The 231,261-nt window shown below is 36.0% G+C and overlaps 1 protein-coding gene across 1 annotated transcript; it reads right to left on the bottom strand.

The window, feature by feature from the left end:
* Window positions 1–1,131: 1,131 nt before the first annotated feature.
* LOC134675755 (hemicentin-1-like) lies at window positions 1,132–228,717 on the bottom strand. Its single transcript, XM_063534065.1, has 15 exons — window positions 228,627–228,717; window positions 196,477–196,673; window positions 28,461–28,550; window positions 27,235–27,342; window positions 21,245–21,326; window positions 20,283–20,413; window positions 18,929–19,044; window positions 17,699–17,828; window positions 16,799–16,889; window positions 15,294–15,420; window positions 14,638–14,793; window positions 14,443–14,559; window positions 14,198–14,392; window positions 13,381–13,546; window positions 1,132–4,801 (listed from the first exon to the last, which is right to left on the bottom strand). The coding sequence occupies exons 2-15, from the start codon at window positions 196,541–196,543 to the stop codon at window positions 4,710–4,712; spliced, it is 1,668 nt and encodes a 555-aa protein (XP_063390135.1). The 5' UTR covers window positions 196,544–196,673; window positions 228,627–228,717; the 3' UTR covers window positions 1,132–4,709.
* Window positions 228,718–231,261: the final 2,544 nt, after the last annotated feature.

Raw genomic sequence — 231,261 nt, 5'->3', positions numbered from 1 at the left:
AAGAGACGACACGTACTAGATCCATTCTAGATACGTTATAGTTTAGATATCAAATAGTTCTCTTTTACAGCGCAATTCGGGCAACCAATGTCACTTTTACGTTAGATAGAGTAAGATATCTATTAGATGTGAATTAGATCCCTGAGAAGTCATATCCTGTGGAAATCGTTCAAGAGTATCTCCAGAATCGCGCAAATGTCAAATTTGACAGGTTAGATCACACATCGTTATCGTATCTTGGTGATGTCTAAAAGATGTCTAATAGTTGTCTATTTCATAATCCGTATCGGGCCCATAGTCAGTATCGGTGCAAAAAGTACTGAGGTTGACTGAAGTAGCATGACAAATATGAACGTTTCCGAGAAAATACGATGGAAAACAATTATGCACTACATGTGTAGCATACAGGGGCCCACTGATTAACAGTAAATACCTGTCAGTTGTTAGGAACTGTCAAAATTTTGTTATAACTGACAGGCCGATACCGTCCGGCAGACTGCTAATCAGTGGGCCCCTTAAGTATAAGTGTAGCATTCACATACATTTGGTCAGTAGTGGAAATCTGGCGCCTCAAATCTCTCATCTCACAAGATATTCTTGTTTAACGAATAGTGATATTCTACCGCTACCGCTGACCGCTATTAGTTTAACTTTGTTAACAATTATCATTAATTAATAATTAAATAACATTGTAATTGGTTTACTTAACTACGTCATATAAACCGGAAACGATGAAGGTACAGTCACCTGCAATAATATGTTACACAACGAAGGGCGCAAAAATATCTGACACGGTCTTATTTGTAGAGCCATAAGAGAGTGTCACATATTTTTGCGGCGTTCGAAGAGTAACATATTATTGCAGGTGACTGTACAGTCTTCTGTATTTGTTCTGAATTTGTGTTCTATTTTTAACTGTAAAATAAAAGCAAAATTACTTTATATCCCTCATAATAAGTAGAATCCCACTCTACGCTCAAAATTGTAGTATACGTTCGACTTCGACTCTCGGTTTTCAATTGAGGAATCTTCAGATTCGTTCAGTAAATACCTACCTAGTGTTTTTACCTTATTACTAGTATAATGCTACAATTAATTAAGGGTAAAAATGGGATTGAATAAAATAAGTAATAATATTTACAAACATTTATTAACCGTTTATTCATATAAGACAAAAATATCACCTCCTTTTACAATCTCCAATACAAGAAGGCACCTATAGCGGAACGAAACAACAGGCCGCGTAGCCAAGATGCCAATCGCTTACGCTCCGTAGCGATCGAAACGCAACTGTCACTGTCGCGCTAATATGGAAGAGTGATAGAGAGACATAATGCTTTTCGTTGTCGAAGCGATAACGATTGTAACCTTGGCTAGGCCGGCAGTTTAGCCGAAACAACGAAGAGTTGACTTGATACAGACAAATTCACAATACGTATTTTAATTCTTATACCGTAGGTGTGGCCGTATATTCTAACAAAAAAGTGTAGAAATAAAAAAGTTGCAATACTGTAGTGTCATCCCGTTTACTTATATTAATTTGAAAGGGACGACACTACATTGTTGCCACTTTAAATTTCTACTTTTTTTGTCAGACTGTACTCGCCGAAATGTCACTGTTGTATCTCTTTTAGGTGGACATAACGAAAATACAAACCATGAAATTAAAGTGAAATTATAGCATTAGGCACAATATACATGTCGAGGTGCGTGTGTAGAGAGGTTTCCATACCATAACTTACGTTACACGAATTTCACGATTTTGACTTCTCCCCCCACCTTGTCACACTTGGTCACATTTGGAAAACCCCTCCCTCATTTGTGTGACGACACATATTTTTTAGTGTTGTTTTCAACGAAATCGGCAATTCGATTTTTTTTATTATTCGAATCATTTTAGTATAAAATATTTTTTTTGATTAAAGCAATACCTATTCGGAATTTTATAACACGAAACCGATTAAAAAAATACGTTAATTATTTAATTGTATAGCGAATAAAATTTATTTTCCGTTTACAGATGAAGTTAAAGTGACGTCACAAAGTTTGTGACTCCCCCCTCCCCCTTGTTACAACATGTCACATTTGCTTGACCCTCTCCGTGCCCATAAACGTGTGACGTAATTAATGGATGACCCTCATATGTTTTGTGCCTAACATATCCGTAGACATCGTACGGCATATTATTTTAAACCAATTAAAATGACCGAGAAGTGTTACATTATATTTTTAATAAACCTGGTCATATTTATGTAGAAAGTCTTTTTTTAGCGTTAAGGCACATTTAATTTTAATTTTGTATACATTTTGGCTCATACGAGATAAATTTCATATACTGCTTATTTTATGTAATGTGAAAACATTAATATGGTTACATTATAAATCAATTTTAGCAATTGATAAAAACAAAGTGTCTTAAACCTGACCATTTCATTGTTTAATCGAGGTTTATTTTTATCGTCTCGTCCTATAATGTCTTCGCTTTTTAAATGCAATTTTATATACCCAATTATTTAAAAGCACTGGAAACATCTTTAATAAATACAATGTTTGTTTAATTAATTCACTGTTGGATAAACCAATAGTTTAAGTTATTTAACTATAATAATTATTATATCCAAAGTAATTAAGAACTGTTGAATATTACAATAAGACTAGTAGGTAATATTTTACTATTATTATCATAAACAATGGAAGATTTTGTATAAAAAGGACTATTAAGCACCTTAACTGGAACTATTGATTTTTATAAATTACAGGCACATTGTATTATAATAATAGTTATTTTACTGGTAATATAGATCTTAGTTAATAATTAATTTACATTATTCGATTACTGTTTGTATAATATTATGGCAGCGACGGTATGACTTGTATTATTTAACATTTACATTTTTGTAAAGCTAGTGAATAACAGCATTATATGTTTTATTATTATAGGTATTTGATTAATTATCTGTAATTAAATAACTTCTTTAAATCGTACAACCATATAAAGAAGTTATTTAAAATTTAGCCTATGAAAATATCGATCCATTTTTTTAAATAAGGAAAATTCACAATAAGCAAATTTGATTATATTTTTGAATGAAGTACATACGACCTGCTCATAAACTAATATAATAAACTAAACGTCATTCTTAATTACACTTTGGTAATAATTACCTAACATTAAAACACTAAAAAGCTTAATTAACTGTGAGAACGACGACTTCTTTCAATTTGAATTGTACATATTTCTGTATTAATATAATTAGTGAAAGAGGAGTAAATAAGAAGTCGAAAATTAAACTAATACAAATAGTGTACCTACTGAACGTATATTAAAAATAATATTTACATTGGTTGTACAATATTGAACTTACAACATGTTTAAAACTCGCTTCTTTTTTTAATTGATTAAGTTAAATGTAACCTGCTAATTTTTAAGTATCTCTGCTATCAATTTTTTACAAAAAATAATAAAAAAACACTTTAAAGTAACTTGGTAAATAAGTACCTATACTTATTGGTGTTTCTTCTACTTATGTCAACATACGTGTAATATTGAAAATAGAAAAATAGTTACACATATAGTTTTGAAAATAATAGGTACGCGATCATTTTAAAACTTACAGACAGCTTTGATTTTAGCGAAAAATTGTCTTTAATACACGCACATTGAAGTAGGTAGTTGAAACACAAAAATGGTGTCTACATTTTTGTACAAAATGTTTAAATACCGAAAATTAAACACAAATGCAAAAAGATACTAAAAGCTCGATTACAAAAGTGGGATCATTAGAATAAAAAAAAATGCGCGCACAAAAATATATACAAAAAATATTTTTGTACATTCTACAAACAGTAAAGATATAAATAGATAGTACATAAGCGCTACAATTTTAGCTGTTAGGTAAACAATCCTATTTCTGACACCATTCCAATTTTCTATTCTTACAAGCATTAACGGCTAGTTTCCTGTAGGCGAATTAAGTTATCCAATCATGGTAAAATAAAAAGTTCATAACAATCGTATGTTGCATTAGAAAAAAAAACTTGTACTTTTCTGCGCGGTAATCCATTACCTAATTTAATGAGTTTTCTAATGTAACTTAAGGTTGTATTGGATAGTGAAATTTGACTTATTTTTAGCACTTTCATAATTTCTAAAGTAGTAAAAACTCATATGAGTTTGACGATGTATAAAAACTACTTAGCCGTTACGAACCGTTCCAACAATGTGAGATCGAATGTTGAAATTTCGGTATCTTTATCTGACTCTCCATTACTCTTGCGTATTCGAGTGCTAGAAGAATAAATGTTTTGATATCCGCTGCGTTAGCCCTTACATAAGCTAGGAATCCTCTAGACTGAGTTTAGAGCAATAATTTCACGAAACCGATGCTGCCAAAAATACTGGGCTGCGGGGACGAGGTGAGCGAGGTCCCGTGCCGCGATTGGTCCGTTCAAAAACACGGACGTCACACAAAGACACTTTCGACTCGAAAATGGAGTAAAACTACCGTATATTGTGGCAGAGGGGGTAGAGCTACTATGCTCAGTCTGGAGGATGTCTTGTCTGTGGGCCCTTATCTCTGTAACTTTTGTGCGACGTAAGGCTGAGGCGTCAGTTGGTATAATGAAAGTGCGTTTTTAGGAAACTAGCCCAGCTTAAACAATGGTGCGAGTGTGTTTACCACGAACCAATACTAGAGGGACTAATACGTTTACAGCATCCGTACGAGCAGGTACATGAGCACGGTGGAGATGAGCGCCGTCGTCGGGTGGTGCGCGTGCGCCGCGCCGGGCGAGGGACCCACTGGAATTAAAAGGTATCGTTGAAATGATGATGGAAAAGTTTTAGATTTATAGATAGTTATCATTATAACGTATTTGTGCCGTCTAAAGGCTCAGTGGAAAAAGCTATTTTTCCGAAAATATAATTAATTATTGGAATAACCGCGCTATACGCTCGACGGTTCAGCGAGACCTGAAAAGGCCCGGCCCGGCCACATGTCAGCGGTGCGACGCCGCCGCCGCCGAGCGAATCTGCGGCGCCGCAAACCGCTTTGCGGCGTCGCCCACCGCACCGCAAAAGTAAGCGGTGCGTGGCGCCGCGCACGGTGCCGCCGAGCGGCGTGCGACGCCGTGTGCGATGGCATACTTAGTAAGGAATAAAATTCGACTACCGGGTTTCATTAGTTTCATTCATTGATCCCTTCACACGTTCTGCTCTTTGCTGTTATTATGGCGCATAAATAAAAAGCAATTAAAAAGAAATGTTTGGGTGAACCCATATCTTCGCACCGCAAAATTTAACGGCCGATTTTAACGATCACTGGTCACCCGACCTCGACCCCTGATTGACATCAAATGATAGATAACATGGCTATGCAAATAAACAAAATGATACTGATTGGTCAATTAACTACTCGCGATGACCTCTTTGAAGTTAACTGTAAATTGGGTGAATATGAATTTGACCATCTACCTACTCCAACGCCCCGTGCAGCAATATTAAATAAAATTAGTATGTTATGACATTTAAAGCCGTGCGTAATAAGTGCAACAGTTTATGCAGTTTGTTGTGTGTGTGTGTGTATTGGTCAAAATATACAAATAAAATGAGTTCTGCGCGTAATAAGACATTGTTAAGAAAATATGTGTAAAGAAAATAAAGTGTTGGAAAACGTCTGATCACGCGTATGTCATGTAACTTGACTTACATGACTTCGTGTGACCACTATACAGGGTGGAAAGGCACGACGTTCCTTCCCGGAAGTATTAGGTCGTTTAAGTGATACAGAGCAGATTGGTAATGGTAAGAATCGTTAATTGAGTAAAAAATAAAAATACCAAATTTTCTACTTTTTGACTGTGGTGATAACCCTATAGCATGTGTACATGACGGCTAGATTAAGGATCTCCGTCGGGAAAACTCGGGACTTTACGCTTTTTTCCGATCGTTGACAGAATCGCAATGATGTATGAATGACGCATAAATGACAAATAAATCAAATGAATGAAAAAATATTACAAACAATTTTATTACTTTCTTAGATAATTGCTTTTTGCCAATATTTAACACTATCTTCTCTTCACATACGGTGTTCAAATGTACCTCCGTGTAATGTAATGTACGCCGCAGCCCGCACCCGAGCCCGCGCACATTGTCCATGCGATAGTGTATGCTCTTCGTCATTTTTCCTCCGCAGATTATCAAAAGCAGCAATTAGCCTTTAATGTCTCATTTCGTCCGCAGTTTCACATTCCGTTTGGTACACCATATCTCACAAACAAACCCACAATTTTATTTGAAGAATATGACATTATAGATAAGTAAAGTTCAATGACAATCTAATTTCAAACATCAGACGTCTTGTCTATTTCCTACCACGCAAGAAGGTTTGTTAGTTAGGTATTTAAGAAGTATTTATTCTTAGTATTTCATTTGGTGCATCAAAAACAACCTACTTGTATTTTCTTATTATTTTAGATAGTTTCCAATTATTCGAAAATAATTTTGTGAAACGTGTTAAGAAACTAAAACCTTTTTACCAGTCAAGGAAACCAGAGATATTTATAAGACGATTGCGTACTTTTGAGTGGTTGTCAATGTCACAATTTGAACTGTGGTTGTAAACAATGTTGTGGTTAGTATTATTCATATTAAGGAATAACATAACTACTTCATTCAAGTATTGAACAAGTGGAACCACTAAGAAAGCGAAAATCCTGCAACGATTCTTACCCTGTTGTAAGCAGACCTAAGAAGGGTTAGAACAAATTAGCATAATTTCCTGTCGTATACTGATTGTTTACAAGTAAGTTCATTGACCCTGTCACCTGTTAGGGTTGGAACAAAGTAGTTTTTTGCATGGATGTTTAAAAGGCCATAATTTAGAAACGGTTGCCCATATTACCATAGTTTCTATGGAGAAAATATAGAGCTTAGGGTAAACAATCCCCCTTTTGCCGAAAGGATCGTCGTGACTTTCCACCCTGTATATAGTATGGAAGAGTTGGTCATGCGGAACCATTTAACTCGAATAAAATGAAAACTATTCAATTATGCGAAAAAAAAATTAAGATCCTATTCTGTGACCATATTTCCTACATGTACCTAGATTATAAAAAATAAAAAAATTACGATAACCGTCAACGGTAACACCATTTGAATCATTAAAACTTTAAACGTAATTATCTCGAAACTTTTGATACATAAAGGATACATTTAACAATAAGGTCAAAAATTAAAAAACTAAAACCCGTTCTGAGCCGTGCCGGCTCCAAAGGTCCCCATCACACTAGCAGCGTTACCCCGCTGTATGGCGATGGAGACCTGTTGGACAACTCAACTTTTAAAGTTACATGAGATGCGCGTATCGCGTGACACCGCAGAGTTCATTTAAATAACTCACTCGTGAACAACACATGTCTACCTACCTCAGTCAGTAAGGACAAGTGCCTACTGAAACACGACTGTGATCTTAAAGTGTAAATATACTTAACTCAACATGACTTCACACGCAAAAAATATAGTTAAAACATTATTCCTTATTTTCAACTGTATTGTGGTGAGTGCCTAGTTTTTATGTCATTCCTGGTTTTTACCCAGAACCCTATTTACCTCGGCATCCAGCATCCGTATTATGCCAATAAAAAAAATGAATGATTTGATCCTAAATGCGTGTAATCCGGGTTTACGCAATCTCAGGAGGTGTGCATACATTTTTGCTCTTTTTCAGTGTTTTTCTTGTAGCTCGAAAACGGTACGTCCAACTTAATATTGTATCGAATGAGCATCTAAAACTTCAAACTCGGGTTCAGTCGTGGTACTACAATCGAAATCAAAAGTTAGACACCAGTGAAATTGTAATTGTAATGTAAATTCTATATATTGTTATGCTTTTTGTAATATAAACTGCGAGCATTTATTGTAATAAGATTTTAGTATAAGATTAAAACTAATTGCTATACCCTGTCCGGGTTCATGTTCACATATGTGTGTACCTTGTATACTTATAATGTTCTACATGATTGCAATGATTAAATGAAATTTCTCATTTAATAGCAAACTTATAAACGTTTTGGAGCTACATACGTGCAAAAAAGGGGCCAAATTCGACACGTACAACTGTCAGATTTCGCATCCACGTCAAATCAACAATTGATTTTATCGCATACTGAGTGTTGATTCCATCAACGGTGGATAATATCATTTGGTACAACCAAAACTCCACTCTAAACTAAGGGTGGTTCGGTTTGGTTTGCTTGTCACCCTAACTGTCAAATTTTAACATTGTACGTATTCGAGAACTTATGATTTTTCCCACATCAACGGGAGATCAACACGATACGTCAAACGTCGCTTGTCGAATAGGGGTCCTGTAAATAGAGCAAAGGTTTCGCTCCCAAAACTTATTCTGGGACTACGACTAAACCAATTGTTTTCAGTGAAAGTTACCCCAAGGAATATGACATTAAAATTTTATTGGAGTGTAGGTATTTTTCTATTGCGGATGACGATAAAAAAAGTCAACTGTGCTGCGTAAACTATTAAAATATATAAAACAATAATACAAAAGAAAATATATTGCGGATTCCAAGGAGCGCAAGTCCGACGCACTTGGGCGGTTTTTCAAGTGCATTTCTCTTTTTACACACTTAGTACACCGTGGTGATGGCAGTACTTGTATGGAATGGTATCACACACTTAGTGATGACCAAACCGGCGGTGGGCAATTACAACGGCGACTTGTCAGATGCTGTTGCTGAGAGAGGATTTATTGGGCTTATTTTCGCCGTGATCTTGGCGGTAAGGACAAGTTTAAAAAATATATTTACAGTACATATGGTCCTATTTTTCCGCACTAGTGCGTAAAATAGCACTTTTCGTGCGATGTCAAAAGTTTAAAGGGCCATATGTACTGTAAAACGTTGTACGATACACGTGCGAATAGATAATTCGCAACTCGTGTCGATTTAAAACACTCCCTTCGGTCGTGTTTTAATTTATCGCCACTCGTTTCGAATTTTCTCTTTTACGCACTTGTATCGTAAATAACTATTTTGATACAACCTTTTATTGCTGACAGTACTTTTCAAACATACTCATCGAGACAATGGAGTTGCCCGGTCGAAGTATTTTATAGATAGCTCCAGCATATTAGGTTTTCCTGTCAATCCCTAGAAATGTGGATTTTTTTTTTTAATTGTATGTCTTGATTCTAGACAAAACTAGAGACAGGGAAACCTATGGCTATTTAAGCTAGTTATTAATTTCGTTTAGTTGTACCACTATATATATATTGTATGTAAATAAATGATTTATTAAATATGGCTATCTATATAAACCTCTGATAATTGCTGATGATGATCAACAGAACTCTTCAACGACGCATAATTTGGCGATTTGGATTTAGTGGGTTAGGTTAGGCTATCCTAACTATAACTGCGATCCTTAGAGAAACGAAATGCTACTAGAAAAGTGGGTAAGGTTAGGTTAGGTTATAACTGGGACCCTTACCAAAACCTTACCTAACCTTACCTTACGTATGCTACCAGAAAAAGGTGACGAAGTGGTTACTATATCTGGTGATGAGTTAAATACCGTTATTAAATTGCACAATCGCGTACCTATTTAAGTTTTAAGATTTACCTCCGACGTTTCGAGGACGGCGTTGTCCTTGTGCAATTTAATAATGTTTAAAAATCGTGAAAATTAAATACCAGCCAATAAATTATAGGTATCTCAAAACTATTTTGAGAAGTCGATTTTTTTTCTGTAAAAGATTATTTAATGAATGATGCCGCGGACTTGAAGAAGGGAATCGGCAACTTGGCCGTTCATTACATTATGGCCCCTCTACACTATCGGCGATGATTGTGGATCTTGTGAGGCCAAGTCTTGGCTTATCGGTGACACTTGGTAATTCAGTGATACTACAGTGGTATCTTATGTGTAAGATAAATTATATGTGAGATCTGTGGATCTCACGCGTATTTAATCATTGTGAACTCAGCGTAAGATAATTACTTGCTGCTCTACACAAGTTGTTCTGAAACGTATTTGCTTTTCAGCTGGTGTCCTTGTTTCTTGGAGTCGCGGTGTATTTCCCCAAGGAAGTGAAGAAAGCTATCATCCCTCAAAAGGATAAACCTACAGAAGTGTAAAATGTAACACGCGTGACAGTAATGACACGTGTATAGCGATGTCCCGCTCGCACACCTTGTGCATTGTGATGCTCGTAAGTGGTTTGGGTTAGGATGTGCATAGTAAAGCATACTAATATAAAATTTGTGCTATTTGCAATTAAGTGTTATTATTATCGGGTGTTAAGAAGGTGCTTTTCTGCCATATAAATTCCATTAGAAATATGACGTAGAGTAGAATGACAATCGTAAAAAATTACTCATCTTAGATTAAGTAGGTAAGTACCTAAGTACATTTCATTTTATTTTAAGTTTTTCCAGTAAGTTATGCCCAATAATAAGTTTTTGGCAAAAAAATAATTTTTGGTACAAGCTTTTATCGCTGACTGTACTTTTCTTACGACAGACAACTAATACTCACCGAGACAATTCTAAAAACCCCGAACACAATTAGGTTGCGTTGTTTCATCACAGAGTTCCTATGGCCACCTCCTGTCTCCATCATCAGATCAGTTCGACAGTACCATATTATTGTATTGTCATCAGAACTACATACAGCTGCCAATTTTCATGACGCTACGATCCTTGGAAGATGGTTAAATTAGTTACCTTAGATTCCATTACATAGTTAGTTACACAGGTCGACCTAATAAAAGCTTGTTAAAAATATTTTAAATATTGTTTAGTGGTTTTCTTTAAAGTCGCAGTGGAAGACGAAATATGAATTTGTTACCTAATATAAAAGTCGAGTTTTCTTAGAAGTTCTTAGAGTTTTGGTAGAATTAACCACTAAACCACTGTGATTGTACATTTTTTATAATATTTAAGTAACTATTTAAGCGTATTATGATGATTGTTTTAATTTTTGGATATTTTTCAATGAAATAAATTTTATCTTTATCTTTATTAATTAAAGTGAAGACGTTAAGCACGAAGAATTTCGTACACTGTTTCGTACAAATCATAATTATGTCGACGCGGAATCGGCAAAATCCGATAGGAAGCTTTATGTCTGCGCAATAAGAGTGAAAAAGTCGTTCATACCGGAATAAAAGAACATTATAATACATTAACCCTAACTGTGGATTGTTAATGTCAAATTTTGACATTGTACGTATTCGAGAACTTATGATTTTTCCGACATCAACGGGAGATCAACACGATACGTCAAACGTCGCTTGTCGAATAGGGGTCCTTATCGCTATCGACTAATCAGTCGGACGACCGACCGACCATCATTGATATTTGTTCACATCTTGAGTTCTATTAGACCCATCGGTTCGTGTGAGGTGTCGTTTGAAAGAATATTAAACGTGCACAATTAATTTGAAGATGACTGAAATTAAAGTAAAGGAGACAAGTTTTGTTTAATCTGCCTGTAGACCAATGGTAGAATTTATTTTCAGTCATCTTCAACGCCTCGTATTTTCTGTTGAAATGATATCCATCTTCATTTATACGAAGATATGGGTTCACCCAAAATTTTCTTTTCAATTGCTTTTTATTTATGCAACTTCTTAATAACAGCAAGAGCAGAACACGTGTGAAGGAATCCATGAATGAAACTAATGAAACCCGGTAGTCGAATTTTATTCTTTACTATGTAGCCATCGTACGCGGCGTCGCACGCCGCTCGGCGGCACCGCGCGCGGCGCCGTGCACCGCTAAATTTTGCTGTGCGGCGGGCGACGCCGACGCCGCAGAGCGGTTTGCGGCGTCGCAGAGCGGTTTGCGGGGTCGCAGAGCGGTTTGCGGCGTCGCAGAGCGGTTTGCGGGGTCGCAGAGCGGTTCGCTCGGCGTCGCACCGCAGACATGTGGCCGAGCCCATTGATTTCAATTGTGCAGAATGAAAGAAAAGAACAGGGAAGGCCGACCCCAAGTAAATGGGAACAAGGCCTAGCAAGATGATGATGATCGCTATGCCTATACAATTTGTGTGAGGAATACAAAACTTGGAGGTTATGCGTATTCGTTTGTGTTCAAAAAACATACGAGTTGGGCAAACGTACATAGACCAATGTAAAATACGCAGACACCTATACGGTAGGTTAGAGGGATTCTTTTTGCCGCATAACATAATGTATTAAGCTTAGAATAAATTTAAAGTGAGTTCAAGTCTCTATCAAGACAGTAATTTTTCCACTTTTACATTTTTCTAAGCTTAAAAAAGCTGTTATCAGTCATGAGTCAATTAATAAGTAAATAGGTATTAGGATGAAATTGGTTATTTTCACAAAAAAAAGTTAAATAAATAAAGTAAAAGATACTCACTTCTCGCTTCCTGGATACGTTCAGGATCTTGTTCAACTAAAATTAAAGAAAATAAAATAAATTAAAAACAAAAAATAAAAACAAAGACATGCTTTAAACGTGATAAAACTGATGAATGTTATCATATTTATCTAGTCATGTATGTGTTTAAAGTAAACGATCGTGCAGACAGATATGAATAAGTTGTTGTTTCGTATTAAAGAGCTTTGGGTATCGGGTACGACGGAAATAGGGTTAGGAACCTATTAACATCAAGTGTTTGTATGTAGGTATATTTAGTTGGTTAGAGTTTTAAAACATATAGCCGTTTTTTAAAGAGCATAATTATATATTTAATAGTTAACGGGGCAGCATTAAAATACAGGGTGTTTGGTACATCGTTTGCCAAGAGTTTGCCAAATTAAAACGGCAGATAGGTCCGAAACGGAGATAGTCATTTGCTATCTTCTCATGCCTAGAAAAACAAAATTGATCATGGTTTTTTTTTCTACTACGCAAGTAAAAATTTGAAATTTACGTAAAACTGGCATAGAAGTGAAAAAAAAATGTGCGCTAAATTAAAAAATTCTAGGCCTGAGAAGATAGCAAATGACTCAACCTATCTGCCGTTTTAATTTGGCAAACGATGTACCAAACACCCTCTATACACGTATAATTTTGAGTGTGGGTGGAAAATTATATGATATGATCATAATTACTAATAATAATGGCGGAATATCTTTGTCAACTTTAAAAGTTGTGACTATTAATTTTGTGCAGATGAGATTAAAACACAAATGAGTATTACGGTAGAAATAAAGAAAAAAAAAAACAAAAAGACAAAATCAAAATAATAGTTAGTCTTGCAATCCAACTTTGTCATAAAAGGCGGCAAATTTTAAAAATATAGACTATAGTTCATAGACATTTTGTATTTTGCGCCTTCTACTGACAAAGTTGGCTTATCATCCTATATCTTGGCTAAAAGATTACCTTCTTTAAGTTCAACCGCTTGGCTGTTCTCGCCCATGCCCTTCGAGTTTTCAACCTTAACCACTGCATCATAGAGTCCAGGTTCCACTGAGTTCACCACGTATGTAAAGTCGTATTCGTGTGTCTTGTGGTCTGGCACCGGTACGTCGAACTTCTTTAAGGTGCCCTGAAATGAATGGTTATTGAGAAATATATTAAAAAATATTCTATTCGTTTTAAATAAACAAAATTCTTTATTTCATTCTAAACCATTACAAATTTTACAATGTATGCTGGTGTCTCTCTGTAAGTTATGTGTTAGGTATTATACTATTCTTATATGTAACCTATGTTCCTTAATTATTATTTGAGTATATATAAAAATGCCTAATCACAACAGGTTTTTCACCTGGTTTACTGGTCAAACAGTATTAGATTGCAATAAACTCATAAGTGGGCCATATTATCTTTAGTAACCAGCTCAATTATTTACAATGGACGCCATATTGCTGTATTTGAATGCCGGTCGCTATCCGCGGCGGGTGAATTTGGTCCGTCGTCCATAGCATCCGGACATCGGAAAGGCGCTTCCAATAAATTCTGTCATGTCAGAGCCCACTGTCAGCTGTCGGACCGATAATATTTGTTTGTGTGCATATGTGTAGGCATAGTGCTTGTTGTAGTGTGCGTGACCGCTGGCACCCAGGCCCGCCCTCGCGGCCTGACTGCGGGGATGTAGGAGGATCCTACATCCTATATCAGATCGGTCAATGTGAAAACGCTCTAACGCTCCGCTGCCCGCTGACTCAAACTATACATCAAAAAGAAAGTTGCTTACGTTGACAGTATCAATGAGCTGTATCTCGATGCTCGTGAGAGGCAGGTGCGAGTGCACGGACCACGAGAGTTTGCTGCCGTCGGCCTCTAGCCTCTCTACTACAGGCGTCTCCACCAGCTCGATGGAACGGTGGTGAGTGCCGAAGTCACATTCGGCCCGGAAAATCGCATACGCTTTCGAGCGCCGTCTACTGCCCTGGACGCTTTTTCAGACTATAGGTAGGTACATTAAAAAGAGTGGCTTACGTTGACAGTATCAATGAGCTGTATCTCGATGCTCGTGAGGGGCAGGTGCGAGTGCACGGACCACGAGAGTTTGCTGCCGTCGGCCTCTAGCCTCTCCACTACAGGCGTCTCCACCAGCTCGATGGAACGGTGGTGGGTGCCGAAGTCACATTTTCAGACCATAGGTACATACATTAAAAAGAAAGTGTGGCTTACGTTGGCAGTATCAATGAGCTGTATCTCGATGCTCGTGAGTGGCAGGTGCGAGTGCACGGACCACGAGAGTTTGCTGCCGTCGGCCTCTAGCCTCTCCACTACAGGCGTCTCGACCAGCTCGATGGAACGGTGGTGAGTGCCGAAGTCACATTCGGCCTGGAAAACAGAGTTACCGAATACTAGATTCGACTTCGAAGTGTGTCTTAATCTTTACAGTCTTGTTGTTCTTTGTAAGAAAATAGAAAAGCCTTAAAGAGCAATTTAAAATTTCACTAGCCCTTAATTAGAATGTTAATATTGGCTGCATTGACCCGGCCTTCACTCGAAGACCGGGTCGCTGATTGGTCAGGCGAGGGCGAATGACATATCCCGTTCACTCCGCTCGGGAGTGAACGATTACCATATATAAACTCAGACACCATTCGCTCTGGCCCTCTTTCTGCTCTGCCACCGGATAGTAACCACATAGAACCTAGACTCGCTGTATCTGTACCTGTACCTACGTTAAGATGTAAGTCATATGTACATGCAATCCGCCCACATCATGCAATACACGATAATCTTCAAGGCTTGTCTTATTATCATCGAAGCTACCTGCTAGGATCCCCTCAAGCCAAAGGTGTTTTGCTAATCTTCACGACTAAACAGAAAGTTACCCTGCAAGTGTAGGTGCCAAAGTCTGCGTCCGACTGCGGTGTCACAGTCAAGTTGGATTCGGTGCCTCGCGTGGTGTACCGCGACCAATCGATCTCCTGGTCACCCTTGAACCACCTGATTGTGACCCTGTCAACCGAAAAACAACTCTATTTGTAAAGGAATAAAGATTAAAATAATGACGGTGCTTTGCTAACATCGCAAGCTACCCACGAGAGCGCTTGTCTTTGAAAATAGAAAGTTTGATTTGTTAGGAGATAGAAACTTTTCACTTCAATTTTGCTTTAATATTTCTATCAGGCGTAATACGAAATAATACAGATGTCGAATTCCTTTATTACACGACAACTGATGTTTGAAAGTTTAAAAAATTGCTAAATAACCACATCTCACATTTTTGTATGGAAATAAAAAAAATCCATTTAGAAAAGTTTTAGTTTGAAGTTTCCTTTGTTTCTTGTGAAATTTGTAAGAACTTTTCCAACTTTTTATAAACTAATCCGGAACGCGCACATCTGTATTCTTGACTGTACGGACCGGTACAGTACAGTCTGTACCACATAATAAATAATAGTACTACCGTACAGAAATGACACTTCCAACATAACCGAAGTTTCAGGGACGAATCATGTTGTCCCTTTCTAATGTATGGCTCTATCCCTTTCGGCTACTTAGGGTTGTAAAGTTTGCGCGCTGCCAGCGTCAAGCAACGCCACCACAGTCTATACAGGTTGTCCCAAGACTATGGGACATCAAGGGAAAGTACCTACTCTAAATATCGTAGATAGGATATTTTGCTGAAAGAAGACATTATTTTAATTTAAAAAAACAATTTAAACTGCATTCATAGATTTTTAAATAATACATGGTTGAACCGGGAATCGAACCCGCTACACGAGAAAAAAAAAACACCCTGTAGTTTTATCATACCGATCGAAAGGCTTCATCATAAGGATTAATTTTTGCTAAATAACATACGAAATAAAAGGAAGACTTATTAATTAGATAGGATATCCCTTGATGTCCCATAGTCTTGGGACGCCCTGCATAATATAAGAACAAACGACACACATTATCTTCTCTGTGGTTTTCAGTCACTGTGACTCAAAGGAACGTTAAGTTTTGTCAACTCTAATAATTGCTCGTTGCAACGCTGAGCCGAACCAGGGGTGCGAAACTCCTGCTTCGGTTAAACTCGGCTCCGCTCGGCTCAGCATTGCTCCGAGCAATTATTAGGGTTGGCACCACTTGACTCTCTTTTGCGTGCACGACCACAGATAAGATAATCACTTGATTTTTGACAACTCTAAATAGAAGAAAGGGATAGTGCCATACCTATATTAGAAAGGGACAGCATGATTCGACCCTGAACCGCTGTCAAACTTCGTTTTTGTAGTAAGTTTCCTTTCTGTACGGTAGTACTATTAATTATTCTGTGGCCGAACTGAGCCGAGAGCGCCCGAAAGGTCCAGTGTCACCCCACGGACTGTACTCCAAAAACACTCACGGTTCTTGTTCGTGCACGTTGCACCTCATGAGGGCCTCGACGCCGATGGCCGAGTTGATCACGGCGCGGTGCACGTGCACCTTGGGCTTCCCTGGAATAAATAAATACAATTATATTTAACTATTCATTTATAGAACTGGAGAAAAATTCAAATTATTTCATTACATATAATATGCTTTTAAATGATCAATCATCGATCGATCGATCGATCATTTATTGTCAGGCAGCAAAGGCCTATACATACCAGACAGACTAAATACTTACATATAATAATTATAACCTTAAAAACTAATCATAATTTTAGCTAGGTAAATACACACCAGTTTTTTGCTGCGTCACCTGTTCTGGTGTAGGATTTAGCAGATTTCCACTAAGAATACCTACCACACCCTTACGGCTCGGCCACGACATTGAGCGACTTGCGAGGGCGGCAGCGATAACCATAGGTTGGAGCGAAACACAGAGATCGGGCCTTTCGTTCCCACCTATGGTTGTCGCTGCCGCCGTCGCCAGTCGCGTATTATCGTGACCGAGCCGTTCTAAAGAAGGCCATTAGTCCGCCCTCGGAACATTGACATAGATATCTAGGGACTGGCCGTACGGGCAATAATAATGAGGCATGACAGGGGCCAGCACAGCGGTGTGACACCGCTACAACGCGATTGGTTGATGAGTCCGCATCACGCGTGCTATTGGTCGTAACTAGTTGCGTTAGACTGCACGATTGGCATGGAATTCGACTGACACCGCTGAACTAGTACCATTTTTAATGCCCGTAAGGCTGGTCCTTAGATAGATATATTATAATGCCTCGTAATGAGAAGCGGCCACGGCGCGCGCATCTCGAACAAGCAGTGCACATAATAGCACGAAAGAGATGAAGAATGTATGAATACATACTTCTAACAGAGACATCAACAGTCTTCGTGTCTGCATTGTTGTTGCCCATCGCGTAGCAGAAGTACCTTCCAGAATCTTCCACCTTCACATTCTTGATGGTGTGGACGGCGCCTTCCCCGAGCTTCGCGTTCTGTAATATAATAAATATTTTATTAAACTCCTTTATTCATAACGTAAGTTACATGTAAAATATAAATAATACTTGATTATTATATTAATACCAACAACAATAACAACCGTAGCAATTCTTGGGATTAGTTGTCAAGCGAACCTGGAACCTCCGGCTTCGTAGGCGGGGTCACTACCGACACAGAATAAATAATAGTACTAGGTACAGAAGACTCACTCTCTAACAAAACGCGTCTGTCACGATCAGCACAGATATGGCCGCTAGGTGGCGACAGCGCCACTCGCGCGCGGCTTATGGCAAACCCCATAATTGGGGTCGAACGGATGTACTTTTAGCTACCTGTAGCAAAGCGACGAAATCGCGGAGTGAGACACGCCTGCTACCGACTAGGCTATTTAGGAGGCCGTCAAAAGTATAATGAAGAACTTGTTAGATTGGAAATACGATTATGAATAACGATAAGGTAGATAAGAATAATAGACGCGGGGGCTCCTGCCATCATCTATTTTGGTGATATTCTCTAACCCCCTATTCATAAACGTTCACTAAAGTTAACAAGCCTATAATAATCGTTTGTCCCTTTCCGACGTATTGGTACGATGGAAAGGGACGAACGATTATTATCGGCTTGTCAACTTTAGTAAACGTTTACGAATAAGGAGGTTATTCTTTAGCAAAGGGCCTTAGAGGCTGACATTTCTCTACATAATATAATTATGATAATAGACGCGTGGTAATTATGTGTAATAGAACAGAAATTAAAAATCTATGCCAAATTGCTGAAGCATTTAAAATGCGATGATTTGTTTTCTATTTACACAGTACTTAGGTACCTACCTACCAGTGGCGGCGCGTCAAACATATCCATAGGCAAGCCGGGGCTAATTTGTTTTACATATTTTCGTTACAACTCTGCTCAAACGGCCAAAAACAGGCAAGCCGGTGGGAATCGGCTTTTATAGACGCGCCGCCACTGCTACCTACTATTTATTGCACACCTAATAACACAAACTTAAAAGTAGAGGTACCTAAGGAATTACGTTAACAAACATCTGTGAAAAATATTTTTCTTCTTGATTCGGACAAAAATTGTAACTAACCTGTCCATTGACCAGCTTCGACCAAATGATCTTCGGAGCGGGGATACCGGTGGCAGTGCAAGTCAGGGTAAGATCGGCTCCTGGGGCTGGTTTGCCTTCGTCTGAAGCTGTGATGCCTGAAATTAAAAAAAAAAAGTTTACTTAAGTCCAATATACGTCTGTCGGGGTATTGATTGAGCCCCATACATTCCACGACTCTTCTCTTTCCGAACAGACTCTATAAGTATTATAATTAAGGCCCGCTTGCATGGGTTAGTGGGTTAACCCGGAGTTAAGCGATTGAACCGTTAACCCAGTGTCAAATTGTACTGGTAACCATGGCAACTCCAGGTTTAACCGATTAACTCGGGTTAGAGATGTAACCGTGCAAGTGGGCATAAGAAAAACTGGCATTATGTACCTAAATAACTATAACAACGTAATGAATATTTAGAAAGAAATCTTTTGGCAGAAGCTTTGTATTTTTTTACGATAAACATAGACTTAGACTAATTTTGTCGTCACCGTTGTTCTGACGATTGTAGTTTTTAGCCAAACTCAGCAAAAAACCCTTACCGTGCAAGCACTGCTGCTTGAACGACTATTTTCGCTTTTACCTAAATGTAGTGTTGAGGGACAGAACAAGTAGAGTTATGGCTCAATTTGAACGCCAACCTTTCTCTATTTTCCTTTTTAAACTGGATAATTTAAAAAAAAACCGGCCAAGTTCGAGTTGGACTCGCACACTAAGGGTCTCCCCAAATATATCGACGCGCATTCGGCAAAAGCCGATAGGAAAAAGCTTTATGTCAGCGCAATAAGAGCGAAAAAGTCGTCGTTCGGCTCGGCTCGCATCGGCCGGCGCCGGCCGACGCGTCGTCGGCTTCTTCGCTCTTATTGCGTGGACATAAAGCTTTTTCCTATCGGCTTTTGCCGAATGCGCGTCGATATATTTGGTCCGTAGCATTACGCAAAAAACGGCAAAAAAATCACGTTTGTTGTATGGGAGGCCTACTTAAATATTTATTTTATTCTGTGTTTAGTACATATTTGTTGTTATAGCGGCAACAGAAATACGTCATCTGTGAAAATTTCAACTGTCTAGCTATCAAGGTTCATGAGATACAGCCAGGTGACAGACAGACGGATAGTGGATTCTTAGTAATAGTGTCCCGTTTTTACCCTTTGATTAAAGAATGCAAAAAAATATGTGACGGTCCACGGCAAAAGGTACCTTATGGTGGGTGGCGCTTACGTCGCATAGCGCCGCATTAATATTGGAGCGACGTTAATAATAGCGTAAGCGCCAACCGCCATAAGGTACTTTTACCCGTGGGACGTCACATATTGTGTTGTAATTTTGTATTGTACTTACTCGTAATTTGAGCAGGCTGGACAGTCTCGATCCGATGCTCAATTTGAACGGGCGGCGTTTGCTCAACCTTGCACTGGTAGCCGCCAGCGTCTGTCTGCGTCACATTGTTGATGATGAGGTCGGTGCCGCTCCTGAAATACATTTTACATTAAGATCACATCATCATTGTTACTGTAGGTACCTAACTAGCCTGCCAGACGAGTGTGTACTGTCTCTTCCGAAAATCGTTATTTCCAGATTGATATTTTTGCCATTCGCAATTTTTACCATTTTACTTTTTTGATAGCTTCCTTTTCCGAAATCATATTTAACTAACCATTCGCATATTTTCCCATTATTTTAATTTTCCAATATCTTAATTTTCTAATAGGTTTTCTAACCATTCGCATAATTTCCCACTATATTTCATTTGTTTACAATCACGGGAGACAGAAAATAGACAGGTGCGATGACGAGCGAAGCGAGGAGGAGTGTGTTAGGTGAACTGCGAGCAAAACAGCGCGCGAAGCCGAGCGAGCGAAGCGAGCGTGCCGCGGTAGCGACCGGCGAGCGTCAGAACCGACTTATTTTATTGTACGATATTGATTTACAAAACGAAGTTATTTTTTAGTTAGTGTCTCGTATATTATAATAAAGAATACATATCCAAATTATGCGAATGGTTAGAAAACTTATTAGGAAAATAAGCTACTGGAAAATAAAATTAATGAGAAAATATGCGAATGGTTAGAAATGTTTTCGGGAAAGGAAGCTATTGAGAAAAAATAAAATGGTAAAAATTGCGAATGGCAAAAATCGCAATCTGGAAAAAACGATTTTCGGAAGACACTCTGCCAGACCACAGAGGTAGAGTCGATAGAGACGGTCGGTCCTATATTTTTTTAATAAAATTAAAGCATACAAAATTACGCATTTTTGCGGTAACAAAAACAGTAGGCGTTAACTATAAATAAACTACTTACTTCTGATACTTTCTCGGATCAGCCATCAGTGTACCAAGCACTACCAGGCCTATGTCTCCTCTCATCCAGGTCACCATTGTATCTGAAGCAATAAGCACAAGTTCTGATTAAATCAAGAAATTATTGACCGAGCAAATGCGATGATTTCCGTTTCAGCTTACCTAAAATTAGTATCACTACACTTTATAAAGCAAAGTCCACCGCTGCGTCTGTTTGTGTGTTTGTTCGCGATAAACTCAAAAATTATTGAATGGATTTTCATGCGGTTTTCAATAGAGTGTTGCTTGAAGAAGGTAGGTGTATTATTTGTTAACCCGTGCGAAGCCAGGGCGGGTCGCTAGTGCATTCATATATCTCGCATATATCTCATATTCATACTTCTCTGCAGGTCGCATTTTTCAACTGATTCTCGTGAAATTTGATGAGCAGGGTGCGTAGCCAATGTGCCAATCGATTACGCTCCGTAGCGAACGAAACGCAACGCAACTGCCACTGTCGCAGATGACGACGCTACGCTACGGGGCGTAAACGATTGCCACGTTGGCTAAGCACCCGAGGATCGATAGGTAAGTATTCATATTTATTTTAGATTCAGTTTTTGGCATTCAAAATGGCGGACCTACGGGTTCGTGAGGTTTTAAGCATTTATTTATTTATTTTCATTATCTACACTTGTTATACACATAGGCACATAAAATGTTGCGTTTGGACTTCCCCTGATTTTATTCATCAGAGGAATCGGAAATTTAATGGCGTCTATTGTGTCACCCAGGTTGAGGAAGTCCAAAATCAGCATAAAAAAGTCGTTAAACTATGTTCAATCGTCCACAATATTAACTGACAATTTTTACACCTTATTTCAAAGACATTAAGGTCCATCTTTAGTCAGGAGTGTACTGATCAATTATTCACAGGCATGGACATTAAACATAACTGGATGGCGGACATTGGCCAAAAAGTGTGTCCACATGAGATAGTCAAGGTGGGCCGTTGTATCTCTTTCTAATTAGGGTGACCATACGTCTTATGTATGTGGGATATTAGGATAACATTTAAATATATAGTTTGACCAGGATCTTTTCTTAATCGTGCATAGTTATATTAGTAATAGAAATCATACTGTCTTTTCGCCTAAAAAGGGATGGATATAGTTTTTTCTCTTCTGTAAAACGCTTCACACAACCTTAGGTACTTTGTGTGTTCACATTACGGCACCTATGCAATTAAAACTTTGGCGAGGAAGAGAACCCTATGGAGGAACCTGGTCTTCAACAGAAGGATATGATGTCACGATCCTCAGTATTGAGGGACCAAGTGAAGAAGAAAAGCTGTTACTAGTAGGCGTAGGTACTGGACCACGAACATGGTCGATCGTCAGGAAGGTGGTCCGCCGTAACGTCTGTCAAGAACACAGGTATGAGTGAGAGAGATAGAGAGACAAATATGCTGACAGAACCAGAGGGTCTACTGTGAACCATGTTCGACGTGTTGCCTCTCTGTCACACTTACGTACGAATTTACAAGTGCGACAAAGACGCAACGGGGTCGGCTCTCAGGACAGTGGAGGAATTACATACAGTCTTTGCCGCCTTAGGCCCCAAGCCCTACATAGCAAGCTCTAGCCGCCCCCCCCCCCCCCTTTCTCAGCACCCATCATATAGACTGCCGCCCAAAATATCTGGCCGCCCTAGGCCCGGGCCTACTCGGTCTTAGGGCAAATTCGTAACTGCCTGAGGGTCGCGTGGGTCCGTTACGCCCGCTTGCTATCGTTTTTAACTAGGACGCTTGTCACTGGACCATAGACATCGAAGTTTGCAAATTGCGAGCATCTTTCTCTGTTACTGTAATTACTCCTTTATAGGAGTAAAAGAGAAAGATGCCCGTAATTTGCGAACTTCGGTGTTCACGGTGCTAGGCCACCTGTGCGAAAAGAGAAGAGTCGTGAAATGTAGTAGAGTAGTAAAATTTTCGAGAAAATAGTTTACGATCACATTTATCCTACAATAATGCAAGGCATCAGTTCTAACCAACATGGTTTTCTTAGGCAACGATCTACAATTACCAATCTTACCGAATTTACTAATTATGTCCTAAGTAACATGGAGAGAGGTGGACAGGTTGACGTGGTATACACTGATTTCGAGAAAGCCTTCGACCGAGTAGACCACGTCATCCTGTTGGCCAAGTTAGAAAAATTAGGCATACATGGCTGCCTACTAAGATGGATAAAATCTTACCTCTCTAACAGGTCACAGTTCGTCACTATTGGTGGTTACAGATCAAATCATATTTATGTCCCATCTGGCGTCCCTCAGGGATCACATTTAGGACCTTTATTTTATAATGCATATATATTTGATATTTACACTTGCATAGACTCACCTGTTCAACATCTGTTATATGCAGATGATAAAAAGGTATTTGTTAAAATAAAAGATGCCTCTGACTGTAATATTTTACAAAAAACATTAGATTCTCTCTCACAATACTACAACAGAAACAAAATAACGTTTAATGCATCTAAATGTCAAGTAATCACTTTTTCTAGAAAGCCATCACCAATTCATGCTTGCTACACTATAAACAAAACTTGCTTAGAAAGAGTTCAATCAATAAGAGACCTAGGAGTCTTACTAGATAGTAAAATGTTAATGTCAGATCACATTGATAATATAATAAACAAAGCTTACAAGAACTTGGGTTTCGTGATGAGAGTCTGTAAGGCATTTAACGACCCTGACTGTATAAAAGTGGTTTATTTTACCTATGTACGTAGTGTTCTGGAGTACGCATCCAATATATGGTCTCCTAATTACATTACCTACAAATCAAGAATTGAAAGACTGCAACAGAGGTTCTTACGATACCTGAATTACCGTACTAAACAGCCATCCATAAATTATAAGATTAGTTGCAAGCGGTATAATATAATGAGCCTAGAGGACAGGAGGGTATTGCTCGATATGGGTTTACTATTTGATATAGTCAAAGGTGATGTGGATTGTCCTAACCTTATAGCTGAGATCAAATACTTCACACCTAAGGTAAATACTAGGCACCAACGTCTTCTTAGTTTACCTAACTATCATACTAACTATGGCAGGAATTCAGTATTATATAGAATTTCAAAAACGTACAACAATCAGTTTAGCGATGTCGATCCATTTGTGCACAATAATAAAAAATCTTTTAAAAATGCGATTGCAAAAAAAAATTATAACAATCAAGTGGAGGAATGAATAACAAACACACGCACACGTACACATACACACACACACACACACACAGCCACGCACACACATAAACGTAGTCTAGTCTAGTACTTAAGCAAATCCGTAATATTTTTCTTTTGTATCTGTTAGGGAGACCTGTTATTGGCTTTATGATTGTATCCTAGTTATAAGTTTATATTGTTTGTTACCGCTGTTGGTCTTCTAATAAAATAAAATAAAATAAAATAAAATGAAATGTAAAGAAATTAGTGATGTGCCGTTCTTAGTAAATTTTCCAAAGAGGGTAAATTCCCAGTAACGTTTCTGGTATCGTCCCAAAAGTCAGTAAATTACGATAAAGTTCTATTTTTCTTTTATTATCAATGTGTTTATTATTATTATAACAATGCTTAAATGTGTCTGTAATGTTTAAGGACTTTGGATTTCAATTTTGGCAATTATTTATTCTGTATTGGCTCTCATTTCACCAATTTAAACATGCCGAAATAAATACATACCTATTTATATAAACTTACCTAAGTACCTAATAAAAATTGTGTAACACTGATTCTCATCGTGCCGACATCATAGTCACCCTAATGAGTTTGACAATGTTGTCTTGTATTTTTATCGCAAAATGTAATAATTGTGGCTTCCTGGTGAAACAATATTCCACAATTAGAAATTCTTTCACTCCCACAACCTTTAACGCAACATTTATTCACCATTTTTAGGAAATTTTGCATTCACGTGTTTTGATAACATGTCATGACGATAGGGATACCAATTAACATTCAAAGTTTCTACAATGTCTACCACACCAAAATAAAAAGTTTTTTTTTGTTGTCCACATGCTTGGTTAAATCAGGTAATAATATTGATATCATACTTATTTACAAATTTCTTAAAAGATATCAGAACCTTACTATGAATATAGCATTTAAATAATATGAGAAGTTATTTAATTTGAGTAGTATATTGATATAAATACTAAAGCCTGACAACAGTTTATTTGACCCTCGCCATTTTGCGGATTTTCAATGGTACTAATTTCTTTTACTGGCAACAAGAACTCTTTGACAACGAACGTTGGATGTCATCGAATGTCACCGATGTAAACAAATAGAAGATATCTACGAATATATTCAAGGTTTTATTACAAAAATGCCAAAAAAATATTCCAAAGATGCGAAAAAAAATGTAGTGAATGCAATCCAATACTTACCGCTTAAAAAAGACGAAGGATTACATAGGATTCCAATAAACAATGTTTTAAAGTTGGTTGTTGACATGACCGGTATTGACATTTTATAGTGCGGTTGTATTGAACTGGTTATCGTATCGTATAGGAAGTAACTCAAGAAAATTGGAGCAATTGCTGTGACCATGTTAAAAAAATTGAAGACGATTATAGGAATAAAGGTCCTATAATCGAATTGGAGACTGAACGTTTTATAATCGAGGTTGGTGGTCCTGAAAGCGACACAACATCTGATGAAAATCAGAATTCGTAAGAGTCAGAAAACGAAGAATATATAAATATTGAATATTTGGAATCAGATTTTGACGAAAAGGTAAATTGAAAGAACTGAATTCTCTGTAAGCAATGTTTTCACATTATACGAGTATCAACATGAAGCCAATGCCCACTACCCCGACTATACATGACGTACGCACATTATTGCCATACGTAACCTGTTTGCAGCGACACTATCTCAGGGTTAAATAAACTGTTGTCAGGCTATACCACAATGGTATATTTTTAACATTGGCAACACGTGCGAGTGAGACACCGCGACCCACCTTTGCTATCTCAAGTGGACCGTTTTCTCTAGTCTGGTACGAACGTCTTTCTAGCTCGGTGATAAAGTTCAATTTAGTATGGCAAAAAAAGGGACAGTGCAGTCCATCTTATAAGTCCATGTTCACAGGTAATAAAAGTGACGCAACATGAACATGTCAGATCCGGTGGCGCCAAAACTGTGAGCGGGCGATAGCAACATTTTTAGCTGACCAGAGTTGATCCTTAAAGCTTTTGAAATAAGAGTTATGTATTATCAGTTAGCAGTGCGAACTATGGTACTAATAGAGACACTCTTAATTGATCAGAGGTGAGCCTTATGTCTTACGAAATAGAGGTTATAAATTGTCAAGTGTTGATGATGGAACGTGTCCGGCGCCAAAACTGATGCTCACGCGCGTCCGGCTAACTGTCATGGCTGCTAGACAGCGGGACGACTACATTATAAGTGCCATAAATCAAAATAGATGACATGTATTACCTAATAAATTGGGTGAATGCATCTTTTCTTCTCATTCGTTGCCATGGTTACGTTCCCTTGAACGTAGCTTAACCCTGATTTTCTGGTACTAAATTTAAACATGCAATGGCTTAAAACATGTGGTTTTAAGCAATGGCTTAAAACATGTGGTTTTAAGCAATGGCTTAAAACATGTGGTTTTAAGCCATTTCCACAATAGTTCATCTAATTTAGGGCCACTTGCACAATCCCACTAACCCGGGTTTAAGCGGTTAAACCGTTAACCCAGTGTCGAATCGTACTGGCAACCATGGTAACTTCAGGTTTAACTGGTTAACTCCGTGCTAGTGATGATGCAAGGGGCGCAAAGCATGCTAGAGTTAGACCAAGTTAAGTCTGTAATGCTTTTGATAGTACATGCAGTGCAAGTGTTATTTTTTATACGTCATTACCTATATAGAAGTTTGACGTTTAAAATAGGACAGACCGGTCGTAATCAATTCAATTTTATTCTTACCTGGTATATCGATTCTGCACTCCAACCGCACTCCTACTCCTATAGGCACTTTGTATACCTCCGGCTTGGTGAGGATGGTGGCATTCGGAACGGGCCCGTCCTCATCGTCTGCAATCAAATAAAATACTTATTAAAAAAGAATTACTTAGGTACGTAGTTTTTTATTATCTTTTACAAATTGACACTCGATTGAGGTATTGATCGTGGGCAATCTCGCTTTTCAATCAAAAGAAACAGCTACTTGAGAACTCATTCATTTGTTTAGCGCGATCTCGCGCTAAATAGGTACAAATTCATAGTGGTTTAAACTAAACCTTTAAACTATCATTCATCTGTAGGTAGCAATAGTTACAGTTCCAGCAGTCAAAAGCAGCCGGTAGGTATGCTGTCACCAACGGTTGAAAAAACTACGCTCGGGAATTCCCCAATGATATATATTTTGGCGGCATTGACCTTAGGCAGAAAAAATATTCGCAGGTCAGAAAAATGGCAGTTGAAATACGTATTTAGGCATTTTCATTTTAACTTGTACTTTATAGCGCACTTAAGTCGTAACGTATAACCGTCACATTCCTGACAAAATGTACGAGGTTTGTTTGACATTGACCGTCAGTTTTGTGACGATTGCTAACTGGCCGTTAATGGTAAGTAACACACAAGGCGCTGGTGGCCTAGCGGTAAGAGCTTGCGACTTTCAATCCGGTGGTCGCGGGTTCAAACCCCAGCTCGTACCAATGACCTTTTCGGAACTTAAGTACGAAATATCATTTGCTATTTACCAGTCGCTTTTCGGTGAAGGAAAACATAGTGAGGAAACCGGACTAATCCCAAAAAGGCCTAATTTCCCCTCTAGGTTGGAAAGTCAGATGGCAGTCGCTTTCGTAAAAACTAGTGCTAGTGTAGTATCATGGGATTATTTGTCAAGCGGACCTCAGGCCTCAGCCTCCCATGAGCCGTGGCAAAATGCCAGGAAGAAGAATGGTTGTAGGAGTAATTATCTACACTCGACGGCTGCCTCTAATCGAATGCCGATTCCGCACCGCGTTCCATTTGACAGCGGGCTCATATTCTAAATTTGAATATCATGAGCCAGTCACAGATTAAAAAAGGTTGTAAAGGTTGTAAACCTTTACACTACACAAGTGAAAATGCCCATTTACCTCCGATTAAAAAAGGTTGTCAAGGTTGCAAACCTTTACACTACACAAGTGAAAATGCCTATTTACCTCCTTCGTCGTTCTGTTCGTTGTCGGAGCCCGGGTCGTCCTGGAAGAAGTCCACATCAGCCTCTCGTCGCTCCAACGAGTGTCTCGCTTCTGAAACAAACAGACGTACACACGTTAATTTATGAATGCAATTGTTTTTATTTCAGAGAATTTTTTGAGATATTGACTAAAAATTGAGAAAGGTATGTTGATATGGTTCGGACACGTGGAAAGAATAAGTGAAAGAAGGCTAACAAAGTGTATAAGGGAGAAGTAGAAGTGAAAGTTGGAAGGGGTAGACCTCGGCGGACTTTCTCTGATCAGATCGAGGAAATCTTAAAGAAAGGCCAGGTCAAGAGCACCCTAAGCCGGCGAGCGTGTATGAGGAATGTTATGAAAGTGAATGCAGCGAAAGAGGTATGTCAGGATCGTAACAAGTGGAAATCCGTGGTGTCTGCCTACCCCTCCGGGAAATAGGCGTGATTATATGTATGTAGGTATGTATTGACCAAATGGCCAAATGATAGTACGTATAGTGATAGTGTATTTTATGTTGTCTTTGTCATAGGATGTTGTATTACATTTTATAACACCAATTTGGAAGCATCATTAACGATCCTAAGGCGATTATCAATTGATGCGGTTTTAGATACGGTGATGGTGTGATTAACTGTCTAAGACAGTGCGGAAATCGAATGAACGTGTATGAATGAACGGAACACTGAATGGGTTTCAACACTCACTAATTGCTGATAACTTCATTAGTGTAATGACCGCATTAGTTTAAAACACATTAGTGCAATTATCTCTAATTACTGGCTAAGACTAAATGGGAATTAAGTTTGGGATTTTGTTACGAAACTTGGCTCTAAATGCTTGTTGTAAGGACTTCCTAAGGATATAGAACGTATGTGCGTTCGCAAACGGACTCAATTATAGTACCTAGTAGTAGTAGTAGCAGTAATCATATTTTTATTGTACACAAATTTTACAAAAATAAATTGCAGTAATGGAAGTACAAAGGCGAACTTATCCCTATAAGGGATCTCTTCCAGCTAACATACTTATATGCATTTAGCTGCTTAATGCTACAATGTATTTTCACTGTTACCAGGCGTGGCTCACTCCGCGATTTCGTCGCGTCGCTACAAGTACATGCGGCCCACACCAATTTTGGTGTCCAGCAGTATTAATTGCCGCGCCCCGCTACGGAACGGACGCCTGCTCGCTCTTGCGCCACCTTGCGGTCATATCTGTCGTAATAGAAGCGTTTTGTTGGAGTGAACCTTCTGTACCTGGTACTATTATTTATTCTGTTCTGTTACCAATCCCTAACCCGTCTCAGAAGAGTTAGAATAACTTATTTCCTGCACTCCAGAGCTATTGAACTTAAAAGTTTATTTTAAAAGCTCAAGTGTCTATCTTAAGCCTCGTCCATCCGGCACGGTGGATGTGGCTGTGATAGTGAATAAGATCCGTTTAAATAGTTTATATTGGATTAACTAGGTATTTGAATACCAAGTAAAACAAACAAAAATAGACGCACAGTCGCACAGTCAAACACTTTAGTAGGTTATCTGTTTTGCTAATTTTGGTAGGTGAGCTTAGCGATCTAGAGGGCCTTGATCTTGATTTTGTATCAAAATTATATTACTTGGCAGTAATAAGTAAGTAATGCTACGCTTAGTAAAACTGTCGCAAAAAGCGATATTTTTAGGAATAAAGTGATTTAAGAACTGAAAACAGATTAACCTGTGGTTGACATTCTTTTGATTTTGAGTAAAATATGACTGGTATCTCCCATAATTACAACGTACATGTGACATAACCGTAATTGCAAGCGTCCATAGGCTGTGGTGCCCGTATACCATCAGGTGGGCTATGCTTTATTTGCCACCGACGTGGTAAGTATTAAAAATATAATAAAATAAGTGTTCCGTGAACAAAGATTTGTACGGAACACTAAAAATTAGGACATATTTTCTATTCGCCCTATTTAAATATTTAGGTATACCCAAATGTTAGAAATCATTCCCGTGCCCATTCCGAAGATCGGGGCCGTGTCAGAACTCTTGCTTTCAAGGTAAGCAACACCACGTTTACCACCACATATATGTTTTCAAATATTTACCGACATTATAGTTTTGTGGGACACGGGACGAGAGGGAGCGAGTTACGAATGGGTAGGCAAGTGAAGTTTTCATACTATGCATTTAATCAAATTAAATATTTTAGGTACATACATAGGTACCTAAGACAATCTTATTCTCTGTATTCACAGGAACTTAGCTCAAAATGACTAGTAACTGGACGTCGTAGTATTGTGGGAACTGGACGAAGTGTGCAACTATAGGTACCTACATTTAACAGCTGTTTTGCGTGGTGGGACAGGTCACGCATAATAGTCAAGACAGCCGTTCAAAAATTAGTTATCATTTGGAATTTATTGCACTGAATACGGTATACATTGAATGATTGTTCCAATGGCTGTTGACAACTATTATGCGAGGCAACGCAAAAAGTTTAAAAGACCTCATGTCAGAACGAGGTATCCATGCCAATTAGACATATAAATGCTAGCCAGCTCAGCAGGGTCACTAACAAGCTATTAAAGTGTTTGTGTATTTTTAGAGCTCCGTACAAAACTTGGAGCTCTTATGGGATCACTTCGGTCTTGCACATCTGTAAGGGGCCCACTGATTAACAGTCCGCCGGACGGTATCGGCCTGTCAGTTGTTCGGAACTGTCAAAATTTTGTTCTAACTGACAGGCCGATACCGTCCGGCGGACTGTTAATCAGGGGGGGGGCCCTTAAATGCGTTCTACGAAGTTCAAAGGTTATATACCGTGTGACGTATCCTGCTGCATGCTCTAATACTTTTGTAAAGAGGTTTACATAGGTTTTATATTTGAATATTATTTATTTTCTTTTGGGACCTTGTCACTGTAAATAATTGAATACGTTGCTATAACAGTCAAAAAACATTCTCATCATACCAACACTTATTATTGTAAATTTTTCCTGTAATTAAATTGTGCTTCGTTTAATCGTTTCTGTGTATAGCGTGATCATCATATATCGTATCAGGCGTGACTCACTCCGCGATTCCGTCGCTTTGCTACGGTAGCTAAAAGTGCATCCTTTCGACCCCAATTTTAAGGTTTGCCACAAGCCGCGCGTGGCGCTGTCGCCACCTAGCGGCCATAACTGTGCTGATCGTAAACAGACGCGTTTTGTTAGAGTGAGTCTTCTGTACCTAGTCATCATCATCATCATCATCATCATCATCTCAGCCATAAGACGTCCACTGCTGAACATAGGCCTCCCCCTTTTTTGGGGGGTAAATGCCATAATCGCCACGCTTGGCAGGCGGGTTGGCGATCGCAGTCGAGTACACCGAATTTGAGGGACACTGCTGCCAGTCCACCGGTGGTCTTGGACGTGGTTTAACGACATACCCGGGTCCGTACCTACCGGGTAGTACCTAGTACTATTATTTATTCTGTGACCGTATTTTAAACGCTGTCGAGTTCATGATTAAACATCGCTATTCTCCTATCCCTTCCCCCACACGTAACATGCGCGGGAGCAGGTGTTTTACTTCCAAATACCCGTCCCTGTTTGCCGTCCTACTTGCATAGCTTTATCTGTTTGTACTGCCCCGTATTGTTCTTGACACGTAACTTAAAAAAACCGGACAAGTGCGAGTCTAACTCGCGCACGAAGGGTTCCGTACCATTACGCAAAAATTTGGCAAAAAAATCACGTCTGTTGTATGGGAGCCCCAATTAAATATTTTATTATGTTTTTAATATTTGTTGTTATAGCGGCCACAGAAATATCATCTTTTAAAATTTCAACTGTTTAGCTATCACGGTTGATAAGATACAGCCTGGTGACAGACAATCGGACAGATAGACGGACAGTGGAGTGTTAATAGTAATAGCAAATAGAATAGAGTGTATAGAGAGTTACTGTTATGGTTTAATATGTAGCCACAGTACAGTTACTGCCATCTTTCGACAGAAGATTACAATTGTTAGAGCGGCATTGACTTTGATTCTTATACTTTCACTGATAGGTGGTTAAATAGGTAGGTATTTAAAAAAACGCCTTCTACTCGATAGTAGGCCAAAGGTTATGGCGCCATCGCTCGAAAAGTTAGCAGTAAATTTAATTTGGCTACATAATTTACTTTGACAATCCGGCTCTATTTCAAATTCTCTTTGGGGCTATTCATAAATTACGTCATTTTGAAATTTGGTGTGAACATCGGATGATGGTAGCATGACGTAGCAGGAAACGGGGTCATTTGAAGCATGATTTTTGGATGAATTTAGGGGGGGGATCAAAAATCGTCAAAAATAGATGACGTAATTTACGGACAGCCCCTTTGGTAATAGGGTCCCATTTTTACCCTTTGGGTACGGAACTCTAAAAACGGAGTGAAAACTCGGACAATGTAGAGCGCTCGTGGTGAATTTAAATTCAGGTTCACCGACGGTCGCTACGCTTGGTTTGGAGATGACTCAAATGCCTCATATTGCCTCCATATGTAACTAAAGTGAAGAGTGTAGGGGAAAAACATTAAGCTATTTTGATGATGGAGACTGAAATTAGTCCATGGAAAACGAGGTACTTATTCTGCATTAGTATGGGTTAAGTAGAAGACAAACTTTTACACACTAAATTTATATCTAGTAACTAAATATTAAAAATCATTTATTTACATACAAGATAAATACAGTAGTAAAGATAGATAACTAGCTTATTGTTAGTAGAGCCGTTCTAAAGATAAATGGGAACATTAATTCGTGTGCAAAAGAAACTTTTAAAGAATAAGCTTCTCACTAGTGATTTTTCTCGGTCTATGTTCCGTCGGGGATAAAATATTTTTCTGACAAAAGTGTATCATATTGTCTGTCATTTATGTACCTGTACATAAACATTATTGATGGTGTGTAGATATTTTCGTGTGTGCGAGATGTACTGCAATAAATATATAAATCCATCTCAAACAAGAACTTTGAATACCGGTTCTGTTATTAGTTTTACCATATTCGATACAAAACGTAACCCCCATGGTAGAAATTGACCCTACGGGCGTGACGGAATGCGGCCCGAACGAGGTCACAGGGTTAAGGAGTGACGTCACGGGAAAACAATATGGCGGTTAACTTTCATTTGTTTTTCTGCCGTTGCTTCGGAAGGATAAACATAGCCGTTGTTCTGGTTTTAGGGTTTCGTACCCAAAGGGTAAAAACGGGACCCTATTACTAAAACTCCACTGTCCGTCTGTCTGTCTGTCTGTCTGTCTGTATGTATGTCTGTCTGTCTGTTACCAGGCTGTATCTCATGAACCGTGATAGTTAGACAGTTGAAATTTTCACAGATGATGTATTTCTGTTGCCGCCATAACAACAAATACTAAAAAGTACGTAACCCTCAGTGGGTGAGTCCGACTCACACTTGTCCGGTTTTCTAATACAAATGCAAAGTACAAATTATTTCTTTGCCAGAATACAGTGGATATGTAGATGGTGACAAACTAGAAGTGCAGTGTGTACTCTACTCACTATTGAATATATTTTTAATTGAATCGTTAGACATAGTTTAACTAATCTGATGCGGTGTGTCTGCACCCGGCATCTAACATTTGCTAGGCAATGTTCCAATGTGATTCAAATGTCTATCTAAATGCCAATTCAAATGATAGCGGCAAACATTCTTGTATAATATGGAGATATTAACATAAGGAATTGTGTCACGCGAATTAGAACTCTAATGTAATTACGTTAAAGGTGAAACTATTTTGAGGTATTTATGTGTGTAAGTTATGTTAACAGCGTATCAAATAGCGTTGAGTTAGCTTGTTGAGTTAGAGTTGAGTCGTAGTTACATATGTTAACTGTTAATAGATATCTTTTCATGTGTTATGTTGGAATGTTTAGCTAATATGGTGTCGACTAGCTTTGGTTTAGATGTAGTGAAGTTTGAAACGAACTAACTGGGAACGTTTAACTCATATCAGTATAAAAGTGAATAAGTAGTAAATTTCTGTGGCATAATGAATAAGCATAGTGCATAACCTGAATCAATAAATAAAAAAATATATAGCACATTATTAAACAGAATGACTATTTAAGTTCCACAGTAATAATAAGTGGGTACTTAGACAACAATAAATACTTAAATACATGAAAAACACCCATTATGACTCAGGAACAAATATTTGTGCTCATTACACAAATAAATGCCGGGATACAACTTTTCGCGACCAGACAAAGCCAAAGTATAAACCTATTCTTATTCTATGAGTAATTTTTTCCCGTAAGTACAGTGTGGTACATTTTTGTCGGCAATAAATAGGTACCAATATACATACTTATCGCAGAAACCAGCCAATTACTTAGTATACCGGGTGTGGCCTGTAATATGAGCAAAAAATTAAACTGTAGGCTGTACTCCTCATACTGATTACTGACCAACATTTGTTCAGCAACTTTTAAAAATAACATGTGGTTTGATTTTTAATACACTTTAAAGTTTATTCTAAGACGCAATGTATTGCGAATTTTGTTATGTTTAACGCGTGACAAGCAACGTCAATCACAATGATATGGCGTGCCGATGGCGTCCATTGAAGATAATATTTATTTTGTATGAAAAATAGGGAGTCTAAATACTTCATAATTTTTAAAAGTTGTTGAACAAAAGTGTCACCGTTTGAGGAGTACAATGTATGTTTTAATTATTTGCTCGTGTTACAGGCCACACCCGGTATAAGTTTGTAGGTAGGTATGTAAGTAATACGTATACGTATTCATATAAAACAAGTTTAATTGCGTTTTATAAGGTATCCACAAATCAATTAGAATTATCACTTTGTATAAAAACTAAACGCCGGCTCATGTTTCCCCTTAATAACCTAATGCAGCTAGGAAACCACTTGTCACAGAACCAGGCCATATCAATTAGCCACAATTATGATGGAACGACATAAGCGATAAATACCATTGTTGACACAATTACATGACTATTCTTCGACCTGCAACGAGATAAGGTCTACGTATGACCAGTTTATTGTCTTGTCTATAGTACCTTTACTTTGTGGCTGTACGATACTAGGGATCAGAATTATCCGGTACGCGAACTATTCTAGTATGAGGTCGCAAACACATCTGGTTGGAATTGGCTAATAAGAGAGAATTGAGGAAAACTAGTTCGGTCTAAAATTAAACAGTTTGCATTGGATGAGTATGATAAGGACAAAAGAAAATACATAAATACCGCGTGTGGCCTGTCATACGATCAAAAAATTAAACTGTAGGCTGAACTTCATAATTTTTAAAAGTTATTGAACAAAAGTTTCACCGTTTGAGGAGTACAATCTATGTTTTAATTATTTGCTCGTGTTACAGGCCACACCTGGTATAAATCCAATACAGGCAGAGTAGTGTTTATCTTGAACTGAGCCTGTCTTCAAACAAAATAGGTGACAACTAACGTTTACGCAAAAGAATTATAAGGACTCTTTTCAAAAAAAGGGAATTCGTTTTTTCTCATGCCTTACAAGTTCGTGTGCATATATTACCCACGACTAAAAACACATGCATTTTGAATGACAATGACTTTAAAACGTACAATTTAATTCTAACATCCAGTGGCGTTCATGTTTGCCGCAGTTTGTATGAGAAATGTATGGAAAAGTTTTAGCTTACAGTTTTACTAGCGGCATATTGAAATTTGTTAAACATTCAAATACAAACTTAAGAATGCACTCACGCATATTACAATGTCATTGAATAAAAGTCTATTACCTAAATTTGTAGTGATTTTATGATACAAAATGAGAATAAAAAATAATGTTTCTAATATTCAAATATTTGGTTTTGTATTGGCCCTTGTTTAAATAATTATATTTTTCCCAATATTTTTTTTCTTTCTAACATATTTTGTAGCACAATACTCGTGACGCACCGGAAATTTTGCAGGTACTTATTGCCGTGACATACCGGAAAAAAACTTTTCATTGAAAAACCTCGGACATTTTTATCCGAATCGAGAATACTTTCGTCATAATAACAAAGCGGTAAATAACGGCCCGATTCGAACTTTAAGATACGTCAATTAATAGATCTAGAAACGATATGGACTAGATATATTATGACACATCTAATCCATATCGTTTCTAGATCTATTAATTGACGTATCGTAAAGTACGAATCGGGCAGTAAGAAAATCAGTGTAATATAGATAATATTTACTAGTTCCAATTACAGACGGCATGTTGCGAATACTGCTCGGAAATTCCAGCAAAATATCACAGAACACAAAGGAAACTTTCATTTTGGAAATGGAAAATTTCGATACCTACCCATACAAAATTGTGAGTAGGTTCCCTATGTATGGACCTAGTTTCCGTAATTTTTCCCATCTGGAATTTCTCAATTGTGGAAACTTCCCGACGTCCATCCGTATAAATAAGTTTGTTTTAAGGAAAGACGGGCAGTCTCGATGTCTACGGCATATTGATGCAGGCGTGTCTGTTTGTCTGTTTATGTCTATTATTGTAATGGTAATTCGTGAAGGTATTCTTGTCTAAGTGTTTTGAGGTTTTTTAAGGACGTGACGTTATTTGTTTTGAACCCAAACGCATATTAACAATAGAAGATTTAACTAAGTATAGGAACAGAAAATAAAGACGATTACATTTCTCAAAGGGTCGGCACGTAATTTGCAAGAGTTCATCTATGGGCTACGGTGTTGGCTTCCCAGTGTGAGAATCGTACGCTTTTCGCCCACCATCGTGGCAAAAGCATTTGGCAAATCTTTTCACAAAATTGCCAACAATACTCGTCACTATCCCCGTACAGATCATATTTAAAGTAAGTTTTTGTCGACAGAGCTGTGACCGCAGAAATTAGAAATATTTTACTTACTTTCACGTTTTTTACAAAACGTCATCAATAAATAAAATAATTACAACCATATATGTAATATAATTAACTAAGCCAAAACGCCTTAAAATATTCTCCTCTAGCTTTGATACAGACGGAAACGTTTGTTTTTTTAAATGAAATTAACAAAATGTCAAGTTATTTTTGGGCCAACATATGTGGAATGTCGAACAATCGAGTGCCATCATAACATGTTTAATAGCTTTCTAAAGTACCTATATTATACTATATACTACCTATATTATAGGTATAATCCGAATAATCGCCAATTATCATAACCGCTCGTGCCTGACAGTCATAAACGTCATAGTATATTTACGGCCGGGCGGAGTCGCGGCAAAAATTAGGTCACGGCCGGGAAATTAATTTGCCGATAAACTATGTCATTCTAATTGGTATTTAGGGGCGGTATTAACCGACTTGAAAATAGATTCTTAATTTCTTTGAATATTTTTGATTATGCCGCCTTTTTGTCTGTGTAGGTACCTATAGTAAGGATCCTGACCTAAGGGGTCATCCATTAAGTACGTCATATGAAAATCAAGTTTTTTGACCCCTCCTCCCTCCTTGTTACACTTAGAGATTTCTGAAGGGACCAAAATGGTTATATTTAACCATGAAAATAAATTAAAACAAGTTACAGGGATCAGAGTAAAATGGCAAGCTAATCATAGGTACATATTAAACGTAATTGTGTTAGAGTTAGACCAAGATAAATCTGCAGTGATTTTGATAGAACACGCAGTGGAAGTGTCATTTATACGTCATAATCATAATTTCCTAGAACTTTGACGTTTAAAATAACGTAGGTACTTAATCGTTCCACACTTCTCTTGATTCAATTCAAAGCGGTTCCTACTGCAGTTTAGTTAAATGAATTCCTGCGATTAATTAAAAGTTTTAATGCTTCATAATTATCTGATAATAACTAGTCGCATAAAACTACCTTTTCCATATCCTTAATCTCTCCAAAGGTTTTGTGCCTCAAATATCTTCCTTCTTACCCATAAAATAAATCTTAATATGTTCCATTAGTATGTAGTCCCATACTTTTATTGAACAAGTGCAATAAAAGTATGGGATTACATACGCTTTGGTTGTTGAACTCGAGGGGCTATCGGGGCTCTGAGCACTTTCGATTGAGTCGATATCACTGTCGAAAATGTGTTGAAATATTAATCCTAATTTTGACGAATTTAAACTTCGCATAAATCAACTAATGTGCATTGGGATACTCACAGCGGGATAGTTTTCAAAATTACTAATATTACTAAACCAGAAGCACTTCATACTTTGGCAATATTTACAAGAATACAAATACATTACATATTTACAATATTTATAGGTACGCACCTGCAACGCTTTTGGTCGTTTATTTGCTTTTAAGTATTTATAAATGAAGAAAATGTTCATTTGATTCTAATTTCTAAAGCACAATAGTTCCCTTTACCTAAGGCTATTAAGCAAACTATACTATACATACATACAGACAGAGAGTGACAAATTTTATAGAATATCGCTATCTCCCTAAAAGCCCACTCTGTATTAGCATGTCAAATGAACCGCAAGAACGCCTTGCATCCCACTGTCCGTTAATAACCTGACCCCCGTCAGAACTAAAACGACCCCTGCCACACCCTCATTCCCTCCAACTTCCAGGGACGAGGTAGCTCATTTAAAACTGGTCATATTCAAACTTAACGGCCAGTTATAATAGACCTCAGTTGAATGTTCTATTCAACCACTCATTCACACCGTACGGTTGCGGGATAGGTCAACAACTATGGCCAGTTATTTAGTAGCTTTTAAGATTTATTTAAGTTTCTTTCATTTGACGCTGACAAGGACTAATGTCTTGAATGTTGAAACTTTGAACTTTTAAAATCGTTGGGAACTGAGGCGAGAGAATTCGATCGTTTCACGGTGAGTTTTTCAACGTGTAAATGTGTAACTTAGGAGCTTAGGAATTTATTTTCGGGGCTTGAGTTATGCTATCAAGTTTGATGAGTATTCCGTAAAATATTTCCCCTAATAGTTTAATCAAGTAGCGATATATATTATACTTAACCTTTAGTCTGATGCCTATAAAATGCCTTACGTTAAAGTGTATTTCAAATCTTTAATTTGAAAAATTGCATTTGTCTTGGCAACAATCAAATTAGATTTTTTAAAGAATTAATTTCCAGCACGCTGGAAAACGTTTTAATATCTTCATTTGATCCTAAATGCGTGTAATCCGAATTTGCGCATTCCCAGGAGGTGTGCACAAATTTTTGCTCTTTTTTTGCTTGTATCTCGGAAACGCTACCTATGTCCGTATTCACATGATTTTTTTAAAAGTATACTGAGATTTATTAACAATAACAAGTCCGTTTTGCTGTTGCGTAGTTTTGCAATTTGTGCTTATGTGATCAAGTTACGCTGCATATTGCCAACTTACCAATGGCGTATGGAACACAAAATATGCCGCATTGATTTATTTTTCTGTTTGCAGCATGAATCACTCGCAGCTGCTCAAATAAGACTGATTTATTATTAGAATGGCTTCCAGACTCGTGTTACAGTGCTCATAACTATATCCACAAGGGGGGATTTAACCGGCATGGGCCAAAGTATTGCTCTTGACCATTATTAAACTTTTCCTTAGGGCTCATTTAGACGATGCGAGAACTCGCATGCGAGTTTCATTACATTGCGGGTTTTGATCGGTCGGTTGAATTGGACGTAACCAACAGTCCGCAATGTAACTAGAATCACGTGCAAGTTCGCGCGCCGTCTAAATCAGCCCTTAGTCATTATGAAACTTTAAAGCCTCTTAGTGCAAATGGTTCTTGCCCTTTCATCATCATCAGAAGGCTTACCACGAACACCGAAATTTGCATATTGCGGGCACCTTTCTTTTTACTCTAATTAAGGCGTAATTAGAGTGACAGAGAAAGATGCCCGCAATTTACCTACTTCGGAGTTCGCGGTAGGCCCTCAGAAAAGGAGAGGATATTGTTTGAACTGCACGGTTGTAGGAATATAAATGTATAATGTTCAAATAAGTGTAGTGGGGTCTAAATGGTGTAACAGGTATCCCTACTGTTATTATTAATATTATAAATGCAAAAGTTACTCTGTCTATCTGTTACCTCTTTACGCTTAAACCGCTGAACAGATTTAGATGAGGTATGAAGATAGTTTGAGGCCGGGGAAGGACATAGGGTAGATTTTACCAATCATCATCATCCACGCAGATGAAATCGCTAGTTGCTAGCTAGTTAGTCACACGTGGAAAATTATACATAATTATAATTTTGTAAAATGAATGAGGCAAATTTGTTTATTTATTTATTTCGGATAGCAAGATCCATACATTGCAATAATAACATTACATAATTAACACAATAAATTATATTAAATTTTTAAATCTTTAATTCATAGTTAATTTTAATGTTTTCTTATATTTGTTTTCATTAAAATATAATTAGTTCATTGAAGAAAAAGTTCAACATGGCGGCGTAAAAGTAAAAAATTAAACTAAATTTATGCACTATTAAAGCATTCTAAAGAAAATTTTCGTTAGAATATTATTATATTTCGTTAGAATTTTCGTTCGTTTCGTTAGTCATTGGTTTCCTTTCACCGCAACATCCTAATTGGCAACGAAAATCTGTCCATGAAATGATACATACCTAAATTTTTATAATATAAAAAAGCAACTCTGTGAAGAAATCCATATATATTTTCGGTATAAATAGGCACAGTTCATACATTATACAATTATGTCGGTCGCACATATGGCGGCCAAATATTTGCTTGACTTACTCACTTCCTTTGCCAGGAAATTACTATAAACAGATTTTTATTTTAAGTAAACACATTATTCTGACAGACTGTGTCGGGTTTTGTAAAATATTTCATAATTATTTTACTGGCCCAACTAAATTACAAAACTTAAGTCTATATACTCCCTGTATTTTAGCATGAGAAGAACTTTTAGACAAGCGTTACCGTAATTAAAATGATTATAATTAATTTTATAAAACGAAATAAGCAGTAGTTTAGTACGAAAAGACACATCGTTAGTTCATACATCAAAATCCTAAGGAGCCTTCAAACAGACATACCTACCTATTTGTAGATAATATTTAAAATTGAACTTACTATTCAATAAAACTTGATTATAAATTATAACTCGATGTGCGCATTCATTTCGCGAAGCTTTACAAGACATATTTTTTCTTCGGAGCAATTGACAGCTTTTCAATTTAAAAAAATATGGTACTTTTAAGCAAGGCTCTGACTGAACCGGTTTTTTCTTCATACAAATAATACCGGCATTATTTCGTCTTTTTCGTTCTTTAGTTTATTATTTCATTTTTGATGGGACAATCTAATAATACTAAGTTGTTATCTGATTCAGTCCTACGTAAATGGCATAAAATAATTAAAAGTATTGGCCTATTTCGGGTTTAAAAAAAAAACTGTTCCGAGCCTTGCTTTTAAGACTTTAAAATTGTATGCACTATTTCCTATTGACAACGGTGTGACAACATTAAATAATTCTAGACACCGTAAAATCCGTGTGGATGAGAATTCCTAGAAAAAAATATTATTTATAGCACACATAAAAACGGTTTCCGTTCACATAGCGCCACCAAGTCGCTGGCCCAATATTACAGGGTTCTATGTTACATTTTCAAGATAGTTGAAATTCGACTTAATGTCACTGTGACAATGTTCAAATTTCAGTTCGATAAAAGTGAAACATGGAACCCTGTAATATTGGGCCAGCGAAGTCGCTGTTCTACTAATTATCCTCAATTCGTCGCAATAAATTCGTAATTAATTATTTAGCGGCTGCTCTTATCTATCTAGTGTGACAGGACTTTTATGACGGATGGTCTAAGTCTAGAATTATTTTATTAGTAAGGACTAAGGTGCCAACTGTAGAAAATCTACACATTCTAGAATTTTAGAAAATCATGAATATTGGCTTATTTAGTCTTGTCGCAAAATGCCACAAAACTTAAACAAATAACAAAACTATTAGAAGTATAAGAACAAATTAGATTATTTTCAGAAAATATTTTAATTTGTTTTTATGTCAAGTAGAATCACTACTATATTTTAAACTGAAAAACATGGTCTTATTAAGTAATACTCAGAGGTCCGAAACATAATATATATTTAAATAAACCATCATAACATACGTAACACAAAAACAGATATTCCTTTAATTTTCGGCACTGTGACATATTGACATCGAACTAGTCAAGATTCATACTAACATTTAACAACTAATCAGCCAGTATAAATCTATACCAAAATCTATACATACTCAACAGTATTTAATCAATTGTACTTTTCTTTTGTATCTTTTTACTGAGGTGTGCCAATAAAGAGTATTCTATCTATCTATATATATGACATTTATTTCAGTTTTCAAATAGGTAACAAAAGTTACAAATAATATGAACACATTTGTATGTTGGTACAATAGGTACATCCACAATTTTCCTATGACACACACTGTAATACTTATATTCACAGTGCATAGTTATCACGCCATAAATGGAAACCACAACGCATAAACACTCGTTAGATGTCGTTTATTCATCAGTAAGACCTATCAATCGTTCCATATTCTGCAATGTGAGTCAATCTCTCTCTATGCCCCATAAATTGATCCATAAAGTATTAAAGTACATAATTGTTATTATACATAAACAAATGAGTCACGGGCCATCGTCGTCTGACAGAAGAATTATTTATCGATATTTGACACTTGAAGCTATCGAGTGTTTATGAGTTAACACTTTTAAAGCTTCAAGTGGCAGTAGGAAGTAATTATGGCGATAAAAAGCTTAACTAGGCGAGGGTTAAGTAGATAAGTAAAATAAAATGGTACATTCTCACTGCGTATACAAATGTAGAAACATTTATCATAGCTGTAGTTTTGACACCTTAATGGTAACGTTCCATTTTTAACCGCAGCTGCACTACCGGTACTGAACGCATCGCTGTCATTGTCAATTTCCATAGTAAAATGTGCAGTAATGCAGCTGTGGTTGGAAATGGACTGTCACCTTAACTCTCAGAGCATTTAATAACCGGTGTCGCCTTTAAGAGCTTACCCCTCTGCATCTTGTGCAAACAATTGTGCAAATCTTACTTGTGCATACGTTTGTATGGATTGACGTTTATCTGACATGGCTATTTGTAAGTTACGTACAAATCATATACAAATAGCCAGCCATACATTTGACGCGCCCCTCCCCCGCAAAAATCGGCAGACTGTTTGGTATAGAAAATGACAGCCAAGGTGTCTCTAGTCCAGTTACTAAATGCTCGAAGCCTTAACTTGATGAAGCTATTAAAACACCATACTTTAAGTGAAGACTATCGTTATCGTTATTAAAGCTAACGATAATCTCGGCTTACTCGGCTGTAGATGCATCCACATTCACACCGCAGTCAACTTTTGTGGAACAACACTGTGCAACACAGTAACATTAGGTACAGTCAGCAGCACAAGTTGCTAAGCGGGCGAGGTGTTCAAAATTACCTTGACACGCTCTTATTTTCTTAACAATAAGGTCGTGTCAAGATCATTATGAACACCTAGCACGCTTAGCAGGGACAGATATAAAATATAAAATACATGTAGATTTGGACAGTCGCCATCAAATACATCGGAGCAGCCAAATTTCTCAAAAATATCTGAACACGCACTGTAACGTCTTTATAATAGAGGAGATTCAGATATTTGTGAACACTGTAGCCGCTCCGATATATCTGATAGCGACTGGACCACATATTGTCATAGACATTGAAACGAATTGTGCCCTAATTTCTCCAGTGACATAAATACTAATTTCCTAATAAACCGCACCCCCGACCCACTAACGGTCGACAGAATTAATACACTCATTTACCCTCGGTCCAATACTGATCAGCATAATGACATGCTTAATGCGGTTTTTATTCTCATGCTGTCATCGCGCTTACGTCAAACTTGGAGTATATGAGGTCATAGGGTCCTTAAGGTTTCTTCCACTAACTATATTTTACATTGTTACCCTCTAGCCGCCCAGAAACCTATAAAAAGGTCTCCTGTTCCATTCTAATTTCAACTTTGTGTTGACTGAATCAATGTTTCATTTTGCTTGTCAAGGTTTGACGTATGGGCGGCTAGAGGTTATGAGACATAAAGGGTGACTCACGCTAGATCGGGCCGGGCCCGGGCCGAGGCGTCCGACATGTCATTTTCTATGACGGCTGATCGGCGATCACGTGGTGCTTTCTATAGAAAACGAAGCTAAGGAAGCTCCAGCCCGGCCACGGCCCGGTCTAACGTGACTCATCCTTAAAGGGGCCTACAGATTAGGTACCAGTTCGCCGGACGATATCAGGCTGTCAGTTAAACGTAAAATTTGACAGCCCCGAACAACTGATATCGTCCGGCGACCTGTATGGATATGATGGTCGTTCTTGTCAACATGACAGCGTGATAAAACGATGTCCGTCACTTTCTATCCCACGGTGTTAAAAAGTGACAGATATTTTATCACGTGGATAAAGCTATCCATAATACGCCGGCTGGTAATCTGTGAGCCTTTTAAGGCAACGAAGAACGCCGGAATTTAATTGTAAATGGCGCTGATGTAGATTCCCTATTCCATGATATCGTTAACGATGGTTCCTTTTTAAGGTAGGGATTTCTACAGAATTCTATTTTATGGAACTTTATGGATACACAATTAAACTAAGAGCTTTGCCTGTCCCATTTATCTGGCAGACAGTTACATGGCACGAAGCTACTAATTAGCTTTTATTAATTGGATGAGAGGCCAAAATTTAACAATAAGTTTATTTGTAAATAAAACATTTTTGATACAAGCTTTCATAGAGCAGCTGACTGATTTATCACAGGTCCATCCATGGCCACCTCCGGTCTCCATCGTCAGATCAGCAACAAGCTTTGTGAATAAGCAGCTTTCATAACTATGCCAAATATCAGGTTAAGTGGTCAAAAAGGTTAGCAAATTTTGATAAAAACTTACATGAAGTATGTACTCGTATGTAATTAACTTACATACAAACATTACAAGTTATATGAAAGCTTCTTAAAATTAATAAACTTATAGTTCGTTTTTTTAGCATTAGAAAGAACTTGGAAGAAGGTAAGCGATCTTGAAAAGTCTTTTAATGTGTTTTTCAATTAAAAGACACATCAAGATTGTTTACCTTATTTCTAATGCTAAAAAAACGAACTATAGTTAACTTAGTTGAGATAACTACGCAATAGATAAGCCAGACCTACTTCCAAAGCTCAAAATTTTACATATTGGCCTTACAAATGACCTGTAGTATTAAAACAAAATGTAATTGGGCTCAGTAACAGACCAAAACACCCTCTGACCTACAAAGCCACAGGAAAGTTTTCCATGCGTCACCTATTGTCCCAGACCCGACAAACAGAGCAAATAGGATTAAATAGGTCTAGGTCTGACGTCACCCGCTAAGTACTCAGCGGGGCTCCGATGTAACGAGGCGTGAGTTGACTTTGTCATTGGATCATCCATTTAAAAACTTGTTAAGTGTGAGGTTCTTTATTGTTTTATGAAAGTCTGGAAAAAGTTTCTGGGTCACGAGTAGCAATGCACCAAGGAGAAGTTTCTTAAGTTGCGAAACTTCTATGAAGAATATTCTCTGGAACTTAAATTTAATAAACAATCTAATCGTGTCAAGGCCGACGTAGACACATGCCATTTTAAATATTTCGCCTGCCCGCTTATACTGTGGCGTGTAATATTGTATATTACACAAAACGTTAAAGTTTTCATGGGAACATTCTCACAGAGAACTTTCTAAGTTTCTTTCATGTAATTTCTCTGAAATTTCCGAGAACATTTCTGCAATTTCTGCAATTTTTACATTGCTAGTCACGAGTAGAGTGAACAATGATGTCAAATATATTCATTTGAGTTAAAAGCGTCAGAATTTTCCATAGAAGAATACCTGCATGTGGCTTATTCTTATTTAATTTAGTTGCACTCCAAATTGTGGATATAACATCATTTATATACCTATCTAACTGGTATAAATGATCTAATCACTACACCGATTTTTCCTCCTACTTCACACCTTTATTAGAAAAAAAAATTGGACAAATAGGAAGGATTATTAAGACGAATCAGTGTTGTGATCTGAAACTATTTAACAAGGTGTTATATCTTTTTGCATTTACCTAAACTTCCTAAAGTAACAGAACTCCAGAGAAATAAATTCGGGGATATTTGACGATCTACTAGTACATTTGCCCCGGGTGATACACACGGTGAAGCGTGGTTTAGCCTTCTTCACACTAGGCGAGAACTGAGACACCAGCGCGCCGCTCTCCCACCTTCTCGTCACCGGGCACGGCATTCTCCTGGCAGCTATGCGGTCGCGGCTGCCGCTCTCGCATTGGACTTATAGGTACTCATTTGCGGAAGTGCCGCACTCTTATGGACGCTGTTTAAACCATCATTCATCTTATTGATGTTACAGGCCAATGATAATGATGAGTAGGTACAATTATTTATGTACATGTTTGTTGTTGCGCCTGAACCAACAAATCAAGGGTTCCTTGGCAAATTTGCTGAGGATATAGGGCAGCGGGTCAAGACAAACTGTTGACTCTGGAAATATTTACTGTCGTTAGTGACATCGACTAGATTGAAGGGAATGGGCCCTATTAGGTCAAGTTAGGGCCACCTCACACTAGGGTCTTCCGAGCGTCGGCTGCTACTCGACGCAACTTTGGCGCAACTGACTAGACGCCGCGCCGACGACGCTCAAAAACCGCTAGTGTGGGGTAGCCTTTTGGTTCGACTTTTTTAGGATAAGTACTCACATTACTACACCTTATAAAACAAAGTCCCCCGCCGCTTCTGTCTGTTTGTGTATTTGTTTGTTCGCGATAAACTCAAAAACTACTGAACGTGGATCTTTATGCGGTTTTCACCTATCAATAGAGTGATTCTTAAGGAAGGTTTTACTTAGGTTTTACCGTACTTCGGGCTTTTAGAGTAACATATACATATTTCATAAAAGTTTTTCCTAATAATGATATGCATATCCCAGTACCATGCCAGTACCATAAAACTTGATGCCCCAGATAACCTTCATTCAAATCGCCTAGTCATATATCACCTCAACCAAGGATACGTTACCACAATTATTCAGACCCTATAAATCTGTATAAGTATTTACGAGCTATTCGACGTATAAAATGGGCGCGTTAAAGAAAGGATCATCTTCTAAGGCACGCTATAAAATCTAATTGTGTAAATGATTGTAAAAGTCCTGGCCATGTGTTTCTAGTTTGGACGTGGGTTTATTTTTAATTCGTGCCTTTAGATAATTGGATATGATTTTGAAGAGTTTTATCTCCTTATATGTAGGTTAAAAGGTACCTTTGTGTGCGCATCATATGTGTGTTTATATCGACAGGAACAGGCATATTAGATGCTACATATTATGCTGAAGCGATCGATCGACATCAAAATCAAAGTGATTTGTTAAGATTTCGTTTTTTTATGAAATAGGAGGCAAACGAGCAGACGGATCACCTGATGGTAAGCGATTATCGCCGCCCATGGATACTCGCAACACCAGAAGGGTTGCAGTAGTTAGTGAAAATTTCTATTTCTCCTGAAATGGAAAATTTCATCAAAAAAGGACCTAGGATCGCAAAGCTATTCTTCCCTTTTAACTAAGGTAGAAAGTACCTGCCTATTTATAAAATAATAGTTCCGAAGAAGTTCTCCAAACAAGGAGTAGCCGTGAAGAAATGTTGAATGGAGAATTTTCCAAACAATTTCAAAGCTTATAAAGCTTAATTTCTATTTGCGTAGGGTCAAAACAATGGTCTCTCGTTTAAGCAACTTAAGTTTCAATAGTTATGCGTGACTTGGCTTTCTTTGGGTGTAAGTAACAAGTTTTAGCGGAAGCATATTACGTAGGTTATGGATGGATGGTAGGCTATAGTTAATAAATAATAATATTTAATTTCTCTAATAGTCAAATTTAAATTAATATTTGGTCACTTAATGTTATGTTAGGTACATGTTTTTTTTTTTTTTTTTACAATTAAGCAAGAACCCCCTCTCAGGTAAAGGCCTCCTCCAGAGTAATAATTCTAAGCAATAGATGCTTCTAACCGAATGACTATACGTTAAAGAATGACTCACGTTAGACCGGGCCGTGTCCGGGCCGGAGCTTCCGGCGCTTACTTTTCTATGACAGGCGATCACGTGAAGCTTTCGATAGAAAACGATGCGCCGGAAGCTCAGGCCCGGACACGGCTCGGTCTAACGTGAGTCATCCTTAATACTTTAATATAAAAATACCTAATTGTTGATATTGAGATCCACCATACATCCTAAAAAGTAAATATTTGGAACTTCATAAAATCGAAGCCTTATAACATTATGTACGTGTAATAAAATATATGGGAGATCGAATCTTCGTACCTACATCTATTGAACCATCTTTTCCCTAACTGCGTTTGCCAGGCTATATCTACTGTTTTATCAATCAGTCGGATAGTTAATAGCAGTACGGATATGACGGTCATTCTTGTCTATGTGACAGCGTGATAAAACGGTGTCCGTCACTTTCTATCCCATGATGTTAAAAAGTGACAGTTGTTTTATCACGTGGATAAAGATGGATAAAGCCATCCATAATACGCCGGCAGGCCACCCAGCTTTTAGACTACATAGAAACAGACCATAATCTAAGTTCCTTCCTTATAAAAATCTACGGGCGACGATATCCAGTTACTTCCAAGTACCAAACAGCCTATTCAGTTGTTTAGTCTATCAGATCAAGTACAAGACTTGGATCAAATGATATTATAACTCTAGATAGGTTATTACGCGCTAAAATCAGTGGGGAGACACGGCTGACTTCAGTCGAACTCGGCACCGTTCGGCTCAGCATTGCTCCGAGCAATTATCAGGGTTGGCACCACTTGACTTCCTTTTGCGTGCACGACCACAGATAAGATAATCACTTAAATTTTGAACCCTATATAGCCGAAAAGGATAGTGCCATATATTAGAAAGGGCCATGATTCGACACTGAACCGCTGTCAAACTTCGGGTTTGTAGGAAGTGTCCTTTCTGTACGGTAGTACTATTATTTCTTCTGTGCTTAAATGTACAGTTGCTCTTTAGTCGTGCCTTGGTTAGCGAGAATTGTGCACGTGCTAACGAGCTACCGTACACAGAAAGAGAAAGAGATAAGCTTATGTTCAACAACGAATATAATAAAGATTATAATAAAAATTAATCAACATAGGTATTTAAATATAAGGGCATTCTCACTTAAAAGTGTACGTACCAATAACTTTTTTTCGAAAATCCTTCAACTTTTGGGTTATTTCTACTCAGAATCTCAAGGACCATCGATTTAATAAAAATAAAAAAATTGTCTCAAAAAAAAACTGGGGAAACTTTTTTTCTTTGTCTCATTCAATACGAGATTCTGATTCTAAATAACCCAAAAGTTGATGGATTTTCGAAAAAATGTAAATGGTAAAATTTTTTAATAACAAAACTTCCGTGAGACACAGACATATTAAATATATTAAGAACGGGTCACTCACGTATTTTAAGTCGAAAAACGCTCGACATGTTAGGTAAATTTTTTTCTGAAAACCCCCCTAATAATCCGTTCGTAAATCGGTAATGATATAAACATGGAAGTATTTTTTGTGCTCCTTAATCTATATACATATTAGTTATATCTATAGTATGTAAATAATATGATTGCTTGGACCACACAGCATGCTTGTGGATGCCGAGTCATCTCTGTCCAGCTTTTCAATTGAGCATCTCGTGACTCAGTGCGTCATACGTCATGCCGCAAACATGCCGTGGATTTGTACAGTCGCCATCAGATATATCGGAGCGGCCAAGGTGCTCACAAATATCTGAACACGCCTCTATTGTCAGTGCGTTAGAGTGCGTGTTCAGATATTGTGAACACCTTGGCCGCTCCGATGTATCTGATGGCCAGTGTACGCAAACGGATCGAGACGTGGAATACGAACGTGTTTTCAATGTAAACGTGGAAATAAACAAAGAAAATGGTTGTGACTCAAAAATTATAAGACTAGAGTCACTTCAAGCTAACTTTACACGGTTTTCGAAATAACGAAGTGTGGAAATGTCATCTAAAACTAGAGTTTTATATTATAATATGATGTTTATAATGTTTTCACACTTTTTTCTGTCTATGTCAGTGCAGAGTTAGCTTAGACGGGCTCTACCTATATTTTATAAAGGGAAGAAAATATTCTCTATCGCTGACATGTAAAAAACACATTCCTTTAGTATATTTTCCAAAGGTTCCAGCTCTCTAGGTGGTATTTAAATGTAACTTAGACGTTCATATCTTAAACTCACAATGTTATGTATACTATCCACTATAACTGACAATCCACTAAACTCACATCGAATTTGATATTAATGATATTAGTATTAATGCACAATAAAATAATAGAGCCCTATAAACAGAAACTAAATATCAGTAATAGGTAACAGTCTTCTCGATAATTCGTGCGCGTGCGTCTGATGCCGCATCGGGTTTCATTGATCAAGATTCGAGATGAACATCTGATCTAAGAGCACGAGCGGAGCCATATGGGAAATATTGGAAGGCATTGAGGTCTAGCGTAAAGGATGACTCACGTTAGACCGGACCGTGTCCGGGCCGCAGCTTCCGGGGCTTACTTTTCTATGATATGACAGACGTGATGCTTTCCATAGAAAATGATGCGCCGGAAGCTCCGGCCCGGACACGGCCCGGTCTAACGTCAGTCACCCTTTACAGCAAGCCATACGAGAAATATTATTATCATCTCAAATTCTATCACCTCCATAGATCCTATCTAGGATAAAAAACATTAATCAAAGTAACATTTCTCCCCGTGAATGCGACTCCATATAAGGTCCCATCTCTCCATGTAAGTAGTTCCTTACCACCCACGGCAATGGATAATTCAATAAGCGCCGCACTGTAATTTTATAACGATTTAAGAGGGCGTAGAGGAGGGTAAATTTTCAGATTCTGTCAAATTACCCCATTTCACACACAAACGCAGCTCACGCACACTACCTCAATTTACTGGGACAGGTCAGTGACCCCTAATGTTTTTTTAAAGGTGCTGCTTCGAGTTTAGTGTTAACTACTAACCTTCTTTGAGGAATTCAAACTGTCACAGCTTTCCTTTGTGAGAAGACAGAGAAAAAACACTTTTTTATATATAGCTTTCCTTGTTTGTTCATGTCATGTCATAGGTATGTCACGTATTAGGTAATTAATTATTTTCGTTGTTGACTTTTGTATTAAGATAGGTTCAAAACGGCGACGCTCTTAACTGTCCATCGGTGGACCTTATGCCTTTTGTAATAAGGTTTACGGACTGTCAGTTAACAGTGTGGTGGTGGGCAATGGTAGGTATGCGGTTTGTAGACAGACCGAATTAAACCTAGGAGTTTTATTATTAAAAATATAAGAAATCATCTCATCTATCTACTCGAAAAAAGTGGACTATATCTAAAATTATCCCTTTATTACTTATAGGTCTTGTAACATATTTTTTTACAACTAAAGACGCTTATTTAATTTCACTTATAACTTAATTTTTAAAGCTCTGTTAATAATAAAGCTTTAAAAACATCTAATAAAATTCAGGTACTACACTTATACTTTTGTAAGTCAGTAAGTGATGCTTACTTAAAACTTATTGGGAAATCAAATAACTCATAATTACCTATATTAAAATATATAAATGTACTATTTCATCTCATTTCATCCCAATCCGCATTGGGCTAGCGTGGGGACTATAGCCCAAGCCCTCTCGCGCATGAGACGAGGCCTGTGCTCAGCAGTGGGACGTATATAGGCCGAAATGATGATGATGATTTCATCTCATACGTTCAATAAGGCCCAGGACCGGGCCTTGTCACCCGCACTGACAGAGGGCCTTTTTAGCCCTACATAATATTAAAGAACTGTGTCCCGGATAGTATGGGTTCTAGTCCATGGCGCGTCCTGAAGTAACTTATACAGTGTGTAATCGTTAAGTGTAGCCAGGCTATAATTCCGTAAATATAACAGATATCAGAAAACTTCAAATTGATATCAAAAGTGCGTTACCCAATGAGTAAAATTACATTTATAACTTTTTTTAAATAAAAGTAGAAATATCTCAAACATTAACTTCAAACCCTCCCATACATTTAGTACGACGACTCACCCCTCAAAGAACGTCGGTGTCCTAAGAGACAAAACTGCTTGAGATTCATTATTTGCGATAGTAAACTGTAATAGAATAATAAAACTACCGTTTATTAAATAATAATCTCAAGCAGTTTTATCTCTTACGACACCAACGTTCTTTGAGGGGTGAGTCATCGTACTAAATATTTAGGAGTTAGGGAGGGTTTAAAGTTAATGTTTGGGATATTTCTGCTTTTATGAATAAAAATATTAATGTATTTTACTCATTGGATTACGCGCTCTCTATATCAATTCGAAATTTTCTGATATCTGTTATATTTACGGAATTATAGCCTGACTACACTTAACGATTACACCCTGTATATCATTAGATAGTTCATAGCCTATATCGATAGAATATATCGTTCTTATGAGCGTATTTGGTGGGCATACCTTATTATTAAAAAAGTCTACTGCTTTATACTCGGAGTAATTAACAATGGAGCCGCCATTAACAGGCGTTCCCCTCTGTCGAAAATAGGCGGCCAATGGTCAACCACATGTCAACCATATGTATGGACTGACGTTTGGCTGACTTGACGTACCTATACATTTGATGTGCCCCTCCCCCGCAAAAAACGGCAGACTATTTTGTACCGAAAATTTTAGACATGGCGTCTCCGTTGGTTATATCCTCTAAGGCTTTATAATAGGGTGGCACTGGTGGCAGAAACTCATTTCATTTGTAAAATTATCACCTGTAATTTATCTGTAAAATATAAAAACATTGTATTCACACTTTTCAAATGCCAGATGATTATTTTATTTAATTTTATTTCAATATTTAATGTTTGACTTGCCACGTGCGGTGCCACAATTATTATTCAGAAAAAATATATGAGTGCCTATTTTATAGTGATACTTTTTAGAATGGAGAATAAATGAGCAAAATTTAACAATTTTTTTATTTAGTACAAATCACCACACTGTGATTGTAAAAAAATACATATAATATTCATTTATTGTGCAAAAATCAGTTTATTTGTATGAATCGTTATACATACCTATAACGATTATTTAAAAACTGAATTCCTCGTCCCTAGATTATACAAAAATGATATATAACATGCCCTAGTTGCTAAGAGCATGAAGAAATATAGCATAGATTGGACCGGGGAGCCGACCATTTCCCCTCTTCCCTTATTTTTGGTATACGGTACGATCTCGTTGCTACCGGGCCTTATCAGCCCATTATTTGGTAATAACGGTATGCAAGGCATCTAACACAACTAATAAAACCTCCATGAACAGAAATGGGTGACATATTTTATAAGATTTGACAGTATCCAAGAAGAATCTTCAGATTCAGAATCATTAAACGGCAACTAAGCCACTAGTATTGGGTTGCCTATAATCATTTTTCTGTGAATGTACTCGTAAACCTCTATCCGTTAGTATGCGATTCATTAATGGACGCACCATGGCCCAAATCGGGACACAGTTCTTTAACACGTAATGTTAATAATCAGTGAACATTATTAATTACGCTCAAATGCTTAAGTTTCAGTACAGGTAAAAGTACATATGAGCTGTACTTTTAATTGTTAGTACAATCGGCATCAAATAGATAGTGACGGCCAAAGTGACCAAATATAGTTATAGGATCTAAATGTGAACGAATAAGGTCAGGTGAGGCATATAAGGCCCACCTTTATATTAACTGAAATAGTTTTATTAATAATCAGGATATTATGACCAAACCAATTCAATATATATTTCTCATTTGTTCATGTTTCTTACACTGCTACTGTTGCTGTTACTGTTACCGACACAAACACCAGAGAGGAGGAGATCAAAATACGCATCCAAAACGCCCTGCGGTGCAGTGCAGCCCTCCACAAAGTGTTGGTGTCCGGGCTTCTCAGCAAACATACAAAGTTACGGATATATAAAACCGTTATACGGCCTATCCTAATGTATGGCTGTGAGGCCTGGTCCCTAACACTAAAAGAAGAAGGTCAGCTCCTGGTAGCAGAGAGAAAAGTTTATCGCAAGATCCTGGGACCTATTCAGAGAGATAACGGCACCTGGAGGATCTGGAAAAATGCCGAGATCGAGGAGTTAGTGGCCGAACCCAATATCATCGGCGAAACGAAAGCGCACAGACTTCGCTGGTTCGGTCACCTACTCTGAATGGGAGAGGATCGGGCTGTCAAGAAGGCGTTCTTGGGACGTCCGACTGGTAGCCGTCCGGTGGGTCGGCCCAGGTATCGCTGGGAAGACAGTGTGGCGGCGGATCTACTTCAGCTTCGCGTCAGTAACTGGCAGGAAGTTGCGCAGGAGCGGGACAGGTGGCACGCTCTCGTTTCGGAGGCCAAGACTCTCTTTGGATCGCTGAGCCAAAATAGTTAGTTAGTTAGTTCATGTTTCTTAATACAGCTTTTGAAAAATCCATTTTATAAAAAAAACATACCATGTTGGTTCGGAACCGGGCCTTGTTACTGGCACTGACAGTGGGCCTTCTTACAATTAGTCATAGTACAAGTTCAAGAATAACAGAAAATACTACCGGGCCTTATTAGCTTTTATCATGAATTAATTTCATCTTAGATTTAAAATGGTCTATAGTAAAATACGGCCTACATGAGTCATGGAAAAACAAATTGTATTTTATTTAGTACCTATTTGTTGTTCAAAATCTTCAGTAAGCTAACTTATAAGACTCTTTCTATTATAATTAATCTAGATTGACAGTTTACTTAGCAAATTGTACTTTTACCTTTAGGTTTTATGTCGGAAATATTTCACCCAATTTGTACTGAAACATAAGCATTTGAGCGTAAATAATGATGTTTACTGATTGTTAATCTTAAATATACCTATTATGTAGGGCACTTAAATTATTTTAGCGGACCAAGCGGATGTGTATGTTTGTGGACCACTTTTTTATTTAAATAATTAAATTGTAATTCATTCAAAAAAAGCTATTAAGTACAATTAGGGATTTAGATACCTCACCTACCTTATTACAAAGCATTACAAAAATGTCCAAAGGCCAAAGCCACGCCGATAAGACATAAGACCTCATAAACGACTTCATAAATATAAACGTTCATTGAAAAAACCCAAATTCATTTCTGATAATTTTATTTCGTTACTGAGTTATCGTTTTGCACCGAATATCAATGAAATAAAAGCACGTTGTTGTTTGATAGATACATTTATATAAACATCGTCACATGAAACCAATATAAGTACTCGTAAACCAGACCACTGCGATGCCACTGGCTTTAAATATCGTTCTTTCAACTGATGATATAGCCACAAAAACCCGCTGAAACTGCAGGTCGAGTCTTGATTTCAATTTCTTGATGATATATCATTGCATTAACTTTCAAAGCACATGATAGATCTTAGAATAGCAACAAAACTGGTTGAAACTAAGAATTTTATTGCTGAAATTATGTGAACAACATTGCTTCGTCTTCATAAATAAAATTTTAATAGTTTATATTGTTTAGGCTAAAATGTGAAGAATTTTGTTGATAAATTGTTTATCTAGTATATTGACATTATGTCATATATGTTTTTAAAATGACGTAATATGAATACCAGCACAATGAAAATTTATTCCAATAAGAAATAACAAATCTTCAAACTTTTTTCATTTTAAGTGAATTAGGAAGAAGCTAATTATACTGATTTGGTTGTATTAATATATTTTATTAAATAATTTGTCATATTTTTTAAGTATTATGACTCGTGAATAAAAATAAATCGAAATTTTAATGACTCTAGATCTCCGTGTGACGTTATTTATTTACCCTATTAATTTTGAACACAGTTTTTCACTGGTATCATCATTCGTATACGGACATGAATTTCTGTCAATATATATGCCAAATCGAACTGTCAACTTGGAAAAAAGAAGTACGCGTCCGCTTCCAACGGCCCACAGCGGGCATCTGAGGAGAAGGAGAATTTGACAGATATGGCGGATGTATGGAAATTATACGAAAGTTTACGTTTACGATTGAATTTCACTGTAGCCTTTAAGAGGAAAAATAGGAAAAGCCTGATTCGTTGTAGTCCAGTTATCTGGCTTTCGAAATCACTCGATTTTATAGCATGAGCATCGATTTTTTTATACAAATTTTACTAAACGCTGACACTCGTTCATCACGTTTTAGGTACAACTTTGCATAAGTGTATTTATTATATTGTAAAACATTTCAGATTTTCAAGGGTGATTCGTTGTAAACACACTCTTTGGGATATTAATGACATTTATTATAATTTTTTTTATCAAGAGATGTGAACGCTAGCGACTAAACGGTGACTGCCTTTTTCGCTGATTTTGCTCGATGCAGTCTTAATGATATAGGTACATTTATAAGCCTAAATGCCATGCGGTCTGTTTCATAAAGGAGTTATGTACGTTTAACAATCCACTGAGATCTAAATTTTGGGTTCTTTGTGATTTATTGATTATTTTTGTAACGATAGTGTGAATACAGATTATTTACGTAAGATAGTACTTACGTAAGTTTTTAGACTAGTTTACTAATTATTTACGGAAAACTTTAAAAAGGGACCTTTAAACCCCGCCCTACCCGTAAAACATCTCGGCCAGTAAATAAGAAAGCCTCAGAGCACATAGTCATCAATTTCTTACTTTACTGTCCCAGGCACCTATGTTATATCGCTATCGCTTCATACTCCCTGGATAAATTGAAAGATACCTACTACAAAAGATACATTATTTATTCCACAACCAGCAACTCCTTTATGACTGCATAAATTGGTACCTATGTAGTAAGTTGTTTGAAACTAAATATCTATGGCGCTAACGTACTCGTACGTGTGATAGCCAGGCCAATTGTGATACATGTTTTCAAGCACTTACATTACTACATGACTTAAATAAGTCATGACTCTATTGTCTTTAACTCTTAGCTACATTTTTTACCGCTATACCTACATAAAATCACAAGCACGTGCTTACAAACCGGTACGGTTTTTGCCATTTCGTACTTAGCGGGTTTTTTCTTTGGAATGTTGATACATAATGGATCGCGTATCCCCATTATTTGTAATTCCGATGTTACCTACTTACTGGCCTGTATTCGACTTGTTTTAATGTCAGAAAGTGACATAGAAGCGATTTAGGTATGTATAAAGAGACGATGTGTTCAGTAAACTGTCAAAGATCCTTAACTTATACATTTTATTACGGGAAGCTGATGTAGACATGTCGGCGGCCGTTCGTAAGATCAAGCATATCGTGATGTTCCTGTGTATTGTTTTGAGGATAGTCACATTAAACCAATATATAGGTAAGAAAGGTTCGTTAGGTTGCTTCAGATGCCCGAGGGCAAACTGCCCAGAAATAGGAGCCCCGCTCACTCGCGCTAGGGCTAGGCGCTAGGGCGACTCAGGGAATGAGTCAAAGATTTTCACGTTTCACGATATGCCTAGGAATTTCACGATATGCCTGATCTTACGATCGGCCGCCGACCGACACATGATAAAAATGTGATATGGCGGTCATGACGAAATAATTCTTTTAATGTCACAAGTTAACACAAAATAAGTCGAACACAACTTCTGCTCAGTGCCTATAATATAAGTATGGTTGTCGCAAAAATGTCTGGCTGGAGGCTGGGTGTGGTAATCATTTGATAGTTATTACTTTAATCAATAAGACAACTCTTTTTACATTGGTTCCTACCTCTGGGATTTTCAATATGGCGGCCAATGGTGATCAAGGTTATCACATTCTTCTTCTACCTAGCGTTATCCCGGCCTTTGCCAGGGTCCGCTTTCCTACTTGCTTTCCTCCACTTTGCGCGATCCTGGGCGTCGTCTCGTGTGAGCCCGTTCACGCTCACATTGTGGTTCATAATATTTAAGTTGCCATAATAACTATTATTACTTGTCTTTTTTTTATAATCTATTTTGTGTGCCACTGCTGGGCAAAGGCCTCCCCTTTCTTCCACTCATCACGGTTTGGTGCATGTTCCCGCCAGTCGCTGCAAAAAGCGTCAAGGTCATCCCGCCATCTCTTTTGTGGTCTACCTCTGTCCCGGTTAATCTGCGGTGTCCATTCATTAGCCACTGGCCCACCGATCCGGGTGCATACGGCAGTGCATTACTTGTCTTATGTAAGAAATATTATATCTAGCCGGTTTGGTAGTTTGATATTACATACAATACATACAAACAAAAGTAATCAAAGTATAAAAGGCCAATGGCCCATTACAAAGGATTTTTTGAGGTCATTAAGCCTCAGGCACAATTCTACAAACATTTAGTTGTATAAGAGCTCATTTATCAACTCGGACCTTATTTTAGTTCTTAATTAAGTTTTTGAAGCTTACACAGTATTCATAATGTCGGTCCCTTTCCAATTATTGGGCCCTTCAACCTTAATTTAAGACTTTCCGTCAAAAACCAATGACTGAACTACAAATAGATCCCAGTTTTTGAGTAATAAGTACACATTTTGTATTATGCTTAACTCGTTAGTCTTAACTGTAGACATTGCGAAGTTAAATTAATCCAAAGCTAATTCTTACATTGACAATTCCACTGACATCTTACAGAGACAATTCCACTGACATCTTCAGATGAACGATGTAGCGATTATTGACTGACTGCCGTATTCGAACTTCAAGATATTCACAAGAGACGACACGTACTAGATCCATTCTAGATACGTTATAGTTTAGATATCAACTAGTTCTCTTTTGCTGCGCAATTCGGGCAACCAATGTAACTTTTACGTTAGATAGAGTAAGATATCTATTAGATGTGAATTAGATCTCTAAGTCATATCCTGTGGAAATCGTTCAAGAGTATCTCCAGAATCGCGCAAATGTCAAATTTGACAGGTTAGATCTTAAACATATCGTTATCGTATCTTGGTGATGTCTAATAGATGTCTATTTCATAATCCGAATCGGGCCCACAGTTTCTCTGACCTTTTTAGATGAATGATACCTATAGTGATCAGGGAAACCCCTAACCACTGATCTATTGAATGAGCCGCCATATAAGATGATACATGTGGCGCAGGAACAAAAACGATCCTGTGCCAATTCCCCGCAGAACCGGTTGGCTGGCCTGAGGACGTAGGGATGGGACGATTGTTTATCGATAAATGTTATAGTTTTGAATAATTTTACGGTTTAGACTCACTTGTATTAAGTCACTCCCGCGACATGTTTCGGAGAGCCTAGGTCTCCTTTCTCAAGCACTAACAGTGCAAACAGCATTCACGATGGCCGTGTACAGCGTAAATTATGTCTTACAACAGTTTAAAAAATTTAAATATTATTATTTCATTAAAACTTTTAATTACTATTTCTTTCAACATTAATTAACTACAACTAAAAACTAAAGCTAAAAATTAAAAATACCTATCAAGGCACTTACTTATAAGGAAGCATATTCGAAAGATACATATTCCTTGCTATTATTTAACACCATTAAGGCCACACCACAGTAGCGTATTTTGAGCATCGGCGTCAGTCAGTGCTATGGAAAATGGCGTCGCTGCGCAGTTGCGCCAACGTTGCATTGAGTTGATTAGACGCTGACGCTCGGGATAAGCTTGGTACTCTTGGTAGCCTTTAGTACTGTAGTGGCTATGATTACTTAGTTAAGTCTCCCAAGCCGCTCTTCATAAACATAGTTTTTAATATTTTTATTTACAAAACATGCCATTTCGTGCTAGTTTCATTCCATCATGGATCATCTACGAAATGTTGTGCTAATGCACATCGTAACGTGTTACTGTTTTTCCCTGACATAACAATAATAAGAAATTATTGATAAAACCATTTGTATCGTTTTTTTTCCTGAACACAGGCACGTATCATTTATTTTTTCCTGAACACAGGCACGTATCATTTAAATATACAATTATACAGTTATGTGTACTTTCAGATTCAGCAATTTCAGCATAGCCAAATCCTGAATAATAGATTAAAATTAAGAATGAAATATAAATGATGTATTTATTTAATAAATATTCTAATATATTATGTAGTAAAAAATAAATAAAATTACGTATATTTATCGACATGTGTACCGGCACGCCATATCACATCACTACAGCAGAATGCAGCGCAGTGACTACGTGAATGAACACTGCAGTCGGCTACCGCACTTCCCTCTTCTTCTAACACCATTGCTTTCCTATGTGATAGAAAGGGACAGGTCACGAAAGGATTACAAAGCTGTAAAAGTTTTCGGTATAAAGTTGTTCCGTTTGTTTGAGTTCTGTGTTTGAGAGTCGTGTCCTGATTTGTAAGATTTATGTATGTGCAAGTAACTCTGTACAGTTCCAGGAAAAGTCGTGTTTCCTTTTGTCCTGTCAGGGAAAAAAAAATATAAAGATAAGATAGAAAAATACTTTCTTTTGTAATGAAAGAGTTCGCTAAGTTACATTTCATAAGGTAAACCTACTAGTCCCCGACATACTAATGCCCAATAGATAACACCCTGCTGTCACCTCTATTGACAATGACTTAAGTTTCAAGATGACATGTACTGGGACCGCGTCGAGCACCCACCAGTACGTTTACCTTATATGTATTCTGTGCATTTGTTAACAAATGGGTCAATCAAATTATAATTCATATTAGCTCTATTCCGCAACTCTTACATTGTTTTTCTGTGTCACAAAGAGAAACTTACTTTAACTTTCATAAAATCATGTAAAATTACTGCAAAAGTTGCAAAACTTTTAGTATCTACCTTAGTAACTCGCAGATTTGCTATCGTTTAGTCCTATTTTTGCTGTGTTTTTCTTTAGTAGAGAATGCTTATTACTCGTATTTTTTTGTTTCTTAACACTGATAATGAATCAAAGTAAATTCGTTAGTTTCTACATTTCAGAAAACATCACACATGAAACATCATATTAAAGCAATTGTTACATAATAACCAAACTATATTCTGCTAGCAGACTGCAGCGTGTATTTAGTTTCCCGACGGACATCAGGACTTTGCTACCGATTCTCGGAACAGATTCCTAGCCGTCTACCAGTCTGCGAGCTGACTTATAAAGTCATTATGGAACGTAGTGAAACAAACAGAAGTATGAAATGCACGTAATGCAAAACACTATAATTATTTCAACTGGTTGAGTCATGGCTATCAATATCAATTTCGCATTCGAGTTTCAATGTCATTTATAACCAGTAAACATAATTACAATAATATTGATAATAGTGAATACGAATATAGTGATTGTCATTTATTTTTTTCTTTTAGCAAAATTATTGATGGTGATGAGAGATGAGAGTGATGAAGCTCTTAAAGTTAATCGATTGGATCTACTTTTTTTCCGAGTCAAATTACAATACAGGTGGCCTTGTGTGGATTATCAAAATTTTTACACCCGTAGAGCCGGGTTTAAAAAAGTTAAACATCAAATTACTTAGCTACTTTTATCGACAGTATTTTTTTTATTAAAATGTATTGTTACTAATGTTATTATTGTATCTTAAAAGGTAAAAATTTAATGATTCATATTTTTAATTGACTACAGAATGTTCATATATTGTATGTACATAGGTGAGTGGCATCTGGCATTTAAAATAAACCTTAGGTACTTGAAATTTTTCAGCAACAATATTTGTAAGTGAAAAAGAGGTAGGTAGGTAGGTGCCTAGGTAGAAAACATTGACAGATTTTTTGTGAGCGGTAATATAGCAAATGTTAACAAAGCCAGAACACTGTTAAGTACCATGAAAATGTTAATCATACTCTGAACTGAAAACTCAGCTTTTCAATTGTCACAGTTTATGTCTCTAAAGATGAACGATCGACTCTACATTCCATTAAATATATTGTGGCTTTCAGTTTCATTCTATATTAGAAAAATATTGCTACACGCAGCCAAGTTCACTTTAATACCATAATGTAAAATAAACCATAGAGAACGAGCTAGTTCGCGTATCGCCGCGCGCGCCAGGTCAATGAACCCAAGATGGCGCCAAAATAGAACCGCCGCCATTTCATTCTAACCTCGAAATTTGTAACAAACTTTGATAATTATTCACACTTCATGTGTGAACAATTGAGGCGATAAAATGGTAAAGGCTTTTGTTTTAGTACGGTCGTGTGATTTTGAACTAGGTACATTAGTAACGTTACCTAATGTACAAAACATTTACGTATTTTTTGGTAAGTAAAAGTAACCTAATAAGGTATGAATACCTACATTTTGGGATAATACGCAAAAACAACGCGAAAAAAACGTTGTGTGGCTTATAGATGGTCAAGCAAATCTTGTCAGTAGAAAAAGGCGCGAAATTCGAATTTGCCGCCTTTTTCTACTGACAAGATCTGCATGAATATGTGAAATATCATCTCCATTGCGCGTTTAGTTATGTTGCTAGACGAAAATAATTACAGAAAAAGTAGGTTTGTGTTTCAGAAAATGGTTCAATCACTAAATAAGACCAGACTCAGACAGATGTTAGTAAAAACTACCTAGACAGGTCGCAGACGCGAAGCCGACGGAACGGAGCGATAGAAATAGGGAAAATAAATAACGATGTGTTTAACCGAGGTTTTGTGTTTACAGCTTTCACTTGTTTTTGTTTGTTCGCGAACATCCTGTGCGAAAACTAGAGTTTTAGTTGTGCGTATTGCGTTGGTACGCTTTCAATGTCTGCTTCTTTGAAGATACTTATTAAAAAAATGTAATATTTGGCATTATGTATGTTAAAATAGCCTTTTTAGTTTGGACTAAAAAGGTTACTACATGGTTTGGCCCAGTTCACTATAGAAATAAAGGGCGCCCCCGGGAACGGTGGGCTGACGACATAGAAAAAACAGCAGGAAAAGACTGGCAAAACAAAGCAGGAGACCGTAAAATCTGGAGATCACTGGAGGAGGCCTAATACGGACAGGGGCCTTACATTACAGAGACAACTTATAACTACATATTCAACCATACGCAACTGAAAAATATTTGTAATTTAAGGAAAGAAAAAAGGCTAATAATAATAATAAAAATGTTAAAATAGCTCGAGTATCAAACCATAATAGTACCTACGTTTTAATCTACAGTAGCTAATGTTGGAGCGGTAAGCGAAAGCAAAGTTATCAGCAAGTTGAGTGCTTCTATATTCATCCATGTATTTGTAGGTATGGTACCATAACTACCATACTCGCGGTTACATGCATATAGATTTACAAAAGAATGCAATCAATTTTGCATAATTAAATTATATTATTTTGCAAGTTAGAAGTTTTCAGCAATACTTTGTATCAATTTTTTAAGTTTTCTAGTTGTACAAAAACAAATTCTCATCGAATTATGAATTTAAAAGAAATCTGAAATTGATAAACACTTAAGTCGCTCTGAGCTTTAACTATAGAAGGATAAAAGTTTCCCTAAATAGTTTAATTAATTCTCATCGTAGCTTTTTCAAATATATTTTTACATAATGCAGAGGCAAAAATTGAGGACACGTTTTTTGCCAGCGTCAGTCAGTACTGATAAAAAAAAACAACAAAAACAAACAAAACAGAAAATAAAAACAGTAAATAGTCACGAAATATACCAAGAGACATCTGTAATGTGATGCACTCTGATATAATCTTCCAATGCATTCAGTTCTCATGTCTTCCAATCGATATCAAATCGGAGTCTTCGATTGACACCAGTTAAGTCCACGGTCAGAAACCCCTCAATTGATAAATGCGGGTACTCATTGAGCTTAATTTCCAAGAATAATGACGTCCACGGTTAAAACTGGTAGTCTGAATGACAAATCATTCAGCGTCTGTGCACCGAATTTATTCAATAAAATTTTGAGCACTCAGACGTAAAGGAAGAAGAAGGAAGGAAGGAGACGTAGAAGGCTCTGAACCAAAAATCATATCATTTATCATAAAAGTTAATCAAGTCACTGCAAACACTACTGGCAAACGAGAGCAATTTTGCACTAAATTCATTCCAAATGGCTTTGAAACCTACTTCCGCCTTCAAAGCAAATTATAAATACAAAAATTGTTGCTATCCCGCAAGTTGATTTTTGCCTCATTATTTCCCTATTTACCTACGTGGAATTACCCAGTGCAGTTTTGTAATCAAAATTTTTGTTTATCGATATGGGTCTTAGCTATCTTCAATAGCAGTGTCGGGGTTTTTAATCATTTTATGGCGTTAAGCTTTAACGATAAGCCCGCTCCACACTCGTGCGCGAATCGCGGCGTGAAGCCGCGAACGCGAGTCTGGAGTCGATTTCGCATATCAGCGAACTAGACACTCGCGTTCGCGGCTTCGCCCGCGATTCACGCGCATAGTCTGGAGGGGGCTATACACGTTAGAAAGCACCAAAAAAATTAGTTTCATCGTCATCATCATTTCGGCCTATATACGTCCCACTGCTGAGCACAGAGGGGCTACCACAAAAACCGAAATTCGCAAATTGCGGGGATTTTTCTCTGTCACTCTAATTACGCCGTCATTGGAGTAAAAGAGAAAGATCCCCGCAATTTGCGAACTTCGATTTTCGCGGTTATAGCCCAGGCCTCCTCTCATGCGCGAGAGGGCTTGGGCTATAGTCCCCACGCTAGCCCAATGCGGATTGGGGACTTCACATACACCTTTGAATTTCTTCGCAGATGTATGCAGGTTTCCTCACGATGTTTTCCTTCACCGAAAAGCTAGTGGTAAATATCACGATATTTCGTACATAAGTTCCGAAAAACTCATTGGTGCTAGCCAGGATTTGAACCCTCGACCTTCGGATTGAAAGTCAGACGTCATATCCACTCGGCCACCACTGCTTATAGCTGCTTATAGTTTACTTCACCGAAATAAAAATATTTTTTTATCAATTTCTAATACTGACTAGACTCAGCTAACCTGTTCAAATGCTAAAGCTATGCCTGTCCTGTATTTGTCACAAGTGATGGCTACAAAGTGTAAGATATATCATCATCCTAAATGATAACTTATGCTAGACCGGTCCAAGCCTGGGCCGAGGTGTTCGACATGTCATTTTCTATGACGACTGATATGTGATAACGTGCCTCTTTCCATGGAAAACGAAGCGCCTGAAGGTCCGGCCCGGCCTCGGCCCGGTCTAGCGTGAGTCATCCTTAATGCTATTTTACGCTTCAGAAATAGTAAGTAAAACCTCGAGAATGCGGCTCTCTATGTAAAAGGAAATAGTAAATTTTTCGAGAGTAGCACAGTTGTTTTATTTATGACTTCCTGATTGTAACCTCTAAAAGTCTACTCGTCTAGAACTAAACTTAATACATGTTGAAACGTAATATATGTGACACCTTTAAATAGATCCAGTGCTACCAAATACTAAGAAATATCTGACAACCGCGCGCGCATACCAAACGTCACCTTACACGTTCAGATCCAAAATGTCTTAAGTTAAGAATGAAACGCATTGAGTTTGTAGCATTTTTCTTTGAAGGTGAAGTAACGAAGTGAGATAAATTAACTATGAACACCCTCCCGATTCGAATGTCCCAAGGGTAAACAGTGAATATAAACAGGTTCATGGCTATAATCTGTATCTTTAGGTATTTTAATAAAAGTAAACAAAGTCTACCCTCAAATGGCTCCTTAAGCCAGTTGAGGGTAGATGAAAACATTACATGATCAAATAATGTAGGTTAAAGTCAGGTCGTTCAGTGACTGATCCAGGCGGTTTAGTATTTGGTTGGTTAACCAATAAATGTTATATCTACCCGAGAATTTACAAATTATTTGTTTACTTTTATTTAAGTACCTAAAGATGCAGAGTATAATTATTAATTGAGCACACTCTGGTTCACCTTAAGTGGTATCCAGACGGAACTGATCAAATCGGTCGATTTGATCAGAAATGAAATTGGCATCAATCTCCAATTTTAGATTTATGGTGATATTAGAGCCCTCTAAATTGAAAAAATGCCCCAGAACGAAAATACTGGCCTTACAAATTGGTATTCTTGTGTCCGCACCTCATTTTATCTGTAATATCGGTTATTATCGGCGGTTGAATTCGGCGAGCCAAATTGGTATTTGCGTCCGCACCTCCTGATTCGATCGGGCAATTGAATTAGATTGGCGAAAAATTTTGTAATCTGGATACACCTTTATGGTACAATTAATTTTGGGTCTATTCGACTGAAGTGTCTGAAAATAAACGCATATGTACAACATTCGACCTCAATGAACTTATATGATAGACAGGATAGATGCAAACTCATTACTAAATAAAACATAACGACCCGACATTACTATAATATAACTTGATATCATCAGTAACCAAATCTTTTAATAAAACCACGACTGATTTCCTTAAAAAATAACAACGCATCTAAGTAAATCCATAAACTTGGTAAAGAAATTACTCAACTGTAAGAAAACCTGCTCTAAAAGGACTAAAAACATTAAACACCCACACAGAGATGTAATCTATTCGATAAGCCCAGAAGCGTCGGGTTACAAAGGCCTATTTATTTTTTTACTATCCAGTAAAACTCTAAAATAAATCTAATCAATTAGGCTAATTGCCGAGAATCTAATTTAGAAAAAAAAACTTTGTCTGTGCCACTGCGTGATTAGAAAAAAAAGGGTTCATTAATGGAACGTTGCCGCCTATTTTGAATTAGGAATGTTAGAGGCACACCAGGTGCGTAGTAAAAGTGTCATCATTATTTTATTGTACGAGTCTCAGTTATGTAGGTATGTACGTGTAAGCTTTCTGGGAAAATAGTTGCATATAGAAAGTTAGTGTCAAAACCGATATCTCTCTGGTGATTTAATGCTGGGAACTTTCCCCTTGTCCTAGCTTTTACATTTAGGTACTCTAATGTTATAATATATCTTTCTGTTATGATATTATGGAAATACAAAATATGTGTAAAAAATGCCAGTAAAAGCATCAAACTCATACAATGTGGTTAAAAAAACTTGGTACCTATAAGTTAAGTTTCAAAACGATTCGGTTATTACTATTAGAAGAAGGTTAAATACAAGATTGCAAGATTATATTGTTAAAAGTTAACTTAATATGTGAAGCTTTCAGGTCGCTACTAAGGAGAATTAAGAAAAAGATAGCGATATGCTATGCCTATAATATAAACTGAGTATTTATTTATTTATTTAAACTTTATTGCACAGTAAAAATAGATACAAATGGCAGACTTAATGCCTTAAGGCATTCTCTACCAGTCAACCATAGGGCGATACAGAGATTCTCAAACGTCCTCAACGAGAAAAATATTTAAGAAAACATTAACTATTAAAAATTGCATGTAAATTGTTGAGTATGTTTCTACATTGAGCCTACAGGGGCTTTTCTGGAATGCCCCTTCGGCAGTTTTTGTTTTAATTAAAATGTAGTGAAATGCACCCAATCCCCTGTGTGTCCCTAGCCGTACAGCGGCGTTGGCAACAATTTACCGAATTCCCTCCGTATTGTTTTTGTTAGCCGGTTGTTCACCCGTAGTGCTGCACCGCGTTCAGTTACAATCGACATTTCGAATTAAATGCGACTTATGTCATTACTTCTACTTTCAAAATTTATTTATTAAAATTCCAAGTTAGTTAGAATTTCAAGTTTTTTTTTAGAACGTTATCCCATTGTCTGATCCCATATCGCATACCGAATATCTATTGACTACGAAAAAAAGAAAAGTAATTAAAGAGTGCTTTTTAGGGTTCCGTACCCAAAGGGTAAAACGGGACCCTATTACTAAGACTTCGCTGTCCGTCCGTCTGTCCGTCTGTCTGTCACCAGACAGTTGAAATTTTCACAGATGATGTATTTCTGTTGCCGCTATAACAACAAATACTAAAAACAGAATAAAATAAAGATTTAAGTGGGGCTCCCATACAGCAAACGTGATTTTTGACCAAAATTAAGCAACGTCGGGCGTGGTCAGTACTTGGATGGGTGACCGTTTTCTTTTTGCATTTTTTTTCCTTTTTTTATTTTTTGCTTTATGATACGGAACCCTTCGTGCGCGAGTCCGACTCGCACTTGCCCGGTTTTTTTATTTATATTTACTTATCCATTGTTTATTCATTTAATCTTTATTGCAGATAAGTGTTCTACCTAATATATCTAAGAATGTGTATGCAACACTTTTGTACATCCTGAAATACGATAAATCCCGAAAGCTTAAAAAAATACGTGTTTAAACCATCGATTCCCTAAAAGTTTAAGAAGTTATTTTTAGCCACAACACTAACAAAAGAAAGGGCGTCGCGCGCGCGCATCACCCGATTAATCTAAAAGAAATCTCCACTCTTATACTACCAGATATAAGATCTAAATTCCAGTAGCAATGAAAAAACAAAAGTAATAACAAATTTGTGACGTCAGAAGCATTTGCTTAAAACAAAACGCCACCAGTCTCTTAATTTGAAAGCCATAAAGTTGAAATTCGAATAAATTGAGAAGTGACAATTGTATTTCGGATTGTATTTTAAAATAAAGGCGGGAAACTACTGTCAATCGCTAGGAAGCCGTTTTTGTTGAATCAATTAAAATAATTGACGCCGCAGATGCGTTCGATTCTGAGAACATTTTCTGTTGTGTCACTGCACTATTTCGGGCCTATTCGAAATTTAAAATTACATGCATTGCTTTTTTTTACTCTCCAAAATTCGACACCTTAGTTGAAAATCGAGTACCTACATACATTAGAGTCTGTACGGAAAGAGAAGTCTCGTAAAATGTATTGGATCCCATACATTTCACGACTGTTCTCTTTTCGCACAGACTATCAAAATGCATGCATATATCTTCATACATGCGAGTACTCTATATGTAACTGTTTCATATTTTACTAGACCCTAGAATTGAAATAAATAAAGAATATAGCAAAGAATAACAAAACAGCTTTTCTAAGCATTCCACAAGAAACATAATTGAGTATTTTTACGAACACTTAACCCAGCCAGCGTTTATGGTAGACCTAGGTGTGTATAAAAAAAAAATACGGGTAAACGCCGAACACATAGGTAGTATATTATTTTTTATTTCACATTCGGATTTTACCCAAAAAGCATGATTTTTGGACTTTACTCAAAAAGCATACTGAGTATCATGTGGGACTTAGTCAATTTGTGTAATTCTTATCAGTGTTGCCAACTCGGATTTTGAAAAAATGCTAGACTAATGTCTAGATTATGCCAAAATAATGCCAAAGCTTTTAGAAATATGCTAAAAAAATGCCACTTGAAATTAGACACTTAAAACAAATACATTTTTCAAATTTGCCGCCTTTTTCTACTAACAAGATCTGCTTGACCAACTTTATAGTCCGTCCATCCGTCCAGAAAAGTCAATATTCATATGAAAATATGAACCACATAAGGCGATGGCGCATTTTGTTGCTGCCAAGTTGGCGCTAACTTGGCTTAGACTAAATTATGCAAAAAAATATGCCAGATGCTAAATGGTAAATTTTGATGCCAAAGCGAGTGAAAATATGCTAGATCTGGCATCATTTATGCCAACTTGGCAACACTAATTATTATGTCCTATAATATAAATAGATAGATATAGGAACTATCCTCGATACATTCAAAGGGTCATATTATAATGGCGGTGGCATGCAAATGGGAGGTTTCTGTGGAATATTAATGAGCAGTTCATTGATAGAAGCTTTGATTAATATTCGAGTCGTGGGTGACGGTTGGGAAATGTATTTCTCTGTACGTTTAGCAATGCTCTTGTGAGTGTAATTGTGAAGATGGTAGCGGTAGGTTTGTATTTCTAATAATTATTTCAAAGTAATACGAACTGAATCACATACACTTCATATAGGTAGTTAAATTTCTCATTCATCTAAAGATATCTGATCTTAACCAAGCCTAATTTTCGTCCTATCCGTTCGTTGCCAGGCAGACTGATAGCAGGTGGGCCAAAATGTTAACGGAATGGTGGCCGGTTTCAAACGAAAGGAGTGCTTGCGTCCGTTGCCTCGTTGGACTACATTCGGAAGATTTCGGGTCACTTCTGGATGCGATTGGCTCCCGGTGGATAGGTGGCGTATTAGAAGAGAGGCCTCTATGCTCTGCAGTGCGCGATAAAAGGCTGATATGATGAATTTTGCGTCCTAGATTGGAAAGCGAGGTAGAAATTTGTATAACATAAGGATGCAAGAGCACGTTATATTTCAAAAGGTAAAACCGGTGTACAGTCGCCATCAGATATATCGAAGCGGTCAAGGTGCTCACAAATATCTGAACACGCCTCAATTGTCAAGGCGTTAGAGTGCGTGTTCAGATATTTTTGAGCACCTCGGCCGCGCCGATATATCTGATGGCGACTGTACATGATTTACCAGCAGAACTGCTTTATATCATTAAATACGTTAACATTGTTTCTACTTTCCAGCACTATTTATTAGCCTTTTGAAGTCTAGTATTTAGTTTAATAGGCCTAACAAGAATCTGGGTATTTCGAGTGTGACAACATTCCGTGTGGTCTCAACAATACACCAATGACTCGAGCTTTAGCATTCTGGCTGGGCGGAATGTCCTCGGATTTAGATTTATTGCTCGAATATAATAATATGTTCGAGATGAAATCTGCCTCTGAACTGAACTAAATAATTTGTTATTTTGTAAAAAAATTGCATTTTTTCGGCACATCACTAGGTCAGGTGGATAATTCGGGCGCATGACTAGATTTAGTTTAGATCAAGACAAGTCTGCAACGCAGCCTACGCAGTGCAAGTGTTATTTCAAACACCAAACTTCTATGAAATAATGACGTATAAATAACACTCGCACCGCGTGTGCTATCAAAATCGTTGCAGACTTGTCTTGGTCTATCTCTAAGTATAAAGTCATTACCTTAGTTTTCAGTCTACTCTGTCATCTGTCAACAGTGATTTTTGAATGCTGTCATACCTACCATATCAAAATCAAAGCCAGATCAAATTCATAACCCGTTATTACAATCAGAATAAGCCTCCTGTATGGTAGCTAGAATAATTTTTAACGTTTTTTTTACACTTTATTGCACAAAACAAGTACACAGAGAAAATACAGTAAATGTGTACAAAGGCGAACTTATCCCCTTCCAGCTAACCTTTAGTAACTGAGAGATACATATGAAATGAACGTTTTCAAGGTAAAAAGGGTACCACAACACAAATTGTCCGTTGTCAAATTTAACTTGAAAACGGCACATGTGTTGATAGTATTACCGTCATTTTTATACCGATCTTACTTACTTAAACCGCAACTGGTAGTGTAGCACCCAAAAAGATGTTTACCTGTAACAACAAAAAAATCTTTATTAATGTTATGTAACTAATAGTAGAAAATCACTTTTGTATGAAATAGGAACCAAACGAGCAGACGAGCCGCCCATGGACATATTTAACCAATACCAGAGGAGCCACTTTTGTGACTCCTCTGGTATTGGTCTGGTACCTTTGAGAACCCTAAATAATCCTCTTAATAATAATTCTTGAAGAACCCCATGCACAAGGAAAACACCTCCCCTGAAGGTAATATTTTTCATAAACATAAAATTTTCCAAAATATAAAGTATCTAAATAAACCATGCTCAATTTTATTGTTCACGCCGCAGACCAAACACTATTTTTAATAAGACAGTCTTAAATGATTAGTCATCTTATACTTAGGTATACCTAAGCAAAAAGAATAGATAGTATAGAGGGGTCCTGTCAAAGTAAATTTTGTACTCAAGGTACATTTACTGCCATCTATCGACACACGATTAAAACTTAAAATAAAATTGAAAATGTATAAATGAATCAAAATATGTTTACGGATAAATGATTATTAATTTTTATTGTTCCACACTAACCCATGTTCTTTCACTGATATGTGTTAAAATTGTTAAATATCAAACGGTGTCGCCAACGCCATCTAACCGAGAATAGGCAAAAGATATATGGCGCCATCTATTCGAGAATGACTTTTGCTTGATATCCGAGGCACGTTTTTTTCTTAGACTTTATTTATCTTATACGGAGTTATATATATCTCTGGTATAAGTACCTATGTAACTTGATATAGACCTGCATGATTAAGTACCTAGGTACATATGTAACTCGGATAGAGTTCCCCAATCCGCACAATTTAGCGAAGTGCTTAAACATCCACCTACAAGCATTGTTTGCTGTTCCCACACTCCCCTACGATTGCCAAAACACATTCATTATGAAATGTTTGGACGAAGTAATAAATATTTTACTAAGTGTAGATTCATCAATGCATCTAACACGCCCTTTTATATTACTTGTGGGAGATGTTGCTATGTATGAGTAGAATATCATCATTGTTATCATTATTTCAATAGAATTTTTGAATATATTTTCTATCACATAATAGTACCAGTTAAGATTATTTAGATGAAAACATTAGGTACATGATCAAATAATGTAGGTTAAAATAAGGTCGTTCAGTGACAGATTTAGGCCTTTTTGTATTTGGTTGGTTAACCAATTAATGTTATAAATACCCGAAATACCTAAAGATACAGAGTATAGTAGTCGATGCGTCCAAAGTTTGAACTCTTCCTAAATGTTGGTACTGGAGCATTCCATGAAATTGTATACCGTTTGTCCCGTACAAACGCGAATTTTCTGAAGATATGCAGGTATAAGTTTCTTTTTCTATGACAAATGGTCAAAAATATGCACAAAAAAATTATCGCCTGCTTTAAATGTCGAAAAAAAAGTTGCAACACAGGAAATAAAATGCGTTTGTACGGGACAGCCCGGAGAATGCTCCAACAGATATAATTGGTAGGTATATTCTATATGCTGTGTTTGTTTTATATAAAGATATTACTCAGTAGATGAGCTCAAGGGCAGACTCATAAATCCTCCAACAATGCGACGACCGGAACGCTTGCCGGTCTATAAACTGCGTGTCGTAAAAATATGTGGAACTGCGATTTATTTGACATTAAAAATGCCTTGAGAGTTGTGGAGTTAACGAACCCCAGCAAGGATATTATGGTCGCCTTTTAATCATCCGTCACCATGCTTATCACGTTCTAACAAGTATAGTGCGGAAGTGACGCATGACAAGTGATAAGCCTTTTCGGTACATTAGTCCACAACAAAGAAAAAAAACAACGGGTTGCACTCCGCGAGTGCCGACAGAAGTGAAAACTCAATGACTAGTCCAAAATGTCTGCAGCACTATGTATAATTATATTTATTGTATAATTGACCCATCTTCCTTTCTATTGAAAAACTTTAGTTCCGAAATTGCTGGTCAGTGAGCTTGTTTAAAACTCGAAATTCAAATTTGTAGCGTTAATGGGGTTGGCCGGTGGAAGTTTTTAGCAGATGGCGCCATCATAGCTTGCCCAGTCAATCCCTAGAATTATGTCAAATTTTTGTTTTTTTAATACCTTGGATGCCAGCCCTTTAAGCCAAATCTCATAGAAAAAGGGGCAAGCTATGATGGCGCCATCTATGCAAACCTTTGACAGTTGCCAACCCCATTGTTTAAAATTCGAATAGAAATTGTAAAGTTACCTTGCAGACCTCGCATCTAAATATATTTGGTCATGATATTTTGAGTTTTATTCACCAGTTACTAGAGTTCACTTTTATTAGCGATTTTATCAAGATGTAGCTTTATTGAATTATATTTGAGTGATATAAAGTTAGAATGTAACTGTGAGATCCTCGTATTTCAACCCGTACAAGATTAGAACCTTTTTCATGTAATGTCATTGAATTTTTCTTTATTGATTTAAATGCCATCTCAACGAGTGGCCATCTAAACGTTACGGTCACGTGATCGCGTTGCGCTGTCTCGAGTTTATAATTTTTTCCCACCTCAAAAAGTGCCCAGCGCCGCTAAAGAAGTTTTCACCACACCAGCTCGGAAAGGCTTACTTTGCACTTCAAGAACTGATAGCAAAGTTGCATTTTATTCACATGTGAGGCAAAGTAATCAAATGCAAATTTTGAGTTGTTTTCTTATGTTGGCTATTTAGAATTGACGTTTAAATGATGATTATGGATGATAAATATTTAATAGCATTCATTTGGATTTGATTTGGTTTGATTTTGTATGATATTTTACATTTAATATTTGCCTCGGGTTGGTGTGGTGAAAAATTTTGTGTTTCACTCGGGGGCAAATTTTGTTTAACCCTCGTGCTTTGAAACCCTCGCAACGCTTAAGATTCCATTTTTCGAACCACTCGCTACGCTCGTGGTTCAATTTTGGAATCTTTCGCTTGCTCGGGTATCAATATTAGCACGAGCGGTTAAACAACAACTTTGCCCCCTTGTAAAACAAATAACTATTTCACTTCAAAAAAAGTTACATAACCAGTCCGTTCCGAATTCCGTACGAATGTCGTAACAAAACGTTTTACACTCATTCATAAAACGTACAACGACTAAACATGTGTGTTGGGCCATGAAAAGGCGTAATTAATTTAGCGGTGTGCGTTATGTGTTGGTGGCATTATGGTAATAATAATATACATATAACAAAGTCAGTTAAAGTAACTCCCTAAAATATAACCTCAAAATAACTTACATAAGACTCAATTAAACACCCTAGTTTGTACGAATGATGATTGCGGTGTTATCGTATTACGTCTAAGGTGTCACTCTGAACTTAGTTACTTATTAGAAAGGAAGGGACAGCTATAAAAGACGACAAAAGCTTTTAGACTCAAAGGACTATGGTCCCGAATATTCTAATTTGCTATATCCAAGGTCTGTTTGATTTTCAACTTCTTTATTGAATACCTATGATAGAGTCTCTTTGTAACAAGTCAGTACTATTGTATTTCTTTACTAAGCATGTGTCAGACGGCAGACAACAACAGTTTCTGCAAGATGAGCTTGGCAGAAGCGAGGTAGAAGCGCGGCTGTCTGCATGGTTTACAACGAGACCAAAACAAAGGAATCGTACTGTCTACTTTCGTAAATTGTAGCCTACTATTCAATACTCGATGATTCCCATATTATTTAAACACACCTAAATACCCAAAAACCGGATCGGATACAGGAAACCTATAACCTTTAAAAACCAATAAGTAAGTACCAACATCTGGTCTAGATCTGAGCCGCTTGTTTCATGGCCCCATATCGAACGTATATTTCAGCCTAAAAACCCAATTTCCGCGCGAAAATGTAACGGTTACAATTTGAAAATAGAACAGACATCAACCGACCAGTTTAGATTGACCGTTTAAATTAGGTACAACCATAGTTATCATGGTCTCGTTATAATGGCCGCATGTAATTTGAGATGCGTCTGTTTTTCGATAATGTACCGCAGATTTGTTTGTTTTACGTGTTTTATGCCAGTTGTAAAACGATTGAATGAAAATGGGGCAAATTTCCGTGAGACTAAACTTTTAAACTAGATTTTCCACCTTTGTAGGTAACTATATTCACGGTGAATTAAAAACATGTATTGTAGAATACTGTACCTTGCCATATTATAAAATAGATTTTTTTTTCAATTATAATTTTTAATGTAATCCTATTTAAAATAATAAATTAATAATGTAATATACTTAACGATATAAGATGGAAATCTATTCTTGTATTAACTCTCTTCCCGTTCTATGATTTTTGACTATATAACATTATAATTATTTTTATTATACTTATTTAAATCAGTAATAATATACAATATACATGCACTAGAATAAGTTAACTAGGTTAGACCAACTCTAATTTTTACATGCCTAACGGCCGAATGTATAAAGGTTCAATATCTTTATTGTAAAATCCTATGTACCATATGTTTTTGTGAATAAAATGATAATTCAATTCAATTCAATACCTATAGTGCGACATAAAATAGTACAAATTCAATAAAATCTAACAAAAAAAAATTCCATACTGAATTGTCGCCATGTTTAAAGCATTTTACGTCAAAATATGACAGTTACATTGGAAGTGGCGCCCTCATTTATTTTCTACTATTTTATGTCGCACTGTATCTATGGAGTGTTTAGTCGTTTTAACAGGAGCAAAAATGCAAATCTCTATTTCTCAAGTCTAGTTATTGACTTCACTGGCGAAAAAACTCAAGTAAGTATTTACACGAAAAAAAAACTGGGCAAGATTAGAAAACCGTCAATTAACAGTTTTGTCATCACATGTCATCAAACATTGTGAAATCCTGGTTTAGTCGGTAGCTACGTAAGTACAAACAAACCTACACATTTCGCACATCTCATGTAGATTTCACGGACTGACAAACAGTGATGTCACTGATATTTAAGGTTTTATGGTGTTTCATCATTTTTGGTGTTTGTATTTCTCAAGATTTATTATTACCTGCCTAGTCAACTCCATCAAGTCATGGCGTAATTTTAATCTGAAGGCGAAACTGAGTAGGTTTTTAGCAATTTGTTCAAATATAGATTTAAGGGTTTAACCAATAATTTATAAGAGATTTTGTTAGGTAAGAAAATAATGCAGAAAATAATATATACTTAATAGCTCATTAACGTGCACACTAGTACCACTGCTAAATAATCGTGATTTTAGATGTTTGACGAAAGATATTGAATAAAGGGGGCTGCTACGTACTAGTTCTTATTAACCCCTCCCCACAAAACCCAAACCTTATTTTAATTAATCAGAGACAATTACAGAATAGTCTATTTCTGCAGCGTCCGCGTTGGCGTGGCTCCAACATTCTATGCAGTAGGTATGTCCGGAAGGGTATAAATAATGTAGACTTTTTTATAAGCTTTTCAAAGGTTGATTAAAAACTAACAAGTCTGCAGTGTTTTTCTGTAGCAGATAAGCGGCAAAACTGGAGGAAATAATATTTATATTATAAATATACTTAGCCCTTAAATCGGGCTCGGCTAACTGTTTGTCTGTGTTGTGTAAGTTTCTTTTTGTCGACGATTCGTAACGTAATGATTTCATTGTACCTACAGTCAAGTGTAAAAATATGGGTGCACAAATCATCTCAAAAATATGTCCCATAACTCTTATGTCAGCGAATTAAGAACTATGGGACATATTTTTGAGTAAGTTGTCTACACTCATATTTTTACACTGTACATAATTGAGTTCAATTAAAAAATTTATAAATCAGTCATAAGACCTGTCGTCATGTATGGATCAGAGTGTTGGGCCCTAAAGGTGACGGATGAAAAGAGATTGCATGTAGCGGAGATGAGAATGTTGAGATGGATGTGTGGCGTGACGAGAATGGATAGGATAAGGAATGAGTATATAAGAGGAAGCCTGAAAGTTGCACCCATAACAGAAAAAGTAAGGGCAAATCGCCTAGCGTGGTACGGGCATGTGATGCGGAGGGATGAAAGTCATGTGACGAGAAAGGTATTACGAATGAATGTGGAGGGAAGTACGAGGAAAGGAAAACCGAGGAAAAGGTGGATGGACTGTGTGAGAGATGATATGAAACGAATGCAAGTGAATGATGAAATGACGGGCGACAGAGAGGTGTGGAAGAGAAAGACATGCTGCGCCGACCCCAAGTGAATGGGACAAGGGCAAGAGAATGATGACATAATTGAGTTCAATGGCGTTACCCTGTGGTACTCCTAAGAAATGGATAGAAGAGTGTACCTAGAGGATACCGGTCATACGTTTACTATCTTATGTACCTCTGAAATTATGTTATATAGTGTATTTTATTTTACGTTACAGTGCAGTTAGACTTTATGTACATAATTCAATATAGGAGCGAGAACCTGTCAAGGTAGTTTTAATCAGTCTCTGTGTGTCGCTCCGTATTTAGCAAAGCAGTATGTACTTTCTGTGATTACTATCACACCAACATAGGGGTCCAATAACATCGATAATTTACAAAAATTGCTATAAATATATGTAACATTTTCCTTTGCTTACGATTTAAAATTTGCCATTTGGCAAATGTTAGATTTTATTGCTACACATTACATTTGGAAGCTTTCTATCCTGCCCAAAGCTGCGATATCTGGCTAATTTTAACGTTTTTGCAATAGATTTCTACTCGGTGTCAGGTCTTGTCTGTATTCCAGTTACATCGATAGATAAGGTACAACACTACACAGTGGAAATCAATTACGTGATTGCTTTCCGTCATATATGGAAACGTGGTGGTATGTCCGTTTATTTATTGGCAGTGAAAGCTCACCATATGGTCCATAATGGCTGCATTAGCATTATATTTCTATCTCAGTCAATGTCAAACCCTTTTTCCCTTTTTTACTTAATTTCCTGAGGAAACAGTTTTTAAATGACTACCAAAAAAATTAGGGGTCGTCCATTAATTATATCACACGTTTAGGGGGAGGGAGGGGGTCAAGAAAATGTGACATATTGTGACATGGGGGAGGGGGGAGACACAAACTTTGTGACGTCACTTTAACTTCATCAGTAACCGAACATTTCTTTAAATTATTTTATTCGCTGTACATTTAAATAACAATTTTTTAAAACGATAATCGTTTTTATTCGTTTAATAGTTTAATTTTCTTTCCTAAGCAGTTTTGGTTTATAAAATTACTAATATTTATATCGTCAAAAATATTTTGATAAAATATTAATAATACTTAGGTACTTAATTAATTCGATTTGGCGATTTCGTAGAAAAAATGTGACGTCACACTAGGGGGGAGGGGTTTGCCAAATGTGACCAAGTGTGACAAGGAGGGGGGAGGGGTCAAAAAACCTAGAAATTCGTGTGACGTAATTAATGGATGACCCCTTACGATATTGATCATTACTTTTTTATTTGTTATAGGGAATTAACATTTTTACGTAGTTTCGTGCAAGATATCGTTCATTGGAGTAACTTCAAAAGTAGGGTATATTTTGTAAATGGCAAATACTCGTATAATATAAACTATATAGAAGCACTTTCTACAGCAAAACAGTAAGCAAGACGCCTTGGTAAGCGTTGCAGTAGCGCGCTGTTAAAGTGCTTCTAGTTTAATAGATATTTGCCATTTTTAAAATTACCCCGTATTCGAAGTTATCCCCAAATACAAGTTTTCATAAGTCACTCTAATCTGATCATCCGAATTAGAATGGATACTAGTCCTTATCGTGTTCGTATAAAACCGATTTCATCGCGATAACGTGCTATTTAACGGCCTTCAAAAAAAAAGGAGTCGGGCCCAAGCAAAATGCAAAAACAGCTAGAGTTAGACCAAGAAAGTCTGAAGCGATTTTGATAGCCCACGCAGTGCAAGTGTTATTTTAAACGTCATAATTTCATAAAAGTTTGTCGTTTAAATAACACTTGCACTGCGTAGGCTATCAAAATCGCTGCAGATTTTTCTTGGCCTACCTCTATAGTCCTTTCTTATCGGAGCACACCAGGATCGACATTCGGCGCAACAGTTTCGATTTTAAGTTTTGTCTTGGCACCGACTTCAAACGTATCAGTTTCTGGCGCAATTAAAATGCTAGAGAGGTGATGGACGAGAGCGATTCTGTTATAAATTTTTTGAAGTCGGTTTTTCTTCTTTTAAGGCAATTTATTTACAATAAAATGTTGAACTCCTGTAAAATTAATCTACAAAATACAAATTTAGATGTTTTCATTTCCAGTTGTTAGTTTCATGTTCCGCTTCCAATGACGTAGTTACCAATGCCAGCATCTAGCAACAATCGTTGGAAACTATAAACAGTTTCCGATTCGCCCGTTATTGGCCGCCCCGCTCTTGAAAACGAATACGTAACTAATAATAGGATAATTGTTATTTACAGTTATTAACTATTATTAATAGAATGAGTGGCAGTTGAGATTATAGTGCTATGGACGCATTTAGAAGCGGTCAGTTTAAAAACATTTAAAACAAATGCTTAAATGTCACGCAATTCTAGCCGCTTCATACAATCGAAGTTAAGTATTTAAGCTCTACTCGCTCTATTTTTTGCAACGAAAACACTAGTTAATATATCTATCTCTGGTTAGTACTAGTCTGGTACTAACCAGAGATAGATATATTTTGCTTAAATGTTCATGCCAAGTTTCATGAAGCATGTAGTTTCAATGGTGTATGTGAAGTCCCCAACCGGCATTGGGCTAGCGCGGGGACTAAAGCCCAATCCCTCTCGCGCCTGAGAGGAGGTCTGTGCCCAGCAGTGGGACGCGTATAAGCTGAAATATATAATATAGTTTTAATATGAGAATGTTATATGCTTATAGCTATATATGCTTGTTAGCGGCTTTTTGGAGGCGGATACGTATGACTCTTAATACATTACGTGAATAGGATTTATTTTATTTTCAATAATAATATGTACATATTGAATAGAGGGGGTATTCTTTTTATAATTAGGTTTTTTATTTTATAGGTAAGTTTTAGTATTAATTTTATTTTGTTTGTAGTTTTAGTTTATTTTAATAAGTTATTTCATATTCAATACATTACGTATTTTTTGTACTAACTAATCATCATCTTTGCAGATTTGACATAGTTGGTCGGTTACTTTGTCCCCTTACTAATAAATATTTTCATCAAAGTAGTTACGGCCGTTTTCGAGAAATCTTGTCTATTTGATAGCATAAGATTATGGGCTATAAAACATTACATGTCCCACTGTTGGGCACGAGATTAGCACATGTTTCGTCAGTCAAATAAACCCAATAAAGCAAGGTCATTAAAAGTGACGCACAGACAAGCGTTCACGCTTAACCATAAACATTAGCGGTGATGTAACTTCTATTTTGTCTCTGGACGAGTGCCAGCTGTCTATGCCGGTTCGCGCATTTCTAAAACTGGAACCATTTTGGACTTTTATTAGGAATGAAAAAACAAGTGGCTATAGCAGGCGCCATGCTATGCTTTCTGCCACTTTATGGTAGCCAAAGATTACGAAATTAAATGAGTAAATTTGGAATTAGACTACAAGATGAGTGGAAGGAATATGAGCCAATCTTTAAAAGAAGGAAGCATTATTGTATAAAACATGGATGTTTTTGCATCTTTAGGATACTCACAGCTTAGGTAAGGTAAACGTACCTACTAGTGCTTGACATGCTAATGCCACAAAACAGATAGGTACAGAAATCAATCTACATACAAAGCGCGCTCGAGCAACGCACACATAGACACTGCTCACGGACACGATATCTCGGACCGGTTGGGACCAGTGCGAGCGCGAGTGCCATCCGCTTGAGACACGCGTCTGTGAACTTTTTTGTGCAATAATGGAGAAGCAAAAAGTGAAGTTATTATAACTGGTACAGTGGACGGTTGTTTAAATTCAACATTAAACGGTGGATTGTCGTTTTTTAAGCTAGCAATGGTTTCAGAGAGAATGCGAATGCGAATTTATTACATTGTACATGAGAATGCGAATTTATTACACTTTAAAATATACTATTGGCGAAATCATCGCAAGATATTTTCTGTGACAAATTTGTAATATAACAATGACATTAAAATTAAAATACCTATTTGAGTTATTAATGTTATTATTTTATATTTACATTCTTCCCGTTTCATCCTCAAAAATAAATCAAACAACTAGATACGAGATACGATACGATAGATACGAGTGCCACTACCACGATAGTTTTTTGTGCATAAGCCATAGTTCGCAACCCTAGAGCGACCGCCGAGCGTAGGTATGAAAAGTAAAGTACATACATGTGATTGACTTCTGTACTGATCTGTTTTGTGCTAATGCCCAATAGATGACACCTTGCTGTCACCTCTTTTGAAAATGACTTAAGTTTCAAGATGACATGTACTGGGACCCCGTCGAGCACCAGTACGTTTACCTTAGGTTGGCAGTTGCAAAATGGGGTTTGCACAAATGTGATATGGGGTGTGGGGTCTGCTAAATAGTTACATAAGTTTAAATATGTCAGCCAGAAAGAAAATGCTGTACACCCAGCCGCAAAGCTGCATGGCTAGTTAATGAATGGATGGAATAAATCATTTATTTACATACAATATATATACAGTGGTACAACTAAACGAAATTAATAACTAGCTTAAATCTAAAATAGGCCCCTGAGGCATTGTACCAAGGATGCTGGCGGCATTTCCCCGCTGTATTATATGTATGGATTAATTCATAGTGAGTCCATGCAATTGTGCACGTCTCTGTACAAATTGTTACAGCTACATTACCAGAAAAACTCCGAGGCTAGAGAAAAATGTCGAAGGAACACTACAGCTATGGAAAACTATAACCTACATATCCACTACCTACACACCATATATGTCGAAAAGGTAAGTGTAAAAACAATGACATCATATTATGGCCCATATGGGAGATCAAATACGAGTCATCCATCCATACCTAAAAGGTGTGTTGTTAGAATTTTTCATAAACTGCGAAATGTACAATTACTGGTAGTGTTAGGTAGGTACCTATTTCCGATTTTAAAGCCGGATACTTATTAGCGAGCCGTAACCGTAACCGTTGCATGTACTGTAACCAAAAAAATATAGTGTGTACGTTTGGGCAGGTTTGCGAACCACGTACACACTATGTTTTTTACACACTATGTTATTTGGTTACAGTACATGCAACGGTTACGGTTACGTCTCGCTAATGAGTATCCGGCTTAAGAGATTTTTTGCCGTAGAGGCAAAAAAGATAATAGTGGTGACTAAGTATATATCTACTAATGTATAATCAAAGAAGATTTTCACAGTGACTAACTGTTTTAGCTAATCTGTTCAAAAATCACATCGCAAAACAGATTTACATAATTTACAACATACTCTTTGTTTAGTGACAAAACTTCCTCCATATTCACACGTATAAAACCTAATTTCCATGCGTCAACATATGCGTATTATCTTAATTGCTAGATAATTATTGCGGTCGCGTAGAGACAGTTCTCTGTAAATGAAACATGATGAGGGTGACACATCATTCGGGGAAATTTTTGGCATACGTGAGAGGAATTTAGGAATTTCCCATGTTTAAATTATTTTGAATACCTACGTTATGTTTGCGCAGGTTTTTCTATGGTACTAAATATCTCGGAGACGGAGCTTTGCTCGGAGAACATATAAAAACTCAAAAATGCGCGTTTTCCCAGAGATAAGACCTAGCTAGATCGATTTATCGCCCCGAAAACCTCCATACAGCAAATTTCATCGAAATCGTTAGAGCCGTTTCCGAGATCTCTTCCGATATGAATAAATAAACAAGAATTGCTCGTTTAACGGTATTATTAGATAGATAGATAGGTACTCTTTGTGGTTAATCCAGAAAATTCTTGTCCAAATTGAAATCAGCGTAACGAATCATAATCAGCAACATAAGTTCGGACTTAATTGTGGCGTGCATGAAAATTGTGTGTAGGTGTCATACTTAAATATTATCACGCTTGGGCACCAGATTTGCAAGCGCCGCCTTGATAATTTCGCGTTTTACGTCTGATTTATGCAACTTTTGTCACAATATTAATAATGGCATGAAAATTGTTTACGCTCCACTATGGCTTGAAGCGTTGAAATGAAATATCTAGGTCGGTAACCAGAAGATAAAATAGTCGGTGATAAATGATGATCACTTGCCAATACCCTGACTAGTCCATTAAGGATCTGATCAAAATAACACAACTACCGATTTAGGAAGGCAGAGAATATCCGGTCATTACTTATAGAAAAATTTCGCTGGAAAAAGGAAAGATGGCGGTGGAAGGATATCGTGGTTCGTAACATCCAAGAATGAACCGTGATTAAAAGGGTGGCTCTTTCGCCTCGCCAAGGACAAACAAAAATATGCGGAGCTGACTGCTAACCTTCACTAGTTGGAGAGTAGAAAGTTGGAGAAAGAAGCGCTAGTGGCCTAGCAGTAAGAGCGTGCGACTTGCAATCTGGAGATCTTGGGTTCAAACCCCGGCTCGTACCAATGAGTTTTTCGGAACTTATGTACGAAATATCATTTGATATTTAGCAGTCGCTTTTCGGTGAAGGAAAACATCGTGAGTAAACCGGACTAATCCCAATAAGGCCTAGTTTACCCTCTGGGTTGGAAGGTCAGATGCCAACTAGTGCCTACCTCAAATCATGGGATTAGTTGTCAAGCGGACCCCAGGCTCCCATGAGCCGTGGCAAAATGCCGGGATAACGCGAGGAAGAAGAAGTTGGAGAGTAGAAATCCTTGGGGAAGGCCTATGTCTAGCTGTGGGTGTGTTTCTGATATGACGTCCTTACATAAAACTTTCGCTTAATCATTCTTCATGTATAAACCGTACAATAAGTGCTGAAGCTGCGTAGCTACATATATGTTTAGTTATAATTAGTTATAAATGTAAAGCTATAAGCACGCGACGGCCCCATAAACCGATGTAAATGAACACAGAAAGTGTCTGACCCATATACAGTGCCGCGTGTTCGCTGTCGGACGTCATACGATAACGTTGACGTACCTAGGTTGAATGCCGATGGCTTTATGAGCAAAACAGCTGCTTCGTTATGAGAGGAAGTACCTATTTCTTGTATTATTTACCTACGTAGGAGCATTAAGTACGTAGGCAATTTTCACGTGAATACTCCTTTTCCTTTATAATATTGCTAGGTACTCTTTGATATATACCTTGGTCAAGAGCGATTGGACCAGTGTTCCAAAATTCGCAAGTTTGAATATTGCCCGAAGCGGCGAGTTTTCCATTTTTATTTTTCCTTTAATTTAAACATCTCTTTAATGGCTTCACAAAAACGGATAACGTATCTAGATATAAAACAATTAGAGTGCGGTAGGTACTTTAGACGCGAACCTGTGTGAGTAGCCAACATGCCAATCGCTAACGATCCGTAGCGAACGAAACGCAAATGTCACTGTCATACTAATATGGAAGAGTGATAGAGAGACACAAAGCGATTCGATGGCGAAGCGCAAGCGATTGTCACCTTGGCTAGGCCGCCTGTACGGTAACGCGAGCAATCGACAAGACGCATTATTTATCTTATCATTTATCACGCGATAAACCATTGTGCGCTGCTACACCGTAGGTACCTACTACGTGTCTGTATCGTAATATAATGGGAACGCAAATAAAAACTGCGTTTACGCAACCCGTGTAGTATTACAACGCCACATGGATTCGAACCCATATCCCTTGTTCTGCTTAATGCGCGACCTTAATAGTTTGTGGCTTTAGGACGAATGAGAAAAGAGCTTTAGACCCGCTTTCAATAAACTAGTTTACTCTAGATAAATCAAATTGATGAAAAATCATGAAAAAATCTTATGGATTTTCAACAGTTGAGAAAAACAGTTATTTATTTTACAAGGGGACTAAGTTGTTGTTTAACTCCTAGGAGTTAAAAAACAACTTAGACCAACAATGTTAGTACGAGCTCGTACTAACATTGATGTCCGAGCAAGCGTAAGATTCTGAAAATAAACTATGCGCATAGCGAATGATTTGAAAAGTGTAATCTTGAACATTAAATTTTGTTCAGTAGTTACATAGTTTTTGCTGTCGTTTCGTTTTTTTGGAAAAATATACAAAATGGTGGAAATCAGCATAAATAACACTTAAAACCAACGCCAACCAAACGCTGTGAATTGTGATAAGACTCCGCTGTCCGTCTGTCTGTCCGTCTGTCCGTCTGTCTGTCACTAGGCCGTATCTCATGAACCGTGATAGCATAGCTTAGCAGTTGAAATTTCTGTTGCCGCTTTAACAACAAATACTAAAAACAGAATAAGTGGGGCTCCCATACCATAAACGTGATTATTTTGCCGTTTTTTGCGTAAGTGGTACGGAACCCTTCGTGCGCGAGTCCGACTCGCACTTGGCCGGGTTTTTAAGCTTATGAATACTATTGTGAGGTCTACAGCTCACAAAGCCACTAGTTTTAATTTAGTTGAGTTTTAGCACTACTAATATTAATAACTATTCTAAGATTTAGTTAGGTTAGGTAGGTACTGATAATTCCGCTACTCGATGCCAGATGTCGACTGCGAAAATAATAGTCGTTTTGGTATTAAAACTGATGTATGGAGGGAGCACTCTATTCTTACTATATTTCTCTATGGATTTAGTACTAATCTTAGTTTAGTAATAGTAATATATCTTTTGTTTTCATATGAGCTATATATAGGCGCGTCATTAGAGGTCGGAAGTGGCCATCTACTTTTGACATCATACTGATTACATCTATATTTACTATCCAAGCCAAACAGTTCAGAGTTGACTGTTATCAGTGGCTATTAAGTGCAATGTTGCAAGGTGTCTGCTGCATGTTTCGTCATATATTGATAGCGGCATTCATATATGTGTACGGGCCATTCTTATAACTTATTATTAATTTATTATGTAGGTATTATTTGCCTGAATTAATTAACATTAAGTATTGTCCTTAATTCCAGTTTTTAAGGCTTGTATTTTATTGCGAACAATGCGAACCGTACTTTTCTTTAAGAAAAAAAGAAAAACCCCAGTGGCGGATTTGCAGTCTTTGCCGCCCTAGGCCCTGTAGCCGCCCGCCCCTTTCTCAGCACCTATCATATTGACTAAATTTTGAGTTATTTCTTGTTATCATCACTATCATCAGCAAATTTTTTGTCACAATTTGCCGCCCCAAAAAAACCTGCTGCCCTAGTATTAGGCTCGAGCCTACGGCTCTATATCTGAATCCCTAAAATATTTTCTCCTATCTTTGCATTCACTAATATTGTTTGTCATAACATAATGGTCACCCATCTATTCAGAATGACACCCGAGCCTACTTGGCCTTAGCAGGCGTGGCTCACTCCGCGATTTCGTTGCTTTGCTACAGGTAGCTAAAAGTACATCCGTTCCTACCCCAACTTTTGGGAAAGCCATAAGCCGAGCGTGGCGCTGTCGCCACCTAGCGGCCATGTCTGTGCTGATCGTAACAGACGCGTTTTGTTAGAGAGTGAGTCTTCTGTACCTAGTACTATTATTTATTCTGTGGCCTTAGGGCAAATCCGCCACTGTCAAACCCGGCATCATTATAGGATTAAACAGTAGGTACTTTAGAAATTATCAAAGCAATAATTATCAAAATTTTACAAACAACATCTGAATACCGCTCTTTTGTACAAAATCAATCTTTAGAATGTGTCTATTGGATACATAAACATGTATGCTTTGGTTTTTCCCCTAACTATACCGAAGTGAGTCAGTAAAATCAATAGGTAATTTAATTATATTGTAATTACGAAAAAACCCGGCCGAGTTTTTGAATTGCCCGTCTATTTGTGTATCTTGGTGGTTTTATCTTCGTTTGCGGCGATTTCGTTTGCTTTTACGACTTCATTGAAGTTCCATGAATTAGTCATTAAATTTCCTTTATTGTAATACTAGGACCCGGGTTTGTCCTTAAACCACGTCCAAGACCACCGGTGGACGGGCAGCAGCGTCCCTCAAATTCGGTGTACTCGACTGCGATCGCCAACCCGCCTGCCAAGCGTGGCGATTATGGCATTCACCCCCCAAAAAAGGGGGAGGCCTATGTTCAGCAGTGGACGTCTTATGGCTGAGATGATGATGATGATGATTTCCTTTATTGTAATGCTAGAGGCCCCAGCCTCAACCAACTTTTGCTCGGTTGTCAGAGACGCGATGAACAGGCACCGCTGGAGGCAGATCATAAAGACCAGGTGTGGAGCATCCACATCCACCGATGACCACGATCCTCAGTCATGAGGGAGCGATCACAGAGAGAGAGTACCTGATACTAGCTAGATCAGGTCCGCGACTTTGCCCGTTTGAATCTAATTGCTTCAATTTGAAGATTTTTTTGAATGCGTTAGAAGCGTCACCTTTGTATTATAACACTATTTATTATACCACATAGGTACTATTAGATACGTAACAGATAATACTAAATAAACCTTAAAATGATTCATCCAATAAAAAAAAGTTTAAAATTCAAAACAGTACATACCGAACTTATGACAACTGATTTTAAACCCAGTATAACTGCAGTAAGGTTCATTTTAAAATGCATCTGATTTTAAGTGCACTGTGTTTTGGAAAAATATTAGTCCATACATTTCGGGTGACCACACCTTGATGCGTGGTGCGTGACGAATGGTGTTAAATAAGCTTCGGGTGACCATGATTCGGGAAATCACTGGGACAGTACCTGAAACAGATAACATAATATATTAAGCGTTTCTATCAATGAAAGTTTTTTTATTGGGCAACATTTATCTATCTTATTTTTTCCTCCATTAAAATTTTTCTAGCTTAATTTTGGCGATAAACTTTTTAAGAATGGTTTTTATATGGATTTTTAAGAAAAAATAGGTTATGACATTTATTTTTTACTTAAATATTAATAATTTCTAACACATACAAAAGTACCTACTCTAACACCACACAGAGAGCAAAATAAAAATAAATTGCGCACATGTTTCCAATACTTTTGTAACGTTTTCGTCCATGGTTACCGTTTTTGACTACACATGGCGTCACGGCCCACTGGGTGTGACCTTTTTATGGGGTCAAGTTTACAAATTGGTACAAAATTATGGGCTTTACGTCAATTACACGTTTATTGGCCGATTACAAGAAGATTTAAGGCATAGTTAAGTAATAGGAATGGTAGGAAGTGATATCAATCTACTCGTAGCAGTAATAACGACGATTGAACTTAACTTTCAAATGAGTTATAATGTGAAATGTCTAAATTCATTTCTACTTACGAATTTTTTTGGAAGTGATCACTCTTTTGCGATAATACTACCTTTGGTATTATTATATTCATTCATATTTTTGTAATCTTGGATTATATTTCTTATTTCGTTATACACAAAATATCTGACATGACTTTCCGAATAGGTGTTTGGAAGGCTTCGTCAAAATTTTTTCTGTGTCTACAATAAAAAAAATGCATTTTAATGTTTCACACCTAATATTACAAATGTGGCCAAAACCTTTGGTTTTGTGCGAAATTAAGAAACAAGTATTTATTTCTGCCACTTTTAGCAAAAGCTATAAGAACAGAAACTATTCAAGACACTAACCTAAAATCGAGCGGAAGATTTCGAATCGATAAACGAGAGCGGCCTAAATAATTTTCTAAAACGGTATAAAATATACAACAAGCTCAGAATCTAGAAAAAAGTCAATGCCCTAGCTTGTATGGGAAAGGATCAGTGTAAACAAACTTACATTAATGTAAATATTATGATGATAGAGTGCTAATGTTTTTTTCTAAATTTATTTACAGTACGATGAACGGTTAGCTTCGAGTATATTTAGATAGTGCTTCAGATATCGAAGCATAATTCAAATATTAGCTTTTGGCTGCGACTTCGTCTGCGTGGAACTAGCACAAGCAGTTAGATATGCTTAATTCGCTCAACCCCAATTCATTCTTGAGAGAATGGAAGAAGATAGAAGAGCATACCTGGGCCGCTCGGCAGGAAGGCATCCTATCGCCCGGAGCATTTCTACAATACACATACAATATGACATTACATACGTTGTCTCCTGTGGTGATCGCACGCGCCCATAAATTGGAGTATGTGCGGAAAGAAAAGAGCCGTGGAATGTATGGGACCCAATACATTCCGCGACTCTTCTCTTTCTGAACAGACTACTTACGAGTATACATTCTGCCGCATTCGAACTTCAAGATATTCAAAAGAGACGACACGTACTAGATCCATTCTAGATACGTTATAGTTTAGATATCAAATAGTTCTCTTTTGCAGCGCAATTCGGGCAACCAATGTCACTTTTACGTTAGACAGAGTAAGATATCTATTAGATGTGAATTGGATCTCTAAGTCATATCCTGTGGAAATCGTTCAAGAGTATCTCCAGAATCGCGCAAATGTCAAATTTGACAGGTCAGATCTTAAACATATCGTTATCGTATCTTGGTGATGTCAAAAAGATATCTAATATATGTCTATTTCAAAATCCGAATCGGGCCCATTGGCTTGTGAGTTGTGGCTCGTACTTTTGTTTACTACCGACATTGTTTTAAAGAAGAAATATATTTTTTTATTGCTTATGTATTTAACGACACATGTTGTCTGTGATTTATGTATTTTTAAACAGTTTAAAATACATTGCTGCACTTGAAGAGAATGTGACTAAGACAGGGGAAGTGTTTAGACACGCCCCGGGAGAATTGGCACAGAAATGCTTGCATGCGCCAAATGAATATTTGCATATGACACCCATGCGGTTACTCATTGCCAAGAACGCGAACCTGGTTTCACGGAGTTGTATGTAATACCATTTGTACTGAACTCACTTCAGTAGTCCTATTTTTTTAAAATAATGCTTTAAAACCGTGAAAGTTTAAAGGATGACTCACGTTAGACCGGGCCGTGTCCGGCCCGGAGCCTCCGGCGCATCGTTTTCTATGGAAAGCATCACGTGATCGCCTGTCATATCATAGAAAAGTTAGCTCCGGAAGCTCCGACCCGGACACAGCCCGGTCTAACGTGAGTCATACTTAAAATAAACTTTCATGGTTTCATACTCACTCATTGCCTAAATTTAAATACATAGATTTCATACAATGAAGAAAAAGTGACCAAGCCTTAGTCCATTAGATAATATATACCTAAAATACATGTATTTTTGTACTCCAATAAGTCCCAATTTAATAAAAACAACATGGGCTTCGACATATCTTTTGATAAATTAATTTTAAACTTGTCGGTGAAATTTAATATGTGATTTTTAATTTATTTCTTTTGAATCTGACTGTGGAATGAGTTTTTTGGGAAGCTTTTTTACGGACAATATTGTTCAAATAAGGAGTAATTTCCCTAAATATGTTTAATGTTCGAATGCTATGGTAACAATAGTGTTTAAAAGCTAATTTAGCCGAAAGCTAATTTCATTCTATTTCCACCAGCAGAATTCCACGCAATGAACTAAAGGCCATTTTTCTCGGAATCCAGGCCATCAATAAGCTTAGTAAATAGGTCTGTGTTTGCGAGCTGAGACCTAATTCTGCTAAGTGGGCTGTAATGAAAGCATTAACCTATAAAGCTTTTAATAAATCTATTTGAAGTTAAATATAGGTACCTACCTAATATATTTTATGCCAACTAAGTAGGATCATTTAAACGCCATATACGCGATATTCAAAGTTAAGAAATCGATGTTGACATCGTTTCTGTTAACAACTTGAAATATTTCTTTGATAGAATTACATTTTACGAGCATAATAAAGTATGAGTGTATGACTGTATGTATATGAAGTGTATGGAAGTAAGGAGATCAGGAACTACTTCTTAGCTGCGCTGTTAATACTAATGATAAAGTTTTTTGTAAACCCATCTAAACTCATAAAAAGAAGCCAAGGGTCCAAATGGTGACCTAATCATAAAATAATTGACACAGACAATCAGACATTAGATTTTAAGAATCTGATCTTACTCATACTCGTTGGGAAAACTAGGTTTTATTAGGAATAGTCCGCATTTTCCAACGATGATTTCCTTCACCGAAAAGTATGAAAATGAGGGAAACAGAAAGAACAAATTGATTTCCCGGCCGGAAAAATAACACTAGTACAATAATTGCTCTATTATTTTCAAATAAGGATGACCATAAACAAATAGTTTGCGCTCCGCTTCTGCCGTTGTCCGAGGTTAATAATCCATTAAACGTGGACACATTACTCGTGGGATTATCATAGGGTGACCATGCATTTAGGAAAAAGTAGGACATTTTTTACGAGTGTTGCTAGAAAGACAGTGAACATTAGAAGCTCTACACAAGCACACTGGTAACAATGTGATAACAATAAGGAAAAGGAATCACATGTGGGCATATAGGCGACCACAAACACCTTCTTAGGTTTTCGCTGCTGAGTAATTGATGAAAATTGATAATCAGATAGCTCGATTTCCGAAAAAGGCACATGTAAGCTTTTTATCTTGAAAATTATCAACGAAAAATATACTCTCTGTCGTTTGAATAAGAGTGTGCAACGCGGGAAAAGTTTCGAATTTTTTGAAGTGAAAACTTCTTTAGCGGCGCTATGCTCTTTTTGTGATGGGGAAGGATGTTAAACTCGCGACAGAGTGACCGTAAGATTCGTAAGACGTAAGACGGACGCGTGACCTCATCGAAAAACTGTTACAATGTCCTTGAGTTTTCACTTCCGCCGGCACTCCCGAAGTGCAACCCGTTGTTTTTTGTGAAATATCATGGTTACCCTAATTAACTACATAGTGTCCACACTTTAGTAACGAGTCCCGTGGTTAATGTCCCGTGAATTCGTCGCCCGCGCATCCGGCAATAGAAAGGTTAGAAAGGGTTACAATTACCTATTTGTTATAGTTAAAGCTTGAAATTATACAATAAAGTTTTTTTTTTATTCTTGAATTTTAGACACAGGCCATAAAATGAAAGATAGATGTATAACGTAACTATGAGATGTCATCCTTTTGTCTCTATTGTAGGTGTAACATGTAGCTATAATAAATTGAAATATCTGTATCGTCGCAAACCTTGTATGTACTTCTCTACTCCTGAAGGAAATATACAATTGATAATTTAACCTAAAATGTCAAAACGGACAACGAGTCGGACTCGCCCACCGAGGGTTCCGTGCTTTTTAGTATTTGTTATAGCGGCAACCGAAATACATTATCTGTGAAAATTTCAACAGTCTAGTCACGGTTCATGAGATACAGCCTGGTGTCAGACAAACGGGCAGTGGAGTCTTAGTAATAGGTAATATTTAAGTAATAGGACCCTATTTAACGGGACCCCGTTTAAGGTCCCCTAAAACTAACTCATAATATCTCGTTCACATAACAGCAATAGATTCAGTTGCTGCTCTCATAGCGGCATTTCTTTGAAGCACAATAACTCTTCCATCTAGTCGTATAAGTATTTTTGTCTTGCAGCAAACGCACAAAATGCACGGTTATTTCGGTTACATTCCCGGCCGGCCTTCTTGCGCAACGGGTCATTTCTGTGGCGTGGACTCCAGTCGTTTATCGAAAGGTTCCCGGTATTTGGGAGATAAAGAACTCATTATTAAGTCATGCTCATGTGTTATTATAATTACGTTATTCCAGTATGATTCCGAATACTTTCATTGTTGTAGCTTGATTTAGACAGAGGAAATCTTAAGGGGTTTTGTGTTATTTGGAATTCATTTTCTGTCAAGCTTACTTTCTTAACTTCTTCTTCTTTATTCAATTACACAAACGGCTGAAACAGCTGATGCAACTCAGCTGAAACGTCGGAATTAAAGGTAAAAACAATGAAATTATATCGCGGTAGACCCGTTTGTGTAATTGAATATGTGTACAAAACGCGAGAGTTTAAAGTGTTCTTCTTCTTTGTCTTTATATTCTTTGCAGAGTGTCGTCAACTGCTGACATCAGGCACAGATGTTGCTTGCCGTACGATTTCTCGCCGCGGTTGGAGGTCATTCTAGCAAATGCGTTCAGAGGTCCTTCCATGGCAGATTTGATTTGGTTTTACGCGGTTTTGTTCCGTTTGCTCTACCCTGCACTATTAGATGCTCTATGGAGTCTTTGTCATTGTTATGGATTCAAGCTTACTTTGCGTGATCATATGATATATTAAAATGTGTCAGTCCCGCGTCTACAGTCCTAACCTATTTATTTTTAATATCGACTGAGTCTAATCTTAGACAAATCGGCGATAGTTATTTATAGTTTACATCATGTTATAGGCCAAATTAATAGCCTTTCTGGAACACGGAAGCATTTCTGAAACACCAAAGATTAATCTTTCTTTTTTATGGCACACGTTTTATATTTTTATAGATCGGAATTCGTAACGCTATGTTTCTAACGTACATTCTCGTAATAAAACACACAAGACAACAAAAAATTTAAACAAAGACGATTTGGAGTTTCAAAAATTTTTGCTTGAATAAACGATGGGCGAAATTCCTTGAATTCCACGTATATTTAATTGAGTACATCTCTGTCAAATTAACCATGCAAAAATGTATAAAATTCATAGTAAAAAATATAATTTTAATGTAGAGGTTTTTTAATATAATTAAGTAGATTTGAGTACTTATTATTTATTTATTTAGTTAGTGACATGAACCAAACAAACTTAAAACATGATAATTATGATTAACATAGAACAGAAAATATACACCCACCGTATAAACCTACCTATTTTAATAAGGCCCACTTGCACCATTCCACTAACCCGGGGTTAACGGGTTAAATCTGGAGTTACCATGGTTACCAATACAATTTAACACTGGCTTAACGATTTAACCACTTAACCCCGGGTTATTGAGATGGTGCAAGTGGGCCTAAGATGTTTTTGTTTGTTCTTATAAGATTGATTTAACGCATTTGCTTTAAATAAAGAAAAAGAAGATTAAGAAGGGAGACCTAAGTAGAATTACTTAGAATAGAATTAGAGGAAATTAAAAGACTGGCACAAGTAAGAAATGATTAGCAATTACTCCACCAACAAGAGCAAAGCTTAAGAGCTTTACTTAAGAGTTAATTTAACTTAAGAGTAATGATGATGATGCTTTAAATAACCAACCAACGTCCCAGGGACATTGCTATGCATAGCGAATTGTCAATGTCAGGTGACAATTGTCACCATTGTGAAACAAGGGCATCTCGGTCAATTTATAATGAAAATATAAGATCTCAATTTAGAAACAAAATGTTGCGTGAATTAGCTAACAGTTCGCGAATAGTACTGCAACGAATACTTCCAAAACCAAAAAGTCTTATGTAACTGTAAAATTCAAATGTATATACAACATTTCAGTTCAGTCCAGTGAAAACATTCATTTTAAACAATTTCATAGAACATGCGTTCGTTGCCAAATCGTTTGGCACGGTCGTAAATGACGTCATATTTCGGCAAAATAGAGTTTAATGAACCTTCAATCGACCTAGTTTTGGTTTGACCTACTTCTTTATTTCTATTATGTTTACAATGCAATTTGAGAGATTTTTCAAAAGGAAAACTATACTTTTTCTCCGTAATCCTCATCGACACATCGTCTACTTTGCAAACATTTTCTGGAATGAAAAAAACCCAAATAGCTCTCTTCAACACAAATTGGCTGTAAGAATGGCGACTATTTTGAAGATTATTATATATTTTGAAGGTTTTAACTACGGTGTGTTATTGTTTAAACGATGGGATTCCCGACAGATAACAGATTTGAATGATTCACGGTTAGTTTCACTAGACTTATATCGACCGAGATATAAACCGTGATTACCTTTTGTATTGTTTTCGAGCTCCCAATATTTCAACGCAGTTACATGCATCTTGTTCTTGTTATTATGTTATTTGTTGTTGTTGTTGTTGTCAAATATCAGGAGCTTGAAAACAATACAAAAGGTAATCACGGTTCATATCCCGGTCGATATAAGTCTAGCTCCCCGACAGGTGTTTGACACATTAATGCTAAATTTGGCAACGAACACAAGATGAAAGCAGCCACTAAACCAATGCGGAAGTGGCCATCATTGCGGCTTCCAGTAGCTGGACACACACAGTCGGCGACAGAAGACAGAAGCTACCGAGAGTGACCACACGTTTACGAGTTAAATACGGGAGCCATTTTATTTTATTTTGTATACCTGTGTATTTCTTATCAAAAGCACAGAATAAATAATAGTACTAGGTACAGATGGCTTACTCTCTAACAAAACGCGTCTGTTACGATCAGGACAGATATTACCGCTAGGTGGCGACAGCGCCACGCGCGGCTTATGGCTAGCCACCAAAATTGGTGTGGAACGGATGTACTTGTAGCAAAACGACGAAATCGCGGAGTGAGCCACGCCTGACAGAAGTATACATGTCATTTTCTTTGACGGCTGATCGGTGATCACGTGGTACTTTCCATAGAAAACGAAGCTCCAGAAGCTCCGGCCCGGTTTATCGCGAGTCATCCTTTAAGCTCAATTTTAAGCCAAATCAGGCGTGGCTCACTCCGCGATTACGTCGCGTTGCAACAGGTAGCTAAAAGTACATCCGTTCTATACCAATTTTGGTGGCTAGCCATAAGCCGCGCGTTGCGCTGTCGCCACCTAGCGGCCATACTGTCCTGATCGTAACAGACGCGTTTTGTTAGAGAGTGAGTCTTACGTACCTAGTACTATTATTTATTCTGTGGCCAAATTGTCTAGGCACTACATGAGACTCACTCAAATGCTTGCTAGAAATCGCAGTTGCAAGCACAAATTACGCTTACGTTAATGAATTAAAGAGGTGCGAAGTAGAAAGTGCACACGCACGTGTATCATTCATGTAATTAGCACAGTTAATTTGGGTGCTTATGCATATGTAGGGTCACCGGTCATAGCTTCCGGCAACTGTGTTATCTTTAAACAGTCGTATACGACACTGAATTTGTACGTCGACGTCATTATGTTTACACTTTTGCACCTTACTCCTTTGTAATACGGCGAAAAGTGTAAACATATCTTTTCACCTCAGCAGCTCGAACAAGGGTACTTTGCTTCTTAAAAACAGTGAGCAAAATGTGATTTTGCTCACTGAGTCATTTTATCTCATTCAGTGAGCAAAATCGCATTTTGCTCACTGAGTGAGACAAAATGTCATTCAAGTGACCTTTATAGTCAAATGTCATTTCAACATGCGGGGTCTAATACAAGTTCGATATACTTGGGTTCTATTATCTCTGTCCCTCTAGGTATGTTCTCACTGCTTAGGGTGAAAAATTTTGTGTACTACACGTGATCAAAGTTATTTACATCTCGTGCGCTTTTGAATCCCTTACTACGCTCAAGATTCTAAATTATTATAGAATCTTTCGCTTGCACGGGACTCAAAATAAGCACTCGAAGAAATATCAAACTTTGATCTCTTGTTGTACAAATAACTATTGAAGTCGACTGCACGAATGACATTATGTTGCGGAATGTTCGAGCGATTGTCTTATGTTTGAAAGGTCGTAAATGACACCGGAGTTGTATGAAGTTACGACATTTGAGTAATGTTACATCAATTGTCTTATTTCGAAGACGTCGTAAGCGACACTGAAGTTATACAGGGTGATTTCGGGGTCGTGGAGCAAGAGAGCCAGACATCATACAGAATCCAAAGATGAGCCTAATGATGTTGTTAATTATTGTTTATCTCCAATAATGATTATTTTCCAGATGAGAAGTAGGAAAAAAACATTTTTGCATACAATTTGGTGAACCTACTCAATGTGACGTCTTGTCGCTTTCCATACAGCGTATGTCAAAAGTCATAGGGTGACCTTATGGTCTAAAATTAATGTTATACTAAGTTATTATTAACTTAGTATAACATTAATTTTACTTGAAAAATAAGAATAATTAAAGTAATTATCTTTTAATCAAATACTACCATATGATAATGTGGATCATTTACAGAGTCAGAAAAAGTGGTTCTGGATCACGACCCAGAAATCATTCTGTATAAAGTAAAGACATTTTGTTATAGAACGGGTTATGTGTTGAGAATAATAAGTCGAAAGGGGTTCGCGGAAAAATCGTTGGTGTTCGACTATTCGTTGGAATCAGTGGCGTCATTTTGCGATTCTTGAATTGTCAAAGGTTGATATATATACCAGCGCCATCTAGTAAGCAAAATAAACCCCACTTTACCTCCCAGGGGGCCTAGCCCAGAGGAAAATCGTACGTTGACCAACGCCAAACGAAAAGAAAAATTGCACGAGATGACAGATACATACTACGAAAAGTCGGGTGACAATGTCCATACATTATTTATAAGTTTCGATTCGCGTTTTCTACCAACGATTGTCGACTAGGTCCACAGTACAAACTCTCTTGTTTCCTCAGGCCACAATTTCTTGGACTTGCAGTAGAAATTATCTAAAGGGTGCCTTTCAGAATGAACGTATAAAATTATATATTAGCTTAAGATGGCTTAAAGGCCTTGTAAACAAGCCCTAAAAATGAAAAACAAAAATGATGTGTTTAGGTACCTAAGATCTCAATATGCAATTGCAAATACATGTAAAACTTTTTTTGTCCATATTTTTGGCCCATAATTAATCGATTAAAAATAAAACTGTCTTTAGATAACATTTTCGGTCACCGCTATTTTGAAGTTAGTTGTCAATTATCATAATATTGTAAATTTATGAATGTAATTTAAGTTATTACTTGGACCACACACGATCATATCTTCAAATTTATTGTGCATTACGTAATTAAGTACCGATCACAGATCGCTGCCACAAGATGGAGCTTTTAAGACAAGTCGGGTTCACTATCAATAAATATTGTATTGACCTACATATAACAAAAACGTTATGGCTCAAGCCACACTGTCAGTTTACTACTTTAGATTGTCATCCTCGTAAACTTTGACGCGAGTTGGCACTCGCCGCGAAATAAATAAAATTTTCGCGTTATAATATAATACACTGTTTTTTTTTTAAGTCTCTGTTCGGGGTATGGCTAAGTACATTTAAGGAAATTTATAATAGGTATACTGAAAGACAAAGCACAGCCTAAACCATTTATGTTTGTACCTACCTTAAATTTGAAACATACCTATTCCTAAAATGCTGTAGAGGCTCACAAAGATTTATTGGAATTTTGACCAATAAGGAAGTTGAAATGGGGACTGGAACGACTTCTACGCGGAAGATATTCGGAGAAAAAAATTTACTTAAATTCACTAATAAGTGAGAGTAAAGTGAGTCACATCTTAAAGAAGAATTTTACTAACGCATGTAAACAGAGATTCAGCAAATTACACATGACTTTTCAACTAAACAACTTAATCATGTTTAAAGCTCTTTTTAAACTTGCCTGTTTCTTCTGCATCACATTCGACCGATTTGAAAATACACCTACCTAAGTAGGTACCTATGTAATGCCAAGGCAGTATTTAGTGATAGGTAATCTGTGTCACCGCACGATAATATCATTAAGTATGTTCATTATTAGTAATTACATTATCGACCTAACTTGGCTGTAACTTGCCTTCCGATAAGACTTATTTGGCAATTGGGGTTTTACACTTATACTTATTTATCAACGGAAGTCGGTTTTGACCCGCAAAGTTAAACAAAAATAAGGCCCCAAGGCCGTTGGGGGCCTTGACTTCCTGTAGGCATAAGGTAGATGTGGCATGAAAGACCCACTATAAGCAAATTTTAAAGACGTTTTTATTATTAAGTATATGTTTTAAGTATATGTGTCGTTTCCATGCAAAAAGTCCAACTTTGTTGCTTGCCATAAAGATGCTTTGGCAGGTTATTCGTATAAAGATACAAGCAAATCTCGTCCTTATGGTAAGGTACAATATTTAACATTTGTAATTTGTATACTTAATTACTAGAATATTTTCATACTGTTTGGGATACCTAGGTATGTATTAAAAAGTTTTGATACATATTGTATTCTCACTTTCTGTGGACATATTACATGTCAAGACGATACATCTGTGGAACGACTTGTAGTGCAAGGAAAAGTCGAAGGCACAAGGCGCGGTAGGTCACCAATGCGTTGGTCAGACTTATTGTTAGTCAAAAGTGCATTCAATGAACCGCTCCATGAATGTACAAGAAGGGCTACAGTACGGGAGGAATGGCGACGGAAGTGAAGCTTGCCACCGGCCCGGCCCTGATATGATTCTGACGCTTTATGCCAGGAACGCAGAATGTCAGATTAGCAGGATGCCAGATTCGCAAAAAGTCAGATTATCTGACGACCACGACCACTCTGACAAGAGTGTGACGACAAAGAAGAATAAGAAGAATTGTTATGTTGCCCGTTTATTCTACTCGTATACGAGTATATACCTCCACCCCCACAAATCTTCTAATAATGTTACGACAAGACATGACGTCATGTCATTTGACTCAGCCTCATACATATAAATTGTATGTATAATGTCATACAAACATCATTAGTAAACCGTAGGGCGTGTCAAAAAACTAAATTCCCGTCTCGTTCAAAACTAACATATCGGCACGTCATTGTTATCTACCATCATATCAAATTGACTTTACATCCTGAAGGAAAAAGAAGTATATTATCTTATAAGTGCGAGAGAGATAGATGCTGACGATCCTTGAGTGTTATTCCTATTGCGTATAGACCGTTCGCAACTTGCGACCAGTATTATTTGATCAGACATTATTTTCGTTCGATGTTGAATCTAAATTTTGTAACCAGCCATACTCGCGGTAATCTAGCGTGCGCAGACTTAGCTTAGACGTACTTTAATATCTTTATTTCACATCCTTAACGAGTTAAAAATTTAAATGAAATATGCAAACACCTCCATTTCATCATCATCATCTGAGGCATTACAGCCGCGGGTGGGCCTTAGCCTGGTAAAGCAAGTCTCTCCAGTCCGATCTGTTAGTGGACTTCCTTCTCCAACTGTTCACTCCTAAGATCCTGATGTCCTGGTATACGCCATCCAACCATCTGAACTTGGGCCTGCCTTTACCTCTGCGGCCCTCCGGTCGGCCTCCTAGAAGGCGCTTGGGTACTCTGGCCCTGGCTTGGGAACACCTCCATTTAGACTACAATCCCATACACCTCCACAATATACACCTCCATTGTGGCTCCAACTGGGCTCTAAAATATCAAAACCACAGTTCTGTCATACTGCATCGCTTGTGGCTCAATAGCAGGGATGTTGCGGATATTCGCATCCGCATCCGCGGAACATACGTATTATTTTCAATATCCGCATCTGCATCCGCATCCGCATGATGCGGATGTCGACCAAGTCGGCAACAGGAACGTATTAGCGGCGGCGCCGTGCTATGTAATTTCGTCATTATATATAACGAAATCGTCTAGATCCCGAAAAGTCGGCCAAGTTACTATTTATTAAATAAATCGCACCTATATTCTTGCTCAAATACTAAACGTTTCGTTATTTTTAAATAAAAAATGCAAAAAATTTCATATTCGACGTTTTTTAAGTACCAAATCTTGACATCCGCATGCGCATCCGCATCCGCATCCGCGTATGTCGAAAAATCTGCATCCGCAACATCCCTGCTCAATAGCAACACCAATACAGGGAATAAGAAAGAGAGGGTTGTATTGAGAGAGAGAGCATCAAAGTGCGCCGACGAGATGATATCGTGTTCTGAGGAAGTGTGGTTTTATTGTGAAGGTTTTAGGGTTCTGTGCTAATGATGATAAGGGCCGGCTTTGAAAATTGTGTGCTGGCGTTCCGTCTATATATATAAACTTATTTTCACCACACCAGCTCGGAAAGGCTTACTTTGCAGTTCAAAAACTGATAGCAAAGTTGCATGTTATTCACATGTGAGGCAAAGTAATCAAATACAAATTTTGAGTTGTTTTCTTCTGTTTGCTGGTAGAATTAACTTTGAAATGATGATTTTGGATTATAAATAATGTTATTAAAACATTCATTTTTATTTTTTAAAACCATAAACATACTTAAAAACAAACTTAGAATAAAAAGTAACCTAAAATTAAAACTACCTACAAAACTAAAACTAATACCTAAAAAAAAAATACATATATATATAACATGATGTGGGTGATCTAGCCGAATATGTATATGGATACATACATTCATTTGGATTTGATTTTGTTTCATATTTTACATTTAATATTTGCTTCGGGTTGGTGTCGTGAAAAACTTTGTGTTTCACTCGGGGGCAAATTTTGTTTAACCCTCGTGCTTTGAAACCCTCACTACGCTCAAGATTCCATTTTGAAATCTTTCGCTTACTCGATCAATATTAGCACGAGCGGTTAAACAGCAATTTTGTCCCCGTGTAAAACAAATACTTAACTATTTAAGGTTAATTTCTTGAATGAGTTTCCATCCATTCCATCCTATGAAATTAAACTTTTCTTTTTTATTTTGCTTGTAACTAACTATCTAGGGATCTGAGGAATCTGAAACTATTTTTTTTAATAGAATATTAATTGAACATTGAACATTGAAAACATTTATTTTCAGGCAACTATTGGCCCATAGATAAATACCTTAAAACTAGCATACATATTAATACAAAATATATTAATGGCTTATTATTCCTGTTTTCGACTTCAATGAAAACAGAAGTTTTAGTAGGTAGGTAGGTAATCTTATTTAATTTTTTTAGACACGATTTTTTCTGCTCTATCAGTTAAGCGAGGTTCGAATGAACCTTCGCTTTTTTACCACTACACAAGAGTGGTTAAATTAAATTGTCCAGTTAAAGGTTTTTTACACTACAGATATGACTATGACTATATTACATTATCTATACGTGTGATTGCATACCTATTTAATATAAAAAAACTATATCTAAGTAGACCAACACATTCAATTTAAGTTCTTTTTCCCTTTAGGTACTGCAGAAATCTTAACAAATTACTTTTTTTTTTCAATTAAGCTATTATAGCCTCCTAGTCCCTGCGTACAATTTCTTTTACATATTCCCAAATCTATTTTGAACTTTAATTGTGTGACTAAAGGTTCCAATTTCAAAAACAAAACAATTGCTTCTGGGTCTCAGGAGGATAGATGTAGTTTCAAGAACTGGTGCAGTATATCTATCTATGAACATATTGACGATTCTATACTTTGATGACCAGTCTGGCCTAGTGGGTAGTGACCCTGCCGTGGAGCCGATGGACCTGGGTTCGAATCCCAGTAAGGGCATTTATTTGTGTGATGACACAGATATTTGTTCCTGAGTCATGGTTGTTTTCTATGTATTTATGTACATATTTATATATTATATATATATCGTTGTCTGAGTACCCACAACACAAGCCTTCTTGAGCTTACCGTGGGACTCAGTCAATCTGTGTAAGAATGTCCTATAATATTTATTTATTATTTATACCCGCCTGCCAAGCGTGGCGATTATGGCATTCACCCCTCATAAGGGGGAGGCCTATGTTCAGCAGTGGACATCTTATGGCTGAGATGATGATGATGATGATTATTTATAGAAGTGCACACTCGCTGGCGTTTTACGAAACGACATGAGGACCGGGGTCCGACGGGTTGCCTCGCTGTCACACTTACGTACGAATTTACAAGTGCGGCAGAGAGGCAACACGTCGAACGTGATTCGCGGTAAGCCCTCTGTATATATTAAAAGCTTTTGACTATAAAACCTGGCATACGGAACCCACTTCGGTTTTAACATCTGTTTGCGTAATTTCAACATGTATGTGAATTACTGACCACTTTAGGGCAATCGAAAGGGGAATTTTGATTGCTTCCCGTCATTGTGGACTGTATACAGGGTATTCTGTAAAGTATTTAAACAATTAACGTTCTTTGCATTTTATTATTACGGTTATAATTGTGATATTTGGGTACCTACAGCGGAGAAATGCCGCAGTCTTCTTCGACATCCTTAAGGGGTCCATTTCTCGATCGTTACCTACTGACTACATTTGAGTAAAATTGTATTCAGATTTCTTTGTTCCAAGAACTCATTCATGCCTGCCTATACTGGAGTCAGTTATGTAACGCTGCCATACATGACCCAAAAATTTTTTATTAAGCTATGAGCTTCATCACATCTGATATTTGAGTAATTCTAAGCATTTCTAGCCTGAAGTGGGGGGGAGGGTGGGGTACAAAGACGGCCGCCATCCGTCATCTTTAAAAAAAATCTACTCTGATCCTGGTGGGTACTAGGGCAAGTTTGGTATCATTTTCGTATAAACCAAAGACGTAGAATTCATTGCTGATATTTGTTTTTTCAATTTCATAGTAATTTTACAAGAAAAACGTAAAAAGGTGAAAAATTTGGTTGGAGATTTTTGCTACGCGGAGCCGAAACTACAAAAGATAGAAAGTTGAAATTTGCACACTAGATTACATTTATAAAGTGTACAAGAGATAAGAAGCGATTTTGGGAAATTCAACCCCTAAGGGGGTTAAAAAGGGGATGAAAGTTTGTATGGGGTTCAAGTTTTATTTTAAGCTAGGAATTTGAAACTTCGTAAAACGATATATTATAAACATACAAGAAAACTAATTTCAGCGTTTTTGAAAATTCATCCCCTAAGGTGGTGAAAAAGGGGTTGAAAGTTTGTATGGATATCAAAAAAATTTTCGAACGCGGGACTTGAATCTTTGTATTTGGGGATATTATTAAAAGACAGGAAAAGTAATTTCAGCGTTTTGTAAAATTCATCCCCTAACAGGGTTAAAAAGGGGTTGAAAGTTTGAATCCATTACAAATCCGAGTAGACACACATTTCTTATTGGCTCCCAGGCTTGAAATGCTTAGAATTACTCAAGGAACATATGTGATGAAGCTCATAGCTTAATAAAAAATTTTTGGGTCAACTTTATAACTGCTTCCGCTACTAGTGTGGTTTCTTGGAAATATTTGGAATCAGCATCACTAAATTTGCTTCTAGTTGTGTGCTAACGGTAAGCCTACCTACTTATTTACTAAGTTGGACTGTACCTAACCTCAAACCCTCGGTCATTTTGATGTCATGTTCAGAAGATTGTGGGTCACTTCTGGATGGTCTCATCCAGAAGTTTAGTCTTCTGATTCTGTCCGGAGTCATCTTAGTTCAGGGGGCCTATTTTTGAATTCCGATTGCTCGATTTCGGCACTCGAAAATCGGTGGAAAACGGAGAAATGCTAATTTTTGAAATACGAGCGATAGAAATTGGGAATCGAGTGGTATTGACCACTCGTTTTCAATTATATTAGTAGTAGGGAATGCAAATCGGTTATTTTTTTGTATGGAAATAACCGCGGTTTCGGTTAATAACCGATTATTTCCATACAAAAAATAACCGAAAATAACCGATTTGAATTCCCTAATTAGTAGAATTTAAATGCCTAGTTGTGGAGATATTATTTAACGAGATACCTGAAATCGAGCGGTCAAAATTCAAAAATCGGGCCCCAGAACCGGTACAAATGGTGTAACCTGTAACTACTTAAAAAGAGGTCTGTAATCAGCAGTAGGCGATAAAAGGCTAGAATGATGCTAATGATGAGTAAGTCTGGTAGAATAAGTTTCGTTTAGGTACTTTGGGACTTGGGTACTCCCGGTAGAGATGGGTAAATAATTTGATCGATGTAGGTACCTACCTGACAAGCCCCTGACACAGAAGAAGTAATAGGGTCGAATCGTGCTATCCCTTTCTAATATATAGCATTATCCCTTTCGGCTATTTAGGGTTATTAAAATTCAATTGATTATCTTAGGTATATGTGGTCGTGCACGCACATGGAAGTCAAGTGGTGCCAACCCTAATAATTGCTCGGAGCAATGCCGAGCCGAACGAAGCCGAGTTCGACCGAAGTCAGAAGCGTCTCCCAACTGCCCCTGCATCATTATTCTCTGGTTTATTTTGCCTCAAAAATATAAGAGTCATATTTTATCCAACAAAGTACTGGACCCTGCGTCTAAAAATCGATTACAATCTTGAAACCGGTATATAGTTCATGTCTGGATACTCCAATCAACAAGTTACATCTCAACATTAACGAACAGAATATACCTCCAAAGTGTAGATGGTAAATTATACCATGTATTTGAATATAGGTATTAAAATACAAGGGTTTTCATTTGAAAGCGTCAGAATTTCATAAATTTGCATCATACATAAATAAGTTTTTTTTTTAAATCACCTAAAACGCCACTTCGCATTTAGTAGAACTAAATGAATTTCCTCAGAGTAAGCTGATGATAGTGATGATAAAGTGATACCCTCATAGAAACTTCAATGAGGATTTTGCGAAACATGTTTGACTCTTAAAGCATTTAATAACTAGAGTCGTTTTACAGAGCTTACCCCTTTGCCGAAAAACTTGCACAATTGCGCAAACTTTTGTATGGACTGACATGATATGTACGTTGTACAAATCATGTACAAATAGCAATACATTTGACGTCCGCGTCCCCTCCCCCGTAAAAATCGGCAGACTGTTTCGTACAGAAACTGACAGCCATGACGTCTCCAATTACTAAATGCTCTAACTCTTTGACTACAAGGCGAGGGGCCACTGATTAACAGTCCGCCGGACGGTATCGGCCTGTCAGTTGTTCGGAACTGTCAAAATTTTGTTCTAACTGACAGGCCGATAACGTACGGCGGACTGTTAATCAGCCCTAAGTGCGGCCCGCACGAAACGCAGCCGCAGACGGGAAAATGATTCCACAGTTCAAATACCTCACCGATTGGACTATAAAATATACCGCGATTGCTTTTATTTTTAAATTAATTCCTCACGAGAAAGGCGTTGGCATCATAGTCATCATCTTCATATTACTACGTGTTCGCACCTGTAATGGGTTCTTTCCTAGTTGAGGTATAATTTGAATATCGTTATAGTCTTAGTGCCTAATTGTGTTCTTTGGCGGCGCGTCGGCAAATATTTAGTTTGGTTTTATTAAGCTATTACAATTCTATTGGGCGTGTATTCATTAATGTTATAAGCTAGTTCGTTTTAGGTTAGGTTAGCTTCAACTTACAATGTTAGTTTTAAAAACGACGGTGTGTCAGTACAAACTTATTGTTTAATAGTTTGTGATCGTGAGCAGGTCAGGTACTATATACTTTTCTAATACTTATGTAAATAATATATTATTACCTTTATACTACCTATCGTTTAACTTAGAAAACGGAAAAATGATTGGTCGCATACTCTTTCGAAGTATTTACACATTCGTGTTGGCAAGTTGTTTTTTATTAGCCTAATGTAGTGTCCCACTGCACTGGTCAAAGGTCTAAACCGTCGTTAAAGTAACGCGGATATAGGAATACTCCTGCTAAACTCAAAGTGTATACGATTATCAGAAACTAATTACTCTCCGATGAATAACTCTATTTTGTACTCTAACAACTCTTGTATAGCCAAACAACGACCTCCTAGCCTAGTAGTGGCCCTACCTACGTTACCCGGCAAGGGTATTTATTTGTGTATGTATAACGAACTAGCGGCCCGCCTCGGCTTCGCACGGGTTACCCAAACCTTACCAAATTCTACACCGAAACCTTCCTCAAGAATTACTCTATTGATAAATGAAAACCGCATAAAAATCCGTTGAGTAGTTTTTCAGTTTATCTCGAATACATTCACACAAACAGAGACGTGGCGGGGGACTTTGTTTTATACCTAAGGTGTAGTATTATTTGTTCTCAAGTTATGAATGTTGTTCATGTTATCTATGTACCTATAAGTAGTATCCATCTTATGTATGTATATCGTCGCCTAGTACCCATAGAACAAGTTTTACTTAGTTTGGATCTAGGTCGATCTGTGCCAGATTGTTCCCCAAGTATTTGTTTATTTTATTATTATTTATGATATTTTATTTTAATTAACTTCCACTGAATACCTGGGTGGCGTACAATCTTCTATAGACGTATGTATGTACGTCTGTCTACACAATGCTCGTATAAAACGATAAAACTTGTCAATGGCGCTGATGTAATAAAACGAAACGTTATCGTTGGAATAGAATCAGGATCGCTCGTGCGTTTTAGGATGGGTACATACTGTTGACAGATTTAGAACCCCAATAAATTACAATACAATACAATACAATACTCTTTATTGCACACCTCACATACACGTAGTTTACAATTCCCAATAAATTGCCTAGGCCATTTGGTAAACCTAATTTTCACGGTAGCAACGAGTTATTGATTGTAGAAGAAATGTATAGGTACCTACCTAAGTCTAAGAAAATATCGTATCCTATAATGTTGTAATATGATTGTCAAACGTCAACTAAGGATAATAACGGAAAAAATTACGGAGTACGTAATATAAATATTATATGGAATCGGCAGATAAATTATCACCACGAGTTTTAGTGTTCCGTGCAAAACTTTGTTCACGGAACACTTATTCTTAGACTTAACATCTCTTCTACATAGATATAAACTATGGATGAGCGCATGCATACGAATTGCCTGTTGCGAGCTTCATGTCAGCAAAAAAGCGCCATCTGTTACACACTGCGTACAACTACGTGAGCTCGACTCTCGCGATAACTTTGTACGGGCGTACAAGGCTTGTTAAGTTTATTCGCGGTTTATATCAGAGGAGCGTCGAATAAGTTTATGGTTAATCAAAACGATATTTATTGTATTAAAATGGGCGAACGTATCCTTCTAAGTTTCCGTTCTTCTACGTTATTTCGTGATGTCATTATCGTCTCAGGCGGCAATGCAATATTTTAAACATTCGCGCCGTGCGGTGTGCCGCCCTGTGTAAAGGCTCCTCTTCACGTTGGGCCAACGCCAACGCCAACGAGAGACGCATTTATGCGTTAGAAGGAGCAAGTGATATTGCTATCTCATTCTACCGCATGGCTGCGTCCCTCGTTGGCGTTGGCGTTGGCCCAACGTGAAGAGGAGCCTTAAGCCGGCTCTGTCAAGGTCGACAAGTTGGCCGAGCTACTAGCTACAGCAGTACAGTTCGATAAGTACCTCCCGAGCTTTCGCGGGTAAAATGCGGCGAACAACTATTTCTGTCAGTTTCTTGTTTGCAAAACAGGTAGAGTAAAAAAGAAGGAATCTATACAGCAATACAAACTAACTAACTATTTTGGCTCAGTGATCCAAAGAGAATCTTGGCCTCCGAAACGAGAGCGTGCCACCTGTCCACAAACATGATGCAAAAATATAAGTAGGTAATGGAAAGTAATAAATACAGCGATGTGAATTAATCGGTGTTTGAAAATGCGCGCTTTGTTCCTAGCGCTCACCTGTTAAATTTTTTTGAGTTTTACCTACAGTTAATTAAAAACTTATACCTGACAAGAATTAATATACTAGGTACCTAAGTCAACGAATAAAACAATAACAAATACTTGATCTTGTTATTTTGAATGTTTTTAATAATTATGTAAAAGAAACGGGAACAAACTCTGTAAGTCAGACAATAGGTACTTTAATTTCGGTAGGTAATCAACTAATCATATTTAAGTAAATTTACCTATACAAATCACGCATTATGCATTTCTACTTCATAATAACTTCCAAAGAGAAATGACGTCCTTACAAGGTTAATGCATTAGCGCTATGACGTACGAGCGAACATCAGTTGCGCGTGAGAATGAAATAAAATTATCGTTTAAAATTGGTTTTAAGCAATAAATAAACCTAATTGGAAATTACTTACCGATGATATGAGGTCCCATTTTTTTTCTTATACTTCCTATAATGGTTTTTGCACCCTTTTACAACGCAATAAGGCATTTTTGTGTTATGCTGCGTGACAACTTTCTACTGCGCAATTCGCCACACGACTGAGCGCCGGGGTGTGATAAATGCAAATATCACACCCATGTAGCGGCCCCCTTTTTAGTGCTCGTTAGCCGCGTCCTTACGAAGTAATATATATGTCCATGCTCTTCTACGATCAATAATTCTATGAACAGTAGTAAATCCTACCACATATTTAAGGATTACACTACATGGCATTATGTTAACTGGTAGTCAACCTAAAGCAGGCGTGTCTCACTCCGCGATTTCGTCGCTTTGCTACAGGTTGCTAAAAGTACATCCGTTCGACCCCAATTTTGGGGTTTGCCATAAGCCGCGCGTGGCGCTGTCGCCACCTAGCGGCCATATCTGTGCTGACCGTAACGCGCTTTGTTAGAGAGTGAGTCTTCTGTACCTAGTACTATTATTTATTCTGTGCCTAAAGTCAGAATAATGTAGTAGCAAACGTTTACTAGTGAGGTTTCTTTTTACGTACCACAATGATTTGTAACTAAACAAAACATGGCAGCGAATATATTTGCCTACTATTTATCTGTGACCATTAAATTTAAAAGGCCCATCACTTAGCCGTCTAGGCACAATTTACGAGCTAGAAGTTATATCCCGTCGTGTGTACAGAGCTTAAGGATAAAGCGAACCGGTCGGCCCACGCTTAAACCCGGCTTATCTCTTCTTTTAGGGTTGCCTACATAATAATACATTAATCTTTCATAAGTGTGTAGTGGTCAAAAATCGTTGGTTACAATGTCAATTATTGTGGTGTAGACCAGAATAAATTGTTTGAAATGGTATAAGAGGTTAAATATAGTAAATAAAACCTAGTTAAGAGGTCTAAAGAGACCATACCAATAAGACGATTCGAGCAAGAAAGCGTACTTATTAACCGTTAAAAAAAACGAAAATAAGTTGCAGGGGCCCAGTGTTTAATAACATATTACGCGAGAAATCGTATTAGATGTGATCCGATTAAGCGGGTTTTATTGCATTTTTAATGTCGTGAATGTGAAATAATCTTAAATTATTTATTACTTTCCGTGTGGTGTGTAAGATATTATTTTATTACGCTATCCTTTAAAATTTTCAACACGACTTGATATTACCAATATACGTACTACTACTACGTACTACGGCTATCTGGTTAATAATATACTGTATAATATTTCATATGCCACGACATGTTTGAATTTATCTAGTAACAGTAAATAAACATTAAAATTTACGTCCAAACTCTAAGTGGCAACCCTAAATCATAGCTTAGTGCATCAAAACGCATTGTGCGCACTCCTTTGTACTTTTCTCCTTAAAAAGTCATAAGCGCCATTACAGTTCTATGAACATAAGCTATTTTAAATAAAGATTTCCAAATACTAGCTTCGTTATTTTTTCCTTATACTTTTTCTGTCCAAAAAGTCGTATGCGCCTTTATTTTACAAACGTTTTAAGATCTTTTGAGCGAAGGTTAGTCTATGGTTATTTTAGAGTTCACGGCTAACGGTACGGCTTTCACCTTTCTTTTCATTAAGTTTTTTTTGAGCCAATCGTGAAGTCGTGATGTAATAGAGGCCAGGAATGAAGCCATTCTGATTGGAATATAGTCATTGGTAGCAATTTGGAAATGAATAATAACTGTGATCTGATGCCCAGTATTGTGGCTATAAACCAAGAGATGGAAGGTTATTTTATGTGCATTGCATCTTATAAGGTCTAATAAGACTTATTGGCTATGTTATTGAATAAATACCAACTTATAGTACGTGAATTCCAAGCTTTGCTGAATTATCTTTCCAGTATAAAAGATAATTAGTTTTTTTTTATGAACCACTTTTTTAAGATCACTCTTATATTTATTGTAAGTTTGTGTTTTAGTAAATTTGTATTCCGCAGAACAATAAAGTCGTTGATTTGTTTTAATTTTGCACTACGGGTCTTAGCCACGATGCCAATTATATAAATGATATAGCGAAAAAGGCCAATACAAAACTACAATTTCATTTTCCCTTCGTTCGTAATGTGATAATTTCTATACTTTCAGTTTTCTTCTACAAATTCTGCGTTTTCTACATAATCATTGTTAATATTCCAGATATCAAATATTATATTCTAAGCTGTGTTATAAAGTATCTCTAAAATATGTAATAAACTTACCGTTAAAACCTTCAGTGTGAAGTAAAAAAAGGTCAAATCAATTACTTGTAAATTGTAAAGGCACCTTTATCCTCGTAAGGTCCAGCCATACAAATGTAAATTTGCCACTGAAATTTGAACCTATAGTGTAGGAAATAGAGTTGTTATTGCGTTGTTGGAAAATGTAACGAAACAAAGCAAAAGCAACTCTGTTCCAATTGAATAGGATTTAAATTTCATCGAACTAAAGAGGACTATAGGTAGGACCTTGGGCCTCATGAGGTTATCATTAATCGTGATTTTGTCGTTACCTATAATATGAATAGGTTCTAGTCACGACGATCATATTAGATATTTATTGCTTATAGGTGTGGCTCTCTTTACGTACCTAACTAAAAGCATATTAACTTTATTTATCTCGTGTTTAGGGTTCCGTACCTAAAAGGGTAAAAACGGGATCCCTATTACTAAGACTCTGTCTGTCTGTCACCAAATGTTTCTCATGAATATAACTAGACACTTGAAATTTTCACAAATGATGTACCTATTTCTGTTGCAGCTATAAAAAATACTAAAAACTACGGAACCCTCGGTTGGCGAATCCATATCGCACTTGTCCGGTTTTTTGAATTACATATATGAAACTGATATTTATGGAAATGTATTTCATGACCTTAAGAGCCCATCAACGTGCACACTAGCGCCACTGCTAAATAATCGTGATTGTTGAAATTCAACGAAAGATATTTAAAAAAGAGGGCCGCTGCGTACTGTATTGTGTATTTAAGTACCTTTTGAATACATCAAACTAGTTTTTATGTTGCTGGATTCGTCAACCTAGTATGCGACCAAAGTTAAAACGGCCGTTTTTGTTTTGAGTTCATAGTTTGATGTATTCAAAAGGTACTTAAATTCAAAATACGGTACGTAGCGGCCCCCTTTTTTAAATATCTTTCGTTAAATTTAAATAATCACGATTATTAAAATTTTTGCAGTGGCGCGTGCACGTTGATGGGCTCTTAATGGTAAAAGATAACAAATTTTACTTATAAGGTGCATTTTGAGTATTTTGACTGATTTTCACTGGGGCCGAGCCTACTCTCGTAATACTTATGTATAAAATCTGCATGCTGCTTTTGTTATACAAAGTAACAAATGTTAGTACCCTCCATTTCATAACAATAATTTTGTCTGTAGTACTAGTACGTTAGATACTCCTACGCTAATGTAGATTTTTAGAAAACACCTTACAATATATCGGTACCGTATTACAACGTAATAGAGAACAAATGAAAAACAAAATTCATTTTATTTTGAATCGTAATCAAACGTAATAAGACTAAAATTTGTATGCAATTGTTTTCGTACTTAACGTATTTATTCTCGTATAACTCATGTTTCCGGATAATTTACAAAATCTGAAGTTCATCCGCCCTCGTCAATCAATTATCAACTTTATTCAAAATACTTAAAGATGTTTTTGTAACGCACCTAAACAGAAATGTAGGAGTTTTTCAAACTAAGGGCCAGTTCTAAACCTGTTTTTAAGGCGTTTACACAAGAAAGTGATTTCGTGGATAAAGCGATAAATTTGTTTAATCTGTGGCGGAAAGTAAAAGGCGGTAAACAACAATTATTAAAGTTGACACTTTCGATTTTTGTCTATGGTCAGTTAAGGTAAGGTTAAGTAAAGGGTCATGTGACACAGGGCTCAGAAGAAATAATAGTATTACCGTATAGAAAGGACACTTCCTACAAACCCGAAGTTTGACAGGTTCAGGGTCGAATCATGCTATCCCTTTCTAATATGTGGCACTATCCCTTTCGGCTATTTAGGGTTGTCAAAATTCAAGTGATTATCTTATCTGTGGTCGTGCACGCAAAAGGAAGTCAAGTGGTGCCGACCGAAGTCAGGAGTGTCTCCCCACTGACATGGGACGAAAAATCTAGTTTTGAACAAGATTAAAATTACCACTGATATATGAAAATAAAAATAAAAGCTTATTAGAGTAAGATGTATAGAACTGTGTCATATGCATATTTAAAAGACCGCAGTTTGACTTCTGATCCTTGTAGTGGTGTTAATAGGCTTCAAGAAACTCGATGTTGCCAGGCTGAAAAATGATGCCAGCCCCTTAAATTTCCCCCTTAGAATTCACATTCATTCGCCGTCGAAAATATTATACGCTTTTCACATCTAAAGGGACACACACTGTTAAACTCAAAATTTGACAGGTCCGAGCTCCGAACAACTGACAGGCTGATATCGTCCGGCGGACTGGTAATCTGTGAGCCCCTTTAGCGATATTGCACTAGGTACTTATTACCTGATTAATATTGGTATAAGTTTGAAATAGGAACGTACCTTAAATTATGTTTTCATTGACATATTTTCTGTTCAATACATATATTATTTATTCGAGTTATTTCTAGAGATTAAACTTCTCTTAAAACACGTAGAAAGAGGATTATTTGAATATAGCTTGCTAAAAAGTACAGGTTAGGTTCTGTTTAAAGCCCTGAATACTTTGATTAAAATGTTCTGCTATATAACACTTACCACAATCTTATTTGAAATATTCTTAACTACCGCTTACCTGCAAGAGAAAAAACAAGATTTAGTAACTTATTGGGAACATTTAAAATAATATCGGAATGTAACTAATATGAATAGATTATCTAACATGACATTAATTAAACTTATGACATTATCATCGGTTATATCAAACAAATGAATAAAATAACAAAATGAAACGATTAACATGAAAAAACTTGTTTCTATAAAACCAGTCTGTAATCTCATCTTATTCGGATGACAAATTTACTTATATGATTTTATTTTGATAAAAATAGTTTTTATAGCTTTGCTTTAAGATTATATATGTTTTATTTTAGGAAAACTTAGCTTTAATTAAGCAATCATTCCAGAGGTCTAGACGAATAAATCGCAGTCGGAAAATATTTTTATTTTTATTCTTATAGGTAGGTACTTATTAGCAAAAACGACAGTTAAACGTCTGCAATCCCAACCCGATAATTTAGTATCTGCCCAATACCGTGATTTTTTCACTTTTGATTTTATTTTTAAAGCATTATCATGTTTATTTTTATAAACTGGAATTCCTTTTTTAAAACTCCTTACGATTCTAAGCAACATCCATAGTTCACACGTAACTTTTGTACACAAGTAACTAAAAAAAAATAACTTTACACGTACCAACACTACTATAATATACGAGAATATTATCTGAGGTCATCAAAGGACATCCTTACATCGGTGCATACGCAGAGGTCTAGAGGTCCATTAATAAAATAAGAGCAAAAACGTACTTTATCTTTGAATGGACAAGGCATAAAGTTGCTTGGAAAAATAAGCTGCCATACGTCGTTATAAATTTTAAGTTGTTATGTAAGGAATACTGTCTTGGAATCTAAAAAAGAAGTCTGGTTTATGTCTTAGAACTCAAATAGGTACCTAAATATTACATACGTAGGTACCTACTTGTAAAAGGCAATGAGTATAATTGGCAATTTTCAGAGAGTTTTAAGAATTAAAAGCCTCTATTGACTGGCTGGCGCTTACCATATTGGCCATACGATTATTGACCACCATTGTGATTAAATAAACACAATTTTACACAAATCGTCCTAGTCCCCACGGTAAGCTCAATAAAGCTTGTGTTATGAGGTTTAGACGACTATATATATAATATATAATTATATATAAATACTTGTATGTGCCTACATAGAAAACTCAGGAACAAATATTTGTGATAAACACATAAATAAATGCCCTTATCGGGATTCGAACCTGGGACCTCCTGCTTCGTAGGCAGGGTCACTATCGACTAGGCTAGGCTAGGCTAGGAAATATAACACCTGATTTAGCCTTTACAAGTCTAATATCCTTGGTTTCGTACATTAAAGTGTTTATTACTTACTTACAACTTACTTTTTCTACCTCGTCTCAATAACATCCTTATATTATAACTTCAACCGGCTTCTCAGTTATATACTTATTACTCTATGGAATTAGTATTAAAACCAAAACAAAGGCGGGTCTACACGTTATAAACGACGTTATTAGCCCGATAAGGATGCTTTATAACGTGTGAAACGGCCATTATACACTGATAAATTAGATATGGTCTTGTTTGAGTTTTTGTCGGTGTTTTCTCGAAAGTAAAGGTGTTGTAATGAGGTATTTAATTTTGATACTGATACGAATTAAAAAAAAAACCTTGTTATTGATCCTTTATCCAGTTTATCCTTTTAGAGCGATAGTACTTGATTTTGTTTCTTAATTCTGGTAAAATGTAAATAAAGACATCTTATGGTACCGATACAACAACACATTATACATAATTTATAATTAAAGTTATCCATAGTCTATTTTTAACAATATATAATGTAAATAATATCTGCTTTACATATATAGTTATTAGCTTCAGTCCGTGACTTCGTTTGGGTGGGATGATGATGATGATCGATAAAAAATATTGAAATTGTATTTAAATAAATTTAAATCTGTTCTGTGGTTTAAGCGTGAAGAGGTAATATAACTTAGACGACTTAATATTATACATTGTTATTGCATTAGAAGGGATTAAAACAAAACAGGAAATTACTCTCAATATCTGTGCAATATCCAAGTATATATACTTATTGTCCATTTCACCTTAAGTTTTTAAGTCAAAAACCTAAAAAAAAAACACAAACCGAAAGACAATACAGACAATGCAATTTTTTCAAACATATAAAATTAAAACATCTAATCTACGTTAATATTTACACAATTTTGAAATTTAAGTCTGCAGCAATTAAGGTTATAATCGCATGTAAAATAGAGGCTTTAAACTCAATTTTGTTCCTAAGTAAAAACCACGGACACTCAAACAAAGTAGCGGACAAAAAAAATTGCAAGTTGTTTAGTCTACCTCTACCTGGGATTCTAAGAACTAACGTAAGTTTAAGAATTATTGAGTAGGTACTTACTGCAGAAGCCGATTTGGCTAAAAACATTTAAAGGTTTTGTATCTGCTAGTCTACAAGGTTTTCAAAAAATTGTAGGTCCACCACGTAGGTATCTAGGGATTCTCAGGCTGTTGTATAAGCAATTACGTACGGTGGTCTTCTATTCGTAGGAGAAGGTAGCCAAGTTGTGGAACTAAAACTAGTTTAAATATTCGATTTATACTTATTTTTACTATGTATTATACTAAATACTAACTATAAAAAATTACAGATCAAATCCAAATGATACACTCTAAAAAATGAAGACCAACTAAGAGCAGTTTCTTCTTAGTTGACGTTAAGTTAATTACAACAATTACGATCTTATATAAATCAATGAAAGCTGATTACTTAAAACAATAAGTGTATCTGTGATTGAACTAATAAAGTAGGTATTGATTAATCCTAACAATTGTATACCTTGCATCTATTATTAACTTGTTGACATAATTATGTAACGTAGGTTGATTCAATAAATATCAAGCTTAGTTGATCTTACTAGGGTCAATTAGTTACCATAATTCTTTTTCATGTATATATTGAACAAGATCTTAGTTGGCTCAGTTACATAGCAATAGTAAGATCAATCAGAATTACCTTATTTGAAATGTCGAAGTCCTTGTTAGGCTCGTATGGAATCAAGATGCTTGATTACGACTATCAAAATATTGATAGGGCCAACCAAATTTTTTTTAGAGTGTATGAATAATTATCATTCAAAATCGTCACTTATATTATAAGAGTTAAAAGTCAATTCAACCAGCCAAAATGAGAAAACAATTTATAATTTGCATGTAATATTTTACTTTGCCACTCTTGTGGATAAAATGCAAGTTTCTCATTCGTTTTTAAAAAGTATCAAAAGAGCGAAGAAAGTCTTTACCAGCTGGTGTGGTGAAAAATATATTATTAAGTTCACCTTTACGAAATTTGCACAAAAATTGACGAGACAAAGGGTAATAGTGCCACAAGTTAACGTCATGTTTGAATATAAATTTGATTTTTATGGTGACACTTACACATTTTGTCATTGCAAAGTCTGTACTGTACAAAGTTAACTTGATTCATCATCCAGCTATAAATTACCTTACTACACTATGTCATATGTATTACTTAAGAGCGCATCAACGTGCTAAATGTAAAAAAGGGGGCCGCTACGTACTGTATTGTGTATTTATGTACCTTTTGAATACATCAAACTAGTTTTTTATGTTGCTGGTTTCATCGATCTAGGAACTCAAAACAAAAACGGTCGTTTTAACTTTGGACGCATAGATTGACGAATCCAGCAACATAAAAACTAGTTTGATGTATTCAAAAGATACTTAAATACACAATACAGTACGTAGCGGCCCCCTTTTTTCAATATCTTTCATTAAATTTAAATAATTACGATTATTTAGCTGTGGCGCTAGTGTGCACGTTGATGGGCTCTTAAAAATGTTTAAAAAAAAAGTTGAAAGTGTTGACTGTAAGAAATGTAACGACCCCATTTCTCAGTATAACGATAAGCCCTAAGGACTCATAATACTTTGTATATTTAACTTGTGATATGATAATTATGCTAATAATTATAGTAATTACGATTATCCAATCAGCCTTTCTTTGTTTCTTTGTACTTATTTTAATTAGCATTTGTTTTCAGACCGCCTATTGTTTTAGTACAGTCAGCTTCATCAATTGTTTGAAGTTCATGAATTGTTTACATTTAAACATTATTAATATTTCGTCGTATAAGAAGTAAAATTACATATTTCATGGATCGGTAGTATTCAGTACTAAATAGATTAACATTTGGTTTCAATTTTAATTATTCTTATTTTGAATTTAAAATAATACCTAACGCAATAAACTCAAATTTCAGTTTGTTTTAACCCTTAATACCACTGAGTCAATATCGATCCCCTTAAAATTTACTGATTAATATAAGTACTTACCTATGTAGAAGCAGTGTTGGCATCAATCTGAACTAAATCAATCCGGATTGATCAATCGAATTGACGCGTCAATCCGAATTGATCAATCCGGATTGATCAATTCGAATTGAATCAATTCTGATTGACGCGGCAATCCGATTGAATCAATTTGAATTAACGCATCAATCCTCAATTCGGACTAAATCAATTCTCAATCTAGATTAACCATAGTCCCTAAGATTACTTTTCAAAGGTGTAAGTTTTTGGGACTTACTTACTGGACTTAAATTCGATATCTGAGGTTCCCAGAGGTTCGAAAACATGTTCCTGATGTCAGTATTGACTGATGTCCCTTTTTGGGACATTTTTCGAAATTGGCCGATTAAGTTCATATTCGTAATCGATGTCGACCATAGGTCCCTAAAAGTTTTTGGGACTTACTTACTGGACTTAAATTCGATATCTGAGGTTCCCAGAGGTTCGAAAACATGTTCCTGATGTCAGTATTGACTGACGACCTATAATTTTATTATTACAGGACCGGGAGTACTTATTTTTTTTATTTATATATTATTTATTTAATGTATCTTATTTATTTTAAAGTTTTTGGGACTTACTTACTGGACTTAAATTCGATATCTGAGGTTCCCAGAGGTTCGAAAACATGTTCCTGATGTCAGTATTGACTGACGACCTATAATTTTATTATTACAGGACCGGGAGTACTTATTTTTTTTATTTATATATTATTTATTTAATGTATCTTATTTATTTTATTTACTTGATTTACTTGTTTTTTTTTATTTTTATTCTTTTTATTTTTATTCTTTTTATTTTTATTTATTTTATTTATTTTATTTATTTTATTTATTTTATTTATTTTATTTATTTTATTTATTTTATTTATTTTATTTATTTTATTTATTTTATTTATTTTATTTATTTTATTTATTTTATTTATTTTATTTATTTTATTTATTTTATTTATTTTATTTATTTTATTTATTTTATTTATTTTATTTATTTTATTTATTTTATTTATTTTATTTATTTTATTTATTTTATTTATTTTATTTATTTTATTTATTTTATTTATTTTATTTATTTTATTTATTTTATTTATTTTATTTATTTTATTTATTTTATTTATTTTATTTATTTTATTTATTTTATTTATTTTATTTATTTTATTTATTTTATTTATTTTATTTATTTTATTTATTTTATTTATTTTATTTATTTTATTTATTTTATTTATTTTATTTATTTTATTTATTTTATTTATTTTATTTATTTTATTTATTTTATTTATTTTATTTATTTTATTTATTTTATTTATTTTATTTATTTTATTTATTTTATTTATTTTATTTATTTTATTTATTTTATTTATTTTATTTATTTTATTTATTTTATTTATTTTATTTATTTTATTTATTTTATTTATTTTATTTATTTTATTTATTTTATTTATTTTATTTATTTTATTTATTTTATTTATTTTATTTATTTTATTTATTTTATTTATTTTATTTATTTTATTTATTTTATTTATATTATTTATTGTATTTAATTACTTTTATTTACATTATTTATTTATTTTACTTTATTTCTTTTATTTATAATATAATAAGATTTATAATAAGAACACACCACACAGGTAGATATAAAGATAAACAGAGGAACGGCAAAAAAACTTGTTTATGCTGGAGGCTTCATAGATCGCTCATGCCAACCTCGGTTATTCAATAACAACTTGAATTTAAGTGTGCATAAAGATTACAATCATTTGAACTGGTCAAAAACTTTATAATGAGGTAACTGAATAGACTGGGTTTTTATTTAGGTTACCGGTAACAGAGGTTAACCGTATCTGATACGGTTACCGAATCAAAGTGTTACCTTATCAGACGGTTACCGTTATGGTAGGTGTTTTTACAACCGCTTCTAAAATAACCCTATGAAAAACCCCGGTTAAGGTAACCGGTTCCTGTCCCTGGTAGAATCTAAATATTGCCGTTGAAACCATGTTTTGCACCTTAGATATCGATTTTGAATGCAAGCAGTCACTTTCAAAAAATGTCACTAAAATGTCCCGAAACAGGACACCTTTCAATATTGCAGTCGAAAAGATGTTTAGAAACCTCTGGCTACCTCAGATATCGATTTTAAACGCAATCGGGTAATTTCTAGAAATGTCCTAAAAAAGGGCATCTCTCAATATTTCCCTCGGAAACAAGTTTCGAAACCTTTGGGCACCTCAGATATCGATTTTGAACGCTATCGGTTAATTTCAAGGAAAATCCCGAAAATGTTCCAAAAAGGACATCCTTCATAATGCCGTCAGAAACATGTTTCGGAACCTTTGGTAAACTCGGACACCGCTTCGGAACGCATTTGGTCAGTTTCAAAAAATGGCCTAAATAAAAAGGACATTAGGTGTACATACAAAGTAATCGTCAATCCGAATTGACGATTGAGGATTGAGGATTGACCGGTCAATTCGAATTAACGATTAGTAATCGTCAATCTTCAATCAGTAGATTTAGAATTAGTTTCGTCAATCGTCAATCGTCAATTCGAATTGATCGGTCAATCCTCAATCGTCAATCGTCAATTCGAATTGATATTTTGCCAACACTGTGTAGAAGTGATCGCTGAGCATGTAACTGTAGCCTTAAATAGGAGACTTAAACCAAAAACTAGATCTGGCCATAAATCATGTCGAAAAAATTGGCCCAGCACGGATATGATGGTCGTTGTTGTCTACGTGACAGCGTGATAAAACGGTATCCGTCACTTTCTATCCCGCGGTGATAAAAAATGACAGTTATTTTATCACGTGGATAAAACCACCATAATGCGCCTGCAGCTAGGTATATATTTATAATACCATTTGATTGCAAATACGAGTATGTACCTACTTAAGGTACCTATTCCAACTATGTTTCAAAAACTATCACAACACGTTACAATATTTTTTTACATTACGACAAACAATGAATATTATCAACTTCTGATGCCGACTGTAGGTACAGTCAATTAAATATAAAAAATAAATCGACTTTGAACCCTCTAGTGACGCGTCATCATTAAGGTATTGATATAAAAACAAAAGCTTGTGTTTAGTTTCAACCCATATGGAGTTATCTCGCCTGCAGTGTACAGTCGGCGTGGTAAAAAAACTAGGAATAATAAAAAAGCGTAACCTTATTACTTTGGTTTTGAGATGTGAAATAAAAACACATTTTATACAAAATTTACTAACGTCATAGCAATCGTATGGTAAATAGGTAATACATAGGTAGGTACTTAAAAATTTCCTTTTTGTTTTCTGTGGTAATAATATCTTAAAAATCTGGATTTTTTGTAACAGGCTACATTTCATTGGTATGAAGGTACAGTCAATTAAATATAAAAAATAAATCGACTTTGAACCCTCTAGTGACGCGTCATCATTAAGGTATTGATATAAAAACAAAAGCTTGTGTTTAGTTTCAACCCATATGGAGTTATCTCGCCTGCAGTGTACAGTCGGCGTGGTAAAAAAACTAGGAATAATAAAAAAGCGTAACCTTATTACTTTGGTTTTGAGATGTGAAATAAAAACACATTTTATACAAAATTTACTAACGTCATAGCAATCGTATGGTAAATAGGTAATACATAGGTAGGTACTTAAAAATTTCCTTTTTGTTTTCTGTGGTAATAATATCTTAAAAATCTGGATTTTTTGTAACAGGCTACATTTCATTGGTATGAAGATAGATAGATTTACTACTGTACTGATTAATTAGGTATTAAATAAAGGTACTAGAAAATATAATATTATTGAACATATGTTCATTCAAACGAAATGTTGTCCTTCTTAAATGATAAAAGTTGCTGTTCCAAAAAAAATAATCAAATCACCTTAGCGTGAATAAAAAGGTCTTTGTCACTTTTAAATAATTTTCTAAATCATGAAATATCAATTTACTTATCTATGCACATTACCATTAAAGTAAAAGGTTGAATCTTGGTTTATTATTTTATTCAGTGTACCGTATATCTACCGGTTTAATTAAAATAAAAAGATAAAGGGTCGATCAACTTTTTTATGTCATATCGTGTCCCAACGATATAAAAATTCAAATCTTACAAATCGTAACAGTTTTTAAATTTATCTGGTATATTATAGTAAATTAACCAAATAATCATTCAAACTAGAACTTAAAAACTGAAAGAATTATTTTTAAATATAGTTTTTTTTTGGTGACCCAGGAGATAATTTTAGACTCCCATACAAAAAAAGCATGTCCCAATCGCATGTCGGCTTCGGTTTTTACTTAACAGTGTAAAAAATGTACTCCACCATATTCACTACTAACGCTTAATTAAAAAGATATTGACATCTAATTTACAAATTCGATGCTAAAATTTCGCTAGAATTCGTAGATTTATTTAAAAAAAAAGTTGTTTTTGCGTCCCGAAACAATGATTCATTTTTAAGTCCCCTAACTTACCACACATTACAATGGCAACGAAGGCTCAAAGTTATGACACTGTATCGCCCAGCCAATAGGCAGCCGATCTAAGTATCACGTGACAAGATCCACCATTACGGTTACTTTCTTATTCGCCGGCCATTTCGTCTGTGGTTCGAAGTGTGACAAGATGTGTTAATTGTCGGTCCGCTGACTTACTGTGATATTTCGTAAGTAGTTTTGTCGTTTTATATTAATTTGTAGCTTTATAGATCCTTCTTAGCTCTAATATGGTCTAACAATATACTTTTTTAACATATTTTTGTGGATAATAACTAAAATTATTGATTTGACTTTAAATGTCTTCTGGGTCACCGTTCCCCCGGGTCACTTTTCTGGTGACCCAAGAGACTGTGATGGTGACTCAGGAGACTTTATCAATACGTTTTGATAAATTTGCTTCTTTTCATGGATATATTAACTTTTTAATAGAAATTAGTAATAAATTATTACTATGTCTCTTTGAGACACTGACTATGAAGAGCCTATTGAGCGAAACCAAGGCTACAAAGTGTTCGCAAAGGACAAGTCTATTGGGTAAAGCCAGCTGACAAAGCCGAAACAGGAAGATGACAGCATAACGTCGAGCAGAGCGGAGGTTTTAGGCGAGATCGAGAGGTTCTATGGACAGTTATACACTTCGATCGCAAAGCCCGATGACAGCTTGGTAGGAGATCTAAGAGCCAAGCTGTCCCGACATTATACCGAAGATATCTCGGACATCAGTCTGTATGAGATTAGGATGGCCCTGAAGCAGCTTAAGAACAACAAGGCGCCGGGCAAAGACGGAATCACTTCAGAGCTTCTGAGAGCGGGTGGAACACCGGTACTTAAAGTCCTCCAGAAGCTCTTTAATTCCGTCTTGTCCGAGGGCATAACGCCTGACCATAGACCACATCCATACGCTGCGGCAAGTTATACAGAAGTCCGAAGAGTATTACTTGCCATTATGCTTAGCGTTTGTGGACTATGAGAAAGCCTTCGATTCGGTGCAAACATGGGCGGTGCTTGAGTCTCTTCAGCGATGCCATATTGACTATCAGTACATCGAAGTGTTGAAGTGTTTGTATAGTAACGCCACCATGGTCCGAGTACAGGAGCAGAGCACGAGGGCGATTCCATTGCGAACAGGCGTAAAGCAGGGAGAAGTTATCTCTCCGAAACTGTTTACTGCCGTAATGGAAGACGCCTTCAAGCTCCTGGAATGGGAAGGACTTGGCATCAACATCAACGGCGAATACATCACTCACCTTCGGTTTGCCGACGATATCGTAGTCATGGCAAAGTCGATGGAGGAACTCAGCATGATGCTCGATGACCTCAACCGAGTTTAACAACGGGTGGGCTTGAAAATGAACATGGACAAGACGAAACTTATGTCAAATGCCAATGTTGTGCCCATCCCAGTCTCTGTTGGGAACTCGGTACTCGAAGTTTTTGACTCGTACATCTACCTAGGACAAGTAGTCCAATTGGGTAGGTCCAACTTCGAGAAAGAGGTCAACCGCCGAATCCAACTCAGTTGGGCAGCGTTTGGGAAACTACGTAATGTCTTTTCGTCCGACATAACTCAGTACCTCAAGACAAAAGTTTTTAATCAATGTGTGTTACCAGTGATGACTTACGGCTCCGAAACGTGGTCTTTCACTATCGGCCTCATCTCAAAACTCAAAGTCGCTCAACGAGCTATGGAGAGGGCTATGCTCGGAGTTTCTCTACGTGATCGAATCAGAAATGAGGAGATCCGTAGACGAACTAAAGTCACCGACATAGCCCACCGGATTAGCAAGCTGAAGTGGCAATGGGCAGGCCACATTGCACGCAGAGAAGATGGCCGATGGGGTCGAAAAGTTCTCGAGTGGAGACCACGGACTAGCAAGCGCAGCGTAGGACGTCCACCCACAAGACGGACAGACGACCTTGTTAAGGTCGCCGGAAGACGCTGGATGCGGGTCGCTTCCAACCGGCACGTATGGAGGTCCAAGGGGGAGGCCTATGTTCAGCAGTGGACGTCTTATGGCTGAGATGATGATGATGATGATGTCTCTTTGCTTATGAGCGGAAGTGGTCTAAAAACTTTGTGCAGACGCATGTGCGTGAATTTGAGGCCAGGCGACGCACAGAGCTCGACGTTAAGCGTGACGAGCTAAAGGCCAGACCACCTGTGGCCATCACGTACAATTATATCGGAGGGGTGCTGACCTGCAGCGAATGTGGCCGCACATTTGCTGCAAAGATTGGCTACGTCAGTCACCTGAGAGCATACCAGCGACGCTCTCAGCTGTAGCATAGCAGTCGCTGTAGCCAAAAACGGCTAGGAGGAGATGATGATGATGATGATGATTTTTGAGCCTTTATGTTATTGTTTATTCCTTTTGAAAACTGTGTATTTGAAATTTGGATGAGGCGACCTTTTCTTTAGCCACTTTGGCTGTCACTATATTTTTGATGTTGATTGTACTGATTGCTGAGAATCATTTACTTTGATTTTTGTTTAATTGTTTTGATTTCTGAGTGTTTTTAGACTGATTAGACTTACTGATAAGTTAAAATGTGAAACAGAATGACAGAATGTCTCTTGAGTCACTAAATTTGTCTCTGGAGGAACCAAAAATGTCTCTTGGATAACTAAATTTGTCTCTGGGAAAACTACGATGTCCCAAAACATTTTAGGCATGTTTTGCATTTTTTCTGGAGGAGAGTGATTAATAAATGTTTTCAATTATAATTTTTTGATTATTTCGTAACATTAACATATTATTCCGATAGGTAGAATATGCATGGTTGCGGTATTTGAGTAATATAAAAACTTTTCGTACATTTTACGACATAAGTGACTCAGGAGACACTATTAGTTGATTTTAAGGAAAACCAAAAAGGGTCTCTTTAATTTTAAGTTAAAAGAAGCAAACAGTTTATGCTCCTTTATATAATAGACGAATATGTATTTCGATTAAATGAAGTTTTATTTAATAAATCCCGGGTAACCCAGGGGACACGTTTTGAGACAGCACAACATATATAACACCAAAAGTTGTCAAAATAATAAAATTTGTGCGCGGCCCGTAATCGCATAAAAAACTTTAAATGTTTTTGTACGCTAAATGTCTGAAAAATAATCATAATTAGAAGATTTATTTTTTCGAAAAAAATCTTTCTCCATGACATGAAAAAGTTGATCGACCCTAAAGTAAAGTGGGTTAAATTAATGATAAAAATTCCAAGTTTAACTTTATAATGTTATTGGCACATTTGATGTGAAAAAGCGTAAATACGTGTTAAATGGTTTTATTCAACTTTCATTTTATAATTTTTATCGACAATTTACTGTTCATAACACGGTTCTAATTTGATAAAATATTCAGTGTAAATCAGTTTCATCTTTATGTTTATGCGTTCAAATTTCCTACTATAGATAAAATTACAAATGGATATCATAGGGTATTTGACTACTAGTTAAATCAGTTTCTTTTTTCGAACTGTCAAAACGATTTTGCTACTATGGAATTTGTATAAAACACTAGCATGTGACGTCACAATCAAGTTACCTACTCTTTAAAGTTTTATACGGGTTTAAAAATGAAAATGAATGAATGAAAATGTCTAAAGGGGCCCACTGATTAACAGTCCGCCGGACGGTATCGGCTTGTCAGTTGTTCGGAACTGTCAAAATTTTGTTTTAACTGACAGCCCTATACCGTCCGGCGGACTGTTAATCAGTGGGCCCCTAATAACTGGCGTCTAGGTTTCTCTATTAATCTTCTGGTGTTTTATTTCATGTATTGTGTAAAATAATTTATTTTAAATACAGTCAAATACCCTATTCCCAAAATAAACCTAGAGTAAGTGGTGAGTCTATCTATGTCCTACAAAATCGAATAACATACACTTATAAAAAAAATGGCTGTCCTAAATTATATAACATAAACCAAAACATCAAAATTTATTCAGCCTCAAATACGAGTAGGTAGGTATGAAAAAGTAAATTATTTCGCAAATTCGGGTGGTTCTAGCATAATTATTAGAAATCGGTCCAAGCTAACGCTGTAGGTAGGTACTCTGTCATACTTGGAAAACAGGTTAATAGAATGAATGAGCTTATGAATTAAAAAATTACAAAAATTACTTAAAATTCAAGTTGAGTGTACCCACACGTCGGTGGTCCACCCTTTGTGGCGTCCAATTTGAGGTCATTATCGTACGCTCCGGCGCACGCAAAACGGTATCGATTGTATACATATTAATGACGCTGAAGCGGATGGATCAACTAGGTTACATGCAATGAATATATTTACATATATAGTCTTATGTTTCTCTATTTATACCTACCTAAGCGAGAGTGAATCAGAATCTAACAAATAGCTTAGATATGACGAAACTATAGGTACCGAAATGGTTCCTTTTTTGTTATTTTGGTTACGGAACACTGAAATGCATGCATGATTATCCTTATATAGCTATTATATATGTGCAAGTAACAATATGTCTGTCTGTTACCTATTCACGCTTACCGCTGAACCGATTTAGACGAAATTTGATATGGAGAATCCCGGAGAAGGACAGTAGGTACTTTAGTTTATAATTATAGTAAATGGAAATCATCATTCTACAGCTACACAGGCAAAATCGCGAGCAGAATATATTTATCTATCTATCTATCAATCTAATATCTAATCTAATACCTTTAAACGATCAATTCTTGTTTATTTATATACATACTCGTATATATTTCGGGGATCTCGAAAACGGCTCTCACGATTTCGATGAATTTTGCTATGTGGGGGCTTTCGGGGGCGAAAAAACGATCTAGCCAAGTCTTATGTCTGGGAAAACGTGCATTTTTAATAAGTTTCCGAGCTAAGCTCGGTCTCCGAGACATTTTGTCTATTATATAAAGTAGGTATAATAGGTATATGTGGGTACAATTAGATTGTGGCAGATATTTTTGAACGCGAACTGTAGATGGAGGGAGATACTTTTGGTGGGTAATTCTATCTGTTACTATTGATATTAATGCTGACTGTACCTACCCATTTTATTACATTTATGTGTTTTTAGTTTTAAGATATATTTTGTAATAATATGTATGCTAGTTTTAAGTTATTTATCTATGGGCCAATAGTTGCCTGAAAATAAATGTTTTCATTCATTACAAAAGTCAAAGATTTATTTATTTAACTACGATCACTTGCGCAAACATTTCTAACCCACTTACCTAAAAGCATTACCTCCCCAACATGGCGAATTTAAATATAAATTCAAACCCAACCGTGGGCATATGGTCTAGTAACAATAGGGGCGCGTGTCCGTCCGTCACCTGCCGCCTACGCACCTTGGTTAAACGAGGGTACACACCGACCACACAGCTACATTTTGAAGCTACAGTTTGGCAAGGGTCGCTTGTCACTTGAGCATAGAGAGCAACACAGGTAAGCTGTATTTTTCTTACGCTAGTATTCTCACCCCAGTAAAAGGGAGGAATATAGTTATTAATTCTACTGCTCTGTCAAAAATGGTTTACCAAACTATAGGAAAACCTGTGTTATTCTCGCTTACTTAGAGCATTTAATAAACCGGAGTCGCCTTTAAGAGCTTACCGCTCTGCCGAAAATCTTGCACAGTTGTGAAAAGTTTTGTATAGACGTTTAGCTAACATGGCTATTTGTACGTTACGTACAAATCATGTACAAATAGCCATACATTTGACGTGCCTCTCCCCTGCAAAAATCGGCAGACTGTTTTGTATAGAAAATAGGCGTCTCTGGTTACTAAATGCTTTAATAAGTCTCGCTTATGATGTGATTTTGACGTTTTGAGTTTATTAACATAACAGTTAATTTCAATGTTGTTTTTATTATTGTGTGTGTCTTGTATTTGATAATTATGTGTTCCAAAGAATTTTAATCCTGAATCTTTATTCGCAAGACTAGACCAATATTTTGGATCTGTGTGACCGGCGGCTATGGGACATATAGGTGATCAGAACAGTCCTGTTTCGTGAATATTATGTTAAATATAAATCATTGTTTTTCAGTAGCAGCGATAAAGTTGTTGAGATGGTTATGCTATCACAAGTTTAATGTGTGTGGAGTGACTTTGGTGTCTTAGATTATACCTAAGGTATCACTTTTTTCGCTGTCTAAAACTGTACGGTCGGTGAATACCCGAAAAAAAGCATAAATAAAGCTAAGCGCGCCCGACAAGGGAATAAAGAGAGTAATGCTCAATGTACCCAACCATAGAACAGCTTGAATTAGTAGCCAGGGTGACCACGCGTTGGCAAAGCTAAGGATATTTTGAACTATGTGTACCTATATTTCATATAACCATGCCAAAGGGGCCCAATTACTTAGATGTATATTAATTTTATTTATTTATTTAAACTTTATTGCACAAAAGAAAACTTATCGTACAAAAGGGAAAATTTAAATTAAATTAATAAATTAAAATTTAATATTTAAATTTTTAATTTTATTTTATTTTATTTTTAAATTTCTTATTTTTTATTTACATTTTTATTTTATTTTATCTAAAATTTTAATTATTTTTTTTATTAAATATAAATTTTAATTTATATATATATATATATATATATATATATATATATATATATATTTATTTATTTATTTAATTTATGTTTAAGGGGACATTTTATATAGTATTAGTTTTTAGTTTAAATTTAGTTTTATTTTATAGGCAAGTTACTTTTTTTTTAATGTATCTACCCAAAACTGAAAATAAACGATTTATAATGCACAATATAATTCACCGAAATGTTACAAGAATATAAATAAAATGTGTATTTCCTGAATAAAGAGCGTAATACTTATACTTATAGGTATAGTCGCACCAATAAAAGTCTGCAGCGGATTTGATAGCCCACGCAGTGGAAGTCATAATTTCATAGAAGTTTGACGTTTAAACTGACACTTGCACTGCGTGGGCTATCAAAATCGCTGCAGACTTTTTACGGTCTAACTCTAGTTGCACAATGAATTTAAATACAGCTTAAATTTGGATCGAATGCTCAACTGCCATGGAATAGCTTGAATTATTTAGCGATGACCACACATTCACAAAGCTAAGGATATTCTGAACTGTGTTTATTTGCTGAATATGCCCAATTGATAAACCAAATCCATTGTACAGCTTAAAGAAGCCAGGGTGACCATGACCATGCACTGGTAAAAAAAGGATATTTTTAATTATGAGTATGTGCCGAATATTGAAAGTACCTAATGCTTGTTTCACCACAGGTTAAAGTGTAAATCGAATAAAATCCTTTAAGTGTCAAGTAAAGAGATCGACCGGTAACACCATGGATTGTCGAAACAATCCTACAATACACAGAATGTTTTATTATTTATGTACAAATACAAATACCAAAATATCCTGTAGGTAGGCACGTATATCATGGATACCTTTCCGTCACTGTAACAATATGAAAAGCAGTTTCTTTGTACATTCTTTGTACCTTAGGGTATTCGTGGTACGCTTAAAAAGCTTTCTAAAGTATTTAACAATAAGTTATTCATGACTGCTCTTTGTCTGTTTTAAAAATAGTGTTTAAGCGACGAGGAAAAGAAATAAATACGATACTATAGGTACCTACTTACTTGAGTTTGGAAATGGCAGCATAATATCTATAGGTACTTGTTTCTCTTAAACTGTTAGGTCAGCTAAAACTGTTAGGTTAGATCTTTAACAGGCATCTACATATTTAAAAAAGTTTTTTATATACATTTGTACAAATTCAACAGTTTAAGCCCCTGTCTTGTTGCTATAGATACATACCTAGGTACTTATTGCAATGTAACTATACCGAACCAATTTTGTTAGTAGGTACAGTCGACGTCACGATATGTTTCCATTTATCGCCTGATTCCAAAAATGCAAATATTCACGTCAACTGTATCTATCTATTGACAAAATTAATTCGGTACAGTACTTACATGTCTAAAACTATTCGCATATGGCAACACATCCAGGCAAAGACATAGTTTAAATTCCTAAACGAATCCCTCTCAGATCATAAATCCCTAATCTAATCTATGTCAATGGCATGCTCTTGCTACTCGATACTAAAAAAAACAAAACCCTTATTCGAATATCGAATGCCAAAGCTCAAGATGGCGCCTCGCGAAATACAACGGTCAAACTAATGCCGGATGTACACTTTCGTCAACCTCCATGTCAAATGGTTACATGTCAATATTTTAACGAAACAGTTCACAGAGGTAAAGCATAACTATTTGAGAAGTAAATTTAGCAAAACACAAACTAATGCATTACGAACTATGAAAGTGATCATTTAATTATATTAATTATGTATGTTTTATTATAACCACAACTCATATTTAAAGCAGAAGACAACAATTGCCCTGACTAAATTTAAATCTATTAACGCATAGTATACCTAAGTTGCACTGTACACATATCGATAATAACTAATGTTTTAAAATCATATATAATGAATGGAAATAAGAATGGACACAGGACAACAATATTCTCGAAATTTCGGCGAGAGTGTCCAACCAACTTAACGTCATTTATTTCCTTTTATACCTCTGCATTAGGCCCGTACGAAAAAAACATTGTTTCATTTCGGCCAGGTATCGCCCATGGAATTCAAACAAAAAACGAATTACAAAAACAGCGGTTTCTTTTGAATTTCGAACATACAAGAAACGGTCGAACTTTAGTGTTTACCGATTATATCGATGTTTTACGAAACAATACACTGTCAACAACTTTAGTACTGGTACATATGCCAACCAAAAATTTACGATTATCACCCTTTTTCACATTTAAATAAAGTATTGTAGTAATTTGGTGAAAGGCAAAAAAATTCGTTTAACATTGCCAACAACTCTTTTGCGACACACTAGCAAGACAAAAATACACAACTTTCGGCCTTATTTTATTGCGATATACTATAGAGTTTAAGGTTTTTGAACGCAAAACAAAATTGTCAATAACATTCAGTTTTATCTCGTAAATGACCCATGATTCCGTATCGCTAAAATGTCAGTAAAACTGATGGCTTTTTTATGTTTTTCGTCAGTCAATAAAAAGTGAAGTGTCGTTTACGATTTTCAAATTACCGCCCAATCGTAGAAAAAAAACAAAAAAGAAATAAAACAATAGAGTTGTCCCTTCAGATAAAGAAACTTTCAAAGTAGATAAATACCAGGAGCATTCTGGACCACAGAGGTAGTGACGAGTTGACGGGACATCAGTAGAATGTAGAACCCAATCTTAATCAATTTTATGACTTTAAACTTTTTTATAGGTACCATGACGCTGACATATATACGAATGGCCCGCTTGATTGATCAACTTTGAGTAGCATATGTGTGTAGAAGCTTTCACGTCAGCTTCAAATATATTTTAATGGCTATGACAGAAATGGGCCTAAAATTGATCCTTGAGGTACCCCCATCTTCACCGATATCTCAGACAAAATTATTCCATTTACCACTACTTTTTTATTTCTCTCTGTCTTATATATTTAGTGAGATTTACTACAAGTCCTTTAAGACCATATGAGTTGAGTTTGATAGTACTATATACATATTATAATGCAATCAAAAGCTTCAGAAGGATCACCGAACAAATTTACCGATATCAACTAAATGTGTTTATTAGAAAAATATATATGAATATAACTAAAGTGACAAGTTATCTTTTAATTTAAATTTAGTTTGATTTTATCAATAAGTTTTTTCTACGTTCTTTTAGTTATTTTATATTCATTTTGTACCTAATCTGTGCTGATACTTTTTATATATATGATCGTTATTAATAAAGATTTTCTAGAAAAAGTTACAGAAGCCTGCAAACCAAGATTCCACTATAATTAAAACATTTCCGCGTCGTGATCTCATAGATAGTATAATTTCTATTAAAGAGCGGTGTAGATGCATTTAGTATAGGGTGTCGGTAACCCGATACTGATCATTGAGATGATCTGATCCATTGATTCGCGAGCAGCTGTTTCTTGCAACGGTAAAATGCTCGGTTTTCTATATTTTGCTTGCTACTGTAATTTTAAAATTGATTTTGACGTAAGTCCTCTAGTAATGTACAAATAACTTTTGTTTAAACTAAGGAAATCATTTATTTACATACAACTAAACGAAATTAATTTGTTATATAATTTTGGTGTTAAAATAAAATTGCAATCATTATTATGTACAAAATCATCATCATTATTTTTGACATCAATTACACAACTCATACTCATAATTGGACTACGTTATGGAATAACGAACTACTTAGTTCGTTATAACGAACTACTTAGTTCGTTATTAAGTAGTTCGTTATAACGAACTAAGTAGTTCGTTATTCCATAACGCAGTCCAATTCGACATACGCCATATAAAGTTATGACGGGTTGACGGGTAACGTAAGGCTCGAATTTTAAAAGTCAACAAGCATAATTCCAAGAAATCATCTATATTCGTCCTCGCTAAACCTTGTGACATATAGCATATAACATACTGACATAGCGATCAAAAGATTAAAGTTAGTTCATAAAACGTACGTTCAAGCTTATTAAATCCCCAAATTGGCCATCAAATGCTATTTATGTTCCGCTTCAAAAACGTGGGTCACTCCAAAATGCCGCTGACGCCAAAAAGAAGCGCTTACGGCCTGGCCACGACATTGGTCTAAGGCGACTGGCGGGGCGGCTGGCGGCGCGGCAATCGCGAGCGACCGCCAGGCATGCCACGTACTTTCAGTAGCGGCGGCAGCGACTAGGAGCGGCTGGGACAAAGTCGTATTTAAAATCATGTTTTTTAATCAAAAGTGCCTAGAATATATTTCATTGTTTGTCAATAGGTGCATGGGCTAAATACAGGACGACATATTTATTTACATCTAGTTTAGTATTTTATATATCGTATATATAAAGTACCCAAAAAAACGAGTACTTACACAAGAATACGTGTGGAGACGTCACAACATACTTAAATACGCGAAAGTACATTTAAAATTTCAATAATAAACCCTTCCGTCTCCATGTCGCTCGAAAAAAAACAAAATGTTTTGTTCCGTATCGCACCGCGATTCGTCTCGCCGCCTAGGCCGGTCGCGCCGCTCCAAAGTCGTGGCATCGCCTGCGCTGCCCGATACAAATGTTCGAGTCGCACCCCGCCCCGCTCGCCGCCGCCCGCGTGCCCGTCGCCCGGTGCACGCCGCGCGCGTTGCCGCTCGGCGACAAGGCTCGTGGCATGCATTATGCGTCGCCGGGTTATTGTTTTTGCGACTTACCGCTGGTCGCCGCCGCCGATCGCCTTAGACCAATGTCGTGGCCAGGCCGTTATCCTTACAAATCTACGTTTCTCGGCACACACCCGACTGAAATCACAATCCAGACTAAACTGAACCTTACTGCTTTAACCAGTTTCAAACAAAATGTATATAATCTTCATAAACATTGTAAGTTCTGACGTTTAGGTTGACTTTCATTTGTTTTTAGTCGACGGCAGCTGCCCGCCATATTGCGATCGTGACGTCACGATTTGTCATTGAGTTTTTTTTGTAGGTTGGTAGCACGTGGTCAAGATTAGGACGTTTACCCGGTGTGACACGTTTGAATTACGTTATATTGTAATAATAAGGTTGTTCAAGAAGCCTCCAAAGCTAATAGTCTGAGCAAACTGGCAGTTCATTGTATGGAGATTGCTGCATTCATTTCTCAGTCGATTAAGATTATCAAGAATTTTTTGCGAAGATCCAGGCAGTCGAAAACAATAAACCTCTGGCTTTGACTAACCGGAAATGAAAAGTATCAATAAAATAAAGTCAAAATGTTTATTCTACATCCTCTAAGAGGCGTACATAAAGCCAATAGGCCTAACATCCTTTATGGTCACTAATTCGGTATCGAACCTTGTAAATTCGTGGTCAGATAAGAATTATGTGATCAAACTTGATTGCAAAGTCCATATTAAAGCTAAACCACAAAGCCATAATCAAATCAAAATCCACAATGGCACGTGCAACCGTCATTCACACGATTTATAGTTTCATTGTGTTTGTGATTAACCCCGGATTTCGATACAATGCTGCATTCAATACCTGCTCGATACTCTGCCACTTACAGTGAGAGCTTTGTAGTACAATATTTAACAGAATTATGAACCGTGTCACAGTAAACGCTGCTATAGCTGCAACATGCGTGCATTTCCACAAAAACCTTTAGAAGCGTCATAAATAAATTCAGACCTCAACCATCAGTAAACTATGCAATATAAAGATAAAAACAAAACGACATCCCACCAATTTGTTTCCAATAAAAACATAATTTGTTCCTCAAATCATTTAAAATAACAGCAACCTTAATACAAAGGGATAGAGAACATTATTGAATAAAAAGAAAATGATGCAACTTTAAGGGGTATAATATAATACAATCATTGTTTTACAATCGATATTTTGATGCCACCCGCTGCGTGACTTTGAGGCCGATTTTGGTTTACCATTTCAATATGATTTTCATCCTGTTTTGATATGATCTTGACAGTGAGCACGTTGGTGCTCACTGTCCACCAATCAGGGTGACAAATTTTAATATAATCAGCAGCGGTATCATGGTGGCATTTTTATCACCATACGTCACTTTCGCACTTACATATATTTGTTAGAACGTGACAGGCATGGTGACAAATGATAAATGATCATCTTAGCCCTACAGCTGAGCTAAGATGGTTGGTTTTTAAGCATCTGTACTTATCATGTTTTAACAAGTACGTGAGCGCGAAAGTGATGTATAACATGACAATTGATAAAAATGCTACCATGATACCGTCTCCTGATCTACTGATCGACAGACGCTAAATAAACTAAATGAAAAAATGTATCTGGATGACAGTCTATGCTATGAAAAGTAACTTGAGAATTTCCGTACATTGTTTAAGTTTCGCATGGAGTTTTCTAATCAGTGATTGTCATCTTGGCTCGTTTCATAATGCATTCCGCTCGCACTTATTGGTACGAATGATATGAGACGCACGCCTGATGACACGAAGGTCGTATCAAAATAGAAGACCTTATCAAATTGTAACATCAGAATCAGCTTCTTTGGCCGAACCGTAAAATTACGTTTTCCATATCAAATATCGGTATTCTATTGTTTCCATCAGTGTGGTAATGTTTTTATATCAACCCCGTGTCTGATTTGACGTAGTGCTTATAATTTTCATGTTAATTTTGACATTTCAAACTTTTTTAGGCGTGAAATATTACAATGACCGGTGTTTATTTAGTTTCTTAAATTTCGATTCTTAAAATATGTTCTATATGTATAATTAAGTAAAAAACTTAATTTTATAAACGTAAAAACCGGAATAATAACTGTCAAATAGGCGCCACACCGCCGCGTCCTGTAACCATGGCAACCTTCGGCTAATATAACCACGTATTTTTAGCTACGTGGGACATAGTCCGAAATTGTCAAATACTACAAAACAGCCTATGATCGTTTTTACGGGTGTAACTTACGACGTTCGGGATTTGTATGTGTTTTATGGGAATTGTATGCGTCATGATTAATTGAGCTGTATGTATGTCGTTAAGCGTGGCGTGAGATTGCGTGGTAATTAATTGTTTTTCGATATTGTTATTAATTTCGTGTATATTAGGCGTGTAAGTTGTATATGAGTCATTTTTAGCTATACCTTTTTTGTTTATGGGAAAAAGATCGAGTCCAAAACAAATCATAGACGCGTTAATAATATTTTACATTAAATTGTGAGATGATGCTTTGACAACTGTTTTATATATTGCGATAATTTACTCCTATCTTTCATGCATCATTCAACCCTAATATTTCGTGTTTCTTCAAAGTAAATTTAAACTTTAAGTGCCACTTATACCGTCCCACTAACCCAGGGTTAACAGGTTAAACCTAGAGTTACCATGGTTACCAGTACAATTTGACACTGGGTTAACGGTTTAACCGGTTAACCCCGGGTTAGTGGGATGGTGCAAGTGGCGCTAAGTTTTTCACCCTTATACCTACTACTTTGTTCTTGACCTGATGCTGAATGCTACAGGTGAATACATTATCACACTGAGTTACAAAGGATTTGTACAAACTGCTGTAAAATAATACAACGTCAAAAACAGTAGCAGTTGTTATAAGCTTTCATGTGGATGTGGTGGTCAAAAATCGAGGGTTCAAACCTCGGTTGTGTTGTGTAGAGCAGAAAAAATGCTAAATGATGACTAAAAATTCGGTCAGGATCCTTATCATACCAAAGACATCTTTCGCTTTGATCATTTGATTGATTTGATCACACACAGATAGAGTCGCACCAAACAAAGTCTGCAGCGGATTTGATAGCCCACGCAGTGTGTCATGTATACGTCATAATTTCATAGAAGTTTGACGTTTAAAATGACACTTAGGTACACTGCGTGGGCTATCAAAATCGCTGCAGACTTTTTATGGTCTGAGTATAACAGGTTAATCTAGCAGTCATTGGTCTTAATCCCCAACAATACGAGACACGTAAATGATTGAACCTTAGGAACATGTAAAAAGTTAATTTCCTTAACTTCACCCAGGAATAACGGGAATAACTGCATAAAATATTGCCACCCTACATCAAAGGGAGGGGACGCTGAAACTAGGCCGAATATGTTTGATCACAACACTAACCCTGAGGGGAGAGTGGGGATGAAATAATTCAAGTTTGGTTAAGCTTCCCCGAAGGAAGTAACTTGCAATGTTTAAGATGTTTATTCACTTAACCGACTAAAACGTGGGTTTATGGACTGGAATGAGCCTTTCCCGATAGCTTATAGGCCGAGCGAGCGCAGCCGACTGCACTGCTGCATGAAACGTCAAAAGGATAAAAATGTAAGGAAAATATTTAATTTATTTATTGCACAAAATACAAAAACAAATTACAAATGGCTTACTTGATGCCTAAAAGCATTCTCTCCCAGTGAACCATAGGGCTGAACAGATATGTAATAAAAATAGTGCAAGAAGAAAATATGTATAGGTATGTAATTTAATTTGGAACTATAAACTATCAAAACTATGTACCTGCAAAATTAATTTTGGAACTATAAAATGTTGCAAGAAGAAAAGTAAGAGAATACATACTTACATACATATTTCGGAATACGGAAGTTCATAATTGAACAAATTGTTACCTTAGTATATCGCCTATTGTCCCTCCATTTTTATTGCCTATTTTTACGAGCGCTATAACGCTACTAGTTATAAAATGTGGCTGTAAATATTCAGTTCTCGTACATTTTAAGCTATCGGTGCCGATAATCGGAAACGTTAAAAAAATACGCGATGTTTAGACAAATGAGCGCTGTGAGGAATTCTAAGTTGTGAATAATAGTTTTTAGGGTTCCGTACCCAAAGGGTAAGAACAGGACCCTATTACTAAGGCCCACTTGCACCATTCCATTAATCCGGGCTTAACCGGTTTAACCTGGTGTTACCATGGTTACCAGTACAATTTGACACTAGGGCAATGGTTTAACCGCGTAACCCAGGGTTAGTGGGAGGGTGCAAGTGGGCCTAAGACTCCACTGTCCAAGTGTCCATTAGTCAGTCACTAGACTGTATCTCATGAACCGTGACAGTGAAATTTTCACAGTATTTCTGTTGCCACTCTAACAACAAATACTAAAAAGAACGGAACCCTCGGTGCGCGTGTCCGACTCGCACTTATCCGGTATTTTGGGATTCCGCAATCAAATAGTACAGTCAGCAGCAAAAGTTGCTAAGCGGGCGAGGTGTTCAAAATTACCTTGATACGCGCTTATTCTCTTTTATTCTCTTAACAATTAAGTCGCGTCAAGATCATTTTATTACGTATTATGAGCACCTGGCCCGCTTCGCAACTTCTGTTGCTGTATGCAATAAATCCTTGTCTAGGGCCCAATTCGACATGTACAACTGTCAGATTTCGCATCCACGTCAAATCAACAGTTGATTTTATTGCATACTGAGTGTTGATTCCATCAACGGTGGATAATATCATTTGGTACAACCAAAACTCAACTTTAAACTGAGGGTGGTTCGGTTTGGTTTGCTTGTCACCCTAACTGTGGATTGTTAATGTCAAATTTTGACATTGTACGTATTCGAGAACTTATGATTTTTCCCGCATCAACGGGAGATCAACACGATACGTCAAACGTCGCTTGTCGAATAGGGGTCCTGTAAAAGATACTTAACTGCAAATTTTGGATATTATTATGTGGACAACCTAAATTAATACAATTTATATCTTAAGGTGCCGCTACGCATACAATCATAACCAAAAAATAATTATTTATTTATACACAAACCTAGACCTTCTATCATTACTAGATCTATGATACAATACAATACAATGAGAGATATTTTATATTTAGTTTTAGTTGTTAGTTTTAGGTTTTGTGCTAGTATTATTTTAACATTGTTGTATATAGAGGCTTGTTATAAATATATATACATACAATACTCGTACAAATCCTCTTTATTATTGCATACCTCATAAAAGAAAACAATACAATAGAAAACAGAAATACAATCAGAGGTAAACGACAGGCGGACTTATCGCTAAAAAAACGTATACGTTCAAAAAGAGCTATTTACGACCAGAATAAAAATAAACTATAGTGTGTCAATCCAATTTCGGCAGTAGAAAAAATCGCGAAATTAAAAAAAATTGGTTATCATCACATAGAAAATTTTTATTACGCGCCTTTTTCTACTGACAAAGTTGTTTGACCGGCTATTAAGGGTAAGTTGTATGTGCAGGCAATTATTAAATTATACCTATTAAGTATATATGTTAACTATTTAATGACGTATAAAATGTAAATTTTATGAATAAATAATTGAAATTGAAATTGAAATATATTTGGTTTGAATAAATTCCTTATCTGTGAAAATATGGTGGACCATATTAAAGCTCACTCACTTAGTATTACTTATTCTGTAGTTGTGTAATATATTTAAACCACTATAAAGTCTATAAACAAGAAATCTCAGGAAGTTTCTCAATAACTATAACCATAAAAAAAAAAAAACTTCAAACGGAAACTACGGAACCCAATCAATAACCGCCTTGTACTTTTTAAACAACGAAACAATGTTTCCTCTACGTGCTGGTATTTGGGACGAGGAAGAGAGACGCAAGATAAGAAAATATGAAAGAGTGAAAAAGAAGGAAGCGTACTATTTTTTGACTGATCATCGGAACACGTTTTGGTAACGTATTTTAGGGAGTTTGTGATTTTTTGTGGAACACTTGAGGTGCCTTTCGATTATTGAACTCTTTCATAGAAAGGTGTGTAGAAACCGATACGAAATAAACTTTCTTAGGCTGTGTTTCCACAAGAGATGTGCGAGGATGCGTAGCGAGGGATGTGCTTTTAACCTATAGAATCACAACATAACAAATCGCTGGCCCAATATTACAGGGTTCCATGTTTCACTTTTATCGAACTGAAATTTTAATATTGTCATAGTGATTAAGTCGAATTTCAACTATCTTGAAAGTGTAACATAGAACCCTGAATTATTGGGCCAGTGAAATGAAGTGATTCTTTTGGTTCTTAACAAACACATCCCTCGCTACGGATCCTCGCACATCTCTGGTGGAAACGCAGTTTTATTCTCCATTTCAGTACATCCCTAAACTACCCATAAGTGAATACCTACCTAAACTTCAAAATCATTTGTCATTTAATTGATCTACAGTCAACCACAAATAAAATAAATGATGACATGCTTATACAAAAGATTTTAACAATTTTACCAGCCAATTTAAATTACTTTAGAACTGTATGGGAGGTAACTCCAAAATCTGACCAAACCATACAGAGTGTTCAAAAAGAACTTAAGCTATTTGAAACTATAGTGCTTCAGAAATACACCCACAAATAGGAGAAGTCATGAAAACATGAAAACATACGGAAAACATGGTGGGTCAAGATGACAGAAAATTTCAGGGCGGAGTTGTTGAATAGGGAATATTACGCGAAACTCTGCGTAGGGGGCGCCACTACCACAATCCATCACAATCTCTCTATCACTCTTGCATATTCGAGCGATAAAAAGGCAGATAACTAAATTTCGATTTTCGCGTTTCCCGGTAGGCCCTTGTTAACAAACCACCTTGATGCATCAATGTCATATTTTATTGTCTGTGAAAACTTGTCAAAAAACAGTTAAAGGTACAGTATGTATAATTTACTTTATATGTAGTTTATTAGCTAGCTTAGTGCTGCACTCTGGTGGTAGAACATTGCAGTAATACCCCGTATTTAAATAAAAATAAGTTAGATATAAAACAAAGTGTTATTGTATTTTCATCAAAATTCAACACTACAATGGCCTGTCAATACTTAACATTAGGATTGGGACCATTGTATGCTCTAATATATTTTAATACTATTATCGCCTAATTCCAACTGATAGAAAATCTCATAGTTATGTAAATCGACTAGTCTGCATATGAATCGATCAGTTCAATGGGGCAGAACTCGATTGTGTATCGACTCATCTGTATTCATCGATTTTGTATGTAGAATGGGAATTATGCTAGGTAATTTACTTTTTTTGTCGGTTGACGGGTTGACGGACAGACAGACGTGTTAGGTGAGTATTAAGAGGTAACATTCCATTTCGGACCGCAGCTGCACTACTAGTACGACCGCGCCGGTATTATTGTCAATTTCCATAGGTAGTAAAATGAATGGTAGTGCTGCTGTCGTTGGAAATGGACTGTCACCTTTATACGAACCTAGCCGCCGACGACGACGTTAATAATGACACGGCCTCACTCTGTTATATTCAAGTCAGTGCATAGTTAGCTTAGACCAGCGGTCGGCGCCAAGGGCCACATAGTCACAGTACAAGAACAGTAATGAATCTTCATAGAAATGTGCCGCTGCCGGCTTGAATGTGTGCGTGCGCGCCGGACGCCGTGTACGCACGCGCTGCCACGCACACATTAGCATAAAATACGGGGGAATACGGTGGCGGCAGTGTGGGCTGTACCGCGACTGTGATCGTGTGCATTCGAGTACGCTGCCCACCCGCTCGCATTTGTCTGCTCTCGGTAGGCCTCAGTACAGCTCGCCGCGGTCGTATTGTATTGTAGGAACAATTGCATCATAAGTCAGAAACGCACCTGTGACACCCTTAATATAGGAACATCCAGTGCCTACGAATACCGCTTAGCGTTACTTGTTAGTCTCCATAGGCTACAGTGGCTAAAATCGAGAAAAAAACTCTTTAAAAATTGAATTTAGCGCTACACAAGTACCAGGGCCTCATGAGTTACGAGAAGGTGTCGTTGACCAACCCGCCGTGGGGCGTGGGGCGCGGGGCGCGGCGGCTGGGTCGCGTTTCAGTATGAAGGTACAATAAACGTGACAACCCTAAGCGCCAACGCAAGAGTAGGCAAATAACTTGCCGAGCGGCCTTAGATTCACTACTGTTCTTAGTGTACTGTGACATAGTAGTTAGCAGCCACGAGTCACATAGAAGTTGACGCGGGCCCTACTTTATCAATATTTATGACTTTATCACTCGGACATTGCCGTTTGTCAATGTTATATACAAATTAGCCAGGGAGGCCCGCGGGCCGCCTGTTGCCGACCGCTGGCTTATACTATAGGTAGACTGACTTAGTTAGCTTTTCGTCATTCTAGTTCATAAACCCATGTTTTAGTAGGTTGAAACAAGTGAATAAACATCTTAAACATTTTCATCCCGCCCCTAAAAAGCCGCTCCGCTCTCATTAAAAAAAAAAACATTTTGTGTGGGAGGTAAGTATGTAAGTACTTACACTATAAAATATTTTTATAGTTTGTATTTTACTGTTCTCTCGCAATGTATGATTTATGTATCCATACCAAATTGCAGCCCTAACGATCACGGAGCAAAGCAGACAGGCAGACAGACATGGCGAAATTATAAGGATTTCTAGCTAGAATCTACGTGACTACGAAACCCTAAAAACATGCTTAAACTTGGCAGGAACGTTAACCTAACATATTATTATATTTTTGTCCTGTACTACATAGATTTCGTTGTTAAAGTTGTTTTATGAAAATAGAGTTTTTGATGTAAAAACTTTCAATTTACCATTACGAACATAACTGTAAGGCTGCCAAGGATGTTTATATACCTGTAACAAAAAAACAACATTAATACTCATAGTCTCAAACAAAATTAAATTAATTATTTGAATAGGTACAAAACTTCCTGATACAAGATACACCCACTTTAGAACATAAGTACTTACAACAACTATTATCTACGTACGAGCGCTTTTCACTCAAATAAAAATAAATCAAACTAATCTAAAATCTAACATAACATTCCGTTTTCAATTTTCACAAAACGCAGGAAAAAAGCAATAAAAAAAACAATGCTCTATGGTCGAACGAAACGCGTTCGTTTTATTTTAAAACTATTCAAATTTGGAATTTATATGGCCATGGTTAGTTTTAAAGTTTGGGTTAGCATGATGTTTTTTGTGAACTTCTATGATCTACGCAAAACTTATTTCTAGAAAGTTTTACTCTTTTCCTATAGCAGTAGTAGGTCCAGGCTTGCCTGAAAATGGCGCAGAATATCTTTCTTACAGCATCTTACAGGCACTCCTAGCCTGGAAGAAAGTGGTGCCAATGCTAATGCTAAGCGTCTGTGGTAATCACGACCCCCAGCAATCAGAATACGACTGGAAAAAAGAGAAGCACCTAGGTACAAATAGCTACGGAGGTAGATTTTCTTTACTTTTATTTATTTAAATACATAAAGACAAAGAGCAGGGTATATATAGTTACATATATTTATAGCCACATACGAGTTTAAGTACGTGGAACAAACCGTCCGCTGCGCCGGCGAGTATGCTAGCCCGCAAGAATTATGACTTTATGACCGACTTCCTACATTTCGATACGCTTCAAACGCGCTTTCGGAATTACGTTACCTAATTCTGTTAGACATAATGTATGTAACACGTGCGGTCAGTGAACTCCTAATTGAAATTGTTTTTTAAACTATTTAAAAAAAGTAGGCTGGGTTATTAATTAGGTTTATAGTTCGTTTTCTTAGCATTAGAAGAAAGGTAAACAATCTTGACGTGTCTTTTTATTGAGAAACACTTTTGAAAAATAAGTCACGGCAAATATGTTACAATTATGAATCATATACGATTATTTACATTCTTTTGCTTCCATAAGTAATAGTTACTGATTTTTAAAACGCGTTTTTCTATTAAAAGATACGTCAAGATCGCGTAGTCTTTTTCTAATGCTAAAAAACGAACTACCTATAGGTTTAAAGGGTATCCAGACGGGACTGACGAAATCAGTCAATTTGTTCAGGAAAATAATTGGTCAATCTCATCTAGCGTCCACACGTACACAAATTAAATCACCAATTTGCATTCTACTATGAAAATTGGCATTTTTGTGTCCGCACCTGCTGATGTGATCGGGGAATCAAATTGGTATTTGCGTCCGCATGGCCCTGTTCGATCGGAGAATTTCATCAGATTGGCGAAAAATTGTCTCGTCTGGATACAACTTTAGGTTAGGTATAGGTTTTATAAAGCCAGTTGTACATTTATACTGAAATATTATGCAGTTGACAAAAATTTAAACCTACCTACATAGATGTCACCGTGACAATCAATATGAAAGTCGCTAGGGGCCTCATACTATTGCTAAAGTATGAAATGGTACTAAAATTAATTTCCTACCGACAACATACACACAATACAAGAATATATTGTGTATGTATATTTTATATACTTCTGTGTGAGCAAAAGGGTTTTTACCGATATCTCTTCAATATTTTGCATGACCACAATAATCATATTGCCAAACAGAAGACAAAATAGTTTTCAAACCAAAATATACCTTAACACGATATATTAAAGCTCATAATGTAAGAATACAATAACAAAATCTGGTAAGTATGAAATGAAATATCGTGGTTTTGTAATTAACATATATTTGGATGGTGGCAAATTACTCGCAAGGCTATGGGAAGTGTAACAGCACCATATCGAAAAAAAAAGTTAGCTAAGTAACAAATGTTCGCGTCCGTACTTCCATAGAATAGCTTTCATACATAGATGTTTACCAAATATCACGCGAGATGGCGCTGTACCGGGAGCAGCGATTTCTACATCGCGCTAACGACATTTTTATTGGGATTGTATATAAGGGTTTGGGATTGTTTTTAATACGATTGACTTTGTTTCTGATTGGTTGTTTATTTTCATAGTCAATCCTTCGTTAGTAAAGAGCACTCTTTTTGATAAAGTTAGGAGTACATATACTTGGTCAAGCAGATCTTGTCAGTAGAAAAAGGCGGCAAGTTTGAAAAATGTAGGTGCGGAGTGATATCGTCCCATAGAAAATTTGAATTTCGCGCCTTTTTTTACTGACAAGATTTGCGTGACCAGCTATAGTGTACATACAACCAATAAGTAACTACAGTGGTAAGTATTTAGAATTAAAGCAAACATAAACTGATATACTCAATTTAAAAAGAAAATATAACTAATTAGGAGAAAAAAAAAAGTTAGAACCACGATAAGTAAACGAATTTGATTGGAATTCCATTAAAATTAATATGCACATTAAAATATGGGAGGAGGGCCTTAAAACCTCTAGTTGAGCAATAGACATAATCGTTACCTAATAAATACCTACAAATTCCATTAAAACTTCGCATAACTTCGATTTTATTAACGGTATTCAATCTAACTATTAGTAATTAAAAACATCGATTCTAACTGGTTACCTGCCATACTTTAAAAAATAACAAGAAAACCTTACTAACACGTCATAGTAGGTTTGTATGTGTAGTTATCAGTAAAAAGGATCATAGTGTTCGAGCGCTTACACCATTATAAACGGGTTGATCAACTATTTCTTGTTGTTATTCCGTCCCTTCAGCCAGGAGACAATAGTGTCCCATTATGGAAAGGCCTTATAACTACCAAAAAATCAAGTTTGGTTCATTTAAATACGAAATAACTATAATTTTTAGAGTGACCCAGGAGACCGTAACCATGGCAACTAGTGACAAGAAAAAGTTGATTCACCCAAACAATACATCAATACAATTACAGTGGAACCCACTTAAAACAAACACGATTTTTTAATGACATAAGAGGCAAACGAGCTGACGAATCGTCTGATGGTAAGCGAGTACCATCGCCCATGGAGGCCATGGACAACCGCAACACCAGAGGAGATGTAAGTGCGTTACCGGCATTTAAGAACGAACTAACAAACAATGCGATTCTCCGTACCATCGTATAATAATATACTCCGCCTGATACTCTCTTCCCGTCTTTTCGTGGTCACGTGACTGACACAAGCCTACGTCATCATGCGACAGCGCTATATGATAATATGCGATTGCGCTATATAAAGTGGCAATGTTATTGTGACGTAGGGTTGTGTCACTCTGGGAAGAGAAGACCATGTTTTATTAGACTATGCTCCGTACGCTATTTTACAACTTCAGCAAATTGTTTTCGTACACTTTTCCACGATTTTCCGCTTAAGATGCATTTTTGGCGTGGTTCCTCCAGAATTTTCTTAAGCGGGTCTTACTGCAATACGTTTCAGAAAGTAAGCGATTAACGTTACACGGTCCCTTTTCCTCAAGACCGATACAAGTAGAATTTATCGGCCATATTTCAATTAATTTCGGTTGCAGGTTAATCACTATTTCGGTCATCAATCTTAATGTTGACACGCCTCTCTATCAACGTTGATGGAAATTCGTATATCTTTTTTAAATAATGTAGTACGTCATAGTAGCAGGTGTCTGACGCTTTCTCAGGGCAGTATACATGTTAATTAATACATTATTTTTGAGGGCTAAGAAGTAAGAGATTGACTGTACTATTTAACGTACAGTCAGCAGCAATAGATGCTAAGCGAGGTGTTTAAAATGATCTTGAAGCGACTTATTGTTAAAATAATAAAAGCGCGTCAAGGTAATTTAGAACTCCTCGCCCGCTTAGCAACTTCTGCTGCTGACTGTACTACGGTTACTTATTAAAAATAACACTGTTAACTTTTTTTTTTAATTTCAATTCTATATTTCTAACAAAAATGCATCTATCGGCCCATCATATTACACAGCACAATACTGTTAACAGTGTTAACTATGTCTTTGGTAAAAATAGTTTCGAAGTGTCTGTTAACGGACGTTGGCACCTTATATCACAGAAATATTGAGAATTATATGTACCGGGTGTGGCCTGTAACATGAGCAATTGTGAAGTATTTAGACTCCCTATTTTTCATACAAAATAAATATTATATTCAATGGACGCCATCGCCACGCCATATCATTGTGATTGACGTTGCTTGTCAAGCCTTAAACATAACAAAATTCGCAATACATTGCGTCTTTGAATAACCTTTAAAGTGTATTAAAAATCAAACTACAAGTTATTTTCAAAAGTCGCTGAACAAATGTTGATCAGTATGAGGAGTACAGCCTACAGTTAAATTTTTTGCTCATATTACAGGCCACACCCGGTATAATGGAAATGAATTTAGTTTCTACTGAAATATGTTTTTTTACAGATGTAACTAAAAACGAATGCAAAGTTTAGTAAGTACCTAATAATTATTAACTTTAATTTTAAAACAAGCAGAAACGTCTGCGAACGATGCTATTAGATATCCAGAGGCCGTGAGTTCAAGTCTCACCCAAGACAGTAATTTTTCCACTTTTAAATAAATAAAAAAAACTAGATTATTAGATAATTCATAAGAGTTCATTAGTTTAAAGTATTATTTAATATTTCTCTTGAATATTCTTAATTCACCGGAAAGAAATACCAAGGGCCCGTTTCTCAAAAGCTTGTAACTTGTAATACAAGCGGATGTCACTTTTTGACAGCTTTTGTTAGACAGGGACTTCCACTTTGTATTACAACTTACAAGCTTTTGATAAACAGGGCACTGATGGTCTCAAACCTGTTTATTTCCTTGTACCTCATTCCTCAAACTTAGTAGTTCACGACTAACATAATAATCTGTAGTTAACCTCTATCCTAAGGCGATTACTAACAACCTATCGATAGCTATGATGTATTAGGTATTTATATTTTACACCTCAAGGAACTTCCAAAAGGGTATATGTGATGTACTAAGTAACATTTTAACATAACTAAGATTATGAAATAAAACTATTGAAACGGATTAATCGCGTATATTGAATTCATACTACATCCCAAAGTTTCGAACCCTTTACAGCGTTCCTATCCTAACTATCGCGGTAACCGAAGACAATATTATAATAACTAATATTAATTATTTACTGGTTTGTAAGTCAGCAATTAAAATGTCTTTATTGCTGCTATTGGTTTGGCGGCAAATAAATTTGTTAATTGGTATGATTACTATGTTAATTAAGAATGTTCGGTTTACTGACTGACCAACACTGTACATAGGTACTATATATATACCTACTATATCTACGTTACTTTAGTAAAAGAGCGTTTCTTTTATTTTTTCCCATTTTTAGTGTTCCGTACAAAACTTTACGGAACACTTATGGGATCACTTCGGTCTTGCAAATCAGTTAAATGCGTTTTTCTCAGAAACCGTTTGACGTAGATACCTAAAATTTGGAACAGTTATAGCAATTACCACCACTCATATTGTAAATAAGTCAAAACTGCTTATTTCTTATTTAAGGGGGAAATTTAGGGGGTTGAGAGGGGTAGGCTGAAACTTTTTTCATTTGTAAGAATCGTGTGGGGTACCATTAGAAAGCTTGCAAAAAATTGAGTCGACGGACTGATTTTGACTTCATTTTAGACTGCAATAGTTTCGTCAAAAAATGCATTTAAAGTTGCAAGTTTTCATACAAAAATTTTCACCTCTGTCCTGGCGATTTTCGCGAAAACTATAGCTAACAGGCAGCTGACCAGTCAATACCCAACTTAAAGAAGCATGGAGACGGCGGGAAAATTATCAGCTTAACTCTATCTTTATTAGTTTTTCAACTGCAGCCTGGTCTTTGGTTGCTTAGGGCTAGCTAACTGATGCTTACACTGGTCATTCCATATTACGCAGTAGTTTTAACGAGAAAGATCCTTAGTTAAAATTTTGGCATTTAAATTTATGACTTATGCCTTTGACACAAAGTTTAATTCTGCTTGCTTATTTTTGTGGGATATTTAATTTTATCTGAATAGCCTACTATAAGTATGAGAGAGATCTACAAAATACAACCTTATTATATTGTAAATAAGTTTAAATTTCGAACGGGCTTTCCAACCAATGGACTAGGTATCTCAAAAATCTGAAAAATTCAAATTAAGAATTCCGTTCTTCGCGGTCGTTGTGTTTTTTTTATATCACAATAGGACACATAGAGTTAGTAAGGCGTATAGAGATAATAAAGTTATTTTATATTTATTAACGGCTATGGCCTCATCTACAGATTTTATTGAGAGTATCTGATTCGTCGAAACAATATACACAATATTCCTTTTCATTAAGTACCATTACATTTATGCATTAATTGTATATAATATATATATATATGTAGTCAGACCGTAAAAAGTCTGCAGCGATTTTGATAGCCCACGCAGTGCAAGTGTCATTTTAAACGTCAAACTTCTATGAAATTATGACGTTTACATAACACTTACACTGCGTGGGCTATCAAATCTGCTGCAGACTTTGTTTGGTGCAACTATATTAATTATATTCAGTACTTATGTATATTTTTGAACGGATCGGTGAGCAACAAGATCCAGGGCTATAACCGCGAAAATAGAAGTTCGCAAATTGCGGGCATTTTTCTCTGTCACTCTAATTACGCCTTCATTGGAGTAAAAGAGAAAGATCCCCGCAAATTGCGAATTTCGGTTTTCCCGGTAGCCCCTCAGTCCTGTTACGAGAAAATAATTTTGGAAGAAATTAATAGTATATGACAGTTAAATATCACAGTTTTTGGAAAGAAAGGTAAAATTGACGAAATATTTAAAGTAAGCCGATCTTGTTCAAACTTGTTTGAGAGATATTTCGTCAACCGTACAGCCAGCGCAGAGCCAAAATGTCAGTTAAGATTTGGTACTCATGAATCCCAGTTCTACTAAAATATTTTTTCTTTTAATACTGTAATCACAAAGATTTTCTTTTTTAAATTCTTTGAAAAACACATTTCCTCGGCCAAAATTCAAGACGTGCAGAAAATATTAATAACTGACTCATATTCATAACTTATATATTTTTTTAGCTTAAGTAGAGTAATAACACTAAATAACCTATTAATGCGGTTTATATTGCATTAGAAGTACTTACATTATAAAAACTTTAAGTTAGACCAAGAAAAGTCTGCAGCGATTCGATTTTGGTAGCTCACGCAGTGCAAGTGTTATTTATACGTCATCATTTCATAGAAGTATGATGTTTAAAATAACGCTTGCACTGCGAGTGCTATCAAAATCGCTGCAGACTTTTCTTGGTCTAACTCTAATTATATAAACTCGGACTGAGTTTAATATCAATTGAACGTAGTTAAGCGAAAATAATTCATCCATAAACTACGTCATTTAAATTAATGGCTTTTGTTTTTGAATTTTATTTACCAGATTATCGTGGATTAAGTATACCCTTTTCCCTAAACTACGTCCAATTATTGATCAAGAATCGGACCAAGCTAACTCCGTATGGAATTTGCAATGACAATGTGTCATCATTAATGTCAATTTTCTATGAAAATATGACGTTAATCTCACCCTTACACTCTCCTCTACTCTACATTTTTTAGCAGTTCTAAATAATATTAAAGTCTATATATATATGGCATGGAACTAGAAACAAAATCAAATAAAAAAATAATGAGTTCTAAATTCAAATTGAAGGAACACACACACATATATACATACACATTACACACGTATACATTTAAGATATTATAGGCCAAGCGCGCACCACGATTTTAATTTTTGCGACACGATTTTAGAATCGCGCTGTAATATATCGCAGAAAATTCACTGCGCGCACTGCTGCGATGAAAAAGTCGACGATTTGTTCATTGTCAACATGGATTTCGTACCAGTCGCTTGTCATGAAACGTGTCTTTAATATGCGATTGCTTTGACTTTGAGCATTTATAACACAAAGGTGATCCCCGTCTATTTCCATAATTAAATGGTCAACATCTAGCGTCTCATTTTGAGACTCCATTGGAGATGCAGGTGCCGAGATGTTGATGCTTGGAGTGCGAAATGCCGACTGAGGTCCGGCCGGGGTGCGATTTTATTATCGCAGTGCGCGCGGGGCCATACAACTCCGCATGCTGCAATTCACTTTGCGACAATCGCGTCGCGAGCAATCGCGGAAAAATGTGACAAATGACAATTTTAAAATCGCTGCGATTTTTTTGTCGCTTATGCGCGCACTGACATATAAACACATACGTTGCATTTCTGCGACAAAATTATCGCACGACAAAAAATCGTGGTGCGCGCTTGGCCTTACTCTAAATTATTATAATACATTAAGCATTCGCGAGATGCTCGACTTCGGTATTCAAACACAAAGCAATAGTAATAGTCTAATAGTAAATGCGAAGGCCGAAGGCTGAGCTCTGCGTAGAACCGATTCGAAGATCCGAAACGTCCGACAGACGCGCGCCTCCCGTAACTTTTCCAAGTATTTTACAGTACAAGTGTCTAAATCGCAAGATCCAAAGGCTGTAGTCGCATTGGGCCGAAAGCCCGAAGCATCCAGGAGGTCAGTTCTAAACACAGGTTATTAATACAAGTGTCTAAATGCGAAGGCTGAAGGCCGAGCTCCGCGTAGGGCCGAAGGCCCGAAGCCTGCAAGATATCAGTGGTTAAACACCGAACTGACAGCCTGGACGCCGCGGCCCTACGCGGAGCTCGGCCGTCGGCCTTCGCATTTAGACGCTTATACTATTGTTCTGTGTTTAAGTACTAACATCCTGGACGCTTCGGGCCTTCGGGCTACGCGGAGCTCGGACTTTGGCCTTCACATTTAGACACTTGTACTATTGCTGTGTGCTAAAGCACTGACATTATGCTAAAGCTCGGCCTTCGGCCTTCGCACTTAGACACTTGTACTATTGTTCTGTGTTTAAGCACAGACATCCTGGACGCTTCGGGCCTTCGGCCCTACGCGGAGCTCGAGCTTCGGCTTTCGCATTAGCTGTCAACACCACGTTTCACGTCACGTTTATATCACTGCCAAACTGATGGTAGCCGTACGGAACACTAAATGCCTCGAGTTATCTCGGGCTTGGCCAAATTATTATATATTGTGACCTTTTTTGCCACTTTTGTGTTATTTCTAGTCAGGATCGAGAGCCCTTTTCATCCTTATAGGAGAAAAATATTGTCCTAAATTTTCCATACATTTTCAAACTTTCCTTTTTGTTACCGCCATACAAAGTATATGGGTAAATGGTAACACAATAGGACATTTTTTATCCCATTATGATCGAAAGAGATCGTGTTTCTGAGTAGCAATAACACAAAAGTGCCAAAGAAAGGTCGCAATATATAAAAATGGCAAAAAATAAAAGAAACGCTCAAAAATAAAAATTATTATAGTTCCAAGCTAAATCTGATGATGCACACGGAAGCGGAATAAATGAGTCATACTTACACATTTTTGAGCAAACTTGTTCGCGTCTCTCCTGTAGACATCGCAAATTTAAGGAAACCTAAAGCAAATTTACGTGGCTCTTTTACAGGCGGGTTACATTTTTTCAGTAGTTTAGACTCGAATAAGATACACAGGATATCTATGTACCAGTGTCGTTAACTTTTGATTGTATTGTCCACAGAAGTGACCTTTTTCTAAAATGTGTTTGACCCAGATAAACTGTAATGAAACAACGCACCAAAACTGAGTTTCATTAATATATCTAAAGATAAACGCCACATTGCAGGCTAGCATGCACTGGGCCCAAGACAGAGCGGCTCGGAGACCACTGGTGAAAAGTGTCCACATCCGTCACGTCCCTCAGCCATGAGGATACGACAAGGAAGGAAGGAAGGAAGGATCTAAAGATAAGTTTGTTAATACTGTTTTGCTTTAATAAACTAACTACTAACTAAGCAAAAAAGTTATGTATATTTCATGTTTCAAAAATGTTTTTTCTAAATTATGTGATAAATTCAGCGCTAAATAAACGTTCATAAAGTAGGGAATTCACCAAAAATCTAAAAATCACTTGAAAAACTAAACCATGCGTAATAGCGTAATCTGACAAATTGTAAACTGACATACTTGACATTGGTATGTTTGGAAATAGCATCCTAACGGTTCGGAAAAAGAAACAAGACTCTGAGAAAGGGAAGTGATATTCTAATACACCGACTGTTTTGTGGCTTACTTGATTTGCCTAGGGTTGCCGAAAACTCTTGACAATATTAAGCGCAGTATCTCAAACCTTCAAAAAAAGATCTTACTCTCATCTTAAAGGCCAGCATCCCAGTTGCAACCCATCTGGCGATAGTAATTGCTTACCATCACATCACCATCAGGTGACTCGTCTGCTAATTTGTAGAGATGTCACGAATATTCGGCAACTATTTGGTATTTGGCCTATTCGGCCACTTTGCCGAATATTCGGTATTCGGCCGAATATTGCCTACTATTCGGCCGAATACCGAATATCTGTTGCACCTCCCTAAATAGAAAAAATACACAAAAAAATAACCAAAAACTAGGAAACCAATAGAAAAAATGTATTGTCTTGGAAAGTAATCAAATACGAAAGCACGTTTTTATGCATTTGTTGATTACAAAATATTTTATTTTTATCGTGGGTCGGATTTGATTGACTCTAACTACATTCATTAATTCTGTTCAACATAAAAATATATCAACATAAACATAAAATTATGTAAAGTAAGCAATAAATATATTGATTGATTGATTGATTGATTGATTGATATCTTAGCAAACGTTGTGCTTTGTTGGCGAACAGTTTACATAATAATTGTGACTCAAAATGGTCGCATGTCATGCCGAATATTCGGTCGCCGAATATTAGGTATTCGGCCGAGAGAGGGGCCGAATATTCGGTATTCGGCCCAATTCACTATTCGAGGCATTTCTACTAATTTGCCTCCTATATCATAAAAAATTAGGTAACAAGATCGTCACAGTAGTACATATCGTTTTAAATAGAGATGACGATCGTAGGGTGTCATATAATTGGGCATAAGGATTATTGTCTAATAAAAATCTTCTTCTTTTTAAAATTAATTGTAAGTAGGTATAGTACATGATTTAAAGATATTATTGTAAGACTTATTTTTTAAGCAATTAATTGTGCATACCATTTTGTTCTTGCAGTAGAATTAACTTCTTTCTGAGATATCCCTGAGGTATTTCAGCATTGGTACCTATCAATTAAAAATTAGTTTACATATAGAAAGTGCAGCATTCGGACTTAATCAATGTTTCTCCATTGAATATTAATTTCGTGACACAAAATAAAACTAAGGAGTAGCAACCCTGAATCCCCCGTCTAAATTTAATGTCATGATTATTATAAATGCCTTTCGTTTCAGTAGGGTGACGACCGTCCGTATACATATACAGTTAGCAGCAGAAGTTGCTAAGCGGGCGAGGTGTTCAAAATTATCTGGACGCAACTTTATTGTTAAGGGAATAAGAGCGTGTCAAGGTAATTGTGAACACCTCGCCCGCTTAGCAACTTCTGCTGCTGACTGTACAACACTATTTGTATTATACTATATTTGTCACCGGCTTGGGTGCAAAGACATTATCTAATGAAAAGGTCCCAAGTACCTTAAAAGTGGTAAAGGAAAAGCAACCGTTATACAAGTACCTAACGAGTGTAGTTAGTAGGAGTTGAAGTGAGTTAGCGGAAGCGCTATGATCTGAGTAAAACATGAATTTTATGGGTGTATCTACTTGAAACTATAGAGCACGATTTATGTAACCTACAGTATCGCTTACTGTCATGCAAACTTGCAAAGAAAATCACCCAATGCTTTAGTGATATTCAGAATAAGTCTATTCAGAACTTGACATTTACAATTTCCTATCAATGTTATGTTAGTCGACGCAATGCACAATAAACTGACGGTGATTTGTTCCAATAAAAGGACAAATACAACAATTTGAACTGTAATAGGTGTATAATTTGGAATTAGTAATAAGTAGGGTTTCTGGTTTCTCGAGTTTTTTAATTTCTTGAGGCACGGGAATTCTCGACCAATATTTCTCGAGTTTCTCGAGTTCCTCGAGAAATTTTGAAAGCTCTAAAAACACCATGTTATTTAATTATTTTTTGCTTTTTTACAAATCGTAGGAATCGTAGGTGAGATCAATAATCAAACATGGTACATTTTTAGTCACCATAAATTGCACTTAATAATCAAAAATACAACAACAAAAAAAAAAACTATAGATGCAGGCGTGCGCACCGGCGATGTGTTATGCTATAGTGTATTTCTTTAGGTATTCAACAAAATGTAAAATAAACCACAATATGGTATTTTATTAGGCAGCAATATTCAAGTCAATAATTTTAACTCGATGTGACAAAACTTACAGAAGTTTTACTACGTAATTTAATTACTCGTACTAACTCAACGTAACAATAAAGCTGCTAAAATGTTAATATTTTGCTAATAAGAATATATCGGGATGATTTGATTTATCAATAGTAATTTAGTTTTGTAATATCTAGACACGCGGCAGCGTGTCAAGCCAAGTTCAAGCAAAGGAACTGGCTAGCCAGCGCCGAGTGTAATATTACACGAACCACTTGGTGCCACTTTTGACCCTTCTATAACTCAAAACATCTTTGACGTAAACACATAAAACTACGTGTGTTTAATTATATCCATAAGGATATCTAGAAGCCCAAATTTCATGAAGCTAGCTCAAACGGTTATAAAGGTATGAAGGTCAAAAAGTCGTAAATTTTAAGACTGACTTATGACTTATAGTACCTAAACCTAACCTACTTCCAGATGACCTAGAAGGATGAAATTTGGAATCCAGCTTGGTTATTGTGTGTAACCGTAGGAAAAAATCTAAAAATAAAATAAAGTTAAAAAATAGGGGGGGTCCCCATACAAAAAAAACACTTTTTATTGGGACTGACATATAAGTACCTAAACCTAACCTACTTCCAGATGATCTAGAAGGATGAAATTTGGAATCCAGCTCGGTTATTGCGTGTAACCGTAGGAAAAAATCTAAAAATAAAATAAAGTTTAAAAATAGGGGGGGTCCCCATACAAAACAAACATTTTTTATTGGGACTGATATAAGTACCTAAACCTAACCTACTTCCAGATGACCTAGAAGGATGAAATTTGGAATCCAGCTCGGTTATTGTGTGTAAGCGTAGGAAAAAATCTAAAAATAAAAAAAGTTAAAAAATAGGGGGGTCCCCATACAAAAAAATATTTTTTTTTGTAGCGTTGGAACCGTTACAAGCAGATATTTGAAACTACCCCAATATATGTATTATTATATTTGCTATATTAAAATAAAGTTTAGTCAAAAAATAAGTGGTGTCCCCATACAAAAAACTTGTAATACGCTCTAAACAACCGGCCAACGGTGTGTCGTCGGCGGCGCGCGGTACCACATAATTATACAAAGAACAGAAGTAAAAACCATACAGCGGAAACACAAGAAAAAACATTAAATCTCAATACCTGCCTAGTTTTCTTTACAAAAAGTATTGATATCCCACCAAAAACATAAATGTAAAAAAGGAGAGCCAAGTTCAATACAAAAATTATGCTTGGCTGTGGGGCTCGCCGCAAAAAGAATGGAGATCTAAATGAGTGCCACTGCCAAGTTCTATGCAAAATCCAAATATGTATTTATAGGAACAAAATAACATTATAAACAAGTATTAAACTCTATTTCCTTGCTTTATTGGATACCTATAACAATTGCTGTTATTTAAAAAAATGTGAGATCTTAAAGTAGGTTAGATTTGGCTTGGCCAGGTTTTATCAGAATTACAATATATATAAAATGATTGATATAATGAAAACTGGCCAAGTCAAATCTAACCTACTTTAAGATCTCACATTTTTTTAAATAACAGCAATTGTTATAGGTATCCAATAAAGCAAGGAAATAGAGTTTAATACTTGTTTATAATGTTATTTTGTTCCTATAAATACATATTTGGATTTTGCATAGAACTTGGCAGTGGCACTCATTTAGATCTCCATTCTTTTTGCGGCGAGCCCCACAGCCAAGCATAATTTTTGTATTGAACTTGGCTCTCCTTTTTTACATTTATGTTTTTGGTGGGATTTGTTATTACATTTATTACATGGTCCTATAAATCGTTACAATTTTTTTTAAAGCGTTTTTCAATAAAAAGACACTACTGTCTTTTTATGTAGATGAACGTCATGAATCATGATAGTTCAACAGTTTCAAATACACATGAAAATCGGTTGAAGCTAGAACGATAGGGGACGGATCAAGGTAGTTTTTTATTTGGTTGGTAATAAATGTTTTAAGTCAAAACATCAAAACATCATCAAAACATCAACATTTATTCAGCAAATAGGCCACAAGGGCACTTTTACACGTCAACATTGAATTTACATAAAAGCAAAAATAATAACATCAACAATTTTATAAAATAAAACTAACAATTCAATCTAACGTATTACAATTACTAAGAGATGTATATGGTCTCTTAATGTCGAATTACATACAAAATACAGATAAAAAAACACACACAAAAAAAATCTATAATATTTAGAGGTGTAAATGTCTCTAGGTGTCAGAACTATAAGATTATATAGTTTATCAAGTTATCCTTAGAGATGTATAAGTAGGTTCCTACCTGACAATGTAAAAAAAACATTGTTCATATTTATTTAACTGCCTAAAGAAATGCATTATAGACACACCATGTGTTATACGCGTGTTTTCTTTTTACTTATCACAAGAGATTTATTTCTCGAGTTCTCGAGGCATTGAATATTTTTTTCCCGTCTCGACTTAGGACAAATTTCTCGAGATTTCTCGCCTCGGGAATTCTCGAGCAGAAACCCTAGTAATAAGTAGTAAATAGTGAATAACATGTTTTGTTATTTCCAGGGTCCATTATGATACATTATGTAACCTATGTAACATACAGTATGCAAATAAAGATCTTATCTTATCTCATCTAAAATAAGGTTCTTTTAAAACTGCATGAATGACTCTAGGACTTGACTAATTGATAATGGGAGCATTATTAATAAAAGTTACTACTGGGTTATGGTATTAGTCTAATACCTATGTACTTAGATCATTTCTTTGAGTAAATAGGTACCTACCTAGGTTTCTACCAAGAAACCTAGAAAATATTGACTAACCTTTAAAAAATGCGTTATGTCATGACCACATCTTAACCATAATTTTCTTAGGAATAAAGTGAATTAATTAAAATAAACATACAAACCGACTCATCGATTATTGAGTCATAGATATATTTACATATATACATACAGATATACAATGTTATTGTCAGCAAATCAACTTCAATGATCATTAATGTATGGTTCTTAAGTAATTGACTGAGTAGATGCAAAAGGACTGAAGAGATCGTGAAACTAGTACTGAAACAAGCTGAAGTGGCTGAAATGGTTGCAATTGTTAGTTTTTATTGCAATAGTTCTAGTCATATTTAGTTTGAAATCATTTTATTATGCAATGTTAAACACGTTATTATTTCAGTGAAGTGAACTTAATAGTACATAATTAGAAAACAAATCGCAATAATTAACTATACAAAATATGAACTGAGACTTTTAAATTGCTCGTAGTTTTTTATTTAGTTTTAACAATAAAGGTAATAATTTTAACTGTGCATATTTATAAGAATACTAGCGTCCCGTCCCAGCTACGCACGGGTTAACAAATTATACACCTACACCTTCCTCAAGAATCACTCTATTGATAGGTGAAAACCGCATGAAAATCCGTTCAGTAGTTTTTGAGTTTATCGCGAACAAACATACAAACAGACAGACGCGGAGGGGGACTTTGTTTTATAAGATGTAGTGATTTGCTTAATACGTTTTTAGGGTTCCGTACCCAAAGGGTAAAACGGGACCCTATTACTAAGACTTCGCTGTCCGTCCGTCCGTCTGTCCGTCTGTCTGTCACCAGGCTGTATCTCACGAACCGTGATAGCTAGACAGTTGAAATTTTCACAGATGATGTATTTCTGTTGCCGCTATAACAACAAATACTAAAAACAGAACAAAATAAAGATTTAAATGGGGCTCCCATACAGCAAACGTGATTCCTGACGGGAGTGGTCAGTACTTGGATGGGTGACCGCTTTTTTTTTGCTTTTTTGTTTGTTTTTTTTTGCATTATGGTACGGAACCCTTCGTGCGCGAGTCCGACTCGCACTTGCCCGGTTTTTTGATAAACGTAAGTAGTGAACGTGTGAATTAGCCAATTAGCCAAACAATCCCTAAGTTTCTAAATTTCAATGCAATCGAACTAAAAGCTACAAACTATAAATGGTGGCCACTTTTTCTAATTCTGACCTTGCTATTTGGACTCCTTTATGGGCATTATGACCTCGCAAGCCTACAAGTCCTCATAATATAAAACATACGTTGCTGATATGTGATATGACAATTTTGCACGCGTGAAGCGATGCGAGTCATGTCGCTAATAATTGTTGTTAATTCTACGCATCCAGTTTCTGCGGAAATGGGTGTACGTGACTTATATATACAATTAAATATTTATATAGGTACAAGACTAGGACATTTATTTGTCCTAGAATAGAATTGTAATCACTCAAGAATGAAGGCGCATTGGTAATTGAAAAAATCATTACTGCAAATAACTGCACAAGTGTACATACATCGACAGTCAACTATTTTGGTGCCGCGTAGTTAAGTTAAAGGAATCGGTATACCGTAAAATGGGGTGAGTAGGGTCAAAACTGAAATTCAAACCTCGATAACATTTTATATTTACATATGAAAACTGAATGGTGTATATAATAAGTGTTCCGGACGTTTGTATTTTACAAACCCGCCTCACCCCGTAGTGCCTCGTATTTGGGGTGAGAGAGGTTTTCATACAAAGGTGATTTTGGAAGATTGTTGGATCGATTTTTTTTATTGTGCGTAATATAGCTCAATTTTAAATTGGAATACATTATTTTTGTAGCAGTAGCCTTAAAATCCCTTCTCACCCCCCTCTCAAACCTTCTCTCCCCATTCATAACCCAACCTCTCCCCGCGAAACCTACTCACCCGGTAGTTAATTTTAGGTGAAATCGTAAATTAATTCACATTTTTTTATAGATTTAAATGTTTTTTTTTGATCTATTAAATGCAAATATGCCTATGTTAACACTAAAATAGTTCAAGAACATGGTGGTGTACCAACACCCTAACTTCATAATTTCTATGATAACATAATAGGATGATTCATTTTTTCATGCATATTTAGATTACGCTTTATGATCTTCCATATGCAAATGAACTATCGACTTAAAAGTTTAAACTGGCGGCCAATTTTGCATAATATGAAAAATGCTGCTCCTGGATATGCTCAAAAGAGACGCTAAATTATCGCATCAGAATATTATTCTGTAAGCTCGCAAACTCGCAAATTATCGCATCAGAATATTATTCTGTAAGCTCGCAAACCTAGCGTCTCTTTTGAGCATATTCAGGAGCAGCATGTTACATTTTCAAAATTACATTAGGATTTTTTTTATTTTTCTTATTATGAATGGGCTTACTCATGGCCACAGACTAGCCGAGGCGTAGATGTGGCCTACGATGGAGCGAGCTCGCCCAGAAGGTGCCTGTTCACTCTTGACTTGAAGGTTGCCGGGTTATAAGAACACGGAAATATAGACGCCGGCAAGGAATTCCATTCCTTGGCAGTGCGCATAAGGATTTGACATTGATCTGACATTACTTGATTACTCACAATGCAACTTGCTTTGACAGAGTGTGGGCGAGATGCACTGACGATAAAGTTAAACCAAGAAAAGTCTGCAAAGATTTTGTCAGCACACACAGTGCAGGTGTTATTTTAAACGTCAAACGTCTATGTAATTTTTACGTACCTAAATAACACTGGCACTGCGTGTACTGTCAAAATCTCTGTAACTAGCTCGGTCTAACCCTGTACAAGCGGGGACTTGCAGCGAGTGTAATATCAGGCCAAAAAACCAAGATAACATTTTAATGAAGTCTGAATACCGATCTCTGTCATTGTAAGGGGCCTACTGATTAACAGTCCGCCGGACGGTATCGGCCTGTCAGTTAGAACAAAATTTTGACAGTTCCGAACAACTGACAGGCCGATACCGTCTGGCGGACTGTTAATCAGTGAGCCCCTAATCATCAGCTATTATCTTAGAGCATTTAGTAACTGAAGACGCCTTGGCTGTCATTTTCTACATGTACAAAACAGTCTGCCGATTTTTGCGGGGGAAGGGCACGTCAAAATGTATTTCTACATGATTTGTACGTAACGTCTAGCCATGTCAGATGTCGTCAGTCCATACAAAAGGTTGCACGATTGTGCAAGGTTTTCGGCAGAGGGGTAAGCTCTTAAAGACGACTCCGGTTATTAAATGCTCTACGGCTATCATCATCATCACCCATGATGGTGATGTCACTCGGTGTGACCGCAAGGTCACTAGTTAACCAGTGGGTATGTAGGTTTTCTTTACGGAAAACATGATTGACTCATCATTTTATAACGAAGTTATTGCCAGTAGCTTGACTCAATATAAATATGCACGTATATATAGGTAGGTAAATAAAAATATCATGTCATGTTTGAAACATTTCCTTTCTATTCTGTCCGTAGTACAAAATAGTCATTATCATTCATTACCTACTCAATAAAAACCCGCATAGATCTATCACCAAATATTTGTACTTGTCAAATATAGCAAAACTAAATTGCACCCACATATCAAAAGCTCAAACACAAAAGGCACCATGTCCATCCACAATGCCAGTGAAAACTAAACCATAAAATGTTTAGGAATAAAGTGCAAAATAAAGGGAATTCGCACACTTGATCGTCTTTTGTTTTTAATTGCCAATCGACACGTGGCAATAGATTATAGATATCCTGCTATTTTATTGGTAACTGACCAACAAAAAAAGCAAAGAAAAATCGTCTTTAACTACAAGTGATTAAGGTTCGTCAGGCTTTTTTCCAGCAGCATAATAAGGTGTTAATTTAGGACGAAAATTTAATCCTATGACACATTGTGATTTGAGTTCTATTTTTGTTTACATTGGGTTCTAAATTGTGGATTTAGGGCGATTGGTACTCGATCAAGATAGATTATTTATTAGTTATTACTACTGTTTTTATAAGGGTTCAACATGGAGAAGTTATTATTACATCGGGGTTTTCGGTGCGGGAATGTTTTAGACTAGCCAAATAACAGGTAAAAACTGTAAAAAACCGGGCAAGTGCGAGTCGGACTCGCGCACGAAGGGTTCCGTACCATAAAGCAAAAAAAAACGGAAAAAATTGCAAAAAGAAAACGGTCAGCCATCCAAGTACTGACCACGCCCGACGTTGCTTAACTTTGGTCAAAAATCACGTTTGCTGTATGGGAGCCCCACTTAAATCTTTATTTTATTCTGTTTTTAGTATTTGTTGGTATAGCGGCAACAGAAATACATCATCTGTGAAAATTTCAACTGTCTAGCTATCACGGTTCTTGAGATACAGCCTGGTGACAGACAGACGGACAGACGGACGGACGGACGGACGGACGGACGGACGGACGGACAGCGAAGTCTTAGTAATAGGGTCCCGTTTTACCCTTCGGGTACGGAACCCTAAAAACGATACTAATTTAACATTTCTAAGCACATTTGGACCTTACTACCTACGTTTAATTCATAGTTTGGTAATTATTTTACATCATCATTAGGCCTTGTGCATCTTTACAGATGATTTAAGCAGCATCTATGACTTATTAACTAGCGACAGCGTCGCTCGTGGCTATATAACCCGATCCTTGAACGGCACAGTCGCCCACATTTGTGACAAATAAAAGTGCATTGAGGATCCGCATCGAGGCGACCCTCATCGCGCATGTGTTTTATTGCCCGTATTGGCAATTATTTTACAATAAATGTTATAAATACACAAAATCATTCCCGTACCGAAAACCCCGATTACTACATCAAATAGGGCATAAATGGCATAATACAAACTTTGTTACTATGTAAGCAGTTATGGTTATGGTGAGTAAATACCTGTAACAAAAATAACATAATTTAGAAAAATCATTCTGACATTTTAGTAAATTTTAATCGACCGAAAAAGCAAGTATTTTTTAGGTAGGTAGGTGTGACAAGTGGTCAAAAACGATTTATATATCTTGAAGAGCATACTTAAATAATATTCAGAAATGCAGAAGACAGAGATTTTTAAAGAAGACACGAAAATTGTGATCACGAATATCCACTATGCCAGATACATGCATTTGTAACATGAGGAAACCGAATAATTTTAACCACGCATTTCTGAGGTCAAAAGAAGGAAAAAATTTAATATGAGTTTAGGTCAATTTCGCCAAAAACAATTTTATTTTGTTTTGTTTTTTCAATTTTTTTTAATGTATTTGTACATAAAAAATAAATCTTATTGGTAAACTTGTCACTTAAAGTTGATTTTTACATTTTTTTTCGTAAAACCTTATTTTTGCATTGTCACTTGTCACTTTTTGACATCTATCAATAAGGATATTTAGACTACGTCCCATAGCAGCAACATCACCATCAAAAAGGCCTTTTACACTATGTAACAATAAAAACTTGTTTTCTTTTAAACTAATATTATCTCTGAAACTAGACGAATTTCAAAGAAGTTTATAGGACATTTATGTCTCTAAATATGATCAGGAATACGCTGTTAAAATTATTCGGTTTCCTCATGTTACACCGTGTATAATATTTATTTAAAATAAATTTTAAAGTAACGTTAAGGTAAACGTACTATTAGTGCTCGATATGCTAATGCACAATAGATGACACCTTGCTGCCACCTCTATTGACAATGACTTAAGTTTCAAGATGACATCTACTGGGACCGCGTCGAGCACCAGTACGGTTATCACTACTTTAACAAGTACCTTTAAGAAGAGACATTATGCGAAGGTACAATACAAAAAGCGTTAAGTACTTTTTTGTGTCAACGGTACTCTATGCATCTTCAACTATTAACTAAACTACTTTACTAAAGTAAGTGGAAATAACTAAAGGCATGCACCGTTAGATATACGAAAGTAGAGGTCAAACGCTTGGCCCTTTAAGAACTTTTGGGACAAATAACAATAGTGACCAGTTACTTTTATGTTAAACAAGTATCCAATTATACGGAGTAAAATGACGCTGATGAGTGTGATTGTATTTAAAATAATTATATTACACCATGCAAGAAATGAAGCACCGAGAAAGTTAAACAGCAGTTATTTTTAGACACAATTTCCATTTTAAAATCCGTATAAAACTATAAAGAGTTGGTAATTTGATTGTGACGTCACATACTAAGTATTACTAGTGCTTCATATAAATTCCATAGTAAGCAAATCGTATTGACAGTTCGAAAAAAGAAACTGATTTGACTAGTACCGAGTCAAATACCGACATTGTATAAAACTTATTGTTTTTTCTTGTCTTTTTACTTAATATTATTATACCTGATCAAGTGATCATATTTAAAAAATGAATTGATACCTCCTGTTAATTTTATTTATATCCTATTAGACTTGTGATGCGAACTGTCCGGATATGATGGTTGTTCTTGTCTACGTAACAGCGTGATAAAACGGTATCTGTCACTTTCTATCCCGTGGTGTTAAAAAGTGACAGTGTTTTATCACTTGGATAAAACCATCCATAATACGCCGGCTGAACTGTATATGTATAAGTACATTTATTGTTCAAATCGCACTATTATTTAAAATAAAATTTCTAAAAGTTGGTTATTATTTGTAAACACAACCGCACACGAACAAAACAAAATAAAGTACATATTTTGCTTTGTTGTGTGTGTATGAACTGTAAGATTACTTTAGATGTGAGTGTAGGTCCTTGTGCGCATTTCCAAAATGGTGTATCGCTACATCGAAAAATTCTAAAGTAATCACTGAAAGAGCAGTGAATATCTTAATTTATAAATAACTTGTGCAATTTGTTATCAAGTACCCCAGCTTTACATCATTTGTATTATTAGATATTCATAATATGCATAAATAACATGATTTGTTTTACTTGCGCCACCCGTCCTTAACCTCTCTGTCAGCAAGTGGACACTCAAAGCTCTTGCCGATTCTAAACAAATATGTACATGCATATTTAAACCTAAAACAGTTGAAAATAAGGTTGAATTCCCAGTAACCTGTCGGGATACAAGTAACTAAGTACTAGTATTGCTCATTGACATAAATATGGAAATGCCATGTGGCATTTGTGACTTACGTAATATTTAGTTTTACTAATATGACTAAATTTTATCAATGTTTTGTTACATCCAAGTATAATATAATATTACCTACGACCTACGACTATGATGCTAATTTTATTTAGCAATCTCGAGGATGACACCGCAGTAAAAGTGTTTTAATCTCAATATCGTTTATTTCACATATTATTAGTAAATATAAAAGTAAATAAAACCAAAGCACATGGTAGTATGACACCTTGTATAACAAATCCTCCTCCACTCCTGACTTCGGGCAAACTCGGCTCCGTTCGGCCCAACATTACTCCGACCAATTATTAAGGTTGGCACCATTTTTGACGTCCTTTTGCGTGCACGCCCACAGATAAGATAATGACTTGAATTTTGACAACCCTAAATAGCCGAAAGGCATAGTGCCATACATTAGAAAGGGCTAGGCATGATTCGTCCCTGAATCGCTGTCAAACTTCGGTTTTGTAAGAAGTGTCCTTTCTGTACGGTAGTACTATTATTTATTCTGTGGTAGTATGCAGATAAGCTTTCGGCTCATACAGATGATAAAATAATGATGAGAGTAAAATACAAGATACCTAAAAGTACAGTCGCCATCAGATATATCGGAGCGGCCAAGGTGCTCACAAATATCTGAACACGCCTCTATTGTCAGGGAGTTAGAGCGCGTGCTCAGATTGTGAACACCTTGGCCGCTCCGATATATCTGATGGCGACTGTACCTTCCTGTCCTACCGAGTATATAAGCCGCCTTATCTTTTAGCGGTAAACGCGGCAGTATTTCAAACACGCCGACAAATCTCAGCACATTACATACTTCCTTTTAACGAAACATGACCGTAAGCAATACTACTCCTATTTACTATACGATAAAATAACGCATAAACCCAGTCCACCTAAGTCACAGTACCATGCCGTTCTGAAAGAAACCCTAAAACTTAGGAATTAAGACTTAAATTCTAAAGAAAGGCCAGGATGCGTCGCATTCTGAAAGTATTTCAAAAGATACATACACCTATCATTTGAAAATAGACTCTGGAACTTCGGAGATAAGGTTTACATGTGAATGAAATATTAAGGGCTTAGGATGTTTTGATACGTTAATCCTATGTTTCGTAGTAATGCGAAATAAACAGTTTTATCTCGAATAGAGCGGATGCTGTGTCCAGATAAGTTTTGTTACTGCAGGTAAGTTTGATTCGATTAGACGCTACTGAAACCATCAGACATCCCAAGAAATATATCACATACCTAGACTAGTCTACATATTTCCACAGTAGAAAAAAAAAGCGGCAAATGTAGGCACAAAGTTCGATCTCCCATAGTATTTTTTTTAGTTTTGCGCGTTCTTTTACTGACACAATTGGTTTGCTTATTGAAGTAATTACAAGGCCCGTGTTTAATTGTATTAGGGTTCGTTAAAAAACGAATATCCGATAATTAGTAAATAAGATATACGTATTTTGGATCGGGTACATAATGAGTTGCTTGCTTCGTCTCATTTTCAGTGTTTCTTTCATTCATTCCTTGCCCTACAAATAATTCCGAAAATTTACCCATAGTTCAACACGTCTTTAATTGTGTAGTTACCTTATACTATAATCGTTTTGTAACTATTGTTTTACACGTTACATACTTGTCCTTTAAAAATTACACACCATGTCTATAAACTTTCATAAAACCGATGAAATCCTCAGTGAACAGAATATTAAATACGATAATTTCGTCTTCCAAAAATTAGTATGAACCCAACGTAACCAACCGAAAGTCCCCCATATGTTAAGTGGTCAAAAATTACCAAACCCACGAAATTCACCCGCATGATGCTTAAATGATAAAAACGAGTTAAACATCCTAAATTAGTATGAATGACTTACACTGCATGCTACTATGCTTATTAATATTTCTCTTTCCAACTCCTAATAAGCTAATAAGTTGGAAAGGGATAACTGTGAGCATGCGTGGGAAAGAATTACACATTTATGACTGTTTATGCTAAGCCGGCAATGCTTTTTTTGTTTCATGGTGTTAAATGTTTTTTATGTGGTTATGTGAAACGTGTGTTGAAAGGAGTTAGCGTAGTGTTCGATGCAAATTTTACAATGTTAAAGGCAAGTAATATTAGGGCTGATGAAAGACTGATTTGGACGATGTTACAACTCGTGCAATGGAAGTGCATGCAAGTTCTCGCATCGTATAAATGAGCCTATTATTCTCGACTTCTTCTTATCTTAGTGCATTGTAAAAAGTAACTAAAAATCCAAAACTAAAATATTTCAAGCGCAGTCATAAATTTGTAACATCATTACAACACAATTAATCCAGTACTCTCATATTGTTGATGTGAATGATGTGACAAGGTGCGAAGTGGCACAGAAATTAGTGTGTGACCAAAGTCTGGGTTCCGGCAGGTTTCAGCGTAAAAACTGTATTTCGAATGATGGTTCAGTTTAGGTAAAAATAATTGCCGAAACGTTCGGCCGCGCCAAAATTGTATTTTAGGTAATGGCCGACAGAAATTTCGGTCTCAGCGGGTTTCCGATAAAAATCATGTTTTGGCGGAAAGTTCGGTTTCGGCAATAAATTTCGGTCGAACACTAACAGAAATCAAACATGATCGTATACCACAACTTCACGATGTATAAATGTATAAATACATACAACTTCCCGTCACCATTACCACAACCATCAATTCCACTAGACCACGCAACCCATATCTAATCAATATAGTTGTCAATCGATGGCAATAAAAATAAAGATAGCTAACCCTGCCAATTAGTCCTAGGGGATGTTAGGGGCTGTTGTGACAGGGGTGGAGTATCAGACTGTGACATTTATTTCATGGGTATCGATTTATGTGGATGTGACAATGGAGCTTAATTTGAATATAAATCGTTGGAATAAATATGCTAATGTAAAGTTGGCTGTACAACCCAAATTGCCTGTAAAATTCAATTTACCCATAAAAGATCCGGGTACCGAAAAACTCGAAAAAGTAACCTATCAAGACGAATGGCCAACAATATTTCGTATGCTGCCTGCAATACGACCACATAACAAAATGTATGACTATATTGGAAATTAAATCTTAGGTAATTAAAAATAATATAAGGTAAGTTTTCTTTTTGGTGCCCAAGTGGCTGTATTGCAACCACCATAAGATTTAATACCTACAACAATTTGGCATGAACTTAATGTCCAGAGAAATGTTACAATTTCTAGCACCGAAAACTAATACTAGACATAAATATATATTACTATAATTTCCATGTCAAGTTTATGTTATTTCAGCAAGTAGTCTTAAAGTGGGAGCGTAACTCCAATTGTATGGCAGCGGCAAAGTTTTTGTGACTTAATCGTTGGCGGTTGCCAATTAAATTGTTCTCCCATATGGCTTTAAAGCCAACATATGCCGGCTAAACCGAACATTGACGTTAAACGTTGCTCAATTGGCACTAACCAAACATTAAACAAGTGTTAGAAATTGCAATGTCACGTGCGCGTGCGTTACATTAAGTAGAGACATATTTAAATGGGTTCCAAAAATTTATTACATTAAAACAATCATAAGTACATAGACAAAGGGTTAGGTAATACATATGTGGGTAGGGTAGAAAAGTGGTTTCAATCGATGTGTGGAAGGGCGGCACCGTCGTCGAACCCAAGCCACCTGGCGGTGGACTTAAAAACGGTGGCGTATTGTGAATCGGAAAATGGTGTTGTATTGTGATTTTAACAAAATTTTAAATCATAATAAAGATATAATTGAGCTTTCTGTGGGACTAGAACGATAGTTGTGAGGTTGTCAAATATTTATTTATATCAAAAGAGCTCATAATTCTGAGTAGAAATAGCATAAAAATTCCCAAAATTTAAGAAAAAGTGTAGGAGACAATTTTAAATAAACCTACCTATGATAATAAAAATAAATAATTAATTTTACATCGTAGATGAACTAAAAAAAATAATCAGTATTAAGCCAGTTAATGTGCCTATGGGTTAGTGGGTTACCCATACCTAACATAGAATTTCCCATAAAATTACTACCTATAAAATTATTTCCCGTTGTTTAACCGCAATATAGATTAATATAATTGGCTAATATGATGAGGCTAGTGGTTTATTGGTAAATTAAATTAATTACTTTATATTTGTGGTTATTATTTAAATTTCAACTAGGTAACTAGGCTAATATTAAATGGAAGAAAATGGTAGAAAAAAAGTTTATACGTAAGGTTTACTCGGGTAATTCGGAATGTCAAAAACTGTCGGATAATTCCGAAAAGAGACTTTTATTATGATGGAATTTAGGGTGATTTTCATCTGGATTTCGGAATTATCCGACATTCGGAATTACCCGAATACACCTTACCTAATTAAGTTTTATACTTGGTCAAGCAGATCTTGTCAGTAGAAAAAGATAAAATATAGGCGCGTAGGGATAGCTTCTCATACAAAATTTGAATTTCTCGCCTTTTTTACTGACAAGATTTGCTTGACCAGCTATGGCAGCTATATGGATTTATAAGAAATATTTTTGTCACATAGGCCGTCGCAAGTTAGGAAAATAAAACACTTAACCAATAATAATATTAACATTATGTAACAATGTTATAATTATCACCCCGTGTGTTCATACGGCATGTCAGTCACGCACTGCATTCTTGCAACATGATTCAGCATGCACTTCCACAGAATGCACTTATCGCCCTCTATGGGGTTGCTTTGCTTTCCAAAAAATTGTTCCGTAAGTCACCCTAAGAACTTGAATGGGGGAGTTCAAAGCAATGTCCCGTTCTTATAAAAAAATGTCGAGTCGGACTTGCGCAACAAGGGTTCCGTACCATTACGCTAAAAACGGCACTTAAATATTTATTTTATTCTATTTTTAGTAGGTTTTTAGTATCAGTATTTATTTTATTCTGTTTTTAGTTTAGTAGTGTTATATATTAATAATATAATAATAGGGTCTAGTTTTTACCCTAAAAAGGCTCTTCGGTTGTCAATAAGGACGATTTCTGATTTCACGTTTATGCCCGAGCGCAGCCTTATCGACAACCAACAAGGTACCTTTTTCCAAGAATGACACAAAATTCTATACGCAATCTATCGTTGGATGCGGATCCGTAAGCCGCTCTGCCAGCTTATTATGGATGGCTTTATCCATCTTTATCCACGTGATAAAATAACTGTCACCTTTTAACACCGTGAGATAGAAAGTGACGGACACCGTTTTATCACGCTGTCACTTAGACCAGAACGACCATCATATCCGTACTGGTGTGCGAGCGGGACATGGCTGTACAACATGCATAGTACTGTACTATCATAAAAAAATAAGTATTCATTTCTTTCCAAATCCGGTAGACAAAAATGGAGATAAAAGATCGAAGTACCGATAGCCGTTTGCCTTATAAATCTATCTATAGTGCAAATGAAGGAGATACGATTCAAAATTTGTCAAAAATCTATGAAAACCGCGGTTAGCCCCTTAAGTAGGGGTTATATCGATGATATATCGACTTATTAGCATTGATAAGTAAAGATGACAAGGAGAAATATCGTCAGGAATATATTTAGAAAGACCCCCTTTGTGGTCGTATAATGTCGCCCCTTATTATGATTAAGCATTTTGTATTACGGAGCATTTTAGAGAATGCATTCGTAATTTCTAACTTATTAATTTAATTTCCATTTGTAACTTTAATGTTTTACTTATTGGTGCAATATATTATATTTACTTCACTTAATTGATATACCTACACCGTGTTTTTTTTAAAGTCCGTTAACATCGGAGTATGGCTGTACATTTAAGGAAATTAAACTTTTTTTTTCATGAAAAGTACTTATTTAAATGCTGTTATTTTCATAATGTTAAACTTACATAATGTTATATAAATTGTATTATCATGGGGACAATGTGTCCTGTTCTGTCCTGTCCTGTCCCCATAATAATTTAATTATGTAACATTAAAATGCATGTGACGAATTAATTGCCATATAACACGGTGTAAAAAGCTTTTAATACCCTTTCTATTAAATTACCTCAAAACCACAATATTTTCACCTCAAAATAGTAAATTATTTCCGCTCAGCCACCCTTTTTTACCCTTCGTTTAACCAAGACTCATTGGCCGTTAACGATTTGACAGCGTTGACAGATTACCCCTAAAAAACTTAATTTGACTGTCAAAATCTAAATCGGTCCGTAAATATAGTGCCATAGATGTCATAGAGGTGTGTTAAAATGTGTTGGAAAAAACGTTGGCCTGTGGTACTTTTCGTAAGCGGCAGCGATATTAACTTAACATGTTCTCATGGTTATTTTTGTGTCATCTCTTCCAATTTAAATTATTTGGTTTGAAGACATTTCAGTACTAGATTATAAAATTTTGATAACAATCTAGTATAACTATACCTACATAATTAGTTTAGTTAGCAACAGAAGTACAATCTTTCGAAAGAACACAAGTAAACAATTTTCTTTCTAGGTAGCATTTAAAATTTCATAAGTTTCAAAATACTTTTTTGTGTTTTTTGACACCTATAAAACCTATTCCATACCTATGCTATACTTATGTCATTTAAATTGTAGGTCTTATAAATAGCATTCTTAAAATAAGTACATATTATGGTTTGTTATGTATTTTTTATAGCCACGAGAATGTAGCAATTCATAATATTAATGTTAAATTCTACTTATAATCCATATAAGGGGCCCACAGATTACCAGTTCGCCGGACGTTAGTAAATTTGACAGCTCCATACAGGCTGATATCATCCGGCGAACTGGTAATCAATGGGCCCCTTTATCCGCTAATCGCTCCCGCCAACTCCCATTCCTTGTCCCAACAAAAGTTTAACCCCATACATTCCCGAAGCTAACAAAGTGTGAAAGATGTGGGCTCGTTCAATGTTCAGATCAAAAGAAAAACGCACTAACAAATATGAAAGATTTCATTGTTATGCTCTTTTTAAAAGCAAAGTTGTTGTTTATGCCCTTTACGGGCTTCACTTAAAACAATGGCTCATTAATTTGTACAAAGATAACTTATACCCTTATATTGTCGTTTGGAAGGACTTAAATTATGAGTTTTAATTTGTATTTGACGTGTTCATAATTTTTATTAAGTGTACAAAATACTGTTATTATTGTACAGTCAAATAAACTGAGATTATGGTAGCGGTAAAATGGCTTCTAGACCAGAGGTCGCAGGTTCGAAACCCGAGAAGTGCCAATGAGTTAATGGCAGTCAGTGGCCAAATACATATACATATTGTTACGTTTGTTACATTAGTTATTATAGGGATATCGTGAGGTGAGACCAAAAACTCATTACTAAAATAATATTAAACAATAATCAACCTTATTTAGGTGTCAATATGATTCACTATGGCTATTAACTTGTAGTAGTAATTAGTAAGTTTTGGGTGACACCTGACGATTATTCCAATATATTTGTCAACTTTCGCTGTCACTATCTATTTGACGCTGACTAACCCATGTGAGGCCTAAAGGGGCCCACTGATTAACAGTCCGCCGGACGGTATCGGCCTGTCAGTTAGAACAAAATTTTGACAGTTCCGAACAACTGACAGGCCGATACCGTCCGGCGCACTGTTAAACAGTGGGCCTCTAAGATGAAGAAAATAACAAAATACTGTTTTACTCTTATTATTTTTTAACCGACTTCCATTTCATAGAAGGAGGAGGTTCTGTATTCGGTTGTGGCTTTTTTTTTTTTTTTTTCTATGTACGTTCACCGATTACTCCGACATCCGTAGTCCGATTTGAGTAATTCTTTTTTTGATCGAAAGGAGCTACCTCCGAGTTGGTCCCATTTTAATTTGGTTCTGTTCTGATGATGGGATCCATGAGGAATTGAGGGAACTCCTCAATTTTTAAAGGCACATGCATGGTGATTTGAGTGTTTTCTTAAGCAACTCGAGCATTTTCTCCCGAAAACCACCACTTTGATGAAGTAGACCTGATGATGATGATTGTTTTGATGATAATGATGATGATTTTTTAAATGTAGTACGTTCACCGATTACTTCGACATCCGTAGTCCGATTTGAGTAATTATTTTTTTGTTTGAAAGGAACTACCTCCGAGTTGGTCCCATTTTAATTTGGTTCTGTTCTGATGATGGGATCCATGAGGAATTGAGGGAACTCCTCAATTTTTAAAGACACATGCATGGTGATTTGGGTGTTTTCTTAAGCAACTCGAGCATTTTCTCCCGAAAACCACCACTTTGATGAAGTAGACCTGATGATGATGATTGTTTTGATGATAATGATGATGATTTTTTAAATGTAGTATGTTCAGCGATTACTCCGGCACCTGTGATCCGAATTGAGTAATTCTTTTTTTGTTTGGAAGGAGTTGCCTCCTAGGTGTTTTCGTATTATTTTTGGTTCTGGTCTGATGATGGAATCCATGAGGAACTGAGGGAACTCCTCAGTTTTTAAAGGCACGTGTAAAGTGATTTCGGTGTTTTCTAAAGTAACTCAAGCATTTGCTTCCGAACACCGCCAATTTGATGTAGTGCAAGTGTAGCCGTACCACGAGTTTGACATTGACATATTCGCTAAGTTAGCGACGCTAACGTCTTCGTAACTAACTTTTTATGCATCTCGCTCGCACTAATATGCCAATACGAGCGAGATGCAAAGAAAGTAAGTTACACACACGCTAGCGAATAAATCAATGTCAAACTCTTGGAAAGCTGGTAAGGCTACTGATCGGGGGTTAGGGTTAGGAGTTAAGGGGTCGGGGATAAAGGGGTCGGGTAATGGTGGTTGTAGGGCTGCTGGTTCAGGGCCGAGGGGTACATGGATCAGGAGTTGATACGCTGTGAGGTAGAGTGATCGGGGGGGTTGAGAGATTGGGTCAGTGGCGGGGCGGAGGATGGATTTAGTGTAGTGACAGGAATTGTAATTGCCCAGACGGACTCGAGAAAATTCCTGATTACATATTTATTAAAGTAGATACACGAATTTAGTGTTAATCATGATGTTGTTTTTCATTCATGCGTCGCGCTCTTAACAATGCGTTAAAACTAAAAATGGAAAAATAAAAACTTTTTACAAAAAAAAGAAAACCGACTTCAAAAAGGATGAAATAAAATATTATCCATTTTAAGTCTATGCGTTACCAACTGATATGTTTGAAGTCGGTGCCAAGCCAAGTAGTAACAATACCCGTCAAATATAATCAGCCTTATGACTATAAATCCCATTAGAACTGTATTAATAACTATTATAAATGTGTAAGTAATTCTGTCTGCCTCTTTGTCACCTTTTCATGGCTATACAACTGAACCGCTTCAGGTGACATTTGGCAAGAAAGTAAATTCCTTGAATTGTTTTATATTATGAAACGTAGTTCTCTGAATAAGGGACGGGAAATAACTTCAGTCCCAATCTCACGCTTGCGTGCCGACTAACATGGTACGGACTGTGCTAAGAAGGTTTGATCGTGTATTCTGAGGCGTGTTCTTAGGTACATTCGACGTCAAAGATATGGTTACACTTTTGCACCTTACTCCTTTGTAATAAGACGAAAAGTGTAAACATATTTTTAACGTCAACTGTACCTACAGAAAGTACGTTAATTGTCGTCGTGTAAGGCAAACCAACGTACATACTTATCGATTCGCACCAAAATCATGGTATGCTTCCAAAGTTGGCTTGGCACCGACTTCAAACATATCAGTTGGTAACGCATAGACTTAAAATGGATAATATTTTATTTCATCCTTTTTGAAGTCGGTTTTCTTTTTTTTGTAAAAAGTTTTTTTTGTAAAGGATTCAAACGTATAAGTAGACGTTAATATGGAAATGCTATAAAAGAATACATGTAAAAGTGCAATGCATTTAAAAATACTCAGTGGCAGCTGCGTCGCAGTCAAAACAAAAATACGTCAAACTGAAAAATGGCTGGAGCCCGTTGCATAAACATTGGAAGCAATATTTCGATTTATAGCATTTATTTCGTAGCTGACTTTCCACTTTATTATGTGTGTAGTACGGTGGCTTTTAAGATTGCATGATTATTAACAATTCGAGGTGTAGGAAAGTATGTAGGTATTTACTTAAATAAGCATTTTTTAATAATTATTTCGTAAGTTCGTTTAGGGGATGTGTTACGTAACGAGTTGTAAGCTAAGATAAGATAAGATAAAATGTATAGCATTGAAAAATATCCACAAATTAAAACAATCATAATACGCTTAAATAGTTACTTAAATATTATAATAAGCTGTAAGTGCCAGGGTTTAATTTACAATTGTATACTTATAGCAACATAGGACATATACAAATAATTCAGCGATATTTTTACAAGTTATTAGTGTTATTACTTGTATTATTCACCCACTGATAATATAAAACAACAGGGGTTGTTTAATATCTACAAGGTATGAAAAGTCACGCACGGATTGAACATTACCAAACTGGTTAACGAAGTTAAGAGGTGTGTTGGAAAAGTCTGTATCTTCTGAACTATTTTATAGATAATTAATTAAAAGATAATCAAACAATAAGTTTTTTATAGTATTGTTATTATAGCAAGTAATATGTGTTATAATAGTAAGTAGCGAATAAATCTAAATCCTAAAAATACACTTAAGTACTAGATTTCCCTAAAGACGTTATTTAATAAAAATGTGGCTAATAAGAGAATAAAACACTGTAACAGAGACTAATCCCCTTATTCATAAAACTTCACGGGCCCGATTTAGTTAAAATATGTTTTCTCCCTTTCTTACGAATACATAAGTCAAAATAAGAGATAAAGACAAACGATTCATAGCTAATTCAGGCCAGTAACACGTTTATGAATAACGCAAATAATCTTTAATAGTTCGAACACAAAAATAAAAATTAACCAATACTTTTTCTACAAAATAATCTCGTAGTTTAGTTTTTTGTGAGCATTTCCGACGCGCAGGGTAATTTCACGCTGCAACCACGAACAATTGATTCGAAGTGCCTCGCCATCGTTTAAACATTGATTGATCGCCTTGTTGATTGATTAGTCGATTGATTATTTACTCAAACTAAATGGAATCACGCTGAGCGGCAGCCATTTTGACGCCGTACTATACAAAGGGCATTTTATTAAATGCGATCTAAACAAGCATTGTAGGAAGTTAATTGTAAGGAATTCTAGAACTTTATATTATTGACACGATTTCAATTCAATTCAATTCATTTATTTAATTCAGACATACATATCCATAAAATTGTTAGTAATTACATATTCACAAGACTTATCAAAACTTATCAAAATTATTATTGACTAGTCATTTTGAATAAGTAACGTTATGTTTGTCAATTACGACTACTTAGGTATACTTGTATAACCAATACACTTAATAGTTTAAAGTCACGTTAGGTACAGTCGCCATCAGTTATATCGGAGCGGCCAAGGTGCTCACAAATATCTGAACACGCCTCTATTGTCAGGGCGTTAGAGTGCGTGTTCAGATATTGTGAACACCTTGGCCGCTCAGATATATCTGATGGCGACTGTACATACTCAAACGCCCACCAGGCCACCGCAGGCATAGGTATACTCGTAATGGTGTAGTCAACAAAATAAGTTGAAATAAGATTTTTAAAAGCCTCATCATCATCATCATATCATCCTTTAATCGCCCACTGCTGAGCATAGGCCTCTCTTCGAGTACGCCACTTACCCCGGTCCCAAGCCAATCTCATCCAGAAGTGACCCGCAGTCTTCCGAATGTCGTCCACCCAACGAGCCAACGGACGCCAGGCACGCCTTTCGTCTGTAGCGGCCACCATTCCGTTAACATTTTGGCCCACCTGCCATCACTCTTCCTGGCAACATGTCCCGCCCAGCTCCATTTAAATTTGTTTAGAAGCCTGTGAGATTATATCATTATTGCATTGCATACTGGTGAATTCTAAACATGTACTAAAAATAACACTGATTTTTTTATAGGTGACATATGCCTAAGGTCAGTGTGGAGAAGATCGTAAGATCGTAAGACCGTCTAAAGGCTCTTTCGTCGCTTCTGTTGTATACACATACTTCAGTTTGTACTACACATTTATATTTTATCTGATATAACCACTATTCCTTTCTTTTCGTACAACAAAGTGTTTACTTATTACTTACTTCACTTACAGAAGATCGGTAGAGCAGAAGGAGCGTAGCTCTTCCATTCTGACTGTCTGAGCGAATTACGTCTATAAATACAAGAGTTCTCGATCTGTGACTGTCTTCCCAACAAAAATATGGCAAGTTTAACAGGGCATCTTCTCTACATTGAGCTTACCTAATTCAAGGTCAAAGCATTGACACAGCCTAATAGCATCATTACATCATTACAGCCTAATAGCAACAACGTATCGTTACTGACAGTTAATTACCGTAATAAATAAGCGATTACAACTGGGAGTTTCAAGGTTCGCCCGAATTCGCGAATTGATGCGACATCAATTGACTTCCAAATTGATTTGAATTAGGACAAATGGAGGTGCGTCTCGCCATTAGGGTTGTCACTGTTCTCTAGAATATTTTTTTTATTTTGTACAAATTTTTTATAATCTTAATTGGCTTTTCCCAAATGCTATTTGCACGTAACGTACAAATAGCCACGTCAGTCCATACAAAAGTTTGCATAACTGTGCAAGGTTTTCGGTAGAGGGGTAAGCTCTTAAAGACGACTCCGGATATTAAATGCTCTAAAGGGGCCCGCGGATAAACAGTCCGCCGGGTGGAAGGAATGAGAATAAAAGCTTTGTATACCACCCATTGTACCCTTATTTACGCAAATAAATATTTTGATTGATTGATCTGTATCTGCCTGTCACTTGTTCGGAACTGTCAACTTTTTGTTCTAACTGACATGGCCGATTCCGTCCGGCGGACTGTTAATCAATGGGCCCCTTTACCCGGTTATTAAATGCTCTAAGTGACAACCCTGACAGAAACATATCACGACAAGGCCAATGTCAACAATCGACAGTCGCATGCATCGTCGGTCGCATTAAATTACGTAATACGTTGTATCTAGAAAACTTTATAGAAATCACTGACAGTGTCAAAACTGATATACATACACGGTGGCTACAAAAATAACTGCATTCCCGTTGCCAGGGAGGTTTTACTATAGAAACTTTTACTATGAGACCAGCCCCGAACATGCGAAAAAAATTAACTCTCTCATAGAAAATGGACCAGCCAAAATGTATGAACCAGGCAAATTATGATTTTGCCTGTTCTCAAAATTTTAAACTGTTTTGAATGTTAAATATTTAATAGGTAGCGTTCATTAGGATTTGATTTGTAATGGTTTTACGATTAATATTTTAATTTTGTTTTTCACACCGTATCAAAGTTAGTTTAACCCTCGTGCTTTAAAACAATCGCAGTGCTCAAGATTCCATGTTGAGTCAATCACTTGCTTGGGTATCAATATTTAGCACGAGGGGTCAAAACAACAACTTTGCCTGTACAAAAATAACTATAATTGCACCACAAATGAAATAAACGTAGCCACAGGCGCTATAAGCGATCTCTTCCAGACAACCTTTTATGTGCACCCGTGTAGAGTTAGACCAAGACAAGTCTGCAACGATATCAAAATATATCGATATACCACTTGCACTCCGTATGCTATCAAAATCGCTGCAGACTTATCTTAGTCTAACTGGAGTAGTTGAGGTGGTGGCGATCATGTTAGAATTAATCAAGTTTGCCACAGAGATCTAGTGTGTCATTTCAATTGCTAGCGACCTTGATTGTAATTAACTGAGGTAGTCAATTGTTTTTACCTTCATTGTGAGTAGGTATATAATAATGATTCATGTCGTCGTGCGTATTTTTTAATAGTTATTTGATTTACAAGGGGGCAAAGTTGTTGTATGTGCTAATATTGATACCCGAGCCAGCGAAAGATACCAACAAGAACAGGACCAATGTGTAGCGACTGGTTTGAAAAGTAGAATACTGAGCGTTGTGAGGAATGTGAGGGTTTCAAGGCACGAGGGCTAAACAAATTTAGCTGCCGAGTGAAACACAAAATGTTTCAAATCAGCAACACGAGAAAAATACTAAGTGAAAAACAATAGAAATCAAATCCAAATGAACATTATTAAATGTTTTCCTTAAAATCACGCTAGATTATGGCTAAAAACACGATATTATGAAAAAGACACACACACACACTTCATCATCAAATCGAATGTTATTATAAAATATTAGAGATCTTATTTTAAAATCATAAAAGTCAATTCTACCAACCAAAACAAGGAAACAACTCCGAATATTCTCATAAGTTTTTGAAGAGTAAGGAAAGCCTTTACGATATTCTGCTTCTTGTAGGTATTTCTAGAGACGCAGTAATCGCAGTATAAAACATTAAAATTCATCATAACTCGTTTGTAATCAAACAGAACGTTAATTAGTATGTAACACACGTATATATGTCAATAAATACGTAATTAAGATGCTAAATATTTGATTTAACCTTTGACTTATTTGTTCTGGGTATTTCCGTATTTACTTAGTTTAGTAATTATTAAGAATACCTAATTCCCGTGTAAGTATGCGACAATATGAATGTGCCTACAAGTTGTGAAGTTTCCAAATATGTAGCTGAAAAAGTTCTGACACTTTCTGTCTTTCTGTCTCAAAAATGTCAAAGAAAACAAAGGCAAAATTCTGAAAATTTTTCCAAAAATTTTGGAAATTTGCCGACGGCATATCAGTATGCGACATGTTATGATACTTATGATAAGCAATCCAGATCACTATATGGGAAATATTCTCGAGCAAGAAACTTTCCTGTACGGAAACGGGGAACATCGTCTGGAGAATGGCCCAATCTCAAGCCCGTAAATAGCTTACATTCCCTGCCTCGACAATATTATTAATATGAAGATACCTAACGCTCTCTGTGTCTGTCTGTCTGTCGGTTTGCATGTCTGTCTGTCTGTCTATCTGTCTGTTACCTCTTCACGATTAAATCGCTGGCCCATATCAGGTCAATTTGGTATGGACATAGTTTGAGGCCCGGGAGGACAAAGGGTTTAACATTAATTAACAATCATCATCATCATCAGCCGACGTCGCGGGCAGAAGCTAACAATGTACTATTCTGACCACTACCTAAAGGTAAAAAAGCAATGTCACATAATTTCAATTGCAATCTCATTTCGTTATCGCTCGATCAGGGCAGGGCGTTGTTTTAAGCTAACTATGTTGTTAATGGGGTGCCGGTTATTAATGACGCGTTGTGGGGACATTTTTTAGAGACATAACATGAGTGGAAACCTCATATAGCATGTATTTTGTATTCCTTTGGGCTTTTTTATTGAATTGGTGAATAAATGAGCTATACTTTACCAATGAATATGGAAAAACACTGTCAATTTTAACTAACTACTTAGGTAATACTTATACCTCGTTATTTTTAGCATTAGAAAAAAGGTAAACAATCTTGATGTGTCTTTTAATTGAAAAACACATTTTAAAAATAAGTTACGGCAAATGTGTAACAATTATGAGTCTAATACGATCATTTATATTCTTCTGCTTTCATAAGTAATAGTTTTTGGTTTTTAATAAGCGTTTTTCAATTAAAAGACATGTCAAGATCGCTTACCTTCTTGCAAGTTCTTTCTAATGCTAAAAAAACGAACTGTAGAACAACTTTAACAAAAAGGTATCAGAGTATATAGAAAATACTTACATAGAAAGTAAACCTCCTTTGGCTTCTTCAAACATATCAGTTGCTAGCGCATATCCAAGGTTTATTTTTATCCTTTTTGGAGTTGGTTTTCTTTTTTTTTACTAACAAGTTCCTTAACATAAAATTTAAACTAAACTTTTGTACATCATATAAATATAAATGTGCATACACGGTGTAACATGAGGAAACCGAATAATTTTAACCACGCATTTCTGAGGTCAAAAGAAGGAAAAAAATGTAACATCAGTTTAGGTCAATTTCGCCAAAAAAAATTTTCTTTTTTTTGTGTTTTTCCAATTTTTTAAATGTATTTTCACATAACAAATAAATGTTATTGGTAAACTTGTCACTTAAAATTAATTTTTACATTTTTTTTTCCTAATACCTACTTTTTGCAAAGTGTTACTTGTCACTTTTTGAGATCTATCAATAAGGATATTTAGACTACGTCCCATAGCAGCAACATCACCATCAAATAGGCCTTTTACACTTTGTAACAATAAAAACCTGTTATTTTTAAAATTAATATTATATCTGAAACTAGGCGAATTTCAAAAACGGTTATTAGACATTTTTGTCTCTAAATCATCATCATCATCTCAGCCTATATACGTCCCACTGCTGGGTACAGGCCTCCTCTCGAGCGCGAGCGAGGGAGATGTCTCTAAATATGATCAGGAATACGCTGTTAAAATTATTCGGTTTCTTCATGTTACACCGTGTATAAAGATTTCAAAAATAAAGACAGGCCCGTTCATATAATGCCGAGCGAACATGTGAACAAACGCGATTTGTGCACCGACGAACTGGCCCACATCGTAGTGCCCATTAGGCCCGTCTTTACGCAGTAGGTACCTAATATTACGTAATATAATATATAATAATACTGCCGTATTCGAACTTCAAGATATTCACAAGAGACGACACGTACGTATTCTAGATACTCGTACGTTATAGTTTAGATATCAACTACTTAGTTCTCTTTTGCAGCGCAATTCAGGCAACCAATGTCGCTTTTACGTTAGATAGAGTAAGATATCTATTAGATGTGAATTGGATCTCTAAATCATATCCTGTGGAATTCGTTCAAGAGTATCTCCAGAATCGCGCGAATGTCAAATTTGACAGGTTAGATCTTAAACATATAGTTATCGTATCTTGGTGATGTCTATTTCATATCTATTTCAATAGATATCTATATTTCAAAATCCGATTCGGGCCCTAAGTCAATGTCTGCATCGCGTTCAGATCCTAGTGACCTCTTTCGTCCCGATTCTAATGGCAACTGTACAGTACCATTGAACCCTAAGTGTAAAAACAGCCCTACAGGGAACAATAGCATAACTCCCGCCCCCTCGTGGTCCAAAAATAACCCGTGACGCAGACGGTTTGTGGGGCAATGGAACTGTGTTTTTTCAGTACTCACTCAATTACTTTCTGATGTCTTCAACCCATGAAGTCGACTGATAATTTTTAGGGTTCCGTACCCAAAGAGTAAAACGGGACCCTATTACTAAGACTTCGCTGTCCGTCCGTCCGTCCGTCCGTCCGTCTGTCTGTCACCAGGCTGTATCTCACGAACCGTGATAGATGGACAGTTGAAATTTTCACAGATGATGTATTTCTGTTGCCGCTATAACAACAAATACTAAAAACAGAATAAAATAAAGATTTAAGCGGGGCTCCCATACAACAAACGTGATTTTTAAGTTATCCATTTGTCTGACTCACCAAATGCAAATTATTTTTCGATTAACGTGTACAAGCTGTTTTAGTCAAGTACAATAATTACGGGATGAATTTACAGGTCATACTGAGCAACTTTTACTATGAGACCAACCCCGAAATCGCGATAAATGGGATGGTTCATACATATTGGCTGGTTTGACGTTGATATTTTATATGGGAGAGTGAATATCTTCCGCGATTTCGGGGTTGGTCCCATAGTAAAAGTTGCTCAGTATGCCCTAATATATTCACTACGTAAGTTCTTGCAGGTAACCAAAAAAAACACTCATAATATTCTTTAGTTTTAACTAGGGCGCTTTCGAAAAGGCACCTAGATTAGTAACTTGCATGACGGTGTTCTGAGGTGATCACATAAAAAAGCCATACAGTTGAGAAATGTGTAGTTACATTATTGTCAAAATGAGGAAAATGGAGTTGGAGGTATTTGCTGGAGTGTTTCTTTAAAACTGACGATCTTGGGAGTGTAAAGGTGACTTTTCAGTTTTAATTGATCAAATAATGCACTTCCCCCTCTAACCTATAAGTAGTTCGTTTTTTTTAGCATTACAAATAAGGTAAACAATCTTGATGTGTTTTTTAATTGAAAAACAAATTTTAAAAATAAGTTATACGGCAAATAAGTAACAATTATGAATCTAATACGATCATTTATATTCTTCTGCTTTCATAAGTACCTAATAGTTATTAATTTTTAAAAAGCGTTTTTGCATTAAAAGACATGTCTAGATCGCTTACCTTCTTCCAAGTTCTTTCTAATGCTAAAAAATAAGAACTATAAAAGCTGCAAGTTCAACCTTGCCGGACATTTTTAAAAGTTTTTTGCTCCATACCAAAATACATTAGCGTTTTCTTATCAAGGATTATATCCGCCAAATATTGACAGTAACCGCAAGTGGAGGAATGTTATCAGCTTTCCCATGAGCCTGCGCTTGCGCATGTGGCAATGTTTGAGCTTTCCTAATGCCGGTGATGTAACTTGTCAAAGGAGCTTACGAGATTGCATACTTGTGTAGTTATCCTGGAAGTAGCCGCCCATTTTGACTATTTTGCATCCCTTTAAAGATGATAACGGTAGTCATTATCTTATGCATATGCATGATTACGGGTGCCCAATGAAAGCAATGTGCCATCCTTCATATAATTTCATATAATACAACTGGCGTTAAGCTTGTCTATTCAGCGAGCTAAAGCTTTGCGTTACGTAACTAATAGACATTTTTTAACTTACAGTTGTTTTTTTAAGATTATGAAGATACCGGTTAGGATATTTACCTGAAAATAAAATAAAAAATTATTACACATTATGATATTGGAATTAATTATAAGAATACCTACTCGTATAATCATAATAGACCTAGCTTTAGGTACAGGTTAAGCTTCAGTCTTTGGCCCATCGGCGGAAAGTCGCCAGCCTGTCGGTATTCTACAGGTTGCACTTCGGGGAGTGTGCCCAAGAGCTACACGAGCTTATTCCACCGTCCCCATTCTACCATCGGACTTTTAGACGCACGGCCGGTTTCCATCCTTACTTGGTAGATATTCCACCAATTCGCACGAAGCGCTTTGCTTCTACTTTCCTTATGCGCACTGCCAAGGAATGGAATTCCTTGCCGGCGTCTATATTTCCGTGTTCTTATAACCTGGCAACCTTCAAATCAAGAGTGAACAGGCACCTTCTGGGCGAGCTCGCTCCATCGTAGGCCACGTCTACGCCTCGGCTAGTCTGTGGCCATGAGTAAGCCCATTCATAATAAAAAAAAAGGTCTAGCCTTACAGTGAGCTAAATTAATAGAACTTGATAGAACGATTGACGAATGAAACGAAATAAACCCATACCTAATACAGCTGCAAAATTGCATGGACACTTTAATACATTCTTGCATAAAGTGGCCATGCAATTTTGCGGCTAGGTATACAGAAAGCTGCAAAAGTGGGTATACACTTCTGGTGAGTCAAAGAGTATAGAATCCTCTGCCATTACAATAAGCATCTATTAACCACGGTGTCCGTTTGTCATCTGATAAGTCGTATGCTAGTTACCAAGTCGTGGTAGAATAGTACCATGATCACCGAATAGGGCCTCAACCTTATCACTCTTATCAGTGAGCTGATAAGCGTTTTAATTCTTCCGCATCTGAGCCCAATCTTACGTAACTGTTTGTGGAAAGTGATAAGAGATAACAGATTTGGGAGATTACTTTAGGGTAGTATTCGACCTGTCCAATTTCTATGTCCATTGTCATTGCGTCTCACTCTCTCATTAAGCAAAATGTGAGACGCAATACACATTGTACAAATGTGTATTGCGTCTCACATTTTGCTGTGGAATACCATCCTTACTGCGGTAAAAGTGTTATTCCTATATATAGGCCGGACACTATCATGAATACTGACATTACTTTGATGGAATGACGTTTTTACTGATAGTGTAGGGATTGACATGAAGGAATGACGGCAGGTAATGAAGGTTATTTAAATAATTTTTGTCAGTATTGGAGTTATTGGGTATTGGGTGTTCGTCAGTATTGGGTGTTTGACTACTAGTCAAATCAGTTTATTTTTCGAACTGTCAAAACGATTCTTCTAGAATGGAATTTATATGAAACACTAGCATGTGACGTCACAGTCAAATTACCTACTCTTTATAGTTTTATACGGGTTTCTAAAATAGAAATTTTGTGTAAAAATAACTGCTGTCTACGTTTCTCTATTAATCTTCTGGTGCTTTATTTCATGCATGGTGTAAAATAAATTGTTTTAAATACAGTCAAATACCCTATTCATGTATATTGGGATAACTTTATGTATAGGGTCAAAACTCGAAAGCTATTAATGCCTTCGATAATTCTTTGTCACTATTCGTCATTTAGACTTTTGTGTTAGTTAGAAAGAGACAATATTTAACCGATGTTTGCTGCTGTTTTATGAATAGGGGCTATAGGGAGTTACATTACTTAGATTGGCTAGCTCGTACCTAAAATCATAAATCGGAAAATCGCGGGGCACTTTTGGATGAGACTAGCCCAGGACCGGGATAAGTGGCGGACACGAAAAGAGGCCTATGCTCAGCAGTGGGCGGCTGAAGGCTAGAATGATGATGATGATGATGAAAATCATAAAATGTATCAAGTATGTTGAATGGAAATTGTTATTTGTTTTATACGATTATAGACGACCGATCTGGCCTAGTGGATAGGACCCTGCCTGCGAAGGCGATGGTCCTGGGTTCGAATCCCAGTAAGGGCATTTATTTGTGTGATGAACACTAATATTTGTTCCTAAGTCATGGGTGTTTTCTATGTATATAAGTATGTATTTATCTATATAAGTATGTATATCGTCGCCTAGCACCCATAGTACAAGCTTTGCTTGGTTTGGGGCTAGGTTGATCTGTGTAAGTTGTCACCTAATATTTATTTATTTATTTATACATATTGTTTTCTTTTGATTGGCAAAAAGCCGGGACAATTCGAGAAAGGTGTTGAAAACTTACAATTAGGTATTAGTTATGAGTAGGTACTTGTAAGAACTTTATCGTGGAATGTAATTCAAGAAGTAGACAAATCTGACTCAATCTGACTTATCAGTCAACTCTTATCTACCTTACAAGAACTTACAGCACTTGAGATAAAGAAATCTTATACAGTTTCAGTATTACATAAATACATACTACACTGTATATCTGACCATCGGGCTTTAAATCCAGGGCTCGATTCTACTCGCTAAACTGAGCTACTTTTATTATGGCACCAACCCCGAAATCACGATTGTTTTTCACTTTTTCATACATTTTGGCTGATCAGATATCGACGTTTTCTATGGGAAAGCCAAGAAAATTTCCCCGATTTTAGGGTTGGTCCCATAGTAAAAGTAGCTCAGTTTAGCGAGTAAAATCAAGCCCTGGAATTAAAGCCCCATAGTCAGACACATACTGTATGTATTGAGAATTTTAGAACAAGTGAAAGAAAAAGTAGGGGTCGCATCGTATCAAAAAGTCAAAGAGCGGGAAAGATAGGGAAAGCTGGAAGATATTACACCGACAAGAGAATAACTCTTCATCATCATCACCATCATCATCAGGCTATATTATTCCACTGCTGGACATAGCCCTCCCCTAAAGAGCGCCATAGCGCCCTGTCCTCAGCTTGCCGCATCCAGCATCTGCCTGCAGTCTTTCGCAGATCGTCATCCCATCTGGTCGGAGGGCGTCCTACACTACGTTTGCCGATGTCGCGGTCTCCACTCAAACTCAACTAACTCTTAAGTTAATGATAATGATATTGAGAATTTGAAATCAGTAGCTGTACGGTAAAGTACCACCTGCACGATTCGAACTTTAAGATACGTCTATTAATAGATCTAAAAACGATATGGATTAGTTGTGTCAATGTCAAAAGCGACGTTTTTGTTTGAAGAAACGTCACATTTGACACTGACATACCAAATCCTTATCGTTTCTATGTCTATTAACTAACGTATCTTAAAGTTCGAATCGAGCCGTACGAATCCGCCGCCAAAAAGCCACGCCTCTATTCTCAAGAATTTAGAGTGTGCGTTCAGATATTTGTGATTACCTTGGGCGCTCCGATATATCTAATGGCGATTGTACATACTTTAAATACATATATCTCATTTACAAGTCTAATGTCTGACCTATTTGTATGCCAAAACTGGATTCATTGAGGATGAAATTATCTTAAACTGAATATCTTATAAGCCAACTGTAACCCTTATACAAAACAATGGAGAGAACCATTCATTCATTCATTCACTGAACGACTCGCATTGTTCGCGGTCTAGGTATGGCGATCAACGCCGATTATGTAATTCATTTATTTTTATATCTTGCTAATTCTTGATTATGTTTATTAGGTTTCATATGTTTTTGTTGGACCGGTGCCATTGTAGAGATGTATATGTTTATATTTGCCTATACGAATTAATATTTTAAGATTTTAGAATACGCAAAGATTTATTTATGACTCTGCCTCAGACACTCTTCCAGCATATTTTAAGTACAATAAATAACACCCGTTTTGCTAATAAATATTAAAATCGATAGAAAACCCCAAAAAAACATTGGATGTGAGAATTTTCTTAATTAATTTATTTAAAGCTAAACAAACAAGACAGACCTCTGATCTTTATTTGTAATAACTCAATTTTTTTGACGTTTATATGAAGAAAACAGCCTCGCCAAGCAACATTTTTTAAACCAGTTCGTATTTTGTAACGGAATATAATTCGATTCGATTCATGGATCAGAATATTTAAATAAACCAATTTATTTATACCGCCGATAAACTAATGGAACTGACAACGGTTCATATAAATTTCACGTTGACAGCGACATATCAAACTGTTGTCAACTGCATTGATAAACTTGCGGCCGATCGAGTGAATGGATTGAACGAATGATTGATGGCTGTAATCAATTGAAATGATGCATTGTTTTCTAATGTATTGATTACGTTGTAATGTCATTACGCCATTTTTTATTTACGTTTTATTTTAAGTTCTGTAAAGGTCAAGAATCTTTAGATACTACTATGTATGTATTTTAAGACTTATTATAGATAGACTCAGATAAAGTGGCAGTGACAGTACAAGACAACATTTTGGAATCGATCCAGCTAGGTTAAATTTTTAAAAAAGATGGAAAATTTCTCAGATATTTCTGGAAAATTTCATAGAAATGAAGGAAACTTTCATAGAAATAAAACTTTCGTAGAAATGAAGGAAACTTTCATAGAAATGAAACTTTCGTAGAAATGAAGGAAACTTTCATAGGAAATGAAGGAATCTTTCATTTTGGAAAAGGAAAATTTCGATTAGGTACCATTAAAAATATGTGAAACTTTAAAAATTTTCTAAATTGAAAATTTTTAATTTAGAAATCCCGTAATTTCGGAAACATTCCCACGGCACATCAGTAAGGTATTAAATCGGTTTACATATCCAAAAAGCCTGCCAATTAAACAAACATTCATTTTACGCTCAAAACATCCCCAACAACAAACAAGCTATCATAGCCAAATAAAAAACTAATAGCATAATATCTTAATTAAAAGCATACAAGCTGTGTAATATTCAAATTAAATCGAAATATTAATCAAATCGAGTTATTACACCGAGATCGCGTGTTTAGTGACTATTCAGCCCCTGCACTTTAACGAGGTGGCATGGATGTGGCATTTATTCGTCGGGAATATTCCTATTTTCCTAAATAAAAGTTTCCTTTCGCATTTATTAAAAGGGATCTTGCAATTTATTCATATTCATATTATTTATAATCTTGAATAGAAAAAACCAACCTTACTAATCAGTGTGAAATGGCATTAAACTTATTTACATCCATAGAGCATCGCATAACAATACGGTATATGACTACGAGTCAAATCAGTTTCTTTTTTTCGAACTGTCAAAACGATTTTGCTACTATGGAATTTTTATGAAATACTATGTGACGTCATAATCAAATTACCTACTCTTTAAAGTTATATACGGGTTTAAAAATAGAAATTGTGTCTAAAAATAACTGCTGTCTACGTTTATCTATTAATCTTCCGGTGCTTTATTTCATGCATGGTGTAAAATAATTTATTTTTAATGTGTACAGTCAAATACCCGATTGCAATAAATTATCCCCAGCACGTAAAATACTTGTTGTAGAGGAGTTCCATTCTGGTCTTCTAGCAGTTCTGCTATAAGTTACATTACTGAAAATAAATGTAAGTATGTAGACCTTACTAGCATGACTATGGTATTAAGTTTATTTGCGAAATGGAACAAGCTACGGCATTATACTCTGGGGTAACGGAAACGCCACAGGTCGGCGTCCTGCCCTCATCCCCTGTGGTGTCTTAGCTCATATTATTATACCCATACAGTTTATGATCATTTATGTCGGTCGTTTTCAGTGTGGCTGCTGCTTATGTAATACTAGCACGCGAGTTTAAACATATTATGTGCTTCTAAAGTATCATCAAATTGTCAGGGGAATATTTCATGTATTCATTACGGTAAATACGTAGTCTCTTTATCACCCAGAAAGTGTAGTATATTAATATTATTAATATCGTTTTAAAATTGAATTATAGCAACTGTACGAAACGTATTACGAAATTAAAAATGTGTGTTATCCCGCTTTTAAGCGATTCAAAAATAAATAAGTCATTATTTATCGGGATGACAGTAAGCCTAAATCTTAAATTGTTGGCTTTGTAAGAATTATGTTCAAGGATTTAAACTATCATATAACATTTTTTCATAGCTCGAATTTTTTGGCACACATCCATTCAAAACACTTAAATTTCAATCCATCAATACGTTACTCAGTGTATAATAAAGCTAAATTTAATACATATTTTTATTACATCCAATTATAGCACACAATTCCGGAAATTTTAATTCGTATTGCATAAACCAAATGTATGTTACTTCGAATAGCTTTGCATGTAATAATAAGATATCTAAATCTAATCCGGTTTCGTTATATGAAAACATGATGGGAATGGGAAACTTGCCAGATTACTCATCGATGAATTAAAATGGGGAACAAACTCGAATATTTGTATCACAAAAGTTGGCTAGATGCACCAAGTGACTAGGTCAATGCGAAACTGATGTCTAATCTCGCTTTTGATAAATTTACGTTACATTAGGATCCAGGGACATTGTTAATATAATAATTTTATCTACATATGTCGGCGGCCGATCGTAGGATCAGGCAGATCGTAATGTTCCTGTGTATTGTTTTGAGGATAAGTGCTTCAATGAATGTGACTGCTGACTGTCATCTGGCCCTCCGATTCTTAGGATTATACCTACATAATATCTCCACTATAAATGCCTGATAGTGGAGATATTATTTAACGAAATACACGAAATTGAGTGGTCGAAATTCGAAATGGTAGTGCTGCTGGGTCAAAAACAAAACTGTGTTCGCGTCTTTCCTGTAGACATACACAAGAGTTAAGGACTATTAAGGTTAATTTTCTTATTTAACCCTTATCCACGTGAAAAGGTCCTCCTTTTATTCAGAGAACTATGATAAAATCATTACTTACATGCCCACAAGCTGTTAACTATTACCCACAGGAGAGAAAAATGTACAGTTCGCGCGAACACGCTAGTTTTCTCTCCTGTAGGCAATAGTTAACAGCTTGTGGGCATGTAAGTAATGATTTTATCATAGTTCTCTAAATAAAAGGAGGACCTTTTCACGTGGATAAGGGTTAAATAAGAAAATTAACCTTAATAGTCCTTAACTCTTGTGTATGTCTACAGGAAAGACGCGAACACAGTTTTGTTTTTGACCCTGCTGTCGTTGAAAATGGACTGTCACCTTCATTATGGTTATTGCTGCCTGTGTTTGTTTTTTTAATGTTACTGTCTTAAAATAAATAAAATTGAAATTGAAATTGAAAATCGGCCCCCCGGTTTAGCATGAGTCATTCATATACTACTCTTTATAGCGCAGAATCTATGTTGCGAGGCAAAAACGACCACCCTAATACATTAACTTATTGTATTTTTTGTAGCATTTTTTATTAAATCTGGTGTTCGTTAAAGAGTCCAATGACCGATTTCAACTTTTTATTAGGTTATGTTCTTATTTCACAGCTAGGCTGTGAATACTTACTGCTCGATTCGGAAAATGAATTAGATTTCTACTAGACTTCAACACAACTTAAGTTACGATACAGATAATTTAAAGATATTTGTAACATAGATATCTTAAATTTGACGTTTCCACGATGCTGGAGGTCCTCTTGAACAATTTCGACAAGTTATGACTTAGATATCCGAGTCACATCTAGTCGATATCTAATGTAGATCTAGTTGATCTTTATCGTCTCAAGATCTTGTGATTATCTCGAAATCCGAATAGGCCTGTTAATCTTATCTTATAAGTTCTATATTTGTCAAATTAACAAAAACCTGCAAAATAAGTTAACATTGCCGTGTCAAAAAACTATTTTTCAGCATCCTCGTGAAACCAATGTTGCTAATTAACTGTCAAAGGTTCTTGAACTATTGCTAATACACCGCCAAATTATAGGTCGTAAGCGCCATGAAAAAGACGTAAGAAATTACAGAAGAGCTTAAGTGCCATGGAGTTTGTATTGAGAGACGACATTTCTTATTCGACGGTTTGTAGGTGTGACCGCTGATTTATAGAGTCTGATAACGTTTTAACGAAGATTTGTAACGCAATGGACATAAAACAAACATAGACAAGAATTTATTTAGTTTTTATTGTGTCTACTGTTAAATGCCCAAACTTTAGCATTAGTAAAGCATAGGGAAAAGTACTTAAATTACTTAGTACAAAACCTAGACAAAACTCCGGTTTTATTGAGTTCCGACCCAGGCATACCTATGTTTAAAAAAAACCGTCAAACATTTCCTGTCTGACCTGTCAGGGAATGCAACAAAATTATTCTTATTAATCTATCACTAACGGCACAAAACGATCAATTAAAAAAGAAAACATCTAACGGTTCAATAATAGTTTGAGTGCACCAAAAAACGCCCATGGCCCGTGCGTTCGGAGCAACATTAAAAAAAGAACTGACAGCTGTCATGTTGACAGCCGGCTTTAGCGCGCGTTTTGACAGCTTTTGTCATTGACACTGGCAATTACGTGTTGAGTTTGAATGCAGATAAAAAACGGTGTAAAAAGTGCCTCCATTTTGTAACTGTATTTAATCGTCGCGACGAACGTAGATTTAGTATTGATTTTTGTGTATTTTTTTGGATGAGAATGGACACATTTCAAGTCTCACTTAAGCCTTAGATAAGTTAAAAGATCAGCCTTAAAATTCCAATAAAATAACTTAAGAACAACAAAGATATTTGAGGTTCAGTTTAACTTTCGTAATAAGGAAAACCTGTTGTTAGAGTTTGACCTACTAGCCATTATGTAATACCTATACTTCCTGTAATGTATTTTTTTTTTAATTCTTTATATGGCAACAATTTTGCCTGCTAGTTGTCAATTTCAAGGGTTCATGCCGTCATTTTATTTCTAAGCAAACTCTGAAGCGTGTTTGATAGCACAGAGCGTGGAAGTGTTATCATAAACTTTTTAAAGATTTTTTACGTTTTTGCGAATCAAACATGTAATAGGTAGCTTATTAATCGCTTTATTATTACTTAGGTACTTAATTTTTACTAGTTGATTTTACAGTGCATTGGTGTTAGCTGTAATGCTGTAAAATTTGATTTCAATAAATATCAATATCATGAACGTAAAATTTCTATGAAATTACGAAGTTTAAAAATAACACTTCCACAGTAAAAAAAAGTTATATCATAAGTTATGACTTACACAAACTAACTTTTTTAAACTTTGTAATTTCATAGAAATTTTAAAAATAACACTTCCACAGTAAAAAAAAAGGTATATCATATGATATAACTTTTTTTTACTGTGGAAGTGTTATTTTTAAACTTCGTAATTTCATAGAAATTATAAAAATAACACTTCCACAGTAAAAAAAAGTTATATCATAAGTTATAACTTATGATATAACATTTTTTTTACTGTGTGGAAGTGTTATTTTTAAACTTCGTAATTTCATAGAAATTTTACGTTGATATGTCAAGCATGCAGAGTTAGCTTAGACAGACTCTTAAAATTTTATATATAATATATTTTATTACTTATGCCTTTAATCATGATAAACCATTGAGCTTTGTCAAGTCTATTAAAAAGTCTATAAAAAATTGGATTAGATTTTTTGCCAATGCAATGGCAACGGACGGCACACAAAGAATTAGAGACGAGCTAGTTTTTGTCTTATGCCGGCGGGACGGCCTCGACTGTTTTTATTCATCTATTTCTGAAGAAGCTTAGTTACTGAGGAAGTGATGATATTATATTTAATTTAGCATCCGTAAAATATGTAATGAATGAGGTATGGACGATTGATGAAAGTTAGATACAGAAGTTTTTATTGCCGACTCAGTAGGTCACTACCACATGGTAGTGAATTTTATAAGTTCCAGTTAGACCACGAAAAGTCTGCAACAATTTTGATAGCACACGGAGAACGCTACAAAGACGTTGCAGATTTTTCTTGGTCTCTAGGAATTGCACATAATTATGTACCTACTAAGGAGTACTCTAACAAACCAATTTTGTCAGCGGATATATTATTTAGGTACCTATATGTGCGAAAGGTTAAACCTAAATTAATAATTCTGCCCTGCTAAGCCGAGTGGCGCTATCTCAAAAGAAAATGCATTGCTAATTTATACTTTAGTTTCTATAACTGAGAATTCTATTTTCAAAATCATTTGTTTTTGAGATAGCGCTTTTCGGCTTAGGAGGGCAGAATTTTCTAATCAAGAAAATATGTAAATCATAATTGTTTAAGGAGCCTTCGTATTTATACAAATTTAACAGATGGCCGATTCTTTTCTTGATTCAATCGCAGGCGAAATACTAGTTTTTGTTGCCTCTTGTCCCGATTACATAATTTAGGTCAAAGCTGCTTATGTTACAACTTACAAGCGCACTAACTAGTTGCCTTTTATAGACCAAAGTGTCTAAGACAAATACATATGGCGCTTGTACTGAGTTACTTATAAAGGATGTGATTTTTAGAGATGCCACGAATATGCGTCAACTATTCGGTATTCGGCCTATTCAGTCATTTTGCCGAATATATGGTATTCGGCCGTATATTGTCTACTATTCGGCCGAATACCGAATATTTGTTGCATTGTACGTACCTAAAAATAACCACTATTTGTATGTACCTATTCAATTTTAAGATGTATTCTTGGAAAGTTGTTAAATACGAAGAAAATGTTTTTGAGCATTTAAAGTAGAAGTACTAGTGCTCGACGCTGCACTAGTATTCGACATGGGCACTTTATGTCAAAGTAATATAGGTTAAATTTGAACGGCGAAGATTTTTCTGTATTCAAATTTAATCCTTGTCACTTTGACATTTGAAGTGCCCATGTCGAATACTAGTGCAGCGTCGAGCACTAGTAAGTACTTACTTTTACCTGATTTTTTTTTTTTATTATGCATGGGTTTACTCATGGCCACAGACTAGCCGAGGCGTAGACGTGGCCTACGATGGAGCGAGCTCGCCCAGAAGGTGCATGTTCACTCTTGATTTGAAGGTTGCCGGGTCTGATTGATTTCAAATAATTTTATTTTTCTCATGGGTCTGGTTTGATAGATTTTAACTACATTCACGAGTTCTGAGCAAGAAAATTAAAATTTCCATCGTCTGTGCTTTGTTGGCGAACAGTTTTCATAATTAACTTGTCTCAACAATGTTATGCCGGATATTCGGCGCTTCGGCCGAGAGAAGGGCCGAATATTCGGTATTCGGCCAAAACCACTATTCGGGCCATCTCTAGTAATTATGTTACAAATACTGGGGACTCGATGTTACTTATTCCATATCATAACCTCAATTTCTAAATATGGCCGCGTATAATGAGGTCCTAAGTCCAATCTCAGTTTTTTTTACTTTGAAATGTCCATCAATTAGAGTAGGTAGGTAGCGTATGATTAATTGGTGTTATTGACCCCAAAATATACAACTTACATTAAGTCTTATTTAAAACATATCTAAGTATAGACTGGTGATTAACTCATAGGTATAACGACATGAGATACTTCTTAAAAATAAATTCTCACAGAGATTATTCTTCTTCTATTTCCCGTACCAAAGAAAATTTAGACTAGAGGGATATTGTAAAAGTAAATTATGTAGTCAGTACATTTACTGCCATCTTTCGACACAAATGATTAACACTTTTAGAATGCCATTAGACTTTGATCCTTATTTTTACACTGATATGTGTTAAATTTGTTAAATGTCAAAAATATCGCTATCTACTCGAGGATAGGCCAAAGGTATGCCATCATTTTGAGTAATGGCTCGTACAGCGGTAATTTTTGAATGTTTTAAAATGTTACGTAAAAATATTGTTAACAAAAAATAAAAAAAAATACAGAGGCCGGCCAGTGTGACGCGATTTGATGAAAATGAAGACTGCGTGTGTTCGATTATCTAGCGGGACCACATTCTCGTCAAAAATAAAAAAATACTAACCAGGATTATTGTAAAAACGTACCTGAACTATGTGAGATAACAGCGACCAACAGGAACGCCAGGCATAAGGACAACCTTCTCAATTCCATAGTGACGAGATATATTTTCAGTCAACACTTAAAATATACACACTACTAGGCACTTGTTTGGTAAAACTTACAAAAATACACTTTTACACACCACTAAAGGCACTTCCTTCGTTGCACTAATCAGTCGATTCTGTAAAAAAAAAAGAATTATTAGTTTAAATTGTATGATTGCGAAACAAAATAAAATCAAATTTAACCTCTAGCCGCCCAGAGACCTATAAAAAGGTCTCCTGTTCCATTCTAATTTGAACTTTGTGTTGACAAAATAAAATTTCATTTTGCTTGGCAAAGTTTGACGTATGGGCGGCTATTGGATAATGTGCGTTCAGTTCCATTTGGTCGTGACTCGTATTACCTCAACTGTGCATTTTGTGTTGATATCATTGTTAATTAAAAATAGGTCTGAGTTAAGTTTTGCGTATTCGAATTTAATTATAAATATGAACGACATGGTTACATTAAGTTTCGTATTAGTGCAGGTAGGATTGCGTCAAAATCAATTTATTAGCAATGACAAATGTTATATGCACATAATTTAATTACGTCCATGATGAAATTGCATCCAAAGGGCTAAGTATATAAACCTTGTAACAAATCCCATAAGATTTTCGATACATTGCCGACTAAGTGCAACGAAATCAATCGATCGATCGATGCAATGCTGCTATGTGCAATGCCGGTTGCCCTCTGTAGGTATCACAGGTAGGTATATAAAACTTAGCAGCTAATGAATCCTGAGTATTTTGGCGACTACAGTCATTAAATTTAGTGCATCGTTGCCAGCCGCTCGTCACTTTCATGTATTTTATGTCAAAAAGGTTACTTTGAGAAATAAAATGTATTGAAATTATTTTATTATCGCTCGACATGTTTCGATCTAGTGCACGCGCGTATAAGTATCACGGGTACCTAAATAACTTTCAAGCACTATCTTTTGAGCGTTAATAAGCCAAGTTATCATTGGAAAGTCCTTGGGCCTTTTCCAACGTTTTATGCTTTCATAATCATTTTAATGACGCCCCTCTCAATAAAGCAAAGTACGCAATAAAAAGGAGCCATTTCGCGATCTTGCTCGGTCACTTGGATGCATTTTACAACTTAACTGGACTGTAAACGATGGGTTAAAACATAAAACGGTATTGGTATTATTATTTTATGTTTTTGTTATTATAGAGCAATTTATTCTAACGTGGCGAAACACTAAGATGGTGACAAACATAATATTATAGTTACACTTACATTCTTACAATGGTGTGGTTAGAGATCGAAGTTTTTAGGTAACCACAGTACGGGACAAGCATATAACACTTTAAACTCTCGCGTTTTGTACACATATTTAATTACACAAATGGGTCTACCGCGATATACTTTCATTATTTTTACCTTAAATTCCGACGTTTTAGTTGAGTTGCACCAGTATATCGCGGCAGACCCGTTTGTGTTTTAAATATGGGGACAAGCATAGTATATATTTATTTTTATAAATACCTGAAAACCTATCTCCTATACATATATGTATACATAAATTCATGGTAAAAAATATTATTAAGGTTAATAAGGGGAAGACTGTCTATAAGGGAAGACCGTCCACAAGATCTTTCGTCGCTTTTAACTCTTGCTTTATGTACATACTTAGTTACTTACACATACCTACCTACTCTACTTTCAGAAAGTAGATAGAGCAGAATGAGTGCGTCCTTTCTGACTTTGAAGGACTGCGTAGGTACGTCTATCTATACAAATACGGGGTCCCTTTGTTTCACATAAAGTTTAAAGTCATAATGTATTGTTTGTTATATTATCATTAGTCCTAAAACGACCGTTAACTTATCAGGATTTTCGTTCCGTTTCTGAACCAAACAAATTATGACTAACGAAAATGCGGTCAAAAATACATTATGACTTAAAAAATAAATAAAATAAATAAATAAATAAACCATTTATTCACGGAACAGCATATTCTTACATGATAAGTACAACCTCCGCCAAACTGTATAACAGTTTGTTGGCAGAAATAGGCTCCTCTTTTTACATACTGTTTATAGGCTATTTTACTTAATTTAGGTATTTTAAACTATTTTTAGACACTAATATAAGTTACAAATCTAAGTTCAATATAACATGACATTCTTATAGGAAACAAAAGACACCCATAACTACTAATACAATTAAGAGTTACCTATTGAAAAGTGCCTATGACGGTCTTTCCTGCAATAAACTTTATATTGCAATAATAATTCAGCTTGAGTGAAGTTAATCAGTGGTACAATTAGCCGTTAATATAGGTAGGTTTTCAATTCTCAAGATTTCCTAAGATGTCATACATGTTCAGGAAACATATTTAGAAACCTGTTTAGACCTACTGTCGTGCCTTATCATCTAGACGTGAGCAGTTGACCTAATAGACTATCACTTAGGAACCAAGTTGGATACTAAAATGTAATAGGTCACTCTCACAACAACCGGGTTGGAATGTATTGTGATAGTTTTTATCTATTTTATGGACTGTAAAACTGTTTAGTTCTGTAGGTAATTGGGTTGCTGATATTATTATACTTAGATCTTGTAATAAAATGTTTCTTAAGAAATTAAAGATATAATTGATATGCTCGTAATTAATTATAGCATCTATAGTTCGTTTTTTATAGCATTAGAAAGAACTCCACAGAAGCAAGCGTGCAGTTTTTATCAGGCTCTTTAATTGTTCATAATTATTGAATTATCTAATGTAGCATGGTCAATACATATAATTTACTTCATATTATTACCGCTAAAAGTGCCGGATTTGGAACCACAAGCTTACTTCTGCGGAGTTCTTTCTAATGCTAAAAAAACGGACTATAGTAATCGCTTCTTCTTTCGTAAGTGATCAAGTATTTACACCGATCCCTACAACTGGTTTTTATAGATATATTATTCTTTTTATGATTAATGGATGACTCACACTAGACCGGACCGGGCCCGGGCCGAGGCGTTCGACATGTCATTTTCTATCACGGCTAATCCCAGCCCGGTATATTTAAGGAGTTATCCGTAGGTACTTCTAGGTATTTGATAGCGTGACGTGACGCTTTTGCGTTAAGTGTCATTTTGTATGGGATTTGAGTTTCCAAAACATCCCGCTTGGCGCGCTGTTCTAAATCCCATACAAAAATAGACATAACGCAAACGAAAACGCTACACTATATCCTTAATATGAAAAACGGGATATTTCATATTTTAAGTATTTAATAAATATAAGTAATACAATACATTGAAATCATAATATAAGCTTAAGATTGTACTTAAAATCCGTAATCCCAAAAACGAAATTCCGGTTCTCAGCTTTACTCAGACTGCGACTGACCTTTCCCAGTATAAACAAATCCTTTAACAAGAATGTATCAACTTCAAAGTACTCGGAAGGAAGCTGAACCAATAAATCTATGCTATTTATAACTTGGATAAGTATGCGTTTCCTGGCCTTCTATTAAAAGACGATTTAAGTGCATTGATAGAGTATTGGACCGCTCGTTTCGACAGGCCAATTCTGATTGATCAATTTGATATGGTTCTCAACTTGTTTTGATACGATCTTGACCGTGGTGTGAATCAGTTACATAATGTATGTACGAACGCGTCTTGCTACCTATTTCAGTCTCTGTACAAAAAGTACTGAGGTTGACTAAAGTAACATGACAAATGAGCGTTTTCCAAAAAAGTCAATATTTTGAAGACATGAATGAAATGTACACTTTTTTTTGAACGCTCAAATACGAACGTTTCCGAAATAATGCAATGGAAAATAATTATGCACTACATCTGTAGCGTCTCACGATCTCGGGTTCTGGCGAAATCAGGTGCCTTCACCAACTTGAGAATTGACATCTGACACTGACGTAGCGTCAATGTTTATTTGTTAAACCGGCCCCTATTTCACCACGGTGACAGGTGCGACAATTTGACAAATGTCTCTGTTGCTGACGTCACAGACATCCATGGGTTACGGTTACCGCTTGCCATCAAGCTGGCCGTATTCCTGTTTGCCACCATCATTGTATTATTTAATAAAACTTTATTATATCGGCAAAAAAGAGGTATTTCTCTTGCGAAGTTTATGATGATGATGGTGACAATTATAACAAAATTTCAAAGAACTTTCGGTAATTGTTGACAGGAAATGAGTGCTGTGTCGGAATTTTGTGACAATTGTCGTGTTTCTTGTGACAATTGTCATTAGCTTTGCAAAATAAATATTTATTGGCGATATAATGGAGATTTTTTTATAGTAAAATGTTGGTGGCAAACAAGCACATCGCCCAGGTAAGCGGTTACCGTAGCTTATGGATAGCCTGTGACGTCAGTAACAGTGATGTCGACAATTGTAACCGTGGTGAAATAGGGGCCAGCTATGTACCTACCGTGAATCGTCAATGTCAAGCGACAATTGTAAGCGTGGTGAAACAGGCCTAGTCGTCTCACAAGGCACTTTAATCCCATTTATTGGTGCGCACGAGATACCCAACGACACAATGACATGAAAACCATAACAAAGTAGTAAATCAGAATCAGCCCCTTGGACCGCCCATTTCGTCATACATTTTAAAATGATTATGCTTTCATAAATCATATCGAGATTGAATAACGGTAGTTAGATTAATGTTATTAAGGTCTGTTATTGATATTGTGTTATTTGATTTTTCGTTTTTGTAGGTACTGCCAGACTGTCCGTCTGGCGTCTACATACGAGTGGACACACAATAGCAGAGCTGTAAGGCACTTGAAATTTTATGTAAGTACTAAAGCAAAATAGTACATTAATAATATACTACTAGATAATTCCAAGTTAAATGTAAATTAAGTTTAACATTAACGTAATTAACGCTAATTAATCATTAGGGTTGAAATTGTTTATACCAATTCCGTTAAAACCACTCCGCTGCACCGAAAATGCTATAAAATTTACGATGTTTGTATATTACCTATACCTATTTACTCGTAGTACCTATGCCACGTGATTTTTATGGCACAAGACAATACAAAATACAACGCCAATGTTTTGTGCATACAAAAATGACAGAAAACAATATTTACATTGAATTCAAAATATATTTGTGAATTCATTTCACACATTCACTTTCATTGATATTTTTACTGGTAAAATATACAGATAATATAACCTTAGAGGATATAACCAACGGAGACGCCATGTCTATAATTTTCGGTACAAAATAGTTTGCCGTTTTTTGCGGGGGAGGGGCACATCAAATGTATACGTAACGTCAACATAGCCATGTCAGATAAACGTCAGTCCATACATGTGTTTGACATGTGGTTGACCATTGGCCGCCTTTTTTCGACAGAGGGGAACGCCTGTTAATGACCACTCCGTTGGTTATATTCTCTAAGCCTATCTTAAACACAACCTATTTATTTTCAACCATAATTTTATTGATATCAGTTAGATTATTAAAACAAAACCTAGAAATAAAATATTTCCTTATTTAGAAGTCTGATAATATTTTTCACAATACTTTTTTTACGCTCACAAAACGGCAATTGAACTAAAAAAATCGTTTCATAATAAATAATTGAGTCTTCGACCTCAATGCAATGGATTATACGAATGATTAGGTTAGACCTTGATGTATTTGTAATCACTCGCGTATACATTAAGGTGTGTCAACATTTGAGCATTAGGAGCTGTCGTGGTCCAAGAATAGGTAGGTACCATCGAATGAACTATTCTGTCGGTTGCAGAGACAGATGAAAATGGATCAGATATTTTTTTAATATTGCAGAGGCAGATTTAAATGGATCAGGTTTTTTTTTGAGGGTCAGATTTTTTTTATTAAACGAGCGAACGCGAACCTTTTTCAGCTTGGGCAATGCTTTTATGTGTCCATCTAGCTGTTCGTCTGTTCTGCTCGCTTTTCGCAATCGATGCTCGAGAAATTTCGTGAGCAGTTTAGAGTTTTATTGTTCTTCAATTCGGTTTTTGGAAACTGTTCCAAATAGCGAAGTTATGAAAGGCTTTTGAGGTCTACAACTCACAGACCTTCGTACTCATGCCTCTTGCGATGCGACGTATGATGGACCCTAAGGCAGTTCCTTCGTCTTATTCCTTCGTTAATATAAGTAATTTTATTTAATATAAGTCCAACTGGCTTAATTTAACTGCCAGATTTCGCCTACAATAAACATAAAAATAATAACTACACAAATAAAAACTACCAAAATACCAATTCTAATGACAGGCAGAGAAATTATTATAATCAAAACAAATACTCTAACTACTCGGGTTCTAATAATTTCAACAAATCTAAATCTACAGAAGAAAAACCTAGTACTACTAATGCTGTACAAGCGAAATCTTACAATTCTGACACCACTCATAAGTACTGCCCGAGGTGTCGCTCTAATACACATTCTCTAAAAGAATGTAGGCAACCACATTTTCCTATTTGTTTTAAATGTGGGAAAAAAGATACTCGCTACCCAGATTGTACAACTTGTAATCCTAAAGATTCAAAAAACTAAGTTTGGTGGATTGCAGTGCACATGAAGTTGACAGTAAATCTGGAAAAAACTTTAATGGTGCAGATTGGAAATCTTGGCTTAACTTTATTTCGAAATTTTTTTCTTGCTATTCTGTCACTTCAATCCACGCTTCTCAAACTAAATCTGAAAATATTCATAGTAGACCTTATGTTTCTGTCCAAATCAACGGACATATTGTTAACGCTTTGTTAGATACTGGTAGCGGCTATTCAATTTTAGGTAAAAACTATCATAAAGTTTTCTTGGATGCTGGTTTTGTGCTAAATAGTTCTGAAACTCTGGATTTATTTGGTGCTGGTAGGCATGCGCTAAATAATATAGGTATGATGAATTTGCATGTCACGTTCTTAGGTCAATCTCATGTCTTAAAACTGTACGTTGTTCCTGAAATTCAGAATTCTTTGATACTAGGCATGGATTTTTGGAGAGTTTTTAAATTATTTCCTAAAAATCTAGACTCTGTAATTTTATCTGAAGATGTTGACTCATTAGAAACACTAACTATTGATCAACCTACTCACTTACGTGATTATGATCATCTCTCTGATGAACAAAAAGTTACGGCTGATCATATAACTACACAGTTCCGTGAGATTTCTTACGAGGAACGTGGTTTAGGCCGGACTTCTCTAATTACACATAGTATAGACACAGGGGATGCTGTTCCTATTCGTCAGCGATACTATAGAATGTCTCCTGAGAAACAGAAAATACTTGTTACTCAACTTGACGAAATGCTAGAGGAAAACGTAGTAGAACCTTGTGAAAGTCCTTGGTCGTCTCCTGTTTTGCTAACACCTAAAAAGAACGGCGAACTTAGATTTTGTTTAGATAGCCGTAAACTAAACTCTGTGACTGTCAAAGACGCTTACAGCCTTCCTTATATTTCGGAGATTATAGACAATTTGCGTGACGCGAAATATCTTTCTAGCCTGGATTTATCAAAGAGCTTTTGGCAAATTGCTATTAAGGAAGAAGATCGTTGTAAAACTGCCTTTTATATACCTTCTCGTGGAACTTTCCAGTTTATTTCTATGCCTTTTGGGCTTACTAACGCTCCGGCAACTCAACAAAGATTGGTTGATATGTTATTTTATGGTCCAGAATTCGAGCATAAAGTTTTTGTGTACATTGATGACATTATCATTGTTTCGCCAACCTTTGAGCAACATATCTCTTTACTAGTTCGTGTCCTAGAAAAGCTTAAAATGGCAAATCTAACTATTAACTATAAAAAATGCCAATTTTTTAGGAATAAACTGAAATATTTAGGTTACGTGGTTGACTGTAATGGACTTCAGCCAGATCCTGAAAAAGTTGAGGCAATTATTAACTATCCTACGCCTACCAATCGGAAAGAGGTTCGTCGATTCATTGGAACTGCATCGTGGTATCGTCGTTTTATTCCAAATTTTAGCTCTATAGCTTCGCCTCTTAATAAATTGACCTCTCAAGCTAAAAACTCACCTCCATTCAAATGGTCTACCGATGCTGAAAATGCCTTTCGCATGTTAAAAGAAGCTTTAGTGTCTTCTCCCGTGTTATCGTGTCCTGACTATTCTCAATCTTTCCAAGTACACACGGATGCGAGTGATTACGGAGTTGGTGCCGTTCTGACTCAGGTCATCAATAATGAGGAGAAAGTGATAGCTTACATGAGTAAGTCTCTTTCTAGCAAGGAGCGTAACTACAGTGCTACTGAGAGAGAGGCTCTCGCAGTTCTCACAGCTATTGAACATTGGAGGTGTTACTTAGAAAACGGTAAGAAGTTCATCGTGTATACCGATCATTCATCTCTTAAGTGGTTTTTAAATCTGAATAATCCCACTGGTCGTTTAGCTCGTTGGGGAGTTCGCATGTCGTCGTTCAATTTCGAGATTAGGCATCGTCGCGGCTCAGAAAACGTAGTTCCTGACAGTCTTTCTCGCTCTGTCCCTATTGCTGCTATTAATCAAACTCCAACGAACAGTGCTATGCTTTACACTACAAATGACCCATGGTACCTAAACGTTTACACTGGTTGTCAAAATACTCCCACCTCATTTCTAAACTACAGAGTGGCCGATGGTAAATTGTTCAGGTACAAAAAGAGTCTAAATCCTTTAACTAGAGAGTTTGAGTGGAAAGAAGTCATTCCTCTTGAGTTCAGATCTGAGATTATTGATAAAAATCACTCTGAACCTACTGCCGGTCATTTTGGCATTTATAAAACTAACAAACGTATTTCTTTAAATTACTTTTGGCCAGACATGCATCGTGATGTGTCTGAATTTGTTTCAAATTGCGATACGTGTTGTTCTCAAAAACATGCTACACATGCTACTCTTGGCTTTATGGGCCGTCCTAAAGATTGCTCACGTCCATTTCAAATGTTGAGTATGGATCTAATTGGTCCTCTACCGCCTTCGAGAAATCAGAACACTTTTATATTTGTAGTTACCTGCTGTTTCTCGAAATATTGTCTATTATTCCCTATTCGTCGTGCTACCTCCGAGATAATAGCTAAGTTACTCGAGGAGAAGGTTTTTCTTGTTCATGGTATACCCAGTACGGTTCTTATGGACAATGGAAAGCAGTTCACTAGTAATATTTTAAAGAAGCTGTTTAGAGATTATGATGTTCCTAATGTCAGATTCACACCTAAATATACGCCGCAAGTAAATACTGTTGAACGTTACAACAAAGTTGTGATGACGGCTGTGTCATCATATATTGAAAATGATCACAGATTATGGGACTGTCACCTACCTAAAATTCAATTTGCCATGAATACATCCGTTAACGAGGTAACTAAATACAGTCCTGCATTTTTAGTCTATGGCCGGGAATTAGTCACTTCTGGCTTACATTATGTCAACTCAGAGCTCATTGATGACATAATTTTTACACCTAGGGATGATTATGCTGAAAATTTAGGCAATTTACGTAAAATTTTTGATAAAGTGCAGTCTTGTTTAATTAACGCTCATTCTAGAAATAGTATACACTATAACTTACGCCGGAAAGATTTTGACTTTAAAGTTGGTGATGTTATCTGGAAAAAGACTTTCTATCTGAGCGACAAAAGCAATAGATTTTCTAAGAAACTAGCACCAAAGTATGTGCCATGTAAAGTTGTTACTAAAAAATCTAATTTAGTTTATGAACTTGAAGACATGCAGGGTAATAATTTAGGTGACTGGCATGTCAAAGATTTTAAAATCACAAACTATAATAAGTCTTAAAATTAATTCCTTCCGTTATTGCTATCTATCTCTACGTCTATAATCTAATTCTCTAAAACTACCCTCATGGAACTCGTACTTTACTAACTACACCGCTATCATGTTCTTTAAATTTTTTTTTATTAACCCCTACCGGTTAACGAACTTCTACAAAGTTCGAAAAATTAATTTGCCATTAATCCCTACCGGTTAATGAGCTGTTTGCCTATTATGTTAGATATAAGACTTCTACAAAGTTTTATGATAAAGAATAGTATGCGTGAACAACTTGGATACTGAGGGTTAGAGTTAGACGAATTTAACATCTGTTAATAGTTATATGAGAGTATTTTATATTAGCTTAAGTAAAATACTCAGTCTGTATGGACGCAAAAACACTTTTCTGTTGTGTTTTTTGCTTGTTTGTCTGCGTGTTGTATGTATGAAGAGGTATCTTGTGAGTGAAGCCTGATTGATAACTTATATTTCTATTAAGTAAAATAGAGACTTAGCAGCGGATTTTCTTAGCAAAAATCCTAACCTAAAAAGGGGGGTATGTAACGGTTTGCTATAAAACCTCGTTTGCGCTAAGCGTTTTGTGCTGGCCGGTTGTAAAAAAAAATTAAAATCATTTTTAAATAGTTTTCTGGAATCTGTCACTTGAAGAAAATTGATGAACATTTACGACAATTTCTTGCAAATAAGATACTAAATATCTCTAAAATAATATAATTTACCTAACTTAATCTATCTAGATCGTGCCTTATTGGTATTATGCTGTGTACATTTCCCCGGATCGGGTAAGTGTTGTGAATCTTTAATTTAAGTTACTACTAGGAATAATTTTACGTTGTATTCTTTTATACTGTTAACTAATCTGTTATTTTCTGACTGCTTCATCCGTGAACACTAAAATAATGCTGAAAGGTTAACTTTCCTGATATTTCTTTCCTTGTGGGCCGGATGTAGCAGTCACTGTTGTGTGCATATTCTAATATGACCAATATTACTAGGGATCAAGTCTTGGGTTGAAATTGCCTGCACCCTGCCTGAAAACCCTCTATCCTGCACTACCCCGGGTTGCGCTATGCGCAAGCTCTGTATCCCGGAAGGTTTCCGTTCCGAGCTGAGGATCCTGAACCACAGCGGGAAGCCATCCTAGTCTACTCAGGACCAACTGGGACTCCTGCGCTGTACCGCGGAGCCATCTACAACGGCCCGCCTACGATGTAGAGCCTCAGGAAAGTGCCGCCTTTTAAGAACTTGTTTCTATATTTCTTTCTGTGTCAGCTCAGTTTTACGGACTCACGACCCTAGTTAAGACTGCATCGAGCAAAATCAGCGAAAAAGGCAGTCACCGTTTAGTGGCTAGCGTCCACATCTCTTGATAATTTTTTTTATAATAAATATCATTATTATCCCAAAGAGTGTGTTTACAACGAATCACCCTTGAAAATTTGAAATCTTTTACAATATAATAAATACACTCATGCAAAGTTGTACCTAAAACGAGATGAACGAGTGTCAGCGTTTAGTAAAATTTGTATAAAAATTTCGATGCTCATGCTACAAAATCGAGTGATTTCGAAAGCCAGATAACTGGACTACAACGAATCAGGCTTTTCCTATTTTTCCTCTTAAAGATAACAGAGAAACTCAATCTTAAACGTAAACTTTCGTAAAATTTCCATACATCCGCCATATCTGTCAAATTCTTCTTTGAATCAGATGCCCGCTGTGGGCCGTCCGGAGCGGACGCGTACTTAAAATCTCCCATTTTGACAGTTCATTTATGACATAAATTCATGTCCGTATACGAATGATGATACCAGTGAAAAACTGTGTTCAAAATAAATAGGGTAAATGAATAATGTCACACGGAGATCAAGAGTCATTAAAATTTTGATTTGTTTTTATTCATAAGTCATAATACTTTAAAAATATAACAAATTATATAAAAAATATACGAACACAACCAAATCAGTGTAATTAGTTTCTTCCTAATTCACTAAAAATGAAAAAAGTTTGAAGATTTGTTTTATCTTATTGGAATAAATTTTCATTGTGCTGGCATTCATATTACGTAATTTTAAAAACATATATGACATAATGTCAATATACTAGAATCTAGTAACTAGATAAACAATTTATCAACAAATTTCTTCACATTTTAACGTAAACAATATAAATTATTAAAATTTTATTTATGAAGACGAAGCAATGTTGTTCACATAATATCAGCAATAAAATTCTTAGTTTCAACCAGTTTTGTTGCTATTCTGAGAGCTATCACGTGCTTTGAAAGTTAATTCAATGATATATCAACAAGAAATTGAAATCAAGACTCGACCTGCAGTCTCAGCGAGTTTTTGTGGCTATATTATCAGTTGAAAGAACGATATTTAAAGCCAATACCGCAGTGGTCTGGTTTACGAGTACCTATATTGGTTCCATGTGACTATTTTTATATAAATGTATCTATCAAATTAACGTGCTTTTATTTCATTGATATTCGGTGCAAAACGATAACTCAGTAACGAAAAATAATTACTTATCAGAAATGCCTTAGGGTTTTTTTCAGTGAACGTTTATTTATAGGTATTTATGAGGTCTTATGTCTTATCAGTGTGGCTTTGGCCTTTGGACATTTTTGTAATGCTTTGTAATAAGGTAGGTGAGGTATCTACATCCCTAATTGTAGTAACCTTTTTTTGAATGAATTACAATTTAATTATTTAAATAAAAAAGTGGTCTACAAACATACATATCCGCTCGGTCCGCTAAAATAATTTAAGTGCCCTACATAATAGGTATATTTAAGATTAACAATCAGTAAACATCATTAATTACGCTCAAATGCTTGTTTCAAAGGTATAAAAGTACAATTTGCTAAGTAAACTGTCAATCTACATTAATTATAATAGATAGACTCCTAGAAGTCAGCTTACTGAAGATTATGAACAACATATATTATAAGTACTTTCTAAATAAAATACAATTTGTTTTTCCATGACTCATGTAGGCCGTATTTTACTATAGACCATTTTAAATTGAAGATGAAATTAATTCATGATAAAAGCTAATAAGGCCCGGTAATATTTTCTATTATTCTTGAACTTATGTTCAAGTCAGTGTTCAACTGTCAGTGCAAGTAACAAGGCCCGGTTCCGAACCAACATGGTATGGTTTTTTTATAAAACGTGTATTTTTCAAAAGCGCCGGAATATTTTTATAACTATTTTGGTATATATGAAGAAACATTGATTTGGTAATAATATCCTGATTATTAATATAACTATTTCAGTTAAAATAAAGGTGGGCCTTATATGCTTCACCTGACCTTATTCGTCCACATTTAGATCCTATAGCTATATTTGGTCACTTTGGCCGTCACTCTCCATTTGATGCCGATTGTACTAACCATTAAAAGTACAGCTCATATGTACTTTTACCTGTACTGAAACTTAAGCATTTGAGCGTAATTAAAGATGTTCACTGATTATTAACATTACGTGTTAAAGAACCGTGTCCCGATTTGGGCCATGGTGCGTCCATTAATGAATCGCATACTAACGGATAGAGGTTTACGAGTACATTCAAAGAAAAATAATTATAGGCAACCCAATACTAGTGGCTTAGTATACCAAAAATAAGGGAAGAGGGGAAATGGTCGGCTCCAATCTATGAAGTCCAATCTATGCTATATTTCTTCATGCTTTTAGCAACTAGGGCAAGTTATATATCATTATTGTATAATTTAGGGACGAGGAATTCAGTTTTTAAATAATCGTATATAGGTATAACGATTCATACAAATAAACTGATTTTTGCACAATAAATGATAATGATATGTAATTTTAGGACAATTTTGGCCTTTACAATCACAGTGTGGTGATTTGTACTAAATAAAAAATTGCAAAATCTAGGCCTAGCAACAAGCTCTTATGAATCGTAATTAATCTTAATCTAACTATCAGAACAATTTATTGATGTTAATATTATTCCATAATAAAATTGGATTATTATACATATCAAATTTAACACTAAGAATTTCACAGAAGGATCGTCAAACATTAAAAAGATTGTATAAAAAATACTAGTCTATAATTTCTAGAATAAAATCTAAATGTCAAAAAAATAAAAATAGGCACTCATATATTTTTTCTGAATATTAATTAGTAGCGCGTGGCGGTGATGATTTCTATTCAAATTGAATTATGGCCAAAGTCAAACATTTAAAAAAAAAAACTGAATCTGGCATTTGAAAAGTGTGAATACAATGTTTTAATATTTTACAGATAAATTACAGGTGATAATTTTGTAGATGTGGAAGGTAGAGTTGTGCTAGGCGTGGTAAGCGGGTGCAGATGCAGGAGCAAATAATAGGCACCAAGCGTTCGTTTTCGCACACCGATTTATTGTCCGTTACGACACACAATACACACATCTATCTATCTTTATACAAACAGAAGGAGAAAGAGCGAAAGCCAAATAATAATTACAAAACACAAATTTAACGGGAAAAAGCAACTTAGTATGACAGCCTCGATAACAACGTTCGTATCTAGCTCTCTGCGCCTGCGGGAAGCGGGCACAATACATCGCTGTCAGCGCTGCAGCCGAGGGCGGATCGTTAGACCGTCAAACACGGCGCGCAGCGCTTACAGCTGCTCTAGGATTACTTACACAGAACAGAGCTCATACATGTGAAAATTATCTAATAATAAAATCGGTCGCTCTGTCCGCGGGTAATTTAATATATTTGGGATTTACAATAAACTATACATTCATCCCTACAATTTTACAAATGAAATGGGTTTCTGCCACCATTGCCATCCTATTATAAAGCAGTAGGCTTTTTTACTAATAAGGGATGCCCACCAAATACGCTCATAAGAACGATTTATTCTATAGATATAGGCTATGAATTATCTAATGATATACAGGGTGTAATCGTTAAGTGTAGCCGGGCTATAAATCCGTAAATATAACAGATATCAGAAAATTTCAAATTGATATCGAAAGTGCGTTATCCAATGAGTAAAATTACATTAATATATTTTTTTAATAAAAGCAGAAATATCCCAAACATTAACTTCAAACCCACCCATACATTTAGTACGACGACTCACCCCTCAAAGAACGTTGGTGTTGTAAGGGATAAATCTGCTTGAGATTCATTATTTGCGATAATAAACTGTAATAAAATAATAAAACTACCGTTTATGAAATAATAAATCTAACATTTATTTTTTAATCACGCCGCAAAGTTAATTTAGAAATATTTAAGGGGGCCCGTCAATGTATCGCACAAGAAGGGCGTCATTTCGAGAAACTACTGTAAACAAAAAATGTACTTCCTTAAAAAATAAGTGTTAGATTTATTATTCCATAAACGGTAGTTTTATTATTTTATTACAGTTTATTATCGCAAATAATGAATCTCAAGCAGTTTTGTCTCTTACAACACCGACGTTCTTTGAGGGTTGAGTCGTCGTACTAAATGTATGGGAGGGTTTGATTGGAAGTTAATGTTTGGGATATTTCTGCATTTATTTAAAAAAAGTTATTAATGTAATTTTACTCATTAGGTAACGCACTTTCGATATCAATTTGAAGTTTTCTGATATCTGTTATATTTACGGAATTGTAGCCTGGCCACACTTAACAATTACACCCTGTATAAGTTAATTCAGGACGCGTCATGGACCAGAACCCATACTATCCGGGACACAGTTCTTTAATATTATGTAGGACTAAAAAGGCCCTCTGTCGGTGCGGGTGACAAGGCCCAGTCCCGGGCCTTATTGAACGTATGAGATGAATTAGTAAATTTAAATATTTTAATATAGGTAGTTATGAGTTATTTGATTTCCCGATAAGTTTTAAGTAAGCATCACTTACTGACTTACAAAAGTATAAGTGTAGTACCTGAATTTTATTAGATGTTTTTAAAGCCTTATTATCAACAGAGCTTTAAAAATTAAGTTATAAGTGAAATATAATAAGCGTCTATAGTTGTAAAAAATGTTACAAGACCTATAACTAATGAAGGGATAATTTTAGATAGAGTCCACTTTTTTCGAGTAGGTAAAGTAGACGATTTCTTATATCTTTAATAATAAAACTCCTAGGTTTAATTTGGTCTATGTCTACAAACCGCATACCTACCATCGCACACCACCACACTGTTAACTGACAGTCCATAAACCTTATTACAAAAGGCATAAGGTCTACCGATGGACAGTTAAGAGCGTCGCCGTTTTGTACCTATCTTAATACAAAAGTCAACAACGAAAATAATTAATTACCTAATACGTCACATACCTATGACATGACATGAACAAACAAGGAAAGCTATATATAAAAAGTGTTTTTTCTCTCTCTTCTCACAAAGGAAAGCTTTGACAGTTTAAATTCCTCAAAGAAGGTCAGTATATAGTTAACACTAAACTCGAAACAGCACCTTTAAAAAAACATTAGGGTCACTGACCTGTCCCAGTAAATTGAGGTAGTGTGCGTGAGCTGCGTTTGTGTGTGAAATGGGGTAATTTGACAGAATCTGAAAATTTACCCTCCTCGACGCCCTCTTAACTTCCTGTAATTATAAATAATATTAAATACCTTTTCTAAATTAAACTTTCATTTCTAACCTATCTATTTCTACCTACATGTGACGCTAAACGTCACATAACTAATAATCGATAAATATGTTTTCCGTGTATTTTTATTACATTTTTTTTTCATTTCCCCTGAAGCCAATAAAAATATACGCAAAACGTCGAATTTTTACCAAATTGTCTGTTTAGGCATCTCTAGAATACACAAGTCGCAGTTAAATACAAAGGTATATATGTACACAGTATGATGTCACGGTCTCCTGCTATTCGTTAGGACAACATCACCAAGGGCGTGATAAAAGTGGATAATACTTATTTATGCGGGTCATTATGTACTAAATTTATGTACTTATAACTGCTAAGGTACCGTTGTTTTTTTTTATGTCAGAGCATGAAATTATCTGACACTATTTGAACACTGTCTAGTCCTTACCATCGAGAAGCACTTTAACAGTCGTTTGAGGGTGGAGGTAAAAAACACATCTTAACCGGGAGAAGACTTGTCCTTCTGTTTAAAATAACACTTGCACGTGCTATAAAAATCACTGCAGAGTAATCTTGGTCTGACTCTAACAAGAATCCGGCAAAAATAATCTTCAACACCTCAATTCAAAATTTAACAATAACAAAATCAGATAAGCAACAATGTACTAATAAAACCCACAATGCTTTAAGCTGTCGATGGCGGTCCTTTTCAACTTTTATGAGAGAAGGGTGTTCGGTAATAATTATTTATGACATTTTCGGGCAGTAAATCTTAATGTTCGAGAAACGAGGGGTCTTACGCTGACATAGAAGAAGTTTTATTGAATAGTGTTTACGTAGGTATTCATAGTTTAGATCAAAATTATTTAATCCTATTGGCATAGGCATACTGGTATTATGTTTATGGTATAGGTTTTATGATTTTTACACGATATTTGATACGGGCAGAACGGCGGCTCGTATATCAACACAAATATCGTATAAAAATGTCTTTTATTAATTTCAGATATCAATTTTCATAGTAACATTTACTGCTTAAGACCTACACAATCGATATCTAAATAGATCTAGAGTGTTAGTTTTATTTTTCAATACGTCCGAGTTCAATTCCCGAGCTGTACACATTTTTTTTTTAATTTGTGTGATTGCATGTTTTTTGGTTACTAAAATCGATGACATGGTTCCTAAGAAGTGATCGTCGTATGTCTTATAGTTTCAGATTTTCCCATACTGGCCGATCTAAATGGGCCACTCTTATAGTATCTTGTATGTTTTTTTGGTACCTAGCTCAATTTCATTGAATTTATCTGTACGATAATCAGACATCGTACATTTTCCAGCATTTTTGGTGCAGCGGAGTGGTGTTAACGGAATTGGTATAAATAATTTCAACCCAAATGATTAATTAGCGTTAATTACAGTAATATTAACCTTAATTTACCATTTCAGTTGAAATTATCTATACCAGTTCCGTTAACACCACTCTTCTGCACCAAAAATGCTGGAAAATGTACGATGTCTGACGATAGTAATGTATCTATTAAATCTTATCAAATTATCATCTTTATCAATGCATAACTGTCATACTTCGCGTATTTATACTATCAATTATCATTTATCGTATAAAAATGTCACCACGCGACATACGTCATAAGAAATGCACTCACATTTCAATTACACGACGCAAAGTACATTCCTGTCCACATTGTGAAATATAAGGTCCCTACAGTTCACTGGAGCAAACTCTCCGATAAGATAAGTCCATTGACTTGATTTATAGTATAACATTATAAGGAGATATTTGTTCGTGATGCAATTGTAGTTACAATGATTTGTTGTATTTATTTGGTGACTGATAAGTGATAAAAGGTAAATTTACTTAGTTTGAATGATATAACCAAAGAGAATAGATAGTATAGAGGGCTATTGCCAAAGTAAATTTTGTAGTCACGGAACATTTACTGCCATCTATCGACACGCGATTAAAACTTAAAATAAAATGGAAAAAGTATAAATTAATCAAAATATGTTTACGGATAAATGATTTTTAATTTTTATTGTTCCATACTGACCCATGTTCTTTCACTGATATGTGTTAAAATTATTAAATATCAAACGGTGTATGTATCAATAATAGTCACCGCCATCTAGCCAAGAATAGGCCATAGGTGTGTGCGCCATCTATTCGAGAATGACTTTTTCTTGATTTCCGAGGCACGTTTTTTTCTTAGACTTTATTTATCTTATACGGAGTTATATATATCTCTGATATAACGTAACATGTCAAATTTCTACAAAGTCCGAAACTAAAAAGAATAGTGGAATCTATCTTTAAATTTTTTAGGTAGGATTTTAGACAAAACCTTGAAGAAATTTTTTAGTCAACAGTAAATTTAGAAAAATTTAGAACATTTTTGCAAATTTTTAGTGACTGTTGATCTTGACATAGGTATCGAAAAAGAGATCTTTATTTTATCGTAACATGACATGTAATAATTATTGTGGTGTGATTGACCTCAACTCTATTGCCGATAGTCTGTGCGGATAGAGAAGAGGCGTGAAATGTATGGGATCCAATACATTATACGATGGGGCATTCCACGAGACTGTCGCTTACATAACGCAATTCTTCTAATACTTCTGGAAATGCTGAGTAAGCGATATTGGGTCAGGTAATATTTCATGACTTGGCTAACAAATTGGCAGTATATTCTCGAGATTCACGTATTTTATTGAGGTAGCTGCCATACAAGGCAAAAGCGTTATGTAAGCGACAGTCTCGTGGAATGCCCCGATACTTCTCTTTCCGCTCAGACTCTACCTATGTAATATGTATACAATAATTTCGAATATTTAAAGCTTATTAGCTTATTACACAACCATTCAGGTTTTATTTCAAATATTTTTTGATAAAATGATAATTTAATAAATGTTTCAAATATGACAACTAATCAAACGTTATTTTAGTATTTTTTTAAACAAAAATTTAGCACCTTTCTATAGCACTCTTAACATCACAAAAATTTCTCACATTCCCAACATGTCAACTGTTATTGTCATGCAAAATATCGATTCTCACTAAAACAAACGCAAATAACAAAATAGCTTATTATGCTTAAAAATTACGTTTCTTATGACCTTTAGGATCTAAACAAAATAATGTTGATAACCTTGACTATAAATCGTAAAACTATCTACCGATATACTTAAGACCAATATCACCTGGCCCACGGTTACTAATAGTTAGTATGAAACAGGATAACAAGTTATACTAGCCAAGAAACACGCTGTAAGCATGCTTATGAATAAAATTGCTTATCAGCGCACATCAACCTACTCGAAGGTGAGATTAAACATTGTTGGAGCAAAAAGTCGTATCTCCATATATTTCAGGGAAAATTAGGCCTTATTGCATTTGGCGCTTAAAACTCAAAGCTTCGCAATTGTATTGGAGTTATGTTTATAAAAGTATAAGCGACACTTGCACTTAAGGTTTATGTTTGTGTGATCGATAGACTTTACAACTCCGATTGTTTGGTTGGCTAGAAAACTTGTTGAAATGTGCTATGAAGTATGCATGTTTAAAATATTCGCTATGTTCTTTCACTACGGTACGCTACACCGATTATATTTTCGTTTGTTCAAAACTTGTTGAAATGTGCTATGAAGTATGTATTAGATTTTTCGCTATGTTCACTAGCGGTATGCCACGCCGATATAATTTCGTTTGTTAATAAATGGCAAATATCTACAAGTAGATTTATATTCTACTTTTAGTATTTGACCACCTGTACTAAAAGGTTCGAAGAAATTTGGTACCTATTTTCTACGATCGGTAAGATTATCTTTCAAATGATGGTATTTTATATTATATAAGACGTTAAAACAGAATTTATGCTATAAAACGTACAAATTTTGGAATCAGTTAAATCACGATACCCTGTGCTGAAAACGACTGCACGCAGTATATAGTCGTATATGTATTATAGAACACCCATACCCTCGTGCCGCCCAATGTACATTAGGATGTACACTTAGTTTCGATGGAATATCAACCTTAATTAAAAACAAAGTAGGTGGCATTTCATTTGTCTCGAAATTTTTTCGGACAAATGAAATTCAACCTAATTGAAAATACAATAGGATTCTAACTTCCTTGGCTATAATTTTGTATGGTGGGCGGCACGAGGATACGAAAGTGAACGTGTGGACATTGCAATGTTTGTTTCCCTTATTTGAGTCCAGTGCCCTATATCTTCTACTCTACTTAGTTTCTCAAAACATTATATCTGTATATACACTATGCCTAGTATATCTTGATCCCTCGATCCGTACTTAATAACTGATCTGCATACTCCGCTGTATACTGGTTTTATAAGACAAGTACTTAGAGAAGCATTTAAAAATGTTACATTTATCAGTCTATGCCAACTTTATCTATGAATATGAACGAATATTATCTATTATCTATGAGTATTTATCTATGGGACTTTCCAAGTTTCCATACCTTGATTATGGAGTATATGAATGGAAAAGTTAGACTAAATAATCTATCGAGGTGAAAAGACTTTTTTCCAATAAGTAATGTATTGCAAAATAAACCATTAAAGTATAGCTGGTCAAGCAGATCTTGTCAGTAGAAAAAGGCGGCATGAAAAATGTAAGCGCGAAGGGATATCGTCTCATAGAAAATTTGAATATCACGCTTTTTTCTACTGACAAGATTTGTTTGACCATCTCTATTATGTCTTTACAATAACAAATTCGCAAAACAGATATTATAAAAAACCGGCCAAGTGCGAGTCGGACTCGCGCACGAAGAGTTCCGTACCATTACGCAAAAAACGACAATAAAATCACGTTTGTTGTAAGGGAACCCCACTTAAATATTGATTTTATTTTGTTTTTAGTATTTGCTGTTATAGCGGCAACAGAAATACATCATCTGTGAAAATTTTAACTGTCAAGCTATCATGGTTCTAGAGTTACAGCCTGGTGACAGACAGACAGACAGACAGACAGACAGACAGACAGACAGACAGACAGACAGACAGACAGACAGACAGACAGACAGACAGACAGACAGACAGACAGACGGACAGACAGACAGTGGTCTTAGTAATAGGGTCCCGTTTTTACCCTTTGGGTACGAAACCCTTAAAACATACTTGTTAGTAGTAGTAGTAGCTATCCAGAATTTATGTCAAAATTCAGATTTTATTGATGAAATAAGAAAAACAAATTAAATATTTGACAGCACAACCGATGCCGATGATACATTACATCACATCGAAAAACCGGAATTTCGGTAAAAAAATACCGAAAACCAATAATGCGATTCAGTGACCGGGCGAATGAATACTGAGTGAGTGGAAACCGGCTTCCATTCGGTCGGGATTTAATCGCTTCCCCGAATGGTGAATGGTTTGATGTGAAAATGTGCCAACCAGTTACTTGGTGAGATCAATGTACTTTCGAGACCCCGGTTATATTCGTACTAATTTGTTTGTACCGATTAGATAATAATATCATAATATTTATAGAGGAACCGGAATGTATATTTATAAAAATAAACAAAGATCGTATTCAGCACTACTACTATTAATAATTAATGCCACACATTTCTTATAATATAAATTACCAATACTTCACTTTCTGGGTAAAATTACTTTATAATAAAATTAAAAACTAACATTAAAATTTAAATTAAAATACATCTAAATAAGGCCCCCACTTGGCATTGTGCCAAAGATGCTGGCAGCATTCCTTCGCTGAAATCCAATAATGGGAATGGCAATACTAATGCGCTGCGAGAGAAAGCTGCCAGCTTTCTGGGTTAATAAAAAATCTTTAGGTAAGTACCTATTCTGATTTTGATAAAGAATAATTCAAATTGTCCAAAACATTTGATATGGGATTGCACTAGTTGGTCATGGATTAAGATTAGTGTAAGTAGGTATTTTGATTTCTTTGACGGACCCACGTAAAGTGAAGTTTATTAAGTTTCAATCTTATTTATACGATTATTATAAATTTAAACCCCGTCATTTTTAAGCGATTTTTTATTTTGAAGCTTGAACCCCCCAATTGGGTACAATACAATATAAATCCACTATCAATTCTTATTATTTATTATTATGTTACAGGTATTTTTTTTTAAACACAAACAATGATTCATCCAATTCTCGCCGCCATTTTTAAAAGCGCAGCGGCTCTTGTAGAATTGCTGTCATTAACTCACAACTCCACTCAAGAGAGGCCGAAGGAAAAAGTTTAACAGCCGTATCATCATACAAATTCGAATATACATACGTCGTTTTTTACTTGAGAAGCAATATAATCGTTCGATTTAAGATGTCTGCCTCGATTGCTTTTTGATGGCAACATTGAGGACATTTTTCGCGAGGCTTTTTCATTGAAATGAGGATTCAGTGATTTTTTTTATTTTATTATATGGCTTGAGTCATTGTCATTGATAGAGTCTGTGCGGAAAGAGAAGAGTCGTGGCAGAAACGGGAACTAACATTTTAAATTTTATATGGCAATCAAACCTTTGACACCTTGTCATGTAAAAAGTAAACAAACTTCTGTCATTGTATATTTATTAACAAAAACCGCAAGTTTTATGTATAAAATATTTTCAAAACACGATAAAAGCGTACATAAAACCACAAGGAAAATTATATTTAACATTGTTCGGTTTTGTCAGCGGGAAGAAAACGGCTAAAAGCCGACTATCGACTTACAAAAAGTCGCGGAACGTGTTTCCGCTATTCGCGGGTATTGATGTTGTATTTAATATTAAATAATTACCTATTTAATAAGCCCCCTAAGTAACTTGTCTCCGGTACATAATCGGTAAGTATATTCATTCAAAATATATTAATTTTCATAAATATGCAGGTCATTCATGGTCTTTAAAAAAACTGACAAATAGTCTTGATACTTGCCATTTTATGCATATTTATATGTATTTTTTTTTTTCAGGATTGTGTAAAAGTACCTACGGTATCTCAAATAAAAGACCGCTAAGTAGGTGATATGCAAGAATTCGTAATCTACGTGCCGGATTCAAGCACATCCAGTTCAGATGAAGATAGTTCTATGAGTGTCCCTGGTTGTTCTGAAGCTAGCTCAAACATAAGTGACATTGAATATTTTAATTCAGACTTCGATTACAAAGAATAAAACTTTTTCTAATAAAATATTTCTTTATTTGTAGGTTCTGTTAGTTACGAAATTATATTTCATATTTAGCAGTGACTTTTCGGTGAAGTAAAATATCGTGAGATGAGAGAACCTGACATATCCCAATAAGGCCTACCTACTTAGGGGCCATCCATTAATTACGTCACACGTTTAGGGGGTGGAAGGGGGTCAAGAAAATGTGACATGTTGTCACAAACATTGTGACGTCACTTTAACTTCATCAATATTCATCAGTAACCGAAAATTAATTTATATTTTTTTAATCGCTGTACATTTAAATAATGAGGTTTTGGAAGTAAGTAGGTAATTTTCGTTCCTACTTGGTTTTGCGTTATAAAATTACTAATATTTCTTTTACAAAAAATATTTTTTTATACAAAAAATAAAGCCGAGTTAGTATTGCCGATTTCGTTGAAAACAAAATTGCCTAAATGTGACGTCACACAAGGTGGGGAGGGATTTGCAAAATGTGACCAAGTGTGACAAGGAGGGGGGGAGGGGTCAAAAAACCTAGAAATTCGTGTGACGAATTTCTACCCGATCTACCCGGTTTTAATAACTGTTGGACTGCACAGATTAGGCAGTACATAAATGAGACTCTATCTTGTTTGGTACTAAAATTACAGTTGTATTGGGCAGATTCTTAACTAGTTTTAGCACTTTTCGCAGTTTTGTCAATGGCACTGTCACTTTTTAGTATCTGAGACGTAAAAACAAGTGTGTTTTAAAAAGAAAACTAGTGCCTGCGCTAAATCAGGGGATTGAGTTGATGAGCCGACACCACCACTAGGCTCCGTTTAGTAAGCCGTGGTAAAAAACTGGGACAAAAGGGATTCAAGTATCATGACCTTTAGTGTCGTACTATAATCACGTGACCAGTGTTGTCAGCATAGCAAAAACCATAAAATAGCACTGGCGCGCCCTCAAATCCCACGACTCTTCTCTTTCCGCACAGACTCTAATAAGGTTTTGTAAACGGTCCTTGAATTAGGATTGTTCATTTTTTTTTCAAATGTTCTATTTCGAAAACCATTTCGAGATATAAGGTTTTTAAACAGTTTCCGACATTTGCTGCGATATAATAATTGAGGATTGAAGATATTTCAACAAATATCCTTATGACCTTAGTTTGACCTTCTCCTGGGCTGAATGTAAAGTCATTGCATAATAAAAGTTATCGAACCATAGTAAATAAATCCGTCACTCACGTATTGTCAAAGTTATCATTGTCATCGATTGTCATAACAAAATTTTTCAGTTAAACCGCTGCGCTTGTTTGTTACAATTTGATTTATAATTAATACCTAAACAGTAGATTTCATTGCTATATATATCAAAAACCTTGTTCCTACGTGTGGGAATGATTCACAAAAATAATAGTTTGAATCCACGAAGAACTACGACGTGAAAGATGGTGCCGTGAATTAAACTTGGAATACCTACCTACTTCACGTGTTACACGTTACACACAGTATTGCTGTGAGAATCACGTCGATGTAAGTATAAAATTAATATTAATTTACTACAATTAAGTATTTAAAAGCTCACTTTATTGGTAGGGTCATGGTATCTATTTATTTTCTGTAGTAATGTAGCCAGAGTATCTAAAGGCAAACCGTTAAACAGAGATGGTGCCTACTAGAAAGAAGGAATATACAAGAATACATAGCCATACTCAAAATTCAGCCTGAAACTGCTTTAAAAAGATATAATTTCTAATTTCCAGGTCCATGTTGCAGTTCAAGCTGCTGATATCATGGTGGACAAGACTTAATAAAGAGTTGTGAATAATAAAACATGTTTTTGTTTACCTACTTTTTTATTAATTTTATGTTATATATGTTTCCAAAAAAAATAGTAACTTTACATTAAATGTATGTTTATCATGTTCTGCACGAGCATCTGACAATGATGGCTTCTTGTTGACCATCCAGAAGAGAAGTGTATGGTTTGTTATTTACTCTGTTCCCAGGCATTATTTACGGTCGTAAAGTATTACGACGATTAATAATTAATATGACGTTCATTTCAATACAAAATGCTCAACTTTGTTCTGGGCAGTGCAGTTACATATCTCACAGCTGTATCTAAATAGGAATCACGATGACCTGAAATAATAGGATATAATTAGCAAAATTGGCATGTTCCTAATATAGTAGTAAGTATGTAGTACAATATCCAAACAATGGTGACAAGCCGGTAGAAAGCACCCACTGGGTGCTAAGCTACCTTTAGCAATGGACGGCTGGACGCTTGTAACGATTTTATGAATCCAATCTTCTTACAAATCGAATCAGTTAAAATATATATGATGTAGGTAACTTACATTTGTATTTTTGCTCCCTTGATTTCAGCCAAGTTATGGTTGGAGTTGGATGCTATATGGATACATACTCCAATAAAACTAAGTTATATTATATAACTTAGGCAGATTTCTGGAATCAGCTTTCTCAAATTTATAGCGTAGGTATTTTGAAATTAATGATTCAAAATAAACGAGTTTTCCATTCCAGACGATTGTTATTTATAGAAACACGTGACACTGACATTGTCGACAGGTGACATTACAATCAATTGACAATGACAACTTTTTTTTTAATGCTTGTTGTTGCTTGTGCATTATCCTAATCAGCCGACGATATGTAATTTACGAGAAGTCGTATCTCATATTTTCAATAAATTATAAATATTCAACCGAGCCACGAATTACTAAATCATTCAAATTGGTATCTTAAATTAACCTATATTTTCAGAAAATAAAATAAAAATGGGGGTCTAAAAAAAATGAACAATCCTAATTGGAGCGTTCCGTTTTTGTTTTTAAGGGCAGCTGTTGTTGAATACTCGAATGACAAATGAGTGAATGAATGAATGATTTATTGTCATTCATTTACAATGGAAATCAGGTAAGATTCGTAAACAATCGTACTAAGGTAAAAATAATAAATAGACCGCACTAAAGGAGTACTTACCTAATAACTTCGAAAGATATGAAAAGTTAAAAGTACCAAGTATGTATACCTATATTATTTTGCTAGTTTATATTAATTTATTTTTTAACATGTTACATTACATAGATCTCTATAAGTAAGGCGGTACCTATATATCCTTTTTTACACAAAATAATATTATTACACAAAAGCGTATTATATTACTATTAGTATGAATTTTTATACGTTAGGTAGGTACTCATCTTTGAAAGTTATACTACACATCTGTTTTTCGTCAGTACAGGAACAGACATTGATAGCAATTTTATTATGTTTACGTATGCATATCAAATAACCTGGCACAATATATCTGGCAACGTAAACAGATATTATGATCCAAGGTCTATAGCAATAGTCTGGGTTTTACACACTTTTATTTTGCCCCACTACGTACATTTTTAGATATGTGATTCAAATCTTGTAAGTTAAATAGGAGATATATTTGTAGATATAATTTAGACCACACAGATTAATATAGGTTTAGTTTTGTTCTAATTTGTATAAGATTGTGATTATTGAAATACATACATACATACATACATACATACATATAATCACGCCTATTTCCCGGAGGGGTAGGCAGAGACCACGGATTTCCACTTGCTACGATCCTGACATACCTCTTGAAATAATTGTCTATAATGAATTTAATGATATTTGTGAAAAATTTTGTTTTATTTTTGCCCTAATCATAAACCAAAATTTCCAGGAGATTAGTATATCCATAGTATTGAACAATATGATATATCTATTTGTCTGACTCATGCAGTTTCAATCAAGTAAGTATTCACAGAAAAGTAAAGGTTTTTTTTTTCATCATTAATTAAATTATATACAGCATTATGAGAATGCAGTTATAATTATTATATACTCTTACTGGTATTAAGAAAGAACTTAAGATACTGTTAACCTTAAGCTTGGTTCTCACACCTCTTAAGTTAACTCAAGCAGTATTTCAAGTTGTACAAACGGCATATTTATGTATCGGGGCCCGAAGAAGTACTTAATGATTGCCGGCTCTGTAGTGATTAATATTTATTTCATGTTTGTTAGTAGTAGTACATTACCTATATTATTATGTTTGTAGTAAAAAAATACGAGAAATTGTATCAAGTGTGGCAAAGTTTGTACTGGGCAAAAAAGCAGTTTCCGACTTGTGTCGATTTTTTATTCTACTTTGTTTTTTTTTTAATTAGACTTATGAGTAGGTAATTATATTACATTGTATAAACGTACTTTACCACGAACTAATGCCTATTAAAGGCTGGAAAATCTGTAGATACAAAACATTTCTTTAACCCTCTAGACAAAATGTCCTATTGATACTGATACTTTTTAACATTAACTAGAGTCAGATAGTCGACTTGGGTGGTTCATTATCTACGTAAGGCTATTACAGTAATATTAGTCATTCACTATTTTAGTCACGTAAAGATTATATCAAACGTATATTTAAACAATAATTTGTTTTGGCTGCGGATAAAAATACTTTCCCCGTTATCTCTATTAATAAAAAAATATATTTTGTCTATGCCAGATGATGTGCGTGAGAATTCGGCGGCGGGCAACCTTGAAATTCAATACAATATAATACAATATTACTATTTAGCAAACATTAGGGGATGACTAGATATTGAAATACGACACCGTAGAAAAAACTTAAAAATCAAGGTGTGAAGGGACCTTGAATATAGAAAGGGCGCTCAGATAATGAGTGAATGGGTGAATGGAAACGCTAAATCATTCGCTAATGACATCTGTTGATAGGATTAGGAAGCCAATGAATGGGCTTATTCATTTTTGCAAATAGGTAAGGGATTGGGGGTATCTATTTTAATTTACATAAATGGAAAGTAGATACGTGAGTGATTTAATTCAAACTTACTTTGCATTAGATTGAGCAGAAAAAGAGATGTGACGATTTGAGTTTGAGTTAAATATATCGATATCGATAAGGCTTGAAACATATTATTTATATTTTTTGTTAAAACGAAGACGAATCAACTGCGCAGTGACTAATATTCCTTATAATATGACTATTTTTATTTTTCATTTCATTATTTTTAATGTATCTATTTTGCTACCTCGGGGATCGCTTTACCTCAAAGTCTAATTTATCTATGTATTTTATTATTTTAAAACGCTCATCCTCCGAAATAAATCCATAAAATTCGGTCACTAGAAAAAAACACCTTTTCGTTGTCTTGGCTTGCACAGTTGTAAGTGTTGTAACTGGTATCCAGGCTCCAATTATTCTGGTTCTGTCAGAGAAAGATTTTAGCATTTGGAATACTTCAGTTACCCAGTTACACTAACCTAAAGATAAACAAATCCGACAGATTTGTGTTATCATTATCATTGCGTAACTTATCAAAATATATCGATAAAAATATCGACGCGCACTCTAGGATATATTGAACGGATGTACTAGATAATAGACATAGATATCGTATCAAATAGCTAGCTGACTATTGAGCAAAATCCCTAGTCGTAGTTTTAAAGGCAATGGCAATAAAATCTAGTTTTTCTGACCAATAACTTATGATATTGGTCGGAGTAAGTTCATATCATGCAGGGATTTGTGGAGCTCTTAGGGAACATAGATCCAGCATATAAAAACTAGACAAGTTATCAAATTAAGAATACCAAACCAAACTATGAATGGTTGAAAAAAAAACTGATTTTTGTAAATATAAAAGATGTATTTTTGTTTCAATAGCTTGACGTAATTTTCTATTTTTACTAGTAGAGTAATTAAAAGGTTTACTTTGAATAATGTCACAAGTTAAAAATAGTTTAAACAAAAAATAGTTTAACAAAAAATAGTTTAAAATTAGTGAACCGATAGCTGTAGCTACCGATAGGTATTGGTAGTCTACTACAAACATATACAAAACACCCCAAAACAGTTTATAATTAATATGTTTACTTAAATGTTTGATGCTGACGCTTGTTTATTAGCCCTGAAAACACCAATGAGCCGATGACATTATAGAGTTTATTTCAAAATAAAAAAGTTTTCTTAAAAAGCGACAAACTTATGCGTTCCAAAACGAGTAATAATAAAAACAATAGAATATTAATGAGTGACGATGGCGTTATGAAACGTAATGAATGAATAAATTTGCATACTCGTAATTATTGCGAATGTCGAGGCAAGGTCGGCTGTAGACTAATGTGTGTTCAGTTGGCACTACATTGTGTTTTTTGTGTAAGCGAGAGAAATGGGTCACATACAAACTAATAATACAAGACACAATAATGTCACGTTTGATTTAAAAACATTAGGTACTTTTTTCCGAAGTTCAAGTTTATTAACTAAATGTGTGACTGTGTTGTTATCGATTTCAGGTTTACGATCACGATCTTCGCTCGTTGGTAACAGTCAATAGTTTTCAGGTCCTTTGTTGTACATAGATGTTTTTTGCATCAGTCTATTACGGCGCGATTCGGGAAATGAATTTGACATTCACTAGATATGAAATAGTAACGATATGTGACGTTCCACGGCAAAAGGTACCTTATGGCCGCAATAATAGTGAAGCGACGTTAATAATAGCGTAAACGCCAACCGCCATAGGGCACCTTTTGCCGTGGAACGTCACATATCGTTACTATTTCATATCTAGTGAATGTCTAATTCATTTCCCGAATCGCGCTGTTAGAATTCCTAACTACAGCTGTTTATGTGTATGTATGTTCGAAGTTAAACCCGTGCGAAGCCAAGCCGGGGCGGGTCGTCGATCTACAATCTCAAGCTCACTAGGTAAATAGACCTTGAACCTCAAGATAGGAAGCTGGGTAAAATTGTACGGAATAACCACGAGATGAATATGTATAGTCGGCAAGACTACGCAGCCGGGACAAAGAAAACCAAATCATGATTTTTTCTTTAATCTAAAATATTTAAGGACTTCAGGTATGTCAAATTTCAGAACTGAATATTTAGTTTGATATTTATTTCGGTCATTTTTAAAAAGGTCGAACATTTCCAGAGATTTTCGTAACCATAGACAATTCGCTCAGAATTCTGTCGCAGTTGCAAAGAGCAAGATTCTTAGGATTGACATTGATGAGCAAAGCCCAGTCTTTTAACCTAACTCTATTAATCCTCCGCCGCATTCTTGGTACATACTGGCTCAAGAAAATTTCTAATGCCAACCTGTGAAGATGCTCCAATGAGACCCCGATTGACCAGCAAATGGAGTTGCATTGGGCATACACTCCGAAGGGATCCTGACTCCATACCGAGGCAAGCCCTCGACTGGGATCCCCAAGGAAAGAGAAAACGTTGCTGTCCAAAGCAGACCTGACGCCGGGCTATTATTGCAGACGCGATCTATCGCTATCAGGAAGACTTGAAGCGAACTCAAGCACGAAGCTTAAGACCGATTCAGATGGCGGCGCACTGTGGACGCCCTCTGCCCATCTAGTGGACATAGGACATAAGTCAAATCTATTAATCCAAGTACGTTCCCCTAGAGGTCTTGCTCGCTTGCTGTTAATGGCTTTTGATTATTTGGCAGGACATTAACGGGTCGAACTTCATATGTACAGATAAAGCACAGCCCGATAATTTTAAGGCGTTGGGCCAGTAGACGCGGATTACACGGACAGATATAATCTGTACCTCTCAATACAGAACAGAGCTTCGTATCATACAGATCATCCCGGCCCTAAACGTAACCTGCTAGTCAGAAGCAGAAGCTAAAAACCGAAACATCGTTACCAGAGTGATAGAGAAACATATAAGGAAATGTCGACTTCCGATGTTAGCGATTGGTTTTCTGTAAGCAAAATCTCATTTTACTCATCCTGGGTGCAATGAGGAAAAGTTACTGCATCGTGTCATTCATCAGAGTTATAAGTAAATGGTTCTGTTGCTGCTAAAACAATTGAAGAAAATTATTGCCACTCGTGACCAAAGCTATTTGCACGTCGTGCCTATTGAGTTTCTCGTTTACAATTTTTTTTAATTCTAAATCTTCTCAAAATCTGTAATCGCAACAGAAAAGTAACGTAAAGTTAAGTTTTTTGTTTTTTAGCATTCTAGCTTTACAACATATTTGTATGCTTAAAAGCGCGGTAAATTTTCCGACATTTTAATTTTCTTGTGATCCTCTTTTTGTTTTTCGTAGGTACCTATTCATAAAATGTATGAGGTGTAAATGTCGATTAAAACTCCACCAAAATATTTTTTTTTTATAATTTTAGTTCTGCTCCAGTTGTCTGTCTGTCTGCTGTATTAAACCAACTAAAAATTAATAAAAAGAAATAGGTCTCAGCTTCGCCCTAAAATAACTAAACCCTTAGCACTGCTCAGTTATTTTAGCAATCGCTATAAAAGCAGACAAACTCACGGCCCAACTTTACATGAAATATAAATAACTCAACACAAAATGCACATTTCAAATCACAAATAAAAATACACTTTCACAGTAGCTCCATTCAATTTTCGAATGACACAACTTTTTAATTTAAAAATGGAACGGAACGCATTCTTTTTCCGAATTTGAAATTCCGATTAAGGACGTACCGAGAGACGACCGGTCGCGGTGGAACGCTAACTCAACTGAGTTTCTATTTCGCGTTCGCTATCACATCTCTAGCTTAGCGGCGCGCGTTTGTGCGCGTATAGTGTTGGGGGCGATAAGATTTTATCGACGATAGTTGAGTGTAAATTTATTGTTGCTGGTTGGAAAATAGTGCATTGAAACAAACAGCGTTTACTTATTTGGCAAAATATACCTTGGATGATATATATTAAATTTGATTTACGTAAATGGTCGCCTTATTTAACTCTAGGCCGATTTGAGGATTTATTATAATTTATTGAGGAACGATCTGAGTGAGGGAGCGTCATTATAAATGTCATATTTTCACAGAAATTTGACATAAGCGATGAACACCCTGCCACCGAAATGCTACGCAGAGATAACTTGGTCCGACTCTAAAGATGTTTGGTAGAGAATTACTGTCTGTACCTACATTGAAGTTTACAAATGATAGGAAATCAGTAATGTAGACAACGGTAGCCTAGCGGTAAGAGCGTGCGACTTACAATCCGGAGGTCACGGGTTCAAACCCCGGCTCGTACCAATGAGTTTTTCGGAACTTATGTACGAAATATCATTTGATATTTACTAGTCACTTTTCGTTGAAGGAAAACATCGTGAGGAAACCGGACTAATCCCAATAAGGCCTTAGTTTCCCCTCTGGGTTGGAAGGTCAGATGGCAGTCGGTTTCGTAAAAACTAGTGCCTACGTCAACTCATGGGATTAGTTGTCAAGCGGACCCCAGGCTCCTATGTGAGCCGTGGAAAAATGCCGGGATAACGCGAGGAAGAACAAGAGTAATGTAGACAACGAAAAGTTATTTCAAGATTTGGGCAGTGGGCACCTTACTTATACATATAATTGGATAATACAACCTCCCGCCTGATGATTAGAATTAGCTTTATTAATGTGTGTATTGAATTTTTTGTGTAATGTAATGATTTTATGATGCTAAATACATATTAAATATTTAGGTTGGGTAATTCGCCAGTAAATGGCCACTTTTAGTAACTGGCCACCCCGCACCAAAAATAAATTCTACTCACCTATATACTTAAATATAATTCATTTTAGTATAAGGTGGCCAGTTATTGAAACCTAGCTTATATGTACTTACTAAAATTAATTCTGTTTATAGGTGAATAGAATTCATTTTTAGTAGGTATAGGGCGGCCAGTTACTAAAAGTGGCCAGTTACAGGCGAAGTACCCTACTCAGTAACTTTCAAAAAAATCGATAAAGCTTTTACCGTCCCATCGATAAAACGTACGCCCAACACTAATTTGAACATCACGATTTGATGTTAACACAACACGACCCCGCACACATGCAAACGCCGAGCTTTTGAAGCTTCTAAGAGCTTTCCTTTTAAAATGAATCTTATCTGAAGTAGATAAGGCAGTAAATTGCGTGCTTTTGGCGTTGAGCTGCATTATCCCGGAATACAGCAGAGCCTGCTTTCATCATTCAGAAAGGAACCTTAAGTGCAACAATGTAAGGTGCATATTGAAATGAACAGTTTTAATTTAATGCTACGCTCGTTTAGAGAATGTGTGAAGATTTGTAATCATCATTTTCATCGTCGTCTTTAATAATAATAAAAAAAAGAAAAGACCCTAAGTTTCTAGCCTGAGTATGAAAATACAGAATGGGGTTGGCTGGTCGAATATTTTAGAGATGACGCCAGTATGTTTTTCCTGTCAATCCTACGAATAAGTTTTAATTTGTGTGATTTTTTTATTCTGTAATCTGGATGCCGTGGAAGCGCAAAAAATAATTGAGTCTCCCATCATAGAAAGTATCAGCATCAGACCAGTCAAAATGTATGACACCGCCAATTTGATTTTCGTGATTTCGGGGTTGGTCCCTATAATACGAGTACATCGTAAAAATAAAAATATTGTAGGTTATTAAAATAACACCCTGTATATAACTTGCGGTATTTGTCCTCATTGTCATCAACTCATCATATTTTATGAATTTTAACATGCATTACGATACGACTCTTTAGGGCACTTGCGCCATTCACTAACCCGGGGTTAACCGGTTAAACCTGGAGTTACCATGGTTACCAGAACAATTTGGCATCCTGGGTTAACGAATTAACCGCTTAACCCCGGGTTAGTGGGATCGTTCAAGTAGCGCTAACGAACATTGCAAGGCAGATACTACATGGTCCAAAGATACGTTGACGATTTTTTTTCATGGAAACCTTTTTACAAAATGACAATAAAATTTAAATATAGTAATTTCAAAATATCGTACTTTAGCATTACTTTGATTAAAAAAATATCAACAATATTCAGCAGTAAAAATTGTTCTGTCTACATATTTTTGGGCGCCCTGTATAATAGGAACCGTGCGCGTTGGAGAGTCTGCCATCTTGTGGCTTGAATCGGAAACATAATGTACAGTCAACTGTAAAAATATGGATGTTAACTTACCTACTCAAAAATATGTCCCATAGTTCTTAATTCACTGACATAAGAGTTATGTGACATATTTTTGAGATGATTTGTACACCCATATTTTTACAGCTGACTGTACACATATAAGTACATTGCCAAAGCAAGTGCTACCATCTACCGTTTTCGTCTGTACATTTCCTTGTGCAT

The sequence above is a fragment of the Cydia fagiglandana genome, chromosome 23, assembly GCF_963556715.1.
Source record: "Cydia fagiglandana chromosome 23, ilCydFagi1.1, whole genome shotgun sequence".
NCBI lineage: Eukaryota > Metazoa > Arthropoda > Insecta > Lepidoptera > Tortricidae > Cydia > Cydia fagiglandana.
The sequence above is the reverse complement of the archived record's forward strand: the minus strand, read 5'-3'. Positions and strand labels throughout refer to the sequence as shown.

Coding starts and splice junctions, on each gene's coding strand:
- LOC134675755 (XM_063534065.1), bottom strand. CDS start 196,543: ATGGAATTGAGAAGGTTGTCCTTATGCCTGGCGTTCCTGTTGGTCGCT. Junction 27,343..28,460: donor CGAACAGAACGACGAAGGAG/GTAAATAGGCAT, acceptor ATTTGATTGCAG/ACGATGAGGACGGGCCCGTT. Junction 16,890..17,698: donor TGTTGATGTCTCTGTTAGAA/GTATGTATTCAT, acceptor TATTTATTCCAG/GGAAGCCCAAGGTGCACGTG.